The sequence below is a fragment of the Amblyraja radiata genome, chromosome 6 (genome assembly GCF_010909765.2).
Source record: "Amblyraja radiata isolate CabotCenter1 chromosome 6, sAmbRad1.1.pri, whole genome shotgun sequence".
In the NCBI taxonomy this organism is placed as follows: Eukaryota; Metazoa; Chordata; class Chondrichthyes; order Rajiformes; family Rajidae; genus Amblyraja; species Amblyraja radiata.
The window spans coordinates 20,138,639-20,426,996 of record NC_045961.1 but is presented as its reverse complement, the minus strand read 5'-3'; the positions used below and the strand labels follow the sequence as shown (position 1 = coordinate 20,426,996).

The following is a 288,358-nucleotide window of genomic DNA, read 5'->3' as shown; positions in this document are numbered from 1 at the left end:
GTAATTATGTGCAACCAGGCAACTTTTGTCATTTAATGTAGTATACCTTTGCATTATAATTTTAAACCATATTGGAAATACGGAAAAAAGTGGTGGAAATACTAGCCTTTTTATGCCTTTTTTTTTGTCAATAAAAGCCTTTTTCGTGCCTTTATTGTAATTTTATTATGCCTTTTTGCCTGCCTATTTCAGAGTTTTTTAGTGCCTAAACATCCTGGCTCTAGTAATTATTTTAAATTTCATATCATGTTTCTTTCAATTCCATTATTCCTCTAGCTTGTTTGCCTCACCTCCACATAATGAACTGTGTGTGTATATTGCATAAAATAATCAACACTGAAAGAGAAATATGCTGGGGAACACGTAGATTTTATTCTAATTGCCGCTGATATCTCTGGGAATTTCCTGGTTTCAATATTAAAATCCTAAATTAACAGAATCATACTGTATAATCATACTAACAGAAGATACAGTCCAAAGACTGCACCCCCTGAGCTACTAACATCTGTCTGAGCGTGCACGGATTTCAACTTGGCATGTTCACCGGAGCAGAAATGGATGGTTTGTAACGCACCTCTGTTCTACACACTGCCACCATGAGGTCTTGTGCTCAGTACAGATGCACCTTAATGATAATGACAATGGGGCTTAACAATCTAATTGTGTGAAAAGGGTGGGAAAGGTTACTGAGTTAAGATCTTCAAGGGATGATGTGTCATCTGATAATTAACGTCTATATGATGATTAAAGGACTTGGTCTGGGAGGTGGACAGATGTTGCCTGTCCAGCGGTCGGCTCATAAAAGGTGGCATGTTCCCGATGTTGGGGGAGTCCAGAACCAGGGGCCACAGTTTAAGAATAAGGGGTAAGCCATTTAGAACGGAGACGAGGAAACACTTTTTCTCACAGAGAGTTGTGAGCCTGTGGAATTCCCTGCCTCAGAGGGCGGTGGAGGCCGGTTCTCTGGATACTTTCAAGAGAGAGCTAGATAGGGCTCTTAAAGATAGCGGAGTCAGGGGATATGGGGAGAAGGCAGGAACGGGGTACTGATTGGGGATGATCAGCCATGATCACATTGAATGGCGGTGCTGGCTCGAAGGACCAAATGACCTACTCCTGCACCTATTGTCTATTGTCACCTTCTTAATTGTGAGATAAGCCATTCAGAAACAATGTCAGGAAGCATATTTTTTCACATGGTTCAATGAAATGTGTAAATTGTTGTGGAAATGGATTCATTCAAAATTTGTAAAGTGAGATTGATAGATTTGTGTTAGTCTAGAGATATGAATGATTTGGAACTCAGAAGTGTTTGCCTACAGGTAGACGTATAAACGGTGCTAGGTATGGCAGCTAGATATTACAGGGGAAAGGAAATTAACTGAAAATGCTGTAACATTTGAACAGCTGCGCATCTTGGATGTCGGCCGGTTTGGGCCATGTCCTAAAAAAGACTGCCGGCCGGTTCTTTCGGTCTTAGAGCTGGAGGTGTTTCCCGCAGACATTCTAGTGCTGGTTGAGGCATACGGGTGCTGGCGTCGAAACGACAACTGTCTGCTTGCTGTTGGATCGCGAATTAGCCCCACAGTCTTCGACTCGTCGTCCAGGTCCTTCACCTGCCTGGACAGGTCTTCTCCAAACAGTAAATTGGGCGGCTGCACATTACTGGACTTGCACAACCCCTCAAACTTGGGGTTGAGAACAGGACGAATGGCATTCTTGCGACAGCAATTAATTTCAAAGTGTGCATTGCACAACAATGCCATTGCGTCCCGTTGAGCCTCAGATAAATCTGACCTGGCGAATGTTGTCAACCCCGTTGCCGGTAGATTCAGGATACGCTGTAGTTTGACCTCTTGGGTCTTGATGTCACCACCAATGTAGCTCCAGATGGAGCTGTTCACCGCCGGTACCTTGAGGGAGGCGCATTTGCTGGGCGCGTGGTACCTCATGGCTGACTCCATCATCACCTGCTCTTGAAGCTGGTGGGAAGCGAGGTAATTTATGCTGGCCGCCAACTCCTCGTCCAACGGCTCCCCAACCAGCGACGGCATTGCGAACTTGGAGACCATGGTTTGCACCTCCGCTTCTCGCGGGTCCCGTATCGAACGTTCCCCCCGCATCTCAGTGCAATGCGAGTCAGCCCAGGACTGGTGGTCTACGCTCCCATCCTCGGATAGGGAGACATAATGCAGCTCTGCACCAGGCGCTGCTGCGGGCCCCCGAGACCCGCTCTGATAAGACTCCCGACCGAGGAGCATATCATGTTGGAGCATCTTCTCCATAAGATGCTCCACTCTGGAAAGGCGTCAGATAACGCTCCCCGCTGGAGGAGGCGAACCCTCCCGGCCAGACTCATCCAAGTCAACCGGCCTGTTGGACTTGCACTTGGCTTTCCCGACCCGCGGGGTAGCCACAGTGCTCTCCATGGGCACCGAGCCCCAAGGTGCTGGCTGTACAGTCAGCGACCGCGATGGTGAAATGGACTGCCGCCCGCTGACTGCACTCCCGGTCTTCCGAAGCAGTTCTCCCTGCAGCCCGTCGAGACTTCACCCTCGCCTTATCCAAACTGGTCCGTTCTTGAAGCTGCAACAAGAACGGAAGCCAAAACAACCGCAAACTAAGTTCAAGAACCTAGTGGCGGCGCGGCTCTGGCTGCAGCGGCTCTCCGGCAGTCCTGTTTGTTTTGTGTTTTGTGTTTTTTTGGGTTGTTTATTTTCGTTTTGGTTAGTCTAGTTTTGGTTTTTAGTTTCTGTTTTTGGGGGGGGGGGGGGGGGTTGAAACGGGGCTTGCTGTCTCTCCCTGCGGGGGAATGCGACTTTTATGTCGTATTCCCCTTCTCTGCCTCCGTCTGCGCTGAGGCCTAATGGCGGAGCTGGCGACCTCGAGGCTCAGGAGGCAGAGCCCGCCAGTACTCGCACTGAGCTCGCTCCCGTGAGGACGGCCCGGCTCGGGGCTGGAACAGGGCTTCCGTGAGGGGCTGTGACGCTACCGTGAGGACGGCCGGCCCGAGGAAGGAACGGTGCTCCCGTCGGAGTGGCCGAGCTCGGGGAGGTACGGCGTTCCCAGCCCGAGGGAGAAGCGGCGCCCGGTCGGGGCGGCCCAGCCCGAGGGAGGAGCGGCGCCCGGTCGGGGCGGCCCAGCCCGAGGGAGGAGCGGCGCCCAGTCGGGGCGGCCCAGCCCGAGGGAGGAGCGGCGCCCGGTCGGGGCGGCCCAGCCCGAGGCTGAGACGGTAACGGCACTCACGTGAGGGCGATCCGGCTCGGGGCTGGAACGATGCTCCGGTGGCTTGCATGGTGGTCTGGCGGCGGTGACCTGAGTCCGGGGTTCGGCCGCGGGCCAGCGGCTGCGTCAGCAGGACTGGTGAGCGGCAGCTTCGACCACCCCGGGCCGCGGTGTTGAGCCGCGGGACAGTCGTAACATCGCCCGGGGGGTATCGCCTCAGCGCAGAAGGAGAAGAGGAGGGAAGAGACTGGAGACCTAAGACTTTTGCCTCCATCACAGTGAGGAGATGTTGGGTGGACTCACTGTGGTGGATGTTAATATGTGTTTATTGTTGTTTTTTATTGTATTGTATGTATGACTGCTTCAATTTCGTTCAGACTTCGGTCTGAATGACAATAAAAGGCTATCTAATCTAATCTAATCTATCTAAGAATTTACCTGCAGGTCTTTTAAAACTTACCGCTGGTGGAGCGATGCGCCAACCAGCCAGTCAGAGCGCCATGCGTTTGACGTAATGATGCGCTGACGGGCTCTTCACGTAGTCACTCACGTGACTCCGAAGTAAATTTGTCATATATACCAAAAGGGAAAAATGAAATCCTTACTTGCATCATTACAGGTCTGTAAACACAGTACTCAATAGATAACTTAATAAAACAAAAGTTCAATAAACAATATTAGTGCGAAACTAAACCTAGTACAAAGGCCGCAGTCCCTAGTGCAATTAAGACAGTTTGTAATTCGTAGTTTATCTGGTGTTTGTCGTGTTCAATAGCCTGATTGTTGCTGGAAAGAAGCTGTTCTTGAACCCGGAGGTCATGGTTTTCAGATACCTTGACCTTCTTCCCAATTGGCAGAAGTAAAATGAGAGTGTGGCCAGGGAGGTGAGGGTCTTTGATAATGCTGGTTGCCTTCAGAGGCAATACTTTCTATATATCACTTTGATGGTGGGTGTGATGGGGAGGGGGGAGAGGGGGGGGGGGGGGGGGAAGGGTCAGTACCCATGATGGACAGAACATTGTCCATCTCTATATAACTAAAAGTCTTCGTCTTGTTTGTGCCCACAATGTGTCAATCTGGTTTTCCTATCTTCTGCCAAACGCTAGGCCACAGTCTTCCCATTTTCACACACCCTAATCAGTTTTCCCGTCATGGTGATAAACATCTTCCCGTCGCATACCCACCTATAAATCAGAAGTTATTAACCTTTTAAATTTTTAAAAACAGCTCCAAAAACTCAACCATTTCGGAAAAGAAATCCGAGTGACGTCACAATGCACTTGCAAGGCAGGACGGGACACTCCGGGAGGGAGGGGCACCCCAATGCTCACAGTGAACGAGGAGGGGCCGCCCTGTATCTGGTGGGGAGGATGGTGCCGCGGGCCGAGCCCGGGGATTGGGCCTGGGCTGGAGCCGAGCCTGGTGCTGGGCCTGGAGTGAGGGCCGAGCCCGGGGCTTGGAATGGGGATGGGGCCGTGACCGGGGCCGAGAAAGAAGCCGCCACTGGAACCAAGGACCAGCCTTGGGGCCAGAGACGAGCCTGGAGATGGTCAGGGCCTGGACTGGAGCCCAGGCGGCGGCCGAGCTGACAGCTGGAGTCTACAGCCAGGGCCGAGTACAAGAACCAGGCCGAGTTCCAGGCCCTTGCACTGCTCTACGACCTGGGTAGGTGCTGGGTCAGGGAATGGGAGGGGAGGAGGATGAGGGAAATTAGGAGGTACACCCCTCCCTCCCTCTCTGCCCCTATCCCTCTCTACCCCCCTCCTCCTCCCTCTCTACCCCTCCTCCTCCCTCTCTACCGCCCCATCCCTCCCTAGGGATTGAAGAGGGAGGGTGACGAGGAGGTGGAGGGAGTGCTGGGGGATGAGGAGAAACGAGCCGTGCCTGCACAGTTGGGGACTATGCGTGAGTGGTGGAATATTGTGTTGGGGAACGGCTTGCGTTGGGGGAACGGGTGAGTGGTGGAATCTTGCGTTGGGGGAGTCTGTATTTGGTCTCGTCAATTTAATATTTTCCTTCGTTCCTAGGCATTTGAGTGGCCAAACCAGGCCATGATGCAACCAGTCAATATGCTGCAAGGATTAAACAGCTAAAATGGTGCTATCAGCTAAATTAACAGCACTACATGTCAAACCTTAGCTAGGAAAACAATTTGGATATTTTGGAAGGATGCTTGGGCTAACTCAGAAGGGCCAGTAAATCATCTGCCACCTGCAATGTTACCAAGATAATCTTTTTCCTTTTTAGATATTCAAGATTTATCAATTCCAAACTTGGTTACTACATCCTTCTCTCTCCCACCTGACTCATCTGCCAATCGGGCCCTCTTTTCCTGGAATCCCTCTATCACATGCCAGGTCTTGCCTCTCCCCTTCTCATCATCCTTGAACCAGCTATCTCCTCGCACTTTAACAGTCTGAAGAAGAGTCCGAACCCAAAAAGCCATCTGTCCAATTCCCCTGAGATACTGCCTGAGATCTTGAGTTCCTCCAGCGGTTTCCTTTTTTTTGGCTCAAGATTCCATAATCTACATTCTTTTATGTTTCCATTTTATGGCATTGATAACAGCCTCAATTTCAAAGTGAACAGTTTGAATGCAGGCCTCCATTTAGGGAATCCCACATTCAATTCAGTTTGCGTATTGGACACACATTTTGCACCTCCAGTCATGATTCAGGGGTCTATGTTGCAATGAAGAAACTTATACAATATTTGCAGAGGAGAATTGCTTTGTTTCTTCTATGCTTGAGGTTCCAAACTGTAATCTTCTTTGTGCGTTAGGGCACACTTCTTTTTCACCTAACAGAGTAAATTATGAAGAATGAACAGGATGCTACATTGCCATGGCCTAGAGATACAATTGGCATTTTGTTTTGGGAGGTATTTTTAATCGCTGTCCTGCTCTTGCAGACTCGTCTGGTCAGGAGAAGGACAGCGATTAAAAATACCTCCAAAAACACCTGGCTCCTCGCCTTCTTTACGGGATTATCGTCGCGCTACAGTATTAAGGAAGCAATTGCAAGTCAATCAGTAGACCAATACTTTTTCTAGTTTACATAGGTAAAATTACTACCCAATACAAACCTGTGAATTGCTAAATTTACAAAATTGCAGCAATTTTATGATCATCTTTAATTTTCAGAATCTTCAAAGTCATTAAAAAATGGATGTTTAATTATTTATGTTTAATTATTGCTCATTTTAAAATGTTCCCATTGGGTACTGTTTTATCAGGCATTAATATAAATTGTATAAAAATACATTTGTACTGTTGAGGTGCCCACTATATTGCTCAAAAAACCACTGTAACAATATTTGCAATCTATATTTCTCACATTCTCAGTGCAACAACATATTAAATGGTGAAGTTGATGAACAAAATAGGGTCAAAACCAAAATGGAACACTTAGTTAAACACAAAAAGTGTTGTGATTACTTATGATGAAATGTTTTCTAATAATCTTAATCCCACATTGCTACTTCATTGTGGTTGTCCCATAACCGATCGTTGGTAATATTTAAGTCAAGGGACTTGAAGCTCCCAACTATGTCCACTATGAATGCTGATTAATGGGCCTGTCCCACTTGGCGATTTTTTAGGCAACTGCCGGAGACTGTCATAGTCGTAGCAGGTCGCCAAAAAACCGGCGACAACCTACGTCATCCTGGCGACAACCTACGACAGCACCTCCGTCAGGAGAAGTGAAGCTTCGCTCATTGGCGTCAAACGCACATGTTGAAAATATAGCGGCGACCAGAAATGCTCTACGACATTTTGCGCGACTGAGACTACTCCCGGCAACAACCGGCGAACATGTGGCGACAAACTAGTCGTCTGTAGTTGCCTTAAAAAATCGCCTAAGTGGGACAGGCCCATAAGGCATGCATTTCACCACGCTTCCTGAAATCGATAACTGGCTCTTCATCTTGCTGACATTGAGGGAGAGGTTGTTATCATGACACCATGTTACTAAGTTCTGTATCTGCTTGCAGAGCTTGAAGGCGCACAGCACCAACAAAGGACAGTTTCTTCCCCATAGTTAGTTATCAAGTTTATGAACCTGGAGGAGGAGCCATCTCGGGGAACGGCTGCTAACCAGCAGCCGTCTGTTTAATTCACTTTTTTTTTAAAGTTTTTATTAAGTCCTGTGCTTCGTCTGTTGGAGAAATTGACTTTTTAATGTGGGGGGTAGGGGGTAATTAGACTTCTAGGTCCCTACCTGGTCGGTGAGGCAGCTTTTGCTCCGGGCTGCCCCGTCGACCCGTCTTCGTGGCCTACCAGTGGGCGTGGAGCACCGTTTCCTGGCGGGGACCGCCCAGCACCTCGGCTTCGGTGGCGGCACAGCGCTGGAGCGCTATCACGGAGCGGAGCTGGCGATGCCTTGCCTGGGTCGCCGCGCTGGATCGACGTGCTAGAGCTCCAGTGAGCTGTGACCGCCGACTTCATCACCTCCGGGCTGCGGGTCTGCGGAGCAGAGCGGGCGGCGCCGATTCTAACATCGGGAGCCTGGGAGCTCCAACCCGGCGCGGCCTTGTCGGCCTCGGAAGCCGCGGTCCCCAGCTAGGAAGCGGCCGTTCCAGGTGGCCCAGCCACTGAGAGGACTCTCCCGACGCCGGGGCAACACCACCCGGCCAGAACAGCCAGGAACATCAGGCCTCCGTAGAGGCAATAGGGGAGGGCTCAATAGGCCTGACTTTGGGAGAACTGGGGATGGCGACTGGACATTGTGCCTTCCCCCACAGTGGTAACCATTGTGGGGGGATTATTTTTTTGTGTGTAAGTTAATATGTTAGTCTGTGTCCAAGATGGCTGTCGGAAGGGAGTGGACGCTGGCGCGCTTTAGCTGCCGCTGCTCTCTCTTCACATTGTGTTTTTTGATTTTTTGTCTTTGGAGCGATTTCTGTCTTTAATTTGTGTATTGGTGATGTCCTTATTATTTATTTTACTCCGACTATGTTTTTTCTCTTTTGTTAATTTCTGTAAGGTGTCCTTGAGACTTTGAAAGGCGCCCGCAAATAAAATGTATTATTATTATGAACAGGCCTTCCATAAAATGGGGCAATGCGGATGGCTTCAGGCGGGGCCTGTTGGGGGCTGGTGGGGAGCTCTGCCTTGGCCTACCACTGCTGTAGCCTACCCCAACCACGGCCTACCGCTGCCGTAGCCTACCCCAACGACGGCCTGCCGCTGCCGTGGCCTATTGGTCGCTCCTCACCAGCGGCGGCCGGTGGGCGGGGAGCGTCCTGCAGCCGGGGGAGGGGGACGGCTTCAGGCGGGGGCTTTCGGGGGCCGGTGGGTGGAGGAGCGTCCTGCAGTCGGAGGGAGACTGCTTCAGGTGGGGGCTGTCGGGGGCCAGTGGGGGGGGGAGAGCGTCCTGCAACCGGGGGAGGGTGTTGGCGTCAGACGGGGGCTGTCAGGGGCCTGTGGGGGGAGGGGATCTTCCAGCAGCTGGGGGAGGGGGAGGGCTTTAGGTGGTGAGGCGAGTATGGGTGATGTGGGCCGAAGGGACTGGTTTCCAGAGGGCTAGTAGGATATTGTGGGCTGAAGGAACTTATCTTGGGTTAGTACAGGTGTGGGGGAGGGTGTGTGTGGGAGGCATGGGGGGTTGTGGGTGGGGGGTGTGTGTTGTGGGGGTAGGGGAGTGTGTTGGAGGAGGGGAAGGAGGTGTGTGGTGGGGGGGGGAAGGGGATGTGTGGTGGGGGGAAGGGGGTGGGTGGTGGGGGGGAAGGGGGTGTGTGGTGGGGGGGAAGGGGGTGTGTGGTGGGGGGGAAGGGGGTGTGTGGTGGGGGGAAAGGGGGTGTGTGGTGGGGGGAAAGGGGGTGTGTGGTGGGGGGAAAGGGGGTGTGTGATAGGGAGGGGTTGTTGGCTCAGCAGCTACCGGTCCCGACCTCACTCAGCGTCTCCCGGCCCCGGACTCACTCAACGGCTCCCTGCCCGTGGTGGTGGTGGTCGCAGCCCCGCCCGCGGCCACACACAGTCCCGCCCGCGGCTACACACAGCACGGCACACTCTACTCCGCTCCTTCAGATTTATTCTGCTCGGTGATTGACAGCGGATGCCAGAAGGGGCGTCTCCGCCTCAGCGAATGACAGGAGAGAAGACCAATAACTTTTGTAATATTTCACCGATCGGAACAAAACTTGGTGCACTTGCAGCACAGGAGAACGGTGAGTAAGGTGGCGAAAAATCATAGCGCTATCAGGTACAGTTTTTGCGCAAATGTAAATAAAAACACAAACCGGAAGCGGGCAAGATGAGAGTTTTAGTTAAGTATAGATAGATAGAAAAAGAATAGAATAGAATAGATAGAAGGTAGATTGGCTCCTTAGGGCAGGAGACTGAGAAATTTAAACAATGGAAAAAAGATAAATGTCAAAGATTCTAAATAATTAATTTGGATTGTTATCTATGTAGATGACAATAAAAACATTCCAGTAATAGATGAGTTGCTAAAGAAAAAGATGTACTTAAAACAATCGCTACCACCAACAAAAACAAAAGCATTTAAAAATCATTAGACAATCAAGGAGCATCAGCATGGTTTGATGAAGGAAAAACAGTGCACAACACATTTGTAGATGCGTTAGCTTTTAAATGGGGAAATCGGTAGATGTGTCTTTGAGAAAATATCACAAAATCAACTGCATAAAATAAGATGGCAGACGGTTGCAGGTAATGCAGACGGTTGCAGGTAATACAGCCAACTAACAGTAAAGTGTCAGGATAAACTGATAATTTTCTCATTGGCACCCAGGATTGAGTTGGACACCATGGGGACTGGGCCTCAGCTTTATATAAATTATATCAGCGATGAATTACAGGATCAAGTGTAAATGTACTAAGAATATAAAATAGGTGGATTATCATATTGCAAGAGGATACAAAGAGCCTGGAAAGCAATACAGAAAGGTCATTAGTAGTCTAGAAGTTGGAAGATGGAGTAGAATTTGAGAAAATATGAATTAATTCACATTGTAGGAAAGAATGAAAAAGTTAAATTATTTAAAGATAATGAGATTGCAGAATGTTGCAAAGGATGTGCTTATGTCAGAGGCAGTGCAGATGGTTATATGGTGACGCTCTCTAAAACCAAAAAGGTCTATAGTCACTAGAGTATACGAACAAGTGATGATCGTATAAGAGGTTATCTCAAGTAAGATTCCGAGGGGGGATAATAGGGTGGATACTGAGAGGATGTTTCTCCTAATTTATCCCCAAGGAGGAAATTGACATGTTTAAACAATAAGCAAGCCAGTGGACAGCAGGAGAGAGCAGGAAGGCAGTGTTGAGATCATAATTGAATGGCAGAATAGGCTCAAGGGGCCAATAAGAGTATTTTTTTACCGGCTGATTTCAGGAACTGGTAAATGGAAATCTTAGCTGGAATACTAAGATTAATGATAACACAAAATATAATCATAACAAAAAGAATCTATATTTGAGTTCTTAGATTTTATACTAACACTACAATGACATTTTAAAAAGCCAATAAGTGTTGTAAATGTATTAACTTTTGCCATCAAGCATTAAGTATGAGCAACAAAAGCAAAATCTTATCAAAATTGCACCAGAAAATATTCAACTCAAAAAAAGTGTCATTTCATGTTATTTGCATTTTGGATTTTTACCCAACCCTTCATTTGATTTTTTTAATTACCATACCATTTTATCAAAAGGGGGGGGGGAATTGTGAACTGTGTTAATCTGTCTCACATTGTAAAGAAACACATCATTGTCAAAAGTATCAAGTTTCTGTTGCAACGAGGTAAGAAAAATCATATGTTTAGGTGTATGAAATCAATGCCATTGCAAACAAGGGTTGCTATAAAACTACTCACACACACAATAAGGTCATATATAGATATATAGTCAATTTATTCTGTGGTAGGAAACAGTTCACATTTTTAAAATTAAAAACTAAAGTGAAAAAACATCTTTAATTTCCTCTAACACTAATGTCAAGCCAAAGAATTCATCCAAACCATGCAAAGATCATCTATGGCTAAGGCAAAGACAACTAGAGTGTTGGACAGACACAAGATTTGTATGCGCTTTTTAAAGTTGAATTAATGGTGGAAATCAACATGCTAAGTTCAGTATTCAAAGCTTCTTCCATTCCATGTCATCTGGGGGATTTACAGCCACTGGTTTGGTGCCTACTTCTGTCCAATTTGTGCTCAGAACAGTGCCTCCAGATTCAGTCTACAAAGAACACAAGAAAAAGTACAGGTTAATTGTTGCTCCAAAGGTAATCATTTGCAAAAACAGCCACAATCGGACAGAATGAGCTGGTTCTTCGTGAAATGGAGATGAAAAGATGAGTAGAACTGAGTACAGGAATGTAGTAGTAACAGCACCTTAAAAAAGTTACCAATTGTTCCTATAATCAGAAATCCCCTACAATGTATCATGAGTCAGGCCCCAGAGCCAAAAAGCAAAGTAGACGCATAATGAAAAATAGCCACAAATCAGTTCAAAATAAAAATAGCTGCAAATCACAGTTCCAAATGAAAACAGTGACACAGGAAGCAAGGAAGATTCATATTCTGACTATAGTTGCTCTTACACTACCATGCATGGGTTGAAATGGTGCCCAAGATAGGTGTGATAAAATTCTGGAGTCTTGTACAAGTAATCCATAGCAGTGAACAGATTTATACCGAAAAAGAAACAAAATGACATTCGTTGAAGGGAAGTTAATTGAAGCTACATGGAAAAATTAACTGAAAAAAAATCCAAAGGAAAAAAATAAAAGTAAGCTTCAATAATCAGGCCATTTAAAAAAAAAAGGTCAACAAGAGGATTAAATTAAATATTGGCAAAGCAACAAAGGGAAAATTCTAACCACAAATATACATTAAAGCATTGAGTGCTTGAAATAAATCAGGAGAGCAAGACTCATCTATATCTATATTATTACTAAAACACTTTGTCTTGTTTGTGGCTGTCTGTGTGTATGTGTGTGTGCCAATTTCTATTTTCCTATTTTCTTCCAAACGCTAGGCTACAGCCTTCCCATTCTCACATTCTACTCACATTTTTGCCATCGAGGCAATAAATATCTTCCCGTTGCATTCCCACCTATATTTCCGCACATTTTAGTCGTTTAAAGTTTTTAAAAAAGGCAGAAAACTCACCTATTTCGGAAAAAAAAAACCCAGAGTGACGTCACATTCGACTCGCAAGTCAGAACGGGACACTCCGGGAGGGAGGGGCACTCCAGCGCATCCAAGTGATGTCACAATGCACTCGCCACACAGAACGGGACACTCTGGGAGGGAGGGGCACTATAGCACATTCGCGTGGCGGCCGCTGCCGGCGCCCGACACCTAGTGGCGAGGGTGGTGCCCCCCCCCCCTGGAGCCGAGCCTGGTGCTCGAGCTGGAGTGAGAGCCGAGCCCGGGGCCAAAATAAAACCCCGCCGTTGGAACATAGTAAGGGCCAAGCAGAGTACGAGAACCCTCCGTCTCCTTCTACCTCCCTCGCTTTCTCTACCCCCTCCCTCTCTGCCACCCTCCCCCTCCCTCTCTACTCCCCTCCCCCTACACCCCCAACACCCTCCCTCTAACTCCCCTCCCTATCTACCCTCACTCCCGCCCTCTCTACCCCCTCCCTCTACCCCCCTCCCCTACCCCCTCCCTCTCTGCGCTCCCTACTTCACTGCCATTACTTGACTTGGATAATAAAAATCAGCAAGGCGATGATCTGAAATAGGGATCATTTACATACTTGCCAAATAAAGACAAAGACATTTAACTGGGAAAAACTAGTGATATAATACTGACAAAAATTAAATCCATGAAAAAATGGATACATACATAATATCATAATTAGTAAAAGGATATTGTTGAGCTAGTCATGGTTCACATAAGGAATCTCTGCATAAGAATGAGGAACACTAAGAACAAACCAAGGATAAGTTAAAAAGGACAAATTTTACATTGTGATTTTTCTTCCTTAAAGAAAATGAATTTTGTGTAAATATAATTAAAACATTGCACTGGCGGCATATTCTGAAATGAAACACAGTCAGGACATCACAGATGTGCAGAGTGAGTTTCATCTTCTAGCTAATAAAATCAGATATTGATAATCAATACATTTAACGTATTTTGGTACTATCAGGAATGAGATAATTGTGTCAATTCGTGATTTGGAGTGCAAATTTAATCGTCAAATATACCCAAAGTGCATCATACCAAATTATTTCCATTTAGAAGCACCAATGATTTGGAGCAAGGGTAAAATTCCTGCTGTAAACTGTATTTGTATACATAATATTTATTAGGCGACATATATATTGGATAATAAATAAATACACCCACACACACAGTGTATAACAAAATAGTAATACTTACAAATGATTTATTCATAGCACGCTTTACTTCATCAGAGCCATCTGCATAGATCTTTTGAAAGAGCTGATTTAGAGCAGCATCTCCCTCTGGTTTCTCATCATTCTCTTCCTTTTTAATCTCCGTTACCAGTTTATCCCAATTCTTTGTGTTTTGAGATGAGGAAGGATATGGTTGCGGCTGTTCTAAAGATAAAGATCATTACACAAGCTAAATTAAAGGGGTGATTGAAGTTACGTGAATAACCTGAACATCACTGCTTTCAATAAATGCATTTAAAAAACAAATATAGAATAACACGAGTGACTATCTACATAACTGTGATTGTACCTCTCGACAAATAATCTAGAAATGTGGAAGAATACCTGAAGATTAGCTCAAATCTCACCACTGTAGTGAGCAATTTAAATTCAACCAATTAAATGTGAATAAATAACCTTATTGTCATAAAAACCCATCAAGCAAACCTTAGAGAAGGAAATGTGCCATTTTTATGTTCGGGTTACTTGTAAATTCTGGAAAAACAATATTGTGATTGTCAAACAGACCAACTAAGCATTAATATAAAAATATTGCAAGAAAAAAACAAAAAAACTATGTAGCATTGGACACATTAGAAACCCACTTAGTCAAGTCAAGCCTGCCAAGTCCACCGGAAGATATACAAAAATTGGGAAATTTATTCAAAAAAAATTAAGCAAAACAATAAAAGTAAAACATCTTTCAGACATTCTCTAAGATTCTTCCACCACCCGACCAGGGTGTCCCCTGTCCTATGGGATGTGGTGACACAGAGGAAGGGGGACCTTGAAAATTCATGTTCTCGATTCACATGTGTTGTAGCATCAGGACAAATACATGCAAGGAAACATCCTACTGATTATCACATATTCTCCTTCCTCTGCAGATGAATCTGAACTAAAATAAACAATACCTGGAAGGGCATACAGTGTAATTAATAGAGTATGTCAATTACATCAACATGAAGGACTCAGATACACCTACAAAACAAACCATAATCAGTGAGGATAGGGAACAAATTATCTTCTACAATAATTCTCAGCCCCCTTCTTTCCTCCTTCTACATCTACGACTGTGCAACCAAGTACAAATCCAATTTAATTTACAAATTCGGAGACATCACCACCATTGTGGGCAAGATGTCAATAATGAGACGGAGTACAGGAGGAGATTGAGAACCTCATGACCTGACTTAGAGACAAAATCTTTTCTCTCAATGTCAGCAAGACACAAGAGATAGTGATCGACTTCAGGAAGCGAAGCTGTACACATTCCCCGGTTAACATTGATGGCGCCAAAGTAGAGATTGTTGAAAGTTTCAAATTATAACCCCCCCATATCACCAAACAATATCACCAACAACTTGTCCTGGACCACCCATATTGAAGCGATGGCGAAGAAAGCACACTAATGCCTCTATGTCTCTCGAAGGCTTGGGAAGTTCAGCATGTCCCCAACAACTCTCACCAACTTCTACAGATGTGCCATAGAAAGCATTTTATCGGGATGTATCACAGCATGGCTAGGGATCAACTCTATACAAGACCGCAAGAAATTGCAGAGTTGTGGACGCAGCCTAGACCATCACACAAACCAACCTCCCTTCCATTGACTCCATTTACACTTTATGTTGCGTTGGAAGGACCACCTGCCTAATCAAGGACGAGTCACACCACGGCCACTCACTCTTCTCCCCTCTCCCATTGAGCAAAAGGTATAAAAGTATGAAAAGGCACAACTCCAGATTCAGGGCCAGTTTCTTCCCAGCTGTTGTTAGGCAACTGAACCATCCCACCAACAACTAGAGCACAGTCCTGAGCTACTATCTACCTCATTGGATGACTCAATTGTTATCATGTATTGTTTTTCTGCTGACTGGTTAGCATGTAACAAAATCTTCTCACTGTACTTCGGTACATGTGACAATAAATCAAACTCAATCTACCTGCTGCAAATGTTCTTAATATGTCTTAAATGTTCAGAGCTGCCAAGTTTTGTCAGAGCATTTCAGTTTTCTAGTACTTCTTCAATATTCCTCAGTATTTTGCTGAGGAAATCAATAATTTTACGCGGTGCTATTTTGCTGAATTTCTTTTTTTTTTTAAATGTGCGGTCATATCCATGTAAGAGTACAAGAATGCATAACTTTGCTCCCAATTGACATTCTTCTATGCACCTTACTTGACAGTGCATTCTTTGCCATCTTTATATACTGCAGTTTGAATGGCTGCTTCCTGCTTTTAGCACCAGATGACATAGAAGCCATTTTTGAAGCCTCCCTCCTCTTTCCCTCCCTCCCTACCCCTCCCCCCCCCCCCCCACCCCTCCTCCTTCCTTTTTTCTCCCTCCCTCTTATTCCCTCCCCTCTCCATCCTCTCCCTCTCTCCACCCCTCCCTCTCTCACCCTTGAGCCCACCCACCTTTCTGTGAAATCAAGGCCAATCCCACTGTAACTGCAATCTCACTGGTAACCTTTCACCACTTATCCAGAATTCTACTACTGCCTGAAAAATAATCAAAGGTTCAAAGAGAATTCCAAAACTCATTGTTATACGAGAATTTTCCTCAACAGTCTGTGACCCACAGAGCTGTGGCCATAGTGCTATGTTTAAAGCCCATAGTGCTGTAATGCCCAAAAATGGACATAATACTCCTAACTTTTATTTAGATGCCCTCTTCCAGGTTCACCCAGAATGAGTTCAGCAATTCAGAGGTGTTATATCTTCACTTTCTCATCATACTCATCATGTATGTTCAAGCATACCAATCTTGTCCGAGCTAAATAGATTTATCAATCAATACAATGAACAAAATTGAGAAAGTGTAATGAGTATGTAAGTGCTTAGTTAATGTCCACAATTTGAACACCATAATTTTTCTTTCACATTCAATAATTGGACAGCAATTCAATAGACAATAGGTGCAGGAGTAGGCCATTCAGCACTTCGAGCCAACACGGCCATTCAATGTGATCATGGCTGACACCACAATCAGTACCCCGTTCCTGTTTTCTCCCCATATCCCCATAAGCCAGTCCTGCCATCCCGGGAATTAAACTTGTAAACCTACGCTGCACTCAATCAATAGCAAGAATGTCCTTCCTCAAATTAGGGGACCAAGACTGCACACAATACTCCAGGTGTGGTCTCATTGGAGCCCTGTACTACTGCAGAAGGACCTCTTTGCTCTTATACTCAACTCCTCTTGTTATGAAGGCCAACATGCCATTCGCTTTCTTCATTGCCTGCTGTACCTGCAAGCTTACTTGCATTGACTGATGAACAAGGACCCCCAGATCCCGTTGTACTTCCCTTTTCCCAACTTGACATTTAGATAATAATCTGCCTTCCTGGTTTTGCCTCCAAAGTGGATAACTTCACATTTATCCACATTAAACTGCATCTGTCCACTCACCCAACCTGTTCAAGTCACCCTGCATTCCCATAGCATCCTCCTCACAGTTCACACTGCCACCCAGCTTTGTGTCATATGCAAATTTGCTAATGTTACTTTGAATCCCTTCATCTAAATCATTGATGTATATTGTAAATAGCTGCGGTCCCAGCACCGAGTCTTGCAGCACCCCACTAGTCACTGCCTACCATTCAGAAAGGGACCCGTTAATCCCTACTCTGTTTCCTGTCTGCCAATCAATTTTCAATCCATGTCAGCACTCGACCCCCAATACCATGTGCCCTAATTTTGTCCACTAATCTTATCAAATTCTTTCCGAAAGTCCAGGTACACTACATCCACTGGCTCTCCCTTGTCCATTTTCCTAGTTACATCCTCAAAAAATTACCGAAGATTAGCCAAGCATGATTTCCCCTTCGTAAATCCATGCTGACTCGGACCAGTCCTGTTACTGCTATCCAAATGTGCTGCTATTTCATCTTTTATGATTGACTCCAGCATCTTCCCCACCACCGATGTCAGGCTAACGGGTCTATAATACCCTGTTTTCTCTCTCCCGCCTTTCTTAAAAAGTAGGATAACATTAGCTACCCTCCAATCCACAGGAACTGATCCTAAATCTATAGAACATTGGAAAATGATCACCAATGTGTCCACAATTTCTAGAGCCACTTCCATAAGTACCCTGGGATGCAGACCATCAGGCCCTGTGGATTTATCAGCCTTCAGTCCCATCAGTTTACCCAACACCATTTCCTGCCTAATGTGGATTTCCTTCAGTTCCTCTGTCACCCCAGATCCCCTGGCCACCAGTACATCAGGAAGATTGTTTGTGTCCTCCTTAGTGAAGACGGATCCAAAGTACCTCATCTGTAATTTCCTTGTCCCCATAATAAATTCACCGTTTTCAGTCTTCAAGGGTCTAACTTTGGTCTTCACTAATGTTTTCCTCTTCACATACCTAATTGTACCTTCAAGTCCAATAAAACTGTTATCCGAGGAGTGGGATAAGCTACATTGAGTGGGAACAGACCCTTACCAATAGTGTTTTTCTATGCTATAAATTTTGTGTTTTTAATTGTAAATTGGACACGTTTTGCAGTCAAGATGGACTGAGAATCTGTTCTTCATCTGTTCTAAAACTTGTAATTGTTGTATGTTCTGCATAAGCCTTCGATGTTCTCAGATAAAACATGTTATTCATGCCCTAAGAGACATCTTATAATGTACAAAATCTAAGTATTTAAGGTAACCTTTAGATCTTAAAAAAAAAACTTTTCTGTATGTACTAATTTGTTCCATTTCCAGACGTTCTAATTACAGAAATAATCCATGGTGAAATGATATAATTAATTTGCTTACTTCCTGGACAGCATGTAATAACAGAGCAATGAATGAAGGAAGTCTAACTGGACTCAATCCCACATGAAATGAAGGAGAAATCAAAATTTATACATCATGTCCTATCATGGACTAAGTGATGTGATTTCAGTATACTTCACCACCTAACCTGTTTTTAGATCTCAACTTGGTCAAGAGATTTTCTCAGTATTTTGATTACATTTCTGAGCAGTTTCCCTGCATCTTCCCAAAACCTCAAAGTTGCGGCAGCATTTATATCTATATTACTAAAAGTCTGATCTTGACCACTTCCTGTTGTTCTGTACATTGATTTTAGAAAAAACGCTGCCACTTACGGCTGTGATTTTGGCCATCTTACTCAGAGTCCCCCTCCGCTGGGCAGGACAAGACGATTAAAAATAAAAGAGTTATTAGTGTTTAAAAAATGTTGAGATTCTCTCTCCTGAAGGTCAAGCCCTTTCCGGAGGGACTATAAAATCTGGAAGTGTTGAGTGCCTCAGTCTCTGCAAGATGGGGGAGCGAGAGGGTTACGTCTCTCAGTCTGAGCTGTGAATAACACTGAACACATGTATACTAAATTGTGAGTGGTTTTACTGACCTGTCAGTGCCCTTAATGTGGTTTGAAAATATAGTTTGGAAATGCTAAAGCTGTGTTGCCTTTGGTTTGGAAATGCTAATGTTGTGTTGCCTTTCGTTTCGAAATGCTAAAGCTGTGTTGCCTTTGGTTTGGAAATGCTAAAGCTGTGTTGCCTTTGGTTTTGGAAATGTTAAAGCTGTGTTGCCTTTGGTTTGGAAATGCTAAAGCAGTATTGCCTTTGGTTTGGAAATGGTAAAGCTGTGTTGCCTTTGGTTTGGAAATGCTAAAGCTGTGTTCCCTAATTAAAGTTGCCTTGCCTAATTAAAGTTGCCTTGCCTTCTATATAATTAAAAGTCTAATCTTCACTACTTCCTGTTTGCGTTTTATATTGATTTTAGAAAAAACGCTACCACGTACGTCTGATTTTTCGCCATCTTACTCAGTCCCCCTCCGCTCATCATGTGCCGAGGATTTTTCCCATAGATGAAAAATTATAGTTATTAGTGTTTACAAAATGTTGAGATTCTCTCTCATGTCAATCATGCCATGAAGGCCACGCCCCTTCTGGTGGGAGGGGGAGAGGGACTATAAAACCCAGAAGTGTGGGCGTGGCTCAGTCTCTGCAAGATGGGGGAGGGAGAGGTCACGGCTCGCTGTCTTTAGTGGCCTTGCACCCTGCTTGAAATGGTATGAAACTGCACTTGAATTTGGTGGCCTTGCACCCTGCTTGAAATGGAATTTCAAGGAATAGCCGTGAGTCAACTGCCAGCCCACCAGCCGTGAATGTGTGAGCTGCCAGCACAACAAGCTTGAGTGACGGAGCCGTCAGCCCAAGAATCCATTTAGCCCATCAACCTGCTCAGCAAAATATAGTCTTCGTAGACACCTCAAACTGAAGCACATGAACTGCATTTAATACAATGCACATGATCACAAAACGGTTAACATTCCCTTATTTTAAATCTTTGGGGCAATAAAAACAGGAATTGATTTACTCAGAATTTACAATTTGTGTTAACATAGGGAATGAAATGGCAGATTATTCATTGCTAAAAATATAGAGGATGCAAAGACCACCAAATGATAAACCAATTAAGTGAGCAAGATGGAACATAACTTAGGAAAATATGTGATTATTGACTTTAATAGGAAAAATAGAAAAAAAAATTGAGATGCAACACTTTAAAGTTGGTATATGGAAACATAGAAATTAGGTGCAGGAGGTCATTCGGCCCTTCGAGCCAGCACCGTCATTCAATATGATCATGGCTGATCATCCAAAATCATTACAACGTTCCTGTTTTTTCCCCCATATCCCTTGATTCCGTTAGCGCTAAGAACTATATCTAACGCTCTTTTGAATATATCCAGTGAATTGGCCTGCACCGTCTGTGGCAGAGAATTCCAAAGATTCACAATTTTCTGGGTGAAAATGTTTTTCCTCATCTCAGTCCTAAATGGCCTACCTTTTATTCTTAAATTGTGACCCCTGGTTCTGGATTCCCCCAACATCAGGAACATTGTTCCTGCATCTAGCCTGTCCAATCCCTTAAGAATTTTGTATGTTTCTATAAGATCCACTCTCATTCTAAATTCCAGTGAATATAAGCCCAGTTGATCCATTCTTTCATCATATGTCAGTCCCACCATCCCAGGAGTTAACCTGGTGAACCTTTGCTGCACTCCCTCAATAGCAAGAATGTCCTTCCTCAAATTAGGAGACTAAAATTGCACACAATACTCCAGGTGCGGTCTCACCAGGGCCCTGTGCAACTGCAAGATATTTGCTTGACACAGTGTTGTAGATATTCACCAGAATGTTTCTTGGGGTGCCTTATAAGATTGAATACGAGTGGATTTATACTCAAATCCTCTTGCTACGAAGGCCAACGTGCCATTTGCTTTCTTCACTGCCTGCTGTACCTGCATGCTTACTTTCAGTGACTGATGTACAAGGACACCCAGGTCTCGCTGCACCTCCCCTTTTCCTAATCTGATACCATTCATATAAAATCTGCCTTCTTGTTCTTGCCACCAAAATGGATAACCTCACATTTATCCACATTATACTGCATCTGCCATGCATCCGCTCACTCACCCAAATCACCCTGCAGCCTCCTGGACTGGATTGCCAGTGTATGAAACACAGGAAGTTAACATGTAGATAGGGTATTGCAAGCACATGAGAAGACAAATGATACATTGTTTATAATGAAAGGAGTTGAAGTACTACTCTTTACACACATGACTATGTGGCTAAGCAGAGTTCCAAAGCCATTCATAAGTTTCCCAATGGCATCACTATTGGAAGAATCATGACTGACGATGAGTTGGCATACAAATACGAGATGGAACATCTGATTTAGGAGTGCGCAAGATCAACCTCTCGCTAAATATCAACAAAACCAAGGAACTAATTATTGACTTCAGAAAGGGCAAGTTGGAAGAAGACATTCCTAGGTGTAAACATCTTGGATGACCGAACCCGGGCCCAGCACATCGATGTAAACATGAAGGTATCTCCCAGGTACATCTACATTCTTCAAAATTAAAGAAAATTTGGCATTACACTGAACACTACCAAACTTCAACGAATGCACTGCAGAAAGTATCCTAACTGGTTGCATTGTGGCCTGGTACGGAAATTCCATTAACAGCATTGCAAGAGGCTGCAGAGTGGCACTCAGCCAAGTCCATTAGTGACACAGCTCTCCCAACCATCAAAAGTATCCATGAGGCACTGCCTCAAGAAGCCGACATCCATCATCAAGGATCTCTACCATCTGGGTAAGGAACAGCAGCTTTCCTACAACTATCAGGTTCTTGAACCAAGCTGCACAACTCTAATTCAGCATTGGCAACAATGCTCACTTTCTTGTATTACCATGGACTTGTTTCCTAATTGCTTTTGCACAGAAGCCTTTTTACCGTTAGGCAGGATTTTACTGTCATGCACAATCTATGCATAATTTGTGCTTTTGTGCGCAATATGAATTTGCGCACTCGTGGAACCGCTGCATGCAAAATTTTCAGTGAACCTGTACCTTACTGTACATGTGCATATGACAATAAACGAGTTGATTACATGGAAAACAAAATGTTTCTGCAGTTCTTGAGCTTACCTTAACCCTGCATAAATTTGTGCTGAGGTATGTCTCCACACTAAAGGAAGATATTTGCTTGAGACAGTGTTGCAGATATTCACCAGAATGTTTCTTGGGGTGCCTTATAAGATTGAATAAGAGTGGCCTCCATTTGCTGAGAGCTAATAAATTATGATGCCTCGTTGAATTACTTAGGATTCTGAAAGGGGATGACATGGATGCAGAATGGCTGTTTGGTTTGGCTGAAGGCTACTAGTTACACAATTTCACAACAAAGGAATGAGCCATTTAAGATCAGTTATGTAACAGCTTTACTTAACGGTTGTGAACCTTTGGAGTCTTCTACTCCAGAGAATTGTGGATGCTCAGTCAGTGGGTATATATTCAAGGTTGTCATTTGTTTGTTTCTTTTTCCTCACATAAATATTTTATTGACTAATGACAAAAAGATCTGTAAAGCTGCATTTATTACCCTTTGGCAAAATAAAACAATTATATGTACAGATTCCTCTAGCCAGAGAAAATTGCAACAGGTTCGTGGAAAAATATTAATGACATTAAAAAAAATTGGATAATTCGTTTTCAATGTTCAAACATACTGTGGCATATTTTCACCTGGCATGAAGTATTTTACATCTGGTGCAACTCCTTCCAGCTTTTCCCACCGCATTGCTTCAGTTTTCTTCATTTTTAGCTCTATCTACAAAACATAATTAATATATCAAACAGATTGTTTCACGATAAGTCATTACCTACTGTCACTTTAAGTTAAATATAATCTCCAAACTTGTTTTTTTATTGCAAGAGTGATGAAAGTACAAAAATGGGGAATTCTCGCTCCAATTCTACATAACTATCCATCCTCAATTTTACTGACTTGCTTGCAGTATGCGATAAGGTTAAATTCACGATTTCCTTCCATCATACCTGCTGTTCTGTTGAGCTGAGAGGCAATACCGTCATTGAGTTCCATTCTTATCTTGTCAGGCACTGTCAGAAAATTAACTTGTTGTCACTTTCACATGGCTCATATCTGACCCTTCTCTCCTCTAACTTATCTTTCACCATCTCAGAGAATAAGTGCCCAATATCTATTAGAAGCCATAGGTTTCTCAAATCGTACCTACATCTCCTCCAACATTTTGTTGAAGCAATTGAGCCAGAGTAACCGGGTGAATGGACTGGATTCTAGTCTTCACCCGGTTACTCTGGCTCAATTGCATCTGTCCTGTTGACAAGACTTTCCTCACCAGTGCCTTGAGATACCTTCCTTTTCATTCCGCTCTACAATGCTTGACAGGCTTTCAACTGAAGAAGGGTCTCGATCTGAAACGTCGCCCATTCCTTCGCTCCATAGATGTTGTCTCACCCGCTGAGTTACTCCAGCATTGTGTCTACCTAGGGCTTTCAACTGTGTCTATTTCCAGAACCTGCTCTCACTCCTCCTTTCATTGTCTCGCCTTATCCATAGGTTTCATATTCAACAAATCAGCCGTCATTATTTCTGCCACAATCAACAACATTCATCACCAGACACAACTTCTCCCTCCCCTTTCAACCTGGTTCACAATTCCATCTCCCCATCTACTCCACTACTCTTGGCACCTTTGCATACAGCCACTGGAAAGACAACATGCACACTTTTATATTGTCCATTCACACTACCCAGGAACCCAGAGTCATTTCAGGTGAAGCAGTAATTCACTTCCACTTCTTTCTATTTAGTGTAATGCTCATAATGTGGTGTCTTCTACACTGGAAAATAAGTTGAATGCCACTTTGCAGATTCTGAGGATGATTTTGAAATTCAGTTCTCTGTCATTGTGACCCATCCTACTCTGATTTGCATCTTTATTTCATCTAAAGATATTGCAGATCTCAGATATTGAATTCAACAATTCCAATTGTTGAATTCAGTTTATACGAGAACTAACGACTAACTTTTTCTCTCTCTCTAAATGCTATCTGATCTGTTCAGTATTTCCAGCAAATGTTCGACCCCAAGTGACATCAAATGTACTCCCTTTCCTTCTAGTGTTCTCATTCACACTCCTCAACTGCCAAGTTACTCTCTAGGAGAAAGCCATTATAGGATACTAATTCAAGGACAAAGAAAACTATAAATATTTCATTTCACCAAATATTCAACTGTATTATCCGTTTAATTTGAATTTTATAAGAAACATTCCACAATAAGTGAAAACATTAATAAAATTAGATTTTTTGTTTCATTATTTTATTGAGAGGTATAATTTTATTTTGTATATGGTATTTAGTCTTCAGATGTATCACTGGCACTTGCCAGCTAAACCTAGGGAACCATTTAGACCTCAGAACAGAACTTCTTTGTATAAACGGGCTTGAGACATTTAACCAGCACGAAAAGCTGAAGCATTAAATTATGACATGCCAAAAGCAGACAACCTTGTGCGATTGAATGCAGTCCATTCTTTCTTAAACTCAGTAAAACTAAAAAAAATCCCTTAACTGAGCACCTGAAAATTTGGATTAGTTTAAAAAGGGGCCGATAATATTTCCCTTGATAGAAGGCACTTTTCTTGGTAGATGGGGAACAGAAATCCAAAATAAATAGTAACAAGAACTCAGTAATATCTGTGAAATCATTTGAAAACGGCAATGTAATAGACAATAGGTGCAGGAGTAGGCCATTCGGCCCTTTGAGCCATTCAATGTGATCATGGCTGATCATCCCCAATCAGTACCCCGTTCCTGCCTTCTCCTCATATCCCCTGACTATTTTTAAGAGCCCTATCTAGCTCTTTCTTGAAAGCATCCAGAGCACCGCCCTCTGAGGCAGAGAATTCCACAGACTCACCGATAGTGTTTCCTCGTCTCCGTTCTAAATGGCTTACTCCTTATTTTTAAACTGTGGCCCCTGGTTCTGGATGCTGCTAATCAGCCCATTTCTCATGCATTTTTCATAATCTATTGCAGAATATGTATAATAAATTTGTACGACTTTATCCAACCTTCAAAGTTTTAGGATATTCACTATTGTAAAAGTCAAGTGTTTTTAACAATGCCCTCCATTTAAATATCACATTATTACTACCTACGGTGAAGACAAAAAAGCACACATCTGTGTTCATAGTCTCCCAATTGACAGCAAAGAAATTAAAACACATTGAAAGTTTGTTACAATACCCATTCGAAAGAAACTCCAGTGCCTGTATTAGCTTATATATCTGGCATAACATTAACATCATCCCATGGCACCATGTTATAATAAAAAGAGCAGGTGGTTCATGGTTACACCAAAATAAGACACTGAATGGCAGAAATCATAATAAAATTAAAATTATCCTAAAATAAAAGTAAAATTTTAGAAAGAAGGTCAGGTGCAGTACAGTAAACAGTTAATGCTTCAGATCCTTTCATTAGAACTGGTGAAAGAAAAAGCATAACAAACTCAAACCAAGCAGTTAAATCTTTTCTGTTCTCCCCCCACCAGCATTCCATCGGAAATGTCACACATTCGTTCTCTCCAGAGATGCAGCCTGCTGAGTTACTCTAGCATTTTGTGTCTATCCACCTATCACCTGCCAAGCTTTACCCCGCCCCCACCTCTCTTCTCCTCTACTAAAACCCATCTGAAGAAGGGTCCCAACACAAATCGACACCTATCCATTCCCTCCACAGATGCTAATTGACCTGCCGCGTTACTCCAGTACTTGGTGTTTTGCTCAAGATTTCACCATCAACAGTTCCTATAGATAAAAAAATGTCTGACCCTCCTCAAGGATCACACATCTTAAAATTAGCTTTATGAGCCTCAGTCATTGTAACATGGAAAAAATATTACTGATTCCGCTGACTTCTGGAAAACCTCACTATCTGCCTTCCACTAATCTAAAAATCAAACCTATACCATAATTCTGCCTTATGACTTCATTACCATCAATGTTGCAAATGACCCTTTAAATCCACGGGCCACAATTATACTAACCGGGCTTTACTGGGACTGTAGCAAATGTCTACTCCATTCCCTTAATTCGCATTCTTTGTTGCTAAACTATAAACAGCATCACTTCTTTAAACTTGTAGGGTACAAGTCCTTGAGCTGCAGATCAGACATAGTTGTTAAAGTGTCATCATGAAAAGGACTGCAATGGTTCAAAGCCATCAAGTTCTCAGGTTTATCCGAGGGTGGGCATTAAATGCTGACCTCACTCATTATATTACTGGCCAATATTGAAGTCAAATGTATCTAATGCAAATTAATTTTTTTAACTCTGCCATATGTTAGAAAAAAAGGGTTCTACAGACATTTCATAAGACCATAAGACATAAGAGCAAAATTAGGCTAATCATCGAGTCTGCCATTCGATCATGGCTGATCTATTTTGCCCTCTCAAGCCCATTCTCCTGCCTTCTCCTAGAAATCTTTGACACCCTTACAAATCGAGAATCTATCAATCTCTGCTTTAAAAATTCCCAATGACTTGGCCTCCATAGCAATGAATTCCAAAGATTCACCACCCTTTCATTTCATATCATCCTTTTATGCATGTAGGTAAGAGGAATTGTATATTTTTGAAAATCTACTCAATTTATTATTGATACCATTACTTTCATTTGGTAAAGAACAGATAACTTTTATCCTGACCCAAAGAGTTTCTATTACTGACATGAGAACAAAATTTAAAATCACTAAAAGATACCAATATTCTTGTTTCAGCAGCAAAATAGAAAGCATTGTTAGCAAGTTTTTGTTAATAAGGGTCAGAATTTTTTTTATCTATAGGAACTGTTGATGGTGAAATCTTGAGCAAAACACCAAGTACTGGAGTAACTCGGCAGGTCAACCTCGCACTGTCACATCTCGACCGGAAAAATACCTATGCCAGGATCCTCTTTATAGACTTCAGCTCCGCTTTTAATACAATCATCCCACAGCAGCTGGTGGAGAAGCTGAAGCTGTTAACGGTGGATACTGGCACTTGCAACTGGGTCCTTAACTTTTTATCACAACGGCAGCAGACAGTCAGGGTGGGCAGTCAGACATCAAGAACCATCGCTGTGAGCACTGGCTCACCCCAAGGCTGTGTCCTAAGCCCCTAGCTGTTTAGTCTGCTTACACATGACTGTACTGCTAGACTCAGTAACAACTATATTAACAAGTTCGTTGATGACACAACAGTGGTGGGTCTCATCAGCGACAATAATGAGTCGGTGTACAGGATGGAGGTGGAGCTGCTCACAGGATGGTGCAGATCCCACAACCTCACTCTTAATGTGGAAAAAACTAAGGAGATGGTGATCGACTTCAGGAGGGCGGGAAAACAACATCACACTCCGCTGTATATTGATGGAGCTGCTGTGGAGAGGGTCAGCAGTGTGAAGTTCCTAGGACTCCACCTGGCGGATGACCTGACCTCTACGACCAATACCACAGCAGTGATCAAAAGAGCTCAGCAGCGGCTCCACCCTCTCCGGAGACTAAGGAAAGCAGGTCTCCCTACTGCTCATCTAAGAACCTTCTACAGGGGCACAATCGAAAGCATAATGACCTACGGCATCACTTCCTGGTTCGGGAGCTGCAAGGCTTACGAACAATATCAACTCAACAGGATAGTGAAGACCGCCAGCAGGATCATTGGTGCCCCACTCCCTTTCCTGTTGGAGATATACAAGAAGCGGAGCATCAGTAGAGCCATCTCCATCATCCAGGACCCTTACCACCCATCACACCACATCTTCTCCATTCTGCCATCTGGGAAGACGTACAGGAGCATCAGCTGCAAAACCAGCAGGATGCTCCACAGCTTCTTCCCACAGGCAATAAGACTGATTAACGGACTTTGTCCCCTACCCAAATATCGTTCACCAACACATTCAACCTCGTCCATACTTTGACAGTTAGGCACCTGTCAAAGTAAAGCCACTGTAAAGCCACTGTCGGTCAGAATGTCTGTTTTTATTCTATTGTAAATTTTAGGCCTATTTTCTGTTTTTAGACATGGTAATTTTATTTTGTTTTTAAAGCTCTATATATTTATCCTTTTTTATTAACTACACTGAATGGAAACTGATCGAGTAACGTTTTTTTCGTTTCCTCTGTATATGCGAGTACTCAGTGAAAATTATATTAAAGAAATACTGAATACTGAATAAGTTCACTATATGTTAAATGTATATAATTATATTCAGTACCATTTACAAATGGAATTTCTAAATTTTTAATTTGTAAATTCTGAACCGCTGTTGATTGGTATAAATTCTAAGTTTAATTGTTCAAAATTAGTTCATACAGATGCTACCAATGCACCATTCTACATCAACATATGCTTATTTTATACTGATTTGGTATCTGGATGAAATTATAACAATGCCATCAGGCGTAATACAGGATTAGATTCAACATTATTCATAAAAAATAAACTGTATTGGAGTTGCAAAATATCTGCAGCATTGTTTGCTGTAGAGTTGTTATTTAAATTGCTTTATGAATGTGCACATTGTCTGTAGGGCCAGTATTCATTGCCCACTGTAACTGCCCCTGGAGAGAGTGGCTTGCTAAACATTTCAGAGGTTTATTATTTAATGGAGTACACAGGAGTATATTTTGTGTACTATTGCGTACACAATAGATATTTTGAACCAGTCACCAGAATCCCTTGGCAGTTTGCTGCTTTCAATAAAATACATTTTGTCGGCCTCTCTCTTATCAGCCCCAATAAGTAGGAATAGAAAGTGCACAAACACTATAACCAAATTAGAACACTCCTTATATATGTGATAAAAAGGACAAATTAAGAACACTTTTTTAGATGTCGTATCCCCAAAACTTGTTAGTCATAAAAACAGAATTATGGAAATATTCAGCAACAGAATTAACATTAATGACCTTTCAATGAACTAGAAAGGGCAGGAAATTTGAAGTGGCAGAATTCAGTGTTGAATTTAGCAATATGCTTAAATCAGACCGGAAACACAGGTGATTGCAGATGTTGGAATCTCTGGGGGGGGGGAAAACATACTGTAGGAAGAACTCCGCTGGTTGAGCATCATCTGTGGAAGCAAAGCGAAGGATGAGTTTCAGATCAACAGGCTGCATCAGGGCTGGATGGTGCAATCGTGAAATGCTGCTGATCAGTGGTGGGTGAACTGTTGCCATGAACTGCCTCAGTCCTTCTCATGAAGGTACAGTGCCCTCCACAATGTTAGGGACAAAGATCTATCATTTATTTATTTGCCTCTGTATAAACACAGCTGTAATTTCTACATGATGAAACCAAAATGGATAAAAATGGCCTTTAAAAAAATCTGACAATGTGCACATTAATGTGTTTTTTTCTATTATAAATCTCAAATTGTGGAGTACAGAGGCAAATAAATAAATGATGGGTCTATGTCCCAAACATTATGAGGGCACTGTAATGTCAGTGTTGTTGGTAGAGAATACCATGATTTCTACCCTACAACAATAATGGATATGTTTCCAAATCAGAATGGAAAGGAATCTTCATCTAGTGGATGTTCCCTCCATTGGTGTCCTGGATCACCAACTACCTGACTGGGCGACCACAGTATGTCAGGCTACAGAACGGTGTCTCGGACATGGTAGTGAGCAACACAGGAGCCCCACAGGATGGTCCTCTCTTCCTTCCTGTTCACCATCTACACCTCGGATGTCAGATACAATTCGGACTCCTTCCACCAGAAGGGCTTCATACCAACTCTTTCGATGTGCTTCTAAAGCCACATTATTTACAGTTGAGGTACTGTTCATGGTGATCCTCAACATTTTCATAGTTGAGGATTTGATTATATTAATGCTTTTGAAGGTTAAACACACTCTGATCAAAGCCTGGCACTTTTGAGCTGTTGACATTGCTCCTTACAGAACTTTCCAGTAGGCAAACAGCCCTTCAGACTACCTTATCCATGCTGACCAATTTGGCATACTGGGTTGGCCCAACTTGCCTGTATCTGACCCATAGCCCTCTAAACCCTTTTAATCCATATATCTGCCCTAATGTCTTTTAGGAGTGTTTGAAGAATATCTTTTCATTAGCTGAGACTTTGTGAGTTGAAGAACCCTGAAGTTCAGTATGATCATTGCAGGCCTCAACTCATCTTCTGTGACAGTTCTGGATGACCCTCAACGACTCAATCTTGCAAATATTTAGCCATTGCCACCTTAAAAATATCTAATCATCTAGCACCACCACCCTTTCGGGGCAGAGAATTCTGGCCATTCATTCCTCTGTGCAAATGTGTACAAATATTATCCAAAGGTTAGCAAACAATTACTGTGGTGATGCCCGTGGTGGTGGCAGGTGGGGTTTTTCTTGGGGGGGGGGGGAGGGGGATGATTGACCTCCAACCACTGCAGTGTTTTCCCCTTTTTTGTCAACTTTGTCTCCTTGAAGTCACCCACACTCAGTCCAATGTTTCTTGATTTTTAAAATCACTCTTTTCATCTGGGTATCTACTTAGCCAGTTCTTTGCTCTATGCTTAGACCAAGCATGTGATGTGTCTAGACCAAGCATCTAGATGTGTTAATTGGCAAAATTCCAAAGTGGCACAAGGGAGATGTTTTGACTTGATGAGTGAATATGGATCTAAAATGCATTGCCACAGATGGTAAAGGAAACAAATTCAATTGTATCATTCAAAAGAGTTGGATGAGTATTTGAAATTAAAGAAATGGCAGGATGGCTGGCAGAATTGCTCTTACTTAGAACAGGTTAATTGGTATCTTTCCAAGTTTTAATCCCTCTACATCATTTTTGTTACTGAATCAGAATTTTGTCCCGAATAATTTTGTCAAGTTTTTGTTCTGTTAATTTCTCCACTATACCCTTAATGATATTCATTTTCTTAAGTTTTCCCAACATTCGACACATGTTCCCCTTTATTTCTGCTACACCTATGACTTCCAAAAGACAGAGATAGTGTTTATTAACTGTTCCATTTTTAAAATATGTATTACAATCTCAAATGGCATAGAACCCACAGTCTTTTCTGCATTATACCTTTTCATGTAGCTACAAAAGTTCAATGGTATGCCATTACATTCTAATTTTTCTCTAAATTTTTAATCAAAAAATAGAATAATTGTTGCTGCCTTAACAGTTTCAAATTGGTAAAGAATCTCAAAATAAATTTTATTGTTTATCAAATGGAAAACAATCTGTATTCTCAATTTGTTATAACCAGTTATTCAAGTTCCAAGCCTTGGGTTTCTCACTCCTGAAACTTGCAAACTTTTACAAATGAAAATGTAGATTTTGTTTTCAGAAGCATTTTGACATCACCCCAAAGATTACTGTTTAAACACGACTTAAAGGAATCAAATTCAGTTGGTCCTTGGAGCCCACTATTCAAAGTTACCATGGTGTAACAAACTTATTTCTCAATTTGTTGGCAGAATTCTACAATTACTGAAGAATTCAAACTAAGGTAATAGCACCATTAACTGTAATTATCATCAAGTACACATTTAATTATGGGTTTTATAATAAATTTCACAATTGACCTGTTCTTTAACCTCAAATGTCGCTGACATTTACTGAATGGAATATAGTCCTTATTAATTGGAGAGGATTTTAATACTAAAATGTCACATGCATAATCATAACTAAATGAACAAAAGCTAGAAATGCTAAAATTAAGCAAGCTACCCATTTAAAGCTTATTCCATAAAATGTACAATACATTATTAAATTATAGCGACATGGGGAAAAGTAATTCAGTAATAAGGGGATAAACAAACAGAATATATTGAATTTCCCGCAATTTCAAGTGTAGCTAATTTTTCCTTGGGGATTCTCAAGTAAATAGATTCCAAAGTTCCAACAATTCAACAGAAATTCCTAATGTACAATAAGTTTAATAAATTAGTACACGTGAAACATTAAAACCGCAGTGTTCGATTGTCACTGCTACCGTTGACACGTTATTACAGAATTCATTTTACCGGCAAATCAATGCTTTTAATATGGAGTATCAGTACAGTAGTTATTTAATGAAAACATTCACAACTATACGTTGGATTTATCCAGATTTTACTTTTACAGTCAGTCATATACATTACAAATTTGGTCAGGAGATATTTCAGTTAAAATTTTAACATTAATTCTGAAGTGGGAATGATGGGAACAGCGTTTATCAATAACTTTTTTTTAAATTTGGTGCGTACAAACTGGGTATCTTCATTGCTGTTCATAACAACCTGTTTGGGACGACAGATGGCACAATGGGCTAAGTGTTCGGCTGGCAACCTGAAGGTGGCCGGTTCGAATCCCGCTTGGAGTGCATACTGTCGTTGTGTCCTTGGGCAAGACACTTCACCCACCTTTGCCTGTGTGTGAATGTGTGTGAGTGATTGGTGGTGGTCGGAGGGGCCGTAGGCGCAGAATGGCAGCCACGCTTCCGTCAGTCTGCCCCAGAAGTAGCTTACCACCACCGAATGTGACTGAGGAGTGAATGAATAATGCGATGTAAAGCGCCTTGAGTATTAGAAAGGCGCTATATAAATCCCATCCATTATTATTATTATTATTATTATAAAACGTACATCTAATCTGAATGTCCGGTAATGTGGCGTTTTGACACCTTTAAACATATTACCAAAAGAACATTTGCTGCAGTTATGTCCTTTGACCATCTCTTGTCAGTTAGTGTGATGTTTAACCTGTCAGATGGGTATAGTCGGTTTTAACAGCTATTATCATAAAATGTAGTTTTGATATTTCCTTGCAACCTGTATATTTTGTGTGGATAAATTATGTGGGAAGCGAGTGTTTCTGTACCAATAGAAATAACGACCCATGCTATGGCCATGTCATGATAATTTTCGATCCTTCAGAGAACATGCTTGCATCAATCTGTAGTGTGCATGGTTAAGCATACATGTTACCGTGGTCCAGGATTTATTGACACAGGTTAATCATACGCTGAATAATCCAACCACATTTTTGTTTGGAAGTGGAAAGAAATAATAGAAATTGCATTAATTGCAACGTGTAAAAAGAGTTGAGATACTGTACTATAATTTTGCTGCATGTCATTGTGGTATATACCCGCAACAACCCAGATTGGGTTATCAAACCAGCCGACAAGGGAGGTGCCGTGGTAATCTGGCGCGTCGATCTCTACAAAGCTGAGGCCACGCGCCAACTCTCGGACACCTCATCCTACTTACCCCTGGACCATGACCTCACTGACGAGCACCAGGCCACCATCTCTAGCACCATCACCGACTTCATCAACTCCCACGCCCTGCCCGACCGAGCCTCCAACCTCATCGTTCCCCAGCCCCGCACGGCCCATTTTTACCTTCTCCCCAAAATCCACAAACCTGACTGTCCCGGTAGACCCATTGTCTCTGCCTGTTCGTGCCCCACCGAACTCATCTCCACATACCTTGACTCCATACTATCCCCCTTGGTCAAATCCCTTCCTACCTATGTTCAAGACACCTCAGACACTCTCCGCCGCCTCCGCGCATTCCATTCTCTAGGCCCTCACCCCCTCATCTTCACCATGGACGTCCAGTCACTCTACACCTCCATCCCCCACCAGGATGGCCTCAAAGCCCTCCGGTTCATCCTCGACCAGAGGAGCAACCTATACCCAGCCACTGACACTCTCCTCCGCCTAGCGGAGCTGGTCCTTACCCTCAATAACTTCACGTTTGACTCCTTCCATTTCCTCCAAAGACAAGGCGTAGCTATAGGCACACGCATGGGCCCCAGCTACGCCTGCCTCTTTGTCGGGTACGTCGAACAATCCTTGTTCAATACTCACCAGGGCCCCATCCCCGACCTCTACCTCCGTTACATCGACGACTGCTTTGGGGCCACCTCCTGCACCCACACACAACTGACTGACTTCATCCACTTCACCACCAACTTCCATCCGGCACTCAAATACACCTGGACTATTTCCGACACTTCCCTACCATTCCTTGACCTCACTATCTCCATCGCAGGTGATAGACTTCTGACCGACATCCACTACAAACCCACTGACTCCCATGGCTATCTGGACTACACTTCTTCCCACCCTGCCTCCTGTAAGGACTCCATCCCCCACTTCCAATTCCTCCGCATCTGCTCCCAGGATGAGGCATTCCACACCAGGGCATCTGAAATGTCCTAATTCTTCAGGGAACGGGGATTCCCCTCCTCCACCATAGATGAGGCTCGCACCAGGGTCTCTTCCATACCCCGCAACACTGCTCTCTCTCCGTATCCCCGCACTCGCAACAAGGGCAGAGTCCCCCGTCCTCACTCTTCACCCCACCAGCCGTCACATACAACAAATAATCCTACGTCATTTTCGCCACCTCCAACGTGACCCAACCACTCGCCACATCTTCCCATCTCCCCCAATGTCTGCCTTCCGCAAAGACCGCTCCCTCCGCAACTCCCTTGTCAATTCTTCCCTTCCCTCCCGTACCACCCCCCCCAGGCACTTTCCGTTGCAACCGCAAGAAATGCAACACCTCCCCTGTCCCTTTACCTCCCCCCTCGACTCCATTCAAGGACCCAAGCAGTCGTTCCAGGTGCGACAGAGGTTCACCTGTATCTCCTCCAACCTCATCTACTGCATCCGCTGCTCTAGATGTCAGCTGATCTACATCGGTGAGACTAAGTGGAGGTTGGGCGATCTTTTCGCCGAACACCTCCGCTCGGTCCGCAAGAACCTACCTGACCTCCCGGTGGCTCAGCACTTCAACTCCCCCTCCCATTCCCAATCCGACCTCTCTGTCCTGGGTCTCCTCCATTGCCAGAGTGAGCAACACCGGAAATTGGAGGAACAGCACCTCATATTGGGGAGCCTGCATTCGGCGGGCATGAACATTGAATTCTCCCAATTTTGTTAGCCCTTGCTGTCTCCTCCCCTTCCTTAGCCCTCGAGCTGTCTCCTCCCATCCCCCAGTCCTCGGGCTCCTCCTCCTCCTTTTTCCTTCCTTCTCCCCGCCACCCCCTATCAGTCTGAAGAAGGGTTTTGGCCCGAAACGTTACCTATTTCCTTCGCTCCATAGATGCTGCTGCACCCGCTGAGTTTCTCCAGCATTTTTGTGTACCTTTGGTATATACCATGTCTTGATTGGTGAATATGGTTAGTTTGTGACTTTATTTGAAGCAGAACTAATATGTGAATGCTTCATTGAGCATAATTCCGACTGGTAACTACGCACTTCGTCCGAGCACATTATCGTACGCGTCATGCTAGCCATCTTAAATGACCACCTAAACTGTCATTTGGCACCTGAAAAACTGCCTAGGTTGCCCGGCTGGCACCAGGGAAAAAAAGTTAAGTGAGAGCCCTGCAATCCACTAGTAACCTGCTATTGTGCCTGATAATACATGCAATGCATGGAAAATTACATCTATACATACAAGTTAATTGCAAACACGTTAAACTGAATGGAAGTATTAAAATGATCACCAGATTCTGGAACAAATACTTAAACTGCGCAGTACAAGTTATTATTAGATTAGTTTAGAAAATAATATTGATGGATTAAGATTAGCATTCCCATATTCAAAGTTATTCAATAGGCATCAACCAGAAAGCTACAAGCATCCATCCATCTATAAAGTGCGACATAAATGAATAAAATATACAAGTACAGGAAAGTTGTAATTAGGCAAATTCAAAACAGATGCTATGTATAACATTTATCAGGACTATTACTAAATTACAGGAACTTTAAAATAGTTCCAAATTAATAATATTGAACCTGATATTACAACTTATGAATTCAATTTCTGTTAGACCATACCTTTGCTCCCAGCACTTTGACAGCACAACACTGAACTATAACGGGATGTAGAAGATGGAGTTTCAAACTATATTCATCTTCTGGTGAAAACTTCATCGATGCACTCACCTAAAAAGAATTAAAAGTCACCCATTTATTTTCTTACGCAGGCTGACCCTGTACCTCCCTATTTGAAAGTAACCTACACAAAATATGCAACATATATATAATGTTTACTCTTTCATGGAAACATCATTAACTATCAGTAATGCGTTTCTATTAGCTTTTCCTGCACTTCTGAAAGGACACCATGAAAAATGTCTCCTCCCCCCCCCCCCCCCCCCAAGATTCCACATCACCTGTTCAAGTCAATTTAAGGAATGAAGACACCAATTTGGATAGAGATGGATTTATTTTTTGTCAAAAAATAACATGTATGTGCAGCAAGTAGTGAAGATGCCTCACAACTTCAGCGATGCAAGTTGAATCCAATCCTCTCTAGAATTTACACTACGTGTTCTGGTGTACTGCTACATACCAAGGTCCTGCTGGCTGTTAGGTTAACTGGAGAATGTAAATTATCCCTTGTGCAGTTAATGGGCACAAGGTAAAATAGATTACAGAGAAATGTCGCAAATGTTGTTCTAAGAGCCAGCACAGGCTTGATAGACTGAATGGCCTCCTCCCCATCATTAGAAAATATAAAAATAAAAATGTGAAGATGCCAACGGAGGAAAGTTTCAGGCAGCTAATTTGAATTTTTACATTTGCCTGTCAGCCTGCAAATCAATGACCTGAAGTGAGAGTTGAGAAGTTTGGCTGAGATCAGATTCAGGTGTTTCACTATGAATTTTCAGATGCTGATGTATGAAATAGGTTATGACAGCAGAGCACCACAGGCACCTCTCCGGCGACTATGTATATGGAGAAATGTTGGATACCAAAGTTGTACGTTTTTTTTTGGAACCAGAGCAACATTTTATCCATATAAATTTTCAGATTGACACACCTTAGCAATTACAAACACCTGTGAAGCCATGTGTCCCAAACATTTTTGTGCCCTGAAATGGGGGGACTATGTATAAACACTGCTGCAATTTCTACAAAATGTATAAAAATGGCCTTTAATAAAATCTGACAATGTGCACTTTAACCACATGTGATTTTTTATTCTATAACAAATCTCAAATTATGGAGTACAGAGGCAAATAAATAAATGATGGGTCTTTGTCACAAACATTATGGTGGGGACTGTACAAGTGGGTTTGATTGCTATTGGTCTAATTTGTGGAAATGCTCCCCTTAAACACCAGAGCAAAATTGTTTGTAAAGAACATTTTACAAGGTCATCAAGGCTGAAGTTTGTTCTCTACTGCATCCAAATCTAATGTGTTGATTGATCAAGCATGTTTTTGCTGCAGTGTACAAACATAACAGTTCAATACAATTCAGTGGATAGTCAGGCCATTTCAGATGCTAGTTAGGGTATAGGAAGTTGAAATCACAGAAAACGGATCAGAAAAGAATGGCAAATTTCCTTTCTAATGGATTTGAAAAAACGGGATGGATTTTTATGATGATCTAACAACTTTTTGATCACCATATTTGATATGAGCATATTAACAATTTCAAAAATGCGATTAAATATATTAAAATAATCTAAATCCCATGGTGGTGTTTTAAACCATGAATCATTAATCAAGACTTTCAAATTACCTGTAGTGCAAAATAAAAAGTCTGATGACACATCAGAACAAAAAACTATACAAGTTGAATGTAAAGGGTCATTGAATCAATTTAATCTTTTAAAGTTTGATGGATAGAATTTGGAAATGGAGAAATATGTAGTGCCATGAGTACAAAGAACAGGGACATCGGTAATGAGAATTCATATAATAAAACTGCACAATAACAATGAGTCAAAAGGCCTCCACCTCAATGAACTGTTATTTGTACATTGATAGCTCACTTGGGTGCTCAAGATGCATTCTCAGGAAAGGGTGCGAATGGAATCAGTGCTAAAAGGAATTATCGCAGTATTACATACAGAGAGATGTGGCACTGTCAGTGCAGTTGTGCCAGAAGCCCAGAGTAAACACTGCCTCTGCTGCCACTCTCACATTAATAAAGGCGTGATTTCACTGTCCCACAGCTGGACATGAGAAGCTTAGTTGGAAGGACAGGATTTGTGCTGTACTGCCCACATAAGTGTGTAGCCAAGTTGATGTCTTCAGATTGTGTGCCCGGAACTCAGAACCAAGAACAATACAACAAATCAATGCTCTTTGGGATGTTAGCATATAATTAAGGGTTAGAAACAAAAGATATAAAGCAAAGAGAATCAATGGGGGGAAACTAGCATTGCAAAAATCAACATGGGGATGGAAGGAACATGGGTTGGAAAACAGGCGCACAGAATAGGGTAAAATTAACGCTTCTTAAATATCATCTTCTATGCAAAAGGTTAGCAATTTCTCTCCCTTTCACTCAACATCTTTTCCAGTGAGCTTTTCAACAATAAACGTTCAGATAATTACATACCTTTCCACTGCATGACATTTTTGAGTGAGCAAAGTGTGACATGTCAATCTGTAGAACAGATTTTTCTAGGTTTTGATCAAGACTGACAAATAAGAATTTTGCATCGGCATTATTTTACATAGTTTATGAGAAAATGGATACACGACATCGTAGGAATGAGAACAATCCAAAATTGACCCTGCATTTTCAGGAATTTATATCACTCTCCAAATACTGCTGTGGCAACGCTGGAGAAAAATCAGTGGTATAAAATGTGTTTTTAGTCATGTGTGTTTATTAGTCACAGTGAAGATAGAAATATAGTGCTTCATTGTTACATGATACTTACGCTTTTTTCAGCAAATTCAACCTTCACATCATCCTTGTTTGCATTCTTGATCATTATTGTGATAATAATATGAGAATCTGTCTGGTACCAATCATGTCTAAAATAAAATGGAATATTTAATTAATAACATTAAGTTACTTAACTGTTAGAGGAAATTAATATAGCTAATTAATTTATATTTCAAATCTTTGCCTGCATGTAGGTGCGGCACCAGCAAACAAAGTATGACGGTTTAATTGTACAAAGCATTTGTTTAATTGGTAAAGGCAAACACTTTTTAACAAGCTACATGGAAGCAGCAATTGATCATACTTTTCTGTAGTGTTTCAGAAAATAATTTAAAGAATTATCACAATATATTATTGCTTCTATGCTATAATTGCTGAATTCAATTTCCTACAAATTTTTGAACAGAATATCATCAGTTATGAAACGCTTCAATTTTATTAAGCGATTATTCCACATGTAGACGATTTAAATTAAAACAGATAAAATGTTTTATGTTGCAAATGCAGAGTTGGAGGTTGCCAGTTGCTAAGCAATGGAGGGCAGTGACAATGATATTGAACCCATATTTTCTTGCCACGGAATATTTAAAAATTCTCATGGATCAAAAACCTGTGTTCAGTGCAGTTCAAACAAGGCATATTGTAGATTTCTGTGTGCAATAAATATAGATTAATCTTAAATAATCATTTATCAGAAACCATTTTAATTATTAAGTGCTTATTGTCATCTCAGTTCTATAAAATTAGTTATAAGTGGGACTAATTATATTTTTATGAAGCAGCAAATCGATTTAAAATTGAAATTAAGTCCACACAAAAAAAAATGGGTCCAAGCCAAATGCAGCATAACCAAGAGTCTTGGTTTGTTATAAATATACCTATTTACAAAATCTGCTAAAATGTGAATGTCATTTGAAAGAAAATTTGTATCAACGGAACAGGAAAGCTCATATTGGTTGACACAAGGGTGCTGGTTTCCAAAAATTCCACAAAGTGCTGGAGTAATTCAGCCGGTGAAGCAGCGTCTCTGTGGGTGGCATCGTTAGTAAATTTGATAAGAATGTGGGTGGCATTGTTAGTAAATTTGCTGATGACTAAAATTGATGGTATTCTGGTCAGTTAAGATTATCCAAGATTTTTGTTTTGTTCAAGATCAAATGTAGTATCTGTTTTCATCAGTTTAAGAAAGGAGTTTGTACGTTCTCCCTGTGACCACGTAGGTTTTCTCCGGGTAGTCTGGTTTCCTCCCACATTCCAATGATGTGCAGGTTTGTAGGTTACTTCGCTCTGGAAATCACCCCTCGTGTGTAGGACGCAAAACTGGGATAACATTGAACTAGTGCACGGGGTAATTGATGGTAGGCGTTGATTAGGTGAGACGAAGGGCCCATTTTCATGCTGTATCTGTAAACTACAATAAACTAAATTGCAACATTTTGGGAAGTGAAACTATGGTAGGGATTTCACAAGCGAACAATAGGACCCAAGGTAATGATGTAGGACAAAGGGACCTTGGAGTTCATGCACTTAGGAGTGCATGTAGAAGTGTCCAAAACTAGAGGGATCATGGTGAGAGGGGGAAATATTTATTGTGGCCTGAAGGTCAACTTTTTCCATAGAGAGAACAGTGCATATACGGAATAAGCTGCTAGAGGAAGTGTAGAGGCAGGTATAATTACACCATTTAAAAGGCATTTAAAAGATGGGTCCATAAAAGGAAAGGTTAGGAGAGAGACGGGCCTGGCACAGAAAGCTGGAACTAGCTCAGTTGGGCAACTTGATCGGCACAGACAATTTGGGCTAAAGGGTGTTTCTATGATGTATATTTCTACAGCAGGATCTTATGTGATCCTATTCCTCAACATTATTATCAAAAATTACAACAGGCTCTTGATCAGTTGGGCAAGTGGACTGCGGAATGGTCAATGGAGTTTAATGCAGATAAGTGCATGGTGTTGCATTTTGGGAAATAAAAACATTGCAGGACATTCACCGTGAATGGCACAGTTCTGGGGAGTGTTGCAGAGCTGAGGGATCTAGGAATGCAGGGCATAGTTTCTTGAAAGTTGTATCACAGGTAGATAGGGTGGTCAAGAATGGAGTCAGCACATTGGCCTTCATCAGATAGGATATTAAGTATAGAAGTTGGGAGGTTATGTTACAGTTGTACATGATGTTGGTGAGGCCACATTTGGATGCTTCAGTTTTGATCATTACTATAGAAAATATATTGTTAAGCTGGAACAAATGTAGAGAAGATTTACAAGAATTATGTTAACACTTGAGGGCCTGAGTGATAGGGAGAGGACAGGCTAGAACATTTCCCCTGGAGCGCAGAAGGAACAGGGGTGATCTTATAGAAGTGTAAAAGATCATGAGGGGAATAGATTGGGTAAATGCAGTCTTTTACCCAGAATAGGGTATTCAAGAACCAGAGGACATAGGTTTAAGATGAGAGGGAAAAGATTTAATAGGAAACTGAATGGCAGATTTCTCACACAGAGAGTGGGTAGGTATATGGAACAAGCCAGAGATAGTTGGCTCAAGTACTATAACAACATAAAAAAGACATTTGGACAGGTACATGGATAGGAATGGTTTAGAGGGATATGGGCTTAGCGGACAGGTGGGATTGGTGTAGATGGGGCATTTTGGTTGGCCCCAAACACGGGCAGGAGGGAGTGGTGTTTAGGGGGCATCTTAGTCGGCATGGACAAGTTGGGCCGAAAGGCCTGTTTCCATGCTCTATGACTTTGAAAGATTACCAGGAACTTTTTCTATAAGAATTTTTCTAAGCTCCAGAAGAAAAAAAGTCTGATTAGAAAAGATACTATCCAAAAGACAGTCAAGTTACAACCAAAAGTCCAGCATACAGATATTTTGCATAACACAGAATAATGCACGCCCAATCATCTAAACTATGCAGGTACATATTTTATGTTGCAATTTTACTCACAGGGCAAAAGAACAATTATTTATCACGGTGTTGAAGTTGACACATTGAAAAGATGCAGATAATTTATAGCTACGGCAATTTCTAGACAAAAAGGTGGGAAATACGCAGGTCAGGCTACATCTGTGGGAAGAGTAACAGTCAACACTACGTCAGAGACGCCATCAGATATGAAATGGAGATAAAAGCTATCAAAGTTGGAAAGGGGTTGGTGATGGGACTGTCTCAGTTCTGATAAAACCAGGGTGACCATGGGATAAGCCGTAAATAAGGGTATCTGGTTAGTGAGTGAATGGGAGCAGTCAGAGGACAAGAACATAAACACAAGAACTTTGGCAAAAGAATGCAGGAGCTGCAGGTCAGGCTGCACCTTCAAGACATTTTAAATTGCACTTCAAGAAATGAAGTACATTCACTTCAAAAAATTCACTTCAAGAAATGAAGTTACCTCAAGTTGAAGAACTTTAACTTCGTCAAGTCAAGTTTTATTCGTCACTTGCACATACAGTGCAGTGAAATGAACTTGCCAGCAGCGGTACAATAAAAATCTAACACAAGTCTTAAGTTGTAGACTGTTTCATCTGGGCATGTTGCAAACTTCAGGACTCAAATTGAATTTGATAATTTTAGCTAACTTGATTTCTCAGTGTGCATGAGGGAACAGTATATAATAAATGGCAGGACCCTCAGTAATGTATAGGGATCTTGAGATACAAGGCCATAGCTCCCTGAGAGTGGCCACACATGTGCATAGGTTGGTAAAGGTGACGAATAGCATTCTTACCTTCATCGATTTGGGCAATGAATATTACAGCTGGCAAGATGTCCCAGCTGTATAAAACGCTAGTTAGGTCACATTTTTGTTTTGAGTATTGTGTGCCACATTACAGGACGGATAGGGAAATTTTGGTGAGGGTGCAGAAGAGGCTCAGCAGGATGTTACCTGGATTGGAGCATATTAGCTACAAGAGGTTGGACAAACTGGACCGTTTTTGCTGGAATGTCATAACTTCATATGTCATAGGAGCGGAGGTAGGCCATTTGGCCCATCGAGTGTACTCTGCCATTCAATCATGGCTGATCTGTCTTTTCCTCTCAACACTATTCGCCTGCCTTCTCCCTGTAACTTTTGACACCTTTACTAATCAAGTACCTGTCAATCTCTGCTTTAAACATACCCAAAGATTTGGCCTCCACTGCCGTCAGTGGCAATGAATTGCACAGATTCACCACCCTCTAGCTAAATAAATTCCTCTCATCTCCTTTCTAGAGTGTCCTTTAATTCTGATGCTGTGTTCGCTGGCCCTACACTTTCCCACTAATGGAAACATTCTCTCCATGTCCACTCTATCCAGGTCTTTCATTACATCGTAAGTTTCTATTGAGATCCCCTCTTAGAACTCCAGCGAGAACAGGTTTGGAACCATCAAATGCTCATCACCCAATCATCCCTGGAATTATTCTCGTAAACCTCCTCTGGACACTCTCCTACGCCAGCACATCCCTCCTCAGATATGGGCCCACAACTGCTTACAATACTCCAAATGTTGTCCAACCAGTGCCTTACGAAGCTGCAGCATTACATCCCTGAGGTTAAGGGTAACCTGATAAGGATTTGACTTAGATGCCTCCGGATTTTACCTTAATGGCCATAATTGACTTTACAGTGTAGGTATCGATCTTACAATACAGTTTCCAAAGTACATGTGCATTTAACCATGTCAGAGGTTGAAGGGTAACTTGATAGAAATATACAAAATGGTCAAAGGCATAGTTGGGTAAATAGTTAAAGCTTTCTCCCACGGTGGAAACGTCAAATACTGTTCAAAGGTAAGATGGGGTTAAAGGTGAGGGGCGGGGATGTTTAAAGTAGATGTCAAGTTTTTTTGTTTTACAAAGAGTGTTAGATGCTTGGAACACCCAACCACAGAAGGTGGTGGAAACAGATACACTAGCAATGTTTAAGAGGCATTTGGACAAACACATGAACAGGCCCAGATTACAGGGATACCAACCACATGCAAGCAGGTGGAATTATTAAGATTGGCACCATGGTTTCAAACACATGGTTGGCAAAAGTAGCATTGCACTGTTTTATGTATATCCTCAATATTAGCTTAGATTGCTTATTCTTTCTTTTTTTAACTCTGGAAATTAAGGGCATATATCCAACATTTCTGTGGTCCAAGTTATTTTGTCTATGTTCTCACCTTTTAATTGCTCCCATTCACACAATGACTCCCATTGACACAATTGCTTCCATTCACGCAGATGACACAAAGCTGGGTGGCAGTGTGAACTGTGAGGAGAATGTTATGAGAATGCAGGGTGACTTTGACAGGTTGGGGGAGTGGGCAGATGCATGGCAGATGAAGTTTAATGCGGATAAATGTGAGGTTATCCACTTCGGTAGCAAAAACAGGAAGGCAGATTACTATCTAAATGGCGTCAAGTTAGGTAAAGGGGAAGTACAATGGAATCTGGGGGTCTTTGTACATCAATCTATGAAAGTAAGCATGCAGGCACAGCAGGCAGTGAAGAAAGCGAATCGCATGTTGGTCTTTATAACAAGAGGAATCGAATATAGGAGCAAAGAAGTCCTTCTGCAGTTGTACAGAGCCCTAGTGAGACCACACCTGGAGTATTGTGTGCAGTTTTGGTCCCATAATTTGATGAAGGACATTCATGCTATTGAGGGAGTGCAGCGTAGGTTTACAAGGTTAATTCCCGGGATGGCAGGACTGTCATATGCTTAGAGAATGGAGCAGCTGGGCTTGTACACTCTGGAGTTTAGAAGGATGAGAGGATATCTCATTGAAACATGTAAGATTGTTAAGGGTTTGGACACGCTAGAGGCAGGAAACATGTTCCCGATGTTGGGGGAGTCCAGAACCAGGGGCCACAGTTTAAGAATAAGGAGTAAGCCATTTAGAACGGAGACGGGGAAACACCTTTTCTCACAGAGAGTGGTGAGTCTGCGGAATTCTCTGCCTCAGAGGGCAGTGGAGGCGGGTTCTCTGGATGCTTTCAAGAGAGAGCTAGATAGGGCTCTTAAAAATAGCGGAGTCAGGGGATATGGGGAGAAGGCAGGAACGGGGTACTGATAGGGGATGATCAGCCATGATCACATTGAATGGTTCGAAGGGCCGAATGTCCTACTCCTGCACCTATTGTCTATTGACTATCAGATAACTATGTTTGCAGCTTGTCACCCTAGTTTTACCCTATCAGAGATCTCTTACCTTCCCAGCAAATTTACAAGGTTATTTTCAGCTCCAATAAAAGGTCTCTTAAATATTGACATTTTATCTTTCAGATATGCTGCCCAGGATATTGAGTATTTCGAGCATTTGCAAAGGTGTTTTACAGTACTTCGACATCCAAATGTAGGAATTTTACTTAGACCCTTGCAGATTTTACATTAATGGCCACAATTATAATGAAGGTATCGATCTTACAATACTGTTTCCAAAGAACAGGTTCATTTAACTTCAGTCTACAAAAATTGACAATCTTATCACTAGGGATTTAAGCTTCCTTTACTGGGGGGTTCATAAAATGTAATGGGTTAATAAATCACATGAATAGTTTGTTTTAATGTTTTCATACTAATGAGTTGCGACAAATTACAATACTGATGTAAATTAAATATTAAACATCTGTATTTTAGTGGAGAAACTAGTTCAGTTGACTTTTATATATATCCTCATATAATTCACACAATATTGCTAATTTTTGCTTTTGTGAGAATACAGTTGAAGCAACCAAAATAGAAATCACAGCAATGCAATGACCATGCGACTTTTATCTGATACCCAGAATCTCTCAACCATTCTTCTCTCATCACTAGATTTGCCAGCCTCTTTTTTCCAAGCTTCCACTCCAATTTAAAATCCCACATATTAATTCCCATCACAGGTTGTAATTTACAATTATCTATGGATTTCATCTCTATTACCACTAACCACCACCTCCCTTCTCTGTACTGCTGCAAGCACATTCTCTTCAAATTACAGCAGTTACAGGAGTGATTTTCTTGCTTCCTCTCTAGGAGTTATGTTCCTAAATATCTACAGGCCACCTAAATACTGTGCAAGCTTCTTTGATGAGTTTACTGAACTGCTGTCTATAACCTGTATTGACTTTGATTGTGTGGTGATTTTAACATTCATGTTGACAACCCCCAGGACAGAGGGACTAAAGAACTGTGTTGTGTTCTTGATAACTACGGACTGACTCGGCATGTGACGGAGCCCACACACAAGGGGCACACTCTGGACTTAATTATCTCCAAGGGTCTGAACATTTCCAAGGTTGTGGTGACTGATGTTGCTCTCTCTGATCATTCCTGTGTTTTCTTTGACAGCACTATCTCCCTGCACACAAATGTTCAAAAAGAGATAGTCGCTTAACAGTATATCACTGAAAACACCAGAGAAACATTTATTCAGCTTTTCCCTTTCCCGCCCCCTCTTGGGTCTCAGCTTGTAGATCATTTCAATTCCAAAATTACAAATTTTATTGATGCCATTGCATCCACTAAGGTGAAGGCTGCCTCTAGTAAGAAAAGATCTCCATGGAGAAATGCCACGAAGTGTCGAAAAGCTGAACGTAGGTGGCGAAAAATAAATCTCCAGGTTAACTATGACATCTATAGGGAGAGACTTTGCATTTATAGCATGGAGCTGAGAAATGTCAGGCAGTCCTTCTCTGACCTAATCGCCAAAAACAATAATAATGCACGTGCCTTGTTTGCTACTGTCGACAGGCTAACAAACCCTCCTGTGTCAGTAGCCTATGAACTTCTTTCCACCAGGGCCTGCAATGGATTTACCTCCTTCACCGACAAAATTCAGAAAATTAGACAAGCAGTCAGTGCCTCCATATCAGGTACAGGATATGTGTCGGCCGTGTGTCCATGTAAAACCAATTTAAATGCCATTTTGTACAATCAACCATAAAAACCTGGAGGACATTATACAACATCTGAAATCCTCCTCCTGCTGCCTTGATATTCTGCCAACAGGCTTTTTCAAAAATGTTTCAAATTATTTGGCCTCGGATCTCCTACAAATCGTAAACACGTATCTTCTCTCAGGTGTCGTCTGAAAGGCCCTGGAAACTAGTCCTCAAGCCACTCTTAATAAAGAACAATCTAGACACGTCACTAATGTGCAATTACAGGCCGATATCAAACCTTCCATTTTTAAGTAGAATCATTGAAAAAGCTGTTTTTCAACAGCTTAACAACTTCTTGTCACTAAACAACTGTTTTGATGTCTTCCAGTCAGGTTTTTGACCGCACCACAGCACTGAGACTGTTCTTGTTCAGGTCTTCAATGACATCCACTTAAATACAGACAGTGGCAACATTTCAGTCTTAGTATTACTGGATCTCAATGCTGCATTTGATACGGCCGACCACAGCATATTACTAGACCGATTGGAAAACTGGGCTGGACTTTCTGGCACAGTACTAAACTGGTTTGAATCCTACTTAAAGAACAGGGACTAAGAAAGTAGTCCATAGGTAATTACACATCAGCGCAAACAAATATGCCATGTGGAGTTCCCCAGGGCTCCATTGTGGGCCTCTTCTGTTTAACATCTACATGCTACCACTGGCTCAGATTTTCGAAAACAACAAAATAAGTTAACATAATTATGCAGACATCACACAAATTTACATAACCATATCACCAGGGGACTATGGTCCAGTACGAATACTGAATAAGTGAATCGAACAAATCAACGATTGGATGTGCCAAAACTTTCTTCAATTAAACAAAGACAAAACTGAGGTAGTTGTTTTTGGAGCCAAAGACGGACGATTAAAAGTCAGTGCTCAGCTTCAATCGGCAATGTTAAAAACTACGGACGATGCCAGAACTCCTGGTGTAGTCATGGACTCAGACCTGAACTTCAACAGCCACTTTAAGACAATTACAAAGTCAGCCTACTATCACCTTAAGAATATATCAAAGGTTAAAGGACTTATGGGTCAGCAGGGTTTGGAAAAACGTGTCCATGCATTTAACTTCATTAGACTTGACTACTGAAATGCTGTCTTCACAGGTCTCCCAAAAAAATTGATTAGACAGCTGCAGCTGATTCAGAACGCTGCTGCTCGAGTCCTCTCTCAGACCAAGAAAGTGGATCACATCACTCCCGTTTTGAGGTGTTTACACTGGCTTCCAGTCTGTCAAAGAATTGATTTCAAAATATTACTGTTGGTTCCTAAAGCACTGACTGGGGCCAAAATACATTTCTGACCTTCTGCTACATTATGAACCATAATTAACTCTGAGGTCATCTGGGACAGGTCTGCTTTCTGTCCTCAGATTCAGAACTAAACATGGAGAAGCAGCGTTTAGTTTTTATGCACCACATATATGGAACAAACTTCCAGAAAAATGTAGGTAACTCTCAGCTCTTTTAAGCTCAAGGCTGAAGACTTTTGTTTGACACTGCCTTTAATTAAATAAAATAATTATTCATTTCTTACACTGCGCTGTAACTTTTATTCTTGTGTTTTATAATTGTCATTTTATTTTAGCTTGTTTTTATTTTTTATTCTTTTTAATGACTGTTTTGTAATTGCTTTTGATTGCTCTTTAATGCTTTGTGTAAAGCACTTTGAATTGTCCTGTTGCTGAAATGTGCTATATAAATAAACTAGCTTGCTTGTGCCCCCATTCACCAAACCTCCCCTACATTTGTTAGTTCATTCAAGCATTTTCCTTCACTTACAACTTTGATGTACCAAACATTATTCCCTCTGAAATATGCCCCATCACTCTCAAAGATCATGCAAATGTCAGCATACCAGAAGCTACATTTGGTCATTTTACATCAGGTTCGACTGGATTAATTATTTCTATGAACATCCCAGAGGGAACTACCATCTAACTCATTAAATTCCTTTGAGTTTGGGTTGTTCTCATTTTCACAACAGTTATTCTGGTAACTAGCTTCTCAATTCATTCATGCAAATCTTCAAACCACTTGGCTTATTGTCTTCTCCCAACTCAAAAGATCTGCCTCTGCCCCTTAATATTTTCCCCAGTTTATTGCTTGCTGAGAATTATGAATTAGTCATTTCCTTCAGACATTATTTCTTTTGAAAGTTCCCTCACCTCTTATAGAACATTTCTTCAACACATTGATCTAACAATTCCTAATCCATCCACAATTTTATTTATTTTCTAAACTTCACCAAATACAATGCTGGTTTTCAAATATGTGCACATTTCCTTCAGTCCCATGCTTAAATAACTCTCAACAGCTTTCATTCAACAGTAAATACTCCCTACTCCCATATTCTGCCAATGTGATTGTAAATGCATTTATTATGCTGCATTTTGCACTCAGCAAAGTCAGCTACATATCCTTCTGACATCTCGTTATTTAGTGCTTATTCTTAGAGTTTAAGTATTAACTATATATCTGTGTTTAAAGTATCTTCTCACTTTACTAATCTATATCAATCCATGTTCAGCAAGAACAAACTCCTGGTGCCTCTTACATGATTCCCATCAGTTACATTGAAAAACTTGGTCACTGCCAACTGTGGCAATTTCTATCACTTGTCAAATTGTCTTTACTGTCTCCATGCTATCAAACTACTTACTTGACAAGTTTGGCTGAACATTTGCACTCAGTCTGCCAAGGCATACTGGATTTCCTGGTTGCTAACCATTTGAAGTCCTCTTACCATTCGAAAATAAATAAAAACACATACGTCAGGCTGTCAATACCATTATCCCCTCCAAGCTGGTTATCAATTACAGATGGTGATGAGTCAGAGTATAGAAGTGAGATCGATCGACTGACCAAATGGTGCCAGCACAACAACCTGGCTCTCAATGTCAGTGAGACCAAGGAACTGATAGATTCAGATCAGATTCAGATTCAGATTCAATTTTAATTGTCATTGTCAGTGTACAGTACAGAGACAACGAAATGCATTTAGCATCTCCCTGGAAGAGCGACATAGCAAATGATTTGAATAAATAATAATAAGTGATAATAAGTGTCCGGGGGGTGGGGGGGTGATTGGCAGTCACCGAGGTACGTTGTTGAGTAGAGTGACAGCCGCCGGGAAGAAGCTGTTCCTGGACCTGCTGGTTCGGCAACGGAGAGACCTGTAGCGCCTCCCGGATGGTAGGAGGGTAAACAGTCCATGGTTGGGGTGAGAGCAGTCCTTGGCGATGCTGAGCGCCCTCCGCAGACAACGCTTGCTTTGGACAGACTCAATGGAGGGGAGCGAGGAACCGGTGATGCGTTGGGCAATTTTCACCACCCTCTGCAATGCCTTCCGGTCGGAGACAGAGCAGTTGCCATACCATACTGTGATGCAGTTGGTAAGGATGCTCTCGATGGTGCAGCGGTAGAAGTTCACCAGGATCTCAGGAGACAGATGGACCTTCTTCAGTCTCCTCAGGAAGAAGAGACGCTGGTGAGCCTTCAGACTTCAGAAGAGGAAGGATGAGGACCCATAAACCTGTCTATATCGAAGGGACAATGGTGGAGAGAGTCAAAAGCTTCAAATTCCTGGACGTGTATATTTCTGAAGATCTTTCCTGGACCCAGCGCATTGATCCAATTATAAAGAAAGCACATCAACACCTCTACTTCCTGAGAAGATGACAGAGATTCGGTATGTCAGAGAGGATTCTCTTGAACTTCCACAGGTGTACAGTAGAGAGCATATTGACTGGTTGCATCAAGGCCTGGTTCGGCAACTTGAATGCCCAGGAACGAAGAAGACGGCAAAACGTTGTGAGCACTGCCCAGTCCATCACAGGTTCTGACATCCCCACCATCGAAAGGATTTACCTGTTGCTGCATCAAAAAGGCAGTCAACATCATCAGGGACCATACACTCATTTCACCCCTGCCAACGGGAAGAAGGTACATGAGCTTGTAAACTGTAACGTCCAGGTTAAGGAACTGTTTCTTCCCTACAGCCATTAGGCTATTAAACATTACAACCTTAATAAGCTCTGAAGAAGGATCTCTTCTCGAAACGTCGCCCATTCCTTCTCTCCAGAGATGTTGCCTCACCCGCTGAGTTACTCCAGCATTTTGTGCCTACCTTCGATTTAAACCAGCATCTGCAGTTCAGTCTTACTCAAATAAGCTCTGAACTATAGACTATTATTGTTATATTGCACTATTATTGTTTGCTCTATGCGTGGGCGTGTGTGTGTGCGTACACTGAACATTTTTTCTCATTTATTATATTGTTTATAGACAATAGGTGCAGGTGTAGGCCATTCGGCCCTTCGTGCCAGCACCGGCATTCAATGTGATCATGGCTGATCATCCCAATCAGTACCCCATTCCTGCCGTCTCCCCATATCCCCTGACTACGCTACCTCCAAGAGCCATATCTAGCTCTCTCTTGAAAGTATCCAGAGAACCGGCCTACACCGCCCTCTGAGGCAGAGAATTCCACACTCACAACTCTCTGAGAAAAAGTGTCTCCTCGTCTCCGTTCTAAATGGCTTACCCCTTATTCTTAAACTGTGACCCCTGGTTCTGGACTCCCCCAATATCGGGAACACGTTTCATAGAAACATAGAAAATAGGTTCAGGAGTAGGCCATTCGGCCCTTCCAGCCTGCACCGCCATTCAATATGATCATGGCTGATCATCCAAATCAATATCCCATACCTGCCTTCTCTCCATACCCCCTGATCCCTTTAGCCACAAGGGCCACATCTAACTCCCTCTTAAATCTAGTCAATTAACTGGCCTCAACTACCTTCTGTGGCAGAGAATTCCACATATTCACCTGTGTAAAAAATGATTTTCTCATCTTGGTCCTAAAAGACTTCCCTCTTATCCTTAAACTGTGACCCCTTGTTCTGGACTTCCCCAACATCGGGAATAATCTTCCTGCATCTAGCCTGTCCAACCCCTTAAGAATTTTGTTAGTTTTTATAAGATCCTCCCTCAATCTTCTAAATTCTAGCGTGTACAAGCCGAGTCTATCCAGTCTTTCTTCATATGAAAGTCCTGCCATCCCAGGAATCAGTCTGGTGAACCTTCTCTGTACTCCCTCTATGGCAAGAATGTCTTTCCTCAGATTAGGAGACCAAAACTGTACGCAATACTCCAGGTGTGGTCTCACCAAGACCCTGTACAACTGCAGTAGAACCTCCCTGCTCTTATACTCAAATCCTTTTGCTATGAATGCTAGCATACCATTAGTTTTCTTCACTGCCTGCTGCACCTGCATGCCTACTTTCAATGACTGGTGTACCATGACACCCAGGTCTCGTTGTATCTCCCCTTTTCCTAATCGGCCACCATTCAGATAATAGTCTACTTTTCTGTTTTTGCCACCAAAGTGGATAACCTCACATTTATCCACATTATACTTCATCTGCCATGCATCTGCCCACTCCCCCAACCTGTCCAAGTCGCCCTGCATTCTCATAGCATCCTCCTCACAGTTCACACTGCCACCCAGCTTTGTGCCATCTGCAAATTTGCTAATGTTACTTTGAAGTGTTTACACTGTACTATGTTTACATATTCTGTTGTGTTGCTGCAAGTAAGAATGTCATTGTTCTATCTGGGACATATGACAATAAAACACTCTTGATACTGGGCTTTCTGTCCTGGGCCTTTGCTAGAGTGAGGCCTCACGCAAACTGGAAGACCTCGTATTCAACCTGGGTAGCTTACAAGCCAACAGTATGAACAATGAACTCTCCAATTTGAACTACCAACCACCCTCCCATTCCTCCCCACCCCCCTTCTACCCTGTGACCCACCTGGAATCACACCTATTTCTCACCTCCCTCTCCCTTTACAACTACATTCTTTCACATTTCACAATTCAATGATTTTGTCTCACACCTACGGTCTTTTCATCTCTGGCCTTTGTCCATCTGCCTATCAAAGTTCTCCACCTCTCCTTCTCCTGCATTCAACTAATATTTGACAGGTTTTGTCATGCCCTTCCTCTCTTCAAACATTCTTACCCGCATGACCCCCTGCCCCCCCCTCCCCCATCAGTCTGAAGAAGGGTCCCAACCCAAAACGTCACCTATCCAAGTTCTCCAGAGATGCTGCCTGACCCACTGAGTGTTTTTTACCTGACATGCAGTGTTTTAGCACTGGAAATGTGGTAGACTTATTTTGTGTATGCCTTTGCATTTACATTAACCTGTCCTGTCCACTGCAGCAGCCTTAATTGGGCTATTATTAACCTCTGCATTCTATTTTATGATCAATATTGTTTTAAAGTATGACAAATGTCTTCCACCCTAAAGACAATGAAGTGAGACTCCACTTACAATGAAGTGACACTCCACTTTAGCCCACCTACTGCTCAAACTATTATACTCACTTTTGCTGCAGTGCTAGTCATCCAGGCAGCTTTCTCTTATGAACTGTTCATAAATTTCAGTGCATTCCTTGCTCTGCTAGTCAAGCAAGCCGGACCAGCCCCATCTTCTTATCACCCTGACCTCAAAAACCCTAAATCCATAAAAATTCGGGAAAGGCTGACCACTACCATGAAAATCACTGACAAAGGAATGCCTTGTAGTTGTAATCTGGCAGGCTGACCACTACCACGCTAAAGACAAATGTCAACTCTCAGACGCCTCCTCATACCTACCCCTTTACCATGACTCCTCAGACAAACACCAGGCTACCATCGCCCAAAGCATATCACCTCTAGTGATCTCCCCTCCACCTTATAGTTCCCAACCATGCATTACCCATTTAGATCTCCTTCCCAAAATCCACATGCAGGCCTGCCCTGTCAGATCCATAGTTTCTGCCACACCAAACTCATTCCAAATACCTCAATTCCTTGTTATCCCCCCTTCTGCAGTCCCTAATGACCTACTTCCGAGAAGCCTCATACATTTCACCACTTCCATAACTTTCGATTCCCCCTCAACTAACACGGTCCTGTGCCTGGCAGACCTTGTCTTTGCCTGTAAGAACTTCTCTTTTGACTCCTCTCACTTTCTTCAAGTAAAATGGTGCGGCCTCGGGCACTCGCATGGGCCCCAACGTGCCTGTCTTTTTTGGAGCGCCATGTTCCAAATGGACCGAGGTACCATTCCCCAACACTTTCTCGGTTCCTCAACTACATTGGGTTTGCTTCCTGCACCTGTGCAGAACGAGTTGATTTCATCAACTTTACTTCTCAAATTACTTGGACTATCTCTGCATCCCATAGTTTCGCTCTCTTGGTTCTTGGTTTCTTGGTCCTCCAAAATATTCCAAATGGAATTTAAACTGGAGGTGGAATTTAAACTCGCTCACCCTCTCCTCTCAGATGGAATAACGATACAATTCCGAGGTCCTCACCTTTCACAACTTTCCGCCATCAATAAACAATAGGCAATAGACAAAAGGTGCAGGAGTAGGCCATTCGGCCCTTCAAGTCAGCACCACCATTCAATGTGATCATGGCTGATCATCCACAATCAGTACCCCGTTCCAGCCTTCTCCCTATTTCCCCTGACTCTGCTGTCTTTAAGAGCCTTAACCAGCTCTCTTGAAAGTATCCAGAGAACCGGCCTCCACTGCCCTGAGGCAGAGAATTCCACAGACTCACAACTGTGTGGAAAAAGTGTTTCCTCATCTCCGTTCTAAATGGTTTACCCATTATTCTTAAACCGTGGCTCCTGATTCTGGACTCCCCCAAAATCTGGAACATGTTTCCTGCCTCTAGCTTGTCCAAACCCTCAATAATCTTAAATTTTTCAATAAGACACCCTCTCATCCTAAATTCCAGAGTATACAAGCCCAGGTGTGGTCTCACTAGGGCCCTGTACGACTGCAGGAGGACCTCTTTGCTCCTATACTCATCTCCTTGTGATGAAGGCCAACATGCCATTCGCTTTCTACACTGCCTGCTGTACCTGCATTCTTACTTTCAGTGACAGATGAACAAGGACCACCAGATCCTGTTGTACTTCCCCTTTTAACAACTTGACATCATTTAGATAATAATCTGCCCTCCTGTTTTTGCTACCAAAGTGGATAACCTCACATTTATCGACATTAAACTGCATCTGCCATGCATCTGCCCACTCACCCAACCTGTCCAAGTCACCCTGCATTCTCATAGCTCCCTCCTCACAGTTCACACTGCCACCCAACTTTGTGTCATCTGCAAATTTGCAAATGTTACTTTGAATCCCTTCATATAAATCATTCATGTATATTGTAAATAGCTGTGGTCCCAACACCAAGCCTTGCGGTATCCCAGTAGTCACTGCCTGCCGTTCTGAATGGGACCCGCTAATCCCTACTCTTTGTTTACAGTCTGCCAACCAATTTTCTATCCATGTCAGCACACTATCCACAATGCCATGTGCCCTAATATTTCCCACTAATCTCATATGTGGGACATTATCAATTACTTTCTGAAAGTCCAGGTACACTACATCCACTGGCTCTCCCTTGTCCATTTTCCTAGTTACATCCTGAAAAAAAATCCAGAAGATTAGTCAAACATGATTTCCCCTTCGTAAATCCATGCTGACTCAGACCAATCCTGTTACTGCTATCCAAATGTGCCGCTATTTCATCTTTAATGATTGACTCCAGCATCTTCCCCACCACTGACGTCTGGCTAACTGATCTATAATTCCGTGTTTTCTCTCTCCCACCTTTCTTAAAAAGTGGGATAACATTAGCTACCCTCCAATCCACAGGAACTGATCCTGAATCCATAGAACATTGGAAAATGATCACCGTTATCCCACCACCAGTCACATCTTCCCATCCACTTCCCTTTACGATGTGCATGGAAATTACTTCCTCCACAATTCCTCGGTTCGCTCATCTCATCTAATCCAATCTGCCCCCACCCCAGGCACTTTTCCCTACAGACAGAGGAAATGCAACACTCATCCCTACATCTTCTCCCCCACTTCCATCCAGGGACCCCAGCAGACCTCCCAGCTGAGACCGAGGTTCATGTGCACCTCTTCCAATCTCGTCTCGTGTCTTTGATGATCTCGATGTGCCTCCTTTACTTTAGCGGGACCAAGTGTAGTTTGGGTGTCTGAATACCTGCATTTGGTCTGCTAAGGCCTGCGAGAGCACCCGGGTGCAAAGCATTTTAATTCCCCTTCCCATTTTTATACCGACCTTTCAGTCCTTGACGTCCTCCATTGCCAGTGAGGCCACACGCAAACAGGACCTAATATTACGCATGCTGGGTAGCTACAATTAAAAGTATTAAAAATCTATTTTCCAATTTCAAGTAATACATCCCCCATGCCCAAGTTTTCCCCTTGCCCCCCCACCACTTCAGTGGCCCACATATTTTTCCCACTATTTCCCATCACCTCAGACACAATTTCCCCTCCAATATATGCTCATCTCCCATCTTTGTGTGCCAGTTTCCTTTTATTCTCCCCTCCCTTTAACCTTTCACCCATATTCTTCCTTCCGGCTTCACATTTCACGACCCCTCTTTTATCATTTGACACCCCATCGTCTCCTTTTCAACTCCAACCTTTGTTGCTTACTCCAACCATTTGTCTATCACCACCTTCCCCCCCCCCCCCCACCCTCTCACCTGTATCTCTCACCTATATTCACCTATTGGCGCAGTGATAGCGTTGCTATCTTACAGCGCCAGAGACCCAGGTTCGATCCTGACTATGGGTGTTGTCTATATGGAGTTTGTACGTTCACCATGTGACTGCATGGGTTTTCTTCGGATGCTTCAGTTTCCTCCCGCATTCCAAAGACATACAGGTTTGTAGGTTCATTGGCTTTGGTAAAAGAATGTAAATTGTCTCTAGCGTGTAGGATTGAACTAATGTATAGATGATCATTGGTAGGTGGAGACTTGGTGGGTCGAAAGGCCTGTTTACATGCAAACTCCAAACCGAACTCTAAACCATTACTTGCCAGGCCTTGACCCACCCTCTCCTCCCTTTCCAACTTTGTTCCCCACAACTATCCAATCAGTCTAAAGGAGTGTCCAATCACAACATATCATGTCCATTCTTGATGCTCCCTCCAACACTTTGTTTTTTTTGCACAAAAACCTTATATTGGTTCCTGGTCATCCATGCCCAGATACATTTTGTTTTAAACTGTCGTAATCTCGCTCACTTATGTTACCTCACTCTCTCTCCTCCACTACCATGCATCCCCAATCCCTTTCTCGAACTTCACTGCCTGATTATGGATTCTCGCACACATGTTCACCTTACATCACATCCATATTTTCAAAACCTGATACTTAAAAAAGTTCAAAGTCTATGCCTACAGTTGCTCACTCTCACTTGTCTTACTATCTTTATTTTATTTTTAAATCTAGCTCTCACAAGGCCGCACAACTGGCTGATTTTGTCATCCCTATTTGATTAATGGGATGCTGTGTTGAAAAAATATGCTTTATCAGCCTTCAACCTTCAACTGCTAGAAGTACAAATAGCGTCATCAAGTTCAAAACTAATTTAATCCCCTCAGTCTCTGAAAGATGTTGAATCTGCCTGAAATTCTTAAAAAAAATTAGTATGACCAAGGGATTAGTAGTTTCTTATTTTTTCCAACAACAAGTCGAACAGACGAGGAACAAAAATCCACTACTTGAACACCACTTCAAGTAACAAAGCATATAAAATTTTAATTTTAAACACAAAATAATATGAGGAAAAAGTGCCACACAAATAGTTTATTTAGCTCGAACAGTTTCTGTGATCTTTTAAAAAAAATCAGCCGATTAATGTTTAAAATGCAGGAAAACCAAATAATTTTACAAACAATTTTCAAAGAGATCTAATTTAAATTGATTACAATGCCAAACTATAAATATTAATTCCACTATCTATGTTAAACTTTTGGACTTTAGTCTTTGGAGATACAGCGAGGAAACAAGCCCTTCGGCCCACCGCGTCAGCGCCGACCAGCAATCACCCCATATACTAGCACTGTCCTGGAGGAAATTGGAGCACCCACATGGTCACAGGGAGAACGTACAAACTTAGTATAGACAGCACCCGTAGTCTGGATCGAACCCTGGACTCTGGCGATGTAAGGCAGAAACTCTACTGCTGACACACTGTGTGGCCCTCAGTGGGATTTTATTGAAGAGGTATGCTATTTAAGTTAAACCTGGCGATAAGGTAATGTAAACAATTATAACAATCATTTCACTGTAATACGACGTATTCCCACATTGGGTTAGTAAAAAGCATCATAGACAGAAAGAGAAACAGCTCCATCAACAGGCAAGAGGCAGCAAATGCAGCAGAATAATCAACTTGAGCAAAAACACAAGACTGCAGTAACACAGCAGGTCAGGACCCTTATTCAGACTCTCAAGGAAGGTCCTTACCAGAAATCTTGCCTGTCCATTCCCTCCACAGATACTACCTGACGTCCCTGTACCTCCAGCCTTTTATTTTGTGCTCAACATTTTAGCATCTCTACGAGACCAACAATAAGCTTAAACAAGAAACCTCAAACACTTAAGTGACTTCACAACTGAAAAAAATAAGGAAAAGGGGTTAAGCCATGGAGAGCTAAACAGGAAAGCTGCCAATTGGGCCAAATGCAGGCAAATGGGACTAACCCAGAATGCCAACTTGATCGGAATGGACAAGTTGGACTGAAGAGCCCTTTTCTATACTATGTAACCAATCACTTCATACTGTATAAAACGTTCACTCCGTCCATGCCCTGCAAGTAGGACTGCAAGTGATTGAAAAATGACAAATTGGTAAACAAGGTTGAATGCAAGGGAATGCATGAAATTATAGATCAAGAAGATGAAGCATAGATACAAGAGCAAAGGAAGACGCAAAAGTCTGGGCGTACATGTCAAGGGAACATACAAAATGTAGAAAGCGCTGAAAAAAGAAATTTAGTTATCAGAAATAATGGAGAAAAAAGTATTGTAAACTTTTCATGAGAACATGAACAATAATTCTACATTTTTTAAAACTCCTTTCATCTTTTAATAATCAGTTAATATTTTCAGTACAGGTGCACGACCTTTTATCCGGAGTTCCGGAAACCGAAAAGCTCCGAAAACCGGACATTTTTTCCAGGATGTCGTCTGCACAACAAAGCTCGCGTTTGGCGCCAAACTTGACCCGAAACGACCCATGGTCAATCCAGGTCTGTACTACTGTAGCGGCTGCCTCCTCCCCGGAGACCGGGGAGACACTTAAACATCTGTAAATCATTGCTTAAATGTTAGTCAGTTAGTTTGGAGGGCTTTTATGTGAATGGGGGGGGGGGTGAAGGGGGAAACTTTAATACTTAGTCCCCTACCTCGGAGAGGCGGGGAGCGGGCAATGCCTTACCGGGTCACCGTGCAGTAAGCTCCGGAGCGCTGTGGCCGCCGACTCACAACATCGCGGAGCTGGGGCTGCGGGCGTCCGGCCGCGGGCGGCGCCGGTTGTAGCTCCGACCCCGGCAACTCTACCCCTGGCTGCGCGGTGCTCCAAATCCAGCGTGGCCCGCGGCCGGACGCCCGCAGCCCCCAGCTCCACGATGTTGTGCGTCGGCGGCCACAGCGCTCCGGAGCTTACCGCACGGCGACCTGGTAAGGCATTGCCCGCTCCCCGCTGGTATCCCAGCGCTGCGACGCCGCCGACTCCCAACATCGCGGAGCTGGGGCTGCGGGCGTCCGGCCGCGGGCGGCGCTGGATTTGGAGCGCCGCGCAGCCAGGGGTAGAGTTGCCGGGGTCGGAGCTACAACCGGCGCCGCCCGCGGCCGGACGCCCGCAGCCCCCAGCTCCGCGATGTTGGGAGTCGGCGGCGTCGCAGCGCTGGGATACCAGCGGGGAGCGGGCAATGCCTTACCGGGTCGCCGTGCGGTAAGCTCCGGAGCGCTGTTGGGAGTCGGCGGCCACAGCGCTCCGGAGCTTTTGCACGGCGACCCGGTAAGGCATTGCCCGCACCCCGCCTCTCCGACCAGGTAGGGGACTAAGAATTAAAGTTTCCCCCTTCACCCCCCACCACATAAAATCCCTCCAAACAAACTGACTAACATTTAAGCACTGATTTACAATGATTCCCCGGTCTCCGGGGAGGAGGCAGCCGCTCCAGACTTTTCAAGCCGCCCACGCTACCTACCTAATCTACGCTAAAAATCTTCCATTCGGAAATCCGAAAAATTCCGAAATCCGAGAAGTGTCTGGTCCCAAGGCTTTCGGATAAAAGGTTGTGCACCTGTACATTAATATTTCAGAACTTTTTCCAATTTATTCCATTCTCACTTGCATCAGAGATAAACATCCCAATGATGGCACAGTTGTCACACTCACCAGTAGGAAAATACATATTAGAGCTGATAACACACGATGTTCATGGTTACATTCCAATTTAGTAAAGTATCAGTAAAGTTTCCTCCAAGATCCCAATATTATACTTCAAATAAAACTGATAGGTTATGGATGGGTGTTGTTAGTATCGGTAAGGCTTCTTCTGCCTCACCCAGATAGATGAGGGCCTACTGAAAATGTGTTCTAATTGACAAATGCAAAATCCGAGGGAAAGGGACAGGACAAAAAAAAAAAGAGGGGAAAAAGGCATGGAGGATTGTGAAAGAAGAGAAAAATATTATACCTCGAGCAACACAGCAACTGGCTTTTTGTGCAGGTGTGCACATCAAGTCGGAAACAGAAAATTTAGATTCTGCCACAATATCATACTGTTACATGGTTTAGTCTCATGGGCTGGCAGGAATAACTGATAAAGAATGGAGCATGGCATTAAATGATGACAGAAGGTCAAGTACAATTCCACAGCTAAATCATCAGCTTCCGGAATGAAATAGATGATAAGCAACAACGATGAAATCAAAAATGTAGTCACAGCAATTCACAACTGTACTAAATGTGCTACTTTGTCAAAAGCAGACTTAATCAAATGTATGAAAACCAAGCCATATTTAAGTGAGATTATTTATGATTTTATAAACACCATGATCTATACTTTGTAAGCACCAACTCAATGGAGGTATTTATCTTCACACACTGGTGAAATAGTTCATTTGGTTAAATACATTTATTTAGCTAACTTACTTTATTTGGCGTGCTGTCATCTGATGTTTGTGTGTCTATTTTCCAAAAACCGTCCAAAGTTTTGCAAGAGAGAAAAATTTAAACACATAAAATACACTCAGGTAACACAATTAATTTGTAAGAACTTTTTACTAAAATGCTGTGCCAAAGACATGTAATGATATCCCTGTTCTACTTAGAGCTTGATTTTTTATTTTTTTTATCCTATTAGTTCAGTTCTAGAGAGCTTCTATGGTTTTTGTTATTGTCTGGCGAAATAGTCAATGTACATAATTGAAAACTTCAATTAATAAGACATCAACTTTCCCTCAGGGCAATTAAATTCAAATAATGCACATATTTCAAATTCGTATCATTTAAATTTGAATAATAGCTATGCACCGAAACCGGTGCTTACAAAAATACTAACATTCTGTGGAGTTAAAAACAAAATCTCTTTATTCAGATCATAGTGCATCGCACATAAAAATTAGATATCCATCTCATCTATCGTAATCTCATCCATCTAAGATATCCATCTATGGTTATCACAAAGTAAATTACAATGTAAAGGAAGCACGAGGAAGAAGAGAACATTATCCCTGAATTTGTTTAAGCAATGATCATTTGAGGACCACACGGAAGATTCTAGAGCAAGAACTGAAACAAGGAAGGAGAATTAAAAAAATTTGTTGAAAGCTGACATTCAAGAAAATACAGCTAAAATTAGTCTGTTCATATTCTACAACAGGAATGGGAGGAATAATATAATTGCTGAGATGGAAAATATTTAAGTGTGTAACCTTCCCGCTAGCAAAACTGATTAGAAACATTCTCACATTAGAAAGTGCAAGATTGATATGATATGACTGACATGTTGACTTGGCAAGACACAGTCAAACTCAGTTAAACTTGTGTTCCTAAAAACTAACTGGTGTACCAGTTCCTGCACTTCTCTTCACACCTTCAGATTTTATTGGAAAATGGATTATAATACCTTGTGATATGTAAAGGCGTGTTGGGGATTAATAGGAACAACATCCTGCAAATTTATGAGCATTCATACAATTCCAATTATGGGACTTTTGTGGTACATGTTGATGAATCTACTTGCTGATTTTAGAGGAATACCCATGAAAAGCCTCTGCCACATTAGACACTGGTCATATATACTGGCCTGAAGCTGCATTTTTCAGTAAATCTTCATTTTTGCTGGTAGTTTGATATTTATGCATATTGGAATTTGCCAAGATGAGATTTCGCATGGAAAGAAATCGTACAAATCAACATCTCAATTTATTTTTAAACAATGTTATTAAATGTTTGAAGAAACAAGGAACTGCAGATGCTAATTTCCAAACAAAGAGACATGGTGCTGGAGTAACTCAGTGGGTTAGGCAGCATCTCTGGAGAACATGGATAGGCTACGTTTTAAGTCAGGAACCTTCTTCAGAGTGATAACGAGGATGGTGGGGTGAAGAAAAATCTGGAAGGGAAGAGAGGCTGGACAAAGACTGGCAGGTTTCACCTTGTAGAAATTACAGCTGTGTTTATACATCGTCCCCCCATTTCAGGGCACCATAATGTTTGCGACACATGGCTTCACAGGTGTTTGTAATAGCTCATGTGTGTTTAAATGCCTCCTTAATGTAGGTATAAGAGAGCTCTCAGCACCTAGTCTTTCCTCCAGTCTTTCCATCCTCTTTGGAAACTTTTATTGCTGTTTATCAACATGAGGACCAATGTTGTGCCAATGAAAGTCAAAGAAGCCATTACGAGACTGAGAAACAAGAATAAAACTGTTAGAGACATCAGCCAAACCATAGGCTTACCAAAATCAACTGTTTGGAACATCATTAAGAAGAAAGAGAGCACTGGTGAGCTTACTAATCGCAAAGGGACTGGCAAACTAAGGAAGACCTCAACAGCTGATGACAGAAGAATTATCTCTATAATAAACAAACCCCTCCCCCAAACACCTGTCCGACATATCAGAAACACTCTTCAAGAGTGGATTTGTCAATGACCACTGTCGGCAGAAGACTTCATGAACAGGGATCCATTGGCTACACTGCAAGATGCAAACCACTGGTTAGCCGCAAAAATAGGATGGCCGGGTTACAGTTTGCCAAGAAGTACTTAAAAGAGCAACCACAATTCTGGAAAAAGATCTTATGAACAGATGAGACAAAGATTAACTTATATCAGGATGATGGCAAGAGCAAAGTATGGAGGAGAAGGAAATGCCCAAGATCCAAAGCATACCACCTCATCTGTGAAACACGGTGGTGGGGGGTGATATGGGCTGGGCATGTATGGCCGCTGAAGGTATTGGCGCACTTATCTTCATTAATGATACAACTGCTGAAGGTAGTAGCATAATGAATTCTGAAGTGTATAGACACATACTATCTGCTCAAGTTCAAACAAATGCCTCAAAACTCATTGGCCAGCGGTTCATTCTACAGCAAGACAAAGATCCCAAACATACTGCTAAAGCAACAAAGGAGTGGCCAAGTCAATCACCTGATCTGAAACCAATTGAGCATGTCTTTTATATGCTGAAGAGAAAACTAAAGAGGACTAGCCACCAAAACAAGCATAAGCTAAAGATGGCTGCAATACAGGCCTGGCAGAGCATCACCAGAGAAGACACCCAGCAACTGGTGATGTCCATGAATCGCAGGCTTCAAGCAGTCATTGCATGCAAAGGATATGCAACAAAATACTAAACATGACTACTTTCATTTACATGACATTGCTGTGTCCCAAGCATCATGGTGCCCTGAAATATGTGGGGGGGGGGGGGGGCAATGTATAAACACTGCTGTAATTTCTACCTGGTGAAACCAAAATGATTAAAAATGGCCTTTAATAAAATCTGACAATGTGGAATGATGAAGATTTCTGAACAATTGGGTGCTGGATTGCCTACATTTGCTGCACTATGGGCTAAGAGCTTTGGAATTTATTCACAGAAGCAAATATGAAGATCAAGTGAATTGCAATTCACAAATTCAATAAAATATGGATCCAAAGTAAATAGTCAAATGGGTCTATTAAGAATAGGAACTGTGAATAGATAGGTCAGATAAAGGGATAACCAAAGAGCTTTCAGTTCCAATTCTTCCCAAAATTCCTTTAAACGGAGAACATTAATGCTAATACAAATTTGAAGTTTGTTGTTTTCAAAAACCTTGCTTTGCAAAAAAGACGTTTGTTTAAAAAAATTAATTAAGCTATCTGAAATTTACCTCTTCTTCATTGTTTCCATCCTGTTGCCCCGTTGCTGAAATTAAAATCGGAATATCTGTTAAGATAGCAAGTTACTGACAACTTGAAATTTTGAAGCTTCTGTTTAATACCAAATATATTTGGTATTTTGGAAGTAAAATGTGTATAAATAATGTATACGTGTGATATTTTAAATATATATATCAATTAAAATCTTTACCTCCAATTTCTGAATTTTGAACACTTGAGATCACTTCTAATACTCAAGACACATTTTCCCTTTTCCAAGTAAAGCATTGAGAAGAATATTTTTCAAATGCAATTTCAATACATTGCCATATAGCTTTAAAATAAAAAGCAGCCGCACTTTTGCCTTTAAAACCGAATCAAGGAATTTAGGAAGTGGCACGCCAAAACAACTGTCAGTACCCAACATATTGACATTCCTAACCAATGTGTGGGGATCGTTGGTCGGCGCAGACCCGGTGGGCCGAAGGGCCTGTTTCCGCACTGAATCTCTAAACTAAACTAAAATATCATGAATAGTTAGTAACTATATGTAAAGATCCACCATCACCAATTACTACAAATGCCGTACAAAACTTAGCTTCAATTTTAAATGCTCCATGACCAAAACAAGCAACTGCGGCACATTGGCAGCAGGTGAATGTGCAACATTTAGGGCAAGGAGTGCTTTAAACTTGGGTCCCATGGTCACACAGGAGGGCTGGTCCCCCAACGCAATATTCCACCTCTCCACCAATACCCAATATTGGTGGCCTGTGGGGTGGGGGGGGGGGGGGGAGGGCTTTCTGGAACGCTAGTATGGGTATTGTGGTCTGAAGGGACTGGTTTCCAGAGGGCTAGTATGGACATTGTGGGCCAAATGGATTATTGGGGTGACAGCTCAGTCACTCAAGCCTGATGTGCTGGCAGCTCACTCACGGCTGGTGGGCGAACAGTTGACTCATGGCTATTCCTTGAAATTGGATTTCAAGCAGGGTGCAAGGCCACCAAATTCAAATGCAGTTTCCTACCATTTCAAGCAGGGTGCAAGGCCACCAAATTCAATTGCAGTTTCATACCATTTCAAGCAGGGTGCAAGGCCACCAAATTCAATTGCAGTTTCCGACCACTTCAAGCAGGGTGCAAGGCCACCGAATTCAAGTGCAGTTTCCGACCACTTCAAGCAGGGTGCAAGGCCACCAAATTAAAGTGCAGTTTCATACCACTTCAAGCAAGGTGCAGGACCACCAAACTCAAGTGCAGTTTCATGCCACTTCAAGCAGGGTGCAACGCCACCAAATGCTAGTGCTGTTTAATGCCATTTCAAGCAGGGTGCAAGGCCACCAAATTCAAGTACAGTTACATACCACTGCCAGCAGGGTGCAAGACAACCAAATTCAAGTGCAGTTTCATACCATTTCAAGCAGGGTGCAAGGCCACCAAATTCAAGTGCAGTTTCATACCATTTCATGCAGGGTGCAAGGCCACCAAATTCAAATGCAGTTTTATAGCATTTCATGCAGTGTGCAAAGCCACCACAATCAAATGCAGCTTCATACCATTTCAAGCAGGGTGAAACCACCATAAAAACACACAAAACACCACAGAAACACCACACTCACAGTTCAATAGACATTCAGTGTGTTCAGTTGATTCACAGCTCAGACAGTCGTGACCTCTCCTTCCCCCATCTTGCAGAGACTGAGCCACACCCACACTTCTGGGTTTTATAATCCCTCCCCCAGAAGGGGTGTGGCCTACGTGGCGTGATTGACAGGAGAGAGATTCTCAACATTTTTTTAAACACTAATAACACTTTTATTTTTCATTCATGGGAAGAATCCTCTGCACCTGATGGGCGGAGGGGGACTTAGTAAGATGGCCAAATGTCACAGCCGTAAGTGGTAGCGTTTTATCCAAAATCAATATACAGTGCAAACAGGAAGTTGTCAAGTTACCACCACCAACAACCATCTGCAGTGCAGCATTTCAAAGCAGTTTCCACCACCAACAACTATCTGCAGTGCAGCATTTCAAAGCAGTTACCACCACAACCAACAACCATTTGCAGTGCAGCATTTCAAAGCAGTTATCACCAACAACCATCTGCAGTGCAGCATTTCAAAGCAGTTTCCACCACCAACAACTATCTGCAGTGCAGCATTTCAAAGCAGTTACCACCACAACCAACAACCATTTGCAGTGCAGCATTTCAAAGCAGTTATCACCACCAACAACCATCTGCAGTGCAGCATTCAAAGCAGTTACTACCACCAACAACCATCTGCAGTGCAGCATTTCAAAGCAGTTACCACCACACCAACAACCATCTGCAGTGCAACATTTCAAAGCAGTTACCACCACCAACAACCATCTGCAGTGCAGCATTTTAAAGCAGTTACCACCACCAACAACCATCTGCAGTGCAACATTTCAAAGCAGTTACCACCACCAACAACCATCTGCAGTGCAGCATTTTAAAGCAGTTACCACCACCAACAACCATTTGCAGTGCAGCATTTCAAAGCAGCTACCACCACCAACAACAACCATTTGCAGTGCAGCATTTCAAAGCAGTTACCACCACCAACAACCATTTGCAGTGCAGCATTTCAAAGCAGTTACCACCACCAACAACCATTTGCAGTGCAGCATTTCAAAGCGGTTACCACCACCAACAACCATTTGCAGTGCAGCATTTCAAAGCAATCACATTTTCAAACCACATTAAGGGCATTCACAGTTGAGTAGACATGTGTTCAAAGTTATGCACCGCAGAGAGACGTGACCCTCTCGCTTCCTCCATCTTGCAGAGACTGAGTGAGGCACAACACTTCTGGGTTTTATAGTCCCTCCCCCCTCCCACCAGCAATGGCAGCAGAGAATGTCAACATTTTTTAAACATTAACACCTCTTTTATTTTTCATCGAAGGGAAAAATCCTGTCCTGCGCAGCGGAGGAGGACTGAGTAAGATGGCCAAAAATCACAGCCGTAAGTGGCAGCTTTTTTCAAAAATCATGAAACTGAAAAACAGGAAGTGGTCAAGATCTTACTTTTAGTAATATAGATAATTTTTCTCAACTGCTCCAGGCATAATAGCTGGAATTACACGGAAGCCTCAAATAGCATGAATAACATTTTTAGCCAATAACAGTTCCTGGAATATCTCAGTATCTGAGAACTGAGTTTGTTTCCATATCATGTACCATCTTAACTAGCAAATATATCACCCATGCTGCCACATAACTAGGTCAAAATCCATCAAAACTGTCCATCAACTGTCCGGGAGTACCTTCGATAGAAGGATTCGGATGGATCAAGGTTGTTTCCATCGGAAGGGCAATAAATGTTGGCCTTGCTCGTGATGCCAAAATCCAGAAAGTTATGATTTAAAACCTGTAGACTTTTGTAGAATTATGCCTTCATGACAGACATAAGACTGGAAAGAGGCCCCTTAGCCCATAAAGCCTGTGCTGAACGTCTAGAAGCCATTTACACTAATCCTATTTTGTCAAGATTCTACCACTCAACTATCAACCCACCCATCTTTGACACGTGGGAGGAAACCAGAGCAAATCCCACATAGTCACAGGATGAATCTGGAAACTCAATAAAGAAGCACCCAAGATTAGAAGCTGAGGCTGTGCATCTAAACAATTAATCAAATATAGTATTAAGATAATAGAAACAGCAACAAAACATTAACTAACAATAAATAACGTAATTTTAGACATTACAAAGTGATAACAGAAGACCAACAATTTAAATATGATCAATGTTCTTTTAATTACTAGAGGTTACAAAAATTAAACTTACACTCCAGGTGTCCTTTGCAAGTTTTGATCCAAGAGCTAAAGCTGTCATTTTCAGCTGTAATATACAAGAGGAAACAGTTAACTATCCTAAAATACATGTTGTAGGATACCACACTAAAACATTAATGACTTAACATGGGACCTATTCAAAATCAAAGCTTATGGAACAAGAGAAACCTTTCTATTCCAACAGGTTTCTAAGCATCTAAACCTCTATCACATTAACTGTAGACATGTTAATTTAGAGCGTAACAGGAGGAACTGCTTAAATTAGTAAGGTGAATACTAGCAAGCAACACAGGCTGAAGTATTAATTTGACAGGTTTGAAACTTGTGGATAAGATGAGCTTGCAGAAAGACACGGGGGGGGGGGGCTGAAGATTTAAGAATCTACACCCATACTCTTGAATGAGCAAGATAAATGAATTGTAGGCCAGTGTTCATGTATGTGATAGATATAAAGATTCAGCCTTGATTTGAAGAGATCCATAAATCTTGCAGGTGACAATGGAGATGGGAGAGGCAACATTGACGATCAGTGAGGACAATAATTCTCAACACCGGTGCCCCATAAGGTTGCGTTCTCAGTATCCGACTGTACTCACGACTGCACGGCCATAATCGGCTCCAAGTCCATCTACAAGTTTGCAGATGACGCTACTGTGGTGGGCTGGATCACCAACCACGATGAAACAACATTGAGGAAGGAGATAGAAAACTTAGTAACATGGTGTCAGGAAAATAACCTCTTGCTCAATGCCAGGGAGATGAAGGAGCTAGTTATTGACTTCATGAAGCATGGTGGAGTACATGCCCCAGTCAGCATCAATGGTGCCGAAGTAGAAATGGTCGAGAGGTTCAAGTTCCTTGGCGTTAATATTACCTGCGATCCGTCAAGAATGCGACAGCCAAGGAGGCGCACCAAGGAAATTTGGCAAATTTCCAATGACTCTTGCAAACTTCTATAGAAGCAGCAACGCAAGCATACTGTCGGGTTGCATTGTAGCTTGGTTTGGGAACAGCTCTGCCAAACACCGCAAGAAATTGCAGAGAAATGTACACGTAGCCCAGTTTATCATACAGACCAAACTTCCTGTCATTGAATCCAGTGACACTTTACACTGTCTCAGAAAAGCAGCCAACATAAAGACTTGTCCCAGCTGGTCATTCCTGCTCCTGTTCGGCAGAATGTACAGAAGCTTGAAAGTGCTCACCGCCAGAACGGTAACAGCGTCTTTTCCTCTGTTATCGGGCTTCTGAACAGTCTTACCATAAGCTGGGGTGCTGCCTAATTCACCTTTACCCTTTGCGAACAATGGACTTGTCTATGGAAATTGTGCCCTACAACACTGAGAACTATATTCTGCACTCTGTATCCAATATTTTGCTGTATCTATTGTACTCGAGTTTGCTTGATTGTATTCATGTATAATATTATCTGATCAGATCACATGAAAAAGAAAGCTCTCCGCTGTACCTTGGTACACATGACAACAATAAACCCAATCCTAAAGACCATTATTACCTCTCCCCTTCAGACTTGCCTTAACCACTTCCCCCCAAACCAACTCTTAATCCAAATGGACTTGTAGGGTGCCCTCGCTGCTCTTTCAATACCTTCAAACACACTACTGCTACTTAAATCATGCCCATCTATCCTGAAATTATATCCACTTTCATCCAATGAGGTTTATAGTCAGAGGTTAAAATTCTCACTTTTCCAAATCTCTTCATGACTTTACTCACAACTGTGATGAAAAGTTCTTCAAAGTTTATAATGACATTCCTAACATTTGATTAATAAACTAAACCCACATCATCCTTCATAATACACCTACTTAAATATCTCAGTCTTCCAGTTGGAGGTGGAGTGATCCATCCAATTATACCCAGATAATCATTCATCTTCCCATTCAGGCACTGCGATCTCTGGAAAGGTTTCTGAGGGCATTAATTTCCACGTTGCCATCTGAAAACAAACCAAGTATGCTAACAACGTTCCATACCCTCTCACACAACTGCTCTCGACTTCAACAATATCCGTTCTGCCGATGTGAAAATCAGTTTTCCATAAACAGAAATATCTTCCAATACTGGGAAAATTAAACCAATTGACTCCCATGTTTTCAAACACCATATACGAGCCCTCAAATGAAAAACATTCACAACTACACATTGTATCTGAGCCTTACATTAACTTTACACCTCCTGTTCACCCCTTCACTACAACAACTACTTCTACCTCTTTTGAGCAAACCTCTAATAATGCACTAGCCAATGATTTGAAAGTCCCAATGGTTTGATATTTGGCTCACCAAATTCTTAAACTGTGACCCCTGGTTCTGGACTCCCCCAACATGTTCCCGATGTTGGGGGAAGTCCAGAACCAGGGGTCACAGTTTAAGAATAAGGGGTAGGCCATTTTGGACTGAGACGAGGAATTTTGTTTTCCACCCAGAGTTGCGAATCTGTGGAATTCTCTGCCACAGAAGGCAGTGGAGGCCAATTCACTAGATGTTTTCAAGAGACTTAGTTCTTAGGGCTAAAGGAATCATGGGATATGGGGGGAAACCAGGAACAGGGTGCTGATTTTAGATGATCAGCCATCATATTGAATGGCGGTGCTGGCTCGAAGGGCCAAATTGCCTACTCCTGCACCTGGTTTTGTATTTCACCAGATATTTGCCATGCTTTCTTCCCATTCACCAGGGTCCCAGATTCCATGCTACACTGAAGCTTACCTGGTTTTGCAATATTAGGAAGTCTTAAAAAAAAAAAAAAGCAATTTATTACTTTAATTTTTTTTTAACGCAGTAGTGCTAAGGATTGGGTGGGGCAGAATTAAGTGTGTCTAAGAAAATGTCCTCAACTTTTATGTAGATGCCTGCCTTGAGAGGGGCAATATTGGACCCACCTGTTGGAAAATAAGGCAGGGAGAGACCCAAGTGTCAGTGGGGGATCACTTTGGGATCAGTGCCTACAAGTTTATTAGTTTTACAATAGTTAATGAAAAGCATAGCGCTGTTAAAGTTAAAGTCCTAAGTTGTGGGAAAGCTCATTTTGATTACATTAGACAGGAACTTGCAAAGATAGATTGAAAGGCTGTCAAAAGTTATGGGTAGAAGGCATGGGTATGGGGTTGAGAGGGAAAGATATATCAGCCATGATTGAATGATAGGGTAGATTTTTTCGGACTGAATGGCCTAATAATGCTCCAATGATTTACGGAAGAGTCCGGTTGCAGGGTAAGAGACATTCGACTAGAACTAGGGAAGAGACAGTTGGGACTGTGACAGAGGTATTTGTATCATTGCTAGCCACCGGTAGCAATTTTAGGGTTACGGTAAGACAGGAATGTAGCTAATGTTGTGCCTTTAAAAAGGTCAGCAAGGATAAGTCAGGGAACTACAGGGTAGCAAGCTTAACATCAGTAGTGAGAATATTACTGGAGCACATTCTGAGAGACAAGATTTACAAGCACTTGGAAAGGCAAAAATTGATCAGGGATACTCGGCATGGCTTTGTACATGGGATATCTCGTCTTATAAACTTGATAAGAGTTTCATGAAGAGGTTACAAAGTTAATTGACAAGGGCATGGCGTTTACATTGAATTCAAATCCTTTGACAAGGTCCCCCATGACAGGCTGGAACAGAAAGCAAGACCACATAGGATCTAGGGCGAGCTAACCAAGTGGACACCAATGGTGGTTGAAGTCAGAGTGCAGTAGGGTTGTTTTTCCAGACTGAAGACTTGTGACCAGGGGTGTCCTGCAGGAATCAGGGGTGTCCTGCAGGAATCAGTGATGGGTCCAGTACTGCTTAGCACTATATTAGCAATTTGAATGAGAATATACTGTCATGTTTAGCAAGTTTGTGGATTACACCAACATTGATGCTATGGTAGACAATGAGGAGGATTATCTAAGATTATAGCCGATTCTAAATCAACTGGGAGAGTGGATCATGGATTGGCCGATGGAATTTAACTTGGACAAATGTGAAGTGCTACATTTGATAAGTTAAACCAGGGCAGGACTTGCACAGTAAATGATGGAGACCCAGAGAATGTTGAAGAACAGAGACACCTGTGGGTACAGGTACACAGTTCCCTCAGTGGCAACACGGGCAGAGAGGGTGGTGAAGGTGGAGCTTGGCACACCTGCTTTCATCTTTCAGGTCACCGAGTACGAGAGTTGGGATGTAGTGTTATAATTGCCAAGACATTGGTGACTTCTCACTTGTATTAGTGTGTGCAAGTTGCTCATCTAGCTATAGGAAAGATGTAATTAACCTAGAAAGGGTGCAGAAAAGATTCACAAGAACGATACCAAGTCCGGAGGGCTTGATTATAAGCAAAAACAGGAGGCAGAGGCTTTTTTTCATCAATCGTAGGATGCCAAGGAGGTGACCGGAGAGGTTTATCAAATTCTGAGGAGCTGAGACAAGGTGAACAGTCACAAACATTTTTCCCAGGATGGGGGAATACAAAACAAGAGGGGATACATTTAAAGTGAGAGAAGAAAGATTTAAATGTTATCTAATGATCAGCTTTTTCACACAGAGGGAGGTGGGTGTCTAGAAACATAGAAAATAGGGGCAGGAGGAGGCAATTCGGCCCTTCGAGCCAATTCGGCCTTGTGATCATGGCTGATTGTCCCCAACCAATAACCCGTGCTTGCCTTCTCCCCATATCCCTTGATTCCACTAGCCCCTAGAGGTCTATATAACTCTCTCTTAAATCCATCCAGTGATTTGGCCTCCACTGCCCTCTGTGGCAGGGAATTCCACAAATTCACAACTCTCTGGGTGAAAACGTTTTTTCTCACCTCAGTCTTAAATGGCCTCCCCTTTATTCTAAGACTGTGGGCCCCTGGTTCTGGACTCGCCCAACTTTGGGAACATTTTTCCTGCATCTAGCTTGTCCAGGTATATTAATTCAAATTGGAGAATTCAATGTTTATACCACTGTTGTAAGATACCCAAGCAGAATAAGAGGTCACCCTGACACCCTTTTTTCTAATTTTCACCTCCAGCCTTTACCATTTACTCCACCCATCTGCTAATCGACCACGCACACGCGCACACACACGCATGCGCACACACGCATCTACCCGTCACTTGCCAGTCTTTGTCCCATCTTCAGCCTCTCTTTTTCAGCTTTCTCCCCGCCCTCCATGACTACAATCCAGCAAGGGGTGGAGTGGAGGCCAAGGATTATCCACGACCTGACCACACTGGTCAGAAAGGTATAATCCCATAACTATATTATTGCATTCCATGGAGCTAAATGATTTAAGGAACTTCTCATTTAACATGGCTGGGGGAGAGGGGACGGGTGATTCCCTTCTTTCAAGCAGCTGTTATTCTCATACTGAAAAAACATTTTCCCCATCCAAGCAACTTTTCTTTATGCTTAAGCCTATACAATGTGGTGGGGAGTCACTTGGTCAATGTGTCATGTTCTAGCTCAATTCTATCACCCCACATCTCCAAACATGGACATTGCTGGCTACTCTTAGTCAAAATTGACTAAGCTTTTCATATTGCAATTCTGCAAGCCACACTACACATCAATAAAAATCATTAGGGTAAATAGATCAAAGAAGTGAGATTAATGAGAATTAACTGTCATAGCAGACCAACTTTATGCAAATCATAAATCAAACTACAAATCTAGCAGATATCAGGAAAGACAATGTAAAGAATATTTAATCGACAAGGATCCAGTGACTTTCAATCAATGAAATACTATGTTACTAGATACCCATTTCAAACTCAAAAGATCAAGATAATTAAGCGTTAAAACACCTACCATCTAGCTCATGTCCTCTTGTAAAAGACTCCAGTGACGACTGATACATTTTTAAGTGATATTCTGCAATTCTAAATAAAGATAAATATATTAAAATTGTGCCATTTAAAGAAAAAACTATTCATCAACTAAACATCTACTGCTGAAACTTTGTTTTAACTATCAATTGTCAAAAAAGCTCCTGCAATATCAGAGATATTATGGAGAAAACACTGTCTCAATGCATCTTTCTGAAGAGAGGGGCTTTTGTAAATGAGATCTGACTGGAGTTGGATTTGGTTAACCCTCCAGTATTCACCTAACTCTTAAGACACTGAAGTAATTCTAACATCATTTTTTTTACACAATTACGAGTTTGTACCCTACAAAACAAAGGACAGATTTTCTATTGTTGGGTGGTTGCTTGCTAGTTACACGTGGCCCACACAGTTTCTTCCAGAGTGCTGCATAGGAAGGTCTCAGCACAAGCAGCCGCCTGCACTCACATAATAGCTTTGACAGCCAGTAAGGAATGGCACTTTGTTCACCAGCTGTTAGCAGAAGTTATCAAAGTTAAAGATGGTCTTAAAATTAAATCATCCCAAAACATTGAGAACCAGCTTAAATAATAAATAAATTAAACTTAATTACAGAACCCTAAAGTATATTTAAGCAAATTTTTAAAAAGTTCAATTTACCTCTTACAAGTTTATTTCTCCAAATCATTTGAATAGGACCACATTACTTGCTCCAGACTTGACTTAACACAAATATAGCAGGCAGATTTTCTAGCTTGAGTGGGAAGCCTGCCAAAGTTTGCCTTGCCTCACTGGACTTTATAATTCATCCACTGGTACAAAGAATTTACAGTCAGCAACACAGAAGGCAAGAACTTACACCATTGGCATATGTTGATCCCACACTGGACATTGGGGCCACCATGGGGAAGACCCGTATTATTACTAGCATTTGGTCAGAAGATCAGGTCAATATTATTCACAAGCCCTGAAACTTCTAGCGAAATTCAGCATCACTTGATGTCATTCTAAAGTCAGTCAGCTGCCTTATGAAATAGTAGTCTAATTCTATTAAATGCTCAGAAATTTAATTTATTCAGTGTGCATTTCCTGTGCAAAAGTGTAAGTAACTGAACTTCCTGCGTTTTAACAATGGACAGATACAGCACAATTTGCTGATGTTTTCCTGTACGAGTAAATTCATTTCAATGGAGGGGCAAAACAAATAGGGACAATGTTGTCCAACATAACTTTATTTAGATTAACTGAGTAACTAATTAAACTACAGTGCCCTCCAAAGTTTTTGGGACAAAGACAAATTCATTTATTTATTTGCCTCTCTACTCCACAATTTGAGACTTGTAATAGAAAAAAATCAAGTGGTTAAAGTGCACATTGTCAGATTTTATTAAAGGCCAGTTTTATACATTTTGGTTTCACCACGTAGAAATTACAGCTGTGCTTATCCATCGTCCCCCCCATTTCAGGGCACCATCATGTTTGGGACACATGGCTTCACGGGTGTTTGTAGTTGCTCGGGTGTGTTTAATTACCTCCTTAATGCAGGTATAAGAGAGCTCTCAGCACCTAGTCTTTCCTCCAGATTTTCCGTCACCTTTGGAAACTTTTATTGCTGTTTATCAACGAGGACCAAAGTTGTGCCAATGAAAGTCAAAGAACCCATTATGAGACTGAGAAACATGAATAAAACTGTTAGAGACATCAACCAAACCTTAAGTTTACCAAAATCAACTGTTTGGAACATCATTAAGAATAAAGAGAACACTGGTGAGCTTACTAATCGCAAAGGGACTGGCAGGCCAAGGAAGACCTCCACAGCTGATAACAGAAGAATTCTCTCTATATTAAAGTAAAAAACCTAAACACCTAAAACCAACAACAGATCAGAAACACTCTTCAGGAGTCAGGTGTGGATTTGTCAATGACCACTGTCTGCCAAAGACTTCAGGAACAGAAATACAGAGGCCACACTGCAAAATGCAAACCACTGGTTAGCCGCAAAAATAGGATGGCTGTGTTACAGTTTGCCAAGTACTTAAAAGATCAACCACAGTTCTGGAAAAAAAGTCTTGTGGACAGATGAGACAAAGATTAACTTGTATCAGAGTGATGGCAAGAGCAAAGTATTGAGGAGAGAAGGAACTGCCCAAGATCCAAAGCATATCACCTCATCTGTGAAACAGTGGTGGGGGTGTTATTGTCAGGGCATGTATGGCTGCTGAAGGTACTGGCTCACTTATCTTCATTGATGATACAACTGCTGATGACAGTAGCATAATTAATTCTGAAGTGTATAGATACATCCTATCTGCTCAAGTTCAAAAAAATACCTCAAAAGTCATTGGCCGGCAGTTCATTCTACAGCAAGACAATGATCCCAAACATACTGTTAAAGCAACAAAATCGTTTTTCAAAGCTAAAAAATAGTCAATTCTTGAGTGACCAAGTCAATCACCCGATCTGAACCCATTGAGCATGCCTTTTATTTGCTGAAGAGAAAACTGAAGAGGACTAGCCCCCAAAACAAGCATAAGCTAAAGATGGCTGCAATACAGGCCTGGTAGAGCATAACCAGAGACGACACCCAGCAACCGGTGATGTCCATTAATCGCAGACTTCAAGCAGTCATTCAATGCAATGGATATATAACAAAATACTAAACAGGACTATTCATTTACATGACATTGCTGTGTCCCAAACATTATGGTGGCATGACATGGAGGGGGAGGGGGGGGGGGGGCGGACTATGTATAAACACAGCTGTAATTTCTACATTGTGAAACCAAAATGTATAAAAATACCCTTTAATAAAATCTGACAATGTGCACTTTAACCACGTGATTTTTTTCTATTACAAATCTCAAATTGTGGAATAGAGGCAAATAAATAAATGATGGGTCTTTGGCCCAAACATTATGGAGTGCACTGTATTTGATTATTTAGCACAAACATAGGTGTTATTTTTTAATTCTTGAGTTTGAAGGTAATGTATTTTTCTGAATTTTAGAGACATCCAGAAGTCTTTCTAGTCCTTACAGCGCTGGCAGTCAGTTGGGTGTCGAGGAGCATCTTAACCCACTGTCAATGCGTTTTTGTGTGATCAAGACACTTTAAGTGAGCAGGCTAACCAGAGTTCCAGAAAGGTTTAAGATCACACTTACCATTTCAATCTTGGGTAGTTTGCCACAAAAGAAAATCTAGCTCACTGACTTTTAAAGGAATGTACAGATTCTATTTAGATTTTTATTTCTTATTTGGTAATTTTCCCTGGTCATAATTTTCTTGTTTAGATCAGTATATGTCTATATAATTACTGAACAATATGCATCAAGTCTCTACCATAGTTTTCTCAATTCAAGTCATGGCCTTGGCATGCTTTCCATCTTGTGATAATGCAATAATCCACATGACAGAGAAATGTCTGCCTCAAAGGAAAATTGACAATCCTGCATCATTTTGAAATGGGACTCCTATTTTAACTCGTACATCCAACAAAACACTGTCGGAGCATAGATGGGATTCTCCAGGGATACCCCAAAACCTTAAAAGGTGTATCTGATGGCGTTGCTGCCAAGGTAATTGAGATCTGAAACAACCAGCACCACACAATGATTAGAATAAGCACTGGAAGAGGCTGGAAATCCAAAGCAGGAAATTGGCTCCAACGTATGGCAGCCAAGAGAATAATCAGAAACACCGTGAAAACAAAACTGGATCCAGAACCAGATTGGGCTAGGCACCAGGCCAATTTTGATGGTATGAGGAGGGACTGGCTCAAGTTTGAAGGAAAAGAAACGTCAGGAAAGTGAGATGTTTTTAAAACTGTGCTGACAAGAGCTCAGGACATGCACATCCCTGTTAAGAGTGAAGGCCAAGGCAGGCAGACAAATGGAAGCTTGTATGACGAAGAAATTGAGGCTTTGGTCAAGAGGAAGAACGAGGCACGGGACAGGCATATGCAGCTGGGATGAAGTGTATCCCAGGAGGAATTTCGGGAACTATGGAGCAATCTAAAAAAAGGAAATCAGTAGGGCGAAAAGGGGACAGGAGATAGCATTAAGGATAATCCCAAATTATTTTATTTTATAAGAACATAAGGGAAAAAAAAGAGTAACCAGAGGGAGAGTGGGACTTCTCAGGAATCAAAACGGTCAACTCTGTGTGGAGCCACAGGAGATGAACAAGGTCTTCAATTAGTATTTCTCCTCTGTTTTTAAGTAGAAAAAGACAGCAGGACAGTCAATGGAAGGGTCTTAAGAGCAGTCAGTGTTACAGTCTGTGCTGAAGGTCCTGACATGTATGAAGTTAGACAAATTTCCCGGGCTGAATTAGATACTGTGGGAAACTAGGGGAAATTGCAGGAGCCCTGGCTGAAATTTACAAGTCGTCATTAAATACAGGAAAGGTGCCGGAAAACAGGATGGAGGCAAATGTTGTGCCTCTATTCAAGAAGGGCTGTAGGGAAAGGACTGGGAACTATAGGCCAGTAAGCTTAATATCTGTTGTCGTAAAGTTACTGTAGAGTATTCTGAGGGATAGGATATACATGCATTTCGATGATAAGGAATAGTTAGCATGGCTTTGTTGTCGTCTAACAACGAGCCGCTCTAAACATGCATGCCAGGTGGACTCTGCACTCAACACTGTCTGCAGGAAAACCACAGGATGCCTGAAGCCGACAAAGATTGAACATCTGTACGAGCTGGCAGGCATCGACGAACCATCTCGAAGACTTGATCGGGCAGCTGCAGTAGAACACTTCAATGCGGACACAGACCCCCATCACCCCTTGCACAATCACCAACATGCCAAGAAACGCTTGAAGAGTCGGAACAGCTTCATGGAACTAGAGCCAATCGTGCCAGGCACCAAAACCAAACAACAGATGGCACCAGGACACCACCTGCCTTATACTACCTGGAAAGCCCTAAACTGGAGTGGAACGTTGCGGACTCAACCTGAAGAAGTGGGGCTTCTCGGACTCTGACAAGTGCAACTGTAGAGAGGTACAGCCAATGGCCCACCAACTGACTTGTGGAGGAGAGGCATGCACTGCGGACGATCTCCGCAGAGGCACAGATGTAGCACTGGCTGTGGCAAAGCGATAGCAGAACGTCGTCTGACACACGAGCGAGCGTATGCATGTGGGATGTAGTGTCTCACGACTCTGATTTGTTTTGTTTTTTAAGACGTGACCAAAAAGGTTGATGAGGGCAGAGCTGTGGATGCAGTATATATAGAGTTCAGCAAGCATTCGATAAGGTTGCATGTAGTAGGCTACTCTGGAAGGTTAGATCACATGGGATCCAAGGAGAGATAGTTGAATGGATAGAAAATTGGCTTCATCGAAGAAACAGAGGGTGATGGTGGAAGGTTGCTTCTCGGACTGGAGGCCTGCGCCTCAGGGTTCGGTGCTGGGCCCATTACTGTTTGTCATCTTTATCATTGATTTGGATGAGAATGTACATGGCTAGATTAGCAAGTTTGCAGATAATACAAAAGTGGGTGGTATTGCAGATAAAGATCACGTATGTCAAAAATTGCGTCAGGATCTTGATTGGTTGGCCAGGTGGGCTGAGGAATGGTTGATGGAATTTAATACAGAAATAACAGTTGCATTTTGGAAAGTCTAATGTGAGAAGGCCCTACACGGTGAATGGCAAGGCTCTGGGGAGTGTTGTAGAGCAGAGGGATCTAGGAGTTTAGGTAACATAGTTCTTTGAAAGTGGGTCACAGGTAGACGAGGTGGTCAAGAAAGCTTTTGGCATATTGGTCTTCATCAGTCAGAGTATTGGGTATAGAAGTTGGGAAGTCATGTTGTAGCTATACAAGACGTCGGTAAGGCTGCATTTAGAGTATTGTGTACAGTTTTGGGCATCATGTTACAGGAAATATGTTGTTAAGTTGGAAAAGGTGCAGAGAAGATCTTCAAGGATGTTGCCAGGACTCAAGGGTCTGAACTACAGGGAAAGGCTGAGCTGGCTGGGACTCCATTCCCTGGAGCGCAGGAGGATAAGGGGTGATCTTATAGAGGTATATAAAATCATGAGAGGAATAGATCAGGTAGACATGCAGAGTCTCTAGCCCAGAGTGGGATAATCGAGAACCAGACGGCATAGGTTTAATGTGAAGGGGGAAGGATTTGATAGGAATCTGAGGGGTAACTTTTCCACGCAAAGGGTGGTGGGTGTATGGAACGAGTTGCCAGAAGAGGAAGTTAAGGCAAGGACTATTGCAACGTTTAAGAAGCAATTAGACAGGTACATGGATAGGACATGTTTAGAGGGATATGGGCAAAATACAGGTGTGGGATTAGTGTAGATAGGACATGTTAGTCACTATGGGCAAGTTGGGCTGAAGGGCCCATTTCCACATTGTATGACTCTATATGACCAGTGACCAAAGTGAGGTTGGGACACGGGAACCTGTTATGTCTTGTCCAATCTCCTGGCTGATTTTACTCTGCTAGAGGAAGGATATTGTTAAGGTGGAAAGAGGGCAGAGATGATTTCCGAGGATGTTGCCAGGACTTGAGGGTCAGAGCTGTAAGGAGAAGTTGAGCAGGCTACGATTTTATTCCTTGGCGCGCATGAGGCCGAGGGGTGATATTACAGGACCGTTCAGATATAAGATCATGACGGAAATAGATAGGTTGAATGTTCAGTCATTTACCCAAGGAATCAAGAACCGGGCACGGAGCCACCGCATTGTGGCCGGGGAGTGAATAAGCTTGGGTGGCTGCGAGCGGCCACCGGGACCGGACAGCCCCTTCTGCCGGTCCCCGCTCATCTCTGGCAATGCTCTTCATCTGAAAACCTCTCTCCTGCCGCTCGCCGGCCTCACTCATGTCAGCCGCTTCCCGCAAATCCTTAAATTCCGAATGTGCGATTGAGATTACTCGGCTGTGGGAATTTAAGGATTTGCAGGAAGCTGCTGACATGAGCGAAGCCGGTGAGCAGCAGGTGAGAGATGTTCAGTCAGAGAGCACTGCTAGAGGTGAGCAGGCCAGCAGAAGTGGCGGGCAGTTCTGCTGTCCAGATCCAACGGCCGCTCGCAGCCACCCGAGCTGCTTCCTTCCCCGGAAGTGGCGGCCAGTTCTTCTGTCCGTGCCCGGAGCGCTGCGGCAGCGGTGAGTGAGTAAGTTACTGACATGGTCTCCAACCCCCTCCTTCTCAACACTCCGGCTTCCCCGCAACTTTAACTCCTGGTACAGACTCTCCACACGCTGTGAAAGGAACTCTCCCTCCAATTGGTCCCCTGAACAAGTATTGTCATTCAATAAGATGACAATGGATTCAACTTGTCCCGGTGTGCTCCCGTTTTTCCCCCACCATCTCTCCACCTGCCTTCATCCTCCATCCCCCACCCATTCAGTAATTAAAAAATGAAGGAGATTTGGAAACCTTGGGCAAATTGAATTGTTATTTTTATTTTTTATTTTTACGGAGAGAACAATCTGCGCATGCGCGGTTTAACCCGAGTAATTACTCACGGCGCGTGCCTGCAGAGGAGATAGCTGAGACAGTACTATAACAACATTTAAGACATTTGGACAGAATATGGATTGGAACGTTTTAGAGGGATACGAGCCAAACACGGGCAGGTAGGATTAGCATAGACGGGGCATAATGGTTGGCATAGGCAAGTTGGACCAAACAGCCTGTTTCTATACTGATATCTCTAGCTCTAGACCGCAGAGCCTCTGTCACAGAGTACAGTACAGTTAGATGGAGGTTGTAACTGTATAACTACAACACGGATGGATACAAGCCAACATTGTAAATATGTTTAGGTTATTATTGCCATATGTACTAACATAGTGACATTTTTGCTTTGCATGGTATCCAATTAGATCAGATACTAAACATAAATATAATCAAGTCAAGTCAAACTCAAGTACTATAGGTAGTGCAAACGGGAAGATGCAGCATGCAGAACACAGTTCTTAGCATTATAATACATCAGTTCCATAGACAAAGTCCATTGTCTGCAATGGGGTAGAGGAAAATGGAACAGCTTATGGAAAGACCGTTCAGAAGCCTGATAACCGAGGGGAAGAAGCTGTTCTTGAGTCTGATGGTGCGCACTTTAAAGAATCTGCAAGTTGGGAGCAGGAAGGAGGAGGAATGACCAGGGTTGAACAAGGGGTGTTGTGCAAGTGGACGCAAGCCTATCACTGTATACAAGGAAAATTGTACTGGTGGTTGCAGGTCTGACACTTGCGCATCCTTTAAGGTGGATACAGGTAGTTTGAATTAAGAGTCAAGAGTGTTTAATTGTAATATGTACTGAAACAGAACTTATTTGCAGCAGCATTACAGGTCTGTAAACACGGTGCTCGATAACATAAATATCAAACAAAAAAAGTTAAATAAATAAGAGGTCTTAGTGGAAAACAAAACAAGAACCCAAAGTCTCTAGTGCAATGAAGAGTTTGTAGTTCAAAGATCTGTTGGTGCTTGTAGCATTCAGTAGTTTGATGGCTGTTGGGAAGAAGCTGTTCATGAACCAAGAGGTTTTCAGTCCTATACCTTCTTCCCGATGGCAGGAGTGAAAAGAAAGTGTGGCCAGGGTGGTGTGGATCCTTAATGATGTTGGCTGCCTGTTTGAGGTAGTTCCCTTTGATTGCGAGGAAGACAATACCTGTGATGGTCTGCACAGTGTCCACCACTTTCTGGATGTTCTTACATTCCTGGGCATTCGAGTTGACAAACCAGGCCGCGATGCTGACAGTTAATATGCTCTTTACTGTACACATGTATAAGTTTAAGAGAGGATTTGTGGACATATCAAATCTCCTCAATCTTCTAAGAAAGTAGAGGCTTTCTTTATGATTGCATCAATGTGCTGGGTCCAGGACAGATCTTCAGAGATATGCAAGCCCAGGACCTTGAAGTTGCTGACACCACCGACCTGTCGATGATGACACGTTCGTGGATCCTCCTAAAATTAAGAATCAGCTCCTTGGTCTTGCTGACGTCAAGAGCAAAGTTGTTGTTCTGGTACCCATCTAATGATCGATTTCCCTCCTACAATCCGACTCAACATTACCTATAATTCGTTCAACAATAGAGACATAGTCAGCAAATTTAAAGATGGAGTTGGAACTGTGACCGGCTATAGTCATGGGTATAGAACGAGTAGACCGGGGGACTGAGCACACAGCCTTGAGCTGCCTGTGCTGTTAGTTGTCGAGGAGAAACTATTGTAGACAATTCGTACCAATGCCATTCTGTTGATGAAGAAATCGAGGATCCTGTTGCAAAGGGATGCGAATAACCCAAAATGTCAATCGTCATACTGCGAGAACAATCGATGACCCAATAATATGGCTATTAAAAATTAGTGCACAGGTATGGAAATATACGTTATGGAAAAATTATTGAGGAATCATGAAGACTGAACCACAGCGCCTCTACTTTGAGCATGTCTCCGAATACTCTAACAAATTTGTACAGATGTGCTGTTGAAAGTATTCTGACCGATTGGATTAGAACTTGGTACTACAATTTCAATTCACAAGGACCCAGAGAAGCTGCAGAGAGTGGTCCAATGTGGGTAAAACCCTCCACTCCATTCCATGCAACTACATGCGGTGCTGCTTCAAGAAAGTGGCATCTATCATCAATGATCCCCGTTATCTGGTCCATGCCATCCTCTCACTACTCCAAACTGCACAAGTTTACCAAATTTTTGTGATACAATTCTCTGATCAATACTATAATCAGAAAAAGAAAAATATTAACACAATGTCATTTTATAGGAAGGATGAACTCACTTCCCAGGGTCTAATTTTTGTACTGAACTGAATTTCATAGTGAGAACATAATTCCTAAAATAGAAAATATTATATAGGCATTTTCAAAGGACCTACAGAGCTTTGGTGTGAACCATATAGATTTCAGTTGACTAGATATTACATATTTCTACAAACATTTCTTACTCCTGACTACTAGAGCAGTTACTGGTACACATTGTCATATGCACAAGGACAGGAATAAAAAGGCATCAAGGAGACCTGCCAATTCTCCAAATTAAAGCCATTTAAAATATTATTTTAATAGAAACCGGAAAAAAACTCAGGTCAGACAGAATCCGTGGAAGAAGAAACAATCAAAATTTTGTTGAAGGGCCTATGACCTAAGATATTAACTGTTTCCTCTTCCATGGATGCTGCCTAACCTGCTTAATGTTGGCATTTTGTTTATGCTTCAGATTTCCAATTTCTAACATTTGTAGTGTCCTTGATTTTCTGTACCTATTCCTTCACTGTGAAAGTACTTTCACATGGACTGCAGTGGTTCAGAAAGCATCTCGCTACCATCTTCTCAAAGGCACTGAAATTTGATCTTGCTGGCTACAAACATATCACTTTAACTAAACAAAAAAGTGAAGACTAATCACTTGAGCATATCAAGTAATAGAAGCTTCAAATCTTTGATGCCAATAAATTAAATGAAACACCACATCCACCTAAGGACTCACAATTAGTCAAGCCTCGAAGCGAATCAACTCAATTTGTTTTTGGGTAGCTAGTATATCCAAGGAAAACTCCAAATAATAGTGATAGTAATGCCTTTCTATTCATCAGATCAGGCATTAAAGAGACCTTGGGCTTTCTAAACATTTGAAATATATCAATAAAATGTTTAAATCAATTTGTGCTCATAAGTGACTACCACAAGCAAATATAATTGGCCTGGATCTAATGTTCAAAAATAGTTCAAAAATATAGTCCAAATTAAAACAATAAAATTATAGCAAGTTAAAATACAAGGATATTGAGTAAGAGTTGAAAAAAGAAAATAATTTAAAAAGCTATCTAACTTATTCAAATAAATAGTTGGCTATGACTAAAATGAATAGGGCAATGCTTGTTACAGCAGCTATGGCTGATAAGCAGATTTGAACTCCAACAGGTTCAAGACCTGCAGGCTCCGGACCTTTCCACATGTGAACTACAACATGCTGCTGCATGCACTGATGCCATTTGGCAGTTCTCCGAACAACCATCAATCGCTATCAGCATGCTCTGGCTAAATTATAAGTAATGTGGCTGTCACAGTAAAAAGTTGTATTTCTCTGACAAGATAACTTTTTATTCATTTTGTTCATCATTTCCTGTTTGTTTCTTTAAATTTATACTGACATACCTCCACCAGCAATTTCTCTCGGAGACAAATTTTAATCATTTCCATTCTATCTTTAATTTTAAAAAATGCCTACATTCAACAATCATGCGCACTTGATCAGTTGATTCTAAGTACAGCCATGCCTGTTTATCATTGATGAGCATTTTATTATGGTAGAAACGCATTAATGGCACTTCAATACTGTATTCCTGCACAGGGAGCATGCAGTGTGTAGTGTATTAAAGTTAAAAAAACTATGCAAAATGAAAATACACACCTCAAAGTATTGACTGCATAACATTAATTTTTAAATCAGCATTTGTAAACAGGGAAATTATTGTACGGTAGGACCAACATTCCAAGTACATTAAATTACCATGTTATGCCAATGAATCAATTCATCCAAACAGTTCAGATGAACAAGTGGGATGTGATATAAAGTAAATTATAAGCAGTATGCAAAACAAAACATACTCACCCTTTCCTAAGATGTGCTAAAGCATAGTTTGGTTTCAACTCGAGGGCTTTGCTGGCGTCTTTCACAACCTCTACAAAGCAAGAAAGGCAATTTGATATCACATTCATTTATTTTTCCAATTATCATTTTAATTTAAAAAGTCCAAGCCATGTTCCTGAAAATGCTATTTTTGCAGGCTATTTAGACTGAGAATAGATGCAGCATTTTGCTATTTTAAACAAAGAAAACCTATTTATTTTGTTTTCTTAATAACAGTTTTAAAATGTCCATATTGCAAGAATTTATCACAACAATCCTTAATGTCATTGGCTGGTTTTCAATTAGACTAAAAATAGGTGTCAGTAACATATTAACAATGTGCAATCCTATGGCACACCACTTGATATCGCTATCCATATTAATTGCACAACAATAAAATCCAAGGAGGCTAGCCTATAAATCGACATCCTGAATGCAATTTGTCTCTCCCCTGCCCTTCACCAAAAGACCATCTTAATCAATAAGCCTTAGTGAGGATGCAATCTTCATCGTATATTAAACACACCTTTGTAATTCCGAAGCAATATATGTGCATAGGCTCTTTGGCAATAATTTTCTGCAACATTCAAATCCAGTTCCACTGCTGCATTCAACGCCTGGAAGAATAAACAAATCCATGAACAATGCAGCTTAGCAACAGCACGGTAAACAAAATCCTAATGGTCTAGCGTGAAAAAAAATCTCGCCAAATTAAAAATCTAACATAAAACTTCAAGAGTCAACAGTGTTTTATTGTCATATGTTCCAGATAGAACTATGAAATACACTGTAAATATAATAAACGACACACAGACACACACACATACACAGTGCAATAATAGTCTATGAAGTCTATGTAGTTCAGAACTTATTGGAGGTTGTAGTGTTTAATTGTCTAATGGCTGTGGGGATAAGCTGTTCCTGAATCTGGACGTTATAGTATTCAGGCTCCTGAATTTAGACAACAAAGCAAGAGTATTTGCCTTTCTTAAAAGAGTTTGTTCCATAATGACCTGATAATCCATGATGACTAACCCACTGCTGAAGCTTTTGAAAGTCAATTGAAAGGTAAGAGCAGACCCTTCAGTCCCTATTGCCTACTCTGCCATTCATAGTCAGAGATAAATACCATGGAAACAGTCCCTTTGAACCACCTAGTTCAAACCGACCAAATTGGCATACTGGGCTAGTCCCATTTGCCAGCATTTGGCCCACATACCTCTAAACCCATCATCTGCATAAGATCATAGCTAATCTTTTACCAGAGCATCACTTCCCAACTTCCTTAAAGTCTAATAATGGATATGCAGAGAATAGGGACATATGGGTTAAGCGGAGACAGCTAGGGTTAGTCTTAGCATTATGTTCGGTACAGACATTGTGAGCTGAAGGCCCTGTTCCTGTGATGTGCTATTCTATGTTCTATGTAAACCTTGCAACAATTATACTATGTGGAAGCATCCATGCAACTTCAATAGGAGATATTAATTAAAACACCAATACATCGTCAGATTGATAAATGAGGCGGATGAAAAAAATCAAAATATGAAAGAGCTACTGCGATTCTATGGCAGAGATATTACACATAGGGATCTATTAGAATACGAGTAACAGAGACTAAAGGGCGAGAACTACTTACAATACCACCACCATCACAATTGCTCACTGCAAAGAAAAGCTGCATGTTCCACATCATTCCACATAGTGATAGTCATCTTCAAAGACCATGAAGCCAACATGGAATGTAGATTTACATGGCTGCATAATGGAAACTCGATGCTTTGCCATCCATATGTCCATTAACAGGCTCTATAATTCCCTTTTCATCCGCCACTCAGGGAGTCACAGGAAGAATTATCAATTTCAAATGCCATCAAGCACAAATTCACAAGCAATATTATCCAAGTACAGAAACAACTCCAACTCTCATCTCCCCTGCCTTACCCTTGATATGCAAAGCCATCAATCACTTCCTCTTACATATGAACCAGAAGCAGACCTCTCGGCCTCTCAAACGGTTGTACCATTCAATAAAATGATGTCCGACTTGACTACAATCTCAACTCCTTTGTCACATTTCATCCTTTCAATTAAAATAAAATCTGCATTAAAGATTCTTTTTTCACAGATCACCGAAGTAAAAATGCCCCAAAAGAATCATAATGCTCGGAGAAAGCTTCTTAAATGGTGAGCGCTTATTTACGGACAGTGGCCCTTGTCCATAAGTGTCCACCAAGTCAAGAAATTCAGTTTCTTCTGTGGGGAGGTGCATCCGTAGAAAACTTGTAGCTTCAAGCAAACCAGATTAGTACCCCATTCACGTAGCAATGTTACAAAATTTTGAGATTTTAAAAATCAAGTCTGTAATTTATCCCATCAGATAAAGCATAAAAATAAGTTTAATTTGACACCTAATTCACTTTCATATCTCAAGTATTTAAAAAGTTATGGCCATTTTCATACTCGGAAATGAGCATCTTGTTCCCTATTGATTTTCTATGGACATAACAAAAAAGTTGTGATCGTGAACAGTCAAAAGCCCATAACTTCCTTAAAAATTAAGAGAACTGAATGAAATTTTCAGTTATCATAGATTGAAGCATTCTGAAACAAATATAAAATAATCTTACTTGGATGACCTGAAATTAAAGCATATAATTAGTTAGTTACCTAATTGTAGCTAATTTCAGACTTCAATTACTAGATCTAAACATCTATCCATTTCTTAATAAATTATTAACATTTTAAAATAGCCTAAATGTCCAAATAATATTCACAAATAATTCACAATAAAACATGATTTTAAAATCTCATTTACATTAATTTATAGACCAAATGGAAGGAATTCAGTGTTTAATTGCTGTAAATAAATGCCCATTTAAATCAGCTTTCTAGTGGGTCCCTGTGGAACGCGCTGGTTTAGAACGTTCACATTGCGGTAGATTTGTGCCCCAAATGCCCAGAAAAATACTGCGCGATATAATGGGCCCAAATTGAGCTACTCGCAATATTAAATTTTGTATAACGGGATGTTTAGAAGCCCTTTTTAATGTAAAAATATACAACCTAACTTCTGCTATCTGCTTTATGAGACCCTGCGGTTGCCGGCAGTCGCGGGTTTAGAGATTGATTTTTAAACTACTATAACTATTATACGAGGCCTTTAAACCTAATAATAGCCTTTGCGACGGGGTCTTCCAGCGATTTTTCGTTAATAATTAACTAGGCTGAACATCTTCGATTTGAACAGCCTAGAGAAAATCGCGTTTTAAACCCGCCCCCTCTAAACGGCGCCAAAATCGCGCACACCCGCAGCGGAAGATTTTCAAAGACGCTTCAGGTAGGCTTTGCAACATACCTAATTCACGTGCAAGCAGACTCACTAAGCTCAATTGTCCATTTCAATCAATTAACGTCATAATTTGATTGATACCAACATTTGTGGTTGTAATTACAGAATCTCATACCAAGCTCAAATTTCAAAATATACCCGTTTATCCAACCCAACAGAACCAAATTATAAGATGCAAATATCGACTCTCGGTCAGGTTGGTAAAGTGACAAGTAAATTGAACATTCTTTCTCCCATCAGACACCTTATCTAATAATGTAAAATTATTATCTTGCTACCAATTTGAAGGGATTAATTACTTCCATTTGTTACACATGCAAACTTTACTAGAGTACCAACGTAAAGGACACAATCTTGCCTTTGGGCCATTTCTGTCCTTCCTGCCAAAATGAGTGGACAGCAGCTAGTAATCACCACTACCTTACTAGCATGTACTAGCAATGGCAACTTTAAATCCATCTCCTGAAAAGATATCTTAAGAATCCAGAGATTTCCAATGCAAGTAGCAAACTTTACCTCCTGAAATCTTACCACAACCAACACATTAATCTCCAATATTTTTGCCACCTGAAAAGTGATCACACCGTCAATCACATCTTCCCATCTCCAACCCTTGCCGCAAAGGGCACTCCTTCCTCAACTCATTGGTTAACTCATTCCTTCCCATCTAACCCACCCTCTCCCCAGCTACTTTCCCTTGCGATTGTACGAAATGTAACACCTATCCCTGCATCTTCCTCTTCCCTCCATCCAGGGAGCTCACCAGTCCTTCTGACAGTTTTAAAGTGCACTTTTTTCTAATGTCATCTATGCATTCATTACTACCAATGTTGCCTCCGTTGCATCCACGATACCAAGCTTAGACTAGGTGACAGCTTCGCCGAACAGTTTCATGCTATGTCTGCCAAGGTCTGTTGGATCTCCCAGTTGCTAAGTATTTTAACTCCTCTCCCCTCCTCCAAGATCATACGTAAACTAGAGGAACAGCACCTCATAATCGACTTGGGCAGTTTACAACCCAATAGTATGAACACTGGATTATCTAATTTTAAGTAACAATCCCCCTCCTTTTTCCAGTTTCTCCCCCCCCCCATTTCTCCCACTATCCCATCGCAGTCTCCCTGCTCTCTTTGCCTCCTTCATAATATTAATCTCTCATCCACAGGTTGCTCATCTTCCTTCCATCACCCTTTTTCCCATCTGTTGCCTTCCACCAATATCCCTCCCTCTTCTTTCCTTATCTGATATCTTTGTCTTTTTTTAACCTCTAACTTTGCCACATACTCCACGCATCTGCCAGTCATCTCCTGGCTCCACACAGGTATCCATTCATCACTTACCAGACTTTGTCCCACCCCCACCTCTCTCTCTTTCCCTCTATAATCAGAAGGGTCCCAGACAGAAACATTGTTTTACCATTCTCTCCACCGATCAGATTAGTTCCCCAGTACATTGTGCTTTCTTCATGACAATTAAACACTGGACCAAAAGCAAGGTAGTTAAAAATGTGGAAACGCCACTACCTACAATTTTGTGTCTATCTTATTAGTCCTTCAAGTCACACTCAACCCTAAGTCCAAATCCTGGAATTTCCAACTCGGAAACACTGCAGGAGATCTTCGCAATAACTGGAAGACTAGACACAAAATGCTGGAGTAATTCAGCGGGACAGGCAGCATCTCTGGAGAGAAGGAATGGGTGACGCTTCGGGTCGAGACCCTTCTTCAGACTGTATCCAGGCCGTATCCAGTAACTCTACAGCCCCGAATGCGTACTGGCCGTTATTCCTCGACAAGTTGGCAGATGGGAAGAGCCAGCGGCCGTGTTCACCGCCAACCCCGGCTGCGCTGGAGCCCGAGGCCCTCGCCTTCCCACACAAGACGGTGTCTCACCTCCACAGCTTTCTCCGGGCACTCGGCTACACATTCGTCCGTAAAAACTCTGTCAAAAGAAGAAACGTCAGAAAGTAAAGCACTTGTTGTCAACGCCGCCGGGCCTGCTGTACACTGCTCTGCCAGAGCAAACGGCCAAACGAGAGCACTCACCGCTCATCCGCCATTGCGCCGCCGCCGCCGACGAATTGGAAACTTCTGGAGCCAGAACACAAGCGCTGCGCACGCGCGGAAGGACCTGCTGAACCTACTCTGCGGCGGCCATGTTTGTAAAGGAGCGGGCGGCCATCTTTATAGAGGTGCCGGCGGCCATGTTTGTAGAGGAGCGGGTAGACATCGTTATAGTGGTGCCGGCGGCCATCTTTATAGGGGTGCCAGCGGCCGTTTTGTAGTGGAGCCGGGGGCCGCTGGATAGAGGATTGACCCGTCCTTCCTTTCTCTTTCTATCTCTCTCTCCCCCCTCCCCACCCCACCCCACCCCCTTCTCCCCCCTCTCCTCTCCTCTCCCCCCCTTCTCCTCTCCCCCCCTTCTCCTTTCCGCCCCTCCTCCCCCTCCCCCTCCCCCTCCCTCTCCCTCTCCTCCCCCCCCCCTCTCCCTCTCCTCCCCCCCCCTCCCTCTCCCCTCCTCCCTCCCCCGTCTCTCTCCTCCCTCCCTCCCCGTCTCTCTCCCGATCCCTCTTTCTTCCCCCCATCCCTCTGTCTCTCCCCTCTCCGTAGAGTTAGAGGGAAGGGGGAATCACAGAGGGGAGGCAACAGTTGGCTCAGAAAGAGTCGTGTACCATGTGTAAGTGGGGGCTCATTGCTCTGCAGAGATCACCGCATATAACTGGTCTCCTAATTTGAGGAAGGACATTATTGCCGTTGAATAAGCGAGTTCGGTATTCCCGAAAAACGCAAGGAATCATGGGATTTGTCAATGGTCATTCGCCATAAAGAAAAAGCGAACAAAGTGCTGGCTGTATCAACTGAGTCTGAAGAAGGGTTTCGGCCCGAAACGTCGCCTATTTCCTTCGCTCCATAGATGCTGCTGCACCCGCTGAGTTTCCCCAGCAATTTTGTGTACCTTCTGAGAATAAATTCTTGTCTTTATTCATAATTTATGTGTAAAAATATATTTAATCTGAGGAACGGGGTGCCAGGTAGCGGGAGAGCGGGGAGTAACAAGCAAGAGAGAGGGGGCAGATGCGAGTGGGAGACAACGGAGAGCGTGCACACAGATCCGCGCCTCATCCACAGCCAGGATTGAACCCGGGTCCCTGGCTCCGCAAACGCTACCGAATCGCCACTGGGCCGCCCCATCCCTCCCGAGTGTCCCATCCCCGCCTAAGGGGCAGCCGGAGACACCGGCGGCCCCAGGCCCACAGCCAGCGCGGAGAAGAAGCGCCAATTCCAGCCCAACCCCCGCTCCAAATCCAGAGGAACCCGCTCCCCCCGCCCTATCCAGCGGCCGCCGGCCAACATCCCCGGCACTGGCGAAAGCCGACCATCAGCCATCAACGGGGATACACATAAAACTCTGCAGCAACTCAGTTGGACCAGCAGCATCCCCGGAGAAAAGGAATGGGTGACATTTTGGGTCGAGACCCTTCTCCAGAGATGTTTCCTGACCCGCCGAGCCACCGCAGCACTCCATGTGCATCCCCGCCGATGACCGGCGCTCAGCCCCTGCCGGCACCGAGGGGGCCAATTGACAGCCACTGGACAAGGAGAGAGGCGCAGCCGACGCTCCCCGAGCCAGAGCTGAGCTGAGCTGGAGCCAGCGCCTTCCCTTCCCCCCCCCCCTCCCCCCTCTCTTCCATCCTGCGCCGGCTGTAAGCCTGGGCCGGCGGTCCGCCTGCCCATGGCCACCCCGGACACCGGCAGCCCCCGGATAGGGACGGGACACCCAGAAGGTGACGGGGACGGCCCAGCAGCAACTCAACAGTGCCCTCAGCGCCGGAGACCCGTGCTCGACCCCAACTACGGACGAAACGCAGCAGCACGATCTTGCTCACTCATTGAAGCATAATGCCATACAAACGACAAAATCATCCTAGCCTTGTACAAAGGAACAATAAATACAACTAATTCATAGTTTGGAAGCATTATTTTCTGACCTAGAAGAATCAAAGCTGGAAAATACAGATGAAATGAAGGCCCATATGTACACAGCTGCTGTTACCATCAATGTTTATGGCGAGTGACCTATGACCTGGGGATGCGCAGTCGGAATACCAAACTCGCTTATTGAATTGAATACATTTTATTAACCAAGTATGTATACATACAAGGAATTTGCTCGCAAGTAACAACACAATATACAGTAAACAATTGAGAATAAAGCATTATAATTTAAACATATGAACAATGAAATAAAATACCAGAGTAAAAGGAGGCTACAGACTTGGTTGTTGAGTAGAGCTACTGCTCCATATAACCATATAACCATATAACAATTACAGCACGGAAACAGGCCATCTCGGCCCTACAAGTCCGTGCCGAACAACTTTTTTCCCTTAGTCCCACCTGCCTGCACTCATACCATAACACTCCATTCCCTTCTCATCCATATGCCTATCCAATTTATTTTTAAATGATACCAACGAACCTGCCGCCACCACTTCCACTGGAAGCTCATTCCACACCGCTACCACTCTCTGAGTAAAGAAGTTCCCCCTCATGTTACCCCTAAACTTCTGTCCCTTAATTCTGAAGTCATGTCCTCTTGTTTGAATCTTCCCTATTCTCAAAGGGAAAAGCTTGATCACATCAACTCTGTCTATCCCTCTCATCATTTTAAAGACCTCTATCAAGTCCCCCTTAACCTTCTGCGCTCCAGAGAATAAAGACCTAACTTATTCAACCTATCTCTGTAACTTAGTTGTTGAAACCCAGGCAACATTCTAGTAAATCTCCTCTGTACTCTCTCTATTTTGTTGACATCCTTCCTATAATTGGGCGACCAAAATTGTACACCATACTCCAGATTTGGTCTCACCAATGCCTTGTACAATTTTAACATTACATCCCAGCTTCTATACTCAATGCTCTGATTTATAAAGGCTAGCATACCAAAAGCTTTCTTTACCACCCTATCTATATGAGATTCCACCTTCAAGGAACTATGCACGGTTATTCCCAGATCCCTCTGTTCAACTGTATTCTTCAATTCCCTACCATTTATCATGTACGTCCTATTTTGATTTGGCCTGCCAAGGTGTAACACCTCACATTTATCAGCATTAAACTCCATCTGCCATCTTTCAGCCCATTTTTCCAAATGGCCTAAATCACTCTGTAGACTTTGGAAGTCCTCTTCATTATCCACAACACCCCCTATATTGGTATCATCTGCATACTTACTAATCCAATTTACCACCCCTTCATCCAGATCATTGATGTACATGACAAACAACAAAGGACCCAACACAGATCCCTGAGGCACCCCACTAGTCACCTGCCTCCAACCCGACAAACAGCCATCCACCATTACCCTCTGGCTTCTCCCATTCAGCCACTGCTGAATCCATCTTGCTATTCCTGCATTTATACCCAACAGTTTAACCTTCTTAACCAACCTTCCATGAGGAACCTTGTCAAAGGCCTTACTAAAGTCCATATAGACAACATACACTGCTTTACCCTCGTCAATTTCCCTAGTAACCTCTTCAAAAAATTCAAGAAGATTAGTCAAACATGACCTTCCAGGCACAAATCCATGTTGACTGTTCCTAATCAGACCCTGTTTATCCAGATAAACAGTTGAATTTGTTCTATTTGTTCTATGGGCTCGTTGAAAAAAAAAGTCCGGCTGTGGCGACTTTGACAGTCCGGAGCCGCCTTGCAGAAGGAAGTGCTTCAAAGAGTTTGTGGCCAGCATGAGACGGGTCAGAGATGATCTTACCCGCTTGCTTCCTGGCCCTTGGAGTGCAGCGTAGGTTCACCAGGTTAATTTCCGGGATGGCGGGACTGACATATGATGAAAGAATGGGTCGACTGGGTTTATATTCACTGGAATTCAGAAGGATGAGAGGGTGGCAGCCACGCTTCCGTCAGTCTGCCCCAGGGCAGCTGTGGCTACAGAAGTAGCTTACCACCACCGAGTGTGACTGAGGAGTGAATGAATAATGCGATGTAAAGCGCCTTGAGTATTAGAAAGGCGCTATATAAATCCCATCCATTATTATTATTATTATATTACAGAAACATTTTAAATTCTTAAAGGATTGGCCAGGGTAGATGCAGCAAAAATGTTCCCGATGTTGGTGGAGTCCAGAACCAGGAGTCACAGTTTAAGAATGATGGGTAGGTAATTTAGGACTGAGATGAGGAAAAAACATCTTCACCCATAGAGTTGTGAATCTGGAATTCTCTGCCACGGAAGGCAGTGGAGGCCAATTCACTGGATGTTTTATAGAGTGAATTAGATTTAGCTCTTAGGGCTAAAGGAATCAAGGGATACAGTGAAAAAGCAGGAACGGGGTACTGATTTTAGATGATCAGCCATGATCATATTGAATGGCGTTGTTGGCTCGAAGGGCCAAATGACCTACTCCTGCACCTATTTTTAGATGTTTTTAAAGAGTGTAGGGTTTTTTTTTTTTTTATGAGTGCGGTAGTGAAATTACCAATATCAGGAACAACCTGCTGAACTGCAATACATTTCTTGCTGCAGAATTACATGATGTTGTAGTTTTCGGGATGTTTGTGAGGCAAAGAGATGAAGGTAGTTGAGAGTGGATGTAGGATCCTCACCAGGAAGTCTAACATGGGCAGGACCCACACAATGAATAGTAGGGCTCTGGGGACTTGCAGAGCAGAGGGATCTAGGAGTGTAGTCGCAGGTAAATAAGGTGGTCAAATGGGGTGGAAGATTGCAACCTTCATGTTGTCCGCCCTGTTTCGACGAATGCAATCAACCCGGCGTGCACAATCAAATAAGATCAAATAGAACAAGTTGTCCAACAACTTTAGGCTGTGCACGCCATATGCAAGAAGAAGAAGAAGACGAAGGTGGCCAAAAATGCTTTTAGCACATTGGCCTTCATCAGTATTGAGTATGGAAGATGAGAGGTCATGTTGCAGTTACATAAGATGTTGGTGAGACCGCATTTAGAGTATTGTGTTCAGTTCTGGGCACCATGCCAGAGGAAATATGTTGTCAAGCGGGAATGGGTACAGAGAGGATTTACAAGGATGTTGCCAGGACTAGAGGGTGTGAGATATAGAGAGAGGCTGAGCAGGCTGGGACTCTATTCCCTGAAGCTCATGAGGTTGAGGGGTGATCTTATAGAGGTGCATAAAATCATGAGTGGAATAGATCGGGTAAATGCACAGAGTCTTTTTCTCAGAGTAGGTGAATCGAGGACCAGAGGACATAGGTTTCAGGTGAAGGGGAAACGATTTAATAGGAATCTGAGAGGTAACCTTTTCACAGAAAGGGTGGTGGGTGTATCGAAAGTCACTGAAAAAATTCAGGCGCTATTCAGTAGGCCAGGCCATCTATGGGAAGGGAAACAGAGTTAACAATTCAGATTGAAAGACCCTATGTCAGAACTGGTAAGGGAACTAAAGAAGTTTGTTGCGCTGTAGAGAGGATGGGATGTGCTTATAGGGTAAACTTGGTATGGTTGTGGCAAGAAAATGCAATCACAATCGACTGATCAGTGAATAAATGGGAGCAGTGAGAGAATACAGACAAAAGGACAAACAAAAGAATGTAGGAGTTGTGAAATACAGAGCAGGAAGGCAAGTCCGGCAGGTCAGGCTGGGCACGTTCTCCCCTCCCCAGAGGCAGACAAAAGGGAATTAAATCAAACATGCTGAACTAATACCACAGATGGATGACTGATCACATCACTTGAAGTTTAGGAATTAAAAATTAGGTCCAGATCACTGCAATGTGCCCAGATTGAAAAGGAGATGCATTTTCTCAAGAAGGGTCTCGACAAAAAAAAGTCACCCATTAACTTCTATTCAGAGATGCTGCCTGACCCACTGAGTTACTCCAGCATTTTGTGTCCATCTGCATTTCCTTAAACTTGAGTAGAGCTTCCTTGTAATAGAGCAGGTCACAGATGGATAGATCAGAGTGGATATGCAAATCCTATTCTCTTCCCAGATGCAGTCTGACCTGCTGAGTGTTACAAGCACTTTCCATTTATATTATAGATTTACAACATCTGACTTCCGGGAAGGTTGATTGAATATCCAGTAAAGCATTGTCCTGGACCACCTTTCATTTAAAGAAGCATAAGCTAAATCAGAAGAGTACAAAGAAGACATTTTAAGCCAGAATAATAACTTTATCAAATCTTACTACGTAAAATCTCATTATATAGTACGTTGGTGGGGCCACATTTAGAGTACTGTATTGTGTTCAGTTTTGGTCGCCATGTTACAGGAAAGACCTTGCCTTGCTTGAAAGGGTTCAGAGAAGATCTTGCCAGGATGAGGGATTAAGCAAGAGGGAGAGGTTGAGCAGGTTAGGGCTTTATTCCTTGGAGAACAGTAATATGAGTTGTGATCTTAAAGAGGTGTACAAAATCATGAGAGGAATAGATCGGGTAAATGCACAGTCTTTTGCCCCAGAGTATGGGAATCGAGAACCAGGGGACACGGGTTTAAGGGTAAGGGGAGAAAGATTTAATGGAAACCTGAGGATTAACTCTTTCACACAAAGGGTGGTGGGTTTATGGAACAAGCTACCGGAGGAGGAAGTTGAGGCTGGTACTATTGCAACATTTAAGAAACATTTAGACAGGTATATGGATAGGGTAAGTTTAGTAGGATATGGGCCAAATGCAGGCTAGTGGAACTAGTGATGAGGGGCATGTTGGTCGGTGTGGGCAAGATGGGCTGAAGGACCTGTTTCCCTGCTGTATGACCATGACTCACGTCTTGGGTTCCAAGTTTGGATTTCATCAGTGTATTGCAAGGAGAGATAAAGGAGAAAACTTTCTGACTCTCATATCCCTTTGCCTCTTTCAAGATTCAAGATTCAATAGAGTTTATTGTCATGTGTCCCTGATAGGACAATGAAATTCTTGCTTTGCTTCAGCACAATAGAACATAGTAGGCATGACTACAGAACAGATCAGTGTGTCCATACACTATTGTATAAATATATACACACATGAATAAATAAACTGATAAAGTGCAAATAACAGATGGGTTGTTAATGTTCAGAGTTTTGTCCAAGCCTCTTTTATTCAATCTCCAAGATTATCCTGAAGATAACAAAAAACTGTGAAAAGTTGTTTTCATTTTTTTTAATGACTATACGTGCTTATGACATATATGGATTAGTGGTAAGGCTGGCTAAAGGGGTGATGTCTTGAAAGATCAAGAACATCTCAAATAATCACAGTTTTCAATTCTAATCACCCATTGTATAAGAATCATGGTATCAAAATTGTTATGAACTTGGTGCTCCCACAGTTTGTAAGAATAGTACCACTGGAGAAAAAGGGATTGTTCTCAGGTTAACAGCCATGACTGATGTTTACTACGGGCAAATTCCATTGAAAACAGGAAGTGGGTAGTATACAACCCAATGGAATGAACACTCAACTATGCAATTTCAGGTAACCTATACCTTCTCTGTCCCATTCCACTGGCCCTCTCACACACCCCTTTCATCTGTGAAAGAGATGAAAATGTTCTTAAATAATTTAAAATTAAATTATTAAGAAATAAAAATATTAAAAGAAGGTAGACAAAAATGCTGGAGGAACTCAGCAGGTGAGGCAGCATCTATGGAGCGAAGGAAATAGGCAATGTTTCTAGTCGAACCCCTTCTTCAGACTGATGTGAGGGGGGTGGGTGGGAAGAAGAAAGCAAGAAGTGGAGCCAGTGGGCTGAGGGAGAGCTGAGAAGGGGAGGAGAAAGTAGGGACTACCTGAAATTAGAGAAGAAATTAGAGAAATATTAAAAGAATGCTTGATTCACAAAATAATGAGTAATTGAACGCCCTTTTTCCATACTCGCTAGGTTGGGAATTCCCATTCAACTAAATGACAGTTCTGATCCTACATAAGGTCTGGTAAATGGATCCTCCAGGATAATGCTGAGGATTTCAAAAACATTAAAGCAGAATGACAGATGAGCTAGTATCTGCCACACAACCTGTTCTGGGCTTAACCTTCAAGGAATGCTAGTGTTTCTCTTTGAAGCCACAGCCAGCTTAGTTCGGTCCACAACAGTGCAATTTTTGCATTATCAGAAGATGAGCATACTAAATAAAAAGATGGTTGGGATGAAAGTGTTAAATTTCAAGGAGAACTGTTATTACGAAGTTGGGCAAAGGAAAATATATAATAACATGTACGTTTTGATGTGTATATCACATCATTCAAAGTTATAATTGTAGGAGAAGAAAAAATCAGATGATTCTTCAGCAAAAAGTAAACTTTCCTCTTTACTTTTGGCCAGTAATTCATCAAATGTATTCAGTGTATCAGTAATGCACTGCTGTGAACAGCATCTCATATTTTGCTTCGGCAGCTTATGAATATGTGGTATGAATATAGATTTCCCTCACTTCAGGTAGCCCCTGCATTACCTCTTTCTCTATCCCTCCCCCACCCAAACCGCACTAGCTTCTCATTTCCACCCTATAAACAGCCTTTCCTTTATCATTGTTACTTTTTTGCATATCTTTCATTCATTGTCCTTTATCTCTCCACATCACCGTCTATATCGCTCATTTCCCTTATCTCTAACCAGTCTGAAGATGGGTCTCGACCCGAAACATCACCCGTTCCTTCTCTCCAGAGGTGCTGCCTGTCCCGCTGAGTTACTTCAGCTTTTTGTGTCTACAGGAAATTTTATGTATTTTATTATTTTCATGAGCTTCACAAAGTATGTCATCACATTTGCAGAGAACCGAGTAGTGGGATGATCTACAAATCCTTTTTCAAAATTTCTACGAATATAAAGCAAATGATTGTTTAGGAAGGAACTGTAGATGCAAGTTTATCCTGAATATAGACACAGAATGCTGGAGTAACTCAAAGAGTCAGGCAGCATCTCTGAAGAAAAGGAATAAGTGACGTTTTAGATTGAGACCCTTCTTCAGAGTGAGATTCAGGGGAGAGCGAGACTAGAGGTGTGAAAAGGTACAAAGAGCAAATGAATGAAAAGTATGAAAAGAACATACTTTGATATAATTTGGAGTGGCTTTGATTTGTTCGCAAGAGTAGAGGGCTGTAACACCTTGAGAGAAAAGGAATAGGTGACATTTTGGGTCGAGACCCTTCTCCAGAGCGATTATATTGTGTGTGTGACTTGGATGGGAATCTACAGATGCTGCCCTAGTATTTGCTGCTGGTTGTGGCTGTACATTTGAGAGTTTCAGTCAGAGTAGTCTTGGCAAGTTAAGGGCCTGTCCCACTTGGGCGCCATTTGGGCGCCATTTAGGCGACAGCCGAAAAAGAGGTGGTCGCATCGTGACGCAGGCATGAGGCGTGGTGACGCATACAGTGACGCCTTCCCTGTCACCCCAGGATTTTGGAATGTTCAAAATCCTGGGGCGACATTTGGGTGTCTCATCATGTCGTGCGCCCTGTCACACGCTGACGTATGCTGTCCTGTGGGTAACGCCCGGTTAGGGTTAGGGTTAGGGTTGGGGTTAGGGACCACATATGGGGTGTAAAATATTCTTCCTTCAATGCATGGATTTTAAACATTAATATATTAAAATTAATACAATAAAATCAATTGTGCAAATGAAAAGATGTCTGAGTCGTTCAGTTTTATTTATAGATGTATTGGTCCACTTCCAGTTCCGATCACCGTCTCTTTTCACATGGATGGATTCAGTGAGTGTAGGCTGAACTCCCCTCTCCCCCCCTCCCGCCCCCAGCCCTCCTTTCTCACTCCCCCTACCCTTCTCCCCTCCCGTCTCCCCCCCCTCTTACCTTCCCCCCTCTTCCTCCCTTCTCCCCACCACTCTTCTCCCCCTTATCCTCTACTCCCCTCCTCCCCTCACATCCCCTTCTCCCCCACTCCCTCCCTTCTCCCATTCTCTTGCACCCCCCCCCCCCCCCCCATTTGTGGACCCAGCCTGCGACCAGCGATCCCCCGCACACTATCCCACACACGCTAGGGACAATTTATACAAAACTGTGCGCCTTTGGAGTGTGGGAGGAAATCCAAACCCTAACCCCAGCCCTAACCCTAATCTCAGCTCTAACTCTAGCCCTAACCGTAACCGTAACCTTAAATCTAGGTTGATAGGCTTGGTATAAGTATAAATAGAGTGGAGCGGGGAGAAGGGAGGAAGAGGGGGGGAAGGGAAGAAGAAGAGGGGGGGGGGGGGAGAGGGGAGTGGAGAAGGATTAGGGGGAGTGGAGAAGGAGGGATGGGGTGGGAGGGGGGGGGGAAGAGGGGAGTTCAGTCTACACTCACTGAATCCATCCCTGGTGATCGGATCTGGAATACATCTATAAATGAAACGGAACGCTCAGACATCTTTTCATTTGCACAATTGATTTTATTGTATTAAATTTAATATATTAATGTTTAAAATCCATGCATTGAAGAAATAATATTTTACAGCCTCAACCCCAACCGGGCATCACCCACATGACAGTATACGTCAGTGTGTATGTCGTGCAACTTGACGGTTTTACGGGCACTAGTCGGTTTTAACAGTCACTGACGCTCCGCAGTCGCCCAAGTGGGACAGGCCCTTAACACGAGGCATAGTGTGCCAGTGAAGGCAGGAGTAAAGACCTAGTTTGATTTATAAGAAGCCAATTATGCAGACTGCTTTAACCTAGATGATACTGAACTTCTCGGGTTTGTTCGAGTTGGCCTCCACCAGGAATATTCCATACTGGTAGCCTTCATGTATAAGCATGAAGACTGATGCAAATTCAAATATGAATGATCTGTAACTCAAGAGAGAGTTAGATTAGCTCTTAGGGCTAACGGAATCAAGGGATATGGGGAGAAAGCACGAACGGGGTACTGATTTTGGATGATCAGCCATGATCATATTGAATGGCGGTGCTGGCTCGAAGGGCTGAATGGCCTACTCCTGCACCTATTTTCTTTATTTCTATGTCTATGTTTCTAACTTCAAATCTAATCCATAACATACAAAAAGATAAAATATCTATCCCAATAAATATCTCAAATTTATTTCTTGCTCTTTTTAATGTTCTACTCATGTAAAAATTGATTACACAAGCTGTCATTTGCTGGGGAAATGCCATCCATAGTGAAAATGCACCAAGATATTCAGGTGTTGTTTACATTAGTAAACCTTTCATTTGATGCTTCAGGTGTGCGTTTAATCATATTAAGATTCTCGGAACATCCATCCCCCTTTCCTAAGAATGTACATTTAGAACTCGATGGTAGTCAAAGTGTCACTCAATACGTATCGTATTAAGTCATTTTTCTTGTTATTTGGAGGTATATACTTAGCTGACATTAGGAAATCTGACCGGGCAGCTCCACAACTCACTGCAAGTCATTCAGACATCTTGCAAAGTACACAAAAATGCTTTCTTCAGCACTTTGCTGCTTGTTGCAGCGGCTCCTACAGCCTGTCTGTCTTTTTTTTTTATTTTTGTCTAGTTAAATGTAGTGTTTGTGTTTTTTTAAGCTTGGTTTTAAATGTGTATATGTGGGGGGTGGGGGGGGGGAGGGGGAAACCGTTTTAAATCTCTTCCCTGTTCGGGAGACCCGACCTTTTCTCTGTCGGGTCTCCGTTGTCGTTGGGGCCTAGCACCGTGGAGCGGCCTCCAACCTGAACGACCCGGGGGCTCGGGAGACTGCGGATCTGCGGACTAATCACCATCGTGGGGCTGGCCGGCCTCGGAACGTGGGGAGCGGTGGTGACTCGCTGCTGCGACTCGACTCCTGGGGCTCAGAGGCTCCAGCAACGCAGCCGCAGGTCCGGTGGACTGGGACATCGGGAGCTCGCGGGTCCGGGGGGAGAGAGAGACCGCTTCCCGGAGCTCCCGCAACGCGACTTCTCCAGCCCGTGTCGCGGGGTTGGAACGACCCGGTCCGGGACCGTACATCATCTGGCGCGGCTTCATGGCCGTGGGACTCACCATCGCACGCTGGGGCTCCGACCTTGTACTTTCAGACCGGGAGCGGGGCCGTAAATCGCACCGCGCGGCCTAAAATGGCCGTGGGACTTAGCATCACCCGCCTGGAGCTTGGACATCGGGAGAGACATTGAGAGCAGGGGAGAGAAAATACTTTGCCTTCCATCACAGTGGGTTCACTGTGATGGATGTTTGTGTGAACTTAATTGTGTGTATGTCTGTAGGACATTGTTTTTGTTTGTATGGCTGTGGAAACAAAATTTTGTTTGAGTCTCACTGGGGCTCAAATGACAATAAATGTGTATTGTATTGTATTGTGTACTTGCTGCTCGAATAGTGAAAGACTTGGAAAGAGTGGACGTGGAGAGGACATTTACCACTAGTGGGAGAGTCTAGGTCATAACCTCAGAACTAAAGGACTTTCATTTAGAAAAGAGATGAGGAGGAATTTCTTTGGTAGACAAAAATGCTGGAGAAACTCAGCGGGAGAGGCAGCAACTATGGAGCAAAGGAAATAGGCAACGTTTCGGGTCGAGACCCTTCATTCCTTCGCTCCATAGATGCTGCCTCACCCACTGAATTTCTCCAGCATTTTTGTCTACCTTCGATTTTCCAGCATCTGCAGTTCCTTCTTAAACAGGAGAAATGTCTTTAGTCAGAGGGTGGTGAACCTGTGGAATTCTTTGACACAGAAGGTTCTGGAAGCCAAGTCAATGGAGATTTTTAAGACAGAGATAGATAGACTCTTGATTAGTACGGGTGTCAGGGGTCTTGAATACGTGCTCAATAAGTTAGCATCATACAGCTTTTCAAGAGGCACAGCGACTGGCATCATAGGTCAAGTCAGATCAAGTTTATTCGTCACATACACATACGAGATGTGCAGTGAAATGCAAATGACAATGATCTGTCCCTGGGAAGCCTGGAGATGAAGCTATGAAAGATGACAGCAGAAAAAGCATAATTTACAATCCAGGCATTTTGTGCAGTTTAGTGATGGATTGGAATTCCACAACTTAGATACGGTTCATACCTTGCCAGGAAGTAGGACAGGCCCAGAGTTTCGTGGCATCCTGCCCAGGCCGCACTTATTTTTAATGCTCCAGTTCCCAAAAACTCATTTTAAATTAATCTTTTAGTGGAAGGTACCTCCAAGAGTGGATTCACCCCGTCAAGATGCAAAGTCAGTGGATATTTTTAAGGCAGAGGTAGATATATTTTTGATTAGTACGGATGTCAGAGGCTATGGGGAGAAGGCAGGAGAATGGGGTTAGGAGGGAGTCTACTCTACCATGATTAAATGGCAGAGTAGACTTGATGGGACAAATGGCCTAAATCTGCTCCTTTCACTTCTGACATTATGATGTACTTGTTCCATGGTTGCCTCAGTTGCAACACTTACTTCAGCATTGTTTCCAGATGAGGCACAGCAGAGTATGCAGCAATCCGTGCAGTTATAGTGCCATTATCGTTTATGTCTGCAGAGTAAAAGGTATAATTTGTCCTGTATTCAGGTGCTAGTGACTTGAAAAATATGTATAACAAAAAACTTAAATAATACAAAAGTTTAAAATCATAATATTTAACACCCCAGTAGTGCCTTTCTAGTTTCACAAAAGCTAACCCTACATCTCCATATCCCCTCTGTAGTGGCAGTTTCAGTGCCAAGGGACAGCTTCTTTCACTTTGAGCCTTCACAGATATCATTGATGATCCTTTAGAAGCTATTGCCCTAGCTGGGTGGGCGAGAGACCATTGTCCATGGTCAATGGAATGGACATCAAAAGAGCAGTAGATGCAGGAAACCTGAAATAAAATACAATACAATATTTATTGTCATTTGAACCTCAGTGAGGCTCAAACGAAAATCTACAGCCATACAAACAAAAACGATTCATACTAGACACACAACCAATTCACACAAACATCCATCACAGTGAACCTCCTCCTCACTGTGATGGAAGGCAAAGTATTTTCTTTCTGGAAAAACCTAGCAGGTCAGACAGGATAGTGGAAGAGAAATAGGGTTAATATATCAGGGGGATCTTTGACCCGAATTATTAGCTCTGTTTCTTTTCCATAGATAAAATTAATTGTAAGATTAAACGAGAACATACCAGTTTGAAGTTTGATCTGTATTTTATGAGGAGTTACGATGAGGGATTACGTGAAGAACCCCGCCAGGACGCATGCGTGTCATTCTTCAAAGCAGCGGTGTGAAATCACAGATAACTGTAATGACTAAACATAGTAAGATTAGAGAAGAGATACCAGTTAAGTATATGATCAAGGGTGGGAGCGGAGGGCACGTAATCCCTCATCGTAACTCCTCATAAAATACAGATCAAACTTCAAACTGGTAAGTTCTCGTTTAATCTTACTATTTTATTTCGGAGTCACGTGAGTGACTACGTGAAGATTTTAAAGCTCTGTGATTTCATGCCGTGGAAACGAGTCCATGCATCATGTCTGCCTTGACTGTAGGAGGAATAGTGTTAACATAATTTGGACATGAATTCAACATTGAAATCATAAAATTTATTAACACAAAATTATAACCCTTTTATGGGTTTGAATTAATTTACAGAACTTAAATAAATTTCTGCAAACGTTCCAGGTTTCATTACTGGTTTATTGTAAAATAATTGGAATGTTCTTTCCCCTGACCATCCTGCTGCTTCGAGGACTTGGTCCATGGGCACATCCAATTGTATTGCTGCCGATGTAGCTGCAGCCCTGGTGGAATGAGATTTAAAAATGTTAGTATCCACCCCAGCCTGTGTAAGCACCTGTTTCAGCCATCTCGAGATGGTCTGGACCGTCACTCTTTTGTGTGGTTGCTTGTGGTGGACCAGAAGTCCCTTCTCATTGCCTCTTAGGATTTTTGTTTTCTCTATGTATAATAACAGGTGTCTAACTATACAGAGACGGTCATCTGTAGGGTATGACCTAAATTGTATATTGAGGCTTTGTGTTCTGCTTTACTAGCTCGTAGATGTGGAACGTAATATTGTCAGGTGAGGAAGTCATGTTGTCTAGTCTAAGTTTATGCAGTGACTGTACCCTCTGTGCCGTGACCAATGCCATTAGCATGACTGTTTTTAAAGTCAGTCTGTGTAGGGACAGAGCTGATGCTGGAGACCAGTTTCTGAGCGTCTTCAGGACAATGCTTACATCCCAAATTTGGGAGTACCTGGTTTTTGGGGGATTAGTATTAAAAATTCCCCTCATGAGCTTAGTTACCAGTGGGTGAGTCCCTACAGAGTAACGCTCTGTCCCTTGCCATAGATAAGTCGACAGGGCACTTCTGGCGTTGTTGATGGCACTGTAACTGAGCCCCTCATCATAGTGGAGGCCTGCCAGATATTCCAGAACAGATGGGATGTTCATGTTTCTGTTGGTGATGTTGTTTTTATGGCAGTACATTTCTCACTTCCTGATATAGACCAGATATTGTTTTTTAGTCGATTGTCTTTGGGCCGCCGAGATCATGTTCGCTGTTCGGTCCGTTAGTCCCAGTTGTAGTAGTGGTGTTTTTAAACTCTACAAATTAATAAGTTCAAATAGTTATGGCATGGGTGGCTATCCCCTGTTACGGGATGTAGCAATAAGTCTGGTCTTTGTGGGATGGTAATACATGGTTCTAATACCATGTTTTGTACCACTGGGAACCATGGTTGAGTAGGCCAATCGGGTACTACCAAAATACCAGATGCAGAGTCTTGTTGTATTTTCCTTAATACCCGACTGATGAGGCAGAAAGGAGGGAATGCGTAAATAAACAATTTCCCCCAATGCAGCGAAAATGCATCTGTCGCTGCTGCCCCAGGGTCTGGTTCCCATGAAACATAGTTTGGTATCTGGTGGTTTAGTCTGGATGCGAATAGATCGATATATGGTGTTCCATATGTTGCTGTAATATCAGCAAATATTTTTTTGTTCAACATCCATTCGGTGTTTTCATTAAATTTGCGTGACCTGGTGTCTGCCACTAAATTTAGTCTTCCTGGTAGGTAAGTGGCTGATATCCAAATATCTCTCTGGATGCACCATTGCCAATTTGAATTAGCCAGATTGTCACATGATATCGATTTGTTTCCACCCATGTGATTAATGTATGCTACCACGGTGGTATTGTCTATTTGTAGTCTAACATGCTGGTGATATGACCCAGTACAATATGACTTTAGGCCATGGAATGCACCCAACATTTCCAAGTAGTTTATGCCCAGTGTGAGTAAGAAAGATGCCTCCTGTGCAGTCCATCTACCTCCACAGCTGGTGATGGTATTGGTGGCTCCCCACCCAAGTGCACTGGCATCAGTTTGTAGTACCATGGAAGGGTTACTGACAATGATTGGGTTTGAACAAAGCCAGATGTTGTCTATCCACCATATTAGTTCCGTTTTGGCTTGGATTGGTAGTTTCATAGATCTGTCAAAGTGAGCTGCATTAATTTTGAGCGCTTGTATTTTTGCTCTCTGTAAGTTTTGGTAATGTAGAGGTCCAAATTGTGTGGCTGGGAAAGCAGCCACCATTTTACCAATTACTTTTGCTACCAATCTGATGGATGGTTTTCTGATGTCAATGAGGTTATTGCAAGCCTCTATTAAATCTCTAGCCTTTCCCTTAGGTAGTGTCACCATCGTGTGAACTGAGTCAATGGTGAACCCCAAATGGTCCATAGTAGTGGAAGGCGTTAGTTTAGATTTAACTGGATGGATGATAAATCCCAGTTTTTCAAATAACTGTTTTGTGGCTGTTACAGTTTGTATTGCCAATTCCAAAGTTTTGCCCACAATGAGTATGTCATCTAAATATGCCATAACCATGTGTTTACGTTTCCGTAGAAATGCTAGGGCTGGTTTTAAAATTTTTGTGAACAGCCTGGGGGCTGATGACAGCACATTTGGCAGTGCTTTATACTGTCAGGGTTGTCCCATCCAGTTGAATTTTAAGTAACATCTGTGGTCACCTCGTATAGGTACTGTATAGTAAGCATCTTTTAAATCGATGCTGGCCATGAAGTAACCTTTGGAAATTAATTGTTTAGCAGTAACAAAGGTTTCCATTTTAAAGTGAATATATTGTACAAATGTATTCAATTTTGTCAGATCGATGATGATGCGACAACCACCATTTTTTTTGATTTTGGTAAATATATTGGACACGAATTCTAATGGTTCGTGTTGAGTTTTCTCAATTACACCTTTTATGTAAAGCCACTTCAGTTCAGCTTGTGCCTCTGATTTTTCTTTATCAGAGAGCACGAACACTCGGTTCGGTATATGTTGAACTGGAGGGCTGCACTTGTGTATAAACTCTATTGTATATCCCTGGATACTGCTTAAGATGTAAGTATTGGTTGTTAACATGCTCCATGCATTCAAAAACCAGTGTAGTCTCCCCCCAACCTCCATGCTCTCCATATTTTTTAGGGAACCAGACCCACCTACCTCCATTGTTACCAGTGGCAGGTTTACTTCTTTTTGTAGTTTCTTCGCTGTTGTTGTTGCGCTGGTGTCTGGATTTTCGGTTTGGCTGGCGTTGGAGATCCCCGCATCTTCCAAGAAGGCCGGCCTGGGCCATGGCCTAAAAAAGACTCATGTTTAGAATACCGTGCCTTCGAGCTTTCACCAGTTCTGCTGGTGGGTGCGTAGGGGTGCTGTCTTTGGTTGTAGTGGGTTATTGTTGGTGTTCCTTTTATTAATCCCAAGGTTTTGGCTTCCTCATCGAGCTCTTTTACCTGCTTCGATAGGTTGCCTCCGAACAAGAGTATGGGTGGTTTCGTGGTCCCAGGTTTGCATAGTCCCGCGAATTTTGGGTTCAGTGTGGGTTGAATGGCACTTTTCCTGATGTTATTTATTTCATGCTGGGTATTGCAGAATAGTGCAAGTGCATCTTGTTGGTCCTGGGACATGTCTCTGTCGTCCACTGTACGGGCAAATGCTGTTATCCCTGCGGTCAGTAATTTCAGTACTTTTTGCAATTTTACGTCCATACTCCTGACTCCTGTTCCAATGTGTTTCCATATACAGTTGTTAATTATTGGAACGTTCAGAGATATGCAATTGCCTGGTGCCAGGTGTCTTCCTGTGGTGTCCAGTACAGCCTGTTCTTGTAACTGGTTTAAAGACATGTAGTCTATACTGGCAGCAAGCTTTGGCTCCAGATTTTGTCCAGTCTGGTCCGGCTGTATAAAATTGGCCACCATGTCCAGTAGGTTCTCTTTTTCCCACACCCCATGCACACTTGTCTTTTCTTCTGCGGACCCCTCTTCCAGGTCAGCCCAGAACTGACCCGCAGTGCTCCCCTCCGATGAGGTAGAAGCACTGTGCAGCCCTTGAAAAGATACTGCTGTGGGTTTATCATAGGGCCCACAGTGACCCGACTCCATCTCCCGGAGTCTGTCACGTTGGAGCAAATGCTCCATACACCGCTCCATTCGGCTCCAGCGCTCTCGGTCGCTGGCCGCCCGCGGTGGTTCAAAGTCGGACTCCTCTGAGTCCACGACCTTGTTTCTTTTGTGTCTAGCCTTGCCGCCCGGCCGCGTGGATTTGGCCAGTGCGGAGGCGACATCGGGCAGCTGATCCCGCTACGGGTGATCCAAGTGCCGTCGGCTGCTGTTGCTGGCTGCCCGCTGCTCCGCGGTCCTCCCTCCCCAGCTTTGTCGCAGCCCTTCTCTTCTTTGTTTTATCCATGTTCCTACCTGTAGTTGGAAATGGAAACAAAAAAGACTGCAGAGTAAACGCTTACCTGCAATTAGCGGCTTTTTAAACTGCCGCCGTGGGGGAACGTCTTTCCACCGCGTCTGACGTTTCGCAATGCGTGTAGCGATATGACACGCATGCATCCTGGCGGGGTTCTTCACGTAGTCACTCACGTGACTCCGAAGTAAAATTGAGCATTCTGGGATGGTTAGCTGTGGTCACACAGAGGTGAAGCCAAGATGTGATCTAGTGTTTTCATGAGTGTTACCCAATCACTCTGTGACACTTTCACCAAAATGTGTGCACGTTATTGGTCGAAGTCTACAAAGGTTGGTTTGGTGTTTTGTTTATGTGAATTTGGTGTTCTTTTATGCCTGTGTCCATTAAACTGATCTTCACATTATTCCAGATGGTTCTTTAAATATCTCTGTATGTCATCATATTAAATATAGTTTTCAAATTCACTCAACTCCTTCATCTAATCCCTCTTTAGCAGAATTTTTCTGTACACATAATGTCTTAATGCCACAGAATATAATGTCTTAATGCCAGAATATAATATCGACTTTCCTATGCTTCTTGCTATTAACACTTTATTAAACTTTTGCTCATGTGTATCCCTTGCTATGATGGACGGTCTGGTATTTGATTTGTATTGATGTCTCGACTATAATCTTCATTATTGAAACTGCTTATCTTTCTCCATTATCACCATTGGCATCAAATATGTTATTACTCATCTCCCACAGTCATAACTCCCTTCTGGTGTTTTTCCCATAATTGTTTCCCTTCCATTGGAAAAACCATGACAGTCTGAAGAAGGGTCTCGACCCGAAACAACGGTTATTCCTCTCCAGAGATGCTGCCTAACCCGCTGAGTTACTCCATCATTTTGTGTCTATGTATGGATATATATACACACACACACACATATACATATTTATATATGTATATATTGATATATTTATATATACATATACACATATACACATACATATATGCATATACATGCATATACGCATACATATATACATATATATACACACACATATATACACAAATACATATAGACACACACACATATATATATACACACACACACACATATATATATATATATATACACACACACACATATATATATATATACACACACACACATATATATATATACAGATATATACACACACACACACACACACATATATATATATATATATAAATAAATAACATGCAAAATAGCTAGATCTACAAAGTACTAGTAGACTGTACTATGTAGTATATAGTAGACTGGGTATGCTCATTAGTCAGTACATGCACAAAATTACTTAACAGCCTGCAATCCAAAAATGAACACAAGTCACGATGCTGTGATAGCTTTTTTGAAGATGACGCAATTGGTAATAATCACTCCTGATCTCTGGTAGTGGGTTCCAAACTTTTGAATATTTCAGTCTCCAACAGTGCTGAAATGAACTAGCCATTTTTATATTGCTTTGGTCATAGGACCTTTAGAAAGGGCATACATTTATAAACATAGCAGACATTTCTGAGTATTTCTACGAACAGTTTTGCTTCCTTCCATTCCCATATGAATTATTTTCAATAATTTTCACCTTCATCCTTTATTTCAATGATGTTATTCAACAGGAGGAACAACTCCATTCATTTGATATCTGAATTGAAGGGCTCTGTTGTCCCCCTGAGATTTCCAATGTAACTAGTCAGGGACTAGACTGTCATTTTCTACTACAATTCGCTTTGACAGTTACAAGGCTTATCTTTTAATTTGCAACACATTTCACAGGTATTGACTTTCTTTTTATTCCCTGGTGCTCAAGTCAGCATCTCAAATGTAAATAAGGTTTTTCCCAGACTTACTGTACCAACACTGTTATGTTGTCATCCAATGTCCTCGATTACTTTGTCATTTGTAGTGGCTGAGATACAAAACAAAGATTTTCACTGTACCTCGGTACACGTGGCAGTAATCAACTTAAATCTAAACACCTCGGTCTTCTATAATCCAAGGACTAAAGTTCTTTCCTGCCCAACCTTTCCCTATCATTAAGTGCCTGAAATCCTGGCGACATCCGCGGAAATCTTCTCTGCATTCTTTACATCTGCATTCTTAACATGATGTTACATTCTATTCTTAATGGCATCTTTCTGAGAGCAGGGTGAGCACACAATTCCAACATCTTGTGCACTGTGCCATAACATCCCAACCACTATACTAAATGCCCTGAGTGATGAAGGCCAGTATGCTAAATGCTTTCTTCATCAACCTGTCTAAATGTGACTCGACTTTCAGAGATTTATGTACTTACACTACTAGATACTTCTGTTCTGGAACATTTCCAGGCCCCTACTGTTTATTGTGAAGATCCTGCCCTGGTTTGACATCCCAAATTTCAACATTTCACCCTTATTTCAATTAAATTCCATTCGACATTCCTTGGCTCACTTACACAGCTGATCAAGGTCTTTTGTAATTGTTGACGGCCTTCTTTACTGTGATACCACCTACTTTAGCGTCATCTTCAAACTTACCAATCATGCCTTATACATTGTCATCCACATTGTTGATATAGATAGATGACAAGTAATGGGCCGGCACAGATCTCAGAGGCATACTGCCAGTCACAGGCCTCCACTGTAAAAAAATAGCCTTCCACCATCGCTCTCTGCTTCCGACCATCATGTCAATTATGTATCAATACACTAGCTCTCCCTGGATTCCATGCAATCTAATCTTCCAGAGCAGCCTACGATGTGGAATCTTATCAAAGACTTTGCTGAAGTCCACATAGACGATGTCTACTACCCTGCTTGCATCAACCTTTTTTGTTACTTCTTCATAAAACTCAGTCAGATTTCTAAGACATGATTTCCCACCCACAAAAACCATGTTGGCTGTACCTAATAAATCCCAGTCTTTCCAAATAAATGCATATCTTATCTCTCAGAAACCCTTCCAGTAACTTATCTACCACAGATGGTATACTTACCGGTCTGTAGTTCCCAGGTTTTCCCTTGCAGTCTTTCTTAAATAAAAACACAACATTAGGCATCCTCCAGTCTACCAGCACCTCAACCCTGCATATACCTTGGCCAGGCTCCCACACTATCCTCTCTAGATAGTGTTCTTGAATATACCTGATTAGGACCTGGATATTTATCTACCATATGATTTTTAGAAGTCCAGCACCTCTACTATGGTATTCACAAGAGGTACCCATTAACTTTTGTCCTCACATCTTTCTCCAAGGTAAAAAGGGAGAAGAAATTCCTTGAGGATCTTGCCCATCTCCTTTGGCTCCAAACATGGATGGTCTTTGGTCTTTGAAGAACCCTAATCTCACCCTAATTACCAATTAGCATTATATTTATAAAATCTCTTTGGATTTACCTTAATCTTATCTACCTGTTGCCCCTGCTTTCGCCTCCTTATTTTCTTCTTGAATATTCTCCTGCTACTCCTACTCTTCCAGGGACTTACTTGATCCCAGCTACCTGTACATGGCCCGTGCCTCATTTTTTTCTGACCAGAGCTTCAATATCTTTTGTCTGGATCCAGAGTTCACAACTCCTGCCAGCCTTGCCCTTCACTCTTTCAGGACCATTCAGACTTTAAACTCTCGCTATCTCACTTTTAAAGGCACACAATTACTGGATGTCACTTTGTCTGCAAACAATATACTTTATCCAACTTTTGTAAGCTCCTATCTAATACTACCCGTGAAGGGGGCAGCACAGTGGTGCAATGATAGAGTTGCTGCCTTACAGCGCCAGGGAACCGGGTTCAATCCTGACTACGGGTGCTGTCTGTACGGAGATTGTACTTTCACCCTGTGACCACATGGGCTTTCTCCAGGTGCTCCGGTTTCCTCCCACATTCCAAAGAAATGCAGGTTTGTAGGATAAATGACTTCTGTAAAAATTGTCCCTAGTAGGTAGGATAGAACTAGTGTATGGGTGATTGCTGGTCGGTACGGTCTCGGTGGGCCAAAGGGCCTGTTTCCACACTGTATCTCTACATCAAACAATTAATATTCACCTTGCCGCAGTTTAGAACCTTATCCTGTGGACCAATTGTGCCAATTTACATAACTATTTTAAAACTAAGAACTGTGGTCACTGGTTACTGGTCACAGAGTGCTCCCCCACTGACACCTCGGCCATTTGTCCTCCCTGTTTCCCAAGAGTAGGTAAAGCTTTGACTTCTCCCTTGTAGGGCCTGCTATATATTGCCTGCGGAAACTTGCCAAAACACACTTAACAAATTCCACTCTATTTAGCAACTTGGCAGTTCCAATCCTTATTAGGAATATTGAAATCCACTACTATAACAAGCTTATTATTCTTGCAACTCCCTGCAATCTCCTTGCACATTTATTCTTCTAATTCCCTTTGACTATTTGGGAGCTTATAGTATAATTCCAATTTAATCAATAAAACCTCACTGAATGATAACTTTAATTTAATCTCTGACCACTGCCATGATGTTCTTCTTGATCAAAAATGCAACTTCCCCTGCTCACTTTCCTTCAGAGCGGTAGGTGGCGCGACTCTCGTCTGCAGCGGCCTCTGCAGTCCGTCTGCGTTTTTATTATTTTATGTCTATGTTTTTATGTAGTTTTTGTTATTTTTGTTGGGGTATGTGTGTGGGGGGGTGGGGGTGGTGTGGGGGGGTTGGGGGTAACTTTTAAATCTCTCCCTGCACGGGAGACCCGACCTTTTCTTTGTCGGGTCTCCGTTGTCGTTGGGGCTGCAACGAGGAGCGGCCTCCAACAGGAAGACCGGGGGCTGTGGTGCCGACTACTCACCTCACCGTCGCGGAGCTGGCCGAGTCCAGAGCGGGTGGAGCTGTGGTGGACGCTGCTGTGACCCGACCCCCGGAGATTCGGTGGCTGCAACTGTGGGTTTGGCGGACGGTAACACCGGGAGCCCGCGGGTCCCTGGAGGGAGACCGCTTTTCGGGGCTTCTGCAGCGGCGACTTCTCCCGCCCGAGTTGCGGGTTTGAAGAGCACCTGGAGCGGGGCCTTACAGCACCGCCCTGCGTGGCTTGGAATGGCGGCGGGTCTCTGCGAGCGCGCGCCGGGGGCTCTAACACCAAGACCCGGTGCGCGACCTTGCATCACCCGGCGTGGCTTTAATGGCCACGGGACAATTGCCATCGCCCGCCGGGGGCTTTGACTTTGACTTTGACTCTGACATCGGGGGGGGAGAGTGCAGTGGAGAGAGAAGTTTTTTTGGCCTTCCATCACAGCAATGTGATGGATGTTTATGTAAATTATGTTGTGTCTTGGGTCTATTTGTTTGTAATGTATGGCTGCAGAAACGGCATTTCGTTTGGACCTCAAGGGGTCCAAATGACAATAAATTGAATTGTATTGTATTGTATCTATACCCTACTTGTAACACCTGCATCCTGGAACATTAAGCTGCGACTTCTGAGCCCCCCTTAGCCAGGTTTCTGTATTGGCTATAATGTTCTAGTCCCAAATGCTGTATCTGTTCATGGCCTAAATTCATCCACCTTACCTATCAGGACTCTTGCATTGAAATAAATACAATTTAATCCAACCATTTCATCGTTCATTTCTAGTCTTCTGCCTGCTTTGTGCACCAAACTTACCGTCCTTGACACAAAAAGCTGGAGTCACTCAGCAGGTCAGGCAGCATCTTTGGAGAAAAGGAATAGGTGTTTGAAGAAGGACCTCGACCCGAAATGTCACCTATTCCTTTTCTTCAGAGATGCTGCCTGACTCGCTGAGTTATTCCAGCTTTTTGTGTCTATCTTTGGTTTAAACCAACATCTGCAGTTCCTTCCTGCACACTTACTGTCATTGAAACATAGAAACATAGAAAATAGGTGCAGGAGTAGGTCATTCGGCCCTTCGAGCCTGCACCGCCATTCAATATGATCATGGCTGATCATCGAACTCAGTATCCTGTACCTGCCTTCTCTCCATACCCCCTGATCCCTTTAGCCACAAGGGCCGCATCTAACTCCCTCTTAAAAGTAGCCAATTAACTGGCCTCAACTACCCTCTGTGGCAGAGAGTTCCAGAGATTCACCAGTCTCTGTATCTACTGACTATCTACTGTATCAGTTTCCAGCCTCTCATCTTCTACGCTACTGCTTTGGATCTCATACACCAGCCAATCTAGTTTAAACCCTCCTTAGTAGCGGCAGCAAATATGCCTGCCAGGATATTGGTTCCTGTCCAGTTCAGGTGCAATCCATCCCTCTTGTACAGGTCATTCCCGGCGTTGACGAGATCCCAATAGTCCAAAAATATGAAACCCTGACCTTTTGCACCAATTTGGTCAACCACTCATTTATCTGTTATATTCTCCTTTTTCACCTCCTTTTAGCACTGGGAGTAATCCAGAGATTACTAACCTTGAGATCCTGATTCTAACTTGTTGCCTAATTCCCTATATTTATTCCGCATGATCTCGTCCATTTTTCTACCAGTATCATTTGTGCTAATGTACACAACAAACTCAGGCTGCTCATCCTCTCCCTTGACAATGTACTGCAGCAGCTCCAAGACATCTTGGACCCTAGAACCAGGGAGGCAATACACCAACCTGGAACCCCATTTGCAGTCACAGAGTCTCAAGTCTGAGCCCCTGACTATTGAGTGTCCTGTCACTACAGCCGACCCTTCCCTGCTATGTCTCAGAGCCAGTCCTGGTGTAGAGACCTGGCGCCTGCTGCTGTTTGTCCCAAACAGTCATAGCCCCTAATAATAACCAAAATGGGATACTTGTTTTTAAGGGGAATGGCCACAAGGGATTCCTGCCATCTCTGCTTACTCCATTTAGCTTTCCTTTCTGCCTTCACATTGTGTGTGACCACCTCACCAAAACTCCCATTGATGATCCTCGCAGTCTCCTGGATAATCCTGAGTGTGTCCCGCTGTAGGTCCACATCCCTCACGAGGTCAGTCAGGAGCTGCAGCTGGACACACTTCCCACAGCTACAGTTACCAGGGACACTCAAAGAGTCCCTTATTTCCCATATCCTGAAGGAGGGGCATATTAATGCCCTAACTGAAATCCAGGCTGCACTAAGATGGAAAAGGAAAGTTAAAACGATCTTACTTTATCTTTCCTTCACCTACTGCTCATTCTTCTCATTGAAACCTTAACACTTACCCTCATAGCAATTCACCTCAGGCACAGCCACTCCCAAAAACGGCCTTCCCAAATGGTCGCTCCACTAGTGCCTGCCATCTTCTTATACACCACTTTCCCTGCAGCTGACGAATGGTTTTCAAAATCTCCCGCCCTTTTCTTCCTTTCAGCTCTGCAGTCTCTGTTGAAAATGGGAACTGGTGACAATCTCATCACAGCGCTGACTGGGTCAACTGTCAGCTGTAGTGGATGCACAGATGGAGCCCACACAAAGTTTTCCTATTTCTATACAGTCTCACCCTAATCCCTGGACCCTGCTTTTGTCTGAGCATTAGTTTCCTTGTTTAAATAAGAATATTCATATGTTGGAAGCAGTTTATTGAATCTTCACCAGACTATTACCTAGAAGGGGTGGCTTGCCTTCCAAGGAGTCTTATATTTACTATGTTTTGAAGAGGGAAAGGAATCTTGATTGAAATATTGAAACTGATGGACATTTGCAGGTCGGATATGGAGGGGAAATTTGCCCTTATGGGAGAATCTAGAGCTAAGGGTCATCCATTAAAATCAAATGAAGTGAAGGTTTTTGGAGGGTCATGAATCTTTGGAGCTTAGTTCTTCTAAGGGCGATGGAAGCAGAACCTTTGAATATTTTTAAGGTGATTGTAGATGGGTGCTTAAGATGCAAGGGGGTGAGGTAACAGTTAAATCAATTATGTAAACGGTGGAGTGGCGACCCCTAGCCCTAAATTGTACGTTTAAATGTTTTTGTTTTGGCCAATTTCATGATGTCATAGGGAACCAGTTTCAGTATTGTTACAAGAGCAAGCAACAGATTAGGACAGTGGATGGTATCCAATTTCTCATCTTTTATGTTATTGGAACCTAAGGGACCAAAGCCCATCTTATATTTAATCATGTGTGTAACCACTCACATGTTTTTGTATATAAACTCATTGAACAATAGTACATAGAAAAGCCTTGCATGCACAGGTTCTTTGAATACATCAAATTCGTGGCCAGCTCTCGTTTGTTCTCCATAAACTTGCAATTACTTTCCCTTCAAATATTTCACCAATTCCCTGTTGATTATTAAAGTGGAATCTCCTAGCGCTCTTTGTTTTCAATCAGAGAGAAAAAAAACACTTCAGTTTTGGGTTTCCTTAGGTTCTTTTGCCAATCATGAAATCTTGTCCTCTGGTCACTCGACTTTCTGCCACTACATATATAGTTTCCCCTCATTCACTCAATCTGAATCCCAATTAACCTTACAAATCAAAATACTGCTGATTATGAAACTTAAAAAACAGAAAATGCTATAAATAGTTCAGAGTTCAGGTCACATATGTGGAAATCGAAACAGAATTGCATTTCACCAACTTGAAATGTAATCTTCACTTCTCCACAGATTATATCTGGGCTGCTAAATATTTCAGATTTTCATCTTCAGCTAACCATTTCTGCTCTAAGTAGAACAAACTCAGTTTTCAAATCAATGTTCTCTTACTGTTCGTTCCCACCTCCTCATTGTTAATCTGATTCTCTTCACAGTATTAAATGGAAGCTGAATCCATATATGTGTAGGAGATGTCAAGTGGCTGCAACTTGATATGTGTAATTTAATATGTTTAACAAATATGCAAAGACTCGTATTAAAGGGAAATTATTAATCCAGCGTGAATAGTTCTTAGCTCAGTGAGTGATGATAAATGAAAGAATGATTATCACTGTTTTCAACATAAACATCTGAGAAAGAAATATAATTAAATATTTATCCATCAGTTTCTGTAAGTGAGAGGAAGTAACTATCTATTCACGTATGATATATGTGATTAATATCAAGATTTGCAATTGAAGAACAGTTGTATATTTTGGTAAAGAGTGCCACTTAGTGGGCAGTAAAGTACATTACATCAAATAATAAATGTGAACTATGAACTAATACCTCTCAGTTACCATTTGCTCTGTCTGTAAAATGTAAAATTTCTTACATTAAATTTTCATGGAAACATTTCCAATAAAACCCATGCCACTAAATTGTCTGCATTAATCACGTTCCTGTATCACCAGAGTATTAGAATCCAATTATAAATTTAAGATGCAAAGTACAGACAAAAATTTCACAGGGGAATCATCATAATCATAATCATAAGCCAAGTATGTTTTGCAACATACGAGGAATTTCATTTGCCATACAGAACGCACAAAATACATTTTAACTTGAACATTCACCACAGTGACTCCTCCACATTCCTCACTGTGATGGAAGGCGAAAAAAGTTAAATCTCTCCCTTCTTTGTCCTCCAGAGATTGGGGGCCTCTAACCTTCCATTCACGGGACGATCTTATTCCCGTAGCCGGCGGCGGGCATCATCGTCGGGGCGATCAAGCTCTTGCATCGGGGGGGGGGGGGGGAATCTCAGCTCCCCCGCGATCTACCCCGGGTCGGGGCTAGTCGACCGTCGTGCGACTTTTGGAGCTTCCCGACGTCGGTCTCGACCCAGGACTGCAAGCTCCTTGATGTTAAAGTCTGCAGGCCGCAGTTGGAGCATCGATCCCAGGCAAGGAATCGGCTCCGATGGTAAAGAGGCTATCCCACTGCGGCGACCAAATTGGCGAGTTTAGAAGAGTTTAGGAGAGTTTGAAAAAATGTCATGTTGAAGATTAGCTTCGACTAGCTGATGGAAAATTGGACACCGAATAGTGGAGAGCGAAGACGACCTCCTTCGACCTCCCTTCGACTATGTTGAAGACTATTTACGACTACCTTCGATTACCTTCGACTACCCTCGATTACCTACGAATAACATGCTTGACATACCTCGACTAAAGCTACGAGGAAAAAAAAAAACCTATTTTTACCATGGCGACCTTTTTTTACTCGCGGGCATTTTTCAGCGTGTTGAAAAATACGCCGCGGCCTAGCTGAGGCCTCAAGTACACGGGGACTACTCTCGAGCATGAAGGAGAGTTACAAAGACCTCCTAACACCTCGTGTCGACCACGCTGCGAGTATGAGTCGAGGACAAACTAGCAAATTAGGTCCCCGCAGTGGGACAGCCCTTAGTCCACTCCACGCGGTGAGGCTCAAAGTTAGTCCCGAGCAAGGCCTCCAGCTCCACGATTTTAGGCCGCAGAATGACTGGAGATACGATCCGGAAAACAATCGCATGCGGCAAGGTAAGAGTTGCCCCACCCCCCCCCCCCGCTCATCCCCCACATAAAATAAACCAGAGAAACTTAACACAAACTTTTTAAACACAAAAAATAAAAATAAAAAAAGACGAAAAGGACAGACAGACTGTAGGCGAGGCTGCCATCGAAGCGCCACCCGGTGGAACATATGCTATAGTGACATAGAATGGAGCATTCTAAATTAAATTCCAACGTTATTGCACTCAGGAATCTCAAATCATTCAGTGTTACATCATCTTCTCCAAAGTAATTTAACCTGATTTGCTGTTCTCAGCCCCACTGCAGAATCTTTTACGTTTTTCCAGCTGCATTTTTTGCATCTTAAATTTCACGTTGATACCCATCAATATTAAATGATTCCCTGTCAATGTGTCCCACTCATTTTCAGTTACCACATGCAGTGCAGAAAACCTTCCATGGGCTTCGTGCAATTTGTTACCCAGAGGAGAGTTTGTGTGCCTCAGATGAAATTAATTATTTATCAGGTTCCTTTCAGAACTTCAGGATACCTCCAAAAAAAATGTTTTACACGGCTTGAGGTACCTTTTAAACATAGTCATTGGTGTAGTTTGCAGACATAATGAGACCAATTAAAATATACAGAGCACGCTCACCTGCTCTCCTTAAAATGTTGCCAAATGATTCCCTAATAACGTGTAAGAAGGAACTGCAGATGCTGGTTTAAACCGAAGAGGGACACAAAAAGCTGAAGTAACTCAGCGGGGCAGGCAGCATCTATGGAGCGGAGGAATAGGCAACGTTTTGGGTCGAGACCCTTCTTCAGACTGATGTGGAGGGGGGGGGGGGAAAGAAAGGAAGATGCGGAGGCAGTAGGCTGTGGGAGAGCTGGGAAGGGGAGGGGAAGGAGGGAGAAACCAAGGACTACCTGAAATTGGAGAAGTCAATGTTCATACTGCTGGGGTGTAAACTACCCAAGTGAAATATGAGGTGCTGCTCCTCCAATATGCGGTGGGACTCACTCTGACCAAGGAGGAGGCCCAGGGCAGAAAGGTCAGATACGGAATGGGAGGGGGAGTTACAGCACCAAATAGGTAATTCATGTCTGCTCCTTTACAAAGTCCTGTTTATTTTTATGGCCTGCTTACAATCAGCATTTTTGTTTTAAACATACTTTCACAAGTTTACTCATGTTTTCAGATTTGAGTTTTTTGTACGAGGGTTGGGGTTAAGTCTTCTGCTTTTGCATTTGCTTTTAAAGAATCTTACAACACCAAAGAGGTAATTCATTCCATTATGTATTTGATTAATACAACTCCCTGATCATTAATCATGTCCCTGCAATTTTTATTTTTGATCCAATTCACTGTCAAAAGTTATTGTTGAATTTACTCCTACCACCAACGAGCAACATTTTTTCTGCCATCTTAAAAGGAAATTTCTTAGGCTCCCTCTAAATTTCTGTTTGCTAAGCAACTTAAATCGTTTTTCTTTGCTTACCAACCCACCTGCCTGTGGAATCAATTGCTTTGAAAGTCATCCCTGATAGATGGCTTAGAATGGATTAAGTAGTTCAAAACTAATTCAATTAAATATATTGACACTTATTTAATACATTTATCACTGACAACCAGAGATACATTTCTGGACAAGTTTCTCTATTTCTTGCTTTGTTAACATACCTTATAGACTTCGACACTCTATTTAGATCTATGCGGCAGAGTATGTTCTGCTTTCACTGGTGTCTCCACATTCTGGAAGCTCCACAACCTCAGCAGCATTCCAGCAAGTATCCTCACGCTTTTATTCAAGACCTTGGCATCTTTCCCAGAGCAGTGTCCAAAGATGGATGCAATATTCAAATGAAGGTCTAATCTAGGTCACCAAATCACACTCCAAAAGCCTTTACTTCTAAACTCTAAATATTGAGATTATAATTTCTTTGACCTCTCCTTTACAGCTTTCAGTTGGCTGAAACCCTCATTATAAAAACACAACACTCTATTCCAATCATATCTTCTCCCACACACCTATCCTATTCTTGCTGCTCACTGTCAAGTCTGTTAGATTTTTTTAGTTCTTCTCCTTCAATCCTTTCACTGCCCAATATCTTATCACCACAAATCTTTAACGGACTCATTTTTTAATTTGGTAATATTTTTGCAGCAGCACAACAACACGTTAACACCTGCCATCAGCAGTCATATTCCAACATCATCCCATCCTGCAGATGTTGAAGTATTTATAAAATAACATCTAATGGACAGTCTGCTAGTCTGGCACCAGTAAAGTCCTGAGCATACCGGATTAATTGTAATCTGCCGTTAGTAAAAACTTTGCAAAAGCTCAGGTATACTGGAGAGATGGGACAGTGCTAATTCAACTAAGATTCCATTCTCTATGTAAAAAGAGGTGCTGAAAGCAGAGGAGTTTATTTCATGGAGTTTATGTTATGGAAAATAGACAATAGACAATAGGTGCAGGAGTAGGCCATTTGGCCCTTCGAGCCAGCACCGCCACTCAATGTGTTCATGGCTGATCATCCCCAATTAGTACCCCGTTCCTGCCTTCTCCCCATATCCCCTGACTCCGCTATTTTTAAGAGCCCTATCTAGCTCTCTCTTGAAAGCATCCAGAGAACCTGCCTCCACCGCCCTCTGAGGCAAAGAATTCCACAGACTCACCACTCTCTGTGAGAAAAAGTGTTTCCTTGTCTCCGTTCTAAATGGCTTACTCCTTATTCTTAAACTGTGGCCCTTGGTTCTGGGCTCCCCCAACATCGGGAACATGTTTCCGGCCTCTAGCGTGTCCAAGCCCTTAACAATCTTATATGTTTCAATGTGATGCCCTCTCATCCTTCTAAAGGTGTGCAAGCCCAGCTGCTCCATTCTCTCAGCATACGACAGTCCCGCCATCCTGGGAATTAACCTGGTAAACCTACGCTGCACTCCCTCAATAGCAAGAATGTCCTTCCTCAAATTCAGGGACCAAAAATTCACACAATGCTCCAGGTGTGGTCTCACTAGGGCTCTGTACAACTGCAGAAGGACCTCTTTGCTCCTATATTCGATTCCTCGTGTTATAAAGGCCAACATGCCATTCGCTTTCTTCACTGCCTGCTGTACCTGCATGCATACTTTCATAGACTGATGTTCAAGGACCCCCAGATCCCGTTGTACTTCCCCTTTTCCCAACTTGACGCCATTTAGATAGTAATCTGCCTTCCTGTTTTTGCTACCAAAGTGGATAACCTCACATTTATCCGCATTAAACCTCATCTGCCATGCAGCTGCCCACTCCCCCAACCTGTCCAAGTTACCCTGCATTCTCATAGCATCCTCACAGTTCACACTGCCACCCAGCTTTGTGTCATCTGCAAATTTGCTAATGTTACTTTGAATCCCTTCATCCAAATCATTGATGTATATTGTAAATAGCTGCGGTCCCAGCACCGGGCCTTGCAGTACCCCACTAGTCACTGCATGCCATTCTGAAAGGGACCCGTTAATCCCTACTCTTTGTTTCCAGTCTGCCAACCACTTCTCTATCTATGTCAGCACTCTACCCCCAATACCATGTGCCCTAATTTTGCCCACTAATCTCATATGTGGGACCTTATCAAATGTTTTCTGAAAGTCCAGGTACACTACATTCACTGGCTCTCCCTTGTCCATTTTCCTAGTTACATCTTCAAAAATATGTCAGAATTGTGATATTGTAATCTGCTTGGATATGAAATTAAAATGTGACCTGAACCCGATATAACCACAATGAATCTGAACCTAACCTAGCCCAGGGACTTCTAACTTTTTCCCTTTCTGATATGAACCACAAATCTCCATAAATGTTCTAATCCAGAAAACCCCATCCCAGACACACAGCATACACCCACTCTATTCAACATTGTAGGCAAGGATAAATTATTTCTATACTGTGGCAGGTGCCCTTTGTCATGGCAAAGAGCTGGCCTGACTCGACCCACCTGAGCCACAGTATCTTTCATATCAGATCTGAATCAGGCACATATATTCAGGAAGTGAATAAGTGAGCCCTGGGCATGTGTAGTCAAGTCACATTGGTCTGTGCATGGCAGACATGGGTTACAGGTAGTGTGCTCGTGTCAGATCTAGTACAGATAGTGCAAAACCATTGGAGCCCGACCACCTCCATTGAATACTGCACGACCCACTAGATTAGTCCAAGCTTTCAAGTCATTGTTTGAGCATATAAACAAAGATAATAGATGTAGGAGTAGGCCATTCGGCCCTTCGAGCCAGCACCTCCATTTAATATGATCATGGCTGATCATCCAAAATCAGTATCCCGTTCCTGCTTTCTCCACAAATCCCTTGAATCGGTTACCCTAAGAGCTAAATCTAACTCTCCCTTGAAAACATCCAGTGAATTGGCATCCACTGCCTTCTGTGGCAGAGAATTCCACAGATTCACAACTCTCTGGGTGAAAAAGTTTTTCCACATCTCAGTCCTAAATGGCCTGCCCCTCATTCTTAAACTGTGACCCCTGGTTCTGTACTCCCCCAACATCGAGACCATTTTTCCTGCTTACATTAGCAGACATGAGCCCAGACACGAGCCCAGACATGAGCAAACATTAGCCATCTGCACTTTACCATGATCTCAACATACAGTCAGCACTGTTTGTTTTATCACTTGCCTTGTCCTCGTTCCAAACCAAAATAATTTTGTAACAGTCTTCAAGTACAATGCCAAGGGACTTGAAATGGTTCGGCAATTTGTTTGAGGACTTGAGCAACGTGTGGAGTCTTTTCCAATAGGGAATTCTGTTAACTATCATGCAGATTTCTCAACTCCTACTGCAGTATAAGTAGAAGCCACTTAACATTCACGTGATACGGTGGAAGCGAGACTCCTGTCATCAAGGCAGTGAATGCTTAGATTCAAAGAGACAAGCAATACCTCACGGCATTTTCAGCAGCCTATTGTCCAACAGATTGCTTGGATTACCGAGGCCTTGTTGAGATTAGCAGTAAATCTAAAATGCAAATCTGCTAGCTGGTCTTCAATTGGTCTACCTACTGCCGCCCCATGATCACATTGAATGGCGGTGCTGGCTTGAAGGGTCGAATAGCTTACTCCTGCACCTATTATAAGTCAACATGGACAATCAGAATTTATTTAAAAAATCAGTAAATTATGTTTCTTGTGAGGAAGGTGGGAGGGCGATTCTAGTGACATTCTGGGCAGTAAGTGATATGGATCAGTTTCTGAACTTGAAAGACTTGCACATATATAAACATCAAACTGGAAATGGTTGAACTAAAATGTTCTGCGATCAAATAAAGCGTAAAAATGAAGGATTATAAGATGCTATTTTCATGTACAGTTAAGAATTAGACCTTAACTAAGGGCAGTTGCAGTTTCGATGAATAGGTCTAATTTGGTACATCTGAAATGGCTATGCATTTTACATGAATGAAGCCAGGCAAGGGAGTGATTCCTGCTTAAAACAGCTGTTTTCGATATTTGATTTCTCTAGGCCAAAGCAAATCCTAATTGGATACTTGGAACAGAGTTCATCTTAGTAGTAGAAGTACATACTCTGAGAGCTCCTTAAAAGAATCACACCATTACCATGTCCCATGCAGGTCTCTTCTCAGGGTTCTCATTTGACATTGATCAAATTATCAATTTAAATCTACTCGATAGTGCACTTGAAGTAGTTATGTTTTGACGCTATCCTCAGTTTTTTGTGAACTCCAGGAATTAATCTTTACACAACGCATTGTTAAAGCAGGGAAAGTGATTACAATTAAGCACTAATGATTCCAGAGAAGCCTGTTTTTCACTTGCAGAAGAGGCCTCAGAAAGATATTTTTAATATTGTGTAAGACGACATAATATCTCTTATGCATACTTACAGAATGATAAAAGGACACCAAGGAAGAATGAATGGGTTCTAATTATCTCAGAGAGCTCCAAAGTAAATGGCACATCACCCAAGTTAAGTCTTGGAAAACAGGCAAAGCTCCCACTCTTTGAAACACTGAGAACGTAGACGAAGTGATGTGTAATAAGTGATGTGTAATGCCCCTGTCCCACTTAGGAATCCTGAACGGAAACCTCTGGAGACTTTGCGCCCCACCCAAGGTTTCTGTGTGGTTCCCGGAGGTTGCAGGTGGTTGCAGGTAGTGGAAGCAAGTAGGGAGACTGACAAAAACCTCTGGGAACCTCCGGGAACTGCACGGAAACCTTGGGTGGGGCGCAAAGTCTCCAGAGGTTTCCATTCAGGTTTCCTAATTGGGACAGGGGCATTAGTAATCATATGCATGGCCAAAGATTATTTTCAATGGACAATATTTCTGAATGATATTCACTAACATGTGTAGTCAAACATGTACAGTAAATCCCAAAGCATAGAACTGTGCTGCTTGCTGCATGCTTCCGCACACTACATCCTTGCGCTCTGTCTAAAGTCCGGTTTCCAATGGAACTGGATCTTGTTGCAAATCTCTGGCATTGATATCCAGGATTTAAGTAAGTAATGCAAGTAAGATTTGATGCAGATTCTTTGAGCCCATTGATGAAAAGACTAGGCTTGTATTCACTGGAGTTTAGAAGGATGAGGGGATATCTTACAGAAACATATAAAATTATTAAAGGACTGGGCAAGCTAGATGCAGGAAAGATGTTCCCAATGTTGGGCGAGTCCAGAACCAGGGGCCACAGTCTTAGAATAAAGGGGAGGTCATTTAAGACTGAGGTGAAAAAAAAACTTTTTCACCCAGAGAGTTGTGAATTTATGGAATTCCCGGCCACAGAGGGCAGTGGAGGCCAAGTCACTGGATGGATTTAAGAGAGAGTTAGATAGAGCTCTAGGGGCCAGTGGAGTCAAGGGATATGGGGAGAAGGCATGCACAGTTTTTTGATAGGGGACGGTCAGCCATGATCACAATGAATGGCGGTGTTGGCTCGAATGGCCTCCCCCTGCACCTATTTTCTATGTTTCTATGATTGCAATGGCAACTGTAGGGTTGTAGGAAGAAAGGTAAGATGATCAATATCTTTTGTGAAATGTATATGGGTTGTTTGGTGTTTTTAATTGACTTTTACTTTTGGCTGGATTTTTTAGGTCTGCAATTTCATTTTTCATTTTTAATTCTATATATTTAAAACTGACAGGTGGCAAGGCCGAGGTGAGAGACGGGAGGTGACGTGAGGCTGACAAGTGCATAGATTGTGTATAGATTGTGTAGGAAGGAACTTTAGCTGCTGGTCTACACCAAAGATAGACACAAAATGCTGGAGTAACTCATCAGGACGGGCTGGAGAGAAGGAATGGGTGACGTTTTGGGTCAAGACCCTTCTGCAGAAGTATAGGTTTGTCAGCTGTCAGAGCAAAGGTTCTTGACTCTATATCAGCAAGAAATGGCTACTGCATCTGGACCAAGTTAGTGCAGCGAGAGGCTGGCCATGGGCAGTGGGCCAATGCCAACACATGTGGCCCATTATAAAATAGTAAGATTAAACGAGAACTTACCAGTTTGAAGTTTGATCTTGATTTTATGAGGAGTTACGATGAGCGATTACGTGAAGAAGGGCCGTCCGTCTGCGTGCGCGTCAATCTTCAAAGCAGCGGACTTAAATCACAGATAACAAAGAAGACCTGAGAATAGTAAGATTGTGAAAAACTAGAACTTCCATATGACCTTGATAATATGAAGGTGGGAGCGGTGGGCACGTAATCGCTCATCGTAACTCCTCATAAAATCAAGATCAAACTTCAAACTGGTAAGTTCTCGTTTAATCTTACTATTTTACTTCGGAGTCACGTGAGTGACTACGTGAAGATTTCAAAGCTCTGTGATTTTACGCCGGTTACGAATCCAGGCGTCACACACTGAATGGATTGACCATGGATGAGAGTATTATTAAAACATTCAGACACAACGTAGTTAGTAAAGACACTGATGCTTTAAAATAAAGAAAAATAAATGTTTTATTAGCTTCCCCTCCGAACCTGTGGGAAAACTAGGTAACAGAACTTAAGATGGCATGAGCAAATACCCCTGGTCCGATTATGGATTTGTTATAAAACCGCTGGAACGTTCTTTCGTTCACCCATCCTGCAGCCGCTAGGATGTCATCAAGGGGCACGTCCATCGTTCTTTCTGACGACGTAGATGCAGCCCTGGTGGAGTGAGATTTAAAGATATGAGTATTTATTCCCGCTACCACCATTACCTCCTTTAACCATCTGGAGATAGTTTGTGTTGACACCTTTCGGTGTGGTTTCTTGTGGCTGATGAGGACCGATTGTTCTGAGCCTCTGAGGTTCTCCGTGACTCTCAGGTAGTGGTGTAAATGTGTTACCACACACAATCGTTGGTCCTCTGGATATGCCAGGAACTGGATCTTCATCCCTGGCATTCCTGGCCTGCTCTGTTTGATCAGGTCCTTAACAGCGAATGTTATGTTATTCGTATTGCTTGTCATGTAGTCCAGTCGTAGTTTTTGTAGTGTCTGGATTCTTTGGGCTGTTATTAGCGCCATCAGCATAACCACTTTCAATGTTAGTTTTGACAAAGATAAGGCCATTGGCTGTCCCCACTGACGAAGTAAGGTCAGTACCATGCTCACATCCCATGTGTCCGTGTACCTAGGTCTTGGGGGTATCGAATTGTAAATTCCCTTCATGAATTTTATTACGAAGGGGTGCGTTCCTATCGGCCCGTGCCCTGCCTCCAGGGTCAGATAGGAGGATAGTGCACATCTGGCACTGTTGATTGCGCTATAACTTAATTTAGTCATAGTACAGGGCTGATAGGAACTCCAAGACATCCGTTATCCGAACTGTGTTGTATGCTATATCGTTTGCATGGCAGAAAGCTTCCCACTTCTTAATACGAGTGGCGTACTGTTTTTTGGTACTGTTCCTCCATGCCTTTGTGATGACATCCACAGTTCGTTCGGATAATCCAATGTTTTGAAATGGCCTCCTCAGAATCTGCAAACCAACAAATTAATCCGGTCAGAAAGTGGATGGTTGCTCCCTGAAACTGGGTTTACTAGGAGATCTCTCCTCTTAGGTACAACCATTAATGGCTGGACTATGATCCCCAATATTTTCAGGAACCAGGTTTGTGTAGGCCAATCTGGTACTACAGGTGCACAACCTTTTATCCGAAAGCCTTGGGACCAGACACTTTTCGTAATTCAGAATTTGTCGGCCTTCGGAATGGAAATTTAGCGTAGATTTTAATGGCTGGCTCAGTGGTAGAGTGCTCGGCTCATATCCGCAAGGTCGCAAGTTTGCGCCTTGATCCCGGCAGTTACTCGGTCACGAGTTTGAGTCTTCAATGTCGTTTTTTCTTGCAGAATAAATGTCTGTATGAAATGCAGTGTGTTGAATGGATTCCTGAATTTGTAAATGTGCCCGCAGCATTGAATCACCTCTCGCACTCATGTCATCCTAGTGGGGCTACATGCCCTTAGGCGGCCTAGCTCGGGAATTCTTGAATCCCCGAGCTAGGTCGCGAGTTTGCGCCTCGATCCTGGCAGTTACTCGGTCGCGAGTTTGAGTCTTCAATGTAGTTTTTTCTTGCAGAATAAATGTTTGTATGAAATGCAGTGTAGGAGAGGTGTACTGACTGTGTGGGCAGAACTTTGGAAGTGATTGCCCACCAGTCTAAAACGCCGCTGTGTCTCCCTGTCCCTGGGATAGCAGGGGGCGATCAAACAGCACAATACCCCCCTCCCCCTCCAACTCCAGAGGAATCCGCTCCCCGATGGGCCGCTACGGCGACAAGTGGCAGTTTGCCCACAGCCCGAGCTGCGCCCCCTCATCCGCCACCCCAAGAACAAGACGTACCTTGCACATCATCAGCTTCTGCCCCTACGTGTTCCTCTGGAGTTGGAGCGGGGCTGGGCTGCAGTTGCTGCTGGCTGTGGGTCTCTGGGATCTCCGTGCTTGCAGTGGGCCCGGGGGTCGGTGTCCCGTTGGTCCTGACGTCTCCGGCCACCCCCCTGGACTGGAGCTGAGACTGGGAACTGTACCGCCCTTGCCCCCTCCCTCTACAACTGCCAACAACCCCACTCTCCTGCAAGGGTGATACAGTTCCCGGAGCATGGCAGGTGGCCGGAGACGTCAGGACCAACAGGAACCCGCTCCCCGATGGGCCCCTACGACGCCCCGAGCTGCGCCCCGTCATCCGCAACCCAGGTTCCTCTGTAGTTAGAGCGGGGCTGGGCTGGGCTGCTGTTGGCTGTGGGTCTCTGGGATCTCCGTGCTTGCAGTGGGCCTGGTGGTCGGTGTCCCGATGAGGGGGCGCAGCTTGGGGAACGGCTTCTGGTGGTCCTGACGTCTCCGGCCAGTTTGCAGTTTTCCTCTGGAGTTGGAACGGGCAAGGGCTGCTGCTGGCTGTGGGTCTCTGGGATCTCCGTGCTTGCAGTGGGCCTGGGGGTCGGTGTCCCGTTGGTCCTGATGTCTCCGGTGACTGGCACTTACCTGCTGGTATCGCCGACGTGAAGACAGTGCAAAGCCCCCGCGCCGGTGCAATGAGCGGGGAGCTGGAGAGGGGAGGGAAGGGGTCACACACATGGCCGGGAAGCAGAGGAGTGTAGGTGGGGTGAAACTGAAGGGAGCGACAATCTGCTGCTGCCTGCCCGCTGAGTTAAAAAGTGCCCACGCAAGACTCACGATACACTGTGTATCGTGAGTCTACCGTGGGAACTTTTTAACTCAGCGGGCAGGCAGCAGCAGATTGTCAATTATTAACCCTCCCGCGCAATATACCCTCACCTTCTCTTTTATGAATGGGGATTTAGTTCCCCTTTCTTCGAGGACCGACCGGAGGTTCTGCTGTCACCTCTGCGGGCCGCCTTCGGTGAACGTTTTCAAGGACCTTTCTTCAAGGACCGAAAAAATGTCCGCTATTCGGAGGTTTTCGTTATTTGGATCTTCGGATAAAAGGTTGTGCACCTGTACTAAAATGCCTGTGGCTTTGTCTTGCTTGATTTTAGTCAAGCATCGGTTTATGAGGCAGAATGGTGGGAATGCATAAATATACATTCCTCCCCAGTTTAGGGAAAAAGCATCCACTGACTCTGCTCCTGGGTCCGGCTCCCAGGACACATATCTGGGTAATTGATGGTTTAATCTTGATGCAAACAGATCCAAATCTGGAGTGCCAAATCGTATAGTTATTTCATTGAATACCGTACAATTCAACATCCATTCTATATTATCATTAAACATTCGTGACCTTGCATCTGCCACCGTGTTATATCTTCCTGGTAGATATACTGCCGTGACCCAAATATCCCTCTCGATGCACCAGTGCCAAATGAGGTTAGATAATCTGTCACAGGATACAGATTTTACACCACCCATGTGATTGATATATGCTACTGCAGTAGTGTTATCAATCTGAATTTGAACATGCACATGTTGCATGTTGTTACAGAGAGACTTGAGCCCATATTGTGCCCCCAACAATTCTAGGTAATTGATTCCATATAGTTGGAGTATAGTAGACTCTTGCTTATTCCATCTGCCTCCACAGCTCCTGACTGTGTTTGTGGCTCCCCATCCTAAACCGCTTGCGTCGGTTTGGAGAAACACTGACGGGCTCTCAAGTAAGATTTTTCTTGAGCTGAGTCTTATGTTTGCCATCCACCATTGTAGTTCAATAATGGCTTCAGCTGGTAACCGCATTGATTTGCCAAACTGACCTGCATGCAATTTCAATGCTCGTTCCTTTGCCCGCTGTAAATGCTGGTAATGCAAAGGTCCGTAGCGTACTGCAGGAAAGGCAGCTACCAATTTGCCAATAGCACTTGCTGTTTGTCTGATAGTTGGTTTGTGTTTTTCTATCAGATCATTGCAGGCTTTCCTCAAGTCTTGTTGTTTGCCTTTAGGCAAAGTCACCAACATGGTTACTGTATTGATAGTAAATCCTAGGTAATCAATTACCTTGGTAGGAGTTAATTTTGATTTAACTGGATGGATTAGGAACCCAAGTTTTCCAAACGGTCTGAAGAAGGGTTTCGGCCCGAAACGTCGCCTATTTCCTTCGCTCCATAGATGCTGCTGCACCCGCTGAGTTTCCCCAGCAATTTTGTGTACCTAGGGTTTTGGTTGCCTTGACTGTTGCTTCTGCCAATTCTTTGGTGACTCCAAAGATGAAAATGTCATCCAAATATGCCATGACTATGTGATTTTGAGATCTTAGCAGCCCCAGAATTGGTTTCAGTAATTTGGTAAACAGTCTAGGGGCTGATGTCAACCCATTTGACAGAGCCTTGTATTGCCATTATTGACCCATCCAGGTAAACTTCAAATATCTCCTATAGTTTGCGGGCTGGATGTTGCTAGCTTTGCAAAGAGCTGCAAACTTCGAATTTATTGCTGGTTTTATTGCCTCTTTCCGAATGCAGTTTATTTCGAAACGGGCATTACATAGCAGTGCCATGGTATCCTGCTCCCGGTCAGTGAGGAAGCCTCCTTCCACACCTCCTGCAAACGAAATGATTCCAGATCCCAGCAGGTTTAATACTTTTTGGAACTTCAGTTCCTGGTTCCTGATGACGGGACCTATTTGGCCCCAAATTATGCGGTTCACCGCTTGAACCTTGAGGGAAGCACAGTTAGATGGTGGGGGGTACCTGTTTAGGGTTTCTTCCATGACGAGATCCTTGAGTTGATGAGACGCCAAGTAGTTGATGTTACTTGCTAGGTCTTCATCCAAGGGAGCTCCCAGTGATGTGGAGATCGCAAATTTAGTTGATTGTAGAGGTACTTCCTCCAATCTCCCCTGGGAGTGTTCCCCCCCTGTGCTTCCAAACTCTGAATTCGGGTAATCCCCGTATGTACTTCCTCCTTCCATGGGAAAGACATATTGCTGCCCAGAGTATGAAGCTGCTGGCACGGTCTGTAGAAGGGACTCGTGCTGATATTGCTCCTTTCTCCAGAGTTTATCATTGTGGAGCAGCTTCTCCACAAGCTGCTCCATGTGGGAGTCGTCCTCGGACGCTTCCCGATGAGGGAGGGTATCCCTCTTCCCCGGACTCATCCGAGTCTACGGGTCTGGCAGACTTATGGGTGGCTTTACGTCCCGCCGGGACCATCACGGTGCTTTCCTCCTGCACCAAGTCTGCTGCTGCCGGTTCTGATGCTGGCGGCAATGTCGGTGAAAATGACCGTCGTCCGCTACCGGGAATGCTGCGGTCTTCGGCAGCCGGTTTCCCCACGGACCTTCTCTTCGACATTTTTTGGGGCTCTGAAAGACAAATAATTCCTTAGCCCGAACAGAAAGCGCAGGGTAAGTGGTTCAACTTTTCTTACCTGCCGCCTTTTTAAAATCCCAACGGCTGGGAGGACGCAGTGCCTCTCCAGTCCGTTGCGCATGTTGCTTTCAGACGTAATGACGCGCACGCAGACGGACGGCCCTTCTTCACGTAGTCACTCACGTGACTCCGAAGTAAAATCACAACATATATCAAAAAGCCAGCACAAAACATGGCCGGCAACAGATGACCGCAGGAAGGGTGGAGTCCATAATGGCCCATTGTTGGCTGGGGAAAGATGTGCTAACGACAGGGGTACAAGGATGTGAATGGTGGAACTAGTAGGATGACTAGGGTGGGGGATGGGGTGGAGTTACTTGAAATTAGAAAAATCAACGTTTATACCACTGGGTTGTAAGATGTCCAAGCAAAATATGAGGTGCTGTTTCTCCCATTTGCATGTGGCCTCACTCTGACAGTGGAGGTGGCCCAAGCCAGAAAGGTCAGTGTGGGAATGGGAAGAGGTCAAAATGTTTGGCAACCAGGAGATCACCTAAGCCAAGATGATCCGAGTGCAAGTGTTCAGCAAAAAGGTCGGCAAGTCTACATTTGGTCGTGCGATATACTGGAGCCCACACTGGAAGCATGGGATACAGTAGATGAGGTTGGCGGAGGTGCAAGTAAATCTCTGCCCAGCTTTTAGTGTCTATCTTCAGTATAAACTGGCATCTGCAGTTCCTTCCTGCACACGTTCTTGATGAATCTCTTCTGCACTCTCCCCATTGCTACCACATCCTTCCCGTAATGTGACAACCTGAAATGTACACAATACTCATAAGTGCAGTCAAACCAATGTTTAGTGTATCTGCAACATGTTCCAACATGACATTCCCAATTCTAATACTCAATCTCTTGCCCTATGATGGATGACAAGCTTACCAAATGGCATTTGTAACTACTTTATCCAGTGTCACCACTTTCAGACAGCTATGAATTCTCGCCCAAAATTCTCTCTGCGCTCCAATGCTGCTGAGGTCCCTGCTCTTTACTCAACACTTCCTACTTGAATTTGACTTGGCGATATACAGTTGAGCATCGATTGGCTCTGATCTGAACACTGGAATAACTATTTCATGGGAAAGATTGAAATGTTACCGTTTATTTGTTATTGTTGAGGAAATGAAGCACAATAAGCAAAAATACTGTACTTGTCATTTTAAATAATTGTATATTTTTCAACTTACATTTAAAATCTTGAAACCAGCTGACTTGCATAAACTTTTACAGAGTTTTGTACATTTAATTTATAAATTTCTCTCTTTTTCTATCTGTTCACACTCCAATTTCCTCTATTTTTAGCAAATAGACATTATTGGACAGAATGAATACTGCAAGGTTCAGTACATATGTTGAGAATTACAGCATTGCTAGTTTTACATCTGGAAGATTTGATTGCATAGCACCCAGAACAAATGTCATTACACCACCAAGACAATCAAGTTACGAAGAAATAACAAGATGATTTTTCCCCATAGGGTATTTTTTAAACACAAAACCAGAATGTAATGTTTTTTTCCCCAGACAGGAATTATTGTAAGACAAAAGAGAAATAGATGAGTTCAATAACAATTTTCTTTGTCGGGTATATTGAAATGAAAGTACTGACTTGATCATTGCTGCAAGGCAGTTGTGAGAACATGGATAACAGAATATTTTGAAAACAATCTGTTCATGAACAGCCCCCATACAATATTTTCAGACATGATTCCCAGGATTTTCCTTTAGATATCTATCTGGAAGTTCATTGCATATTCAATCACTTTCTGGATGAATAAGTTTCCTGGTCTCAGCATTAAAAATTATTTTTGAAATATGTAAGGTAGACAAAAATGCTGGAGAAACTCAGCGGGTGAGGCAGCATCTACGGAGCGAAGGAATGGGTAACGTTTCGGGTCTAGTCCCTTCTTCAGACTGATTATGTATATGTTTACAATTTAGAGACAGTTCAGGTATACCGTTTTTGTAACAATGCCAAAAAAGATCCTCTTACAGTTCTTTTATCTTCAGCTGGAAATGTAAAATCCTTCTGTTATCCCTCATGGCTTATACATTTACACACGGCCTTTGGTGCTTTAACTTTCCTTTGCTTCTGGCAAGCAAGGTGAGTCAGCGAGTTCGGTATTCCGACAAACGCAAGGAATTTGTCAAAGGTCATTCACCATAAAGGAAAAGCGAATGAAGCGCTGACTGAAGAAACTGTGTGTAATTTCTTATCTTTATTCATAATTTATGTGTAAAAATGTATTTAACCTGAGGAACGGGGGTTCCATGAGGTCACATTATAGGAAAATTAATGGCTTCTAGACTGGAAAACAACGATGATAGTTTCTGAGTCGAATTTCACTATTCTGCTCATTTCAAGGCAATGGACTTGTTCAGCCAATCCAAGCCAGGCTAACCAACAGTCCCGGATCGACAACACCAGCGGCCCCAGGCCCACAGCCAGCATGGAGAAGAAGTGCCAACTCCAGCCCAACCCCGCTCCCCGACGGGCCGGGGACCGCCACATAACCCCCCCACCGGTGCCGGCGAAGGCAGAGCACCAGCCATACACACAAACTAGCAATGTTACAACATTTTGAGATTTTAAAAATCAAGTCTGCAATTTATCCCATCAGATAAAGCATAAAAATAAGTTTAATTTCACACCTAATTCACTTCCATATCTTCAGTATTAAAACAGTTATGGCCATTTTCATGCTCAGAAATTAGCATCTTGTTCCCTATTGCTTTTCCATTGACTTAACACAAACGCTGTGATCGAGGACAGTCAAAAGCCCATACCTTTCTTAAAAATCAAGAGAACTGAATGAAATTTTCAATTATAGATTGAAGCATTCTGAAACAAATATAAAACATCTTACTTGGATGACCTGAAATTAAAGCATAAAATTAGTTAATTACAAAATTGACCGTTGTGACGGAAATAGTAATAAACACCCAGACTGCCTTGAAAATTCAAAAATGTGATATTCTCAAGATCAGAACTTTAATATTATTGTATTATATGCTGTAAATCCATAACAGATAGATAAATAAATGACAATTTCTAGCAATAAACCAAGTCTTTATGGAGAAGATCAGTTACTAGCTGGAACATTGGCATATCATAATCAGTAGCATCGTCATACTCCTCAGATTGTTACCAATAAGCAAGTTTATACACCTTGATAATACACCTCGTTTTTCCTCAACTTTCCAATTTTGGCATAGTAAACTACAAGTTTTCGCTCTTCAAACCACACATGACATGCCTTTCTGCCCACTACTTTCCTATTAACAATGTCCTGTAGTTTCCATTTGTTAAGAAAAAGATAATTTTTTAAACTAGCCTAAGTATCCAAATAACAAACTAATCCCATTCACACAAGAATTCACAATATAACATGATTTTTAAATCTCACTGTCATGAATTTATATCCCAGATGGAAGGAATTTAATGTTTAATTCCCATAAATTAATCTAGAAACATCCACTCAATATAATTAAAATTATTATTTTTTTGCACAATACATGGGACTAAAACTGATATTTAGTCTAAAAATATTGACTATGGGTAGACAATAACACAAAATATAGATGATTTAGATGCTCTTATGACATGATTATCCTTGCGAGAGGGTTTTTCTGGAACGCGATCGATTGGAACGTTGCATCTGCGACAAATTTGAACCCCATATCGGCAGGAAAAACACTGCCGGTTTGTATGGGGCCCAAATCATATTTTTGCAAATGAAAATTAGATTAAAACCATCCCGAGAAACAAGTTTATATGTAAAATAAATGACTTACATTATGTTTTGTCCCCTTCATGCGATCCGTCCCATTGTAGGCATTGAGGGCGTTAGAAGTCGCTTTTTATTTTAATGAAATTATTGAATTGTCTCGCGAATAAATACATTTTAAAAATCGGGAACGGAAGTCCAAACGATTATTCTTCAGCGGCTTAGCAGCCCGAGAAAAGCCGCCTCCGATAAGCAGGAGAAAACGGAATTTTAATCCCCCCCCCCCACCCTCAAAGGCGCCAAAGTCGCGCACACAGCCAGTGGCAGAACTGCAGTGCCGCTGAAGGTAAGTATTGTAACATCGCTACATAAAGCGCTGCAGCAACTCAGCCTCTTCCGCGCGTCGGCCTACACTTCCGGCCACCCCCGGACAGGGAAGGGACACACCCGGGATGGGGATGGGGAAGGCACAGCAGCAACTCAACAGTGCCCGGAGATCCGGGCTCAATCTCGCTCACTCACTAAAGCATAAAGCAATAAAAACAACAAAATAATCTTAGCTTTTAACAAAGGAACAATAAATATAACTATTTCATAGTTTGAAAGCAATATTTTCTTACCTAGAAGAATCAAAGCTGGAAAAAAAGTAAGAAATGAAGGTGTATGTACACAGCTCCACGGCTTTCCAGCAATGTTTATGTATAGTGACCTTTGACCTGGGCCTGCAGAGTCAGAATACCGAATTCGCTTATATAGTACTCAGATATATCTGAATGGCACACTGTATCATTTGATCAGAATTTCTATGTCCCTGATACATCAGCATTATCCTACCAAAGATTCACTTAGATTGACTTTTTCCGAGAGGATTCCTCCAGACCACACTCTAATTATTTAGAAGATAGACACAAAATACTGGAGTAACTCAGCAGGCCAAGCAGCCTCTCTGGACAGAAGGAATGGGTGACAATTCGGGTTGAGAACCTTCTTCAGACTGAGAATCTGAGGGAAACTAGAGATATGGTAGCGTAAAATGTGAAAATGACAGATCAAAGCAGGCGATGGTAAAGGAAATATAGAATGGTTCATTGTTGGCCGAGGGGAAGGTGACAATGAGGCATATAAGTATCTTGTCAGTAAAAGTAAGTAAAATTAATCAGGAGGACAGTGAAACCAGTTGGAGAACTAGGGTGGGGGAGGGACAGGTAGGGTTACTTGAAGTTGGAGAAATCAATATTCAGACTGCTGGGTTGTGAGCTGCCCAAGTGAAATATGAGGTGTTGTTCCTCCAATTTGCGTTGGTCCGCATCTGGCAGTTTTGTGTTGAGTTTTTGAATCAATTCTTGGTATTCACTTTTACGTTACGATAGAACTTTATTTATCCCAGGAGGGAAATTGATCTGGCAACAGTCATAAAACACAAAATACATGTGACATGAAATTAAAGTGATGAGTGGAAAGGATTGGGGATGTGCAAAGATTGGGGAGGGGAGTCAGTCTACCCCACATCAGAAGAGGGAGGAGTTGTACAGTTTAATAGCCACAGGGAAGAAGGATCTCATGTGGCGTTCTGTACTGCATCTTGGTGGAACCAGTCTGTTTCTGGAGAAACTCAGCTGTGCAGCAGCAGTTGCTGAAGGTACTCCTCAGGTTGAGCAGTGTGTCATGAAGGGGGTGAGCAGTATTGTCCAAGATGCTCCACAGTTTGAGGAGCATCCTCCCCCTCCTGCAGTAAGATGAAACCTGATGATAACCTCACAAATGCTCCCTGGGCTTTTTCCCCAACCTTGTAGCCCACTTCCAACTACGTGACTGAATTCCTCTGATGGCTATTAGTTACCTCCATCCTCCAGACATAGCTACCATTTCCAAGCCTTGGTTTAACTTGGAAGTTCTCCGGGAACCATTAGGAAGTTTACATTCATCACAGATAATGGGAGCCAGTAGGTCCCCAAAGTGTGGAGATTGTCCAAACAGGAATTTGCCCCGCCTAATTCATACCGTCGGCTGTTTAGCTTTATATGTAAATAATTCGCTTCATTCTGTACATTTATTCAATTTTCTACATGGAATGGAAGACCGATCTACAAATCCAATACTTGGAATTTTAAAATGTCTAATAGAAGCATGGTATCCCAAGGATGAACTTCTAATTACGGAGCTGAACCCGTCAATAATACCTGTGACAATATACCTGAATATTTCCAACGTTCATGAGCACAGACTTTCGCTTCCATTAACATTTACATGGAAGTTGAGGATCACTCACACCTGCAGCCGAAGGATGTGGATTCAAATCCTATTCCAAAGATTTGTGCACAAAAAGCAAGGGGGTCACTTCAGTTCAGTTGGGAGAGAGAACAGTAGAAGGGATACGTCGTAAACCGCAAAATGCTGGAGTAACTCAGCAGGACGGGCAACATCTATGGAGTGAAGGAATGGGTGACGTTTCGGGTCGAGACCCTTCTTCAGACTCCGGTATTTCTTCATATCCCTGATATTTTGCTCTCAACCATCACCTAAAAGAATCTGCCAGTTTAGCTCAGACTTGGTTACAAATGGAGTGATATAGCTTTCATTGTAACACTAATACATTTCCATTGACCTTGCAAGTTACTTTAAAATATTCCAAGCATATTCCAACAAAAAACGAATAGAATGTTGGCCTTCATAACAAGGGGAGTTGAGTATAGGAGCAAAGAGGACCTTCTGCAGTTGTACAGGGCCCTAGTGAGACCATACCTGGAGTATTGTGTGCAGTTTTGTCTCCAAATTTGAGGAAGGACATTAATGCTATTGAGGGAGGGCAGCGTAGGTTCACGAGTTTAATTCCCAGGATGGCGGGACTGTCATATGTTGATAGAATGGAACGGCTGGGATTTAGGATGAGAGGGGATCTTATTGAAACATACGATTATTAAGGGATTGGACACGCTAGAGGCAGGAAACATGTTCCCGATGTTGGGGGAGTCCAGAACCAGGGGCCACAGTTTAAGAACAAGGTGGAAGCCATTTAGAATGGAGATGAGGAAAAACTTTTTCACACGGAGGGTTGTGAATCTGTGGAATTCTCTGCGTCAGAAGGCAGTGGAGGCCAATTCTCTGGATGCTTTTAAGAGAGAGGTAGATAGAGCTCTTAAATATAGCGGAGTCAGGCAAGAACGGGGTACTGATTGTGAATGATCAGCCATGATCACAGTGAATGGCGGTGCTGGCTCGAAGGGTCAAATGGCCTCCTCCTGCACCTATTGTCTTTTGTATAAATCGTGGACGGCAACTTCATTTTGCAAAGAACTGACACTTCCCATCGACAAACAGTTCAATGCTTGTGATCAGGCACCATTGCAAGTCCAATCTGATAAAACAAGATGTTTGTAACTATGTAATGGTTTCCATTTGCACAACATGCGCAGAGTGCAAGTACCTGTTGATATCACATACACACTCGCATCTGAATTTAACTATGGCCTCCTCCCAAAGCACATGATTCCCCAGAGATAGTCCAAGCTCATCATTTTCTAGTTAACCAAACGATACGAAACATTTATTTAGAGCTTACGATTCCTAAATTTTGATAATACAAACTATTAAAGATTATTTCCTTAATAGAAATTCAATTATGCAAGCTGTTTTTTTCCCCCCAGTGTTACAAAATTATAAACAGATATTTTTCCAGCAATAAGAGTTACGATTTCCAAGTCATTTTTGCTCCATATATTAATCTGGGCACTTCCCAGAGGGATTTGCATTTGTACTAGTGACGTCTCCCATGTTTAATGCAGCTAAAGATGTCAAATCTCCTCTAGCATTATTTTCAGTCATGTTTTTTTTACCCAAAACTAAACAAGAAAATATGCTTTTTTACTGTTTATTCTGCAACAGTCTAATTTAAAGGGCTACTCAAACACTCACTTGCAACTTTTACATTTTGCTCCACAACACACTGGATGCTGCTCTCTTTCCATCACCAATGCTCAATCACTAGAAAGGTTTCTGTTGATCTCCACTGCTATTTCAGAACTCCTCATGTGCGCTTACGCAGTGGATTTATTTTTCCTCTCAAAGGTCAGATGTTGGACATCGAACCGAATGCCCCACTCTAGACAGGACTGAGACTAGACAGAGGCCAATCATCCCCGGCTGAGGAACTCGATACACATGACTGACATGTGTGTAGTATAACCCTATTTATTGGAGATAGACACGGAATGCTGGAGTAACTCAGCGGAACAGACAGTATCACTGGAGAGAAGGAATGGGTGACTTTTCAGGTTGAGATCAGACTCTTGAAAAAGTCTCGACCCGACCTCCATCCCATCCCTACGGACTTCCGTCGCTGGATTTTGGTATGTGTGTGTGTGCGCTTTATCATCATTCCTTACAATGTTATGTATGACAGTGATCGCAACTTCTAATCAAGTGTGGATGGCCGTTGGCTCTCTGGAAGCTCATCCGCCCTTTGACAGGTCTTGTTTTTGGTCCTGCTGGGGGTCCACAGCCCCCTCCTCACCTGGCAAACCAGGTGGGGGAGACGCTTTAGTCGCCGACTATCCGACCACGGAGCAGGTAGAACGGGATTACATGGTATCCGTGGTGGTGGGAACTCCCCCAGACCTGACCTTTTCTCAAAGTATTGCCAATCTTTGGAGTTCTTTACTGCAGAGAGCAGGGGGTGCTGCCTGACTGTATTTATGACTATGATTCCCCCAAAGTACAAAGTCTAAGTGTATAAGAGTAAGATCGTAAAGTGCAGTTGAGACCTAGGATCAGAGAAACTAGAATCATATTGAGGATGGAACAGAGCAAGATCCCTGAAGTATAGTTATTGTGTTATCCCAAGCAGTGTTATCCCAGCACCTTCACTCACCAAGATTGGTACAAGAACCTAATCTATTAATTAAATGTGATCTTCAACTGCCTCAAGCTACAGGAGGCAGATAAAGCTTGTTGCCCATAAAACTTGATTATACGATACAATAGAACTTTATTTATCCCAGGAGGGGAATTGATTTGCCAACAGTCATAAAACACAAAATCCATGAAATTAAAATGACGAGTGGAAAGGATTGGGATGTGCAAAGATTGGGGGGGTGAGCAATCAAATGCTCACTGAACATTCACAAATTGGGGAAATGGCAAGTGTGGCCACTAGGGCTTCAAACTACAACTTCCCAAAAAGTAAAAGTTACAATTAAAATGCTGGAAATACAAATCAGGCCAGTAAGTATCTAACACAGGCTTCTTCAGGGCAAAGCGCTGAAGGTACTTCATTGAAAAAGTATTGAGAATCAATGGATTCACCCATCACTAAGATGCAGTTAAAACAATTGCCAACTGCTCAAGAAGAAAATGACTTGCCGAAGATCCTAAACAAAGAAGGAACAAGGAACTGCAGATGCCGATTTACAAAAAATAAAAGTGCTGGAGTAAGTCAGTAGGTCAAGCAGCATCTCTGGAGAACGTGGATGGTTGACATTTCTGGTTGGGACCCTTCTTCATATTGATTGTGATGAGAGGAGAAAGCTGGAAGAGTTGTTGATGGGCAGATGGTTGTGCAACGGCCAGAATTGGAAAGGTGTGAGATATTGATAGAAGAGTTGCAAATTGTGAAGCCAGAGGAAGGAATAGAGGTGTAATCAGAGAAATTGAGCACAGGGGAGAATGGGGAGGGATGGGTTTGGGAAGAAAGTTGGGGGCAGTTGTAAGTAAGTTGATTACCAACATTTTGAGAATTCAACGTTCATACCATTAGGTTATCACTAGTGCCAGGATTTTGCCATAAATGCCATGTGCCTTTTCATGCCTTTTTTGATGATTTCATCAAGATAATGCCTTTTTCATGATTGAGTGCCTAAATCAGCCTTTTTTTTTGCCATTTTGCTAAAAGGTTGTGCTATTTTCTCTAGTTGTACCGTGATTACAATGACGTTTTTTATGTTAACATATTAATATTAATGTTATTATAAACATGTTAACATAGTATAAATTACAAGAAAATTTCCACCACCGGGGCGAAACCAGGAGCGTCACCGTTGGTCGGTCAATCATTCGTGCCCTCTGGTTCAGTCTTCTCCATGATCTATTTATTGCTTCCAATTTTGCAAACTTCCCACAAGCTACCACTTCCCTTGAGAAACGTGGCGAAACATTAGTGAATAACTTGCAGGTTTTCCACAAAGTAACTGACGATATTCGTAAAGTTCCTGGCGATGTAGGTAAAGACATACAAGGACAATGTGAGAGAGTGATTTTAGCTAACAAAGATCTTGAAGAAATACAAAACATAGCTCAAGTTCTCAAAGGTAGTTGTAATGCACAAGATATCAACGTGTATATAGAGTCGGTAACTTGTTTCGGGTATGCACCAGTGACCTAAGCTAGGGTAGAAATAAGTTTTTTACAACTGAAGCATATTCTGTCTGACAGACGGCATAGTTTAATACCAGATAATTTGAAAAAAATGCTAGTAATTATGTGTAGTCAGGCAACTTTGGTCATTTAATGTAGTATACCTTTATTATCATTTTTAACCATATTTTGGTGGTGGAAATACATGCCTTTTTCGTGCCTTTTATGTAATTTTATTATGACTTTTTGCCTGCCTATTTCAGAGTTTTTTAGTGCCTAAATATCCTGGCTCTAGTTATAACTAAGCGGAATGCGAGGTGCTGTCCCTCAAGTATGTGTGTGGCCTCGCGCTAACAATGGAGGAGGCCCAGGACAGAAAGGTCAGTATGGGAAGGGGAAGGAGAGTTTACGTGCGCTCTGTCTGTCAATGTCTACTAGATCTCCGGGTTTCTAACCATTTGAACTCCCCTACTCATGCCAATATTTCTGTCCTGTGCCTCCTCCAATGCCAGAGTGAAGCCACAAGTAAACTGGAGGACGAGCACTTCATATTCTGCTTGGGGAGCCTTCAACCTAACAGCATGAACATTGAATTCTCCAATTGTAGACATCCATCTTTCAATCTCCACCCCCATCTTTGCTGTGCCTCTACTGGATCAATTTCACCCCTCCCCCACCTATAATAAGCCAGTTCGATATTCCGAAAAACGCAAGGAATTGTCAAAGGTCATTCGAGAATAAAAAAAGCGAACGGGGTGCCTGGTAGCAGGGGAGAGCGAGACGCCTGTGTCAAGAACACCCAGTTCACTCAAAGCAAACTTTAGGTCATTTGTTCCTTGTGCCCATGGAAATCCCTGCTCCCTGGGGCACTCGGGTGGGGACGGGGACAGCAGCGGCTGGATAGGGACGAGACGCAGGTCTGCACCCATGCAGCCGTGAGTGCTTAGCTTGAGCGGCCTATGACCTGTGCATGCGCAGTCGGAATACCGAACTGGCTTATTCCTTCCTCTAGCTTCACAAATTATAACTCAATCCTTAGCTCACATTTGTCTTTTCATGTCTGGCATTTGTCTATCTTCCTATAACCACAGTCCCACCCCCCACCTCACCTATATCTACCTATCACTCGCTAGGCTATGACCTGCCCCTCCTCTCTTCCAGCTATCATCCTGTCCACATCACAATTAGCCTGAAGTAGGGTCCCAACCCAAAACATCACCTATCCATGTTCCCCAGAGATTATGCCTGACCCACTTATTTCAGTTTCTCTTTTAACCTAAACAATGTCCTTGGCATATTTTGGAAGGTCAAAATATAACAGCATTAAAATGTGACCAGTTGTAATTGGAGAAGCCCACGGAGATAAAGGAGGATTACAAAGAAGAAATAGCATTGATACAAGCAAATCAAATAATTAGCCAAGGAGTTAGAAATAGTCCTTGTAGAGTTCTGCAGCAAGTACAATAAAACTCCAATCATCAGGCACCTTTGGGTCTGTGTTGGTACTGGACTAGAACACATTGCAGACACTGAATGTTACTCCTATTAATAGCCTAAAGGGCCTGTCCCACTTACGTGTCCTTGGCACGCAAATTACGCGACCTCGTGGTCACATTGAGGCGCACGGGCATTGTATGGCCGCGCGGGGCCGGTCCCACTGAGAAGCGCGGAGGGGTATGTAGTTGTGCGCGACATCGTGTGGGGCTCTGAAATTTTAGTAGCGAATGAAATCTTTGCGCGCCAAAGGCCTGTCGCGGAACTGACGGCCAAAGTGGGACAGGCCCAAGGCCCTGGCGCGACGCAACGTCTCACCTTCAACAGCAGCAGAAGCAGGCAAACGATCGCCGAGCTCAGCCTGGGGCTCACGGCTGTTGCGGTCCGGATCCGCCCCCACTTCTACTCCCAGAGCGGGGCCAAGAAAATTGAAGATAGACACAAAATGCATGAGTAACTAGCGGGACCGGCAGCATTTCTAGAGGGAAGGAATGCATGACGTTTCGGGTCAAGACCCTTCTTTCAGACTGAAGAAGAGTCTCAACACGAAACATCACCCATTGCTTCTCTCCGGAGATGCTGTCGGTCCCGCTGAGTTACTCCTGTATTTTGCGTCCATCTTCAAATGACGTCACGCGCTCCAGACGGCTGTGCGTCCGAATGAAGTCGCTCGAGACCTTTGCGGAACCGTCGCGCCTCAACACGACCACGAGGTTGCGTAATTTGTGTGCCAAGGATACGCAAGTGGGACAGGCCCTTAACTTGTGTAGGAAGGATCTGCGGATGCTGGTTTACACCAAAAGATAGACACAACAACGCAGAAGGTTTCGTCCAGCCCCAACCCAGGGTCAGATCGCCCGGCGCGGGGGTGCTGAGATTTCTTCCCCCCCCACAGATGCAGGAGATTGATCGCCCCAACACGAGGGCCCAAACGTTGCCGGCTACGGGAGCCAAGATCGCCCCTGATAACGTGAAAAAAAAGGAAGAGATTGAACTTTTTTTTTTCCTTCCATCACAGTGAGGAATGTGGCGGAGTCACTGTGGTGGATGTTTATGTTAAAATGTATTTTGTGTGTTCTGTTGCTTTTTATTGGTATGACTATGGCAAATGAAATTCCTCGAATGTTGCCAAACATACTTGGCTAATAAAGTAAGATTCTGATTCTGATTATGAAAAGCTGGAGTAACTCAGGCTGCAACTCTGTAGAAAAGGAATAGGTGATGTATCCGGGTCAAGGTCCTTCATCAGGCTGGAGAAGATTCATGACCCGAAACATCACCCATCCCTTTTCTCCTGATATGCTGCCTGACCCGCTGAGTTACACCAGCTTTGTTTCACTTTTTTTGTTTACTTGTTATATAGTAATATAGTAAGTTTACCTGTGAATTCAAAAAGATCAGGAAACGGAGACAACTTGTACTTAAAGGGAGCAGGAAATAGAAAAAGACTGAAACATAGAAACAGCACGGATTCCAGCTCTGGACTAATGAGTGAACCAGATGCGACTTCCAAACAGTTGGATGGCAGATTATCAGAATACCTTTTTGATTTCCAATATTAAATCACATGGGTGAAAACAGGTGGGCTGGGAAGGGATTCGTTGTCAAGGAGTTGTTTTGGCAGTGCAAGAAATTGGATTTGATTTACACTTGCCTGTCAACAAACCAATAATGGGATCGGCCATCCATTTTACACTGTGCCTCATTCTATTTGGCTTCGGCTGGCAAGAAGGCTGTAGAGCTGGGTGGCATCATGAAAACTGACAACAGTTTGGTCAATTTACTGGGGACCAGCATTCAGACATGAAAAAAAAATGTGGGATCCCTGGATACATCAGTTAGATGAGAGAGAATGAAGAGAAGGAAAAAAGTGTCTGCAGCTAATATTGTAGCTATTTCTGGATTGTTGATGGAACCACTGAGCCGGTGAAGGAAGTGAGAGGCTGGAGGGAGCCTGTTTTAAAGGTTATCTTCATGTCAATGAGGAACATGTTCTTGGTGTAAATTACCATGGGGGGGGGCGAGGGGAAGGGGGGGGAAGGACCATAAGAAAACCCATTACATAATGTGTGATTCAGCAGTACGCAATGTCAGAATTTTGCATCCAAGGAAAATCCAGTTTATTTTAATAAATCATTTGCAAAATGATGAAATGGAAAAAAAAGTACCTTTGGCCACAAATTGTGCTCCGCAGTAGGAGATGGGCAGACAAAAGTATGTGATATTATACATTCAATTTTGTTAAGTACTTTTAGGGGCCATCTTGTTCCTTCAGCAGGTGTCAGTAATGCAATGAAGGATCCTCCATCTGCCAGACAGCAAATATTACCAACACCGTCTAAAATTGCAAACACACACAAATATAGCAACTAAAATTATTTATTTTTTGCCTTGACACATGTTCATTCTAAAAATGCCCATGGAAACATTATGGTTTTAACATCATCTCTCAAAACTATACAAAATGTACCTTTTAAAAAAAAAAAAAGGGCTGGCAATCAGAGTTCAAATATTCTTTCAACCTCAAAAATAGAACATGAAATACATTATTTACAAAACCAAGGAAACATTATCATTTAATATATACATTGTGAAGCTGAAGGTTCCTGCTACAAATAACCCCCCCCCCCCTTAAATAATTCCTTTATAAAGAATCCCACTGACAAAAGCCCATCCAAACAAACAAATACTGTTAACTTTGTTCACCCATTTGATTCCTAATAAAGTTTGTACAATTTATAATAGGAAGAGAAGAGCGAAGGTCATGGTGAAACAAGCCAGCAAAATATTCTGCTTTCTTTTTCTAAAATACAACAGGAGAAGAAAGATTTTGGTTTCTTTATGATTAAGTAAAATGAAGCTTAACCCCCCATGCGGATCTATGTATCAAAAGAGCTGCCGTTTATATTTCACTGATCACTTTAACCAAGAGCTCTCATGTACAGCATGTTCAATATCCAGCACAAACAATCACAATGCCAGTGTAACAGCACTCCCACTGCAAGGCCATACTGTGCCAATCCACAAAAGGCCACAAGATCTATAATACAGTTTCTGTAGGGGAGTGTGCTGCCATTATAAGAAATGCAACTCACTTTTGAAAAAAAAAGTTCAAAATTCTCCTTATAACAAAGTCATCCAGAAACAAAAAGACATCTCTCGGAGCCAATGCCCCATTATTATATTTCTAACATCTGCCCGTTGCCTCCAGTTCAGTCGCACCTTTTCCCTGTAACCTTCTATCCTTAACATTAAAACTATGCACAGGTTGAGTTGAACATTACTTGTTGTAGGTCTAGTTTGAAACAATATTTGGGAATGGAGATGCGGAAGCGTGGAAAAGGAATCTCGCAGCGTCACTGTGTGTCCACTTCCCGGTGCTCCCCTGCTCCAAACGGCATATGATTAGGAAGCACTGCCGTGTTTGTGAGCACAATAACGTGGGACTGCCGGATTCTATGAACACTCTGCAGGTTGGTTCCCATGGCCTCTATCTGATCTTCCTGCTTGATCACAGTCTGTGTGGCAGCTTGCTTGGTTTCTGGCGCTTTGATCACAGATGTGAAGACTGTGCCTTGCGGTTGATTCATAACCTGCTGACTGCTGGCGGCGAAGGTCACCACAGGAGTGGCGGCACCCATCACGCTGGACAAAGACACGGCGTGTGTTGTATTATCTGGCAGCTGTGGGCTGGCTGGAAGAACCGGCCGAAAACTGGTACCGTGGCCAGCGAGAGAGGAGGGTGTAACTATTTTTGCAATGAGCGACTTCTCTCGCAAGGTGACGTTTTTTTTCAGTACAGTCCCTTGATGGGAAGATGGAACTGTTTGGAAAATGAACTTGGGAGAGGACATGGCTAAATCAGTGCTCGTGATCACAGTCGTGAGAGGAACAGTTTGCAACGTAACAGTACCAATTCGTTGAGCTCCTGGTGATACGACCACTGGAACCTGTGATGGGCTCTTCAATGTTCTGGGGAAATAACAAAACCAGCAGATCAGAACAAAGTTATCCACAACATTCAGACTTCTGTCCTTTCAAACATTTCCTAAATTTCACACCCATGGTTGATTTCTGAAAGATATTTCCTTATTTTTCTCTATGTTCATTTCATTTGCAGCAACCTAATAATCTTCGAGGTTGATGGGTGCGAAAGATTCCACTGGAAAACCTAACGTCAACAGTCAAACAGTCAGGAACAGGCCCTTCAGCCCATTAAATCCATGCTGATTATCAAATCACTCATTTTTACACTAATCTAATCCTAGCCCATTTTATTTTTCCAATTCCCATCAACTACCCTTCCCACCCCTAGATTCTACTCTGCACTTACACACGATGCAATTTATAGCGGCCAAATAACCTACCAACTTGCATGTCTTGCGATGTGGAAGGAAATACATGTGGAAATAGGAAGAATGCGCAAGCTCCACCAACTTATACTCCCATTCAACTCTCTGTCCTTAGCCAACTCACTGGGCAAAACTATTGACATTTTAGAATGCAAGAGCAGGATTTCTGGTGCATACCACTATCTTACTGCTCCTGTGGAAGGTGTACATTGATTAAAGACTCGCCTGTCCACTATTTGAAGCTCATCCAACAAATGAACCACAAAGGCACTGCCACCCTACCACGTAGGTTTCCTGGTATTCATGAGCAGCAGGGAGGGATAAAAGATGTTATCGCAAAAGTTTAAAAGTGACAGCAGAAAAGTCATTCAAATTTAGAAGCTTTGGCATTTTGTTTATTAATAAATACCAGCCACGTGTCAGAGCCTTGTATCTGCCACAATTTAGTTGGCTCGGTCCAAGGGAGCATCATATAGAAGGGGAGGAAAATTAAGACTTTATAGTTCCTTAATCTAACTGAGCACATCCTGTTCTTCTCAAGTCCGGTACATTCAACGTGCAGTACTACTCCCCAAAAGTTTCCAAAGCAAACCACTGCTAAGAGTATTTGGATAGAGTTTCTGTGGGGAACAAAGTCAATCATGGCACAATAGCCAGGGAGTTTATGACTTAAGAAGTCAGCAACCAAAAGTCTGAAACCACCCAAGTCCATGCAAGGTTCGAGCAAAACCTCAGCCAAAAGAAACATGCTGCAATCCTGCACAAAGCACTGGCAAGGCCCTTGTTGCAGATTCTTCTGAGACTACGTTAACCCTGAAGACATTAGTTTATTGATGAAGATATTGATTATGTGGAGCAGCATAGGGATAAGCTAGACTGGCTGATCCATGTCCGTGTCTGGATGTGCTATGTCCAGGGAACTCAGTGATAGATTACCCAGGCCGACAGAGATTACTGGCTGCATCATCTCTAATAAACTAGTCCCCAGTAAGCCATCATACTGTCTCAGTGACCCCTCCTCTGGGATAAACACAAGGGAGGCAGCCAGAACAGACGTGCCAGACTATTTTACCATAGCATTTACCATTACCAGAAAAGACTGAAAATAGAGCTTTGCAGTCATTTGCTAAAATTATTTAAAAGGATTGTTGCCCTGTATCATTCTGATTACTATGTAGGAAGAATCTGCAGATGCTGGTTTAAACCAAAGATAGACACAAAAAGCTGGAGTACTCAGCGGGACAGGCAGCATCTCTGGAGAAAAGGAATAAGTGATGTTTCGGGTCGAGACCCTTCACACTGAAGAAGGCTCTCGACCTGAAACATGACCTATTCCTTTTCTCCAGACATCCTGTCCAATCCGCTGAGTTACTCCAGCTTTTGTGTGTCTATCAGTCTGATTTCTTCCTGTTATCATTTCACCATTTCAAGAGATTGCTATCGATCTTTTACACAGTGAGTGGTGAATCTGTGGAATTCTCTGCCACAGAAGGTAGTTGAGGCCAGTTCATTGGCTATATTTAAGAGGGAGTTAGATGTGGCCCTTGTGGCTAAGGGGATCAGAGGGTATGGAGAGAAGGCAGGGGTGGGATATTGAGTTGGATGATCAGCCATGATCATATCGAATGGCGGTGCAGGCTCGAAGGGCCGAATGGCCTACTCCTGCACCTATTTTCTATGTTTCTAATACTCTTAAGGTACAAGTAGACCAGTTGGCCCATTGTGTTCATGTCAACCCTCAGAGCAACCCCGTCTCCCAGGTCTTCTCTCTCACTCTGCCTGCCTCACATGCCCACTTCTCCTTCCACCCACCTACATTAGGGGCGATTTGCAAAGGCCAATTAACCTATCAGCCAGCACGTCTTTGAGATGTGGAAGGGCTGTGCAAACTCCACGGAGACAGCACTGGAGTTTAGGATTGAACCCGAACTACTGGAGCGTGCGGCCGCAGCACCAACAGCTGTGCCACTCTTACGAAGCTCAGTCTACAAACGCTGCTTTATCTTTACCTCACTGACTGTGTCGATGGAGTCACTGGTGCCGACAAAGGGATGCCTCCATCGTTGACCTTCTCTTTGTGGCGAGGCGGAGCCGACCGCACAACCTGCACAGTGTTGAGAACATTGGGTTGCTGCGCGTGGTGAAGGGGCTCAACATCTCTCAACATTTCTGGTGACAGTAGGTGCACTGACCCTTGCTCCGTCTCTCCAACATAAGTTGCTTTCATTGAATTGACTGCAGTGGAGGGATGGGGCAAAGCTTCCATCCCACTCGACATCATCACATGCGAGGAAACCCTGGGCTTCTGGGTTTGGATGCAACTCATGACCATTGATGATGGCAGGATTGTTACCGACGAAGGAGATTCCGAAGTCGCCAGAAGCTTGTATGTTGTAAGTTTTGAAGAATTTTCCCGGGTTTCAGAAATGTTACTGGGGTCATCACCATCATCATCAACGTGGATTAGATTCGTGGGCATCTCCTTGAATTGATACACCAGGCGCTGCCCCTCCACCTTGGCAAGGATTCCTCTTTGGTAATAATATCTACAATTGAAAGAAAGGGGAAGGTTTAAAGCTGTAAACAGAGTTACAAGCGACTCACTTACAATTCTTCTAAGATCCAGTAAAACGAAATTTATAATAAATTAAAAAAAGTTGCGCAGTGTGTTTCAAGGATATTGCTAAACTTCATTCGAGCAGAAACCTCTCAATATATAAATCTGCAATCACTTATCACATTAGGAGCAAAGGTCAGTCTAAAGAAGGGTCTCGACCCGAAACGTCACCTATTCCAGTTTCTCCAGAGATGCTGTCTGACCCGCTGAGTTACTCCATCTTTTTGTGTCTATCTTCAGAATTCCTAAACCCTGGAATCCGAGTCTGTCCTTCCCTCGTTCTCCTATGCATACTTCAACATCGTCAGATGGAACATAGTGACAAAGAGTTTATTTAATGTCTTAAAAGTAAATGGCAATTCCATATGCTCCGACTGCATTGATTGCCCCTATATGTGGCCCTCACCTAGTTCAGTCTCCCCGAGTCAAGCACTGGCTGCAATGACATTACTTTACTCAGCCTCTCTAGGTCACTGACATGGTCTCTGCAGAATCTCTAGGAATATAGAGTATCCTGGACAGACTATTTACATCAGTGGGCCCAGTTGATTATCTGGGCCACCTTGGAGGGTCAGTTACCTGAAACGCATTTTACTTTAACCATTCTGAGCCACATGCTGATACTGAATACAAAAAGCTGGAGTAACTCAGCAGGACAGGCAGCATCTCTGGAGAAGGAACAGGTGACCTTTCGGGTCGAGACCGACCCAAAACGCCACCCATTCCTTCTCTCCAGAGATGCAGCCCGTCCTGCTGAGTTACTCCAGCTGTTTGTGTCTATCTTCGGTTTAAACCAGCATCTGTAGTTGCTTCTTCAGATACTGATACTTGTTGGTCGGCCTTCATGGCTTCATAAAATGTTGTTTAATTTCTGTTTAGACAGCTAAGTAGCAGCAAAACAAATTATTTTATCACTTAAAATGCCAGGAATTAAGACTGTTTTTATGTGTTTGACACATAATTTACCTCAAATGCTTTTATATTCTTCATCAGACTGGGATGCTTAAAACTCTAGATTTCAGATTCAAACAGCATCTTGACACTATTTAAAAAAAAACTTTACTGCTTATAAAATGATTTTTTTTTCATATTGTGAAAATACAAATTACATTATATGATATAATAAAGTGCATTATGCATGCCCGCAGTCTCTTTGATTAGAGAACCAATTCTACTCCAACCCTAGCAGAATCCATTAGTTCCAGGGTTATCTTAGCAAATGCAACCAACAAACATTCAGAACACACTGCTACCTTGGCCTTTGACCTAGCCAAGGGCAGGAAGGACTTCCCTCACAGTTGTGCAGTAACCACATGAGTTTGCCAGCTAATAGAGCAGTGCTGAACTAATAGACACAAAAAGCTGAAGTAACTCAGCGGGTCAGACAGCATCTCCGGAGAAAAGGAGTAGGTGATGTTTCAGCTTTTGTCTATCTTCGGTTTAAAGCAGCATCTGCAGTTCCTTCCTGCAGTGCTGAACTACTATCTTCCTCTTTGGTGACCCTCGAGCTACCGTTAATCGGACTTTGCTAGCTTTACCTTGCACTAAACGTTATTCCCTTATTATGTCTCTGTACATTGTAAATGGCTCGTTTGCAATCATGTCTTTCTGCTGACTGGAGAGCATGCAACAAAAGCTTTTCACTGTACCTCGGTACATGTGACAATGAACTAAACTAATCTGATCTGCTCATTGCCGCCTATTAATAGTTACTTCAGCACTAGCGACATCTCCAACTCCAGCTCTCACACAAAACAATCCACCCGATATTGCTATGAAGTACGAGCAGCAGAAAGCAGTCAATTAAACACTGGGCCCCTTCCAGATGGTGGACAGTAAAACAGTTGCTGACTGGCAAATAAAGGCTTCGGATTCAAAATGTGAATGTCAATTGACTGGGCAGCAGCTTTCAGGCTGTGCAAAGTTTGTAGAGACAAGGAGACTGTCCAGTGTGAAAGCATGTAGGCTCAGCAGTCTGTGAAAGGCAACCTCAAGGAACAAAACACCGGCTTATCAGGATTTGGGGGTGAACAACTTGCCTCTCACTATTTAAACCACGAGACATAGTACACAACTTGTACAGCAGCAACATAAAAGCAACGGCTAAACTCTCCCAGCCTCATTGGAGGCAACAGAATTGTCCATAAAGAAACATTTGTTTGACCAGAGAAACAAGGAAATGCAAATGCTGGTTAATAAACTTGACAAGAACTGACCACCTCAATAAATCTAGACAAGAATTTAAACCCTCGGGCAGTTAAGGGCCTATCCCACCAGCATGCGACTGCATGGGGCAAGCACGACCAAACCGGAAGTGGGGGGCCGCGCGGAGGTCGAGTGATCCCCGTACAGGGCCTGTCCCACCAGCATGCGACTGCATGCGGCGAGTACGACCAAACCGGAAGCAGGGGCCGCGCGGAGGTCTAGTGATCCCGTACGAGTTGATGTGAAGTTCGAGCAAAGTCCGCGCTAGGCGTACGCCGTCAAGACGCTGCGTATGGCCTCAATGTGGCTGCGGGCCGGCAGGCCGTTGCCGCGCGGAATTTTTGGACAGTGTCAGTTTTTCGGAGTCCCATGCGATGTCGGGACCAGCTCCGCACAACTCCATATGGCTCCGGCGATCGAAGTGGGACCGGCCCCTCGAGGCCGTACGGCTCAAGCGACCACATTAGGTCGCGCTAGCCGCATGCAGTCGCATGCTCGTGGGCCAGGCCCTTTAGAAATTCATGGTGAGGTCAGAAGGACAATAGTTTTGTGAAACCCATTATGATTATCCCATCCTACCATTTGTTCCAGCAATTGTAAAACCTATATCTTATTCACTTCTCCTCATCTCTTAATAATTATTGAAGCAAAGTCATTTTTCTTAAATAATTTCAACAGATTTGTAAAAGTACATAACCACCAATTTAGCAGAGTATTTGAGCACTGGAAATGATTGAGTTTAGACGTCCTGCACAATGCACTGACATGATAATGATCAAAGGAACCCAGCTGCTAGTCAGTCCCTTGTACGAAGCGTGAAATTGTTCACAGCATTTTAATAGGCATCAGTGAAAACATTCACACTTCATAATACACCTCACCGTACACCAGGAGATCATTTTCTCCAATATAGAAGCTTAGGTATTGCTAAAATTCCAGATTAACATAGAAATATAGAAAACAAAGAAAATAGGTGCAGGAGTAGGCCATTCGGCCCTTCGAGCCAGCACCGCCACTGAATATGATCATGACTGATCATCCAAAATCAATACCCCATTCTGGCTTTTCCCCCCCATATCCTTTGATTCCCTTAGCCCTAAGAGCTAAATCTAACTCTCTCTTGAAAACATCCAGTGAATTGGCCTCCTCTGACTTCTGTGGCAGAGAATTCCACAGATTCACAACTCTCTGGGTGAAAAAGTTTTTCCTCGCCTCAGTCCTAAATGGCCTGCCCCACATTCTTAAACTGTGATCCCTGGTTCTGGACTTCCCCAACATCGGGACCATTTTTCCTGCATCTACCCTGTCCAATTCTCTGATAATTTTATATGTTCCTGTAAGATCCTGTCTCATCCTTCTAAATTCCAGCAAAAACAAGCCCAGTCGACCCATTCTTTCATCATATATCAGTCCTGCCATCCCGGAAATGAACCTACGCTGCACTCCCTCAATAGCAATAATGTCCTTCCTCAAATTAAGAGAACAAAATTGCACACAATACTCCAGGCGCGGTCTCACCAGGGTCCGGTACAACTGCAGTAGGAACTCCTTGCTCCTAAACGCAAATCCTCTCGCAATGAAGGCCAATATGCCATTGGCTTTCTTCACTGCCTGCTGTACCAGCATGCTTACTTTCAGCGACTGATGTACAAGCACACCCAAGTCTCGTTGCACCTCCCCTTCTCCTAATCTGACACCATTCAGATAATAATCTGCCTTCCTGTTCTTGCCACCAAAGTGGATAACCTCACATTTATCCACATTATACAGCATTTGCCATCTCACCCAATCTATCCAAGTCACCCTGCAGCCTCATAGCATCCTCCTCGCAGCTCACACTGCCACCCAGCTTTGTGTCATCCACAAACTTAGAGACATTACATTTGATTCCCTCGTCTAAATTGTTAATATATATTGTGAACAACTGGGGTCCTAGCAGAGCCTTGTGGCATCCCACCAGTCACTATCTGCCATTCTGAAAAGGACCCATTAATTCCTGCTGTTTTCTTCTTGTCTACCAACCAGTCAATACCCAACCGCCAATATTATGTGCTCTAATTTTGCACACTAATCTCTTGTGTAAGACCTTGTCAAAGGCTTTTTGAAAGTCCAGATACACCACATCCACTGGCTCTCCCTTATCCATTCTACTTGCTACATCTTCAAAAAATTCCAAAAGATTAGTCAAGCATGATTTCTCCTTCATACATCCAGGCTGACTTTGACTGATCCCGTCACTGCTTTCCAAATGCGCTGCTATAACATCTTTAATAATCGACTCCAGCAACTTCCCCACTACCGATGTAAGGCTAACTGGTCTATAATTCCCCATATTCTCTCTCCCTCTTTTCTTACAAAGTGGGGTTACATTGGATCAGTTCCTGTGTACTGCAGGGTAGCCAGAGTCGAAAGAACATTGGAAAATGATCACCAATGCATCCACTATTTCTAAGACCACCTCCTGAGCACTCTGGGATGCAGGCCATCAGGCCCTGGGGATTTATCAGCAGGGCCGGCCATAAGCCGATTCGACCGATTGCTCCCAATTGGGCCCCGCGCTAATTTTCTGTAATTCGTACGGAAATACGAATTTGCGTTGTTAAATACAGATTTTAAAAAAAAAAAAAATTTAAATAAAATATTCGCCTTGTTATACGGATTTTATTTTAAAACGAACATGGATAAAAACCACTGCACCGGCCATCGGACAAAAACAATTTGTTAACTACCACTGTTAGCACTTGTTAACAGCCAGTAGTTAACAAGTAGTTATACAATGTGTCACCAATTCATCGATCCACATTCCTCAGTAAATGTAATTGTGTTTTGACCAAGTGTTAATGATCAATTTTACGGGACTCCGTGAAATAAGTTGTTTTTTTTTGTGCCCGATTATTTGGCGGCCAATCAACCGCCGTCTCTAAGGGGGTTGCGTCAATCACCAACCAGTTTGCCTTAAAATTCCCGTCCAATCAACAAACCGGTCTCCTCCCGTCCAATCAGCCGCTGTCTCCAAGGGCATTGTGTCCAATCACATAATGCAGTTTAATGGTAATTAGCAGCTACGGTAAAGGTTGGAAGCCAGTGGAAGTACTGACAGTCAGAAGGGAGCAGGGGAGATTAAGACAGTGTATAACATCGCACCTCAGTGTACAATTTCATAATATATACTAAATAACAGGGCTGACAGACCTTGGCTGGGAACCTGGGGCTCACCAAAATTGTTCCCAATTGGGCACTGCACCTCCCTAAGGCCAGCCCTGTTTATCTGCCTTCAGTCCCAACAGTTTACCTAACATCATTTTCTGATTAATGTGGATTCCCTTCAGTTCCTCCCTCCTACTGGAACCTCAGTCCCCTACTATTTCCGGGAGATTGGTTCTGTCTTCACTAAGGAAGACAGAACCAAAGTACTCATTTAACTGTTCTGCCATTTCCTTGTTTCCCATTATAAATTCACCGGTCTCTTACTCTAAGGGACCTACATTCGTCTTCACTAATCTTTTCCTTTTTACATACCTAAAGAAACTTTAAGTCAGTTTTTATATTACCTGCAAGCTTTCTTTCATGCTCTTTCCCCCCCTACAAAAAGTCGTAAACACTGCCCAGTCCATCATCGGCTCTGACCTTCCTTCCATCGAGGGGATTTATCGCAGTCGCTGCCTCAAAAAGGCTGGCAGTATCATCAAAGACCCTCACCATCCTGGCCACACACTCATCTCCTTGCTACCTTCAGGTAGAAGGTACAGGAGCCTGAAGACTGCAACAACCAGGTTCAGGAATAGCTACTTCCCCTCAGCCGTCAGGCTATTAAACCTGGCTCGGACAAAACTCTGATTATTAGCAACCACTTTCTGTTATTTGCACTACCGGTTTATTTATTCATGTGTGTATATATTTATATCATGGTATATGGACACATTTATCTGTTTTGTAGTAAATGCCTACTATTTTCTGTGTGCTTAAGCAAAGCAAGAATTTCATTGTCCTATACAGGGACACATGACAATAAACTCACTTGAACTTGAACTTAATGAACCCCTTTGTCCTCCTCTGTTGAGTTCTAAATTACTCCCAGTCCTCTGGTTTGCCGCTTCTTCTGGCCAATTTGCATGTCTCTTCCTTGGCTTTAAAACTATCCTTGATTTCCCTCGTCAGCCACGGCTGAGCCGCCTTCCCAGTTTTATTTTTTCGCCAGACAGGGATGAACGATTTATGGAGTTCATCCATGCGGACTTTAAATCTTCGCCATTGCATCTCCATTGTCAACCCTTTAAGTATAATTTGCCAATCTATCCTAGCTAATTCCACTAATTCCTTCAAAGTCTCTTTTAGTCAAGTTTAGGACCCTAGTCTGACGTGTGACTCTCCATCCTAATGCAGCATTCCACCATATTATGGTCACTGGTGCCCAAGGGGCTTTGCCCTCTAGTCGGTTCCTCTACATATTGGTTACAAACCCTATCCTGTATACATTCCAGGAAATCCTCCTCCTCGGCGCTGCTATCAATCCATATGTAGATTAAAGTCGCCCATGATAAAAGCTGAACCTTTGCTACATGCATCCCTAATTTTCTGCTTGATTCTATCCCCAACCTCACCACTGCTGTTTGGTGGTCTGTATACAACTCCAACAAGAGTTTTCTGCGCTTGGGCTATTTCGCAGTTCTACCCATACCAATTCTAGAGCATCCAAGCTAATGTCTCTCCTTGCTACTGCATTAATCTCCTCTTTAACCAGCAATTCCACCGCACCTCCTCTTCCTTTCTGTCTATCCTTCCTGAATATCAAATACCCCTGCATGTTTAGCTCCCAGCCTTGGTCACCCTGGAGCCATGTCTCTGTAATTCCAACTATATCATATCCCTTAAGGACCTGTCCCACCAGCATGCGATTGCATGCGTCTAGCGCGACCAAACGTGGTCACTTGAGGCGTACGGCCTCACGGGGCCTGTCCCAATTCGAACCACGGAGGCGTATGGAGTTGTGCGGGGCTGGTCCCGACATCATACTCACCAATCAGCTGGGCAGGAGGCGGGCCGACTGAATTTTGACGTCGCACGGCGTCGGGCGGTGTCCTCATCACGCAACGGCACGCCGGTCGGTGACGTCATCGCACAACGCCACGCGCTCGGCGTACGCCGTAAAGACGCTGCGTACGATGTCAAGACGCTACGTACGCCCGTCGAGACGCTGCATACACCCTCAATGCGCCTGCGGGCTGACAGGCCGTTGGCGCGCGGGATTTTCGGACAGTGCAAGATTTTTGGAGCCCCGCGCGATGTCGGGACCAGCCCCGCACAACTCCATACGCCTCTGCCGATCGAAGTGGGACCGGCCCCGCGAGGCCGTACGCCTCATGCGACCACGCTTGGTCGCGCTAGACGCATGCTGGTGGGACAGGCCCTTTAACTACTAACTGCACATTCAATTCATCCACATTATGAATGCTCCTCGCATTAAGGCACAAAAGCTTTCAAGTTTGTTTTTCTTATCTCCCTTCTACCTTTTATTTCTGTCCTCCTTTTATGGCCCTCCATCTCCTTGCCTTGGTTCCCATCCCCCTGCCCTGTTAGTTTAAACGTGGCCTTTACTACACTCTCTTTCCCGTTAGCTGCACGGATACACGTCTACGTTGTTGACTCCACCCCCCCACTGTTTAGTTTAAACCCACCCTGTAGCAAACCTGCCTGGCAGAAGTCGGTCCCCTTCCAATTAAGGTGCAACCCGTCCCATTTGCACAGGTCACCCCTGCAAGCATCAAGATCAGTTGGAGGTCATTTTTGTAGTTAGTTCAGTTAGTTTATTGTCACGTGTAGAGGTACAGTGTAAAGCTTGTTGTTGCGTGCTAACCAGTCAGCAGAATGACCATACATGATTACAACCAATCCATTTACAGTGTATAGATACATGATATGGGAACAACGTTTAGTGCAAGGTGCAGCCAGCAAGGATAGTCCGAGGGACATCAAACACATTAACGATGGAGAAACTTTGCGTCGTTCTGCATTGATGAATTCCACTAAAAGTAGCACAAGCCTAAACAAGCACCACCAGGCCATATTTTTGGCTAATCTGCAATTTTCATTGAGTAACACCAAGAAGAGCAGTACAAGGTACAAAACCATAAGATATTGAAGCAGAATCAGGCCATTCTGCCCATCGAGTCACAGGGAAAACAGTTGACATGATTGTCACAAATGGAAACATAGTGGGTTGGCAACAGATCCAATCCATTCCACCCTAAATAAATCATTCCACCCTAAGTAAATAATAATAATAATATATTTTATTGCCATTGCACGTCAGTGCAACGAGATTTAGTATGCAGCTCCAACCGATGAAAAAGAAAAGTAAAATAAATAAATAAGCTGTGTGTCGTGACCATCCGAGGGAGACAGTCCATGGGGGATGGGGGGCACTCAGCAGGGCCGGTTCAGAGCCGCTATAGCTCTTGGAATAAAGCTGTTTCTGAGTCTGGAGGTTCGGGCGTAGAAGGCCTTGTAACGTCTGCTGGAGGGAAGTAGTTCAAACAGTCCGTTACAGGGGTGTGATGAGTCTTTATGGATGCTGACGGCCTTCCTGAGGCACCGTGTGTGGTAGATGCCCTCCAAGGCTGGTAGCTCTGACCCAATGATCCTCTGTGCTCTGTGGACGACGCGCTGAAGAGCTCTCCTCTCCGCCTCCGTGCAGCTGAGATACCACACAGAGATGCCATACGTTAATATGCTCTCTGTGGTGCAGCGGTAGAACGTTGTCAGCAGATGTTGGGGCAGACCAGTCTTTTTTAATGTCCTCAGGAAGAACAGTCGTTGCTGTGCCTTCTTGACCAGCGCAGCGGTGTTGGTGGACCATGTGAGGTCCTCTGAAATTTGAGTGCCCAGAAACTTAAAGCTGGACACTCTCTCCACACTTTCCCCGTAAATGGAGATTGGGGCGTATTCTCCATTATGGGACCTCCTGAAGTCAATAATCAGCTCCTTGGTCTTGGAGGTGTTTAGTGACAAGTTGTTACGTGTGCACCAGTCCGCCAGGTTCTGCACCTCCGCCCTGTATTTTGTTTCATCACTGTTGGTGATCAGCCCAATCACTGTTGTGTCGTCTGCAAACTTCACGATGGTGTTGGTGTCGAATGCAGGAACACAGTCGTGAGTGAAGAGGGAGTAGAGCATGGGGCTTAGTACACAGCCCTGTGGTGTGCCGGTGCTCAGGGTGATAGTGGAGGACAGGTGCGGGCCCAGTCTCACTGCCCACTAATCATGACAGACATTAAAGCACCATAACTCAGCAGGTCAGGCACCATCTCTGGAGAAAAGGGATAGGTGACGTTTCTGGTCAAGACCATCTTCAGACACATAAATCATGCTTGGTTTGTACATAACTTCCTCAGTTCCACTTTTTCAATACAATTATCATAAAAACATTATCAACATCATTCTTGAACATTTCATTTGATCAAACACCAAAGCTAGTTTTGGGCAAAGCCAATTCTAGATTTCCATTGGAGACACAATGAACTGCAGATGCTGGAACCTCAAGTGCTGGAGTAACTCAGCAGATTAGGCAGCATCACATCACGACATGAATAGGTTGGTAACCTTCAACAAATGGGCCTGAAGATAGGTGCCAACCCAAAATGTCGCCTATCCATGACCTCTGAAGATGCTGCCGAGCTGCCGAGTTGGTGTTTTAATCTAGATTTCCATTAATGATTCTGCTCAAATGCCACTTCCTGATAGTTGAATTTTAAGATCATGTTTTCCAGTTCAAGTCGAGTGCTTAATTGTCATATGCACCAGGAACAATGAAATTCTTCTTTGCTGCATTTTTACAGGTACATTAGTGCAACGACACAACCAATAAGCACACAATAAGCAATAGTACAGTAAATTATCAGTAGTGCTAAAGCACTGGAGTTTAGAAGGATGAGGGGGTTCTTATAGAAACATATAAAATTATTAAAGGACTGGTCATGCTAGATGCAGGAAAGATTTTCCCAATGTTGGGCAAGTCCAGAACCAGGGGCCACAGTCTTAGAATAAAGGGGAGGTCATTTAAGACTGAGGTGAGAAAAAACGTTTTCTCCCAAAGAGTTGTGAATTTATGGAATTCCCTGCCACAGAGGGCAGTGGAGGCCAAATCACTGGATGGATTTAAGAGAGCGTTAGATAGAGCTCTAGGGTCTAGTGGAGTCAAGGGATATGGTGAGAAGGCAGGCACGGGTTATTGATACGGGACGATCAGCCATGATCACAATGAATGACGGTGCTGGTTCGAAGGGCCGAATGGCCTCCTCCTGCACCTATTTTCTATGTTTCTATGCTAGGCAACATACCACAATTATGTAAACCCAAGTACAAGTAAACAGAGTCCACAATAGATCGGTGCTGAGGTAGGGTTGTGCTGTCTTCATCAAGAACCTGATGTTTGTTGGAAGGAAGCTGTTCTTGAAATTGGAAGTCATGGCTCTCGGGCTCCTGAACCTTCTTACAGATGGTAGCAGCGAGAGGAAAGTGTGGTCAGAATGCTGCGGGTCTTTGATGATGTTATCTATCTTTTTGATGCAGCAGTTCCTGTAGATCCCTTTAATGGTGGGGAGGTCAACACTCGTCAGGCAGCACCAACCACTTTCTGCAGCTTCCTCTGTGCTTGGCGTTTGAGTAATCGTTCCAGGCCATGATGCGACCAGTGTGCTCTCTGCCACACTTATAGAAGTTCGATAAAGTTCATCTCTCATCCCCGTGTATCCCCCCCCCCCCCCTCTTTTCCCAGGCCAACCAAGGGCAATATGTAGTAAATAGTAAACACAGGCCAACCAAGGACAACGTGTATATACCCAATGTGTATGAAAGAACTGCAGATGCTGGTTTAAACCGAAGATAGACACAAAACTCTGGAGTAACTCAGACTGAAGAAGGCTCGACCCAAAACGTCACCCATTCCTTCTCTCCAGAGATGCTGCCGGTCCCGCTAAGTTACTCCAGCATTTTGTGTCTTTCTTTGGTTTAAACCAGCATCTGCAGTTCCTTCTTATGCTTTTAAAGTTGCAGCAAGTCTTTCATTGTTCCATTCCCAGTGCTAATTACAATGAAACATTCCTGACATTAAAGCCCAGTTTCGTGCTTTCAGAAGCACTAATTCATTGATTAGAAATACAAACAAGCAACAATCTTCCTGGGAAGGTTCACAAAAAAGCTGGAGAAACTCAGCGAGTGCAGCAGCATCTATGGAGCGAAGGAAATAGGCAACATTTCGGGCCGAACCCCTTCTTCAGACTGATCTTCCTGGGAATACTTTTTAAAATGTTAAATCCAGAAAGTCACGCTGCAAAGATACTAATTTTTCAGGGTAAACCTGTTCAGCAATATATCTGATTTGACATATCAATAAAAATGTTGGTATTTAATGCGATTAAATGGTATTTAGTGTGACGTGCATAGTTATTTGCAGTTCCCAAACAAATAATTGTGTTGAATGGATCCACAAAAGCTGCATCAGTGCACCCGTGAAGGAGGGATCCTTATAGACAATAGACAACATTCGGCCCTTTGAGCCAGCACCGCCATTCAATGTGATCATGGCTGATCATCCCCAATCAGTACCTCGTTCCTGCCTTCTCCCCATATCCCCTGACTCAGCTATCTTTAAGAGCCCTATCTAGCTCTCTCTTGAAAGTGTCCAGAGAACCGGCCTCCACCGCCCTCTGACGCAGAAAATTCCACTCACAACTCTCTGTGAGAAAAAGTGTTTCCTTGTCTCCGTTCTAAATGGCTTACCCCTTATTCTTAAACTGTGGCCCCTGGTTCTGGACTCCCCCAACATCGGGAACATGTTTCCTGCCTCTAGCGTGTCCAAACCCTTAACAATCTTATATGTTTCAATAAGATCCCCTCTCATCCTTCTAAACTCCAGAGAATAAACTCTCTTGGCACTGACACCATCGGTAACCTGGTATAGAAGCCAGAGAACCGTATCCGCCAGGTTCAAAAACAATTTCTTCACAACAACCTAGGCTCTTGAACCATTCTGCACAACCCAACCCACAACCCTACCTCAGCATCAAACTATTACAGACTTTGCACCAATATGGTTCCATTACATCCTTCAGTTTTGATACTATCATGGACTGGTTTACTTGGAATTTATTATAGTTAACTGTCATTGTCCTGTTTCTTAATTAGTAAATATGACAAAAATATTACTTGAAAGAAAATATAAATAGTATAACATTTAGCAATGAAAGTGATACCAAAAGTTGGGGAACCAGATTCTCATTTGTTTCAGGGTTGATGATGATGCTCCCACTGGCCAAATAATTATACAGACAATACTGTAAATACAACCTTGCCACATGTGAAGGAGGACTGATCAATAATTTCTATCAATGGGTGAGGCAGCATTTATGGAGAGAAGGAATAGGCGACGTTTCGGGTAGAGATCCTTCTTCAGTCTGAAGAAGGAGCTCGACCCGAAATGTTGCCTATTCCTTCTCGCCATAGATGCTGCTGCACCCGCTGAGTTTCTCCAGCATTTTTGTCTCCCGTCGAATTTTCCAGCATCTGCAGTTCCTTCTTAAACATAAATAATTTATATCAAATCATCGGCAAAAAAAGCTCTATCTTCTGATTTGCACAAATATACTGGACCCATCATAGATGAATGGTGGATTACCATACTCACCACACCAATATAACGCACCTGAGAGCTCTGCCCATGGTCTCATAGTTCATGTCCGGCTTGTTTTTGTGTTTGCCCCAGAGCCTGGACACAGCCTTGGAGTCAACCAACTTGAAGATGCCTTTCTCCCTCTGAGTCCATTTGATATAGCGCGGACACGTATTCTTGTCTTGGAGCAAAGCCAAAAGGAACTCCCAGAGGTAGATTGTGTTTCCTGGAATTATTGAACAACAAATATTATGCACACAAAGCCAAATCTTCACATGCCGAGCTGCTTTGATGTGCAGTGATTGTTGCAGCCAGCCTGTTCATCTGCCCGTGATGATCAAAAATAAAGATTTACATTTATATAATCTTTGCACAATAGAAGGATATGCTGACCAATAAAGTTGTTTTTAAAGTGCAGAGTTACAAAGGAAACAGGAAAGTCAATATTCATTCAGTAAGATGGCGGTACAGTGGCGCAATGGTAGAGTTGCTGCCTTACAGCGCTCGGGACCAGAGTGAATGTGGGGAGGATGTTTCCACTAGTGGGGGAGTCTAGGACCAGAGGCCATAGCCTCAGGATAAATGGACATATCTTTAGAAAGATGAGGGGGAATTTATTTAGTCAGCGGGTGGTAAATCTGTGGAATTCAGTGCCACGGGAGGCGGTGGAGGCCAAGTAAATGGATATTTTTAAGGCGGAGATTGACAGATTTGTGATTAGTACGGGTGTCAGGGGTTATGAGGAGAAGGCAGGAGTATGGGATTGAGAGGGAAGGATGGATCAGCCATATTTGAATGATGGAGTAGACTTGATGCGCCGAATGGCCTAATTCTGCTCCTAAAATTGATTAACCTATTAGCAGTTGCAGCAGTGAATTTGTGATATATAAAAGGGGATGTTTCCGAATAGTTAACCAAAGCCAGAAGTATTTGAAAGATAAAAAATGTTGAATAGAAAGCAAGGCTATTTCTTCTCCGATGCAATAGTGCTATTAAGTATTTACTTCAGAAGTAATTTCCACAAGAAACTTCGGCCAAGTTCATTTCTGCAACCCAATTTTTTCCTCTCGCTTCTCTCACTCAGAGAATTGACATATACAGGTCTGCAGCACATTAATTGCGGGGAGGTATAGCCAAGCAAGTAAAGAGTCACAGTACACAGCAAACGTTCTTTAAAGCTGCTCAATGCTAGCCGGCTTTTGCATTGTCTGTTTCTAGCTCCCTAGATAATAATAAAACATTGGAGTTGTAAAAACAAGGCTTGATTAATCCACAGACATTAAATCAGGATAATGTATCTACATCAATGAGATGGATGTCCTATCAACAATAGTTAACTTGTAATTTTATTGGTTAACAAAAAAAGGCACCAATGTGAGACAATCTATTTGCAAACCTACTGATGTGCGACAGCATAAATAAATAATTGCCATTTATGATCAAAATGTGAGTTGCCATTGGTTTAGACACCCCACCCTGCTGTCTCTCCTTTAAGTGACAGAGCCACCATGACATACACCGATGTGGGAATGGGGTGGGGAGCAAGCCAGATCGTACACAATTCAGCCCACTCAATAACGGACTGGAGTTGTATTTGCCAACCCTGACATTAGTCTTGAGAGGGTACAGAGGTAAAAAATATATATGCATTGTTCACTGTCTGGCCAGGCAGAGAGGCCAACAAATGACCTAGTTGCTGCACCCTAATGGCGGAAGATTGGGATCCTGTGCATCAGAATGTAACTCATCTCTCCTGCCTCAATGCCTCCCACTGGCAGTGTTTGGGCAAGATGCCTATGTCACAAGGCAAAATCCCACCAGAGCAGTTACTTCCTGGCCAGGAGCTAAAGGTGTCATGGGGTGGGGAGGGGGCGGAAATTACGTGTTATGCCTAGAGGATGCACTCCAGCCTGTTCTGACTCTCAACTACTACAGTTAAGGTTTTACGACACAGTTTAAGCTTATCTGACTCCTTCACCTTGCTGAGCTCCTCAAGTAAGAATGATGGACAATGGATACAAGTAGCCCCATTATAAGTTAAATAACAACCCCTCGACTTGCTTCCTTTAAAACTGGAAGCAAGCAGATTGAAGGAGAGCTCCTGTTCTGGATTTGCTTTGCATTTTCATCTCTGACATGATACCTATTCACTCAGACTTGAGAGCCAAGGCTCAGCCTTGCATTTGTGAAGGTGCTGTTGCTGTTTACACTGGATTACCTTTGCCATTGTTTTTCCTCTTCACAGGGAAGTCTGGATTCGCCACGGGTGAAGATGGAAGAGGTGGTTTCGGTTTACGCCCTTTAAGCAAAATGTTTAGTTTCAATTAATGATGAGGCTTATTTTCCACATAAAATTATACCTTAAGTGAAAAAGAAGGATGTCGACTTGAAATTCTGAAACATTCGTCCCACTCCCCTGTGCCTGTCACTTAGCCCTGTAAAAGTTACCTTACTCAATATTTAGAGACACGAGAAACTACAGATGCTGGTATCTTGAGTCAAAAACAAGTTTCTAGACAAACTCAGTGGGTCAGGCAGCATCTATGGAGGGAAAATCGATAGACGGTGTTTTAGATCAGGACACTTCTTCAAATTGAGAATACCAAAAATGTAGACAACAGGTGCAGGAGTAGGCCATTCGGCCCTTCGATGTGATCATGGCTGATCATCCACAATCAGTACCCTATTCCTGCCTTCTCCCCATATCCCCTAACACCGCTGTCTTTTAGAGCCCTATCTAGCTCTCTCTTGAAAGTATCCAGAGAACCGGCCTCCACCACCCTTTGAGGCAGAGAATTCCACAGACTCACAACTCTCTGTGAGAAAAAGTGTTTCCTCGTCTCCCTTCTAAATGGCTTACCCCTTATTCTTAAACTGTGGCCCCTGGTTCTGGACTCCCCCAACATCGGGAACATGTTTCCTGCCTCTCGCGTGTCCAAACCCTTAACAATCCTATACGTTTCAATAAGATACCCTCTCATCCTTCTAAACCCCAGAGTGTACAAGCCCAGCTGCTCCATTCTCTCAGCATATGACAGTCTCGCCATCCCAGGAATTAATCTTGTAAACCTATGCTGCACTCCCTCAATAGCAAGAATGTCTTTCCTCAAATTAGGGGACCAAAACTGCACACAATACTCCAGGTACTCGAAGGCCCAAATGGCCTACTCCTGCACCTATTGTCTATTGTGTGGTCTAATTTCATTATGAAAGCTAAAGAATTTGCTTCCATCTCACTCCTAGGAAGTGTACTTCAGATCACAACAAATCAGCCATGGATAATTTTTCCCAATTCTTTATTCCTTAGAATATTTTCTTCCTCAAGAATATTCTAACATCCGGTGTGTCATGTAGAGCTTGAACATCCTCCCCAGGATCTCATGGGTCCATTGATTAATTATCTGCATCGCAGGTAGGTAACAGCTCTGCCCAAGACAGGAAGGCTCTGCAGAGTAGTGCGTTCGGCCGAACGCACCATGGGAACTGCACTCACCCCCCTGCAGGACCTGTACACCAGGAGGTGCAGATCCAGAGCCAGCAACACAATGAGGGACCCCTACCACCCCAGCAACAGACTGTTCCAGCTGCTACAGTCAGGCAAGCGCCTCCACTGTCACGCTGTGAAAACAGAGAGGATGATGCGGAGTTTCTTCCCACAGGCCATCAGGACTGTAAATTCTTATCTCACCAGGGACTAATTTACTAATTTGCTGTTGTGTTGTGTCTTTTAAAAAAAAAAAAAAATTTCTAAAATAGTTCTGTTCTATTCTGTTCTGTTGTTTTTGCACAATCCGCAGGCATTGCCACTTTCATTTTACTGCACATCTTGTGTGTATGTGACAAACTTGACTTGACTAGAACAATCTGGAGGAGTTAATGGGAATGAGAGTGAGAAAAGGTTACTGGGAAACTAAATCGGGAAAATGGGAGTGGTGAGAATGCTCTCGAGAGCTAGCACTCAGAGGGTCAAGAGGGTCAACAGCTAGCACTACAAAATTGTCCTCAATTCATATTGGCAGACTGGACATTAGTTCTGACAGCGGGACAGGCAGCATCTCCAGAGAGAAGGAATGGGTGACGTTTAGGCTCGACCCGAAACTTCACCCATTCCTTCTCTCCAGAGATGCTGCCTGTCCCGCTGAGTTACTCCAGCATTTTGTGTCCATCTTCGATTTAAACCAGCATCTGCAGTTCTTTCCTATACATAGTTCTGACAGCTACCGAATGGCAATTGTTTCTGTTTAAAAACAATGCCTAAATTTGACCTACGTAACATCCCATTATAAATAAATACAGCCTCTCTTACTTAAAAATAGCTTGTTCATTGCAATGATATGGTTGGTCATAAAAATTATTCAGGACATTTCCTCAATGTTAATAGCTCTAATAATAACAGTGCTGTCAATTTACATTTGTGCAAACGAACAGCTGCTCATTACATCATGTTAAAAATACATCAAATATATTACAATCTGGCTACGATATCAGAAGAATCCTCCACTTTCACGACAAAAGAAAGAACATTTGTTAAAAGCAAGGTTGTTAGTGATTAATTAGAATTTGATGGCAATGGGTTTGAACACATTTGGATGTTTTCTTATGTACTGGATTTGAATTGATTTGTTTTCCTTTAACATTTTGTAAGACAGTACGGCCGTAGGACCTAAATTCCATGACAATGTTCCACACTGAGTGGGTGCCGCAATCATATCACTAAAGTCACTTCCTTCATATGCCAGCAAGTTTGTAGCAAGTTATTTTTAAAGCAGATTACTGATACTCAGTGGAACTCAGTTGACATCAGCCATTCATTTATAGCATGTCCTAACTACTTTGGCATACACAGTTCCTCATTCTCCATGTGTAGGAGGGAACTGTTGTAAAGTTTGTAACTTGGTCAGCGCTGTAGGTGGCTGCTATTTGTATACATTGGGTAGGCAGCGAAGAATTTCACTGTGCCTAGTCACATGTGACAATAAAGTATTCCATTCCATTCCAACTGCAGATGCTGGTTTAAAATGAAGATTAGACACAAAATGCTATAGTCACTCAGCAGGACAGGCAGCCCCACTGGAGAGAAGGATAGGGTGGCATTTTGGGATGGGACCCTTTTTTTTTTTTAAAGAGTCTTTCAGTCTGAGGAAAGGTTGACCCGAAACGTCACCCATTCCTTCTCTCCCTGCCTGTCCCAGCTGAGTTACTCCAGCATTTTATGTCTATCCCCATTCTCCACATCGTTTCCAAGCCTTGTGGCTGCGGCTGCGGGCGGCGCTGGATTTGGAGCGCCGCGGGGCCTGGGATCGAGTTCGCCGGGGTCGGAGCTCCAACCGGCGCTGCCCAAGGACTACAAAGGCAGCCGCTCCAAACTTTCCAAGCCGCTGAGGAATGTTTCACCCGATGCCGGAGTTCCATCTTCACGGCAAGAGGGTCCTGAAAATTATCGAACTGGCTGCAAGGCCACAAATGGGCCCTGACCTCGGGTGTTTCACAGAGGAAGAGGACTTAACTTTCTGGTGCTTTTCCCCACAGTGGAAAATTTTGATTCTGCTGTGGGGGGACATTTGTGTTGAACTCTATAATGTGTTGTGTCCATTTTCTTTATTTTTTTAACCTTTTTCTATGGTTTGTATGGAAACTTATTATCTATTTTATGTAAAGCACTTTGGTGTCAATGCGAGTTGACTTAAAACGTGCTATATAAATAAAACTTACTTACTTACTTGTGCTCCTTCCCAGCATGTCCATCACAATATACAGAGCAATGTCAAGTACACTATTGATGGAAACTGTACATGCTATAGTGATTTATGTTCTCCCAAAGACTAATACACAATTCTGCAATAACAATGTGTTTGATATTGAGCAATACGACCAACACAAAAGTAATATTGTTCCTGCTTTCAGACAAAATAAATCTATTTAAGAGAAATAACAACAGCCTTACATATAACAGGTAGATTAAAAGCAGAGCGTTACTACGTTGCACCACACACAGCATAGCACTAAGAGGCAGTTTTCTTTGACTATCAATCAGATTAGGGATGAAAGCCTCTGGTTCAAAATCTTATTCAAGTGCGACTTCTGAGATCATATTCGCGGTTATGATGGGTTTTGTAATTATTTAGGGTTCAAGTCAAAAGTGACTTTTACCACAATTTCCATGAACACAATATCTAAGTATAGTCACATGTTAAAATGCACTTCTCTGTTTTGTACTTAGCACAAAACAAATATTTGTTAATCCCAGGATTTCATGCAAACAAGGACATCTTTCCTCATGATCCTGATTATCTTAAACTCCGCAGGAAATTTGCAACTTGAATAATTTCCAAATTCATTACAAGGGACTGCTGGGAGGAAGTTTGGCTGGCATGGGATGGGAGAATGTGGTCACATGTGCTGGTTTACAAAGAGAGAGATAGTGCTGGCGTTACACAGCGGGCTGCGCAGCATCTCTGGTGAACACGGATAGGTAACCTTTTGGGTCAGGACCTTTCTCCAGACTGATTGTGGGGGAGAGTGGTGGAGTAAGCTGGAGGAGAGGAGGAGCAGGACAAAGAGCTTGACAAGTGATAGGTGGATACAGGTGAGGAGGAGTTTTGTTAGGCAGATGGTTGGACGAAGGTCAGAGAAGAGAAGATGAACTTAGATGAGGAGACGAAAAGATGTACAGAGATAAGGATTGACAAGCCAGAATTGTGAAGCCAGAGGATGGGATATGGGTAGAAGGGGAGGGGGAAAGGAGATGAACATCATTGTGTGGAAGATTACAATTCCACAAGATGGGCTGAGCAGATCAACAGGGAATTCAATGAAACTAAGGCAGAGCAACCAAGGAAGTCAAGAGAATTTTGACCTTATTTGACATTGATACAGTGCTTAATTTAATTTGCCTTAAAATGGAGCAAACCACTCATATTTGTTGCAAGAGAAAAGGGCAATGTATTAACTGAAGTGGGGCAGAGTATTGCTCCTGGGCTTTTCAAATACAGCACAGCAAGGGAAAGAGGTCAGAAGAACACAATTATTGTTGAAAAATAACACCCACTCATCTTCCATTCCTCTGGCCAAAAGTAAAATAATGAATACAAAGGAACAAATCAAGAGCTTTGGAATTGTTTCATAGCACATTGAAGTTATTTACAGTTTCACATAAATCTAGTGGAGAAGGCTGCAGGCATAGTGTAAGAAAGAACTGCAGATGCTGGTTTAAATCGAAGGTAGACACAAAATGCTGGAGGAACTCAGCGGCTGAGTTCCTCATCTCAGGAGAAGGAATGGGTGACGTTTCGGGTCGAGACCCTTCTTCAGACTGATGTCAGGGGAGGGGGTGGGACAAAGATAGAATGCAGGTGGAGACAGTAAGACTGGTGGGAGAACTGGGAAGGGCAAGCGGATGGAGAGAGAGAGAGCAAGGGCTGTCTGAAGTTAGAGAAGTTAATATTCATACTGCTGGGGTCTAAACTACCCAAGCAAAATATGAGGTGCTGTTCCTCCAATTTGCGGTGGGCATCACTCTGACAATGGACAGAAAGGTCAGATTGGGAATGGGAGAGGGAGTTGAAGTGCTGAGCAACTGGGAGATCAGGTAGATTAAGGCGGACTGAGCGGAGGTGTTCAGTGAAACGATCGCCGAACCTGTGCTTGGTATCGTCGATATCGTCGAGAAGATGATACCTGGAACAGCGGATACAGTAGATGAGGTTGGAGGAGGTGCAAGTGAACCTCTGCCTCACCTGGAAAGACTGTTTGAATCCTTGGATGGAGTCGAGTGGGAAGGTAAAGGGACAGGTGTTCCATCTCCTGCGGTTGCAGGGGAAAGTACCTGGGGAGGGGGTAGTTTGGGTGGGAAGGGACGAGTTGACCAGGCCGTTTCGGAGGGAACGGTCTCTGCAGAAAGGGGTGGAGATGGGAAGATGTAGCCAGTAGTGGGATCCCGTTGGAGGTGGCAAAAATGTTGGAGGACTATATGTTGCATGCGACGGCTGATGGGGTGGAAGGCGAGGACAAGGAGGACTCTGTCCTTGTTACAAATGGGGGGAAAGGGGAGTAAAAGTGGAGCTGTGGAATATCAAGGAGACCCTAGTGAGAACCTCATCTATAATGGAAGTGGGGAACCCCCATTTCCTAAAGAATGAGGACATCTCCGATGCCCTGGTATGGAACACCTCATCCTGGGCGCAGATGCGGCGTAGACGGAGGAATTGGGAGTAGGGGGAATAAAGTCTTTACAGGAAGCAGGGTGGGTAGAAGTGTAGTCAATCAAGATAGCTATGGGAGTCAGTAGGTTTGTAGTAGATGTCGGTCAATAGTCTGCTTCATGTGATGGAGACGGTGAGATCTAGAAACCAGTAGGGAGATGTCGGAGATGGTCCAAGTGAATTTGAGTGCAGGATCAAAATTAGTGGTGAAGTTGATGGAAGTCAGTGAGTTCCGCATGGGTGCAGGAGGTAGCACCAATGCAGGAATGGAGCAGAAATCGGAAACTGGGAGGATTTCTATACAAGTATGACCATTTTCAAATTGCTATATCAGAGGAGATGTAGGCCAAAAAGCTCAGCATAGATGACTGATCCGGTTTGGATAGAAGAGGCGATTCTGGCAGCAGCCATGAAGGCAATTAAAATCAGCGCACAAACTCAGCGAGGGGGTGATAAAGCCCAAGTCAAGTACTTATGTTTGGATCACATAAAGGAATAATGGATAGTTTGCAGAAACATCAGCACCACAGTCATGCTGATTTAAGTGGTCGTATATGTTGGAGGAAGTTCTTGGCCTGTTAGAAGGGGGATCCACTTGAAAGTTATAACTATTCTTTCTATAAAAGTAAGGTTCAACTATAAACAAGGTTAACTAAACACAAATTTGTATAAAGAGATGTTAATTTTGCTGCATAAGTGTGGATGCTGGAATCTTGAGCAGAAAACAAATTGCTGGATGAACTCAGTGGGTTGCCGAGTTCCTCTAGTAGTTTGCTTTTTGCAGGGGACAAATTCCTCTGGTTGCTTTGTATAGTGGTTCTATAGTTACACACATGATGGCTTATTTCAGCCAAATAGACACTTGATGCATTTTCTTTCTGCCCTTCTGCTACTCCAGCTTTCAATAAGATAACACCAGTTTTTTTTAAATATCAGCTCTACTTTCTTGCAATTAACCCCATATCACTAGATTCCCTTAATATTTAAAAACCTATCAATATATACGTCTTGAATATAATCAATGACTGAACCTCTGCATCTCACTTGGAAAAGAGCTCCAAACATTCACCATGATTGAAGACATTTCTTTGTTCCTGATGGCCAATTCTTGCACAGAGAGTGTAAAATCTTGTTCAAGACACCACGACCAGGGAAAAATAAATCATTTTTGTACTTATCCTGTCAAGACCCAGAAGAAGTTTATATTTTTTGAAGATATGATCTCTCACTCTTCTGAAGACAGCATATTGTAACTCTGCGTAAAGTCTCCATTATTAGAACCTCCCAGCTCAGGAATCAATCTGATCCTTCATTGCACTTCTCCATCCAGGTATATATCTTATCTTCGGTAGGGAGACTGGTCAAGGTATTACAGGTTTCGTCCTATCAAGGCCCAATACATGTAGAAATATAGAAAATAGGTGCTGGATTAGGCCATTCGGCCCTTCGAGCCAGCACCGCCATTCAATATGATCGTGGCTGATCATCCAAAATCAGTACGCCGTTCATAGAAACATAGAAATTAGGTGCAGGAGTAGGCCATTCGGCCCTTCGAGCCTGCACCGCCATTCAATATGATCATGGCTGATCATCCAACTCAGTATCCCGTACCTGCCTTCTCTCCATACCCTCTGATCCCCTTAGCCACAAGGACCACATCTAACTCCCTCTTAAATATAGCCAATGAACTGGCCTCGACTACCCTGTGGCAGAGAGTTCCAGAGATTCACCACTCTCTGTGTGAAAAAAGTTCTTCTCATCTCGGTTTTAAAGGATTTCCCCCTTATCCTTAAGCTGTGACCCCTTGTCCTGGACTTCCCCAACATCGGGAGCAATCTTCCTGCATCTAGCCTGTCCAACCCCTTAAGAATTTTGTAAGTTTCTATAAGATCCCCTCTCAATCTCCTAAATTCTAGAGAGTATAAACCAAGTCTATCCAGTCTTTCTTCATAAGACAGTCCTGACATCCCAGGAATCAGTCTGGTGAACCTTCCTTCTTTTCCTGCCTTCTCCCTATATCCCTTGATTCCGTCAGCCCTAAGAGCTAAATCTAACTCTCTCTTGAATACATGTTCAATAAGTTGGCATCATACAGCTCTTCAAGAGGCACAGCGACAGGCATCATAGGTAGCTTGACAGTGATTTGTACCTTAGAAGCCTGGAGATGAAGCTATGAAAGATGACAGCAAAACCCCCCCAAAAAAATACAATCCAGGCATTTTGTGCAGTTTAGTGATGGATTGGAATTCCACGACTTAGATACGGTTCATACCTTGCCAGCAAGAAGGACTGGCCCAGAATTTCCTGAAGAGTTTAATGAATCTTTCAGTGGAAAGTACCTCCAAGAGAGGCATCACCCCGGCAAGAGGCAAAGTCAGTGGATATTTTTATGGCAGAGATGGATAGATTTTTGATTAGTACGCATCAGAGGTTATGGGGAGAAGGCAGGAGAATGGGGTTAGGAAGGAGAGATAGATCAGCCATGATTGAATGGTGGAGTAGACTTGATGGGCCAAATGGTCTAATTCTACTCCTATCACTTATGACCAAACAGGGTGATAGATCTTCACTATGAATAACATCACATGGATCTGACAGAATAAGCTCAATCCTCTGAAAGGCTGATAAACAGTTGACTAAACCACAGAACCTAGTCTCATGCTTCTTAAAAAACAAAAACTGTATACTTCAAAATGTTCTGGCAATATTCAACAACAAAAAACAGGAATGAGAAAAATGCATCTTATTATCTTGTAGAAAGAATGGATTACAAAAAGAGTACATTAGATCCATTTAAAATGTTCCATCCATTATTTTGATGAATATCTTTTTATACCTTTATGACCATCATTGAAATATATTTTATTTTATCTGGTTTCACTGCTTGCTCTTCAAATTCAGTTATGACACAAAGGAGTTTTGAACAGGCAGAAACACCATTATATTGCATCAAGTTATTCACAATATAAAATGGCAAATTTTACTTATTAAAGGTTGAATGGAGAAGTCAAACAATGTCCTGTGATTGGAATTGTGACAATTCCATTTATAAAGTTCTATTAGCCAGATAATGAAAATCCAAACTAAGTCTCTCTAACCTTGTTTTCAGGATAGAAAAATATGATTCTCTGCTTGAGATGAGGAAACATTGAAGAAACAAAAACAAATTGGTAGCATGAATGTCCGTGGTGATGAAGTGCTTTGCGATTGTTTGGTTATGGTGCATATCAACTATCTTAGCATGAATTTACTATTTGCCTACCACAATAGTTCATTATGGAATGTGATCTTTCTCGCTCTCCACTCTGCACTGGGCCACTTGGACAATAAAAACACATACGGCTGTTGGTCATCGACCATCAACCACTCCAAACTTGTTGGCAAGCGCCGGGAACTGGATCTCTTTACAACTGGATCCTCGACTTCCTCATCAACGGAACACAATCGGTACAAGTTGGCAGCAGCACCTTCTCCTCGATAGTCATCAAAGCAGGTGCATCTCGAGGCTGTGTGCTCAGTCCCCTGCTCTACTCGCTCTATACCCTTGACCATGTAGCCAGACATAGTTCAAACTCCATCTTTAAATTTGAATGAATATGTTTATTGGCTAAGTGTGTACACATACAAGGAATTTGCTTTGGTGCTCCGCTCACAAGTAACTACACGACATACAGTAACAATTAAGAATGACACATAAAACATTAAACATTAATAATAAGACATTATAGTTTAAACATGTGAATGAAATAAAATACCAGAGCAAAAGGAAGCTACAGAATTTTGGTTATTGAGTCGAGCTACTGCTCGTGGAAAAAAAGCTGTTTTTAATGTCTGGCTGTGGCGGCTTTGACAGTCCGGAGTCGCCTTCCAGAGGGAAATGCTTCAAAGAGTTGGTGGCCAGGTTGAGAGGGGTTAGAGATTATTTTACCCGCTCACTTCCTGGCCCTTGCAGTGTACAGTTCGTCAATGGAGGGAAGGTTGCAGCCAATAACCTTCTCAGCCGATTGGACGATTCGCTGCAGCCACCGGATGTCGTGCTTGATGGTTGAGCCAAACCAGACCATGATGGAGAAGGTGAGGACAGACTCTACGATGGCCGTATAGGATTGGACCATCATTGCCTGTGGCAGATTGTGCTTCCTCAGCTGCCGCAGGAAGTACATCCTCTGTTGGGCCTTTTTGACTGTGGTGTCAATGGTAGCCCCCCATTTAAGGTCCTTGGAGATGATGGTTCCAAGGAACTTAAAAGACTCCACAGATGTGACTGTGGTGTTGTTGATGGTGAGTGGGGGGAGCTGTCCTAAAGTCTACTATCAGTTCCACTGTCTTACGAGCATTGAGCTCCAGGTTGTTACGAAGGGACCAGGACACCAGCTGTGTCACTTCCTGTCTGTAGGCAGATTCCTCCCCATCCTGGATCAGTCCAATCAGGGTTGTGTCGTCCGCAAACTTGAGAAGCTTGACAGAGGAGTCTGTGGAGGTGCAGTCATTGGTGTAGAGAGAGTAGAGGAGAGGAGAGAGCACGTAGCCTTGCTGTGCTCCTATGCTGAGTGTTTGCGGGTCCGAAATGTGCTTTCCCAGCCTCACATGCTGCTTCCTGTCTGTCAGGAAGTTGGTGATCCACTGACAGAGGGGTTCAGGCACAGTCAATTGGGAGAGTTTGGAGCTCTGGCACAATGGTGTTGAATGCAGAGCTAAAATCAACAAACAAAATCCTTGCGTAGGTCCCCTGGTGGTCTAGGTGCTGCAGGATGAAGTGCAGGCCTAGGTTAACTGCGTCATCCACTGATCTATTGGCCCGGTATGCAAACTGCAGAGTGTCCAGCGCGATATTTCTCAGCTGGGCCAGCACACGCTACCATCAGTGGATGAATTAGAGGTCATGATGAATCAGAGAGAGAAAATCAATCATCTGATTAATTAGCGCCAGAACAACAACCTGGATCTCAATGTCAGTGAAACCAAGGAGCTAATTGTTGACTTTAGAAGAGGAAGGCAGATCCACAAATCTATCTTCATCACCTATTAGTGATGGAGAGTCAACAATTTCAAGACAATAGTCTGAAGAAGGGTCCTGACCCGAAACATCACCTGTCCATCTTCTCCAGAAATGCAGCCTAACCTCTCTCCCCCTCATCCCCCCCCCCCTCTCCCCCCCGCCCGAGTTAATCCAAAGCTTTGTGTCCTTTTTTTGTAAGTTCCTGGGTGTGCAGATCTTGAGATGTGTCCTGGACCCAGCACATGGATACAATTCTAAAGAAAGCCCAACAATGCCTCCACTTCCTGAACACTCTTCTGCACCCTTTCCATAATCTCATATTTGAGGCAACCAGAACAGACATACTCCAAATAGACTAACCAAAGTTTTCTAATGCTGCAACATGACTTCCTGCCTCTTTTACTTTTATGCCCTGACCAATGTGGGTAAGCATTCCATACATCTTCTTTACCATTGTATTTACTTGCTTTCCCACATTCATGGGGCTATAGACATGGAACTCCAGATCTCTTAGTACATCAGTTTTAATGCTTTTCCCATTAATTATATACTTTCTCCTTATATTTGAATGCACAATGTTTTTCGATACAAACAGTAGTGATAGTATTTGCCACCACAATCACATGAAATATTGTGTCCACTATCGTCTGCAGAAGGAAACTGAAGTGGGCAAGAACCACAAGGGATAAAAGGCATATCCCACATGGCAATGCTTTCGGCGACTGTGGGCATCATTGACTGACGGACGTATCAGGCATGACGACACATTGACGCGTAGTGTGTTTTTTCAAGTGTCGCAACATTTTTTTTGTCGCCGCTGGATTTTGAAATGTTCAAAATCTTTTGGCGACGCTGATACGACGCCGGCAGTCGCCGAAAGAATCGGCAAGTGGGACAGGCCCTTAACTCCATCGCATCCTCTGATTGCGATGAGATTAGTAACTCACCTGCATGAACCAGTAACCTGTCAACTGATTACTATCCACACAAATGTCAGCCAGATTATTACGTTTAGGCAGCCAGGCTGCTATCAGGCAGACGAGGCTAAACATACACTACTGTAGCTTCAATTAAACTTTCTGATTGCATCGGACCAGACAAGATTGAAGCTCTGTTATTTAACAAACTAAATACCAGCAAACTGGCCAAATCCAATCTCCATCATAACCAATTCATGTACATTTTGAGGAGCCCAATGCCAGCTTTATGACAGACTTGCCTTTTCTTTTTTTGGTAGGTTCCATCGATTCGCTGGCCATCTGTTGCTGGGCAGTCGCCTCCGTCAATATAATGTCTTCTGCATTCTCCACCACCTCAGGAACTCCATCTACCCGCACAGAGATGTGTCTGAAGGGAGCCGTGATCACCCCACTCACTGATGGCATGAGCATATGAGCTGGCAGTTGCAAACAATGGAAAATAAGAATCAATTAGTACCACATCCAATTTGCACTTCAGTAATTCTTGTAAATAATAAGTAGAATTTCCCCAAGTAAACACGTCACAGCAAATTGGACGACTGTGCTAAAAAGGTACCGGGAACCAATTCACAAATATTGTGGCATTGGCATATTGTTCAAAAAGCACTATTCACTCTGCAGCTGCAGTGCTATTTTAAAATTATAATAATTTGTTCCATGTTACCCCATGTAGGTGTGTAAACTTCCAAGTATCAGGAACAGCCCATCTTGTTGGCCTTGTAAGAGCATCTGAAAAGTGTAGCTCTCATCTCTTGTTTGTCATCGTTCAACCCCTTTCCTTTTTCACCTCAGTGTCCACCGGTGAAACACAGTAGAGATCATCCTTGTGTTGAAAGAGCCCGTTCCATAATGATTTCTGAACATCACAATGCCATTGGAAAACATGCAGTGTTTGCTCATTCAGAGTACAATCAAGACATTTACCTTGGTAACCTGCGTCAGCTGGGTACAACAGAAATACAGTGACTATAGCCCTGTGCATTAGTAGAGAGGAGTTGGACATGAAAAATTCAGAGCACAAAGCAGTGATGAACCAAAGTAATAGTTGAGAGCAGTTCAGAAAGTGGATTAGGGCAAATGCCACACTTAATCACGGTTAACATTTGGCCCGAAAGTGAAATTTCTACAGCTAATTGTGTCCAGTTACATCTAGGACCGTAAACAGAGTTGTGGGAGTATCTGAAGATGCAGTGGAAAGGGAAAATAAGAATCAATTAATACCATGTTTATATTGGCCAAAATAGAGATATATAAAATGGAGGATCATTGCATCTGCAGTACCTGTTTGGTCAATTTCTGTGCAAAGCCGAGAGCTGCAAATTGGTGCAAGGAAGTCTAGGTCCTAGAGTGAACTATCACACAAGGTGAGGTCCAGATGTCCTCTCTATTGTTAAAATGTATGAGCACTTTGCAAAGAAACCCAAAGGTGTTGCAGAAGCATTAGCATGATTGGCTGGCTGCAGAAGGATTGTAAATACTGTTAATAATGTTGCAAGATGTTTGTGTTACTGTTTGATGATTGGCTGAAGTGTGAAGCCTTGTTTCAATCCCGGGAGAATGTTGCACTATTTGATTAACTGACTTCTTTCCAGAAGCTTCTGTAGAACATTGTAATGGGGTGCTTTGTAATTGGGTTAGGGAACTGTCAATAACTTAATAATGTGATCAATATGTGTGATTGGTTTGTAGGGGTTGCCTCCCCCAAGTAATGTCACGCCCTTAGTTTGGAAGGGTATAAGAGGGTGGGTAATTCTTGGGGTGTGTCGGTTGATTGTGACTTCTGCTCTGTTTACACAATATAATGCACAAGACTATGCAAATAAAATGGGGCAATAGGGTCTCAGCCCTACTTGGGGTTAGCAATGGTGTTAGACAAGGGGGAATTTTGTCCCCAGTCCTTTTTAATCTTTATATTGATGATCTGTCCAAACAATTGAAAGCCTGTAACACTGGGTGCATGATTGGTAATATTTTAGTGAACCATATTATGTATGCAGATGATCTTGTGGTTTTTAGTCCATCTAGTGCTGGTCTACAGCAGCTCCTTACTATCGACGGACAATCGACGGGGAACAGTCCTCACCTCCAGTATTATCTATGTGGAGTTTCCTTATTCTTCCTGTAATTGCATAGGTTTCCTCTGGGTACCCCTCATGTACTGGAGTGGTAAAATCTGGGGATAGTTGATGAGAATGTCGGGAGGATAAAATAATAGTGCAAATAGGTGTTTGTTGGTTGCCATAGAGAGTGCGATGAGGGGGCTGTATCATTATGAATCCCGATCTGATGGTAGGAAGTCAAGTTAAATATAAGTTAAAGAGGACCAGAGGACATAGGTTCAAGGTGAAGGGGAAAAGATTTAATAGGAATCTGAGGGGTAACTATTTCTACACAAAGGGTGATGGGTGTATGGAACAGAGGAGGTTGTTGAGGATAGGACTATCCCAACATTTAAGAAACAGTTAGACAGGTACATGGATAGTGCAGGTTTGGAGGGATATGAACCAAACGCAGGCAGGTGGGACTAGTACAGCTGGAACACGTTGGCTGGTGAGGGCGAGATGGGCCGAAGGGTCTGTCTCACACTATATGCCTTGTAATACCAAGCATCGATAATCAAGTGACAATGGATGGCCTTTATTATCGTTATTCCATTGCCAATCTTCATAATCAGGAAAATGTAGAGACAGCATTGAACCGGCACTCACTTGTCCTCCTCTCATCTACGGCAGGGCCGGGCGAGTCCATGTTGAGCAGAGCCTCAGCCGCCTCAATTGTTTCCATTGACTCCTCTCCATTCTGACAGGATGCCTCCACTGCAGCCAATAAAACACAAGAACAAAGTCATGATCATAGAGCTTGACAACACTCTGACACAAGACATGCAGAACAGAGTGAAGCTGCAATCTTTTTCTGTCATCTGTATTACAAAGTTTAATAAAGCGATAAACATCTGTGTTCACAGACATCTGCCCGAACATATGCCATTGTCAAAGGAAATGGTACTCTGAATAATTCTGATAATTTAGTTACTGCTTTATTCAAGAGCTAGTTCAACAGATGAAAGTGCCCGTGATCCAGTGAACCTGTTTACATGGATGACACTGTTTCTGAGTCTGAAGCAGGAATAATGCAGGAATAATGTCAATATTTATAGTCATAATGCTAGATGCAGGAATAATGTTCTTGATGTTGGGGAAGTCCAGAACCATGGGCCATAGTTTAAGAATAAGGAGGAGGCCATTTAGGACTGAGGAAAAAGCTTTTCACCCAGAGAGTTGTGAATCTGATGAATTCTCTGCCACAGAAGGCAGTGGAGGCCAATTCACTGGATGTTTTCAAGAGAGATTTAGCTCTTAAGGCTAGCAGAATCAAGGGAAATGGGGGGAAAGCAGGAACGGGGTACTGATTTTGGATGATCGGCCATGATCACATTGAATAGTGGTGTTGGTTTGAAGGGCCAAATGGCCCACTCCTGCACCTACTTTCTATGTTTCTCTGACATGCCATGATCACATTGTATGGCGGTGCTGGCTCAAATGGCCGAATGGCCTACTCCTGCACCTATTGTCTATGCCACCAAATCTACCCCAAACGCATTCACGAAGTGCAATCAAAAGCTAGGTCATCTCACCGCTGCAAAAAACACCAATTACCAGGCGGGAGATGTTTGGCAGCATTGCTCCGTCGTTGAGTAACTAATTGGATTTTGAGAGTCTGATTCTCACTGACGCCATTTTGAGAGGGGTCTGGGCTATGCCAAGTTAAGTTAGATTGGCGACTAGATTCCCATCATCAACCAATACATTACAGCTCCGACCCAAAGCAACTTCAAAAACTCGAAGAGTTCATGAAATTAGAGATTAAAGCCATCCATCAGAAGAATCAAACACTATTTTTCTACCATGATTGTCGTCAACCATAGAAGCAACACAATTGCAGATCGATTAAAACATTTCATTGTATTTGTCAGAAACAATTGTATCAGCTTGAAACTATTTAAAATTTCCCCTCCACTGTTAGGTTTATTGCCTTATTTATCTCTATCCTCGTCAATAAGAGTGTAACATTCCCAACCTACTGGTCCTAAAGCACCCCTTTCAAATCCAAGAAGCACAGCAAGATTGTAGTCATAGTCTATGAAGCAAGTCCTTTTTGTAAAGTTTAGTTTAGAGATACAACGCGGAAACAGGCACTTCGGCCCACGCCGACCAGCGATCCCCGCACCCTAACAGCATCCTAGGGACAACTTACACATACACCAAGCCAATGTATGTCTTTGGAGTGTGGGGGGAAACCGAAGATCTCGGAGAAACCCACGCGGTCACAGGGGAAGATACAAACTCTGTACAGAGAGCACCCGTAGTCGGGATCGAACCTGGGTCTCCGGCACTGCAAAAGCTGTAAGACAGCAACTCTACCGCTGCACCACCGTCCTATTCAGTCCAGATGAGTTCCAACCACATACTTTATTTTAGAACACAACCAGTTTCTCCACCTCTCCCTTCTTCCTGCAACATTAATAGCAAACCTTTGGGGGGAAATGATTGATAGAAAGTATTTATTGCCTCTGTTGATATGGGTCCACTGCTCACATGACCATTCTTTCACACTTAACAGAGTTATATGTGAAGGGCCCATCCTGCTATCCTGAAGCATTCTGCAGACAACAAGAAGGCAATGGATTGAGACTGTTCAGAACTTGATTCAAGGAGCTACTTGGTGACTGGAGACTAATGCCCCTGTCCCACTTAGGAAATCTGAACGGAAACCTCTGGAGACTTTGCGCCCCACCCAAGGTTTTTGTGCGGTTCCCGGAGGTTGCAGATGGATGCTGGAGGTTGCAGGTAGGGAGACTGACAAAAAACTCCGGAAACTGCACGGAAACCTTGGGTGGGGCGCAAAGTCTCCAGAGGTTTCCATGCAGGTTTCCTAAGTGGGACAGGGGCATAACTACCCAGAGTCAGTTGATATCGCAATAAAGGAGAGCAAATGTGGCAGTAAATGTATGATTAAAAGCAATTCCATTTTTGACAGGAAGCGGGCACCTTACGGTGAAGGACGCTCTCTTTCTAATAAAGCATCTAAAATCATCTGCTGAAAAATCTACGGAAAATATCAATGGCAATTTTTTTTTAAATAAAGCACAGTGGCTACATCACCTGGAGACTTAAGAAGAAACAGATTGGATGTCCAGGTATCCAAACTACTGTAGCTGCATGGACAGCTAGCTGTAATAGTTTGATTAAAAAGGATCATCGGCTCGGATGAAACACAAAGGTGATCAGAGAGCAGCATTCTAGTTTCACAAAACCTTACACTGATCGCATTCAGTATATGTATTTAGTGACAAGCTACATTGCAAGGGAGCCCAACTGGAGAGTGTTCATAGAATGATCCCACGCTTTTTGAAGACAGGTTGCGTAAACCTAGCTTAGATTTGTCTGCTCAAGGTTGACTGGTGATCTAACAGAAGTACATAGACGTAGAGAAGTCAAGAGCATAGATCATTGAATAGTACAGCACAGGATCCGACCCTTCGGCCCACATTGTTTGTGTCGAACATGATAAATGATAGGAGCAGAATTAGGCCATTCGGCCCATCAAGTCTAGTCCACCATTCAATCATGGCTGATCTATCTCTCTCTCCTAACCCCATTCTCCTATCTTCTCCCTGTAACCCGACACCTATGCTAATCAAGAATCTATCTATTTCTGCCTTAAAAAATATCTACTGACTTGGCCTCCACAACCTTCTGTGGCAAAGATTTCCACAGATTCACCACCCTCTGACTAAAGAAATTGCTCCTCATCTTCCTAAAATAATGTCCTTAAATTCTGAGGCTATGACCTCTAGTCCTAGACTCTCCCACTAGTGGAAACATTCAGAATCAGAATAGTACTTTATTAGCCAAGTATGTTTTACAACATACGAGGAATTTCATTTACCGTCAGTCATACAAATAAAAAGCAACAGAACACCCAAAACACATTTTAACATGAACATCCACTACAGTGACTCCTACACATTCCTCACTGTGATGGAAGGCAAAATAAAGTTCAAGTCCCTTCCCTTCTCTCCACATCCACTCTATCCCAACCATTCACTATTCTGTACATTTCAATGCGGTCCCCCCTCATTCTTCTAAACTTCAGCGAGTGCAAGGGCAGTGCCATCAAACACTCATGATATCTTAACCTACTCATTCCTGGGATCATTCTTGTAAACATAAAGCTAAGTTAAACTGATCTCATTTGCCTGTACATGATCAATATCTCTCTGTAGACACAAAATTCTGGAGTAACTCAGCGGGACAGGCAGTATCTCTGGAGAGAATGAATGGGTGACGTTTCGGGTAGAGTCTATTGAAAAAGAGTCTTGCAGCATCTGTAATTCCTTCCTACACATCTATATCGCTCTAATCCTTCAATGTCTATCGATAAGCCTCTTAAATGCTACGATCGTATCTGCCTCCCCTACCACACCTGGCAATGTGTTGCAGGCCCCCTATTATGTGTAAAAACAAAACTTGACTCGCATAACTCCATTAAACTTTCTCCCTCTCACCTTGGGACATTCTCCTCTAGTGTTGGACATTTCCATCCTTGGAAAAAGGCTCCGACTGTCTACCCTATCTATGCCTCATAATTTTATATATACATACTTCCATCAAGCCTCTCCTCGACCTCTGACGTTCCAGTGAAAACAATCAAAGTTTATCCAAACTCTCCTCATAGCCAAAACCCTCTAATCCAGGCAGCATTCTGGTAAACTACCTCTGCACCCTCTCCAAAGTCTCCACATCCTTCCAGTAACAAGACGACCAGAACTGCAAATGCAACCAACTGGTAACCAAAGTCTTATCGAGCTGCGTCATGACTTCCCGATCTTATACTCAATGCCCCTAGCAATGAAGGCGAGCATACCATACGCCATCTTTATAGGTATGTTGCAAAGCCTACCTGAAGCGTCGCTGAAAATCTGTCGCTGCGGGTGTGCGCGATTTTGGCGCCGTTTAGAGGGGGGCAGGTTTAAAACGCGATTTTCTCTAGGCTGTTCAAATCGAAGATGTTCAGCCTAGTTAATTATTAACGAAAAATCGCTGAAAGACCCCGTCGCAAAAGCTATTATTAGTTTTAAAGGCCTCGTATAATAGTTATAGTAGTTTAAAAATCAATCTCTAAACCCGCGACCACCAGCAACCGCAGGGTCTCATAAAGCAAATAACAGAAGGTAGGCTGTATATTTTTAGATTAAAAAGGGCTTCTAAAGATCCCTTTATACAAAGTTTAATATTGCGAGTAGCTCATTTTGGGCCTATTATATCCCGCAGTATTTTTCTTGGCATTTGGGGCACAAATCTACCGCAATGTGAACGTTCTAAACCAGCGCGTTCACAGGAACCCACTGGAAAGCTGATTTAAATGGGCATTTATTTACAGCAATTGGACACTAAATTCCTTCTATTTGGTCTATAAATTAATGTAAATGAGATTTAAAAATCATGTTTTATTGTGAATTATTTGTGAATATTATTTGGACATTTAGGCTATTTAAAAATGTTAATCATTTATTAAGAAATGGATAGATGTTTAGATCTAGTAATTGAAGTCTGAAATTATCTACAATTAGGTAACTAACTAATTATATGCTTTAATTTCAGGTCATCCAAGTAAGATTATTTTATATTTGTTTCAGAATGCTTCAATCTATGATAACTGAAAATTTCATTCAGTTCTCTTAATTTTTAAGAAAGTTATGGGCTTTTGACTGTTCACGATCACAGCTTTTTTGTTATGTCCATAGAAAATCAATAGGGAACAAGATGCTCATTTCCCAGTATGAAAATGGCCATAACTTTTTAAATACTTGAGATATGAAAGTGAATTAGGTGTCAAATTAAACTTATTGTTATGCTTTATCTGATGGGATAAATTGCAGACTTGATTTTTAAAATCTCAAAATTTTGTAACATTGCTAATCTTTACCACCCTATCGACTTGTGCTGTCACCTTCAACGAGCTATGAACTTGGACCCCAAGATATCTTTGCACATCAATGTTGTTAAGGGTCTTGCCATTAACTATATACTGTGGTTTACAGAATGGTTCACACAATGGTTCTTACTTTTAAACTTCCAAAATGCAATACTTCACACTTGCTCGGATTAAACTCCATCTACCATTATCCCGCCTATTTCTGCAGCTGATCCTCACTGCCTCACACTCCTCCGATGTTGGTGTCATCTGCAAACCTACTTGCTGACCTATCTACATTTACATCCAAGTCATTCATGTATATCACAAACTGTATTCAATCGTGTGGATGTTCTTTTAAACATTCATCTCTAGGGGGAATCAAAGCCAAGTAGACACCACTTAAAATTGAACTGTCGGGAGAACAGCTTCGCAGCACACCTTTCACATAAAGGGCAGCAAAGCAAAAGCTAAGTGAATGGTAGAAAGGGCGAGAGACTGAGTGCCCTTCTCCTCTTCATATATCTGTTTACTTTTTTCAAAAGGGCATTCATGAAATAACATTAAAAAATCCGTGGATGATGCACAGCTGAAAGAAAACAAAAAATGATATAAATACTTAGCAAATCAGGCAATATGTGACAAGAGGTACATGCTTTGTGTTTTAGGCTTGCGGCCTTTAATCAGGCCTGCTTTTTAAACACTTGTTTATTAGTTCAAGTAATCCAGATCTTGGCAGCAGAATCCACTTGCATGTTTTGGCTCAGGCTGCAAGTTTCTAGTGTTATGCGTGGATGCCTCTCATTTGTAATGCAGCAGGCAGCAGAGTATGAATGTCTGCTCACTGAAGTCTGAGGGAATGCAACCAATTCTAAATAAGTTTTGAAAAATGGTTTCTGCCTGCTTCCACCCACAATGTTACCCACACAATGTTGCCCACACCAACTACTACCTCCCCGACTCATGCAGGCAGCCCCACTTGCCCGAATGAAAAAACCCTCCCATAACTTTATCTCCTCCAATACCTTCCTAAATAGTCACCCATCCAGGTATCCCTTGGGCTCTCCTCACTAAAATTTGCTACACATGATTTTATCCAACGCAGTTCTGACAGTCCCTAATCTAACCCATTTGCAGATTGCAACTGCATGTTTAAATTCTAAGGCCCCACCCTAATTCTGCAATATCATTCATGCCTGGCACCAATGCGCCTCTTCTCCTGAATTACTGCCTTCCATCAATCTCCCTTCCTAATACAATACGATAGGAAATATGTGAGCGTATTTACGGTGGAGTCATTTATAGGAAAGCAAAGTACAGGTGCACAACCTTTTATCCGAACATCCAAATAACGAAAACCTCCGAATAGCGGCCATTTTTTCGGTCCTTGAAGAAAGGTCCTTGAAAACGTTCACCGAGGGCGGCCTGCAGAGGTGACAGCGGAACCTCCGGTCGGTCCTCGAAGAAAGGGGAACTAAATCCCCATTCATAAAAGAGAAGGTGAGGGTATATTGCGCGGGAGGGTTAATAATTGACAATCTGCTGCTGCCTGCCCGCTGAGTTAAAAAGTTCCCACGGTCACGATACACAGTGTATCGTGAGTCAGTTTCACCCCACCTACACCCCTCTGCTTACCGGCCATGTGTGTGACCCCTTCCCTCCCCTCTCCAGCTCCCCGCCCATTGCACCGGCGCGGGGGCTTTGCACTGTCTTCACGTCGGCGATGCCAGCAGGATCGTGCCAGTCACCGGAGACGTCAGGACCAACGGGACACCGACCCCCAGGCCCACTGCAAGCACGGAGATCCCAGAGACCCACAGCCAGCAGCAGCCCAGCCCCGTTCCAACTCCAGAGGAAAACTGCAAACTGGCCGGAGACATCAGGACCACCAGAAGCCGTTCCCCGAGGTGCGCCCCCTCATCGGGACACCGATCCCCAGGCCCACTGCAAGCACGGAGATCCCAGAGACCCACAGCCAACAGCAGCCCAGCCCAGCCCAGCCCCGCTCCAACTACAGAGGAACCTGGGTTGCGGATGACGGGGCGCAGCTCGGGGCGTCGTAGAGGCTTTTTCTTTCACAGGGAGCTTTCTGCTGTCCGGCAGAGAAGAAAGGCTCTACAACAAACCTGTCCCCCGCTCGACTCCACGGAGGAGCGTCCATCTGGGGGGGGGGGGCAGCAACAAGGCGGTAGGACCGCTTACCCGGCACTCCGCTATCCCGACACCGTGCCGAGCCCAGCCCGCTAGCGCCTGAGCAGCGGGCTGGATCTAAAGCCAAGGAAGAGACATCCGGCCAGTGGCTCGGGGAGCGGGTTCCTGTTGGTCCTGACGTCTCCGGCCACCTGCCATCCTCCGGGAACTGTACCACCCTTGCAGGAGAGTGGGGTTGTTTGCAGTTGCAGAGGAAGGGGGCAAGGGCGGTACAGTTCCCGGTCTCAGCTCCAGTCCAGGGGGGTGGCCGGAGACGACAGGACCAACGGGACACCGACCCCCAGGCCCACTGCAAGCACGGAGATCCCAGAGACCCACAGCCAGCAGCAACTCCAGCCCAGCCCCACTCCAACTCCAGAGGAACACGTAGGGGCAGAAGCTGATGGTGTGCAAGGTACGTCTTGTTCTTGGGGTGGCGGATGAGGGGGCGCAGCTCGGGCTGTGGGCAAACTGCCACTTGTCGCCGTAGCGGCCCATCGGGGAGCGGATTCCTCTGGAGTTGGAGGGGGAGGGGGGTATTGTGCTGTTTGATCGCCCCCTGCTATCCCAGGGACAGGGAGACACAGCGGCTTTTTAGCCTGGTGGGCAATCACTTCCAAAGTTCTGCCCACACAGTCAGTACACCTCTCCTACACTGCATTTCATACAAACATTTATTCTGCAAGAAAAAACTACATTGAAGACTCAAACTCTTCGAGTAACTGCCGGGATCAAGGCGCAAACTCGCGACCTTGCGGATATGAGCCGAGCACTCTACCACTGAGCCAGCCATTAAAATCTACGCTGAAAAAATTCCATTCCGAAGACCGACAAATTCTGAATTACGAAAAGTGTCTGGTCCCAAGGCTTTCGGATAAAAGGTTGTGCACCTGTATATGAAATGATATGGTACAATAGAATTTATTTATCCCAGGAGGAAAATTGATCTGCCAACAGTCATAAAACACAAAATACATGAAACATGAAATTAAAGTGACGAGTGGAAAGGATTGGTGAAGTGCAAAGATGGGGGGGGGGTGAAGAGTCAGTCTACCCCACGACAGAAGGGGGAGGAGTTGTACAGTTTGATAACCACACAGACCTATTCTTCCAGATATCCTGCCATGGAGTTCCCTCCAAATTCATCTACCACCTTAAACATCCATTCCTTCCACTTCTGGCACACCGAGCTTGCAGTGTTTGCAAATGTATTCCAGTTACATGACTAGATTACTCAAAAAACACTTCTTAAATGCACCACCTGCACCACCAAGAAGGACAAGGTTACCTGCAGCATGGAACTCCATTATCTGCTGGTTCCCCTCAGATTCATACACCACCCAGAATTGGAAATCTACTTCTGACCCTTCATCATTGTTGGCTCTAACTCCCAGTCCAATAGCTCCATGGAAGTATCTGCAGCAAAAGTCCAAGTAAGTGGCTCACCACCGCCTTCTCAGAGCAAGTTTTGGATGGGGAATTTTTGGACGAAGAAATTAGAGAGCCGAGGGAATATAGAAATAAGAGGCATCGCCTCAAGAGAAGATCCTGAAGAAAAAAAAACAACTATATAGATGTTTCTATATTCCCTCGGCTCTCTAATTTCTTCGTAATACTGGAAATCCCTTCTTTGACCCCTCTCTTTCATTCGCTCCTTTGTTGGACAGGCCTCACTCCAATGTCCCATTCCCCCACATGTATAGCATTGATTAGGCAACGTGGTTGGTCTTATTCTACCCCTGGGTTCCATTGGAATGGGTTCTAAATTTGGAGTATAGTGGTGATAATAATCGGAATAATCTGGAACACTAATTTCTCCCAATCTGTAATTTGTTGGTACCCTGGGAATCCATGGTTCAGAGTTAGATCTTGGCAATTCTTCCTTCGCTATGCATTCACTTTTTCTCCTAGTTACAGGATAATTTGTTGGTTCCTAACTTCCTTCAATAATATCTCACAGCTTCTGGCTCGATTCTCAGAACAGTTCCTGTTATCAGTTTTAATTAAATCTGCTGCTTTAGTGAGGAGATAATTCAACAAGATAGCACAATATTGAGGGGAACTTGCTCCATTCTGATAGTCTAAATCACCTGATTTGGTCCATATATAATTTTGAAAAACGGTCTAGAAATGAGTCTGCTCCTTCACCCTTCTCTGGTTTTATTTCCAGAACTCGACTTAAATCGGCAGGTTTCTGAAACTTTTTTGCAAGGGCCGTTAAAACAGCCTCTTCTCTTGCACTGTCCTCCATTACTGCTTTTGCCAATGTTTCATAAGTCAGGTGTCCTAGGGCTACTAGAAATCTGGTATTCTCAGCTGGAATAATTATCTGTTGTATGGTTTCCCACAAATCCCGGGAATCTACATGATATGCACACATTTTGGTTCTTAAATAATCTATAAAGGCAGCAGGTGACCTCTTCCTATCGGGGATTCTGATTAGTACTGCCATTATTTCATGGGGCTTCCACGGTGTATGGACGTCTGTGGCACAGGGATTATTCATTCCAACTGCGCTGGCCGAATCCGCTGTACCTATTCCTTCCCTTACTGGCAACTGCCTAAGGGATACCCGTTTAATTTGTAAGCTTTCGGTTACGTCAAAAATCTATCTCGGTATCTTCAATCACTGTCTCACCCTCAGATGAATCTTCCCGTTCGCTAGGGGTTTCCCGATACTGCCCAAATAAATCATTCCTTTTCCTTTCTACTCGAATAATCAGATTCAGGTTCAAGTTTTTTCAACACTGTGAAAAATGTCCTGTAAAAAAAAAATACTCGTGATGAAAAAAATTGTTACTTTTTACTCGTAGGAGCTCGTGAACAGACACGTGGAAGACTTTTTTTTAAAAACTCGGGAGAGCTCTTGGGTGAACTCGCATCGTGGGACAGGCCCTTTATTTACAAATATTCCTCAAAATATTTTCTCCATAACCCTATTAATTATTTTACACTTTCATTATTACTATGCAGCCAGATGATCTGTTATATGTATTTTATCCCTATTATTGTTCTAATTCCCCCCCCCCCCCCCAGCCATAGCTTATCTCCTAATTTCTTATTTAATGCTCCTGATAAATTTCTTAATTTCTCTCCATTGAGGGAACTCATTGCACATTAGTTGCAACGGGCACTTTTCCTCTTCTGTTACATCTCGATCTACATTATTCCCCATGCTTCCAAACACCTAAAACAGAATTCCTAAATCCTTCCTTTTGATCCCTAAATTTACCAAGCTCACTCCGAGACAATGGCTAGTGGCTCAAAGAGATCGCAGCCTTGCAACTCGTTACTCCTTTGCTTCACCAGTCCTACTCTCGTATCTTCCACAAGTCCATACCCTTTCAACTTTACAACTTTCTCAATCCCCAGTCATTCAAGAATCAGAGTACTCCAGGGAACAAACACATTCTCGCTCTCATTTAATCGTCAATCGAAACACCCAAAAATGATCTTCAGACACGCAAGTAACACAGTAGACAAGCAGGATAACACGCTACCTATCACTATCAGGCACAACCACACTCCTAAATAAACCACAAACATTTGTTTATTATAAATCACGCACACCAAGAAATCCTCCTCGTGGCACAATTGGTCAGCGGAATGATTCCTCCCCTGACACAGCGATCGGAAGAGTACAACCCCTGATCGAGCCATCACGACTCAGATTCTTACAACAGCACGCTCTAAATAATTACAAATATTTAACTCAAACACACTTTTACTTCAAGGATCTAAATCCGTAAACACTCGCACAAGCAGTAAAACAAATCACGGTCCGCGGACTTAACAAATTCTCAATCTAAAGACACTAAGTTTATTTACATACACAGAATATTTACACAATCCGGACCCTATGACAATACGAAAAGCTAGATTTTTACAATTTACAAAATGATTTAAAGCACTATCGTGCACAGCTCACGAACACTCGAGCTCAATGCCGCATCACGCTGCTATGACTCAGTGAACCTCTCCCTCTGATACCGAAGAATTTCCCCTTCCTAGCTTACTCTTTGCTGAGGGGTACTACTTAAATGATTACTTTTCCTCCCGAATGTTACTAACCCTCTGCTAAGACTGGACTTCTATAGGGCAACCTCTATCCCTCCTCTCCAAGTTCTACAGAATTAGGGGTACCCTTCGCTATTCTGATCACGTTTCATCAAGTAAACAGGTTCCCGTCTCTCAGATACTCTTCGCGATCAGGTACTAGTCAACAATCGACCAGAGGGTTACTATTCACTGTTGATCATGCACTATTCGGAATCGATCACGGTCATGCACCAACTCCGAAGTTCTATATACAGGAACTCGAATTTCACCTTACTGGCAGAACTCCAATGTGAAATTCTGAATTTGGAAATTTGGCTTTGCAGATATAGACTCGTTCTTGAACTCCTAATTTTAATGCGTATCCCTCCTCATACGTGGGCACTCAAATCAAACTAAAATTGCCAAATTGAATTCTTGAATGGACTGGAGTATTCCAGTCAATCTATACTCTGTCCACCGAGCAAAGTACCTTTACGATATTCTTCGTCCGTCACACAGGACTCAGATATCTACATGCGTACACTCCTCTCTGCTGGGCACTGGGGGTCCAGCGCCTAGCCGCTTTGCGCTGTTAGTTATCGATGCCAATTTTCAAAGCACACCTTTCCAATTCGCACTCCCAGCAAAGATCCGATCGATACATAGGTCAGACCTGTATTTCAATACCCAACAATTGGATACCAAATCTAACCCTGGGCCACCCCTCGCCCAATGAAGCGCGTTTGGCTCTCGTTAAAGCACCTGCAGTCTGCCAACTACGACCAAGTTTTGGGCCTCTAACCCAGGAAAGGGCCTCTAACCCAATCCCAGCAGGGCCTCTAACCGTACCCTGGTTTTATGGGCCCCGAACCCAAAGGAGTGCTAACCACCGCAGGTTCGATCCTCATATCTGCCTGATCAAGCCCTCTAGGCCTCGCTCAGAGACACTCCAGAAGGTCACGCGGTCCCAAGCGCTCTCCCAGAAGATCGACACGGGACCTCGTGGCACCGGACTTTTATAGGTCCCGGGACCTCGAAAGGCCGAACCACTTGGGGGTGGTCGCTTTACAATCCAATTACAGATATCGATAAACCCCGTACATAACAGACATTTCCCTAGCCCAATAATACAGCAGCTAATACATTATATTCTAACAGAGCTTCTCAAGGAAGCAAACATAGCAACACTTACCCTAATCTGTAAGAAACCCAGACAAGGCTCAATACCTCATCCAATCAACACTCGGCAAAGTAGAACTCTGCAACATTATTTACAATTATTTACAAGGTGTATGTCTGGTTTGCAGTCATCCAATCCATTCTATGCATTTTGCACCTAATTGACAGGGTCTGCAGATGTTCTCATTCTTTTCCTGCAGCTTGTATCCAGGCTCTAGACAAACTGGCACCACTCCACAGCTTGTCCCAGTTCTGCAGAGAGCAATTCCAAATTGACCAAATCTCCCGGCAGCCCTGAAGCCTTTATCCCATTTAAAAATCCTAACCTCTCCAATCTGGCCAGGATTAACAGTGCCCATACTTCATAGACATAGAAAGCTTGAAAGCACACAGTCTTTTTCCCTGTTTGGGGGAATCAAGGACATAGGTTTAAGGATAGAGGGCAAAGATTTAATAGGAATCTGAAGCACATCTTTTTCCACACACACGGTGGTGCTGCCACAAGAAACATTTGAGGCAAGTACAACAACAACATTGAGAAAACATGCATAGGAAAGGTTATGAGGGGTATGCATCAATGCAGGCAAACAAAACGAGTGTAAATGGGCATCTTGGCCAACATGGATGACTTGGGCCGAAGGGCCTGTTTTCCCACTGCATGACACGACCAACACTGCTGCACAAGGCAGAGATTGATTTTATCCAATCTCTTTCATTTTGTATTCAAGTATTTTCTACTCACTGCCTTATTTTTCTGGAGAAATGACTTCACCTTTATTGGGAGAGGTTGTTACAATTTCTGCTTCTTCCAATTTCTACAACTTCTGAGTGAACTCCCTTTGCTGTATAATGGGCTACGCACAGTGACTCACGTACTTCACCTCCAACAGATTGACTAATTTTACAATTTTAAAGTAGTGGCCAAGAGAAAGTATACATTTTGCATTACTTCAGTGCTAAAAGCAATTAATAAAAATACTGTTTAAAACATACACAATACACAATGTTAAGACACAAAATGCTGGAATGACTCTGCGGGACAGGCAGCATCTCTCACTCTCACTCTCTCTCTCTCTCTCTAGAGAGAGGGAGAAGAAATGGGTGACGTTTCGGGTCGAGACCGGTCATCTTCAGTCTGAAGAAGAATATCGACACAAAACATCACCCATTCCTTCTCTTCTAAGATGCTGCCTGCCCCGCCAAGCTACTCCAGCATTTGTGTCTATCTTCGGTTTGAACCAGCATCTGCAGTTTCTTCCTACACATGTATCAAAGTTAAATGTGCTCACTTATTATTCTTTCAAATATTTTCAAAGCAGCATTTATCTTTTTGATCAGCAACGACGCTTTTCTTTGTCCACATATTATGTAATGTGTCAACTGCATGATTTGCAACACTATCGTAAGTTATCATAAAAAGCTGAACTGAAAGTGTTGTTGAATTAATAAAAAACTCAGTAAATACTCCAAGCTGGTTACCTTCAATATCATACAACTGACTAATGAAATGGAGCAACAACAAAAAAAAGATAATTAATTATAATGACATTGAAAATGACCAATTTCTTGAATTCTCTTCCATAAAAAGTCTTTCAGCCTTTTCGCTGAAATTCTGCCAAATATCTTATTAACAGCAACTAATGGGCTTATTTAAAACTATCTTTCTGCACACATTAAACGCAATAAATAGTTTGCTAATAGTATAATTGGGTTTTCCAAGATATTAAGGAAATAAAAATGTGATCATCGAGTCCAGTTTGCTGTCACAACAGAAGCAGAAATGTGAGGGGTAGGACACTCTGCTCTAATCAACTATCCATTATTTTGGCAGACACACACTTCTTCACACACTGTGCTAAGTTTGGAAACTTACGTTAACATTAGTTCACTGTACATAAATGGAGATGAACTACAGGAGGAGTTTAGCAGGCAGGCCAGCACATCATCATCCCACTTCTCCATTGGAGAGTCACAAAATTCTTTCACCTTGTGCATCATTTCAGCATTTGGAATACTGTGGTGTACTAATGCGAGAAGATGTTTTTTTTGTCTGATCTGGAAATAAGACTTACACTGGAGAAGAATTGGAAAGCTTTATTCATAATTAGTTTAAATGAATTTTGGAATCTTGAGTAGTATTGCTCCCTATGGAGAAGGTTTGGAAGATATGGAGGTAACTCAAACATGTCAGTCTTTCTGTATAAGGTACAAATTCACCGTCCCACTCTCTTAAAAGATCTAATTATCATGCTCAAAGTTTTACAAGCCAACAGCTGATAATCAACTATTCCTCAGGGGGAAAAAAAGGAAACAGATAATTAAAGATCAGACACCGCAGTACAGATGGTGGTGACACAAACCATTTGACGTAGAACAACTATTCACCACCTGGGTAAGGGATCCAATTTTTGCCCAGGGCTTTGCGATGTTGTTGAGCACACAAGAAGCCACAGGCAGAATAAATGCTGCAGAAATTTTGTGCACTACATCTCCTGGAGTCAAAGTTGAAATGCTCCACTCTATGCAACTGGGGTTTGGCCTAGATTATATTACATCACTAACTTTCTGCTTCCCACCTGTTGCAATTTGTCTTCCACATAAGACTCACCCAGAATTATTTTTTTTTGATATTAAACAAATAATCTGCATTTGCAGTGTCTCGACTTAAGAAATATGCTTCACGGAAACTTCAGCAGATGTGGTATAAGTGAGAAGTGATTTTTAAAGGCGCAGTATAAATGAAGAAAGGGATGCTGGAGGTCCAGAAGGAGGGCCGGGAAGAAATTTCAGAACGAGGTGTACACAACCAATAAAAGAGGGCATTTAATCATTGAAGACGCGCGAATAAGAAGCAAATTAAATGCCATAAAAAGACAAGTTTTTGAACCTTTAAAAAATCGGATGGGGGCCAGACCTCTTAGGAAATTTTATTTATTGAGAAGTGGAAGGGCAGAGTGTGATGTGCTGTGGACCTGGCACCGAGAAGGTAACGGTTCCTGGTGGTGGGAGGGAAACAATAAATCCTACAAATACACCGCAGCATATTAATGTTATCTGCATCACACATACACTAACGATGCATTTGCACGGATTGTCTCCACCTTGCCCTTACCCGCTGCGAACTAAATGTTAACGTTACACGTCCAAACAAACGTGCGACTGATCGTACTTCCTGGTCTGAAAATTGCAAACTGTTCCGTTCCCCACCCCCCCAATGTGCATTGCTTCAAGCTGGATCTCACTCCCCGTTTGGAGTTCTTACCTGCTTGTATCAACAGATCCAGCTGGTTGTGCCGCTCGTAAAGGGCTGAGGCCATTTTAATCCCCTCCCCACCCCTCCCGGTAAATGAGTGAGGGGGGAAAAAAAAGAGTGTAGGAACTCTTATTCCAGGACTCCAGGAATGATGCAGTCTTCCTCGGGTAGAGTAAAGGGGGAAACCATCCGGAAATCAACTGCAGAGCAAAGCTGTGCAACTGGCGGAGAAGGGGTGGCGAGGGGAGCGGGGCTCTCTGTAGCCCCGCCGGCTGCTCCTGCACAGAGGGGTGCGGGCTCAGGAGGGCTCGCCTGCCCCGTCTGCCATCTGCTCGTTGCAACCCGGTGGCGGTATTCGCCACCCCGTGCCCCTGGCCGCGGGAGGGCAAGCCGGGACTGGGGCCAAGCCACCTCCGACGCTTGGTGCAATGGTCGGCGCCAATGTTTTGCTACACTTCCTGGAGAAAGGTCGATCCATGTGGAGAGCGGAGCGGTGGGTGGGTGGTGCAGGAGGAGTTCCCGGTGCAGACAGTGGCTCTCCCGGGAGCGGGTCTTGCAGCAGCGGAGCCCGGTGTGGACAGCAGTTCCCGGTGCAGTCGCGGCTCTCCCGGGAGCGGGTCTTGCAGCAGCGGAGCCCGGTGTGGACAGCAGTTCCCGGTGCAGTCGCGGCTCTCCCGGGAGCGGTGCCCGGTGCAAGTCAGGAGCTATCCCGGGAGCGGTGCAGCCAGCGGCTCTGGCCGACTGCCCCGTGCAGTAGCGGCGCCCGGTGCCGTAACGGCTCTTGCATTAGCGGCGCCCGGTGCAGTAGCGGCTCTTGCATTAGCGGCGCCCGGTGCAGTAGAGGCTCTTGCATGAGCGGTTCACGGTGCAGTAGCGGCTCCCGGTGCAGTAGCGGCTCCCGGTGCAGTAGCGGCTCCCGGTGCAGTAGCGGCTCCCGGTGCATGAGCGGTTCACGGTGCAGTACCGGCTCTTGCATTAGCGGATGCCCGGTGCAGTAGCGGCTCTTGCATTAACGGCGCCCGGTGAAGTAGAGGCTCTTGCATGAGCGGTTCACGGTGCAGTAACGGCTCCCGGTGCAGTAGTGGCGCCCGGTACAGTAGCGGCTCTTGCATGAGCGGTTCACGGTGCAGTACCGGCTCTTGCATTAGCGGATGCCCGGTGCAGTAGCGGCTCTTGCATTAACGGCGCCCGGTGCAGTAGCGGCTCCCGGTGCATGAGCGGTTCACGGTGCAGTAACGGCTCCCGGTGCAGTAGTGGCGCCCGGTACAGTAGCGGCTCCCGGTGCATGAGCGGCGCCCGGTGCAGTAGCGGCGCCCGGTGCAGTAGCGGCGCCCGGTGCAGTAGCGGCGCTCTTGCATGAGCGGTTCACGGTGCAGTAGCGGCTCTTGAATGAGCGGCACCCGTTACAGCAGCGGCTCTGGTAGCAGCGGTTCTCCTAGGAGTGGCGCCCGGTGGTTCCCGCAGCCTCAATGAGCAGAGAGATGCAGACAGGGACACATTTGTGGACTACAAATACCACCATCACAGTTTATTTGATAAAGAGCCCGCGGACGTATTTTTAACCCCTTTACGGTTTAAGGAACACGTTCCACGAATATTATTTGTTTGATACTCTGTTATGTAAATTTATTTTTTCCAATGGCTTCTACATTTCGAAAAACTCAAATTCTCTGTTTAAAAAAAAAACTAACAGGTGATTTGTAGTGTATTTCTCAAAATCAGGGTATTATTCATAACCAATGTGTAGGAAGAAACTGCAAACTACAGAAGGGTCTCGACCCCAATCACCCATTCCTTCTCTCCAGAGATGCTGCCTGTCCCGCTGAGTTACTCCAGCATTTTGTGTCTATAGGGTGATTTCACGAAAGGTCACTGGAGCGTAAATCCCCACTCACGTGACCGAAAATTTTAACTGGGGGACAAGTGTCACTTCCTTACATGTTAGTGGATGGGAAAACACGCACTTTCACACCCGTTAAAAACATCGAAAACGGCCCGTTTTTGAGCTGCAATTAAGTGAGCCAGTCGGGGTGACCGTGAGGAACAGCTACCTAAATTTACAGTCCAAAAAAAAAGATAGAAACTAAGGTAAATACAAGAGGGAGCTGAAGGTGTAAAAAAGGCGGAAGTAGTTAGCGGACTTTTTTCTTGGAGATTTAAAGATCCAAAATATCGGGAATTATCGCGTTTGCTCGCTGCATTTCATCAAAAGTGGCATTATTGACTTTTTTATCTTTATTCATTTGTTATATGAAAAGTATTAAAAGTGAAAAATCCGTCAATAAAATTGCAAAATCGCCCATGGTTCTCGGGTGGGTTTTAACATGCAAAATGAAAACGCTTCTGAAGCTCCATTTACCATTTAAATAATCGTAAACTTGCATCTCAGTAAAATTTATTTCCAAACGCATTGAGAGTTTACGATTATTTAAATGGTAATTGGAGCTTCAGAAGCGTGTTCATTTTGCATGTTAAAACCCACCCGAGAACCATGGGCGATTTTGCAATTTTACTGACGGGTTTCTAACTTTTAATACTTTTCATATAACAAATGAATAAAGATAAAAAGTCAATAATGCCACTTTTGATGAAATGCAGCGAGCAAACGCGATAATTCCCGATATTTTGGATCTTTAAATCTCCAAGAAAAAAGTCCGCTAGCACTTCCGCCTTTTTTACACCTTCAGCTCCCTCTTGTATTTACCTTAGTTTCTATCTTTTTTTTGGACTGTAAATGTAGGTAGCTGTTCCTCACGGTCACCCCGACTGGCTCACTTAATTGTAGCTCAAAACCTGGCCGTTTTCGATGTTTTTAACGGGTGTGAAAGTGCGTGTTTTCCCATCCACTAACATGTACCGGAAGTGACGCTTGTCCCCCAGTTAAATTTTTCGGTCACGTGAGTGGGGATTTACGCTCCAGTGACCTTTCGTGAAATCACCCTATATCATTACTAATGATATTCTGAGGCAATGTCACGCCAGAGGAGGTTTACCAGAAAGAAGGCTGACACAAAATGCAGGAGTAACTCAGCGAGACAGGCAGCATCTCTGGATAGAAGGAATTGCGGGTCTTGAGGGTTTTGGCTACAAGGAGAGATGGATAGACTTGGATTGTTTTCTCTGGAACATCCCAGGTTGAGTGGCGAAATGATAGAAGTATATAAAATTATGAGAGGCACAGATAGCGTAGACAGAACCTTTTTCCCCCAGAGTGAAAAATGCCCAGCACTGGACGGCACAGCTCTAAGGTGAGCGGGGGAAAGTTTAATGGAGATGTACGGGCAAGTTTCTTTACACAGTGGGTGGTAGGGGGCTGGAACCCATTGCCAGGGGTGGTGGTGGAGGTAGATATGATAGTGGTGTTTAAGAGGCTTTTGGATGGGGCCCATGCAGAGAATAGAGGAATATGGACCATGTGCAGGCAGATGAGATCAGTTCAACTAGGCATCATGTTTGACACAAACAATGTGGGCTAACGATTCTGTTCCTGTGTTGCACTGTTCTATATTCTATTACAATCAACCTGTCCATAGTGTACAGTTAAAATAAACGGTACAACATTTAGTGCAAGATAAAGTCTGATAAAGATGGTTCAAAGATCTCCAATTAGGTGCATGGGAGGTCAAGACTCTAGCAAGCTGGTGAGAGGATGGTTCAGTTGCCTGATAACAGTTGGGAAGAAACAGTCCATGAATCAGGAGATATGCACTTTCAAACTTCTGTACCTCTTGCCTGATGGGAGGAGTAAGAATAGGAAATGACACTCACCCTTGATTGCTGGAGGCCCTGTCGTAGCAGTGTCAAGCGTAGATGGAGTCAATGGAAGGTAAGAACCAGGGGCCACAGTTTAAGAATAAGGGGTAAGCCATTTAGAATGGAGATGAGGAAAAACTTTTTCACACAGAGGGTTGTGAATCTGTGGAATTCTCTGCCTCAGAAGGCAGTGGGGGGCAATTCTCTGGATTTCAAGAGACAGTTAGATAGAGTTAAAGATAGCAGAGTCAGGGGATATGGGGAGAAGGCAGGAACGGGGTACTGATTGTGGATGATCAGCCATGTTCACGGTGAATGGCGGTGCTGGCTCGAAGAGCTGAATGCACCTGCACCTATTGTCTATTGTGAGTTTGGTTTGCGTGATGATCTGGGCTATGTCCACAATTCTCTGCAATTTCTTGCGGTCTTAGATGTGGCAGTTCCCAAACCATGTTGCGATGCATCCCAATAAAATGCTTTCTATGGCACATTTGGTGGTTGGTGAGGGTTGTTCGGGATATGCCAAGCTTCCAAAGCCTTCTAAGGAAGTACAGGCGTTAGTGTGCTTTCTTGGTCATCAATGTGGCTGGTCCAGGACAAATTTTTAGTGATATTTATTCCTAAGAACTTGAAGCTTTCGACCATTTCTACTTTGGTGCCATCAATGTATACTGAGGTGTGTGTACTGCTTCGCTTCCTGAAGTCAATCGCAATCTCCTTTGCCTTGCTGACATTAAGGGAGAGGTTGCTGTTTCGGCACAAGGTTATGAGGTTCTCAATCTCTTTCCTGTGCTCGTGTCTCGACATTATTTGATATCTGGCCCACAACGGTGGTGTCGTCTGTGACCTTGTAAATTGAGTTGGATTAGTACTTGGCTGCACAGTCGTGAAAGTATGAGGAGATTAGTAGGGGGTTGACAACACTTCCTTGCAGGGCACCAGTTTTGAGGATTATCGTAGAGGGTGATATGTCAGCTCTCCTCGCTGATTGCAGTCTGTTGGTCAGGAAGTCCCGGATCCAGTGGCAGTGTTGACTCCAGGTTTCACGAGTTTCGAGATGGAATTGGTTGGGAAAATGGTATTGAAAGCAGAGCAATAATTTATGATTAGGAATCTGACGCTGGTGTCCTTTTGCAGGTGTTTCAGGGATGAGTATAGGGTTAGGGAGACGGCATCATTGGTGGATCAAGGCTGCTTAGTAGGCTGGATGTAAGGTGTGCCATAACCAGCCTCTCAAAGCACTTCATGATGGTGCAAATCATGGCTATCGGATAGTAGTCATTCAATGCATGAGATCCTGCTTTTCTTTGGTACAGGGAAGATAGAGGTCTTTTTGAAGTGGGTGGGTACCTCAACACTGAGTAGAGAGAGACTAAAGACGTCCTTGAACATTGGCCAGTTGGTCCGCGGACTGGGTTTCTGTCCAGGCCAGTTGCTTACCTCAGGAAGGCCGGTCTAACTTCTGCAACAGTCACCATGGGAAGCGGCACACTCAAGCCTGATGGGACGGATGTCGTTGCCCAGTTGGCCTGCTCAAAGCGAGCATAGAATACATAGAATACATACCTACAAAGCCCTCCACCATCTGGCCCCCCCATATCTCACTGACCTCCTCTCCCCCTACCAACCCTCACGGTCCCTCAGATCCACATCAGCCAGTCTCCTCTCCATCCACAAGTCCAACCTCCGCAGTTTTGGGGACAGAGCCTTCTCCAGGGCAGCTCCCAGGCTCTGGAACTCCCTCCCCCAACTGATCCGCAATTCTGTGTCCCTCACCATCTTCCAGTCCTGCCTCAAGACCCATCTCTTCACCTCTGCCTATCCTTAGCCCCACGTCCCCCTCCCTTTTCATCTGTGCATTAATTGCCTCATATTGTGTTTTGTATTGAATTCTGTCTTTACTTTGTGTACTAGTCATGTCTCTACTATTTATTTCATCCCCCTTACTTGTTTTTCCTCTACCTGCTAAATATTTGTAAGGTGTCCTTGAGACTCTTGAAAGGCGCCCATAAATAAAATGTATTATTATTATTATTATTATAGTTCATCAGGGAGGGTCACACTATCACCAATGATGCTGCCTGACTTTGTTTTGTAGTCAGTTACAGTATTCAGGCATAGTCGACGGGTGTCCAAGTAATGATACTGGGACTCCGGTTAGTCACAGTATTGTCCCTTAGCAGTCCTGATAGTCCCATTTCTGCACTCTTCTCCCCAAGCTCCACAAATTGTTTACACTCGAGTATCTCTCTAATCCTCTTAGGAAGCACTGGAAACGCCATCTTTATTGCCTGCAAGTTCCAGATCGTAACCATGATTCTACATTAAAAACCTTTCCTCTGTACCTTTTGGGTGAAAGGTCTTTCATCTCTGACGCAGACATATTCAAGCATGTCAGGTAGATTAATGAGATTAAAGCCGAGCACGTGTGTTGAAGTGGAACCAAATGTATTGAGTAGACTATTTAACCCTTTGATTTTATACTGCCTCACAGAGGAATCCCAGTACCCAACCGATCTATTCACTCTAGAATCTCATCTGCCTAGATTGTATCAACCAAAACACTAGGGACAATTTACATTGGCCAAGTAACCTACCAATCCTTCTGTTCACCTGATTTGATATGTGGGAGGAAACACTAGCACGTGGAGAAAACCGACGTTTACACAGGGAGAATGCAAACTCACACAGGCCCCTGAGGTCAGGACTGAACCTGGGTTATAGAAGGTGTGGAGCAGCAGCCAATGTGTTTCAACTGAAGCTGGCGGAGAGGCTTTGGCGGGCGGCCAAACTCGCTTGGAGGCCCCTTGGACGTGGCACTGCCCGAAAGCTCGTCGGGTGTGGAATTGAGGCACTGGAGACATCAGGCGTGGAGAGCAAGGGCTGGTAGGAGGGTGAACCGGGTTATTGCCTCCAGCGCCTTTAAGGTAGGCTGCAGGAGGTTGCCCCCGGGGCACAAGATCACCGGAGAGAAGAGAGACGGCAGGCCGAGCTGGTTGTGGGTAATGGCAGGGATCGAGAGACGCTCCAGTAGAATGAACACGAGGGAATCGGACTTTGAACCAGATGAAATGGCAATACACATGGTGGGGTTGGCATTTTTTGCTAAATGAATTTGAATATGTGATGTTTCATTGCATTTGTGACAATAAATATCCATCTAATTAATGCAATATTAACTCGTTAGCACTACGCAAATCTTGCCTAATGTTAAATAATGGGTCTCATTTACAGAACATGATCCACCAATAAATATATTTAAAGCGCAGTCTACAATTGTTATCAGCTACATTTCAAATTGCTCAAGGGAAGTGTTTGCAGGACAATACGCCTTGAGTATTAGAAAGGCGCTATATAAATCCCATCCATTATACTATTGTGCAGCCTGTGGAGTGGAATCTGCAAAATCATGGCAGGTAATCGTCAAAGAATATGATGGTCGTCGCTGGAGTTATAGTTTATACTGTGTGTCTGCAGGTGCCGATTCTATCACGGCTCCCAGTGGAACAGTTTATATTGCTGTGTTTGATGTCCGTGTTTGTATCTCTACAACAGGGACACAGTTTCAACTGAGGCGTCCGATGGAAGTATTTATAGTGCTTTCCCCCGACAGACGGTGCAGTGTACTTTACAGCCACTTCAGGCACCGTTTATGCTGCAGATTCTGCATATTAAGGTCATATGGAGTATTAGGCCATTCGGCCCATCAAATTTACTCCGCCATTCAATCATGGCTGAATTATCTCTCCCTGCTAACCCCATTCTCCTGCCTTCACCTCTGACACCTATACTAATCAAGATTCATATTGTTGAAGATAGACACAAAATACTGGAGTAACTCAGCGGGACAGGCAACGTCTCTGGAGATAAGGAATGGGTGGCGTTTCGGGTCGAGAACCTTCTTCATATTAGTGAATCTGCGAGCACAATTTATATTCATGCCTCTAAGGCACAGTTTATACTGCTGATTCTGGAGACACAGTTTATACTGCTGCCTCTAGTGGCACATATTACACTTTGGTTTCCGATAGCACTTTTCACGGAATTATTGAATCAAATGGCACAGAATTGAGCCCTTTTGGCCCATCTTCATGCTGACTGCTGCCTATCTACAGTAATCAGTTAATTCTGTTCTCCCTGTTTATACTCTCCCTGGTAACACTGTTTAAGGTCATAAGAAATAGTAGTAGAATTATGCCATTCAGCCAATCAAGTCTTCTCCGCCATTCAATCATGATCTATCTCTCCCTCCTAATACCATTCTCCTGCCTTCTCTCCATAATCTTTGCCACCTGTACTAATCAAGAATCTATCTATATCCACTGACTTTGCCTCCACAGCCTTTTGTGGCAAAGAATAGTAAGGTTAAACGAGAACTTACCAGTTTGAAGTTTGATCTGTATTTTATGAGGAGTTACGATGAGGGATTACGTGAAGAACCCGTTCAGCACGCATGCGCGGCATACTTCAAAGCAGCGGTGTGGAATCACAGATAGACACATAGAAGTAAACATAGTAAAGACAAGGAGACATCAGTTTGACCCATATTATTGAGGGTGGGAGCGGAGGGCACGTAATCCCTCATCGTAACTCCTCATAAAATACAGATCAAACTTCAAACTGGTAAATTCTCGTTTAATCCTACTATTTTACTTCGGAGTCACGTGAGTGACTACGTGAAGATTTCAAAGCTCTGTGATTTCAAACCGTGTAACAGTTATTACTTCATCACTGCCGAAGTCCTTGAGGGAGGAAGTGTGTTATCGTAATCAACCAATGAATCTGTTTATGAAAAACAAAACGGTATTTATTAACAATAACAACAAAAAATAATTGCTCCCCCGGGCTTAAATTAAATGTTTGCAGACTGTAAAATAGTTTCTGCAAATAACACAGGTTTTGCCAACGGCTTGTGATTAAAAAATCCTGAACGTGGTTTCCCTCGACCATCCTGCTGTAGCCAGGATGTGGTCCATCGACACGTTCATTCTTTCCGCCGTTGACGTGGATGCTGCCCTGGTAGAGTGAGATTTATACAAGTTAGTGTCAATCCCGGCAGCTTTTAGTACCTGCTTGAGCCATCTCGAAATGGTTTGGCTCTTCACCCGACCATGAGGTTTTTTATGACTGACCCACAAGGCGTTTTCACTCCCTCGAATATTGTTAGTTGTGTCTATATAGGATAGTAGGTGGGTCATGACACATAACCGTGGTTCTGGTGGGTAAACCCGGAATACCACGACTGGACTTGGTGTTCCTGGCCTGCTCTGTTTGATCAGTCCCTGGATTATAAACGAGATCTGGTCTGGAGCTGTAATCATGTTGTCCAGTCGTAATTGATGTAGAGACTGGACCCTCTGTGCGGACACAAGTGCCATTAACATGAGCGTTTTGAGTGTCAATTGTTCCAGGCTGAGGCATCTGGCTGGTGGCCATCCCCTGAGGTAAGTCAGGACCACACTGACATCCCATATATGGGTGTACCTTGGTCTTGGGGGGTTGGTGTTGTAAATGCCTTTCATTAATTTTACCACCAGCGGGTGAGATCCCATGGCCTGTTGTCCTGGTGCTAGTGTTAAGTAGGCAGACAGGGCACTTCTTGCTGTGTTGATGGCACTGTAGCTGAGTCCTTCTTCGTAGTGAAGTTTGGCCAGGAATTCCAGTACGTTGGTGACTGATGCAGTTGTGTAGGTGGTCCCTGTATCCAGGCAATACTTTTCCCATTTTTTGATACTGGTCAAGTACTGTTTTTTAGTGGATGTTCGGAGGGATGCTGACATGGTGTCGACGGTTTGTTCTGATAATCCCAGTCCCAGCAATGGTCTGTTCAGAATCTGCAACCCAGGAGTTTGATTTTTTCATGGCATGGGTGGCTTATGCCTGACACTGGGTGTGTTAATAACTCTGGGTCACTGGGAAATATCATCGGAGTTCCAACAACCATGTCATGGAGTATCGGGAACCATGGCTGCGTAGGCCAGTCGGGTACTATCAAAATACCTGAAGCAGAGTCCATTTGTATTTTGCGTAGTACCCGACTAATGAGGCAGAAGGGAGGAAATGCATAGAAGAAGAAATTTCTCCAATCCAGCGCGAACGCAATCTACCGCTCCACGCGGCTCAGCCGGCTGTCTCTCCCCCACCCGGGAGGAGAGACGTCCCCGTCCGATGTGTCGGAAACCACCGGCCGGATGCTTTTCCTGGTAGCTTTACATCCAGCCCGCTGCTCAGGCGCTAGCGGGGCTGGGCTCGGCACGGTGTTGGGAATAGCGGAGCGCTCGGTAAGCGTTCCTACCGCGCCTGTTGCTGCCCCCCCCCCCTGATGGAACGCTCCACTGGTGGAGTCGAACGGGGACAGATTTCTTTGAGAGCCTTTTCTTCGGTATACTCATTCTGAAAGAAAAATCAGACGGCTCTCCTTTCACAAGTAAAGCCGACCTCAGTTCAACTTACCTGACGGTACGTCTTTTAATTTGCAGCGGGAGCGCCTGACTCCCGCTGTTGCATTGCTGGCATGATGCTGCGCATGCGTGCTGAGCGGGTTCTTCACGTAGTCACTCACGTGACTCCGAAATAAAATTCCACAGATTCACTACCCTCTGACTAAAGAAATTTGTCCTCCTTCCTAAAAGGACATCATTTACTTCTGAGGCTATGACCTCTAGTCCTAGACTCTCCCACTAGTGGAAAGATGCTCTCCATATCCACTCTATCCAAGTCTTTCACTATTCTGTATGTTTCAATGAGGTACCCCCTCAATCTCCTAAACTCCAGCGAGTAGGCCATTTGGCCCTTCGAGACAGCAGTATATATCTGGGATAATTCTTGTAAGCCTTCTCTGAAACCCTCTCCAGAGCCAGCACATGCTCTGTTCTGTTTCACAGAGACATGGCTCACCCCCAGCTCCTCAGACTCAGCAGTCCAGCCTGAAGGTTTCTCCATCCATCGCATGGATCGTACGCAGGCATCTGGGAAAGGGAGAGGAGGGGGCGTCTGCCTCATGGTCAACTCTGCGTGGTGCTCAGACATGGCAGTCTTATCCAACTCTTGCTCTCCACACCTGGCTGTGAAGTGCCGTCCCTTCTACCTACCGAGGGAATTCACCTCCATCATCCTGACCGCGGTCTACATCCCACCCCAAGCTGATATCCATCTGGCACTGGGAGAGCTGCATGCCGTGGTCAACAAGCACCAGACGGCTAACCCCGAGGTGTTTACCACCATAGCCGGGGACTTCAACAAAGCCAACCTGAAGAAATTGCTCCCTAACTTCCACCAACATGTCTCCTGCATCACCAGAGGATCAAACACCCTCGACCACTGCTACACGACCATCAAAGACGTCTATCGCTCTATTCCTCGCCCTCACTTTGGTAAATCCGACCATACGGCGGTGATGCTGCTTCCTGCCTACAGGCAGCAATTGAAGAGCGCAACCCAGAGGTGAGGACAGTACAGAGCTGGCCGTGGGTGGGGGGGGGGGGGGGGGGCCACAGAGGAACAACTCCAGGACTGTTTGCAGTCTGTAGACTTGGCAATGTTCAGGGACTCGGCAACTGACCTGAATGAATACGCCACAGTGGCCACAGACTTCATAAAGAAATGTGTGGAGGACTGCATCCCAACAAAAACCTTCTGAGTGTTTCCTAACCAGAAGCCTTGGATGAACCATGAGATCCGTATTCTTCTGAAATCCAGATCCCGGGCATTCTGGTCTGGAAATGCAGAGGTCTACAAGAAGTCCAGATACGACCTTGGTAAGGCCATCAAAAAGGCCAAAAGGGACTTCTGCTCCAAGCTGGAGGTTGAGATGGATGTTTGGCAGCTGTGGCGGGGCCTGAATCCAATCACCTCCTACAAAGCGAAATCAGGAGGCAGCTCAATTGTCAGCAAAGCATCACTCACTGACGAGCTCAATGCAATTTACGCACGCTTTGATAGTGAGAATACTGATGTGCCTTCCCGAGCCCCCCCACATCCCCATTCGCTGTGATGGTATTTCAGTCAGTCACAGAGGCCGATGTCAGAATATCCTTCAGGGGGGTGAACCCCCGGAAAGTGTCTGGACCTGATGGTATACCCGGCCGTGTTCTAAAAACCTGTGCGGAACAACTGGCTGGAGTTTTTACGGACATTTTCAACCTCACTCTTCTGAGGTTTGAGGTTCCCACCTGCTTTAAAAGGGCATCAATAATACCAGTGCCCAAGAAGAGCAAGATGACGTGCCTCAATGACTATCGACCAGTGGCACCAACGTCTGTGGTGATGAAGTGCTTTCAGAGATTGATTATGGCGCATACCAACTCATACCTCGACAAAAACCTGGACCCACTACAGTTCGCTTACCGCCACAACAGATCAACGGTGGATGCAATCTCACTGGCTCTCCACTCCGCTCTGGACCACTTGGACAACAAAAACTCATATGTCAGGCTGTTATTCATTGACTACAGCTCGGCATTTAATACCATCATCCCCTCCAAGCTGGTTACCAAGCTCTCAGATCTGAGTCTCTGCACATCCCTCTGCAATTGGATCCTCGACTTCCTCATTCACAGACCACACTCTGTCCGTATTGGTGGAAATGTGTCATCGTCAATAACAATCAGCACGGGAGCACCTCAAGGCTGCGTGCTCAGCCCCCTGCTGTACTCACTCTATACTCATGCGTAGGACAATGTGCGAACTCTATCATCAAGTTCGCCGACGACACCACTGTTGTGGGACGTATCACCGATGGGGACGAGTCGGAGTATAGAAGTGAGATCGACCGATTGACAAAATGGTGCCAGCACAATAACCTGGCTCTCAACACCAGCAAAACCAAGGAACTGATTGTGGACTGTGGAAGGGGTAGGATAAGGACCCACAATCCTGTTTATATCAACGGGACGATGGTGGAAAGGGTCAAGAACGTCAAATTCCGGGGCATGCATATTTGCGAAGATCTTTCCTGGTCCCAGCACACTGATGCAATTATAAAGAAAGCACATCAGTGCCTCTACTTCCTGAGAAGATTACGGAGTCGGTATGTCAAAGAGGACTCTCAAACTTCTACAGGTGCACAGAGCATGCTGACCGGTTGCGTCGTGGCTTGGTTCGGCAACTTATGCGTACAGGAGCGGAAAAGAATGCAGAAAGTTGTGACCACTGCCCAGTCCATCATCGGCTCTGACCTCCCCACCATCGTAGGGATCTATCGCAATTGCTGCCTCAAAAAGGCTGCCAACATCATCAAGGACCCACACCATCCTGGCCACACACTCATCTCTCTGCTGCCTTCAGGTAGAAGGTACAGGAGCCTGAAATCTGCAACATCCAGGTTCAGGAACAGCATCTTCCCCACATCCATCAGACTAATAAACACAACTTCAAACAAACTCTGAACTATAACAGCCTATTGCACTTGATCTGTTTATTTATGTGTGTATATACGGTCTATCCTATATAGACACACTGAACTGTTCTGTATTTATGCTTGCAGTACTCTGTTGTGCTGTAGCAAGCAAGAATTTCACTGTCCTATCTGGGATACATGACAATATACTCTCTTGACTTGACTTGATCCTTCCTCAGATATGGGGCCCAATCTTATACCATATTTGGCCCATCTTATACATGCTGACTGCTGCCTATCGACAGTAATCAGTTTATTCTCTGTTTGCACCGTCTCCGGTGAGATGGCTTACACCGCCCCCGGCGTGACTCTGGTATCACAGTTTACACTGTTCCCTCTAGTGGAAATGTTTATATGTACCGCTACCTCTTCTGCTGATGTTGCCCTCTCTGTGTCAAGTGGAAATGTTTATATTGTTGTTGCTGTCTCTTGTAGCACAATTTAATTTGCTATTACTCCCGAGATAGTTTATGTTTGCGTTTTCTGGTGGCAAGGGGTTTACATAGTTGCATAGATTGGAATGCTGGACTGAGTGACACTGTTTCTGTGGTGTGTTATTGGTACAGTTTATATTGTTCTCTCCACTGAGAGTGTTTGTATTGCTGTGCCAGTGGCATTATATGTATAGCAGTCTCTGTACTGGCACAGTTGTCACTGGTTCCTTTATCGTCTGTGTTGGTACAGTTTATATTGCTGCCTGGTGAAATTGTTTTTGGCTGTGTTTACATTTGAGTCTCTGGAGGAACAGTTCATGTTGCTGCATTTGTTGACATTGTTTATCAATGATAGACTCTGGTGGAACATTTACGTTGGAGCATCTCATGGCTCTATTTAAATTGTCCAATCTCGATGATATCTTTGTCCCTGTTGGCATTCTTTATGCTGTTCTCTCTGTTGGCACTGTTTACAATGTTGCCTCTCATGGCATTTTTCTACTGCTGTCAGGGGAGCACTGATTATATTGCTGCCTCTGGTGATGCTATTTACATTGTGTCTTTCATGGCACTGTTTATTGCAGTATCTGGTCTCTGTCTGGTGTCACTGATTATATCGCTGCCCATTTGCATTCTCTATGTTGCTCTCAGTCAGCACTGATTATGTTGCTGCCTCTGGTGGTGCAATTTTTTTTATTTATGCCGCTTCTGAAACTATTAATATTGCTGCTTTTAGCAGCATGATATCTGTTGCTGTCCTACATGACACTCTAGGCATAGAAAATTGCAGGTGCAAATGCACTCGCAGTAAGTCTCATAACCAGTAATAACTTGTCGTACAACACCACAGGAGATCTTTTTTCCCTGTGGCTATCAAACTATACAACTCCTCCCGCTTCTGTCGTGGGGTAGACAGACTCCCCCACCCCCCATCCTTTGCACATTCCTCATCCTGGACATTTCCACTTGATCAATTCACGTTTGTGCAATATTACATATGTGCTGTGGAATAACTGGTCACTTAAATTTCATTATTATAAAGGCATAGGACACTTTCAATGTCATGTAACAGGTGGCAGAGCAGTTTTCCTCCGGGATAAATAAAGTATCATATGCTAAATAGTTTGGTCAAAGCACTTTGCTCTGCAGTTGGCAATAGTGCATGTTACATTATAAATGTCATAATGTCTGTGCTATTTGTCCCTTGGCATTTTGTTTTATTCAGATTATTTTCAGTAGGAAAGCAACATAAACTGGATGCATACTGCACAACACAAAACCTTCTGAATTCTGAGCTAAAAAAACAGCTTTGAATGTTATAGCAATTGTTAGTCAATCATTTATTGTACTGTGCATGCTGCTGATAATCAATCCCCACCAGGACTCTGAATTTACCTTAGAAATAAATGTTTGACATTAACTGATTAGGATCTCCTCAGAGTTCAGAATTCGCTGGTGCGTGTACTTTACCTTCTTTTCACAGTAAATTTGCAGATTACGTGACTTATTATTCTTTTGCCATGTAATCATAGACTTATAGAATGACCAGCAAACAAGGTGGACTATTAGGTTAACATTCCTCTCCGGGTGCTTTTGGAAAAGCCATACAATTAGTCCCACACCCATGTTTAACTGATTGCCTGCTCCATCAACCATTCAAGATAATGATATCTTGTTGCATAAAACCAGATTCCACGTTTACCTTTTATTCTTTTGCAAATTACATGTGTCCCCTTATTTAAAAACACCTGCAATTTTTGTAATATTCCAGTAGACATCCTCTGTCAAACCTATCAAAGACCTTACTTTCTTTGTAAAATGCAGTGCCCAGAATTGTTCACAATACCACTAATTGAGCCTTAACAGCTTTTTGACACACTGTATAAAGTTCAGAAAGGCTCGCTCCTCCACTGTTGAGTTTGGGGATTTACAGGGGTTGGAACTAGGTTTATGCTTCTTTGAGATCTTTATCTTGTGTCTCTAGTTTCAAGGCTTCTGTGGGTAGCGCACAGTGTTTTTGTTTTTCCCCTGCAATACTTTTAAAGCACAAGCAACTAACTATATTTTCCCTCATTCTTCTAATTATATAGCCATTGTTCATTCGTTTCAATTTTTCTTACATTTTTCTTCATTGTTATCTCATTCATTTTCCTTATTTGCTGGTGTTTTATTTATTTTCAAATTAAATTTATAGCCGTTGGTGCATAACCGCTCCCTTTTGCCCAGTGGCATCAACGAGTATTATTAGCTGACAATGCACCAACCTGGAACGGTGATCTCCTCTCCAATAACCTGTTCCTCCACAATATCCAGCAAACTGTCGTTAATCATCCCATTTGTCTCTTCATCACTAGCAAGACCAGAGTAGTCCTGCATCAGGTCTGCATTGGGTACTTGTTCGACAATGACAGCAGGGAAGATGCACGACCCACCAGCCTGCGAAAGTAAAGCAACAGATGAGTTTCTGCCGGCTACTTGATCTGACGCTCAAATTCATTCTTATCTTTAATTGACAATTTGTGGGGGTGGATTGATTGCCCATGTGCTGGTGAGTTCAGAGCAGGATGGCGAGCTCCAACTGTGGTGCATTGCCACTGAGCCTGCAGCTGTAGTAAGAGGAAACTAGAATCAGTGGTTCCGCAGTCCTTATCCATAAAACTAGGCATGATTATTTTCCCGGTCACTGTTCATAAAGTTAAACATTCACAATTCGAAATAGATTGCATACATTAAAAGATGAGGCAGGAGTTTTAGTCACTGTGATGTAAACTAGTGTAATGTCCAGTGCTTGTATCTATAAAACCAGCTGCCACGATAAGAAATGTTTACAGTTCTGAACCAGTAATGAATCAACACACATCTAGGTTTTGGTTTCATAGCATATTAGCCTTCATTAATCTATCTGCATGAGATCTTAATGTAATGGTTTTTTTTGCCTTTATACTTTTAGATAGGTAAAAAGTTATTAAGAATGTAGAATCAAAGCCAATGTTTTTAATACATATATTGAATAAAATGCATTATTACATTTATGGTTACATATTGTGCTAGAAATTGGGTTCTATTTTTGCCCACTATGGTTTTGTGAAGACAAGATTCTACAGGAGAGAGCCACGTGAGTATGGTCAATGGAGCACAGGACTTGAAAAAGGTGACAATGCTGACAAATGCCTATGAATGTCTCCTCACAAAATTCAATGTATAAGTAGTCTCTTCTCCTTGGGATAGAGCTTGATATGTTCAAGCCGTGAACAGCAGACTCCAATATATGGGACATGCTGATGGTGGAGAGGAACTGTGACCTTGTCTTCCATGGTAACTGCAGTCCAGTGCCATGTGCCTGGCTGAAGGACTCCCGCACAATGTTGCATGTCTAAGTGATGACTGGTTGGAAAGCCAGTCATCCCCAGGGATATTTGCAACTATCTTCTGAAGACGGCACGATGGCGCAGCGGTAGAGTTGCTGCCTTACAGCGCCAAAGACCCGGGTTCGAACCTGACTATGGGTGCTTGACTGTACAGAGTTTGTACGTTCTCCCCGTGCCCTGCGTGGGTTTCTCCAGGTGCTCCACTTTCCTCATACATTCCAAAGAAGTACAGGTTTGTAGATGAATTGGTTTTGGTAAAGATTGTAAATTCTCCCTTGTGTGTAGGATAGTACTAGTGTATGATATATGGGGATCGCTGGTCAGCATGGACCCGTTGGCCGTAGTATGACTGTATATTAATACTAGATTATATTGCAAATTTTCCAAAGTGTTGTATAGTTTTATTAATAACAGATTAATTAACTACAATGTTAGATATTAATTTGTACACTGTTAACAGTTTCTTCAGGTAAGCCCTAAATTTAAATTTGCAAGTGCAGTTGGCTCAAGTAAGAAATTACCTATGAAAACCAGAAATGAACTTTTACAGGGCATGCAGTGGAACCTGTTACTTTTAATTAATGTGTGATGGCATTTGACATGTCATTGAATCCAACACATATTTTGGAAACATTTTAAATGTTTAGTCCCTGTTAGCATTTCAATTCAGAGCAAGCTATCCAGAGTGCACAGTTTTATGGTCATGTGTAGAAGCTACATCTAGATCCAACAGTTAACTGCAGTGAAGATAGACACAAAATGCTGGAGTAACTCATCGGGACAGGCGGCATCTCTGGATAGAAGGAATGGGTGATGTTTTGGGACGTGACCCTTCTTCAGACCCTTACTGCAGTGCATGGGAATGAAACATTGATCAAATGTTGAGTCAGAAAATTCAGACATACCCTGCTGATGTAATTGGATGCAAAAGGAAAATGCATAACATAGACCTTCACAAGACATTTCATCTTTTCCAATCGGCAAAATTAGAGAACACAGCTTAATGTGGTAGAGGGAGTAATTCAGATCTAATGTAAATAAATATGATTTATATGCATGGCATGGATAATCCATGGAGCTGAATGCCTGAGGTGATGGCATAAGTACCGGTAGTTGGTAAAAATGGTTCAAATGCAAGTTTCACAGGTTTCACACATTAAGGTGGGATATAGTATATAAATAATTTGAGATATGACATGAATTATAGCAAGTTTGGGGGGAAAAAACATGCATTTGGACAATAATCTCCGAAGCCCTTAATGGGAATTTTCCGATCGTTATGCAGGTGTCCCTCTGAGACAACTGAGAGATGGGCTGCAATAATTAATAGGAAAAGCTACATGAAACTTGGGTTTACTATGTTCATATGTCATCAATGGATACTAGCAAAGATATTTGTGTTGCTGGCAGTGAGATATTGCAGGATGGGCTCTATGTACTAGCTAATGCAATGCAAAACATTTTGTATGTGATCATCACTAAAATCATCATAATTGTTAATACAAATTATTCCCTGAAGTCAAGCTATTTGATAAATCAACTCTAAGTAGCAGCTGTATTGTTTAATTAATATTGCAACAAGTTAACTTTTGAAGAAGAGTAGAAAGGGAAATAAAACGCTCTCTTTGTCAGCTTGCTCCATCAGCACCAATGACAGTAATATTTGTGCAAAGACACACATCTAAATCTTTGAGGGATAGAAATTCATCCCCAGTCACAGGATGATAAAGCAGCAAGTTAAATGTTTGGATGGTAACAGGCACTATCTAGTTTTAATACTTCCAAAGATATAGACACAAAATTCTGGAGCAACTCAGCGGGTCAGACAGCAACTCTGGAGAAAAGGAATAGTTGACATTTCGGTTTGAGACCCTTCGGACTTCCAAATTGGAGCAGAAGAATTTTAAAGACATGATTCTATATTCCTTTCCATAAAGAGACACAACCTCTGAAAATGAATCAATCCAGTAAAAATGTGCTGGACTACTCTTAACCACACGGCCACCTCTTTATACCAAGCACATCTACTCTGGAAATTCAGAGCTGTATGGGAGAAAGAAAAGGAGGAGCCCGAGGGCAAAGGGGGAGATAGGAAGGGGAGGAGACAGCAAGGGCTAAAAAATTTGGGAGAATTCAATGTTTCAGGCCCCCAGGATGCAGACTACCCAAGCGGAATATGAGGTGCAGTTCCTCCAATTTCCAGTGGTGCTCGCTCTATTCATGGAGGAGATCCAGGACAGAGAGTTCGGATTCGGAATGGGAGGGGGAGTTGAAGTGCTGAGCCACCGGGAGGTCAGGTTGGTTAGTGCTGACCGAGCGGAGGTGTTCGGCGAAACGATCGCCAAGCCTCCGCTTGGTCTCACCGATGTAGATCAGCTGACATCTAGAGCAGCGGATGCAATGGATGAGGTTGGAGGAGGTGCAGGTGAACCTCTGTCGCACCTGGAACGACTGCCTGGGTCCTTGAATGGAGTCGAGGGGGGAGGTGAAGCTTATGTGTTTGCTCAGGATGTAGAGATAGAATTATATCACCAGCTCAGTCATGACTGCCAGACAAAATCCATTATAGGGTTCACATTACAAAGCGGCCGTAATGGACGCTGTGACTTTTATGCTTCAACCACGTTCTGAAAGACTGACCACCTGCACTAGTACAACCCGGTGAATATGGTAAAACATCCCACGGTGTGTTGCAAGAATCTAATCAGACAAAAAAAAAACCTGCACCAGACTAAAGGTGGAGCTAATTGACGCAGATCAATGCTCTTTGCCAAAGAAAGACAGAAAAAGCTGGAGTAACTGAGCCTGGAGAAGGGTCTCGACCCGAAACGTCACCTACTCCTTTCTCCAGAGTTGCTGCCTGACACGCTGAGTTACTCCAGCTTTGTGTGTCTATCTTTGGTTTCAAACCAGCATCTGCTGTTCCTTCCGACACGCTCCTTGCCAAAGCGATGGATTTTGCACAGCAATTAGACGGAAGATGAAGAAGTAAAGAGAAAAGATTTTATGGCAGGGGATTTCAGAGCTGAGATTAGAATGCACTCACCTAGAGTATTGCAAAGAAAGTCAAAGGTAAATGGATGTAGGCACAGTTTTTTGGTGTCACAGGACGGAGGAAGGTTACACAATTTGGTGCATTTTTCTCGTGTTAAGAAGTGCAAAGGCTTTTATGTAATCTCTAAGATGTATAATTTACTGATGAAACTTAGAAAGAGTAGATATTCTCTGGCTGAGGTTTATGAATGTTGTTGCTTCCCTAAATCCTTCTATTTCAATTATTGATTTGCTGTTTGTAACCACTTTAGGTTTATTCGGAAGGAAATGTGCCTGTTCCATGCCAACCTTTTACTGGGTCTTTTACTCGGACATCTCAGCATCAATCATTACTTATTTATTTAATGTGTAGGAAGGAACTACAGATAGACACAAAATGCTGGAGTAACTCAACGGATCAGACAGCACCTTTGGAGAAAAGTAATAGGTGACATTTTGGGACAAGGCCCTTCTTCTGACTCTTCAGGCATCTTAATCAGTCCATCCACTTTTGAGATGTTGCTTAAAACATTAAGCCCTCGGATCCAATCAGCAGGAGTTTACACTTGTGTATTTGTGTGTAGCCCTGTGTAACTTCATATCCATGACTATTTCATTAGTTTTTCTTATTAAGAGATTTATATAAGTTTTGCTGTGAATATGTGTTTTGATGTCATTAGCTGGTTCACATTGATATGCACTACTGCCCCTTTAAATAGTTTTCTGCAGTGTACTTGGTGAACATGTGTGGTAAACAACATACAACCTATGTGGATGGATTTAAATGCATTTGATTTATTGTTAATGAGTTAGATCATTTTTCCTGTGTGGTGATTGGTTTGGGGGCGGGAGCTGAGGATTGTGGGTAATCGGTGAACAGAAGAAGTCCAGAAGAAGTCCTCGGGCGGAGCAGAGAGAAATACGAAGAACAGAGACTGAGAAGAATAAGTTTGACTGTCCTACTCGGTCAGTAAACAGTTTAAATATCTTTCCTCGCGGTGAGGTAAGATAATGACTTTTACAGAGAACGTGGTTATTGGACTGAGCTGCAGCGGCTTGCTGAGCTCAAATACTTTTCCTCTGCCGCTGCCTTCCGTCATTAGCATAGTTAGCCGTAGCCTAGCTGCTACCCCTTCAGCTCGGAGGTGTGGATTAAAGACTGTCGCTGTTTGGACTTTGTGATTACGGGGAGAGTGTGAGCAGCGGTTAGCTGAGCCCTGGAGACAACGAGGGAGAAGGAAGATTTCTGCCACATGGGGTCCTCTCTGGTCAGCCAACTCGCAAGCAGCTCGCCATTCGCCCGCCAGCCGTCATCACCAGCAACGTGCCTTCCGCCCGCCATCTTGTGAGCTTCTGCACTGTGCACTGGTCGGCTTCAACTGTATTTGGCCGCGACGCTCTCCAGCTTCGACCAGGGTTATTCTTGTTTTGTTTTTCATGTTGCCGGCTTGTGTGAGTGAGTGTGTGGGCCCACATAGCAATTAATACTTAAAGGTACTATAAAAGATTGATTTATTGAGTGGTGGTGTTTGAATATCTGTGTGAGAAACACCAGTAAAACATATTTTGGTTATTGATATTTTATTTTGTATTTCCCTGACCAACATATTTTTTATTTTAATTAATAGAATAAATGTGAAGGTAATTCATTGGAACATAGTTGTCAGTTGATTTATTTTAACTGTTTCTACGGTAAGGTATACCATTAAATATTGAAATTAAAGGTGCCCTATTGTCCAAATTAAAAGAGTGCATAAATACTTAAATTAAGGGTTAACTAACACCTATAAGAGAATTAATGTTTACGAACCTGGGGCGCAGCTCATGTAGAGGGCAAAGAAGCGCTACACAAAATGGAGGCTGATTCCCATTTCATTTACTGTTAGTTTTTGCCTTTAAAAAGTGTTTTTGTTTACCGACTTTTGTATTAAAGTGCCTATAGCAGTTGTAGTATAATGGCTACTCAAGCAGACTCTCAGTTAGCAGCTAAGCTTCATAGCTGGTGTAGTGAAGCATGTTTAGACCCAAACCATGCTTTTGTCCTGTTTGACGTGCCGACTAATACTGACCAAGCAGACATTGAAGAGACTGTTCAGACAGTAAAGGCACTTGGGAGAGTAAAGATACGGGACGTCCAAAGTGACATTCAGACTGGCAGCAACCTGGTACTCTGTGAATGCCGTGAAGTTGTACAGCGAGATCGCATTCCCCCCCAACTGCAGCCAGTGAAGGGAGGCTCAGAATGGAAAATTTTCCTCTTCAATGAACCAATGAGCCCAGCTGAAGATTTTTTAGCTAAGCTAAACAAACTAATGACTGATGAAGGGAAATCAGTAAATGATGTTCAAGCCATGCTGACTACAGAGACTCCACAAGGAAGCTCCCCAGAGTCCATCATCCGAGCAGTGGGAGACCTGTTGGGAAAAAACGATGAGACCTACCAGTGAGAACAATGCATTTCGACGTCTGCTGATGTTCTCTGGAAACCTTCCCACACCGCCAGGAGAGGAGAGCCTTGACCATTGGCTCGAACAAGCCTATCTAATGATTGAAGAATGTGACTGCTCTGAACGTGAGAAACGAAAGAGAATAGTCGAGAGCTTAAAGGGGCCGGCCCTGGAAATAATTCAGGCTGTACGACCTAAACGACCCAGATGCTAGCCCTGACTGCTATGTAAAGGCCTTGGAAAGTGCCTTTGGCACGCCTGTGTCAGGAGAAGACTTATATTTACCTTCAGGAGCCTTCACCAACAGTCTGGTGAAAAGCTCTCTGACTTTTTAAGGAGGCTGGAACGTTCGTTGATCAAAGTAGTGCAAAAAGGAGGCCTTCTCAGCCACAGAGCCGATCATGCACGAATTCACCAACTCATTAGAGGTGCTACTGACTCTGATATGCTGTTACAGCTGAGATTGAGAGAAAGAAAAGAGAAACCTCCTACCTTCTTAAAGCTCCTAAATGAGATTCGTGAAGAGGAGGAATATGAGACAGCTCGACGAAAATTAAATACAACAGTAAGACAAGTACAAGTCAGAGACCAAGCCAATACCAAAGCTACAGAAGACCAAAAGTTGATGGCAGAGATTCAAGAGCTTCGTGCAGAGCTTGGTGAGCTAAGGAAAAAAGCAGCAAGACACACACACTGAGCCAAAATTCAAACCCACCAAGAAAACCATAGACACTGAAAAAGAAAACAAAGTTCAAATGTTGAGGCAACAGGTGCTGCAGCTACAACATCAGCTAACTGTGATGTCTGTATCTCACAGTCCTGTGACTGCAGACCCTAAAAGAGGGATGGGAAGGCCAGACCCAGCCCAGCAGCTAAACCATATAATGCCAAAGACTTAGAGAGCTTCTTCTGTTACAGATGCGGAGAAAATGGTCATATTGCCACACACTGCACAGCCCCAGAGAACAGCCCAAAAGTAATCCAAAAATTACTCGGTGCTCTGCGCAAAAGTAAGGAAGAAAAAGCGTCACACAAAAGGTTTGCTGAGTCGAAGCAGGTTGGTCCAGTCTACACACAGCAGCCTCATAACCTGCCACAAGGACTGGTTGGCCCATCCATGTTGGCTGATGTGAAAATTGATGGTCAACCCTGTAGAGCCATTTTAGACAGCGGCTCCAGAGTCACTATCATCTTTGAGAGTTGGCACACCAGATTCCTTCCCAATGTGCCCATTCACCCACTCAAAGACCTTGCCATATGGGGACTGAGTGACACTAGCTATCCATATACAGGCTATGTGGCAGTTGAGCTGGGACTGCCTCCTAATTCCAAGGGAGTTGAAGAAATAGTTCCCGTGGTGGCTCTAATATGCCCTGATCCACCAAGTCCTGACCCAGTTCCTGTTGTCATTGGCACCAATACAATGAGGAACTCAAAGGCAACAACGAGGTTCACTCTCTGAGAATAAACACTGTTCGTTCTGAACAATCCCCATCACCTTGTAATCCACCAATGGATGTGGTCGACCAAGTGAAATGGCAGGGCCCTGGGACTCTAAGAATCCCACCTGGAGGAGCACACTATGCTGTCTGAAGTGGAGAAGCAGCAACCTATGAATAAAAGCATCCTAATGGTGGAGGCTGATGAAAGTACCAACCTTCCTGCTGGTGTGTTGGTTCCACCAGTAGTCCTGCCACCCTCAGCTATGGATACCAATGGCTTCACACTCATGCTGAGAAATGAATCTCAAAAGAAACTGCTCTTCCTGCGGGTACAGTGCTAGCCCAAGTGTACCTGGTTGACTCTGTCATTGAGCCAAAGAAGTCTCCGAAAACAATGTCAATTGATCCTGAGCTCTTCAATTTTGGTGATTCACCCATTCCCGAAGCATGGAGAGCTAGGTTAGCCAACAAGTTGTCAGAGAGAGCTGATGTATTCTCATTGGAGGAATGGGATGTGGGTCTAGCGAGAGGTGTGACACACCACATAAGACTCAGAGACTCTAGACCATTCAGAGAGAGATCCCGCAGAATCGCACCTGCAGACATTGAGGATGTTCGGCGCCATCTCCAAGAACTGCTGGCAGCTGGAATAATCAAAGAATCCCGAAGTCCGTATGCCTCTCCCATTGTCATAGTGAGGAAGAGGAATGGCAAAGTGAGAATGTGCATTGACTATCGTTTGCTGAACTCCAGAACCATCCCAGACCAGTACACCATGCCGCGCATAGATGATGCACTTGATTGTCTGACTGGCAGTAAATGGTTCTCTGTGCTGCATTTGAGAAGCGGATATTACCAAGTGGAAATGTCTGAGGAAGACAAAGAAAAGACAGCCTTTATTTGCCCTCTTGGTTTTTTCCAGTTTGAGCGGATGCCCCAAGGCATCACAGGTGCTCCTGCAACCTTTCAAAGATTGATGGAGAAGGCTGTAGGAGACATGAACCTGATCCAAGTTCTTGTGTATCTTGTGATATCATAGTGTTTGGAAAAACACTAGAGGAACACGAAGAACGTCTCCTCAAAGTTTTGGATCGGCTGGAGGAATGTGGACTCAAGATCTCCATTGACAAATGCCAATTCTGTCTACTAAAAGTGAAATTCCTGGGGCACATTGTCTCCGCGGCCGGCGTCGCAACCGACCGGGAGAAAGTTAGTGCCGTCACCAATTGGAAGAAATCCATTGACCTAAAGTCCCTGAGGTCGTTTCTAGGATTTTGTGGGTACTATCGGTGGTTCATTGAGAACTACTCTGCCACTGTCCGCCCTCTCACAGACCTAACTAAAGGGTACCCTCCAGCTCAACGCAAAAACAAAGCCACCTTCAAGGACAAGAAAGACTACTTTAAAGTCTCAGAGCCGTTCAGCGACCGTTGGACCTCAGCTTGTGATGACGCCTTTTACACCATCATCCACAAGCTCACGCATGCTCCTGTGTTGGCTTTCGCGGACCCGACAAGGCCCTACATATTGCATGTAAACGCAAGCCTGAATGGCCTGGGAGCTGTATTGAATCAAGAGCATCCTGAAGGACTCCGTCCAGTTGTTTCGCCAGTCGCAAACTCAGCCAGTCAGAGCGGAACTATCCCATCCACCAGCTAGAATTTCTAGTTTTGAAGTGGGCGGTAGTCGATAAGTTCCATGACTATTTGTATGGCACCAAATTCACTGTGAGAACGGATAATAATCCGCTCACGTATGTCTTAACCACTGCCAGGCTTAACGCCACAGGCCACAGGTGGCTAGCTGCCCTCTCCACCTATGACTTCAACGTTCAGTATAAGCCTGGTCGTGAAAACATTGATGCGGACTTGCTTTCCAGAAATCATCAGGAGACAGAGGATGGATGGGTGGATGTTCCTACTTCTGGGATGAAAGCTCTCTGCCGAAGAATCGCCGCATGTGGTCCCGGCGAAAGCACCACTAGATGTGTCGACCAACTAGGTGCTTCCCCCGATGCTATTCCTGCTGTTTATTCCTACCTCACTCAATTGGAGGGAAATGAGCTTGAGCAGTTGAGCCCTAAAGAACTGATAGAGGCCCAGAGATTAGACCCTGTCATCAGTGTGGTAATGTCTCAAGTGAAGCTAGGCAAATGTGACCCAGCTCCTAAACATCCAAATGCTGATGTCGCCTTGCTGCAGCGAGAAAGTTCCAAGCTTCGGATAAAGTGTGACCTCCTGTACAGAGTCATTAAGAGACCCTCTGGAAGAGAGGTGAGTCAGCTTATCTTACCTGCTCAGTACAAATCAATGGTTCTGAAGTCCATGCACGACGACATTGGTCACCTCGGCATTGAAAGAACCACAGAGCTTGTCAGAAACCGATTTTACTGGCCCAAAATGGCCTCTGAGATTGCAACCTACATCCAGAACTGTGGGAGATGTGTGGCCCGGAAGTCCCTTCCACACAGAGCTGCCCCTATGCAACAGATCACGAGTAATGGACCGTTGGACTTGGTCTGCATAGATTTCCTTTCTATTGAGCCCGACTCCAAAGGCATTGCCAATGTGCTGGTCATCACAGATCATTACACAAGGTATGCTCAGGCATTCCCGACGAAAGATCAAAAGGCCCTCACCATGGCTAAAGTCCTCTTTGAAAAGTTCTTTGTTCACTACGGACTGCCAGCCCGCATCCACTCAGATCAGGGTCGCGACTTTGAGAGCAAAATTATCAAAGAGCTCCTGACCATGCTGGGCATCCGCAAGTCGAGAACCTCTCCGTACCACCCTCAGGGAGACCCCCAACCTGAGAGATTCAATCGTACTCTCCTGTCCATGCTTGGCACCCTTGATCCAGCTCTAAAGCCCAAATGTAGCCAACACATAAGCCAGCTAGTGCATGCTTATAACAGCACCCGAAATGATGCAACAGGGTACTCACCCTACTTTTTAATGTTCGGGAGAGAGGCACGGCTACCAGTGGATCTTTGTTTTGGCATTGGTTGGGAGGAAGAGGATGGTCTTAAGCATCACCAATATGTGGCCAAAATGAAAAAAGAGTTGCGGGATGCTTACCAGCTAGCAGCTGAAGCAGCTTCCAAAAACCATGAACGGAACAAAAGACTCTATGATGCAAGTGAGAAATCAGACACTGCAAGAAGGAGACCGTGTCCTGGTTCGCAATCTTGGCATCACTGGAAAACACAAGCTACAGGACAGATGGAACCCCTTGCCCTATGTGGTGATAGCCCAGTTGCCCAATCTACCGGTGTATCGTGTGAAACCAGAGAGAGGAACAGGCACCGTGAAAACAATGCACAGAGATCACTTGCTTCCCATTGGTTACTTGGTAAGACTGCCTACTCCTGCAGAGAGGAAAACACAACCAAAGAAACCAGTAACCAGAGCACAGAAAGTAAAGTGTCAAGCCCAAAACCCAGAACATGTGAGTCAAGAGCCACAGACTTCAGAGTCTGAAGAGGAGAGTAATTACTACTTACCCCAGCTAAAACTCTGTCTACGTCCGCAAACCCAAGGCCTGGAGGCTGAACACATACATGGTCCGGTCATGATAGATACAGCTATCAGCGTCTGCTCCAATGATCATGACTCACCTGAAGAGGAGGATCAAGTGGATGAGCTGCCAGTAGCAACAGAAGATCTGGAAGAACCCTTACAGCCACACCAAGACTGTGGTGGACACAGAGCCGGGGGAGGGAGACGTCCCTACCCCTAGCACCTCGGCTGTGGTTGCTGAGTCCTCCCAGACACCCTGTGCCAAACGGCTTGTGAAACCTGTCCTACGCCTCAGTTATGACAAACTTGGACAGCCGACTGACAGACCTGTGACGATAGTTTATAGAGGCCTGAATATTCAAATATGCTGTGACACAGAGACCACAGACACTAATGAACCAAGATTAACGTTAAGTTCAGAATCCATCTAAAGAGCCCAAGTAAGCAGATGTGTTTAGTGCACAGTAGGTTAGCCTGATAGGGACATCAGACGTTTAGCAGGGGGAGGGTGTAGCCCTGTGTAACTTCATATCCATGACTATTTCATTAGTTTTTCTTATTAAGAGATTTATATAAGTTTTGCTGTGAATATGTGTTTTGATGTCATTAGCTGGTTCACATTGATATGCACTACTGCCCCTTTAAATAGTTTTCTGCAGTGTACTTGGTGAACATGTGTGGTAAACAACATACAACCTATGTGGATGGATTTAAATGCATTTGATTTGTTGTTAATGAGTTAGATCATTTTTCCTGTGTGGTGATTGGTTTGGGGGCGGGAGCTGGGGATTGTGGGTAATCGGTGAACAGAAGAAGTCCAGAAGAAGTCCTCGGGCGGAGCAGAGAGAAATACGAAGAACAGAGACTGAGAAAAATAAGTTTTGACTGTCCTACTCGGTCAGTAAACAGTTTAAATATCTTTCCTCGCGGTGAGGTAAGATAAAGACTTTTACAGAGAATGTGGTTATTGGACTGTGAGCTGCAGCAGCTTGCTGAGCTCAAAGACTTTTCCTCTGCCTCTGCCTTCCGTCATTAGCGTAGTTAGCCGTAGCCTAGCTGCTACCCCTTCAGCTTGGAGGTGTGGATTAAAGACTGTCGCTGTTTGGACTTTGTGATTACGGGGAGAGTGAGAGCAGTGGTTAGCTGAGCCCTGGAGACAACGAGGGAGAAGGAAGATTTCTGCCACATGGGGTCCTCTCTGGTCAGCCAACTCGCCAGCAGCTCGCCATTCGCCTGCCAGCCGTCATCACCAGCAACGTGCCTTTCGCCCGCCATCATGTGAGCTTCTGCACTCTCCACTGGTCGGCTTCAACTGTATTTGGCCGCGACGCTCTCCAGCTTCGACCAGGCCTGCAACGTGGGGTTATTCTTGTTTTGTTTTTCATGTTGCCGGCTTGTGTGAGTGAGTGTGTGGGCCCACATAGCAATTAATACTTAAAGGTACTATAAAAGATTGATTTATTGAGTGGTGTTGTTTGAATATCTGTGTGAGAAACACCAGTAAAACACCATATTTTGCTTATTGATATTTTATTTTGTATTTCCCTGACCAACATATTTTTTATTTTAATTAATAGAATAAATGTGAAGGTAATTCATTGGAACATAGTTGTCAGTTGATTTATTTTAACTGTTTCTACAGTAAGGTATACCATTTAATATTGAAATTAAAGGTGCCCTATTGTCCAAATTAAAAGTGCATAAATACTTAAATTAAGGGTTAACTAACACCTTTAAGGGAATTAAAGTTTACGAACCAGGGGCGCAGCTCATGTAGAGGGCAAAGAAGCGCTACATGTGTTTTGTATTTCAACTTTTTTGTTGTTGTTGAACCTCTGTCGCACCTGGAACGACTGCTTGGGTTCACCTGCATCTCCTCCAACCTCATCTATTGCATCTGCTGCTCTAGATGCCAGCTGATCTACATCGGTGAGACCAAGCATAGGCTTGGCGATCGTTTTGCCGAACACCTCCGCTCGGTCCGCATTAACCAACCTGATCTCCCGGTGGCTCAGCACTTCAACTCCCCCTCCCATTCCGAATCCGACCACTCTGTCCTGGGCCTCCTCCATGGCCAGAGTGAGCACCACCGGAAATTGGAGGAGCAGCACCTCGCATTCCGCTTGGGCAGTCTGCACCCTAGTGGCATAAACATTGAATTCACCAATTTCCGGTAGCCCTTGCTGTCTCCTCCCCTCCTAGCTCTCCCTCAGCCCTCGGGCTCCTCCGCTTCCTTTTTCCTTTCACCCCATCCCCTCCACCCTACATCAGTCTGAAGAAGGGTTTCGGCCTGAAAAGTTGCCTATTTCCTTCACTCCATAGATGCTGCTGCAACCACTGAGGTTCTCCAGCACCTTCGATTTTCCAGCATCTGCAGTTCCTTCTTAAAGAATTTCATTGTTCTGTTTTGGGACATATGACAATAAAACACTTGATGTTTTCCAGGTGACACAGAGGTTCACCTGCACCTCCTCAAACCTCAGATATTGCATCCGCTGCTCTAGGTGTCAACTGCTCTACATCGGTGTGACCAAGCGCAGGCTTGGAGATCGTTTCGCCCAACACCTCCGCACAGTTCGCATTAACCAACCCGATCTCCCGGTGGCTCAACACTTCACCCCCCCTCCCATTCCGTATCCGACCTTTCTGCCCTGGGCCTCCTCCATGGCCAGAGTGAGACCCACCGCAAATTGAAGGAGCAGCATCTCATATTTCGCTTGTGTAGCGGTATGAACATTGACTTCTCCAATTTCAGGTAGTCCTTGCTTTCTCCCTCCTTCCCCTCCCCTTCCCAGCTCTCCTACAGCCCACTGTCTCTGCCTCTTCCTTTCTTCCCGCCGACCCCCCACCCCCACATCAGCCTGAAGAAGGGTCTCGACCCAAAACATCACCTATTCCTTCGCTCCATAGATGCTGCCTCGGCCGCTGAGTTTCTCCAGCATTTTTGTCTACCATAAAACACTTGATACTCTCTCTCTTGTCTTGACTCTTGAACTGTTTTGGTGCATGCATGAATTTCTGAAACCCAAAAACATATTTGTGCTCGTGTTTGATCCTTGCATGAATTCCATCAAGGTCCTCCATGCTGGGTGAGCACAGATAGAAGCTGTTGAACAAGTGCAATGGCATCAAATGGTGAGCAATGTGTCACCTGCACCTGAGGCCCAGAATACAAGCAGGCCCTTTAGGGGGGAAGGAAACCCTCAGAGAAATTAAGCTTGCTTCACCATTAGTCTGATAATTTGATTATACCTTGTCTGCAGCTGTGGAGACAGAAGTCCCTGTTAACTGATAGCTTGACCATGCTTTAAGGCATCCACGGTGTTTGTTCCCTTTACACTGACAAAATCCCAAACATTCCCCAAACCCATGTCCTCCTAAATCCCATTGCCAGGCTAGGCCTGATTGTGCATCCATCTTTGTAGGATGGAATTGCAGATACTGGTTTACACTGAAGCTGGACAAAAAATGCTGGAGTAACTCAGCGGGACAGGCAGCATCTCTAGATGGAAGGAATGGGTGACATTTTGGGCCAGGACCCTTCAGATTGAGGGCACAAAATGCTGGAGTAACAACAGGACAGGCAGCACCTCTCGATAAAATGAATGGGTGATGTTTCGGGTCGAGGACCCTTCAGACTGAGTTCCATTGTTCGCATCAATATATCCTTTCGTTATCACCTCTTCCACAGCCAACAATGAACCATTGCGGCGTCCACCTGTCCTTGGTCATCGGTACGGGCTCTGATTTGTTCTGAACCGTTTTATACCTCTAGTCCCCCCCCCCCCCGACTCTCAGTCTGAAGAAGGGTTCCGACCCGAAACGTCACCTATTCCTTCTCTCCAGAGATGCTGCCTGACCTGCTGTTTTACTCCAGCATTTTGTGTCGTATCAACCATAGAACAGGTTGCCCTGGGATCGGTATTATGCAGCAGGAAAGGAATAATAACCAATCATCGTGTGTGGTCCTTTATGGAGCAACCATAAAACAATAAAATACTTAATTAGGTTAGAGATGTTAGAGAGTGAACCCGATCAAAGGAAAGTACATGGGTATGAGGCACAAGATGGCCATGGTAGATTGGTGAATAGCTTGACCATTGACCCTGAATTGGCAATGCATAATATTTTTTTTATGAATTTTTATACATGAATTACAATAATTATTCATTCCTTTCTCGTTCAAATATTAGTCAGGATTCATAGTTTATGTAGGAAATTAGGGATGTAATTCAATTCAAAGAGAAGACAAACAGAATTGCCAGGAAAAGCAGTAGATACAAAATGCTGGAGTAACTCAGCGGGACAGGCAGCATCTCTGGAGGGAAGGAATGGGTGACATTTTGGTTCAAGACCTTTCTTCAGGCTGATGTCAGGGGAGAGGGAGATACATAGATAAGGAAATGTAAGGTGTAAAAACAGGATAAAAAGGATGGAGATTAAGGGAAATGTAGAATAGATCACTGTTAGCTGGGAGAAGTTACCAACAAAGCAAATAGATAAAATATTGTCGGAGACCATCAGAATGGTAGGTGAACTGGGATAGGATGAGGGATGGAGAAAGGGGAAAGCAATGGTTACTTGAAGTTAGAGAAGTCAACGTTTATACCGCTGGGGTGTAAGCTGCCCAAGTAACATATGAGGTGCTGTTCCTCCAATTTGCACTGGACTTCACTCTAACAAGGGATGAGGCCCAGGTCACTGTGGGAATGGGAGGGGGAGTTAAAGTGTTTAGCAACCGGGGGATCAGGTAGGTTTAGGCAGACAAGAGCGGAGGTGTTCAGTGAAACGATCACCGAGCCTGCGCTTGCCAGTCGGCCTGAGGATTGAGGGGTTTTGGAAATTCATCAAAGGAAGGCAAGATGATTGTGTTAGTGGGGAAGCATGGAAAGTGAGAGCATGTTTGCTGAGAAAGATTGGAGAAGCAAATGTCAATCAGATGGCCACCTGTCAGAAGCAGGACAACATTCTCTCCTTTCTTAATTACTCTGTCTCCATCACAGGAGACAGACTATCAACGATAAACTGACATCTACTGTAAACCTACCAACTCCCACAGTTATTTGGACCACCCTACCACTTGCAGAGATCTTGTCCCCTAACCTCAATTCCTTCGTCTTCAGCACATCTGCTCCCAAGATGAGAGTTTCCATTCTAAGATATCCGAGATGTCCTCTTTCTTTAGTAAACATTGTTTCCCCCCTTCTGTTGTAGATGGATCCTTCACCAGTGTCCCCTTTGTGTCCTGTAGTACCCCCTCCCCCCCCCCCAGATGAAATAAGGATAGAGTTCCTCTGGTCCTCACCTATCACCCCACCAGCCACCGCATTCAACACATCATCCTCTGGCATTTCCATCACCTCCAATGTGATCTCAGCACAGGTCACAACTTCCTATATCCACTCCTTTCTGCCATCTGCAGAGACTGCTCCCCCTGTCCTGGGCCTCCTCCATTGCCAGAGTGAGGCCACAGTATGCAAACTGGAGGAACAACACCTCATTTTCCGTTTGAGCAGCTTAGAACCGAACAGTATGAATGGTGATTTCTCCAATTTGGGGTAACATCTAACTAACTCCTCCCCAACTCCCGCACACCCACTTTTCTCTCCCACACCGCTCCTCCCTTTCTACCGCCCCTTTCCCTCCCCTATGAATCACCAGGACTCCTACCTGTATCCCCCCCCTCTACACTATTCTTCCCCTCCCGCTACTTTCCTCCACATGGTTTCACAATCCCTAAATCTTAAAATCTGTCTCAAACCTTCTGTTCATGTCTCTGGTAATTAAACCTGGCTCGGACAAAACTTTGATTATTAATAACCAATTATCTGTTATTTGCACTTTATCATTTTATTTATTCATGTGTGTATATATTTATATTATAGTATATGGACACATTGATCTGTTTTGTAGTAAATGCCTACTATGTTCTGTGTGCTGAAGCAAAGCAAGAATTTCTTTGTCCTATCAGGGACACATGACAATAAACTTACTTGAACTTGGTCTTTGTTTCAACCATCTGGCGACAGCAGAGTGGCATATTGGTAGACTTGTTGCCTTACAGTGCTAGATGCCTGAATTCAATCCTGACCACAGGTTTTGTTTGTGTGGCGTTTGTACGTTCTCCCTGTCACTGCGTGGGTTTCCTCCCACATTCCAAAGACGTACAGATTTGTAAGTTCATTTGGCTTCTGTAATTTGTAATTTGACCTTAATGTGTACGATATTGCAAATCTATGGGGTGATCCAGAGTCAGTGCGGACTTGTTGGGCTGAAGGACCTGTTTCCACACTGTATCTCTAAACTAAAACCACCCCTCGCTTATGTCTACGTATTACTTGCCATGGTGTCCTGCCCCTCCCATTTCCCAGCTTTCTTCTCTCTGTTGAAGGGTTTCGATCTGAAACGCCACCTATCCATGTTTTTCAGAGATGGTGCCTGACGTGTTGAGGTACTCCAGCATTTTGTCCCCTTTGTATCCTTAACCAGCAGTTTCAGTTTCAGTTCCGTTTAGTTTATTGTCACGTGTACCGAGGTACAGATAAAAGCTTTTGTTGCGTGCTAACCAGTCAGCGGAACGACAAAACATGATTACAATTGATCCATCTGCATCAGCAATTCTTTGTTTCTGCAGTAAGGATTTTAATAAGAGTATGACGGATGAGTAGGTTAACCTATGATGAGCATTTGTCGGCGCTGGGCCTGTACTCGTTTAGAAAGATGAGGGGGAACCTCATTGAAACATACAGAATAGTGAAAGGCTTGGATAGAGTGGATGTGGAGAGGATGTTTCCATTAGTGGGAGAGTCTAGGACTAGAGGTAATCGTCTTAGAATTAAAGGATGTTCTTTTAGGAAGGAGATGAGGAGAAATGTATTTAGTTAGTGGGTGGAATTCTTTGCTACAGAAGGCTGTGGAGGCAAAGTCAGTGGATGTTTTAAAGAGGGAGTTAGATTTAGCTCTTAGGGATAATGGAAACAAGGGATATGGTGAGAAAGCAGAAACTGGGTACTGATTTTGGATGATCAGCCATGATCATGTTGAATAGTGGTGCTGGGCCGAATGGCCTACTCCTACACCTATTGTTTATGTTTCTATGCAATGGGGAGAAGGCAGGAGAATGGGGTGAGGAGGGAAAGATAGATCAGCCATGATTGAATAGCGGAGTAGACAATGGGCCGAATGGCCTAATTCTACCCTATCACTTATAACCTAAAGAAACAGCAATAGTTAAACACATACAATCTCGGACAAAATTCATACTTGGGGTCACCTGTTCACCCTCTTCCAGTAAGATAAAAGCAAGTGTCAATGTGACGACCCATTGTTCTGTGGAATGAACAGATTGGTGTTATAGGCCTGTCCCACGCTGATTTTTTTAGGCACCTGCCGGCGACTGTCATAGTCGTAACAGGTCGGCGAAAGACCGGCGACAACCTACGTCATCCTGGCGACAACCTACGACTGCACCTACGTCAGGAGAAGTCAAGCTACGCTCATTGTTGTCAAACCCAGTCGGCGAAAATTTTTCGACATGTTGAACATTTAGTGGTGACCAGAAAAACGCTACGACTTTTTGCGTGACTGAGGAGACTACTCCCGGCGACCACCGGCGAACATGTGGCAACAAACTAGTCGCCTGTAGTTGCCTAAAAAATCACCTAAATGGGACAGGCCCATTACAGTCCAAAGCAGATTCTGCTGGAAACCACAGACTGGAGAATTGCCAAGAGCGGGAAGAGAAAACTGCACTGTGTTTGCCTGGAAATATCCTTGTGTTACTCCTCGAGCTACATAAGAACAATGGTAACCAGGGTCTGACGATGAGCCTGTGATACATGCACTCACCAGGAAGTGAAGAGTCACAGATCAAGAGTGTTTGGCACATGCACCGAAAACAGAACAATGACATTCTTTTGCTGCAGCTTTACTGGTCCATCAACACAATAACGCAACAAATAAATACACAAGAAACTAATTAAATCAGTAATCAGTACTACTAGGTAACTGGACCATAATTGTGCAAAACCTGAGTAAATAGTGCAACCATTGATTGATTGAAAGATACAGCATGGAAACAGGCCCTTCGGCACAGTCCACCCTAAACATCAATCACAAATTGAAGAAGGGTCTCGACCCGAAACGTCACCCATTCTTTCTCTCCAGATAAGCTGCCTGTCCTGCTGAGTTACTCCAGCATTTTGTGTCTTCCTTCGATCACAAAATTCACACTAGTTCTATGTTATCCCACTCGCACATCCACTCCCTGCACACTTGGAGCTATTTACACCCACAAATCCGCATGTCCATGGGAGGTGGGAGGAAACTGGAGCTTCCTGAGGAGACCCACATGGACACAGGGAGAACGCGCAAACTCCACATGATGTCACCCGTCGGGATCAAACCCTGCCTCTGGCACTGTGAGACAGCAGCTCTACTGCGTCACTGAGCCACCCCGCAAAACCACAACAAATCCGGACATCACAAAGAGTTTCTTTTCCATCAACAAATTAAGCTGTTGGATACTGCAGAACATTAACCACAACCCTAACTCAGCAACAAGGTAGTTGCTAAAATAGGTATTTGCCAGGAAAAAGTAACATCAAAGCACTTCAACTCCCCCTCCCATTCCGAATCTGTCCTGGGCCTCCTCCATGGCCAGAGTGAGTCCCTGCAAATTGGAGGAGCAGCACCTCGTATTTCGCTTGAGTAGTTCACACCCCAGCGGTATGAACATTGACTTCTCCAATTTCAGGTGGTCCTTGCTTTCTCCCTCCTTCGCCTCCCCTTCCTAGCTCTCCCAGAGCCCACTGTCTCCGCCTCTTCCTTTCTTTTCCAGCCCCCCCCCCCTCTCCTGACCTGACATCAGGCTGAAGAAGAGCCTCGACCCGAAACGTCACCTATTCCTTCGCTCCATAGATGCTGCCTCACCCGTTGAGTTTCTCCAGCATTTTTGTCTACCTTCGAACAATTAAGTTCTTTTTATGTCACAGATGGTGTTAAAGGAGAATTTTATTAATGTATTTATTTATGCGATTCTCCATTTTAGAAATACAATCATTTTTAATTTTGGATGAGCAGTTTTGTCACAAGGTGACAAAACTCTATAATACATGCAGGTACTGGGAGATATAAGGAGAAACAATGTTGTCAGTGTAAAGTAAAACCAGAAAACACTTTGATTGCATGGAATAAATCTAGCACTAGGTGGTGATATATATCAGTAGCATTCAAATGTTCATAAGTTATGAAGTCACATTCAGGTGAATGTTCGGTTTTAATTGCTCAATTGAAATTCTAATTAATTTATCCATTCATGGTAGGTGCGATTTTGTTTTGTAAGTTGAGAGGGGAAAGATTTAATAGGAACCGGAGATGCAACTTTTTCATACGGAGGGTGGTGGGCCAAATGCGGGCAGGTGGGATGTGTAGTTGGGGCATCTTCGCTGGCATAGGCAAGTTGGGCCAAAGGGCCTGTTTCCATGCTGTATGGAATGACTGATTCTGCTTCCATAAAATAAGGAAATTAATAATCTTGGCGTAAGGCGATGTCACATCTAATTTGGAGATTATGGTAAGTTAGACACAAAATGCTGGGGTTATTCAATGGGTCAGGCAGCAGCTCTAGGGAGAAGAAATAGATGATGTTTTCGGTCGAGACCCTTCATCGGACTCAGGACTCTCGTTGGAGAGAGGAGGAGAACTTCTTCAAATCAGCATATCTTGAGGGGATTTCGCAGTGGAGCAGACAAAATGTGTACGAAGGAACTGCAGATGCTGGTTTACACTGAAGATAGACACAAAAAGCTGGGGTAACGCAGCAAGTCAGGCAGCATCTCTGGAGAGAAGGAATAGGTGACATTTTGGGTCATGCCCTTTGGCCCAACTCATCCATGCCAACAAGGAATCCCATCTAAACTAATCCAATTTGGCTCCCATATCCCTCTAAACCATTCCCATCCATGTACCTGTCCAAATACATGATGAACTATTTCCTCTGGCAGCTCCTTCTATATATACACCACCCTCTGTGCAAAGTTGTTGCCTCTCAATATTTAATATTTCACCTCTCACCTTAAACACATGCCTTCTAGTTCTTGATTTCCCCTACCCTGAGAAAAAGACTGTATATTCACCCTGTCTATTCCCCTCAAAAATATATACATCTCTGTAAGATCACCTCTCGGTGTTCTGTGCTCCAAGGGATAAAGTCCAGGCATTCCCAACCTCTCCTTGTAGCTCAGACCCTTAAGTCGTAGATTCATAAGGTCGTAGATTCATAGTGTCATAGAGCAAGGAAAAAGGCCCTTCGGCCCAACTTGCCCTCATCAACCAGCATGTCCCACCTACACTAATCCCACCTGCCTGTGTTTGGTCCATATCCCTCTGAACCTGTCATCCATGTACCTGTCTAAATGTTACATATGATAGCCCGTGCCTCAACTACCTCCGCCGGCAATGTGCCATACATCCATCACCCTTTGTGTAAAAAAGTTACCTCTGAAGTTCCCATTTATTCTTTCCTCACTCACCTTAAACCTGTCCTCTGCCTCTTGATTCTCCCTCCTCTGAGCAAAAGACTATGTGTTTACCCGATCTATTCCTTTCATGATTTTGTACACCTCTATAAGATCACCCCTCATCCTCTTGCACTCCAAGGAATAAAGCCCTAGCCTGATCAACCTCTCCCGATAGCTTGAGTCCTGGCAACATCCTGGTAACCCTTTCAAGGTTGATATTTCCTATAACATGATGACCAAAACTACACACAATACTCTAAAAGTGGCATCACCAATGTCTTATATAAATGTAACATGGCCTCCCAACTTTCATAGTCCTGTAAAAGCCTTGTCATTCTTCTCTGTACTCCATCCAGGACATGTCTTGCATGTATCCACACGTTTAAGTGGGGTCCGAGATCCAATATTAGGTCTGATTCTGGCCCCCCTGCTCCAACATCAAAATTGCTCCACTTTGTTCCTTCAAACCAACATAAACAAATTGTGGACTAAATGTTTTCAATGACTTGGTCAGACAAAACCTCTGAGGGTGAACAAAGTCATTCATGTTTACATCTTTCCCATGACATGGAAGGAGACCGTTGATCATATTGAATCAATGCTGGCTCTCAGAGAAAGATTTGGGCAGTCATGGTGGCGCAGCGGTAGAGTTGCTGCCTTACAGCGAAGGCAGCGCAGTAGACCCGAGTTCGATCATGACTACGGGTGCTGTCTGTACGGAGTTTGTACGCTCTCCCTGTGAGCTGCGTGGGTTTTCTCCGAGTTCTTTGGTTTCCTCCCACATTCCAAAGACGTACAGGTTTGTAGGTTAATTGGCTTGGTAAATGTAAAAATTGTCACTTGTTGGCAGGGGCGGAAAACCCAGGGGGGGGCTAGAGGGGATACGTCCCCCCCATGTTTTGAGAGGTGGGGGACATCCCCCCCAAGTTTTTGTAATCTGGATTTTAAAACCCGGTGAAATCTCCGCTTTCCGCGAGACAGTGGGGGTGGGACTGATGATCGAGGGCGCCGATTGGACGAGAGAGACGTCGGTCAGCAGGCAATGGGGGCGGGACATGATGATTCAGCGCGATGATTGGAGGAGGGAGGAGTGGGGGGGTGGGACTGAGGATAGAGCGCAGTGATTGGAGGAGGGAGACGTGGCACAGACCTGCGCCTCATCCGCAGCCAGGATTGATCCCGGCCGGGTTTCCGGCGCTGTCCAGAGTGCCCCCCCCCCACGGGTGGCCAGAGAGGTCGGGAGTCAGATGGGCGCGGTGCCCACAGGCCCACAGCCAGCGCAGAGAAACAGCGCTAAACCCAGCTCAACTCTGCCTGTCCCGCCAGGTGAACCTACAGCCCTTCCTGAACTTGCGGGAAATATGGCCAGCGCGGAGAAGCAGCGCTGGTATCCCGTCAGTCCAGACAGGGCTGTAGTTAACCCGGTGAGACAGGCAGAGTTGAGCTGCATTTAGCGCTGGATTGAGCCTCCGAAGCCTCGCGTGTGTGTGTGTGTGCGCGCATGGCCGCAAAAAAATTGTGTCCCCCGTCCCCTCCATGTTTTGATAGCGAGTTCCGCTCTTGCTTGTTGGTATGGGATGGTGTTCATGTGCGGGGATCACTGGTCGGTGCAGACCCAGTGGGCCGAAGGGCCTGTTTCCATGCTGTATCTCAAAACTAAAATCTGGGGTGGAAGATTTCAACCTTCACCTGGTCCGCCCTGTGTCAACGAATGCAATCAACCTGGCGTGCATGTTTACAAATACACAGGACTAGATGTTAAAAGTCCGAAGTGCCACATATCAATTTACTCCCGATGGTGATGGGAGCCTTCTGCACTCACCTATGCTCGTCCGATGTTGAGTAAGGCTAGGCAGACACGTCATTGGGGTTATCAAGTGGGCACCTACTTTCATCTACGTTTCGCTGATTGAACCCACGACGTCTCCAGTAGGCTCAGCGGTGCATTCTGGCGTCCCAGAACCACCCCCCTCTGCATCTGTCTAGTCGGTTATTTGGGAGACCAAATGGGGTCTTTCCTCTTCAGCCAGAGTCACTAGCTACTCCGCTCTGCCACCCATGATATTTCTTTGATGGCCTGGCGTAGGGCTTGTTCGCTGATCCCCAGGTCCTTTATCAGTCTTAAGGTAGATGTTGCCACGAATCTTCGACATCCAACTTCTACCGGGCAGATCTTAGCTCTCCAGCCCTGCTGTTCTGCCTCCGCTGCAAGCTCTGTATATCGCAGTTTCTTTCTTTCGAAGGCTTCCTGCACAGCATCCTCCCAAGAGACTGTGAGCTCCACAAAATACACCATTTGCTGAGAGTTCGACCAGAGCACAAGATCAGGCCTCAAGTTGGTGATGGCTATCTCTGATGGAACTATAAGCCATTGGTCCACATCAAATAAGATCAATTAGGACAAATTGTCCTACAACTTTAGACTGTGCACACCATACGTAAGAAGAAGAAGAAGAAGGAGAAGAAACTAAAATCTAAGCTAAACCTTAAACCCTGCTTCTCCATCCATTTCTCGGTAACCCTTTTCCTTCTAATGTGGCATTAAACAATCACCCTCTACTCCAGGGGAAATTGGCAGTGGCCAATTAATCCTACTAGCTGGCACATATTTGGGATGTGGGAGGCAACTGGAGCACCCAGAAGGAACCCCCAGAGTCACAAGTAGAGTGTACAAAATGTATACATTCTGTACCAGTGGCTGTATCGTTTTAGTTTAGCTTTTTATAGATACAGCATGGAAACAGGCCCTTCAGCCCACCGAGTCCGCATCAACCAACGATCACCAGTACACTAGTTCTATTCTACACATTTGGGGCAATTTACAGAAGTCAATTAACCTCCAAACTTGCACGTCTTTGGAATGCGGGAGGAAACTTTACATCGGGAGCCTGGGATCTCGCGACGAGATCGCCAGTTGAGCTCCATTCGGTGCGGCCTTGTCGGCTCCGGAAGCCACGGTCTCGAGTAGGGAGGCGGCCGTTCCAGGGTTCCCAGGCCGCTGGGAGGACTCTCCCGACGCCGGAACATCATCACCTGGCGAGGACGGCCTGGAACATCGGGCCTCCGTAGAGGCAACTGTGGAGGTCTCAATAGGCCCGACTATGGGTGGACATTGGGGATGGGACTGGACTTTGTGCCTTCCCCCATAATGGGAACCATTGTGGGGGGATGTTTTTTATGTTAAAGCTATTTATTATTGTTATGTTTGTATTCCTTTTTTAATGTGCTGCATTGGCAAAAATAATTTCACTACATCTAGGTTTATGTGACAATAAATCAACCTTTGAACCTTTGAAACCCGGAGGCACCCGGAGAAAAACCACGTGGTCACAGGGAGATCCTACAAACTCCACACAGACAGATTCCGTAGTCAGGATCGAATCCGGGTCTCTGGCGCTGTGAGGCAGCAACTCTACCGCTGAGCCACTGTGCCGCTCAAATTGAATTGCATTGCTGGAGCTGTGAGGCAGAAGCTCTACCTACTAGGTCACGAGGCCAGCCTTTTTGCACAAAACTTCAGAAATTACAAGTCTAACTCCAGTCAAATGTGTTCAGTCATAAGAGTTTTTCAGTTGCTATTTACCATAATGATTTGAACTATGCCAACTATAGCCCAGCTTCTCTTTCAGTCAATTATTAAACATGCTTTCGTTTGGTCTCACTGCCTTACCCTTGGATGTGCCTGGCCATTAGTTGCTGCAGATTCAGGCAGCAGGTGGGTTGGTTTGGTCAAACATTTGCTTGCTCATGATGAAAAGTGACTACTAGACAGGTGCATCAGTTCAAGGTTTTTCCACAAAAAAAGCACATTTGCTGCACAGCAGAGAATTGATCATTAATCCAGGTTGTGGTAAATATTCAACTGACTTATCCCGTTCAGAATGCGCTCACTCATTGGATCAACGGCAGTGCCTAACTGTTAAAATTTAACTTCTGATTTCAACATCCCGATTGGGCAATGAGTGAAGGTATTGTGTTCACGGTGACTGTGAAATGCTAAAAATAAACTCTCCTCATATTTCTACCTTCTGCACGCCCGCCTTTCCAGTCCGATTCCTAAAATCCTCGCAGTAAACTACCCAAGCGAAATATGAGGTGCTGTTCCTCCAATTTGTGCTGGGTCTCACTCTGACAATGGAGGAGGCCCAGGACAGAAAGGGAAGAATGGGAGGGGGAGTTGGTGCTAAGCCACCGGGAGATCAGGTAGGTTAAGACAGACTGAGCGGAGGTGTTCAGCGAAACGATCTCGAAGCCTGCGCTTGGTCTCACCGATGTGCAGGAGTTGATATCTGGAACAGCGGATACAGTAGGTGAGGTTGGAGGAGGTGCAAGTGAACCTCTGCCTTACCTGGAAAGACTGTTTGAGTCCTTGGTTGTAGTCGAGGGGGGAGGTAAAGGGACAGGTGTTGCATCTCCTGCGGTTGCAGGGGAAAGTACCTGGGGAGGGGGTGGGAAGGGTGGGAAGGGACGAGTTGACCAGGGAGTTTCGGAGGGAACGGTCTCTGCGGAAAGCAGAAAGGGGTGGAGATGGGAAGATGTGGCCAGTAGTCGGATCCCGTTGGAGATGGCGAAAATGTTGGAGGATTATATGTTGTATGCAACGGCTGGAAGGTGAGGACAAGGAGGACGCTGTCCTTGTTATGAATGGGGGGAAGGGGGAATAAGAGCGGAGCTGCGGGATATCGAGGAGACCCTAGTGAGAGCCTCATCTATAATGGATGAGGGGAACCTCCGTTCCCTAAATAATGAGGTGCAGATGCGGTGTAGACGGAGAAATTGGGAGTATGGGATAGAGTCTTTACAGGAAGCAGGGTTTGAAGATACTAATTCTAAACTAAACTAATATTTTCCTAAACTAATATTCCTAAAATAATGTTCCTGACTGTCACCCCAATATCAGTGAGTTACTCAGAATCTTCTTCCAGCAGCCACCCCTTCCATAACTTGATCTCTCCACCTTATACATTCCTCTCTCTATCTAGAGCAGTTCCCAGGCCTGAAAACTGCTCCCCGTTCCGCCAGAATCATGCTGTCCTTGCCCCAGTGCAGTCTCCGCACACTTCCCCTACGGACCGCACTCTCTGAACTGTTTAGAGATTTTGGAGGTGAGGCAACAAGCCTCGTGCACAACTGCACAGGTAACCCACAAGTAACTCGAGTGGGGTATCCCCACAAAATAACTGTAGTGCATGTTTTAAATGAGCTTTATGTTTGTTTGATAATTTATCAATGTCACACTTCAGTGGCTAAGCCAGAACATTGTGCATCTCACCTCCAATAACCTTCCTGCGGGAGTGAAGCTAATCTTCAGGACTAAAGGGAAATTGTTGACTATGATGACCATACTCCCGACTCAAATTTACCCTCCCTGAGCAGTTGAGCTGTAATTTGATGCCTACTCAAGAGGCAGTACTGTAGATTGGTTATTCCACACTAACCAGTTGTGGTGCTTTATTAGTAGAAGCTCCGCCTACCACACGGTTTATATTATCATAACCCAGCTCGTGCTGGCAGTCTAATCATTGTCACACTGCTGTAACAACATGCTGAAGTGTACTGTAAAGGGCCTGTCCCACTGTGGGGACCTAATTTGCATGTTTAGAAGAGGTTGCGCTCACCACAAACTCGCAGCATGGTCGACACATGGTCCTAGGAGGTCACTGTAATGCCCGTGTCCCACTTAGGAAACCTGAACGGAAACCTCTGGAGACTTTGTGCCCCACCCAAGGTTTCCTTGCGGTTCCCGGAGGTTTTTGTCAGTCTCCCTAATGGTTCTATGTTCTGGCGATTATTTGAAAAAATTCAAAACCGGCCGCAACTAAAAATAGGTTGCCGTTTTAAAAATCGGTGATTTTTTAGTTGAAGCCGGTTGCGATGCTAGTGGAAGGTGGTTGCCGGAGGTTGCAGGAAGTGGAAGCAGGTAGGGAGACTGATAAACACTTCCGGGAACTGCACGGAAACCTTGGGTGGGGCGCAAAGTCTCCAGAGGTTTCCGTTCAGGTTTCCTACGTGGGACACGGGCATAACTCTCATTCATGCTCGAGAGAAGTTCCCGCATACTCGTAGCCTCAGTTTGGTCGAGGAAAATTTTTCAACATGCTGAAAATTTTTCTGCGAGTAAAAAGTGATTGGCATGGTTCTTTTGAACTCGTAGTGCGGTGGTAATGGGGTCGCCATGTAGTTATCGGTAGTTGACATAGCCGTAGCAGATTTCCTTTGCTGATCGGGCATTGGCTCATTGGGGAACCAAGGAAAACCGACTGGTAATGTTAAATGCCCGCTAAACTTTATTGAAAGTTGTCTGTTGAGGGGAGACACTTGACCCTTTGATGCCCATAGTCTTCAATTTTCTCAAGGCATTTTTTTTTGTTCAATAATGTAACACTGAAAGGCAATGGTGGTTATGTGACATTTTCTAATTGAATCAGCACAGTTCAGTTTCAGTTTAGTTTATTGTCACGTGCACTGAGGTGCAGTGCAAAGCTTTTGTTGCATGCTAACCAGTCAGCGGAAAGACAATCCATGATTACAATCGAGCCATTCACAGTGTATCGACACATGGTAAGGGAATAACATTTAGTGCAAGATAAAGCCAGTAAAATCCAATCAAAGATAGTCCGAGGGTCACTGATGAGATAGATAGTAGTTCAGCACAGCTCTCTAGTTGTGGTAGAATGATTCAGTTGCCTGATAACAGCTGGGTGGAAACTATCCCTGAATGTGGAGGTGTGCGTTTTTATACTTCTATACCTTTTGCCTGATGGGAGAGGGGAGAAGAGGGAGTGGCCAGGGTGCGACTCGTCCTTGATTATGCTGGTGGCCTTGCCGAGGTAGCACGAGGTATAAATGGAGTCAATATAACGGAGGTTGGTTTGTGTGATGGCTGGGCTGCGTCACAATTTGCTGCAATTTCTTGCGGATATTGGATGGAACTGTTCCCAAATCAGCTATCGAAGCAACAAGCACACAATAAATTTGTGGTCATTCAGAGCTTAAGGAAATTTACCATTTTTTTAATAAAACATCTTCATTTCGATATTCTATTTCAGCTCTTGAGCAATTGCAGCTTATTCTGCTAACCAATGAAATTCTGCACTATTGGAGGTTCCACATAATAACTGATTTCATTTTACTTCTGATAAAATAACCACAGCTCACAATCCTAAGGCAACGTGTCAAAAGTTAAACATCCCTAGGCAATTCTACTTCGTAAAAATTGACATGCAGCCAAAATAATCTATCAAACAGTGGCATGTTTTAGAAAATAGTAGTTTAGTTTAGTTTAGTTTAGTGATACTGCACGGAAACAGGCCCTTTCGGCCCACCAGGTCCGCGCCGACTAGCGATCCCCGCACATGAACACTATACCCACTAGGGACAATTTAAAATAATACCAAGCCAATTAACCTACATACCTGTACGTCTTTGGAGTGTGGGAGGAAACCGAACTCAGAGAAAACCCACGCAGGCCACGGGGCGAACATACAAACTCCGTGCAGACAACACTCGTAGTCAGGATCGAACTGGGGTCTCTGGCGCTGTATTCGCTGGAAGGCAGCAACTCTACCGCTGCGCCGCTGTTCCACCGAAGTGATTGAGAGATTTATGGCAGGCTATTCAGAGCTGAAGCTCCAGATCTTAGCCAATGTGTTCTAGCAAACAACACTGAGTTTACCAGAAATGTGGCTGTTTAAATCATCTGTGTTAAATATATCCAAGTAGGTCTGTTGATCATCTCGTCCCTCTAAGATCAGTCAGGTAGCCACAAAAACCTGGAGTAACTCAGCAGGATAGGCAGCATCTCTGGAGAGAAGGAATGGGTGACTTTTTGGGTCGAGGTTAGGAATAAGGGAATAGAGAGATATAGGCGATGATGTAGAGAGATAAAGAACAATGAAGGAAAGATATGCAAAAAGTAACGATGATAAAGGAAACAAGTCATTGTTAGCTGTTAGTTAGATTAAAGTGAGAAGCTGGTGCGACTTGGGTGGGGGAGGGATAGAGAGAGAGGGAATGCAGGGGCTACCTGAAGTGAGAGAAATCAATCTTCATACCACTGGGCTGTAGGTTTAAACCAGCATCTGCAGTTCCTTCCTACACATCAGTCAGATAGCTACAGCACAAAGGTCATAACACAAAGGTCATAACACAAAGGTCATAGATTGTTCCAATCATGAAGAATGACATTAAATCAAATGTTTTAATGTTTTGTCATTAAACACAAATGCATTAATAAACAACTAAACACGGATTTAAACTTTCCTGAAGAACCAGAGAGGAAATTAGAAGTTTTGAATTACAGTGGACTGCATGTTTAGAAGGTAGAATATTATTAAATGGAATTCTCTGCCACAGAAGGTAGTTGAGGCCAGTTCATTGGCTATATTTAAGAGGGAGTTAGATGTGGCCCTTGTGGCTAACGGGATCAGGGGGTATGGAGAGAAGGCAGGTACAGGATACTGAGTTGGATGATCAGCCATGATCATATTGAATGGTGGTGCAGGCTCGAAGGGCCGAATGGCCTACTCCTGCACCTATTTTCTATGTTTCTATGTTTCTATGTTAAATGTTGAATGAGAATTAGATACGCTAGATTGTAAAAGAACCGGAATCTAAGGAGTGAATGGGGGTGTTGAAGAATTGGATTGTAAGAAGATGAGATACAGACATGATAATCCAAATGTCATTTGGGATTGTAGGATTGCAAGGTTTCATTAAAGAAATAAATATTCTTAAAATACACGGATGGCATGGTGGCGTGGCGGTAGAGTTGTTGCCTTATCAATTAAATACTAAAATAATTCCATTATTAAACCAATATTCAGCAACGTGTCACCAAACAGTGACAGAATTGCTGATAGGCCAGTGATTTCTTTCATTAGTGGTTCTAGCTCACCATTATTCATCACGTAGCTTAGTTTAGTTTAGAGAAATGTCGCGGAAACAGACACCGGGTCCATGCTGACCAGTGATCCCTGCACGCCAGCACTATCCTACACATTATAGACAATTTACAATTTTACCAAGCCAATAACCAACAAACCTGTACGTCTTTGCACTGTGCGAGGAAACCGGAGCACCCGGAGAAAACACACGTGGTCATGGGAAGAACGTACAAATACCGTACAGACAGCATCTGTAGTCAGCAAGCCCAGTGCAGCAATTTCATCCAAAATCATACATTGACTACTTCGTTAAAATTTGATATGATATGACATGATATAATATGACATTATTTATCCCAGGAGAGAAATTGTTGACTAATTAATTGATTTTCTTGTTTCTGATTATGAGCCTAATATATCACAGGTATAGCAGGTATATATAATTTCTCATCAACAAAATATTTATTATAATATATATTTAAATATAATTTAACACAAAACAAAGCATTTCTGAACATTTCTTGCTATATCTCCTAAAAACATTAATGGCTATCACAATCCTACAATATAAAGATACACATATGAATTCATCAATTTATTTATAAATCCTACCTCTCATAATTTAGAATTTCATTTTTTAAATATATAACTGTGGCCTTTATACATCACCAGAGATCAATAAGGTGTTAATCATGAATTTTGAAACTACTTCCAAGAGTTGAACAAATACAAAATGCTGGAGTAACTCAGCGGGTCAGGCAGCATCTCTGGAGAAAATGGAATAGCTGACGTTTTGGGTCGAGACCCTCTTCAGACTTCAAGTTCAAGTTCAAGTTCACATTTATTTGTCACATGCACCAATTAAGGTACAGTGAAATTGAGTTACCATGCAACCATACAATCAAAGAGAACACAATACACAATAGAATAGAATTTAACCGTCTGAGAGTCACAAGGGTCTCGACCCAAAATGCCACTTATTCATTTTTTCCTGAGATGCAGTCTGACCCGTTGAGTTACTCCGGAATTTTGTGTCTATCCTCGGTGTAAACCAACATCTGCAGTTCCTTCCTACACAATATATACAAAGCAGCTTAGAACAATTATATTATGTTTATTTTAAATCATAGTTAACATTATAAAATCTAGTGATCTACTCTTGTATCATCCAGCAGCTCTCTGTTATTATGTGACATTCATCAGTAGACTTAGGACGACTGTTTCTTATGGTACACAAACAATTTAGTCAACAGTTGAAGTAAGTGGTTTTTCTTCAGGCTGCCTTCGCATTTGAGGAGACGGGCAAGGCACCACTGGGATCAAATGTCAGCGAAATTATCTGCACCATTAATGCCAGGCTAGGGTTGGATAAACAATGAGGTGAATGCAGAATACCTGAAGGAGTGAATAGGGTCTTGACCCAAAACATCACCCATTCCTTCTATCCAGAGATGCTGCCTGTCCCGCTGAGTTTCTCCAACAATTTGTGCCTACTTGAAGGAGTGAGATTACGCTACTCCAGAAAATCTCAAATGAACAAATATTTTCAGTGCAATGAAGATTTCACTTAATGTGTAGCATATGTAGCATATGTAAGTGTAATGCCATTGTACGATGGACTTGACCATGTGTGAATTATTAGTTACATTTGTAGTCTGGGAAAACCTCAAATAAATCAGAAACACCTTTGAAAGTTCTTGATGATTCCTGTGCATTGCCCCGCACACTGTGAGTTAATTTACAACTGTGTAGCTGCATAATCGTTATATAGCTTCAGTAAAATTAATTGTGATTCAATTCAAGTGAGGGATGTGGACCACGAGAAATAATACTGGCATTTCACAACCCAGGTCTGTGCAAATACAGACAACTGGTTGACAAGAGCTGACCTATATCATTCAGATGCATCACACACACTAATCTTCAGCCTGGAGTCTGGGTTTCCTGTAAATTTCCAGCAACAAGTTACTGATGTACAGAAAGAAAGTTCATTAAATATTTACCAGTGAAAATATTTTCTTATTGTTCGAGGTATTCTGCGGACAATCTTTACGGGCTATGTGTGGAGAGCATCTTACCTCCTGGGCACTTTCCATGTCATTACTTGCAAACTGAAACACGTTCATTTTGCTCGACTGCTGTCGCCATGGTAGTACATTCCTCGTGCTACGGCAATAGATGAGTTGATCCACTTGAGATTGGAAAAGGTCCTCCTCATCAAAGTATATTGGTTGCCATCAAACTACAAATACTTCAGTTCATAGCTGGCTGTAGGTTCAGAGCTTAAATGGAAGCTTACAGAGTTGGTACGAGTCCCAAAGAAACTTGAACTTCCAAAGCAGCAAAGAGGGATTTGAAACTTCGGGTGTGAAAGCAGAGAGTTCCTGTCCTGGATCCTGTTTCCACAGTCAAATGTTTCCTGAACAGTCCAAGTTGTTCTATTCTGGAAAAAAAATATGATTCTGTCATTAAAGCAAGTTTGGAATGGAACAAAGGTTTAGAATATCGATGACTCACACAATACCTGATGGTTTCCTCTGTTTTAAAATTTGTGGTGAAATATCACCGGAGCCTATAGACTGCTGATTCACAAATGTTGGTTCAAAGTATTATGAACACAGCCGTCACAATATTAATAACAGTAAGCTTTTCCCAACGTGCCATTTAGTGAGGGTTGTCTTGCCCAACAACTGATAACAAGTGATTTATAAGAAAGACCCTTTCATGGGAATCTTTTCGAACATCTAAAAATATTTTCATGGGATTTTGTGTTTACAAAATTACCTTTATCTGGTTTCTGCTGTTTCCTTATCTCAGCAACAGCCTTGCGAGAAACAGGAAGGAAACAGCATCGACTACGTCATGGCAAACCAGAAACTGCAAACAAACGCTCTCCATAGGCTTGCATGAGAAATACAAGGCTCTAGTTCAGAGTGGAAAATAAGTCACTGATTCATTTAACGTTCAATTCTTTTCATAACTTTCCTTTGGTGTGAAAGTTTTGGCTGAAGTTGTTCTGGGTTGCATTCTGTGAAAAGGTCCATGATTTTAGATGTTGTTGTTAACTCAGACAAACATTTCAAGTCACAATATATGAAGCCATTCAACAACTCTGTGACTGTGCAACCTGTTAACGTCAAATTATTGTATCTGGTGTGAGAGGGGAAACACTTTTTCTCACAGTTGTGAGTCTGTGGAATTCTCTGCCTCAGAAGGCGGTGGAGGCAGGTTCTCTGGATGCTTCCAAGAGAGAGCTAGATAGGGCTCTTAAAAATAGCAGAGTCAGGAGATATGGGGAGAAGGCAGGAACGGGGTATTGATTGGGGATGATCAGCCATGATCACATCGAAGGGCCGAATGGCCTACTCCTGCACCTATTGTTTATTGTCTATTGTCTATTGTCTATTATCTATTGATATTAAAGTGGATGCAATGATATAAAGACCTTGTGCTTCACAGGCACACATCCTAGAAGCTGGCAGGTAAGACCGATTAGTTTAGTTTAGTTTAGAGGTACAGTGCGGAAACAGGCCCTTGGCCCACCGAACCTACGCTGACCAGCAATCCACACACTTAGGCACTATCCTACACACTAGGAGCAGTTCACAAATGAAGCCAATTAACCTACTTACCTGAAGGTAAACAGAAGTTAGAGAAGTCAATGTTCATAGCACTGGGGTGTAAACTACCCAAGCGAAATATGAGGTAGACAAAAATGCTGGAGAAACTCAGCTGGTGAGGCAGCATTTATGGAGCGAAGGAAATAGGCAATGTTTCAGGTCGAGACCCTTCTTCAGACCCGAAACGTTGCCTGTTTCCTTCACTCCATAGATGCTGCCTCACCCGCTGAGTTTCTCCAGCATTTTTGTCTACCTTCGATTTTCCAGCATCTGCAGTTCCTTAAACAAGCGAAATATAAGGTGCTGTTCCTCCAATTTGCGCTGGGCCTCATTCTGACAATGGAGGAGCCACCGGGAGATCAGGTAGGTTAAGACGGACTGAGCGGAGGTGTTCAGTGAAACGATCACCGAGCCTGCGCTTGGTCTCGCCGATGTAGAAAAGTTGACACCTGGAACAGTGGATACAATAGATGAGGTTGGAGGAGGTGCAAGTGAACCTCTGCCTCACGTGGAAAGACTGTTTGGGTCCTTGGATGGAGTCGTGGGGGGAGGTGAAGTGACAGGTGTTGCATCTCCTTTGGTAGCAGGGGAAGTACTCGGGGAGGGGGTGGTTTGGGTGGGAAGGGACGAGTTCACCAGGGAGTTTCGGAGGGAACGGTCTCTGCGGATAGCAGAAAGTGGTGGAGATGGGAAGATGGGGCCAGTGGTGGGGTCCCGTTGGAGGTGGCGAAAATGCTGGAGGATTATATGCTGTATGCGACGGCTGATGGGGTGGAAGGTGAGGACAAGGAGGAGTTTGTCCTTGTTACGAATGGGGAGAGGGGGAGTAAGAGCGGAGCTGCGAGATATCGAGGAGACCCTAGTGAGAGCCTCATCTATAATGGAAGTGGGGAACCCCCGTTTCCTAAAGAATTAGGACATCTCCGATGCTCTGGTATGGAACACCTCATTCTTGGTGCAGGTTTGATTTGATTTGATTTGATTTGATTTGATTCAACTTTATTGTCATTGCACAAATACGAGTACAGGTACAATAAAATGCAGTTTAGCATCTAATCAGAGTGTAAGTAGTAAAAATAGTGGTTAAAACAATATGTACAATGTGGATGAATTAAACTAGTACATAGGCAAATAAATATATACAGATAAAAGAGTATAAAAGATAGCTAGCGCTGGGCCTGTGAGTTCAGCAGGGTAATGGTATTTTGGAATAAGCTGTTCCTCAGCCTGGTGAGATCTAGAAACCGGTAGGGAGATGTCGGAGATGGTCCAAGTGAATTTGATTGCAGGATGGAAATTAGGGGTGAAGTTGATGAAATCAGTAATTTCTATCCTGCACTCAAATTCACTTGGGCCATCTCCGACATCTCCTATCATTTCTAGATCTCACTGTCTCCATCACAGGAAACAGACTATTGACTGACATCTACTACAAACCTACTGACTTGTACCTCATATTTCGCTTGGGTAATTTACAGCACCTGATATTTCGCTTGGGTAGTTTACACCCCAGCGGTATGAACATTGACTTCTCTATCTTCATATAGCCCTTGCTTTCTCTCACCCCTTCCCCTTTCAAGTTCTCCCACTAGTCTTACTGTCTCCGCCTACATTCTATCTTTGTCCCGCCCCCTCCCCTGAAATCAGTCTGAAGAAGGGTCTCGACCAGAAACGTCGCACATTCCTTCTCTCCAGAGATGTTGCCTCACCCACTGAGTTAATCCACCATTTTGTGTCTACCTTCCATTTAAACCAGCATCTGCAGTTCTTTCTTACATAAACCTACTAACCTGTATGTCTTTGGAAAGTGGGAGGAAACTGGAGCACCCTTGGGAAAACCCATGTGGTCATGAGGGGAGTGGACAACCTCTGTACAGACAGCACCCTTAGGCAGGATCGAACCCGGGTCACTGGCGCTGTAAGGCAGCAACTTTACCGCTGCGCCACCATGCTGTCCCCTTGATAAGAAATAAATATGATCTTAGGCATTATGAATATAAGCGTTGAGTACCAAAGTATGGCAGTTGTGGTAAATATTTATAAATGACTTTTTAGACTTTAGGTGGCATACCATCTCCAATTCCGGGTTCTTTCATTCAAGGAAGATGCCAAGAATCTGGTGGGTGGCAGTGGAAGTAAGATTGAATGATGTTGGAGTTGTGGGATTTAATTAGATGGAAATACACAGTCAAACTGGGATTGCTTCTCCTAGAGCAGAAAAAGTCAAGAGTTGATTTAAGCGAGGAGTTGAATACAAGGAACTGATGAAACCTCTCTCACCTGACACTTTTACTCCTCGCATTTTCTTCACATCAAATGTTTAGCCATGGACACTTGCATGGGCCCCAGCTATTGCTTTTTTTTGGTTACACACCCATCCTGGCCACACACTCATCTCCCCGCTACCTTCAGGTAGAAGGTACAAGAGCCTGAAGACTGCAACAACCAGGTTCAGGAATAGCTACTTCCCCACAGCCATCAGGCTATTAAACTCAGCTCGGACGAAACTCTGAACATGAATAGCCCATTATCTGTTTATTTGCACTTTATCAGTTTATTTATTCATGTGTGTATATATTTATATAATGGTATATGGACACACTGCTCTGTTCTGTATTCGTGCCTACTATGTTCTGGTGTGCCAAAGCAAAGCAAGATTTTCATTGTCCTATCAGGGACACATGACAATAAACTCTCTTGAATCTTGACATTGAATAGACTTTGTTCCAAATGTACACTCACACCATTTCCTAACTCATTCTCCACTACTTCATCGATTGCATCAGGGCTGCCTCTACACCCATGCCAAACATTGATCTCATCAACTTTATGACTCATTTCCACCCTGCCGTCAAATTAACTTGGACCATCTCTGATACCTCTCTCCCCTTTCCCGATCTCACTGTCCCGGGGGCCTCTAACCTTCCGTTGATGTGACGATCTTACTCCTGTAGCCGGCGGTGGGCCCCCTCGTCGGGGCGATCAAGCTCCTGCATCAGGGGGGATCTCAGCTCCCCCGCACCAGGTGATCTACCCCGGGTCGGGGCTAGTCGAACGTTGTGCAGTTTTGGAGCTTCCCGCTGTCGATCTCAACCCGAGACTGAGAGCTCCTTGATGTTAAAGTCCGCAGGCCGTGGTTGGAGCGTCGATCCCAGGCAAGGAATCGGCTCCGATGGTAGGTCCACGCCCCGTGATGGGGCTCAAAGTCAGTTCTGAGTAAGGCCTCCAGCTCCACGATGTTAGGCCGCAGAGCGACCGTATGTATGATCCGGAAAACAATCGCATCTCCGGCAAGGTAAGTTTAGTTTTAGCTTAGAGATACAGCACAGAAACAGGCCCTTCGGCCCACCGAGTCCACACCGACCTGCGATCCCCGCGCATTAACACTATCCTACACACACTAGGGGCATTTATTTTTACATTCAAACCAAGCCAATTAACCTACAAACCTGTACATCTTTAGAGTATGGGAGGAGATCACAGATCTCGGAGGAGGACATATAAACTCTGTACAGACAGCACCTGTAGTCGGGGTCAAACCTTGGTCTTCGGCTCTGAAAATACTCTAAGGCAGCATTTCTACCACTGTGCCACCATACCCAATCCCAACCCAAATTGTCATTTGCCCATTCCCTCAACAGATGCTGCCTGACCCGTTGAATTCCTTCAGCTGTTTGTTTCTTTGCTCAAGATCCCAGCATCTGCATTTTCTTGGGTCTTCATTAACTATGTTTCTTTTACCACACGTGCTGCCAGACCTGTTGACTGTTCCCAGCATTTTCTATTTTTATTTCAAATATCCAAAAATCTGCATTAAAAAAAAATCACTGTCTGTCAGAGCACGGCAATGATTTGATAAATAGACATATTTAGTTTAGTTTAGAGCTTAAAACAGGCCCTTTGGCCCAGCGATCACCCACACACTCGTTCTATCCTACGCACTAGGGACAATTGATAGAAGCCAATGAGCCTACAAACTTGCACGCTCTTGGAAGGTGGAAGGAACCTTCCAAGGGCATGCAAGAACCCAAGGGCATGCATGCACCTGCAGAAAACCCAAGTAGTCACTGGGAGAATGTACAAACTCCATGCAGACAGCCACTTTAGTCAGGATCTAACCCGGGTCTCTGGCGTTGCAAGGCAGCAGCTCTTCCACTGTGCCGCATAAGGAGAAGCTATTTTTGTCAACAGAGGAGTTGCTAACCAAAAGGTAGATGTAAATGAATTATATAAACAATCATGACAGGCAGTGTGTTAAAAAACTTCTTTGCACTGCAGGTTGTTTTGATTTGGAAGATACTTGCATGAAAGGATTGTAGATGCAGCTCCAATAACTTTTAAAATGTACTAAGCTATGCACTGTAAACATAATGACATGTACAAGTAAATGGTGAACAAAAGATACACTAATTACAACATTGAAGATAGACACAAAAAGTAGGAGTAACTCAGACAGCTTCTCAGGAGAAAAGCAATGGGTAACTTTTCGGATAGAGACCTTTCTTCAGACAGTCAGTGGAAAGGGAATCGAGAGATATTGACAGTGATGTAGAGAGGTACAGAACAAATTAATGAAAGGTATGCAAAAAAGTAACGGTGATAATGGAAACAGGCCATTGTTAGCTTATGTTGGTAGCAGTTGTGTTTGATTCTGTAACTTATACCACTAATACTAAACAAGAAAAGAGTTGCTTGATAGGGTGCTTCTCACATTGGCTATTTTAATAGAGACAACTCCATCCTCGTTAAGCTTGAGCTCTGAATGAATATTCACAGAAATTAATAATTCAGTTATGTATAATAGACAGTGTACCAGTAATTATTTCTCAAGTAAATTACTGGGATGGGGTTACAAATGGATGGGTGTAACTTTCCCTCGGGCAATCCTTGTGGGACTCACAACTACTTTTAATACCTGTAGATCCACTTAAGAATAAAACAATTATAACAACTCTTGGTGGTGGAGGCTCAAACTGAAATCATGACACTTGATTTAGGAAGTCTGTATATGTTAGGTTGCATTTACAAGAAGCGCCTAATGTCCTATATTAATAATGATATAGATTAGTGTGAGCTGATTTCGCCATCGAGAATCTTCCATGCGTCTCTCTTTCCTTTTTTAATCATATTTTCAGTCTGCATTTGATTGGGAACCTCTGGAATGGGCATGGGTACAAAATGGATAATTGTCACAAACTGGGTCAATGCATTAATATCCATTTGACATCGCCGGTCATTTTTTTTTAAAGAGACTGCTTATACTTGCAGAGTGCCTGCCAATTTTATGAGTCAATTAGAACCCATACTGAATTGTAAGAGACACCTAGGTGGGGTGTTTGCCTCGAAACTCCTCCCACTATACCAAATATTGAGCAGTTTCATCATTAGCCCATCAAGCAATTGCTGTTGACAACATGACCAAAAATGTTTTTCATGCTATATTCTTATAGAGTTGAGAAGTAATGCTGAGGTCTTGTTTGCACTGAATTTGCCTCACAGCACCTCTGCCCCAGCTAATTTAGTTTTAGTTTAGTTTGACTTATTGTCACGTGTACTGAGATACAGTGAGAGGCTTTTGCTGAGTGTTATCCAGTCAGCGGAAAGCCAATCCATGATTACGATTGAGCCATTTACAGTGTATAGATACATGATAAGGGAATAACGTTTAGTGCAAGGTAAAGCCAGTAAAGTTCGATCAAGGATAGTCCAAGGGTCACCAACTAGGTAGATAGAAGTTTGGGATAGCTCTCTGTTTGTGGTAGGATGATTCAATTGCCTGATAACAGCTGGGAAGAAACTGTCCCTGAATCTGGAGGTGAGCGTTTTCACATTTCTGTACCTTCTGCCTGATGGGAGAGGGGAGAAGAGGGAGTGACCAGGATGTTTGGAAAATGTAGATGTATATAATTATGAAGCCATAACTACTGTACAAAACAGCAGCTTTGAGCTTTTACTGTTCTCACGAGAAACAATATAGAAATATTTTAGATTTATAATTTGGTTTTATTAATATCATGTGCTTTGTTTTACATGCTTTCTTTTTAAAATCAGTGGTAAAAACAGTTTGAATTAGGAAAAAAACGAATGTACATATGATACAGGATAATAAACTCAATCCATGTCACTTCAATACAGGACATAAGTTTAGGGTGACGGTGAAGGGGTAATCTGAGGGGTAACTTTTTCACACAAAGGATGGTGGATGTACGGAATACGCTGCCAGAGGAGGTAATTGCGACAGGAACTATCCCAACGTTTAAGAAGCGGTTTGACAGGTACATGGGTAGAACAGGATTGGAGGGATATGGACCAAAAGCTGGCAGGTGGGACTAGTGTAATTGGGATATGTTGGCCGGTGTGGGCAAATTGGGCCGTAGGGTCTGTTTTCACACTATCACTCTATGACAAGCCTAAAAACTGCCATTGTGTAAAAGATGATAAGCCTATTTAACTTACGTTGCTAGCCTATTTAACTTATCCCACTATTTACTTTTTGTTACTTTTTTTTCTTTTGGAGGTACAACACGGAGACAGGCTCTTCGTTCCACCGTGTCAGCGCCGGCCAATGATCACCGTACACTAGCATTATCCTAGCTCCTTGGGATAATTTACTCTTCGAAAGAAACTATCAACCTCTCTTTTGAATGCAATCAAAGATTGAGCTTCTACAGTCCTCTGTGGAAGTGAATTCCACAGATTCACCATCTTCTGGGTGAGGGCACAGCTCCTTTGTTCTATCGTAAATGGTCTATTTTTTTATTTTGAGGCTGTGAATCTTGGTTTGAGATTCTTCAGCCGGGAAACCATCCCTCTCCATTTAACCCACCAAGACCAGCCAGAATTATTTTTTTCTTAAATTTCAGGGAGTTCATCTTTGTGAATGCCTTTACGTATTTCTGCAAATGGAACGAGATGCAAACTTCTGAACCACTGTAATTACCTTATGAATTATGCATCTAGGTTGTTATTAATACCACAATTTTACATCTAAAAATAGATCTGAATGTTCACTGTAATGATCTCAACAGATTTACCATTGCAGATTCTGTTTGTAGAAAATGTGGAAAAAAATTAATTAATCGGGTCATAATAAATCAGCGCTTTGCAAGATACTGTCCTAATTTCTACGGACAGGCCCTTCAGCCCACCGAGTCCGCGCCGACCAATGATCACCCATACACTAGTTCCATCCTACACCCTAGGGACAATTTAGTAAACCTGATTAACCTGCAAACCTGCATGTCTTTGGAATGCGGGAGGGAACCACAGGGTCACTGGTAGAGCGTATAAACTCTGTACAGGCAGCACCCGTAGTCAGGATCAAACCCGGGCCTCTGGTGCTGTGGGGCGGAAACTTTACCGCTGTGCCACTCTGCCCCTTGGAACCAACTTAGGATGGATGTAAGAGTTGTGCTTCCAGCTTATTATAGACAATAGACAATAGGTGCAGGAGTAGGCCATTCGGCCCTTCGAGCCAGCACCACCATTCAATGTGGTCATGGCTGATCATCCACAAACAGTACCCCATTCCTGTCTTCTCCCCATATCCCCTGACTCCACCATCCTCAAGAGCCCCATGTAGTTATCTCTCGAAAGTATCCAGAGATCAGCCTCCACCGCCCTCTGAGGCGGAGAATTCCACATTCATAATTCTCTGTGTGAAAAAGTCTTTCCTCCTCTCCGTTCTAAACTAAATGGCTTACCCCTTATTCTTTGTCCCTACAGACACATTCTGCAGGGACCATCCAATCTTCTGAACAGCAGGCACCAGTTCAAAGTGGCTGATGATGGTTGCAAACCTGACAGGACTTGTCAACATTGCCGCAACCGTTGCTGAAAGTCACCGAGCAAGTTCTATAAGTTTGCAGAAAGTCATGGTAGAGTGCAAACGAAAGGACACAAAGTGCTGGAGTAACTCAGCAGGTCAGGCAGCCTCTCTGGAGAACATGGATAGGTGGCGTTTCAGGTCGAGACCCTTCTTTAGACTTTGTTGCTACTATGTACAGTTCACTCTCTGGTGCATTGAATAGATGTTGTGTACAATCAGGTGACAGGCAAATGAACGAAAGTAGGAAATTGGTGACGTCATTTGTATGGTTTTCAACCCAAATCATTTCGGTACAAAACCTTTGCCTGTGTTTTCAGCTGGGAGCTGCCCGTATAGTTTACTGGGAAGTGAATCAGATCAGAGAATCAGAGTTTTTCATTGTTGTCACAGAAAAGTAGCATAAAAGACAGCTGCCAAGCGAAGAAAACGATGGAAGAGATTGAATGGTGAAAGGGGGAGGGGTGGTATGGTACTCACTGTGAGACTCAGCATATCCCAAGCAACGCCTGGCCTTATCTAGATTCACACCCCTAATATTAGACAATAGACAATAGGTGCAGGAGTAGGCCATTCGGCCCTTCGAGCCAGCACCGCCATTCAATGTGATCATGGCTCATCATCCACAATCAGTACCCCGTTCCTGCCTTCTCCCCACATCACTTGACTCCGCTATCTTCAAGAGCTCTATCTAACTCTCTCTTGAAAGCATCCAGAGAACCAGCCTCCACTGCAGAGAATGCCACAGACTGACAACTCTCTGTGTGAAAAAGTATTTCCTCATCTCTGTTCTAAATGGCTTACCCCTTATTCTTAAACTGTGACCCCTGGTTCTGGACTCCCCCAACATCGGGAACATGTTTCCTGCCTCTAACATATCCAAACCCTTAATAATCTTATATGTTTCTGTAAAATATCCTCTCATCCTTCTAAACTCCAGAGTATACAAGCCCAACTGCTCCATTCTCTCAGCATATGACATTCCCGCGAATTAACCTTGTGAACCTACGCTGCACTCCCTCAATAGCAAGAATGTCCTTCCTCAAATTTGGAGACCAAAACTTCACACAATGCTCCAGGTGTGATCTCACTAGGGCCCTGTACAACTGCAGAAGGACCTCTTTGCTCCTATACTCAACTCCTCTTGTTATGAAGGCCTACATGCCATTCACGTTACTGCCTGCTGTACCTGCATGCTTACTTTCAGCGACTGATAACAACCCCCCACCCCCTCAGCTCACCCCCACCCCTCGTTCCATGATGGATCACCAAGTTTTTGTAAGGTACAAACTCACCACAAGACCAGTGGTTAGAGCAGCTTACACTGGAGTGCCTGATATGCAGTAACAGATGCATACTGCCAAGGTTGTATGCAAAACAAAGCTTTTCACTGTTCCTAGGTACATTTGACTATAAAGTATAATTCATTCATTCATAGAGATGTCACAAGACTGTGTAGCCAGTGGACAGGGTTTCGGCCCGAAACGTCGCCTATTTCCTTCGCTCCATAGATGCTGCTGCACCCGCTGAGTTTCCCCAGCAATTTTGTGTACCAGCCAGTGGACATAAGTGAGTTTGCCCGAGGCAATGGGAATAACATCAGGTCTCTATAAGGATCTTTAAGTTCTCATCTCTTGTGGATGGGTTGCAAAGCTTGAACCTTGATGTACCATGAGTGAAAGAAGCACACAGCAAAATCCCATGTTAAATTTTCAAGAGAAACTGCTCACCAGGTGCCTGAATGATACCGGGCAAATATAAGGAGGCCATCTTGTGGCCATTGGACAACTAGCCTTGAGGAAAAGGCATCTGTAACTCATGGTGCCCTCATCAGTGAATCCATAGCCAGCAAAGACACAAAAATTATTGAAAAGGATAAATATACTCAAACTTAATTCGTCTTTTCTTCCTTGTTTTTCACACTGTGTTAGGATTATAGACCAAATTTACTGATTCGTGGATTAAATTGAGAGAGGACAAATGGTGAGTTGGCATTTTAAGTATCAATGGGAATAGAAAGTCTAATGTAATCTGCATTGTGGTTTTACACAGAGAACTGGACTTCCTTGGGTTTTGGAAGTCTGGCAGCAAAGGAGAGAGGAGGATCAAAAGTTAGACACAAAATGTCGGAGTAACTCAGCGGGACTGGCAGCATCTCTTGATGACAAAATGGGTGACGTTTTGGGACCCTTCTTCAGACTGAGAGTCAGAGGAGATGGAAATTAGAGATATGGAAGGGGAAGATGTGAAAACAACAGATCAAAGCAGACGATGACCAAGGAAATGTAGAATGGTTCATTGTTGGCTGAGGGGAAGGTGACAACAAGGCATACAATCAGTAAAATTAATTAGGAGGACAATGAAACTAGTCAAACTAGGGTGGGGGAGGGACGGAGAGAGAGGGAAAGCAATGGGTTGCTTGAGGTAAGATAAATCAATATTCATACCATTGGGGTTGCCCAAACAAAATATGAGGTACTGTTCCTCAAATTTGTGTTGACCTCACTCTAACAGTGGAGAAGGCCCAGGGCAGAAAGGTCAGTGTGGGAATGGGCGGGGGAGTTTTAAAAGACCCCTCCCCACCCAGGTACTTTGAACAGGTACTTTGGTTCTGTCTTCACTAAGGAAGAGTCCAGCAATCTCCCAGATGTACTAGAGGACAGAGGATCTGGGGAGACAGAGAAACTGAAAAGAAATTTGCATTAGGCGAGAAATAGTATTGGGTAGACTGATGGGACTGAAGGCTGATAAATCCCCAAGGCCTGATGGTCTGCATCTCAGGGTACTCAAGGAGGTGGCTCTAAAAATTGCGACCACATTGATGATCATTTTCCAATGTTCTATAGATTCAGAATCAGTTCTTGAGGATTGGAGGGTAGCTAATGTTATTCCACTTTTCAAGAAAGGAGTGAGAGCGAAAACGAGGAATTATAGACCAGTTAGCCTGACTTCAGTGGTGGGGAAGATGCTGGAGTCAATTATTAAAGAAGGAATAATGGCACATTTGGATAGCAGTAAAAGGATTGATCCAAGTCAGCATGGATTTATGAAGGGGAAATCCTGCTTGACTAATCTTCTGGAATTTTTTGAGGATATGACAAGTAAAATGGATGATGGATAGCCAGTGGATGTAGTGTATCTGGACTTTCAGAAAGCCTTTGATAAGATCCCAAACAGGAGATTACTGGACAAAGCTAGAGCACCTGGTATTGGGTGTAAGGTATTGACATGGATAGAGAATTTTTTGGCAGACTGGAAACAAAGAGTAGGAATAAACAGGTCCCTGTCAGAATGGCAGGCAGTGGCGAGTGGAGTGCCACAAGGCTCAGTGCTGGGACCGCAACTATTTACAATATATATTAATGATTTAGATGATGGAATTAAAAGTAAATTACTCGCAAATTTGCAGATGACACAAAGCTGGGTGGCAGTGTGAACTGCGAAGAGGATGCTAGGAGGTTGCAGGGTGACTTGGACAGGTTGAGTGAGTGGGCAGATGCATGGCAGATGCGGGATAATGTGGTTAAATGTGAGGTTATCCACATTGGCGGCAAGAACAAGGAGGCAGATTATTATCTCAATGGCGTCAGGGAAGTGCAACAAGACCTGGGTGCCCTTGTACACCAGTCACTGAAAGTAACCATGCAGGTACAGCAAGTGTTGGAGAAAGCTAATAGCATGTTGGCCTTCATAATGAGAGGATTTGAGTATAGGAGTAAATAGGTCTTTCTGCAGTTGTACAGGGCCCTGGTGAGACCACATCTGGAGTATTGTGTGCAGTTTTGGTCTCCTAATTTGAGGAAGGACATCCTTGCTATTGAGGCAGTGCAGCATAGGTTCACGAGGTTAATCCCTGGGATGGCGGGGCTGTCATATGAGGAAAGATTGGAAAGACTGGGCTTGTATTCACTGGAATTTAAAAGGATGAGGGGGAATCTTATAGAAACATATACAATTATAAAAGGACTGGACAAGTTAGATGCAGGAAAAATGTTCCCAATGTTGTGGGAGTCCAGAACCAGAGGCCACAGTCTAAGAATAAAGGGGTGGCCATTTAAAACTGAGATGAGAAAAAACGTTTTCACCTAGAGAGTTGTGAATTTGTGGAATTCTCTGCCACAGAAGGCAGTGGAGGCCAATTCACTGGATGAATGCAAAAGAGAATTAGATAGAGCTCTTGGGGCTAGCGGAATCAAGGGATATGGGAAGAAGGCAGGCACGGGTTACTGATTGTGAATGATCAACCATGATCATAGTGAATGGCGGTGCTGGCTCGAAGGGCCAAATGGCCTCCTCCTGCACCTATTTTCTATGTTTCTATGTTTCTATGAGGCATGGGACATGAATAGGCAGCTGGGTGTATCCCTGGACAAGTGTATCCCTGGACAAGTTTTGGGAACTAAGGAGCAAGCTAAAAAAGGAAATCAGAAGTGCAAAAAGGGGAGTGGAGACAGCGCTGGCAGAGAGCATTAAGGATAATACCAAGAGATTTTATAAACTCAGAAGGAGAAAAGGATAACCAGAGAGAGAGTGGGACCCCTCAGGAATCCAAGCGATCAACTCTGTGAGGAGCCACTGGAGATGGGAAAGGTCCTCAACGAGTATTTCTCCTCTGTTTTTACCGTGGAGACAGAATGGAGGACGGGGGATCTTGGGTTAGTCACTGGAAGTGGCTTGAGAGCAGTCAGTCTTATGGTCGAAGAGCTACTGAAGGATCTGATGCGTATGAAGGGAGACAAATCTCCCGGGCCTGGTCTGATATATCCGCGGACACTGAGGGAAGCCAGAGGGGAAATTGAAGGAGCACTCACGGAGATTTATGAGTCGACGTTAAATACAGGTGAGGTGCCGGAAGACTAGAGGGAGGCAAATGTTGTGCCTCTATTCAAGAAGGGCTGCAGGGAACTACAGGCCAATGAGCTTAACATCTGTGGTTGGAAAATTACTTGAGACTATTCTGAGGGATAGGATGCACTTAGATGGACAAGGGCCGACTGGGGATAGTCAACATGGTTTTGTACATGGGGAGTCGTGTCTCACAAATCTGATTCAGCTTTTTGAGGATGTGACCAAAATGGTTGATGAAGGCAGACCTGTAGCCATTATATACCTGGATTTTAGTAAGGCATTTGACAAGGTTCTGCATGGTAGGTTGATCTGGAGGTTAGGTCCCATGGGACTCAATGAGAGATGGCTGAATCGATAGAAAATTGGCTTCATGGAAAGAAGCAAAGGGGGATGGTGGAAGGTGGTTTTTCAGTCTGGAGGCCTGTGACTAATGGTGTGCCTCAGGGTTTGGTGCTGGGCCCATGGCTATTTGTCATCTATATCAATGATTTGGATGAGAACATACATGGCATGGTTAGCAATTTTGCAGGTGACACATAAATGAGCATTATTGTAGAGAGTGGAGATGGTTGTCAGAAATTGCAGCAGGATTGTGATCGGTTGGGCAGGTGGGCTGAAGTCTGAAGAAAGGTCTCGACCCGAAACATCACCCATTCCTTCTCTCCAGAGATGCTGCCTGTCCCGCTGAGTTACTCCAGCTTTTTGTGTCTACCGAAGCTTTAATTTAGTTTAGTTAAGAGATACAGCGCGGAAACAGACCCTTCGGCCCCCCGAGTCTGCACCGATCAACGATCCCCGCACATTAACACTATCCTGCACACACTAGGACAATTTACACATACTCTAAGCCAATTCTGATACAAACCTGTACGTCTTTGGAGTGTGGGAGGAAACTGAAGATCTCAGAGAAAACCCACGCGGTCTCGGGAAGAACGTGCAAACTCCGTACAAACATCACCCATAGTTGGGATTGAACCCGGGTCCCTGGCACTGCAAGCGCTGTAATGCAGCAACTCTACCGCTGCGTCACCGTGACCGTGGCCACCAAAGCTGTTCCTGAGTCTGCTGGTGCGTACCTTCAAGCTTCTCTATCTTCTGCTGGACGGGAGCAGGTTCTTCTCCCCTCTCCAATCGGGCAAATGGTATAGAAGTGTTAAAATGCACACCTTCGGATTCAGGGACAGTTTCTTCCCAGTTGTTATCAGGCAACTGAACCACCCTACCAACAACTAGAGAGCAGTGCTGAACTACTCATTGGAGACCCTCGGACTATCTTTGATCAGATTTTACTGGCTTTATCTTGTACAAAACATTATTCACGTTATTCCCTTTATCATATATCTGTACACTGTGAATGGCTCGACTGTAATCATGTATTGTCTTTCCACTGACTGTTTCGCACACAACAAAAGCTTTTCACATTGCAATAAACAATAAACTAAACTAGACAGGATGATCGGGGAGGGACAAAACTTTGATTATGCTAGTTGCTTTTTTGAGGCAGTGTGAAGTATAAATGGAGTTAACCGTGGGGAGTCTGGTCTGTGTGATGAACTGGGCTACATCTCTATGTCAAGCCTCTGCAATTGTTTGTGGCTTTGAGCAGAGTTGTTCCCAAACCAGGATGCAACGATGCTTTCTATGGTGCATGTGTCGCAGTTTGTAAGAATCACTGGAGACATGGCAAACTTTTGTCAGTTTTCCCATGAGGTTGAGTTTGCATGCCTTCTTTACCATCTCATTAATGTTGTTGACGTTAGGTTGGATAGATAATAGTGGAGGCAGGTGACACTGGGTGCACCCAGTTGATAATGGAAAGACATTTCCACGGGTGGCACGGTGCCGCTGTGGTAGAGTTGCTGCCTTACAGCCCCAGACACCCAGGTTCGATCAAGTCAAGTCAAGTCAAGTTTATTCGTCACATACACATACGAGATGTGCAGTGAAATGAAAAGTGGCAATGCTCGCGGAGTTTGTGCAAAAAGACAACAAACAAACAACCAAACAAACTACAACAGAATGGAACAGAATCACATATTCTATTACATGTTAAATATTATATATTGTGGGCGGAAGGAAAAAGGGAAAAAAAAACAGCAATTTTTTAAAAAGCAGTAGAGTGGTACAGTAAAGTTAGTCCCTGGTGAGATAGGAGTTTACAGTCCTAATGACTAAGGGTGCTTGTCAGTATGGTTTGTATGTCCTCCCCGTGACCTGCGTGAGATCTTCTCCAAGATCTTCGGTTTCCTCCCACATTGGAAAGATGTACAGGTTTGTAGGTTAATTGGAACTAGGTATAAATGTAAACCTGTCCTTAGTGTGTGTAGGGTAGTGTCAATGTGCGGGGATCGCTGGTCAGTGCGGACTCGGTGGGCCAAAGGCCCTGTTTCCACGCTGTATCTCTAAACTAAACTAAACTAAACATTGGTGAAAGAGAAAGATTTGGTTAACTGAATCAACCATACAGGCAGATCGTAAAAAATGTTCAAATTCCTCGAGAAACCCTAACTTCAACGTTTTCAACCCAAAACTCCTCCTGCTTATGTGACCTGGACCAATAAATACTTAGTCAAAATGTATCATTCTGAGATCATTTACTGAAAAAGTTTATTTTTTGTCTTGGGCATGGCAGTAGCTTTAATGAAATGCATCAAGTGAAGTCCATGATGAATAAAACAGAAGCTGAAATAAAACATAAAACAGTGATGTTTCAATGATACTTAAACTGGTCCCAATCTGAAATTAATGCAAATGTCACCTGTAAGGAGTGAGATTGGACCAGCCTGGATTTGACACCACATGCAGATCTGGAGCATATGCCTAAGAGCTAAAATAATACTGCAATACGATAGCAATGCAGCTGCATGTATCTATAGAATTCAGACACTCCCTGCATATTTCTGAGAAGCACAGAGGGAAGGGGGCAGGGAGGAGGCTCGAGCTTGGCAAATGGGGGTGAGAGGGGAATGACCAAAATCAAACAAACAAGAACAAAGTCAGTACATGAGGAAAACTATCGTAGCACAGAAAAAAAAATCAGAGATAATGTTAAAACAGGAGTTGCAAACTCAGATTTTTGACAAACAAAACACGTATTCCCCATGTAAGGTGAAAGTGGGAGGGGCTTGGCCCGAAGCATTTCGCAGTCGAGACAGCCTTCATGAATTCAGTTTCAGTGAAGAAAATGCCAATTAATACTCAACCAATTGCTCACTGCCTGAATAGATGAACCAGGATTCAAGATTTTATTTTTAAAAGCAACTCCATTTTAACTGTTCCATTTATTTCAGCCATAACAGTATATAATGGAATGTACTGTCCTGCGATTTGTGGCTCTGAGATTTGTTTGCCAATACAGATTCGAATTCAGTTTAGTTTATTGTCATATGTACCAGGGCCCATTGAAATTTTTGGTTCACATGAACTTCAGAGAGTAAACAGTATACATGGTACTGATAGATTCAACGATAGATTCAGTGACAAATACTAAGCAGCAGAATGGTACAAAGATTGTAGAGCAATCCGAAATAGTGCAAAACAAAATAATGCAAATGCAATAACGGGATAACTGAATGAAGTAGAGTGTGGCAACACCTCCGGTAAGGGGATGTGAAAGAGGTGATTGGTTCTGGAATCCAGTACGTCCACTGCTTAGCCACAGTTTTGTGCCATCCTGCAGATAACTCCCTGAAACTAAGTCATCCTCCCAACTACTCACAGGAAATGTGATTTGATAAAGTTGTGAAGAGGTCCATTGTGATTCATCTCCATTTACAATATTGATTTACATACTCTCAACATACGCAACACATCATCACTTGGCTCACGGGCAGGCCTGGGAATTAATAGCACAAGATAGACCCAAAATTCTGGAGTAACTCGGCGGGACAGGCAGCATCTCTGGAGAGAAGGAATGTGTGACGTTTTGGGTTGAGACCCTTCTTCAGACCCGCTTTGCCAATACAGATTTGGATCCCGCAGAGATGCTGCCTGTCCCGCTAAGTTACTCCAACATTTTATGTCTATCTTCGGTGTAAACCAGCATCTGTAGTTCCTTCCCACACAGTTATCAGCACAATCTCTGCAGTAAAGGTACCGGGTGAAGTCCGAAGAAGGGTCTTGACCCGAAACGTTGCCTATTTCCTTCGCTCCATAGATGCTGCCTCACCCGCTGAGTTTCTCCAGCATTTTTGTCTACCTCTGCAGTAAATGTAATTACTGGCAAACAGGGTAAATTTACTTTGCAGCAGTTTACCTTACCTTCACAGCACTAATCGCTTTCAGTGTGGTTGCAAAAAGGATTCAGTGCAGTTTCTTTGCTGTCAATTTGTGCACTCGCAGACACCGGTAATAACCAAAATGAACAACGAGCAATTGTTTGACAGGACTTGAAAATCCAGTTCTTTCACATCGCTTGTTACTTCCCTGTATTTGCTCACCATTCTGGCAGGGTTTCCAATTACACGGTGTAAGCAGCATGCAACACACTGCCAGTCAGCTAAACATTTTACATACCAGCACCTGGATCTACCTGTGCCTGCCTGCTAGTCTCCACAATCTGAACTGAACTACTTTTATGTGTAGGAAGGAACTGCAGATGCTGGTTTAAATCGAAGATAGACACAAAATGCTGGAGTAACTAAGCGGGACAGGCAGAATCTCTAGAGAGAAGGAATGGGCGATGTTTGGGTCGAGCCCCTTCTTCAGACACTTCTGAGAGTGTCTGAGAGGGTCTGAAGAAAGGTCTCGATCCGAAACGTCACCCATTCCTTCTCTCCAGAGATGCTGCCTATCCCGCTGAGTTACTCCAGCATTTTGTGTCTATCTCTGAACTTTTTCCCTGGCTGTTTATAAACATTGGTCATTCATCAAACACAAAGCCCTCAACACAAAGCCCACAACACAACGAAACAAATATATTTCTAATTATAAAAGTCCTGATGAAGAGTCCTGACCCAAAGCATCTACTGTGGAACAGAATCCCTCTTCCCATCAGAACTGCCCCCTCCATCGACTCTTTTAAGTCGAGACTTAATACTCATCTTTACTCTCAAGCCTTTCTCTGAGGGAGGGCTATATGTATGTATTTATGTATGTACTTAATCTATGAATCACTGTTGTATAACGTTAGTACCTCCACCAATGTAAAGCACTTTGGTCAACGAGAGTTGTTTTTTAAATGTGCTATAGAAATAAAAGTGACTTGACTTGACTTGACTACTGTGTAGGAAGGAACTGCAGATGCTGGTTTACACCGAAGGTAGACACAAAATGCCGGAGTAACTCAAAGGTTCAAAGGTTCAAAGGTTGATTTATTGTCACATACACCTAGATGTAGTGAAATTCTTTTTGCCAATGCAGCACATTAAAAAAGGAATACAAACATAACAATAATAAATAGCTTTAACATAAAAAACATCCCCCCACAATGGTTCCCATTATGGGGGAAGGCACAAAGTCCAGTCCCATCCCCAATGCCCACCCATAGTCGGGTCAATTGAGACCTCCACAGTTGCCTCTACGGAGGCCCGATGTTCCAGGCCGTCCTCGCCGGGTGATGATGTTCCGGCATCGGGAGAGTTCTCCCAGCGGCCTGGGAACCTTGGAACGGCCGCCTCCCTACTCGAGACCGTGGCTTCCGGAGCCGACAAGGCCGCGCCGAATGGAGCTCAACTGGCGATATCGTCGCGAGATCCCAGGCTCCCGATGTAAAGTTTCAGCGCCGCCGCCTGCAGCTCCGCGATGTTTTTAACGCCGGTCCCAGCTCACCGGAGTTCCAGCGCGGCGACCCAGGCAAGGCCTCAGCGGGACTGGCAGCATCACTGGAGAGTAGGAATGGGTGATGTTTCATTTTGAGACCTAGTCTGTAGAAGGGTCTCAACCCGAAACATCACCCATTCCTCCATTCCTTCTATCCAGAGATCCTGCTTGTCCCGCTGAGTTACTTCGAAACATCAACTGTTAATTTCCCTCCACAGATGCTGCTTTCCTGCTGTGTTCCTTCTGCAAATTGGTTGCTGCTCCTGATTCCAGCATTTGCAGTCTCTTGACTCAGCAAGTATTTCTCTAGGCCATCTCCAATGGGCATCAGCAGGGTCTACCTCAACCACTTACTCACAGCAGCTGAGGAGCTGCTCCTGAATCTTGGGTGGAATTGGAGGAACAGCATCTCATATTTCACTTGGGCAACTTACAAGTTAAGTCAAGTCAAGTTTATTTGTCACATACACATACGAGATGTGCAGTGAAATGAAAGTGGCAATGCTCGCGGACTTTTGTGCAAAAGACAAACAACCAAACAACCAAACAAACTATAAACACAATCATAACACACATATTCTTTTACATAATAAATAATGGAAGGAAAAACGTTCAGTAGAGTTAGTCCCTGGTGAGATAGGCGTTTACAGTCCGAATGGCCTCTGGGAAGAAACTCCTTCTCAACCTCTCCGTTCTCATCGCATGGCAACGGAGGCGTTTGCCTGACCGTAGCAGCTGGAACAGTCCGTTGCAGGTGTGGAAGGGGTCTCTCATGATATTGTTGGCTCTGGAGTTGCACCTCCTGATGTATAGTTCCTGCAGGGGGGCAAGTGAAGTTCCCATAGTGCGTTCGGCCGAACGCACTACTCTCTGCAGAGCCTTCTTGTCCTTGGCAGAGCAATTCCCAAACCAGATGGTAATGTTCCCGGACAAGATGCTTTCCACCGCCGCTGCGTAGAAGCACTGGAGGATCCTCGGAGACACTCTGAATTTCCTCAATTGCCTGAGGTGGTAAAGGCGCTGCCTTGCCTTACTCACGAGTGCTGAGGCGTGTGATGCCCATGTCATATCCTCGGAGATGTGGACTCCCAGATATTTAAAACAGTTCACCCTATCCACAGGATCCCCATTTATCCTCAATGGAGTGTACGTCCTCGGATGATGTGCCCTCCTAAAGTCCATGATCATCTGCTTCGTTTTTTTGATGTTCAAGAGGAGGCTGTTATCCTGGCACCAGAGTGCTAGACCAGCCACCTCCTCCCGGTAGGCCTTCTCGTCGTTGTCTGAGATCAGGCCCACCACCACAGTGTCATCACAGCCCAGTGGTATGAATATTGATTTCTCTAACATCGTCCCTCCCCCACCAAAGTCACAGCAGCTTCTCATTTTCACCCAACAAACAGCTAACAATGGCCTGCTTCCTTTATCATCGTTAGTTTTTTCCATATCTGTCATTCCTTGTTCTTTATCTCTCTACATCTTCATCCATATTGCTTGTTTTCCTTTTCATTAACTAGTCTGAAGAAGGGTCTCGACCCAAAACGTCACCTATTCCTTTTCTCCAGAGATGCTGCCTGACCCGCTGAGTAAGGGCCTGTCCCACTTTCATGACTTAATTCACGACCTTTCTTACTCGTGGACATTTTTCATCATGCTAGAAAAACGCCCCGACCTACTTGATGCCACAAGTTCCTACGACTAGCATCACGGCCTGCTACGACCTACCTTCGACCTATCTACGACCTCCTATGACCACCTAAGACCTCGTGACGACCATGCTGCGAGTATGAGTCAAGGGCAAACTCGGCAGAGGTCGTGAATTAGGTCGTGAAAGTGGGACAGGCCCTTTTACACTGCAGGAGATCATAGAAATTGACAAGCAATTGCCTCAATCAACACTTGTGCAATGATACTCTATTGAACAATGTAACCGCCTTTAGTATTTTTAGCTTGCAGTCACAAAAACATTTTTAGCTGCTAAAAATAACTTTGTATATGAAAATAACTTGTTGATTACATGGAGTGACCACCAGCTGGTTTGAGTTAATCCTCCAATTGGTAATAGCGGAGAATCGGCAATAATGGATGCCCTTGGTCCGTTATAACGAGGTTTATGTGTGTATATTGATGAGTAGTTGTAACTAGTTAAAAGAAGTTTAATCAAAGGGGTAGGATTGTTGAATACTGAATTATGTCATTCATGTTTAGTTTTAGGTTAGAGATACAGCGAGTACGCAACCAGCGATCCCCACACATTAACACTATCCTACACACAATAGTCCCATTTAGGCGACTTTTTAGGCAACTGCAGGAGACTATGCAATCGCCACATGGTTGCCACATGTTCGCGGGTCGTTGCCGGGGAGTCGCCTTCATGGTCGCGAGGAGTTCCCGCATTCTGGGAACTAGTCGCGGCCTCATTATGGTCGCTGTGAATTTTTCAACATGTTGAAAGATTAGCGGCGACCAGAATGAAGCCGCCATGGAGAGTAGCGAGAATTCTCGTGCCGTAGGTGGGTCGCCAGGAGGTCCTAGTGGGTTGCCAGGAGGTCCAAGGTTCTCGTAGGTTGTAGCCGGTGCTGACCAGTGAATTTTATTGGCTCATTGGGAAAAAAAACGTAAGCAGTAGTTTTCAGAACCAAGGATAACCGACCAGTAATGTTAATGTCTGCCGAGCTTCACAGTCGTGTATCTCTGGCTTCTTAAAAGTTGTCTCCAAACCTTCTCCAACCTTCTCCCTCCTTTCCCCCCCTCTTTTAACGAACTTACCGTACACTGTGCTTTAGCCGTCTTTTTACAGCGCCAACCTTCCTGTTCATCGCGGTGTGTGTCTGTATCACCTTGGCTTTGCACAGTGTGAATTTCACTCAGACAGCGCTCCCCCGCTTGCCCTGTCCCTCGCCTGCATAATGGGCTGGTGAAGGAAGCAATGTGTGTGTGTGTGTGTTCCACTCTGACAGTCACCGTTCCAGTTGTCGGCTTTTCAGGCGACTGCCGGCTACTTGACAGTTGACGGCAGTCGCCTGAAAAATCGCCTAAGTGGGACACAAGGCAGCAACCATACCGCTGCACCACTGTGTCGTTTGTCGGCCTTGGGTTGGTTTGGTGCTGGTTTACTGATCCAAATTTAAACAAGGTCATCCTCCCTCCTCTGTTTTGTTGGTGTGTTCTATCAAAACAAATGTCATGTTCACCATGAAGAATGAGAGTCTAGGAGGTGTGAATCCCAGATAGTGTGGGCATTCAGGACAAAGTCTCTTTGTACATCATAAAATCACCATCTTCTGCTCAGTTCCACCTGGTGACAGATCGAGGAGAACCTACGGCCAGTTCAAACTAGCTTCGTGGGCCATGAGTTAATCATAACAAAAGTCCCATATTTTCTGATAAAATGTCGGACTAATTTTTTTGTTCTCTTCATAGTCAGCTTCCACTATTTGAAAGCGATGGGAAGATGGCTCGGAGGAGTTGGGACATGCTCCAAGCATTGGATGGAGTGTATAACCATGATGAAGGAACAACTGGGATTGTGGTAGAGCAGTCCTTCGCTGTGGCGGGTAGACCCTGGTCATCAGAAGCAAGAAGCTCTTGGTGTTGATGAATGTGGGTACAAATGTGGCTGTTACTCCACAACTTTGCAAATGCCCAAAATAAGGGGGAAGAAATATACACAAATATTTTGATCCATATCCTGATGACTGCCTTTGTATGTGGCTGTATCAAAAACATGGGGTCTCCAACTGTAACCATTCTTTTCACAGTGTGGCAAAGAATAGTATATTATTTATTCTTTCGGAAGGAGATGAGGATGAATTTCTTTAGTCAGAGGGTGGTGAATCTGTGGAATTCTTGCTTGCTTGGTGGTGACAAGGCCCCCCCCCCCCTCCTGTTATATGTGTCATGCACAATTAATATCTCAATAACAACACACACTGCCCCTTAAGCAAATGGAGTGGGAATGACACTTTTAAAAGGGCCACATCACCCCGATAAATGTAAAAGCGACCACATCACCCCGATTCTGGCCTTTCTCCACTGGCTCCCAGTACGGTACAGAATCAACTTCAAGCCCCTCCTATATGTATACAAAGCCCTTAACGGGCTTGCACCCACCTATATCAAAAATCTTCTAGCCCACCATTCTATCTGCAGGCCCCTCAGGTCGGCCGACTTGGGGCTACTGACTTTCCCGCGGTCCAGGTTTAAGCTCAGGGGCGACCGCGCTTTTGCGGTTGCAACACCTAGACTGTGGTACAGCATCCCTCCATCGATTCCTTTAAGTCTAGACTTAAAACCTATTTCTCCTCACAAGCTTTTCTTGAGGTCCTCTGAGGGAGCACTGTATGTATGTATTTATGGATGTAGTGTTAGATCTGTGTACCATTGTATGTAGCACGTTAGCACCTGCACTGATGTAAAGCACTTTGGTCAACGAGAGCTGTTTTTAAATGTGCTATACAAATAAAATTGACTTGACTTGATTAATCTCCTCCTGGAATGTGCAATTGCCAAGAAATTCCAGAAAAAGTGTAATGCCCATTGTCGAGTTCCTTTCCAAACAGTTGCATAACACAGGATTCAATGGACTACTGGTTGTTCCCCACGACACACAACAAGGCAAACGCTAACTGCAGCCGGAAGATTATCAGCTTTTGCTTGCAAGGAACTTATTAATCCTGAGCAAAGGGTAGACCACAATTGATAACTGCAAACTCACAGAATACAAAGTCTGGGTTGATGTACCAAGGAACATAATAAAATGTGGTGCGGTGCCATAAAGATTTTATGGAGACCAGGCACAATTTAAAGTCCAACCGCTCATGTGCATTGAGTTCTTTGAACCTATGAAATAGACATTCCAAGCTTGTAACTAATGGAATGTCTGTCACAGAATATTTGTTGTCATGCATTGCAACATAGATTTTGTGCGCAATTCGAATAATATTTTTAATTATGTATGGAGAACTGTTCTGTAATATTTATAACAAATGTTATGATTGCTAATAGAATGTTGGCCTTCATAACAAGAGGATTTCAGTATAGGAGTAAAGAGGTTCTTCTGCAGTTGTATAGGGCTCTGGTAAGACCACATCGGGAGTATTGTGTACAGTTTTGGTCTCCTAATTTGAGGAAGGACATCCTTGTGATTGAGGCAGTGCAGCGTAAGTTCACGAGATTGATCCCTGGGATGGTGGGATAGTTAAAAAGACTAGGCTTATATTCACTGGAGTTTAGAAGGATGAGGAGGTGGCTTATAGAAACATATACAATTATAAAATGACTGGACAAGCTAGATGCAGGAAAAATGTTCCCAATGTTGGGCGAGTCCAGAACCAGGGGCCACAGTCTTAGAATAAAGGGGAGGCCAAATGGGACTGAGGTGAGAAAAAAACGTTTTCACCCAGAGTTGTGAATTTGTGGAATTCCCTGCCACAGAGGGCAGTGGAAGCCAAATCACTGGATGGATTTAACAGAGTTAGAGCTCTAGGGGCTGGTGGAATCAGGGGATATGGGGAGAAGGCTGGCATGGGTTATTGATTGGGAACGATCAGCCATGATCACAATGAATGGAGGTGCTGGCTCGAAGGGCCGAATGGCCTCCTCCTGCACCTATTTTCTATGTTTCTATGATTAAAGTATTTGAAATGAAGATGAGCAAGTTATACTTTACTTGTGGTGAATTTCTGGCAAACAAGAATTTTGGCTGATAAATTTCATTCTAAAGGTGACTTTTTTGAGTCAGTCAGACTCTCAAGAGTCTGGTCTTTTTTCAAGTGTCTGGTCTCGACCTGAAAAGTCAGCCATTCCTTCTCTCCAGAGATGCTGCCTGTCCTGCTGAGTTATTCCACCTTTTTGTGTCTATCTTTGGTTTAAACCAGCATCTGCAGTTCCTTCCTACACTTTGACTTTTTTAACGGATGGCACTTCATAGCTGTTTGTGCCACTTTTTAAAAATTTTATTTTTTTTAATTTTATTTTTATTAGAAGTACAGTAAATTACAATAATACACATCACATATATCTTAATACATTTGTTGTACCACTTCGTTTTTCGAGCTTTAAAAAAGATAGAAATAAAAGAAGTAAGGAAAGTGAGCAAGAATCGTGAAGGTGCAGGAAAGTGTTGGGAAAAGAAAGCCCCTTAGGGAAGAAGTTAGAGAAGGAAGTAAAGAAAGGAAATTAGACCCTAGAAAGAAAAGAAAAAAAAGAAAAACAATCTCTCTATTGTAACACAAAACTCCGCAAACAAAGATATACCAACTGTATTTTATTTATTTTTTAACTTTATTTTATACCCCCCGTTACCAGATCCTGGTACCATTTATATTTTAAATTACTATTGCACCTTATATTTGTAATAGTTCCATAAATGCAGACCACGTATTTTGGAAGTGGTCTGCTTTGCCTGCTAGGAGGAGTCTCATCTCTTCCAAGTGTAGTGTTTCAAACATGTTTGAAATCCACATTTTTATTGTTGGTATTGGAGCATTTTTCCAAAATTTGAGTATAAGCTTTTTTCCCCATTATTAGCCCGTAATTAAATAAGTTCTTTTGAAACACGTTTAGTTCGGGGTTACCTTCCGATATTCCAAAAATGATCCATTCTGCTTTTGGTACAAGTTTTATTTTAAATAATTTTGTGAAGATTTCAAATATTTCGTTCCAGAATTTTTGGATTTTTATACAAAAAACAAAAGGGTGCGCTATGGTAGCTTCTTGTGACTGACATTTATCACAAATGGGCGAGACATTGGGGAAAAGTTTATTTATTTTAGTTTTTGAATAATATAGTCTATGTAATGTTTTGTATTGAATTGTATGTCGTACGTTGATCGAGCATTTATGCACATATAGTAAGTGTTTATCCCAGCTCTCTTTTGAAAATTTTTAATAGCTAGTTCTTGTTCCCAGTCTCTTCTAATACCATCGGTTGTAGGTATTTCTATATTTAAAATAATGTTGTATAAGTATGATATTAGATTTGCTGATTCAGCCTTTGTCTTCATGGCTTCATCCAATAAGTCTGGGGACATGTTATGATAGTCTTTTGTGTATTTTAGTCGTTTGTGCCACTTTTAACAGATACATAAAATATTAATTCACTGAATCAAACTCTAAGATTCTAAAATGCTAATGTGCTCATCAATAGTATATGGAGAGAGACTACAATGAATGTACAGATGTAGGTGTTGTGGTGCGTGAATCACAAAAGGTTTGCAGGCAGGACCAAGGTAGTTAAGATGGCAAAAGGCATTTTGGCCTTTATTGTGAAGGGATTGGGGTTTTAAAATAGGGAGAAAGACACAAAAAGCTGGAGTAACAGCGCGTCAGGCAGCATCTTTGCAGAAAGAATAGGTGATGTTTCAGATCGAGACCATTTTTCGGGGGAAAATGGGAAATGAGATATCTAGACAGTGATATAGAGAGATGTGGAACAAATGAATGAAAAATATGCAAAAAAGTAACAATGATCAACAGCGGTCCAATGTTAGCTCTGAGCAAGATGAAAACGAGCTATGCAGTCAATGAAACTCACCAATACGACAGAGAAACTAGTACAAAGACTAGGGCGGAGGTGGGATGGAGAGAGAGGGGATGCAAGGGTTACTTGAAGTTAGAGAAATCAATATTCATACCACTGGGTGCCCAAGTGAAATGCTGTTCCTCCAATTTGCATTTGGCCTCACTCTGACAGTGGACAGAAAGTTCAGTGTGGGAATGGAAGGTGAGTTAAATGGGGAGGTTTTGCTCCAATTGTGCATTGTGTTGGTGAGGCCTCACCTGAAGAAATGGGCACAATTTCAGTCTCCGTACCAAAAAAAGCTTGTCATAGCATTGGAGGCAGTCCAGAGATGATTTCCTGTGCAAATTATTGCAATAACGGAGCTGTCCTATCAAAAGAGGTTTGACAGGTTGGTTCTGAATTTCCTGGAGTTTAGAAGAATGAGGTGTGAGCTTATTCAAACATACAAGATCCTCAGGGGTGTGTCAGGGTAGATGTTGAGATGTTTTTACTTATGGGAAAGCCATGAACAAGGGGTCATAGCTACAAGATACAAGGCCACTATTTCAAACCGGCAAGGGATTTCTTCCCTGCAAGGGTAATGAATCTGAAATTCTTTGTTCCAGAGGCAGTGGAGACCAGATCATTAGATATATTTAAGATGGAGATGGATAGATCTTTGAATTTGAAGAAATTCAGGGTTACAGAGTGTAGAAAGAACTGCAGATGCTGGTTTAATCCGAAGATAGACACAAAATGCTGGAGACTGAAAAAGGGTCTCTACCCGAAGCATCACCCATTCCTTCTCTCCAGAGGTAGGAGACCGCTTTCCGGAGCTCCCGCAACTCAACTTCTCCAGCCCATGTCGCGGGGTTGGAACAAGCCGGAGCGGGGCCGTACATTGCCTGGCGCAGCTTTAATGGCCGCGGGGCATTCCAGCGCCCGCCGGGGGCTCCAACTTGTGACTTTTGGACCTGGAGCGGGGCCGTACATCACCTGGCGCGGCCTAAAATGTGTGAATGTTTGTGAGTGATTGGTGGTGGTCGGAGGGGCCGTAGGCGCAGATTGGCAGCCACGCTTCCGTCAGTCTGCCCCAGGGCAGCTGTGGCTACAGAAGTAGCTTACCACCACCGAGTGTGACTGAGGAGTGAATGAATAATGCGATGTAAAGCGCCTTGAGTATTAGAAAGGCGCTATATAAATCCCATCCATTATTATTATTATTAAAATGGCCGTGGTACTTACCACCGCCCGCCGGGGGCTTCAACATCGGGAGAAAAATGGAGAGCAGGGGAGAGAAAAGACTTTGCCTTCCATCACAGTGAGGAGGAGGTTCACTGTGATGGATGTTTGTGTGAATTAAATTGGTTGTGTGTCTGGTAGGAATCGTTTTTGTTTGTATGGCTGCAGAAACAGAGTTTCGTTTGAGCCTCACTGAGGTTCAAATGACAATAAATATTGTATTGTATTTTATTGTATTGTGCTGCCTGTCCCGCTGAGTTACTCCAGCATTTTGTGTCTATCGGGGTTATAGGGAAATGGCACAGAAGAAGCCATGATATTGCATGGTGGGTGGTCTTTGAGGGGACTGGTGGTACTGCTGTTTTCTTGCGTCATTGCCTTCTCTATGCACTGTACGCACTCTTTGGTTGAATTAAAGGAAATAGATCAGAAAGTATAATGTTCAAATGGGATTTAAAATAGCTCTGGAACCAAAGTAATTGAACTGGATCTATTGGGAAACCTGCATTTTGTTCAATATAGAAGCCCATTAATATTGCAACAAAAAACATAATTTATTAAGTCTTGCTGCATGCCAATGGTTATTGTTTGCTCATGTAAGTTTTTGTGTGATTTCCTGAGAACCTGATAGAAGATCATGAATAAACGTTAGACACTAAATGCCGGAGCAACACAGCGGGACAGGTAGCATCTCAGGATAGAAGGAATGGGTGACGTTTCGGGTCGAGACACTTCTACGCATTTTTCCTTCCTACATGTAAATAAATGTTAGTTCTCCCAGGAAAATAGTTTGATTAAAAGTTTTCTGGTAGACAGCTTGAATTTATTTACTGTACTCCACATAACAAGTAATATTACAACAAAGTATTGCACAATGCAGACTTTTTTTGAGTCTGTCTGAAGAAGGGTCTCGACCCGAAACGTCATACTTCTCTCCAGAGATGCTGCCTGTCATGCCGAGTTACTCCAGCGTTTTATGTCTATCTTCGGTTTAAATCAGCATCTGCAGTTTCTTCCTGCACTTTGACTTTTTTCATGGTTGGCACCCCATGTTTGTGCCACTTTTAATAGATACATGAAGCATCTCCCTAAAATGTTAGTTCACTGAATCAAACTCTAAGATTCTAAGATGCTAATGTGCGCACCATAGTGAAATAGCATTTTGTAATCGTTGATCTGTAATTATAGTATATGAATATTTGGAGAGAGACTACAATTAATGAAGCACCTCGTTCCTGCTTTCTCCCCATATCCTTTGATTCCGTTAGGCCTAAGAGCTAAATCTAACTCTCTCTTGAAAACATCCAGTAAATTGGCCTCCACTGCCTTTTGTGGCAGAGAATTCCACAGATTCACAACTCTCCGGGTGAAAAAGTTTTTCCTCATCTCAGTCCTAAATGGCCTACCCCTCATTCTTAAACTGTGACCCCTGGTTCTGGACTCCCCCAACGTCGGGAACATTTTTCCTGCATCTAGCCTGTCCAATCCCGTAAGAATTTTATATGTTTCTAATGGTTAAAATGATTGGTCATTAGTCAGGCTTTAGCTGAAAAAGATTAGATGGCAGCAACACTGTGCCTTTAAGTAGGGAAAATATAGTTTCTGGAAATGTAAACACCAGCAAAACCTAAATATAGCAAGCATTACTCATAGTGCGTTAATATTATGACAATACATGCTTATCACTCACTGCCTCTACTTCCTGTCAGTTAGACCGCTAACTGAATTTGAAGAGCTGTTTTTATAGTTTCTATATTCTCCACAAGAAATAAATGGCAGGTTTTTGACCAGGCAGATCTGTGGATAATAAAGTCTTTGCCTAATATTAATCATCTTTGTACAATTGTACAAAAATATCAGCTTACAACTTTATTCAGCTACGGTGTCAACAAATGTTCTTTTGTTTATGAATATATGTTTAACCCTGTCAGCGGCTGGAGATATACCCAAGTGCTAAAAAACATTTAAAGTCAGTTTGAGCTTTAAGTATCTTTCAACAATTTGTGAAACATTATTTTCCTACTGGAATCCCTTGTGAGACATAACCAAGGTAACGAAAAACAACAAGTTTAGTTAATAAGTCACAGAGGTTCCTACTTCAGTCATTAAACACACTTGAACAATCACTGTGTGCAGCACAAGTAAAGTCAAGGACCTCAGTGACACTATTTCTTCTGTTGATTCAGTTCTTCTCCACTAAGCTTATCCAACATGCAGGAATATTGGAACCCAAGGGACATATAGAAAAGGTTTTTGTGTGTGTAAACTCCATTTGATATACTGTATTAAGAAAACATTACTAGAATAGTCATAGTCATACAGCATGGAAACAGGCCCTTCGGCCCAACTCATCAATGCTGACCAAGGTGCCCATGCTGACCAAGATACTCATAGTTGCCCGTGTTTGGCCCGTATCCCTCTAAACCTTTTCTAGCACCTGTCCAAGCCTCTTTTAAATGCTGTCATCATACCTGCCTCAACCATCTCCCCTGGCAGCTCGTTCCATAAATAGCTGCCACCCTCTGAGCAAAAAGTTGCCCCTCGGGTACCTATTAGGTTTTGCCCTAGGGTGGCAAAGAAAGCAACACCCTTTAATCCTTTTGTTTTCCAGTCGGTGGTCAAGATTGCAGGGAAGCAGTAAAAACACAAACTCTCCGTTGAAAAAGCTCCAATATAGAAACATAGAAAATAGGTGCAGGAGTAGGCCATTCGGCCCTTCGAGCCTGCACCACAATTCAATATGATCATGGCTGATCATCCAACACAGTATCCTGTACCTGCCTTCTCTCCATACCCCCTGATCCCTTTAGCCACAAGGGCCACATCTAACTCCCTCTTAAATATAGCCAATGAACTGGCCTCAACTACCTTCTGCGAGAGAGAATTCCACAGATTCACCACTCTGTGTGAAAAAAGTTTTCCTCATCTCGGTCCTAAAAGATTTCCCCTTTATCCTTAAACTGTGACCCCTTGTTCTGGACTTCCCCAACATCGGGAACAATCTTCCTGCATCTAGCCTGTCCAACCCCTTAAGAATTTTGTACGTTTCTATAAGATCCCCCCTCAATCTTCTAAATTCTAGCGAGTACAAACCGAGTCTATCCAGTCTTTCTTCATATGAAAGTCCTGACATCCCAGGAATCAGTGCTAAAAGGATGCACTGTAAATTATACTTCAATGAATATGTCCGGTAACTGCACCATTAATACTTGATATATATTCACAAATGTTCAATTAATGTAAGACATAATCTAATTCAATTTAAAATTGTACATAGATTATATTATAGAAAAACAAGATTGAACAAATTTTATCCAAATATATCCGCCACTTGTGATAAATGTCTAGCCCAAAATGCAACTATAACACACTCCTTAGTTTCCTGCATAAAACTTTATAGATTTTGGAACGATATTTTTGAAATATTTACAAAATTATTCAAGACAAGAATGGAACCTAATACTGAAATGATTATATTTGGCGTAATGGAAGATGCGAATAAATTGAACACATCTCAAAATCTATTCTTTAACTATGGTTTAATAATAGCAAAAAAATTAATACTTAAATTTTGGAAGGGTACATCAATACCAACGCTTAAAATGTGGATTGCAAAATGTGTTGGACACCGCTCATATTGAGGAAATGCGATTCCTCCTAATGGATAAATCAGACCAATTCATAACGAGTTGGTCTCCATTCGTCGTTTTTTTGGAATCATATGGTGCAACATAATTGTAAAAAATAACTGTTTCAGGACTGGACGAGGGTTGGTCAAGATTATAAATAATGATCTCCTTTTTTTATTTTATTTTATTTTTTCTATTTTCTCTTTCTCAACTTTCTTCATTTACTCGTTTTCTTTCTTCACACACTATATATTTCACATCTTTCTATCCTTTACTATCTAACTTCTTTTTCTTATTCTAATCTTTTTTCAATGTAACAAAAAAAAAAATTTGTACATAAAATGTATTATGAAAATATATATTAGGCACTTTGGTGCCATATGATTCTACTTACTTCTAATAAAATTAAAAATTAAAAAAAAAAAAAGAATATGTCCGGTAACAACAATGGCTGCTAAAACAACTGAAAAAAGGGCAAATTATTTGGAAAAATGTGGCTGCGTTTACTAATTCATGAACACCAGCACAGATAAAATGCATTATTTATATTTGATGTTAGACTGGATTATCAGTGACAGGTATTTTATACTGGAAATACACTTTTCTGAAGGTGTGAGTGTAGTCATTTCTGGTTATTATGGAACCAAGCCACAGCATAAACCCACTTGTTTAGAAGGTGCAATATGAATGAGGACAAAACATATATTTTCTGTTATTAATATAGCTATCACATCTGGCTGGACATGATGCTGGCAGTACTCAGAAGTGCTGCACTTTTCTTAATGCTATCTTTTAGATTAACTGGTAGAATAAGGGCTGCTCTGCTTTCTCGGGTAGGAATAAAATATCCTATGGCACTATTTTGAAAAATCACAGGAAAGTTATCTTTGGTGTCCTGGTCAGTATTTAATTCTCAATCAACATTACTCCAGCATTTTGTGTCTACCTTCGATCTCTCCAGAGATGCTGCCTGTCCCGCTGAGTTACTCCAGCATTTTGTGTCCACCTTCTGTTGTCTCCTTTATGGCTCCAAAAAACTACTTACTTTTGGTTTCCAATGTTATTGTTTTTTCATAATCTTCTCGTGAAGCATTTCAGGATATTTTCACTATATTAAAAACACTATATAAATTCAAGCTGATTCGCTATTGAGATAGTAAGAATGAACCATAAACGTTATCCTCAGTTGATATATTCTTCCCTGATTTCAATTCCATTTAGGAACTCTGATGCCAAACTTGCTCAAATCCTGCCGTAGCGACGAGATAAGTCACTCTCAACTCTACTCCTAATTTTTTTGGTGGTGAAAAACAGGAAAACATTTCAAAAGCACTTTTCGGGAATTTATGATAACGATGTCCGTCCAGTGTATTTTAAATGGTGTTGTTGAAACGTAGAGAAACATCAATGTTTATGCATCACCATTTGGTATTAACTTTTGTAAACAGCAATTGACACGGAAAACTACATTGCCAGCTACCTGCAGGTCTACATGTTTATCACCATCTTTTCCCTCCTCTTCCTGATAGAATCAGTGAAGGAAAAAACACCCGCAGTCCAATCTTGTGACCTGACTACTTAGTACCAATGAAAGGGTTAACACACAACTGTCACTTGTGCAGATTGCCATTAGTACTGGCTAGGTAACTGAGACTTACAATATTCTCTCCTGTTCGAATCTTCAAAGTTTTTCAATGAGATACCAGAGTAGTTTTCAAACGCAAACTCCACGATAACCCACACTTTCCTTTTCTGTTGTGCAGCACATTGGTGCAAAGGTCACCTTGCATTTGAATATCCTGTTTGAGGTGAAGTAATCAGCAAAACTCCAGCGAACAAGCTGGCACAAGTTTTTTGTAATGTCAGGATCAAAGAGTAGGCAAAGACAATGAAGAAAGTTCATAAAGTCTTCTTCCGACAAAGGAGGTGCTTAGCAAAATAATATTTAATATTTACATGCTTGCATCGCACATTGTCCACCCTGCCCCCACCTTTTGAGGGTTGAATTCAAAGCCAAAATTCTCTGGATTGGCTCCATTAAAAGGGCAATGTCTTTATAACATTCCTGCATATTTCCAGATGACCTGAACCTTGTTTATCAAGCTATTTGTTTTAAGATAATTTATTTAATTTGAGACATGACCACCACCATAGGAGCAAAATGAGGCATATCAGCCCATCGAGTCTACTCTGCCACTCAATCATGGCTGATCTATTTCCCCCGCTCAACCCCATTCTCCTGTCTTCTCCCGGCAACCTTTGACAGGGTTACTAATCAAGAATCTATCAGTCTCTAATTTAAAAATACCTAATGACTTGGCCTCCACTGTCATTTGTGGCAATGAATTCAACAGATTCACCACGCTCTGACTAAATAAATTCCTCCTCATCTCCATTCTGAAGGTACTTCCTTTTATTCTGAGATTGTGCCCTCTAGTTCTAGACTTTCCCTTTATTGGAAACATCCTTTCCATGTCCACATTATCTAGGACTTTCATTATTTGGTAGGTTTCAATGAGATCCTTCCTCATCTTTCTAAACCCCAGTGAGTACAGGTGCAGAGACTTCAAAATGCTCCTCGTTAACCCAATCATCCCTGGGATCATTCTCATAAACCTCCTCTGGATCCTCTGGAAAGCCTGCACATCCTCAGATATGAGGCCCAAAACTACTCACAGTTTTACAAATGTGGCCTCACCCGCGCCTGATAAAATCTCAGCATTACATTCATGCTTTTATCTTCTAGTCCCCTTGAAATGAACGCATTGCATTGCATTTGCCTCCCGACTGCCAACTCAACCTGCAAAATAACCTTTTGGGAAACCTGAGCCAGCACTGCCAAGTACCTTTGCACCTCCGATTTCCAAATCTTCTCCCTATTTAGAAAGTAGTCTATGCCTTTATTCCTTCTATCAATGTGCATGACCGTGCACTTTGCTATGCTGAATTCCCTTTGCCACTTCTTTGCCCACTCTACCAACATGCCCAAGTCCTTCTGCAGCCTCCCTGCTTCCTCAACACCACCTACCACTCCACATATCTTCTTACCATCCACAAACGTGGCCATAAAGCCATCAATTCCCTCATTTGGGGTGGCACAGTGGCGCAGCAGTAGAGTTGCTGCCTAACAGTAACAGAGACCTGGGTTTGATCCTGACTACAGGTGCTGTCTGTACGGAGTTTATATGTTCTCCCTGTGACTATGTAGGTTTTCTCTGGGTGCTTCGGTTTCCTCCCACACTCCAAAGAGGTACAATTTATATGTTAATTGGCTTAGGTAATAATTGTAAATTGTCCCTAGTGTGTAGGATAGTGCTAGTGCGCGGGGTGATTGCTGGTCGGTGGGCTGAACGGCCTGTTTCCGTGCTGTATCTCTAAAGTAAAGTCTAAACCCAGATCATTAACATATAGCATGAAAAGTAGCAGAGCCTACACCCAGTTGTTGGGAATCTTTCTAACTGCATGGAAAACAGAGACTTGTCAACCCTTTCTGATGGCACTTTGATCAAGGAATTCTAACATACAGCGTTTCGGGTCGAGACCCTTCTTCACATTTCAGAACAGTCTGAAGAAGGATCTCGACCCGAAACGTTGCCTATTTCCTTCGCTCCATTGATGCTGCCTCACCCGCTGAGTTTCTCCAGCATTTTTGTCTGGCTTAGGATCATTGGCGGTTTGAGGTGGAGTTTAGGAATCTGGGCCACCTGGGGTTTAGGAAATTGCAGGGTCAATCTGGGGTTGGTGCCAAATTATGGCTATGGGTAGCAACAGTCTGACAGATCAAAATATGAATTTGGGACTAAGACTACTGACGTCTCAGTACACCATCGTGAGGTTAGAAGCTAGTTGTCCAAGGAGTGTCTAATAACAGGTGCTTCTGGCTTAGTATAATGGATGGGATTTATATAGCGCCTTTCTAGAATACTCAAGGCGCTTTACATCGCATTATTCATACACTCCTCAGTCACACTCGGTGGTGGTGAGCTACTTCTGTAGCCACAGCTGCCCTGGGGCAGACTGACGGAAGCGTGGCTGCTAATCTGCGCCTACGGCCCCTCCGACTACCACCAATCACTCACACACATTCACACACAGGCAAAGGTGGGTGAAGTGTCTTGCCCAAGGACACAACGACAGTATGCACTCCAAGCGGGATTCGAACCGGCTACCTTCCGGTCGCGAGCCGAACACTTAGCCCATTGTGCCATCTGTCGCCATCTGTAGTATGGCTTAGTTTTCCCCACAATGCCAAACAATTGATCTTTGAAGAAGTCACATTATTTGTGTACAACAGACATGGAAATTATACTGGGAGATATCACTCCAAGAATTGTCTTTTGAATTTATGGTCTGGATTGAATGAGAGGAAAATGGACTGCAAGCTTTCTCTGCAAGCTTTCCATTGCATAACACTGAGCGAAACAGTACAAAACAATACATCTCTAGGTAGGAAGGAACCTCAGATGCTGGTTTACACCAAAGGTAGACACAAAATGCTGGAGTAACTTAGTGGGAAAGGCAGCATCTCTTGAGAGAAGGAATGGGTGACGTTTTGGGTCAGGACCCTTCTACAGACTGAGAGTCGGGGGAGAGGGAAACTAGAGATCTCTAGTACATTTATAGGTCTCATTATAGTCTTAGTCCAAAACTGAACATAAGATCTGTGTTTCAGAGAGGAGGTGAGAGTATTTCTGACATCAAAGCAGCATTTGTGTGATGCATGACGTCGATCATTGGAGTGTTTATAGTAGGTTTATAGTAGACAATAGTAGAATTAAAAGTATAGGATTGGGAGGAGCTTGAAACAACAAGACACAGCTATTAACTGATTTAGCACAAACAAAACTTTTGATGCATTTTCATTGTATCGCTAGTCTCACATTTGATAAAGGCATTGATTCTGTATCATATAATCAGAATTAAACTTATTCCAACATTTATGAAGATTTTCAGCGTATTTCCTTTTGAGGATAGAGGATTATGAAGCTATACAAGGCAATTGAGAGAGCTGATAGGATAGATAGACCAAAACTATTTCCTATGGAGGAGCAGTGCAAACCGAGGAATCTCCACCAGAGTAACATCAAGAAGTGTGTAGGAACAAGTGTGTTAAAAGTCTGAAGAAGGGTCTTGGCCCGAAACATCACCCATTCCTTCTCTCCAGAGATGATGCCTGTTACTCCAACATTTTGTGTCTAACACCAAGAAATGTTCTGTCAAAAAATGGTGATGGAAATGTAGAACTTAATCCCCTTGATGCACTTCTGAATGGTGCAGTCTCATGTTTCTTCGTACTTATGGACTTAACTCATTTCAAAATGTGAAAACACACTGGTAGCATTTTTGTACACAAGGAGTACAGAAACAAGTGGGCAAAGGATTAAGATACAGCTCAGCCATGATATAATTTACTTGTGCATTGCATTTGTGGTGGTAAACACCATGCTCCTATTCTTATGCGCCTATAATCTGAGAGTAAAATGGAGGCCTCATTGGTTAGATTACTGCACTTTGGTATGGGGACAGAGAAATGAATAAACAAATTCACTGGAATGAATGGACGGGTCTGCACTCACACAAAAATGCATCCTATGTCTAAAGGAGGATCCGTGCACACTAAATGTTGTGTTGTTTTTAAAATCCATTTCATGACCTTTGGCAACCCAGCAAAACAAGAATGCATCATGTTGCGTGAGTGCAAAGGCTGGAGAGGACTATGGGGTCAGATCCACATTGTACAGATAATTGTCTAAACAGAACTAAGTGAAGAATTGGGAAGTAAACTCCTTTCCAGAGACACCTGAACATGACTCAAACTGCTGAGATTAATTTCCGTCTCCCTCAGCATGATTAACACACATTCAGTCAGACTTTACTGCCACTCCCTTCTTCCTCACAGTCTAGTCTCTCCCCACAAATACTTGAAACATAAGAGGTTTCTCTGCACGTCACTGAAAGCTTCAATACGTTTAGTGCAATGCCCATTAATTCTCTATTGAGCGCACAGGTTGTGTACTTGAGTGGACATCCAGACTGAATGTCGTTAATCACCACTGGGACCGGTTTTACTGCACCAGTGAGAGGCTGGTTTTACTGTCATTTGCCACTTCATTTTACAGTTTACAGATCGCCTTTGAAAGTAGATGAAAACCTGCGAACAACATCACCTCGATTTCAACAGCATGCACCTCGATAACTGATAAGTGCAGGCAAACATGTGATCCAAGATTAAGGTGCTGCATTAATCCACCTCCCTTGCCTACTTTTCACCAACAGGTGAAAAGTTACAAGCACTCAGTGCAACACGTTGGAATCAGATAATATGAGGCAACGCTACCTACTTTATCATCGATATTACCTTCTGCGCTGTCGTTCAAAAGGAAATCCAAGAGAAAAGTTGAGTTTTGTTCAGTAAAATATGGCCACTGAAGATTGGGGAAGTGCTGCTGCTCTGCTGATACTGATTAAATAACATGTACCAGGGCTTTGGTGGGAGTGTCACGCCCTGATCACGTAAGCCAATGCCTTCATCAGGTTTACACGCATGCAAATTTCCTAGGTGAGCAACTGGGTTTCTTGAACTGCAAAGCATGTGAGGACGGAACAGAAAGAGGTAGAATAATAATTTAAAAAATAAATATACATAGCAGGTAGGAAAATTATTGTGGCAAACTCTTGATATTCGGACATTTCCGAGATCACGTCACTTCACGAGAAGAACCAACATATAAATAGAATAAACCAGTCACTGAAATGCAGCAGCTTTCTCATGTTGTGAAGTAACCTGTGCAACACACCCCTACAACTTTCAGCCTCCGTAATGTGGAAAGCTTTGTTATGAGTATGTACGAAAACATAAAACAGAAAATGGCAGGAGTTCCTGCTATAGTAAACGCAATGCTAGCATTTATTTTGAGAGTGCTTGTATACAAAAACAGGGATGCAATGCTAAGGATCTATAAGGCGCTGGTCAGGCCGCATTTGTTATCTTGTGATCAATTTTGGGCACCATATCTGAGGAACTTTGTGCTGGCTCTGGAGAGGGTCCAGAGGAGGTTTACAAGAATGATCCCAGGAATGAGTAGGTTAACATATGATGAGCATTTGACGGCACTGGGCCTGTACTCACTGGAGTTTAAAGAATGAGGGGGGGACTCATTGAACCATACAGAATAATGAAACGCTTGATAGAGGGGATATAGATAGAATGTTTCCACTAATGGGAGAGTCTAGGACTAGATGTCATAGCCTCAGAATTAAAGGTTTCTCTATAATTAAAGGGTGGTGAATCTGTGGAATTATTTGCCACAGAAGGCTGTGAAGGCCAAGTCAGTGGATATATTTAAGGCAGAGATAGGCAGATTCTTGATTAGTACGGGTGTCAGAGGTTATGGGGAGAAGGCAGGGGAATGGGGTGAAGGCCCTGTCCCACTTTCCCGAGTTACTCACGAACTCTCCCAAGTTTTCCCCTTGATTCGAACATGTGTGTAGATGGCATTTAAGTAATACCACAGCAAAACATTTCAAAACGTACCCAATTGTCTGTAATTCATTTCAGGACAAGTGGTGAAAAGCACAGTACATACTCAAATACTTTCTTTCTTCTCATGGTCATTGATCATAAGATCATAAGAGATAGGTGCAGAATTAGGCCATTCAGCCCATCAAGTCTACTCCGCCATTCAATCATGGCTGATCTATCTCTCCCTCTTAAAGGCCCTGTCCCACTTTTCCGAGTTGCTCACGAACTCTCCCGAGTTTTCCCCTTGATTCGAACTCGGGGAATGTCGGGTAATGTCGGTAGCGAGTCCGTAGGAGCCCGTAGGAGTCCGCAGATTCCACATTGTACTTGCTGACTATACCCTCACCAACAAACACCAGACAACTATTTCCCAAACTATCATTACCTCTGGCAATCTCCCCTTTACAGCCTCCAACCTAATAGTCCCCCAACCCCATTCTGCTTGTTTCTCTCTCCTTTGCAGCTACAAACTCTCTGCTAAAGAGTGCAGAAAGGAACCTCAGTTGCAGGTTTACACCGGAGACAGACACAAAATGCTGGAGTAACTCAGCGGGACAGGCAGCATCTGTGAAGAGAAGGAATAGGTGACATTTCGGGTCGAGATCCTTCTTCAGACTGAGAGTCAGGGCAGAGGGAAACTGGAGATATAGAAGGGTGCAAAGAGCATGTAATGCGTGAGAAGGACATCTGCAGTTCCTTCCTACATGAGTTCCATCATCAGTTTTTATCTTTAATTTAACGTCCTCCTGACTTCGCACTTGCTCTGATGAGTAACTCGTGTCATGTAAAGAATATAGGCATAAGCAACACAATTATCTCTTACATAAATACAAATTAATTTTTGATATGGTATTACAAGTATCCTAATATACAGTGATTAACCGAACAATGTAAATATTCAGATTAAGTTCTGCAGCAGAAGATCATATGAAAAATCAAATCATTGGTTCTAAATGCATGGTACAGTGCCAAAGGCCTTTTTTTGATGTATTTGGGTCAGTTTTATGCAGATGAAACCTTCACGACTATTCACCTCTCGATCAGGCAGAGTACACTCCACTTCACAAAACTGTGACATATGTGACATTTTTCCCACTCCATGTTCTGAGCTTGTTTTTAGAATAACCTGCAAAAGTGGTTGGTCTTGTTGAGCCCCCTCGTGGGGAGTAATGGGACTGTTCCACTTAGGCGATTCTTTAGGCAACTGCCAGGGACTAGTTTTAATGGCATTCACCTACGACACCTGGCGACAACCAACAACAACCTGCGACAGCAAAAATTGTCGCCACTGTCGCCGAAAATGTTTCAACTTGTTGAACATTTTGCGGCAGTCGCCTGTAGCTGCCGAAAAAATCGGTTAAGTGGGACAGGCCCATAAGAGTACAACCTGTTCACAGAATGGACAAAAGTGGGGGGGGGAGAAATCAGCCAAGATGTTGTTGAGAAGAACCCATAGCCTACATTTAGTACTGAACTGCTTTAATATTGTGCATTTATCTTGTGTACATCTTGAAAAGTAATCTTGTTGTTCACTAGGTGAAGGAAGGAACTGCAGATGGTGGATTACACTGAAGATGGCCAAAAAAAGCTGGAGTAACTCAGCGGGACAGGCAGCATCTCTAGATAGAAGGAATGGGGGAGGTTTCGGGTCGAGACCCATCTTCAGACCCTTCTTCGACCCAAAACATCACCCATTCCTTCCGAGTCTGAAGAAGGATCTCAACCCTAGACTGTGGAACAGCATCCCTCTCCTCTTCAGAACTGCCCCCTCCATCGATTCCTTTAAGTCTAGACTTAAAACCTATTTCTATTCCCTATTTCTATTCCCTATTTCTATTCACAAGCATTTCTTGAGGTCCTCTGAGGGAACGCTGTAAACAGTCTATGTATGTATTGTTAGATCTGTGTACCATTGTATGTAGCACGTTAGTACCTGCACTGATGGACAGCACTTTGGTCAACAAGAGTTGTTTTTAAATGTGCTATAGAAATAACATTGACTGACTGACCCGAAATGTCACACTTCCTTCTATCCAGAGATGCTGCCTGTCCCGCTGAGTTACTCCAGCATTTTGTGTCTATCTCGTTGTTCACTATCCTGGAGCTGAATGGAGGGACCTTGCACAGTGTCAAATCTTGGAATTCGCTATGTGCGTTCCTGGCATCCGGAAATATTTTAAGATTACTGGAAATGAAATTAAAAAAGCATTCTAAAATTATTAAAAATTTTAAATGAATCATCGAAAACAAATACTCTCTATTCTCTTCATCCCTCTCCAGGGCCACTTCAAAATTAATTCTGTCTCTCAGCCAGACTTCAGTTTGGACATAAACGATTAAAATCTGAAAAATATCACAGCAAACACTATTATTTCTAAAGTAAATAAATGCTTTCATCTTTCTTCCTCACAACCGTAAAATCCCCATTCAAATGAATGGGCAAGGACAACCATCCGAGAGCTGGTTGTTCAGCATAAATGCTGGGGGAATTCCAGGAAACCCTTGCTCCAGCATTGGACTCTGTGCAGACTCCGACATACACAATGGAGGGATAACCACAGCCGCTCTGACTCTTGGTTCAATTTC

At 43.5% G+C, this 288,358-nt stretch overlaps 2 protein-coding genes across 9 annotated transcripts; both read right to left on the bottom strand.

The window, feature by feature from the left end:
* Positions 1 to 11,077: 11,077 nt before the first annotated feature.
* sugt1 (SGT1 homolog, MIS12 kinetochore complex assembly cochaperone) lies at positions 11,078 to 90,683 on the bottom strand. 2 transcript variants are annotated; one of them, XM_033022301.1, is made up of 13 exons: positions 90,566 to 90,682; positions 90,413 to 90,461; positions 85,695 to 85,785; positions 85,151 to 85,220; positions 73,524 to 73,594; positions 67,711 to 67,764; positions 63,908 to 63,942; positions 60,675 to 60,709; positions 38,674 to 38,770; positions 35,826 to 35,933; positions 22,675 to 22,759; positions 13,585 to 13,766; positions 11,078 to 11,428 (listed from the first exon to the last, which is right to left on the bottom strand). In XM_033022301.1, the coding sequence occupies exons 1-13, from the start codon at positions 90,577 to 90,579 to the stop codon at positions 11,327 to 11,329; spliced, it is 993 nt and encodes a 330-aa protein (XP_032878192.1). In that variant the 5' UTR covers positions 90,580 to 90,682; the 3' UTR covers positions 11,078 to 11,326. The 2 variants fall into 2 exon arrangements, with proteins under 2 accessions (XP_032878192.1, XP_032878193.1); XM_033022302.1 differs by lacking the exon at positions 35,826 to 35,933 and having other exon boundaries at positions 90,566 to 90,683.
* Positions 90,684 to 146,731: 56,048 nt separating this feature from the next.
* On the bottom strand, positions 146,732 to 284,723 carry LOC116974132 (ETS-related transcription factor Elf-1-like). 7 transcript variants are annotated; one of them, XM_033022293.1, is made up of 9 exons: positions 284,592 to 284,723; positions 245,826 to 246,265; positions 212,874 to 213,045; positions 181,097 to 181,204; positions 178,628 to 178,804; positions 166,427 to 166,507; positions 164,242 to 164,434; positions 150,730 to 151,266; positions 146,732 to 148,340 (listed from the first exon to the last, which is right to left on the bottom strand). In XM_033022293.1, exons 2-9 carry the CDS (start codon positions 245,946 to 245,948, stop codon positions 147,725 to 147,727), a joined length of 2,007 nt encoding a protein of 668 aa, XP_032878184.1. In that variant the 5' UTR covers positions 245,949 to 246,265; positions 284,592 to 284,723; the 3' UTR covers positions 146,732 to 147,724. The 7 variants fall into 7 exon arrangements, with proteins under 7 accessions (XP_032878184.1, XP_032878189.1, XP_032878186.1 ...); XM_033022298.1 differs by having other exon boundaries at positions 245,901 to 246,265; XM_033022295.1 differs by having other exon boundaries at positions 245,826 to 246,260; positions 284,609 to 284,723.
* Positions 284,724 to 288,358: the final 3,635 nt, after the last annotated feature.

Bases quoted from the DNA above. Each gene is read 5' to 3' on its own strand.
- sugt1 (XM_033022301.1), bottom strand. The intron at 67,765-73,523 runs GTAGGTGTTTTA...TGTATATTACAG, and splicing joins AAGAGGACATGAGCTAGATG to CTGAAAATGACAGCTTTAGC. The intron at 13,767-22,674 runs GTGAAAATATGC...CTTTATCTTTAG, and splicing joins TGTAAAATACTTCATGCCAG to AACAGCCGCAACCATATCCT.
- LOC116974132 (XM_033022293.1), bottom strand. From the start codon at position 245,948: ATGAACGTGTTTCAGTTTGCAAGTAATGACATGGAAAGTGCCCAGGAG. The intron at 166,508-178,627 runs GCAAGTCTGTCA...TTTTGCTTAAAG, and splicing joins ACCTACCAAAAAAAGAAAAG to GGCGTAAACCGAAACCACCT. The intron at 151,267-164,241 runs GTGCGTTATATT...TTTCAATTGTAG, and splicing joins ACCATGGGCAGAGCTCTCAG to ATATTATTACCAAAGAGGAA.